Source organism: Ahaetulla prasina, chromosome 2 (assembly GCF_028640845.1).
Source record: "Ahaetulla prasina isolate Xishuangbanna chromosome 2, ASM2864084v1, whole genome shotgun sequence".
Lineage (NCBI taxonomy): Eukaryota > Metazoa > Chordata > Lepidosauria > Squamata > Colubridae > Ahaetulla > Ahaetulla prasina.
In genome coordinates, this window is record NC_080540.1 from 90,043,964 (window position 1) to 90,332,321 (window position 288,358).

Here is a 288,358-nt window from a genome sequence, read left to right on the forward strand (position 1 = left end):
TGTGTGTGTGTGAGAGAGAGAGAGAGAGAGAATCAAATGCTACGACACAGCTTTGTTCTATAACAAGCGAATATCAACATAAGGTGTATCTATTATTTCCAACACCATGAAAAAACAGTCTGTTCCAAATCCTCTTCTATGCATCTAGTAAATACAGGAAATATTAATTATTTCTCCAAAATGGCTGGTCTGATTAATCTTCATCAGAACAGTTCTAGATATTATAGGATTCTAATTTATTTAGCAGGCACTTGTCAAATCTAACCCTACCCAGGTTCTAAAATGGCTGTCACCCTCCTATGTGAGGTAAACCCAAGGTTTGGATCTGGCTATTTCAACAGTTTTCAACTACTCAGTGTGAACAGAATCTTATTGCCATGCTTCTGGAATTTCTGTCTGTCCCCAAGTGACATCCTGATTCCACAGTCCATTTGTACAAAGTGCCATCTGCAAAGTTAGTCCTGGTGTCAACAAGTAGAAGCAATGTGAGTCACAAAGCAATTAAGCTCAAGAAATGGTGAAGTGTTGACTGCATTGTGTCCCAAAGACACCAGTGCCAGCTGCTTCACGTGCTATCTCAAACCATCTTTCTATGTTTGCTGTTCTTAGATGGGGGCTTGTCAGCCTGGGGACAGTCATAAAGCAAGATTAGAAACCCAGAGTAACTAATTGTTTATGACTCACTGTCCTTGGTCTTTGGCCCTAAGAAAGCAGCCCTTCCCTTCTCTTCGTTTTCCTCGGCTGCCCCCTTGTTAAGATGTCAACAGTCCAAAGGAGCCCCACAGCATGAGCTCTTTTAAGGCAAAGTAAACTGGTTTAAAATGTGACATGAGTATAACAAAGATTTAAACATTTCTTTCATGTGGGTGAAAGCTGCACGTTTTTCCCCCCCAAAAAAATAATGTTTGCAAAAATTGTCAAGAAATGGATTAACATTAGTTGAGGCAGATTATGGTTAGTCAGAGAGTCAGCCAGATGTTTAGACTGGATTTGGCATTTTTATCCACCCATTGTGTCCTTCATATCCAAGGTCTGAGATAGCCAGATATTTTATTTTTATTTATCATATTTATTTACTGCCCACCTAATGATTCAAGGTGACTCTGAGCTGGCTTGATGTTGTGGTTCGATGGTATTAAAGGTATTGTTGCACGATGTAAATTGTTGCAAGTAAAGCTGCCTTTTGGAATTGACTAATGATGATTTTGTCAATGTTGATAGTGTTTATTATTATCATGGTTACATTATTATTAGTATTATTACATAGTAGTCATTGACATCATTGCTGAGTGCCTGCAGCTAAAAACAGGTTTAGTTCAAATGAGAGATATTTCTCAGTAATCACACCTAATCAAAATGATTAGTTGATAACTTTCAGAATATAAGAGAATGCATGAATAATTTATTACAGTTCTTTTTTATTTTCTGTATATTTAGGACGTACTGGTTATTTACAGAGGAAAAATTCAGCAAAACTATCCAATCTATCTCAGCAAACTTTTGTACATGTATATAATCTTAAGGTGGGGAAACAATTGGAAATAGGTATTCCTTGCACCAGTCCTTTAACGTGGGAGAAACAAAGGAATTGAAAGAAATTTTAGTAGTAGTTTAATTAAACCAATTCAAAGAAGTGAACCAAAAGAAACATAATGAATTGATACTGATACTCCAAATATAAGAGACTAAACTTCAAATATGAAACAAAAATATTCAGCAAATATTTCCTTTGAAGAATAAATGCATTTATTCTTAGCTTTTAGCATGCTAAGCCATGGAAGTCCTTGTTTATTACTGAAATGGGTATATTACCAAAATCTCCTGCTTATACAATAGACATGAAACATTTCAAAGCCATTTAATAATTCACATCTAATAATTTGTAGCATTAAAAATATACTTTCCCTTACTAAGAGTATTTACCATGCTCTAAATTTAAAAAGGCATATGGTCACATTCTCTCAGCCCAACCCACCTCACACGGCTGTAGTTGGGAAAATAGGCAGAAGTATTATGTACCCCACCTTGACTTGTACAAAAATAAAGATATTATTAGTTATTTAGACAGGATTTGGCATTTTTATTCACCTATTGCACGCTAACTAATGAGCCATGGTGGCGCAGTGGTTATAATGCAGTACTGCTGGCTACTTCTGCTGACTTCCAGCTGCCTGCAATCTGGCAGTTCAAATCTCACCAGGCTCAAGGTTGATTCAGCCTTCCAGCCTTCCAAGGTTAGTAAAATGAGGGCCCAGATTGTTGGGGGCAAGATGCTGACTCTGTAAACCACTTAGAGAGGCCTGTAAAGTACTGTGAGGTGGTATATAAGTCTAACTGCTATTGCTATTGAGTCCTTTTGGACCTAGAGCAGGCAGATGTTGCTGCTTATTTTGTTATTTATTCAATTTATATGCTGCCCATCTCCCTGATAAGACAATCCTGGGCAGGGTTGTTCGATGATGTTGTATCATTATTATTTACTCCTTCCTCACCTCCAGACTTCAAAATAGTATTTCAATGTCCTTCACAAAAAAAATGGAAGATAATCACAAATATCCAGAAGATTTTTTTTTAAAAAATATTTAGGCTTATAAAACTACCTTAAAAACTCATGCAAACAAGACAAACCTGTGCAGGCCTAATGAAGAGACATAGGCATGCTTTTGTTGCCAAGTTCTGCAGATCATGAAGTTGAGGAAAAAGAATAAGGCAGTCTACAAGAAGAAAGCAATTAGTTCAAAGTCAAATATATATCAAGGGGATGAAAGAAAGTAAGTCATCCAGTCAGCTACAGATAATCCTCGACTTACGACTTTTATTTAACAAGAGTTTGAAGTTACAATGGACTTGGGAAAATTAACTTACTGTAGGACCTGTACTTGAAGTTATTATCCTCACAAAATCCCCATCCCCCATCATATGAGCACAATTCAAGCACTTTGACAACTGGTTCGCATCTATGACAATTACAGCACCTTGCAATCACATGATTGTGATTTACAATCTTCCCGGCTGGCTTCCAACAGGTAGAGTCAATTGAGGGAGCAGACTGAATTAATGACTTTCTTGATTACTACTAGTTTCATTTCATTGGCTGGGTTCACACACCATGTTAAGTCATAATGTGGTTTGCTTGTTTAATAATTTAGTTCTTGTTTTGTCAACAGGTAAACTCCACTACTGTAGCTTGCCACCACTGTTGTTTGTGTAAACTCGGTCATTGTGGTCTGCCACTAGTGCTTGTTCAACAAACCATGGATTAACGCAATGGGTGAATCCAGCTAATGTACATTTTCTGCTGCATGTAATGGTTGCTATTAGTGGAACCCAACCAAAGGTGTAAGTTGATTATTTTTTGAGAATTCCGTTTTGAGGTTATGCCCTCTTCTGTCGGCTATAATCACACAAAGAAGATGCCCACATTCATTTTAAAGAACTGGTGAAATTTTCTACAAGTTTGATTACAGTATTGATAGCAGAACGAGTCAGTGAAAAGTAGAGTCCTGGTCTTATTGATTCATTCTGCTCCTTTCTTCATATAGGGAAATCATGATCGAGTTCCCACATTGTGGGAAGGCATTGTTTTAATCATGCTTCTTAAATAAACATAGTGGCCTAGTTGGCACATAATATTATGCCGTATAGTATATTTACAAACCCCCACAATGATTGGACTTACACATATGAAGTGCACAGCAGTCATCTTTACCAGGTAGACCAGACAGGAAATACAACCAGATAAACTAACTCTACTTTATTGTAAAGCTATAGAACAGAGTCTTGCAAGTCTGAAAGTAAAATTCTCCCACGGTCTCCTTTACCGCCTGAAAAACTGAGGTGAGTCCTTTCTGAGTGTCTTGCTCCACCCATTAAGCAGCTAGAGGCTATGCTGTCTCTTATCTGACCATTCTCCAGGCAGAATCTTTTTCACTCGTCACCCACTGTCTTCCCCACATACCATTAAAATTGCTGACTATGATGATGAAGCACATTGAGTTCCTATGCTTTATAGCCAGGGAAGCTTTAGGGCAGCCTTTTTTGAGGGCTACCCCTGATGATATGGGGCTGCAGGTGCCAGAATCCTCACCAGCACAGGAATATAAATCCTCCTGCTGAGGCAGTAACAGATAAATCATATTAGCACTGATGATGTTACCTAGTTGGGATAATGAAGTATCTGCATGGAAATAAGCAAGCTCAGAAAGCATCAAGGGCCTCTCAGATAAATCTCTTGCTAAGTAGGCTGGCAGTCCAAGCTCTTAAATAAAATTTTCCAGAAAACAATGCAGGACTTTTGGCATTCTAAAAGACCCTGTTTTGTGGAAACCAATAACTGATTTCCTTCCCTCTCTTGACTTTGGCTAGTTTTCCACCAGAGGTGGGTTCCAGCACGTTCTGACCAACTCTGGAGAACCGGTGGAATAAATTTTTAGTAGTTCAGAGAACCGGTAAATACCACCTCTCACTGGCCCCACCTCTATCTATTTTCTGCCTCCCAAGTCCCAGCTGATTGGGAGGAAATGGGGATTTTGCAGTATCCTTCCCCTGCCATGCCCACCAAGCCACACCCACAGAACTGGTAGTAAAAAAATGTGAATCCTACCACTGTATTTCACCATCTTGATTGTCATGTTCTTTTCTACCTGTACCTCTGCCTACTTAGCCTTTAATATGACTTTAGTTCCTAATGCTATACATACTGTACAGTATGTAAAACCGGGGCTCTATCATCTGATCTGACCTATAGTTTGGCTTGAAATAAGTCACTTGGCTCCTGCCTTTTTGACCCACATAACAAGGCCTGAGTAATGACCAGAGGCTGACAAAATATAATTTAACAATTAATTAAACTTGTAAATTATATGACTCTATAATTCTGATCTGGATCAGATGAAGATTTAGATTTTGTTTAAGTACTCTGCGTCCTTTCTTTTCTCTTTCTTCCCAAACACCCATGCTTCCTCCCCTGTCTAAGACAACAGCAAGTCTTTCTCTAATAGCAACAGGACCTATTTGGTTTTAACTCCTAGGAATGAGTTGATTAGATTTGTCCAGTAGAGTAGCGTATACAAAAAGCTACTGGGTTCCAGTGTTGAGAGTGTGACAAGTAAGTTTGACTCTCGGGGAAATGCATATCATTCTGGGTATGTTAGTCTGGAGATGTAATGGAAAGGCTGAGTTCAAGGCATAAATTCTTCCTTGATAGTCATTGGTGAGGTGGAAACTAGATTGGTGGTGCTGCTGCAGATGCCGCCTATAGGGCCGGGAGTGCCGACCGCTGGTGGGGTAGGTGTGGTTGTACTGGCTGGCTGCGTTTGCTGCTGCATCTTCTTCTTGTTCACTTTCCTCTCCTTTGCTCGCCGGTTCTGGAACCAGATTTTCACCTGCAGGGACAAATGAAGGAAGATTAAGAAAGCTTAGGTAAACAGTTCCTCTTAATCTATCATAGTTTACCATTAATATGAATGATTGGTGAAGCAGTTACATATTTTCACAGAGGAACAGAATGGATTTTTGGATAAATATTGCAGAGGAACTGCTTTGCAAATTTCAGAAAAGTGTGTATACTGAAATACGAGTGCACTTTTTTCATATAATGGTTCAGGGAGTAATTAAAATGAGACTCAAGCAAATTCTTCATGCCTATCTAAAAGTCCTTTCATTTATTTCCAAATGAGTATAATTTTTTGTATGTATGATACAAATATGATAGTAAATATCCTGAATATTTACCCTGGCAGCTCTGCTTAATAAGCCTGTGTAATTTAAAAATGGGGTGATGGTTTCTACCTGGAGGAGTCTCTGCAGCACTCACCTGCCGCTCAGTGAGTCCAAGGGCTGCTGCCAGCTCCGCTTTCCGCCGGATGGTGATGTAGCGACTGTAGTGGAATTCCTTCTCCAGTTCCAGCCGTTGGTGGTCTGTATATACAACACGGTACTTGTCTTTTGTTCTGGTCTTGCCTAACAAAAACAAAAAGTTGAACGTGGTCTTAAATATCTAGATATAAAATATGTGAAGCATTTGACAGCCATAATAATGAGGACAGTATGAGTGTGAAATAGGAGGAGAGGAGAGGAGAGGAGAGGAGAGGAGAGGAGAAATACTGCAACAATATGTTGTTTTGGCAGTGGATACTCACTTTCTGAAAACTAAGAGCCATACATTTTGTTTTCATACATATAATCTCCCTTTCGAACTATCATTCAGTTAAATCAAAATTAAGCAATTCTGTTTTATAAAAATTATTATCTATGAGATATAAATCTGTTGCATTGTTAAACTTTCATTATTAATACTGAGGAATTTGAATTCATCCCAGGCTGTTCACCTGCCTGTGACATGTTTTTATTTCTTTTGTCCTTTATTTGCATCTCACCTTTATTATTTTTATAACTAACTCAAGGCAATGAACATAAACCACACACCTTCCTCCTCCTATTTCCCCACAACCACAGCCCTATGGGACGAGTTGGGCTGAGAGACAATGACTGGTCTAAGACACCCAGCTGGCTTTTATTGTTAAGAAGGGACTTGAATTCACAGTCTCTTGTTTTCTAGTCTGGCGCTTTAACCACTAGACCAGTGTTCACCAACCTTTCTGGGTTGGTAACCCAGCGCAGGGAGGAGGGAGACGGGATGGTTTTGTGTGAGGGGCAGGCACACCCCACACAGCTAGTGTGAGTGGGACTGTGAGCATCTGCCACTCACATGAGTGGGGCTTGACATGCTCACATGCTCACCCACCGCTCATGCACCCTGGTTCTTTTTTTAAAATTTTATTTGTTTTTTTATTAATTACATTTCTTAGTGCTTAATAAACATTGTGTTGTCTGGGTATTCAATTTGCTTAGAATTTTCAATATCAATCTATCCATTTCTGCACAGTCTAGTATCTTCTTCATTATCTCTTCCTCTCGCGGTGTTTCTTCATTTTTCCACTGCTGTGTGAATATAATCCTCGCTGCTGTTACAACATGTAATATTAAATACATACTTTTCTTATCTATTTTTTCTGATATTATACCTAATGAAAAAAGTTGAGGTTTAAAGTCTACAGGTTTCACTATCATCTTTTCTAGCCACCTGTGTATCATTGCCCAAAATGCTCACCTACCCTCATGCCACCCGGTTCTGAAGGGGCCGTGGTCTTGTAGTGGGTTGCGACGCAGGGATTAGGAAATCCTGCCCCACACCAAAGATTAAAACAGGTTACTGTTTTTCTGTTGTTATTACTGATTTCCTCTCTGAAAATTACATTTTTATACTAGAAAACAAAACAGATCTGAACATGATTAATCAATGTTTATTTAACTTTTTTCTTCCTTTCTTCCTCCATTTAGATCTAATTTGACAGGATCCAATAAGTGATTTCTGTAGCACCGATGCAGCAAACATTACATGAAGGTCTTCTATCCATTTTGTCACAACGTTTTATAGTTTTAAAACCACCAGTGCACAATCCAGCAATCTACCAGTAGATGAATTCAATAAGATTTTATCCTCTCATCTACAGAAACCTGCAGACTTTCAAAATCTGTTCTTAAAGGTTTGAATTTTCTTGAGCAAATTTTAAGAATGCTGTGGGCTACGTAATGAAGTGTTTCCCCACAAATCCTCAGTGATAATTCCTTCCACTGACCAAAAAATGTTAGTGGATTGTATCAAATCCACTACAAAAAAATATGAGTGGATGAACTGCAGGGCATACTCCACTCGCCCCAGTTTTTATTCTTTTTAAAAAAATTCAAATTCTTATTCAAGACCTGCAGAAAGGTAGGATGCAAGTGTCCCACTTGCATCCTACCAGCATTTTTTTCTGTTCCACCTCCACGTTTGGGAGATAGGTTTCTTAGAACTTGTATACTCCCACTCTCACAGAATAAAGATTACCCTTATGGTAGCACAGATAAAATATAGAAATGTATATATATAATGAAACTTTGTGACTGGCTGCACATGATGTGGCGAGTCTTTCTACAAGTCTAGAAGTCATCCAGATGCTAATTCTCACATGCTATTTTCCAGTGCTATGATTCTGATATTCTCTCTAGTTGCGCCTTATTAATTTTACTTAAATTTTTCTCAAATTAAAAAAAAATAAGTAACGGACTTTGAAGATGCAGATAAAATGACTACTGACACACTCTGATTTGGGGGCTGGAGAAGACTCCTGAGGATACTGTGGACAACTAAGGAACAAACAACTGGACCATGATTCAAATCAATTCAAAGTTCTCACTCAAGGCACAAATGATCAGACTCAATTCATCCAACTCTGGAGACAATATGCAAAGACCTTGTTCTCTAATTAGAAAAAGCTCTAATGCTGGGAAGGATGGAAGGAAAGAGAAGAAAACCAGGAGGAATAAGCAATTTTTCCCTACATTATAAGATTTAGAGCGGTGTTATCTTCCTTTTTTAAAACCTCAGGAGTGTCTTGAAACCATTATTTGTCTTTTTGATTGTTAGAAATAACAATAATGCGAGTTGGCATGCTATTGCAGTTACATAACAACTGACACACAGAAAACTGAGAGAGTTCATTATTATTTATTATGCATACTGATAACAAGACAGAAGGTTTTCATCGCTTTAAATATTAATTGGCCCAGAAGCTCTTGAATCCTCTGTTGGATTTGTTAGTATTTAAAACTACTTCAGATTAATTTTTTTCACAAATGAACAGAACCACGTGGAATCCTATATTCCATTAACTCTCTAGTTTGAGTCTGTGAAGCCTTATTGTAAATAAGGTGCAATTAAAATACTCTGTATATCCTCATGAAAGACAAGCATATAAAAGAAGCAGTACAGGTATCTCAGACATCATGCCTGGGAAGAAGAGCTAACCGATCCTCCCCTTGGCCTCCCTATAGTACAGTACAGAGGTCATGTAGTACCATCCCAAAGCAGGCACTATTTTAGAGAAGGTGTAATGAATTGTGGCTCCCAAAATTGGCCCACTTCTGGGACACCATGCCACGCAGCCTCCATGTAGGAAGGCCAGGACAGCGCCATGTAGCTTTCATATTTTAGAAAGACTACTTAAGCAGATCGGCTGCTTGCCAAAAGAAATATATGAAAAAATAAGGTGGACAGAATTGCTATGGGTAGTAGGGAGGTGGGGGGTGGGACCTTGTGGGATGGGAAGCAGGCCCAAGACCTGGCACTCTGTTCAGATAGATAGATAGATAGATAGATAGATAGATAGATAGATAGATAGATAGATAGATAGATAGATAGATAGATAGATAGATAGATAGATAGATAGATGATAGATAGATAGAGGCTAACTGAGTGACTTCATCAACATTGACAATTTCTTTATGCAGTTTCCATAACTTCAAGGAATGCAAGCATTTCATAAAGTGTCCTTATATGCCATCATGTTTTCCCAGTGTAATTTTCACAGCAAGGCAAAAAATCTCACATAAAAGCTGTAAAATTTAAGCAAGACGGGAAAAGTAAAGTAATTGAAACAGATTTTGAGTAGGAAGGTGATTTCAAGCAAGAGGAATAAAAGACGCCCAAAAAAGAAATGAAAATATTCAGATCATATTAAAGGCTTCTACTGTCATTCACTACTACAGCAGCTTGTAAATATATATTTATATATAATCTTCACACATTCTAATTCAAGAACCAGTTCTTTTTAAAACAATGCATATTTTTTAAAGATTAAAATGTTTAGGAAAACTAAAAATGTTTCTCTGGCAATAAAAAGAAAATATCATTGGTCTTTGATGTACCTGCCTAGGATGGGAAATTCTACAAATGGATGCAACAATCATTAATGTTTTGCTTGTTTCCAAGGAGATGTTCCCACTATTGAAAGGGTTCCAATATGTTCAAAGTATTGGCTCCAATTAATCCTAGCTGCTAGAAATCTTAAAACTGCATTGCTCCTGCCAAACAACTAATAAATGAAACGGTTATCCCTTTCCAAGACAGTCATACTTTCTACTGTAATACAAGCTCAGAAAAGATGTTCCATATCACTGAATGGACCTGAATCCTTTTGCATGTACAGTAAAAGCTTAATCTGAGAGCCATCTTAATCGAAAGCCTTATCCTTCAAGATGAATTGAGCACAGAAGAAGAATGCTCCTGAAAGACCTACTCAAAAAAAACCCAAAACTCAAATATTATCATCTCAGCGAGGGTCAGCATGAATGAGGAGACGGCTTACAACACGAACCATTTATTGACAACTCCTGAACAGAATCAACATTAGAAAAGAGTTGACAGCTCATAAATACTGAGCTGTCAAAAACAACAACCAATAGCGAAGCCCTAATTTTCCCACCTGAAGGGATGCGGAAATAAACCAATCAGATTGCATCACGTGAGCATGCTCAACGCTCCTTCGGCAGCTCAACCCCTTTCCTCCAAGATGGAGCATGCGTAATCTGCCAAATAAGCTGGAAGCCGGCAGCTCCGTCCCGATCTTCTTACAATAGGACCAGTAGACCCAGGAACAAACTGTGGCCGCCGAACCTCTGACTCTACCAACGGTTGGGAGATGACTTCGCTTGGCGGCTTCTCAACACCAAAACTGATAAAATAGCTAAATACACTCAATATACTTTGTAAATAAAAGAAACAAAATGTTTAAAAGTTATGATATTTATATAGTTACTTACCAAGCTCATCTAAATTATATTAAAATAATATACAATTACAGTCCCCAAGGCATGTCACAACGTTTGAGCACCCCTAATGTTTGGAAATTGAAAGCTGAAAAATTTGACAGGCCCTAATGTAGTAGGTCTCAGAATCAATCATCAACATTTTTATCCAGAACCAACATCCTGTGGGTAATGGGAAAGACCCTTGACTGGGACCATTGATTTAACGTGCATTTTTTTCCATTTAGTAAAGGGATACAAAAGTAGGCCAGCATAATTTACTCTGCCCCAACAGGGAATATGTGTTCCGCCTTTGAGCAGTGCAGTCTTGACAGCTTTACAGTAACATGGGACCAAGCAAAGAAAAGCCCAGTTGGCTGGCTGGATCAACATACACACACACACAAACAAACAAACAAACAAACCAGTGGTGATTGCTACCGGTTTTCCCCGGTTCGGGAGAGCTGGTAGTGAAAATCTTGATATGAGAGCGAATCAGTTCGCTCCTAATGTCAGTTGGGCCCTTCCGCCCACTCCCGCGCTATACTTACCTTTATTCCTTTGTTTTTAGCTCAGCTGTAAGGCAGAGTGGATTGCAATGCCTCAGCTGGTGTTTTTTTACTCAATGCGCTTGCGCAAAACACAACTTTGGCACACGTGCAAGCAAAGCGATCATGTGCAAGGCAATCGCGCGCAAAGCCTGTGCGCGATGCAAAACTGATTAGAATCCACCACTGAAACAAACACACACACACCCCACATGCATACATATGTAACTGTTGGTGGGTCTTCTGCCATTAGGAAAAGAATTCATTAATTGCTCTCCTTATTATAGGACTGGGAAGGAAACATGTTTTGACTGATTGCTAGACCATGAATTTATCCATCTGTTGCAGGGGTTCTCAACTGGGGATGTGTTACAATATTCCAGGGGGTGCAAAAACTTGGGTTTAGAAGTTTCAAAATTATAGTGTATCTGTATATTATATGCATATGATTATTTATTTTTTAAGGGTTTCGAGAATATATCAGAAGCATTCTAGGGGTGTGGGGTATAGAAAAGGTTGATCTATTGGAACCTGATCCTTGAGGTGGGTGAGGATTTTCTGGCTCTCCTGCTTCCCAACTGCCACTCATATTGTCGAATTAATACTGTAGCTAATTTTGAAGGAGTGTGTGAATGAGGAAGGCTATCTGTTTACCCAAAGGCTGTTCTCTTCTATTTTACTGGGAAGTCCCCACCTATCTTTTAGATTACAAGATTCCTCTCACATTTTTTTTTATGATCTCTCTTGTGCCCAGAATGTTTCTCTCTTGCTTTCTCTCATTAGTCCATCTCAGTCCCTTGTTCATCACCCCTCCTTCCCTCCCTCACTTTTTCTCTGTCTTTCTCTTATGCCTTGTCCACTCTCATCTTTCTGTTTTTTACAATTTTGCTCTCTTTATCACTGTATTTTTTGCTCTGTCAAAATCAACAAATAGGATAATTGGCAGATGCTGGATTCCTGCTTCACACAGCACTGCTCTTAAGCGAGTTGCTTTTTTTCCATGTGCATCTCACACTCCTGCATTAATTTGACTTGAATAATAAGAACCCTGCATAATGCCTGACCAATGCTGTGAAAAATAATTGCCCAATGCTTGATCTATCTTTCTCCCAAAAGAAAAGACATAGTTTGCAGAAGCCAAAAGTTGCTGGACAAATCCTAGCCCTGCTACACCGTCACCATGATCTCCAATAGAGCATTGGGACTACACACACTTAATAGTTGTGTTGGGGGGAAATAGAAAACCCCTTTAACATTGGATCAGATAAATACGAAGTTAGAAAAACTCAGCTGAGTGGGGGATGAGACAAAGGTTGTATCTTGGTAGTATACCTTCACTGTTGGTATATCTTCACTGTTAAGAGGACATAACAAGTTTTGAGACTCCACTAGTGACTGCAAGCAATCAGGGGCTGTAATATTAAACACTATTGCTTTGGAGAAGAATACAACATAGACAAGGCAAGCAAAAAAGGGACTTAAATGGCTGCTACTGTTCAGTCTAGTTTCAGATCTGTGTTATTGTATTAATATAGACTGGGAAAACTTAGCATCAGTTTATAACATGCCATTCCATTCAAGCTATTTTATATTTATTTAGTGTATGGCATATCATATACAGACTTGCAATATATATAAAAATTTCCCCAAGATTAAAAACACAATAAAATATGAATGCTATATTCAGATACCAATGTCTAGGCCATATAACCATTGAAGCACAGCATCATTTATATGAAAATAATCAGATACTGAACCAGTATGTGCCCACAGCTTACAGCTGGCCACGGTGTGTTCTACAGTTTGATTTGGGGCCCCACCATCGCACTGAGGGGAGGATACTATACCCCAGCAGAAACCACGTGAGGTATGAATCCTATTCTACATTGTCCATTTCTGGCATGGTAGTTCAAAGCCTGGCACCCTTTTTGTGGGGTCATTTATATGTCCTCCTGTATCTAGACATTCAGCAACCTGTTTGGCTTTTCATTGAGAATCAATGTTAAAGTTGTTGAACAGATATTGTGCACGTGCCAATGGGGGTTCCTAGATTTGAACCTTCCGGCCGATGCATGAGGAAGGTCGGCATGCACCGGAAGTAGTGAGCTGTTTATAATTTTTCTATATTCTCTCACTAGTGCATCTTGCCTTTGTAAAACTGGGGGCGGTGTATGATTCAGAACAGGAAGCCAGCAAGTCAAACTGGTTTTATTACATCTGCTTATAATCTTCATGTGTTATTGAGTCTGGAGTCTAGCTTACTTGTATGGCAGCTGTTAGGCCATACAGGGGCACAGTATTCAGCTGCTGAATAGACTAGCCCTAGTTGTGATGACCTGACCGTGGCAGGTAAAGCTCCCCATTAAGTTCCACATAATTTCTGGAGTATTTTGTGCAGTGTGTGTGTGTGTGTGTGTGTGTGTGTGTGTGTGTAATTAGAATCAGCTGCAAAAGTACTATGATGATTGCAAAAAAACAAAAATCTGATGGTGAGTATGTTCCCCTCAGTGCAGGAGAATTTGTGATCCAGCTAGAACAGACCTGTCAAACTGGCAGCCCGCAGGCCAGATATGTCACATGCAGGCCACGCCCACCCAGGCTCCACCAAGGCAAAAAACATCGCAATCCGGCCCGTGACACCATCGAGTTTGACACTCATGAGCTAGATTGGGGTCCCCAACCTTTCGGACCTCAGGGACCACTAAATTCATATTTTTAAATCCTGCGGACCACTAATATGATCTGCCTAATGACCAGCTGGGTGGGTGTGGCTAGGTGGTCATGTGACTGGGTGGGCATGGCCAACTCAATGTCACTCACATTGCACCTCGCCGGCCTCTACTCACCCCTCCCCTGCCAGCCACTCCTCACCTCCCTGCCCGGGCTCCTTAGAGCCCCAACAGGAAGCAGTTGTTGGAGCTAAGCAGTCACCATGAGAAAGAGTTGGCAAAACAGCTGGCTCAATTCAAATTGGATCTGGCTGAAAAGGAGGCTCAGCAGAAGCACCTCATTGAGGACTAGGAGCATAGGTTTTCTAAGCAGAGGGAAGACCAGGTACCAGCGCCTGGAGCTCAGCGGGCTGAGATGGTCAGTTAGTTCCAGGCCATGATACAGTCCCACTGGAACAAGGCCCTCCGGCTCCTTGCCACCAGCGATGCTTCCCTCCAGCCTTCGCCCAAAGCCCTGCACCAGGACCCCAATTTGGAATTTCTGTCTCTCTCCAACCCACACAAAAAGACCCCAAAGGATGTGACTCTTTGTAGCAACACAAACATTCATTGCACATATCCGGCCCAGGGGCCATAGTTTGAGGACCCCTGATTTAGTGCAATATATAAAAATGCAAAAAAAAAAAATTTCTGCAGACCACCAAAATTTTCTTGTGGACCACCAGTGGTTCAAGGACCACCAGTTGATGACCATTGAGCTATATGATCAGTCTTTTCATGAATGTGGCTCCATTCGTGGTGTTCTTTAAATACTCTTGTAAGCGCATGACAACCTGGGATAGGACTTCTTGGCGCAGAGGACAAAAGCCTAATGTTTCAATACTACATGAACTTTCATGTAGTAGAAAAATTAAAATGGGATGATAGAAATGACCCATCTCTTTATTACTTCTGAATTGGCACAAAACACTTGAGAAACTGAAAGAATAGTGTCAGGAGGAGAAATGGTGCCTAGTTACGTGATTTATGACAGATCAGCTATTAGCTATTAGTAATAAAATCGTAGCAACAGGTGGCAAGTGATCAGCCCAGGGGAAATATGTTACTTTCTAGTCAAACAACCAAGCCCAAGCTAATCAGTTCCTTTTTTTCTCCTTGCATCAAACAAATAATGTGCATTTATAGAATATGCATCAATGCATGCCTTTATTTGTGTATTTATTTAAATTAGTAAATAAAAACATATACATAAAGCTGTATACTACTCAGTCAGATAGTGCACACATTTAAAAGCAACAAATGACAATCATGATACATTATATGAGATAACCAACACCTTGTACTGCACTTGGGAACCCTCTGGCAACCAGTACAATTCATAAAGCAGCAGCGTTGCATATGCATTTTGAAGGAGTCTCATAATTACTTTGTTCCCATAGCTACTGTTTTCTGGACTAACTGTAGTCTCCAAGAAGTCTTCAGGAGCAGTTCCAGGCAGAGCACATTGCTGTAATCAGAATGCAGTGACCAAGGCATGAGTGACCATAAGTAGAACTTCCCAATCGAGAAATTGGTGCATGAGATAGATTTGTGTAAAGATCTTCCAAGCCACTGCTCTACTTTTCAAGTAGGAGCTGAGAAGTGGCCCCCAAAATGTGAAGCTGGTCTCCATGTGGCAATGCAACCCCATGCAGAACTAAAGATGAGCAATCTTCAAACCCAGATGGTCCCAAAATCCACAGCTACTTGATCTTCTAGGGTTGAGCCTCTTCATCTTGACCATAGTTTAGATGCTTGGCCTGCCAAGTTTGAGATATATAACTGGGTTTGTGAATGCACTAATGGTTTTAACCCCATGCTGATAAATTACTTCACTCAGCAGCCTCATAAAGATGTTAAATATGTAGGAGCAGGAAGAGAATTGACCGCTAGGTCATTTCACAAAGCAAGGATCAAAGGCATCTTATTCACACAGACTAGAACTGAGCCTGGGCCAGTAAACTGAAACTGAATCTGAACTGAAGCCAAACTGACATAGTTGTCCCTGTAGTTATTAAACAGATACCCTTAGGATCAATGCAGTCTTGTGAAACCTACAACATGGGCTTTTTTCAATAGGTCTGTAGGCATTTTTCCTTATTGCACCAATATGATGGGAGTATCGTGTACATATAGAAGATAAGACTCATCAGTATTGCGTGTGTTTACTGTCCTCAGGGCACTCTGTCCTATTTATATTTGAAAATATCAAGCTGCTGATGCCAAGTATGAGCTTTTGCCAGGAACACAGAAAGAGGAAGGAGCTCCACTTAGCCAAGTCCCACGGTTAGCGTAGATTGTGTCAAAGAGATGTGTAATTTGTGGATCCCCTTTTCATTTACTAGGATCGCTGCTGCTTTTCACTGGAAAAAGTTTAGGTGTCGATTGACAGGCAAAGGAAGATTTTCATGAGACGCAAAATATTATAGCAAAAGCCAGACAATTCAACTATTTGGGTTCCATTGCCAAAATCTCAACATTCCAACTTTCAAAGGTGAACACTGAAGTAGAATCTGATGAAAGGCTGAATAGTCAAGTGTTTCTGTAAGAGTTGTACCTTTTTATACAATGGAAGTGCAGAAGTGGAAACCATGTAAATTGTTGAATTTCTGTTGTCCCTGCAGTAATGGCAACCGTGGGAAAAAACCAAAAGGGCTAAACTGTTCCAATGAGAGCCGAAAAATGTCACTATCAGTGATACCTGCTTCGAGGGAGGGGTTTCTCCTTTGTCTTGACTAAGGTTATGGTGTATCTGCTCCTCAAGAAGCCATTGCTGGAACCAAATAATACTGGATAATTTCCATCCGCTCTCTGACCTTCCTTTTTTTTAGATAAAGTTGTTGAGAAGTGTTTGGGCTTTGATCATGGAGGTGAATGGATTAGCTGGATCCATTTCAGTCAGCTTTCAGGCTGGATCACAATTCAAATATAGCATTGGTTGCACTTATTGATGAGCTGTGCCAAGTCAGGATGGGGGTAGTGGGGGTAATGTGTCCATCCTTGTGTTCCCTGATCTCTTTGATACCATCAATCATGTTATCCTTTTTGGTTGGCTGCGAGGTTTGGGCGGGGGAGGGCTATTTTATAGAGCTTCTCCTTTCTTAGTGGCCAGTTTCATTCAATATTAACAGGGAGACAGAGAGTGAAATCCACAGCCCACACTTGTGGGATGCCATGTTGTTCAACACCCACCTATTTAAATCTATATAAACCCATTGAGATCATGTGTTAGTTCAGGGTCAGGTATCATCAGATTGCCCAAATTTAGTAGGCAATATGAGGCTCCCATTGGACTCAGACAGCCCACCCAAAGGACAGGTGGTAGCTGTTGCCAAGAGGGTCTTTGCGTAGATACATCAGATGCACCCCTTCTTGGACCAGACCTTTCAGGTCATTCTTAGCTACTATATGAATGAATTATGTAAAACAGTGTACATGAGGTTGTTTTTGAAGACCTCCCCGAAGTTACAGGTGGGCCAGAATGCAACACAATGGGCAGTGATGGACATATCTTGTTATGCCCATGTGACCACATTGTTCCACGAGAGCTGCACTGGTTACCAGTTTGCTTTCTGGTGCAATTCAAAGGGCTGTTTATCACCTTTATCCTTCATGGCATAAAGCCTGGTTATTTGAGGAGTTGCCTGATTCTAGTTGTTTTGTCCATCTGTTGCAATGAGACAGAGTCACTCCATCCTGGGTCCCATCAGTTAAATACTGTCATTTGTGGGACTCAAGAAGCAGTGTCTGCCTTCTGAATCAATATACCCCCAGAAATTCATACAGCTCCCACCCTGATGACATATCAAAGATATCAAAGATCTCCAGGCTCTTCAGCAAAGTAAAAGATGAGCATTTGCTTGATGGATTTTTTTGGCTATACATATTTTTGGAGGTAATTCATTATTTCTTTTGGTCTTCCCCCTCCCACCTTTGTAAACTGTAAATCCCCCAGAATTGTTGAAAGACAGAGGACCTTTAAATTGTGTAGCTAAATAAATATTAATTTGAAGTTGATAGATAACCACTTTTGATGTTGCAGCAAAGGCCACTGCAAGGCAGTTTCCCTGATTTAAATTCCAACTTTATCAAAAGTTAAAGATACTACCAATCTTCATAAAGAATGCATACCAAGCTAGTGCTTCATCCAATCAATCTTCTTCTATCTTTTTTCTCAAGAGACAATTAAACTAAACTAGATTGCAGTAATTAATTTGTCTCTGATTGCAAAGTAGGGGTCACCTGGATCTGTGTAGGTTTTTTTTGTTTTGTTTTTTTGAATTTATATCCCGCCCTTCTCCGAAGACTCAGGGCGGCTTACACAGTGTTAAGCAATAGTCTTCATCCATTTGTATATCATATACAAAGTCAACTTTTATTGCCCCCAACAATCTGGGTCCTCATTTTACCTACCTTATAAAGGATGGAAGGCTGAGTCAACCTTGGGCCTGGTGGGACTTGAACTTGTAGTTGAAATACAGTCAACATGTGAGAAAGATGTTCAGCTGTGAGATGCTCTTTATAACATCCATATATTTTCTCCAAAATGAATACTAATATATTGATTGGTCTACTGACTGTTACGTAGCAAAAGAAAGTAAGAGTTTCTTATGTTTCTTGGCCATCATCTAGTGATTATCAGGATTTGTGGAGTGGAGATGCAGCCAGTGAGTCATTGAAGAGTGGAATTTAATGCAGATTTAAGAATGTGTTGCTGCAGAATTCCTTCAGTAACAACCATTAGCAAACGTATCTGTTAAAATTTGCAGCATAAGAATGTCCTTCCTTCCTTTAACAGGCCATCTGACTCGCAGTGACTCTGGGCAGCTTACAATTAAAAAACCAAAAAATTACAAAAGATCAAGAAAGATCATGAATAGCCCTAAAAACAATATACAACCAAACACACATTCCACCACCACCACCCCACTCCAAGTCAACCTTAATTCTGCTCCAAAGAAGAGTCTTTAATGGAATCCAGAAGATCATTAAGGTGGGAACTATCTATGAAACAGAAAAACGTATACAAATGTGGACAGTATTTGCCCTTTTTTGTGTGTGTTTTATAAATTTGTTTCATGTTCTTTGTCTATATTTTATATGAAATTTGGGAAAGGAGATAATTTCCAAGAAATGGATAAAAAATGTAATAAATATAGGTTTCATTCCTAACATTTTAGAAATTATGTAATCCTGGGGAGAAATGTCTCTTGAACATTGACAGAACTCCAAGGTTCTGTCTTAAGAGTAGTACTCTTCAACCCCTTCATAAATGGTTTAGATAAGGCAGGGGTTGGCAACCTTAAACACTCAAAGAGCCATTTGGACCTGTTTCCCACTGAAAAGAAAACACTGGGAGCCACAAAACTCTTTTGATATCTAAAATGAAGATAACATTGCATATATCATGTTTTATCTTTATGCTATGTATAAAAACACTATAGTGTGTTGCATTTATGAAATCAAGGAATTCCTACAAAGAAAACAAATTTTTATTTCTGCATGCAACAAAAACATTTTGAACTCCGGAAAAAAAAGATGGGTTGAAAAGCTCAATAAATCACATGTCAGCGGGTGTCGTACATTGGCAGTTGTGAGACATATTTTGAGTGACAGGGAGCCACAGCAGAGGGATGAAAGAGCCACTTTTGGCTCCTGAGCCGCGGGTTGCAGACCCCTGAGATAAGGGGATAGAAAGGGAACTCATTTGCTGACAACACCAAGCTGGGGAAAATAGCCAACACTTTAGAAAATAGGCTTGACAGACTTGAACACTGCCCCTATCCAGCAAAATGCAATTCAGTGGTAAGAAAAAGTATGTCACTTAGGCAAGAACAACCAAATGCATAGAACGGGTTCAACAGCACTAACTATGAGAGAAGTCTAGGAGACCTAGTGGACAACCACTTAAATATGAGGCAGCAGTGTGCTGCAGCTAGCAAAAAGGATAATGCAGTCTTAACTTGCATTAACAGAAGAATAGTATCAAGATGATGTGAACTATTAGTACTCCTTTACAAAGTACAAGTGTAAGAACATACTTGAAATACTGTGTTCATTTCTGGTCACCATGATACAAAACAGATGTTAAGATTCTAAATATTCTAAAGAGTGCAGAAAAGAGCAATAAGGATGATTAGGGGTCTGGAGGCTAAAACATATGAATAAATGGTTGAACGAACAGGATATGTCCAGTCTAGTGAAAAGAAGGACTAGGGGTGATATGATAACAGTTTTCTAATGTTTGAGGGGCTATCCCAGAGAAGAAAGGGTCAACTGTTCTCCAAAGTACCTGAGGACAAGAAACAATAGATAGAAACTTATCAAGAAGAGATTGAATCTAGAACTAAGAGGACATTTCCAGACAGGGAGAGCAATTAATCAGTGGTACAGCTTGCCTCTAGACTAGAAGTTGTGGGTGCTCAATCACTGCAGGTTTTCAAGAAAAGATTGGACAGATAGTTGTCCAGAATGGTGTAAGATTTCTTGCTTGAACAGGGGATTGGACTAGAAGATCCCCAGGGTCCCTTCTGTTATTCTGTATTCTGTAAATTGATTGAAGATGAGATTATAAAGATCAAATTGTTTTTATATTCTACAACAATTTGGGCTAACAAATCATAGGTCCAGAATTAACCAAAGGAAATTTCATGATTCTCAATGTATTTGAATGTAATTTCTCCAAACCTAGTTCAGTTCCTTAATTACTGCCTATACTGGCTCTTTTCAGAAGATAAGATATACAAGTAGTCCTCAACTTACCATAATTGAGCCCAGAATTTCTGTTGCTGAGAAATTTGTTAAGTGGGTTTTGCCCCTTTTTACAACTTTTCTTGCCACATTTGTGAAGTGAATCACTGGAGTTGTTAAATTAGTAACACAGTTGTTAAGTGGATCTGGCTTCCCAGCTGACTTTGCTTGTCAGAAGGTCCCACTGCATAAGGAATTAACTTATTCTTACAGCTAGAAGATCTCATGTGATAGGAATCCATGTATGAAAGTGCCTGACATTTCCAACAAAATATTCTTTCACTTGAGTCTGCTCCTTTAAGTAAGAACCCCGATACAGATACCCACAAACATAACTCCTTAACTTCAAAGACAGTCTCCTGTAATCTTTGCTTTCTAATTAACTCTTATTCTTTACCCATTAAACTAGTCTCCTGATAATAGGTCTGGAGCTGAATTCTCTCTCTTTCTCCCCTCCCTGCCTCCCTCTCTAATATATGTATATTTTGAAAAGTTTATTGCTGACACCCAACTATCTAAAGATAACTCAAGAACACTTATTTTGTCTTTTTTCAACCTTACCATAGTTCTGAAAGGTAAATGACCCCCTTGATCAGTCCAGATAAATCCACTAATGAGACAAGAGGCAAGGAGTTCAAAATGGAGATCAAGGGGAGGCTAATGTCTCCATGCAGTAAAGCTATCGTTACCTTTGTTAATGTATAACTCTAATAATGCTCAACTTAGCTATCAATAGATAAAGAAGCTGCTTTAATATGCTCACATACCATAAAAGAATCACCTCTGAGTATATAGAAAGGGGTAGAAAAATTGAAACCCATTCAGGTTCCTTTATCCCTAGCAATTCACCCTAGAGAAATGATTTTAGCCAAGATCAAGTGTACTGACTGCATTCTTTAGGGATCAGAATAGCTCAGTTAATTACAGATTGATTGTAACCAGGTCTCTGGGTAAAGGGGTAGATCAGGAAGTAAAATAAGCCTGTGCTATGTGAAGCTTTTTCTCAGCAGGGGCCGTGGATAGCTCAGGCTGTAAGGAGCCTGTTATTAGAACACAGTAGCTTGCAATTACTGCAGGTTCAAGCCTGGCCCAAGGTTGACTCAGCCTTCCATCCTTTATAAGGTAGGTAAAATGAGGACCCAGATTGTTGGGGGGGCAATAAGTTGACTTTGTAAATATACAAATAGAATGAGACTATTGCCTTATACACTGTAAACCGCCCTGAGTCTTCGGAGAAGGGCGGGATATAAATGTAAACCAAAAAAAAAAAAAAGCATACGTTTCATTTGAAAGATGCTGGAGGTATATATCTAAAATTCAAAATTCTTCATGAAGTAGTTTAATTGTAAGGTAAATTGAAGAAATATTAATATTAGCAATGTTATTTGATTTAGGTAAGTGATATTAAAGATATGAGAAGATAGAATATTGTTTACTTTTGGAGATTGGATAAAAATTTAAGAATTTAAGCTGGAAATATGAATTATGTTTGGGACACTGTTAAGGAAGAAAGGTATATTATAGAAGAATTTTTGATGAATACTGGAAGATGGAATATCGTTTTGGTCTTGATCGATGAAGATTGGATATATATTTGGTCTTAATTGATGAAGATATTTTATTGATGAACTGAAAATACTAACTTAATTGGAAGATTCTGAAGATTTTAGGAGTGGAATGGACTGATATATAATGGACTGGAAGAAGAATGTTTTTTTTGTTTTTGGAAGGGGAGTTAAGGTCTTGACTTATGTTGTATTTTAATTTATGATTGTTAATTTTATACCCTGTACTTTGTTCTGGGAAGTCTCGGGGTGGGAGGGGGAGGGGGAGGGGAGATGAAGGATCAATGTAAAGGAATGATTGAAGATATGTAATTAAGAAATAGAAATAATTTGAAATGAAAGCGGGCTGCTCAGCTGCCATTTCAGAAGGGAATGGAAAGGAGAGGAGGAGTGAAGGAAGAAAGCAGGTAGGAAAGAGAGAGGTAGAAAAAGGGGAAAGGAGAGGAAGAAGAAAGGGGAAAGAGAGAGGGTTAGAAAGGGTGGAAGAGAAGAGTAGGGAAAGAGGAGAGGACGTAGAAAAGCGAAGGAGAGGAAGGATGAAGAAAGTAGAAGAAAGTAGAGAAGGGAGGAGGAAGGTTTGTTAAGGAAGGAAGTGGTAGCTGGGCAGGTCCGAATAAGTAACAAATGAAAGTTAATGATTAATGTTGAATAAGAGACTGTATATTGAATAGGTTGTTGGAAAATGAAAATAAAACTTTTTACATAAAAAAAAAAAAAAAATTCTTCATGAAGTTCAATTTTTATATACTGAGAGTCCTCAACTTATGACAATTGAACCCAACATTTTTGTGGCTAAGTGAGAAATTTGTTAAGTGAGTGTTGCCCCATTTTACGACTTTTCCTGCCACATTTGTTAAGTGAATCCTTTCATTTATTAAGTAACATAGCTGTTAACGGAATCCAGCTTCCCCATTGACTTTGCTTGTCAGACATTCACAAAAGATGATCACATGAGTCTGGGACACTGCAACCGTCATAAATACGAACCAGTTGTCAAGCATCTGAATATTAATCATATGACCATGGGGATGCTGCAATGCTCATAAGTGTGAAAAATGGACGTAAGTCACTTTTTTCAGTGCCATTGTAACTTTGGATGGTCACTAAAGGAACTGTTGTAAGTCAAGGACTACCTGTATAGCAATACGTATTATTAGACATTGACGTTTTCCTCATGATGGATAATGGGAAGATAGAGCTTTTATGTTCCCAAATAATGCTACAAAATAAATAAATAAAATGAGGTACTTTCAAGCTGCAAATCAGATACAAAATGGGACAAACTTTTCTTACCCAATCATAATATTAAATTATAATCTCAGTTCCTGAATGGATCTTGAAAATCCAAAGAAAAGGATTAGCGGTGCTAATTCCAATACTTTATTTTAGTGAAAAGCCTCCTTATTAAATCTTTAAATACCTTTATGGTTGCATGATTTCCTTTGCAAACACTTTTAGATCCCTGCCTCAAACAACTGTAAAATATTAAGAATAATGAACTTTTTTGACCCGTTTCTTTAGCTCTTCCTAAAACTAGTCAGAGACAGACTTACTGGTACATATTAGGGAAGTTTGAAATGTCCTGAAACTTTATCATCACAATTTCATTGCTCATATTAATTATTTAAAACATCCCTTAGCTAGACATGTCTGAATCTTTCAATGTATATCCAACAGAAAGCAATACTGTGCCAATGAAATACCCTGTTTTCCCCAAAATAAGACATTCCCTGATATATTTTTTTTATTTGCATTTATATCCCGCCCTTCTCCGAAGACTCAGAGCGGCTTACACTATGTTAGCAATAGTCTTCATCCTATTTGTATATTTATATACTTTATATAAATTTTAGTTGTATGTGTACTCTGATTACCCTCTAAGAATACATAGTCATTCACATCTAAATTACAGTAATATGAAATGCAATACTATAACACATGCATATAGTATTGATGGACAGTGATACTTCCAAAGCATTTCTTTTGCAGCATAAAATAACTGTAAAATTCATTATAAAGAACTCTCTAGTTGAATACATCTCTTGGTGATTACCTGGACATAACCACCTAGCCTTCTTGGGAGCAATGCAGAAGTTGCCTGTCATTACCTTCTTCCCAACCTGATTTACAGCATTAGATTATTTGATGGTTTGCCATCAAAACTTATTAACCCTCCTTCGCTTTTCAAGATTAGCCAAGGTCAATTAGCTGTTGCCACCTACTATATGGCATAAATTCAAATGAAACAAACAAAATGTTAAAAAGTTGTGATGTTTATACAAGTTACCTGCCAAGCACATCTAAATTATATTAAAGTAACCAAAATATCTTTACATTCCCCAAGGCATATCACAACTTTTGAGCATCCCTAATGTTTGGAAATTGAAAGTTGAAAATTTTGACATGCATTAAATTGGCACAAGTTCATTCTACAGCATAATGTCCACAAAAGGTAAACAAAAACATCTCAAAAGTGAATTGTTAAACAGGGTGAATAACTAATCATTTCAAAGTAGCCCACAAGTGACTTTTGCTACTAAAGATGGACTGCCATCTTTCTGTCAAGTGGTTTAGAGAAAATCCTACAAAATATTGCAACCCATACTCTGAATTTGAACAAAAGGCTATAAACAAATTCATGTTTCTCATAGATCTTTGGAATAAGATCTATTAAACATAGAAGGAATAACTTCTGTATAGATGAATTACACTGTCAGAGAAAATACATCATTACATTCTTTTCTTCTTATAAGATACTGATGTGATAGTTATTACAATAAAAGGATATTAAAAAATGAATTTTCTTTGGATACTAGAAAAAAGAATAGCTACTGTACTAAGATAGATATGTGAGTCGATGGAATGGCCACTTTGCACTGAAATGACTTTTGCTGGGAACTTTTGACACGTGTTTCAGCTTGGAACAATTTCTTCCACTTGTGACAACAGTACAGCACAACAATACTTTCAGTTATGAAATCTAAAACTCTAGTAATGCTGCCTACCATATAGCTCAATCTATATGATGCTGCAAAAGAACCAGGTCAAAAGTCCTACAATCTCAATATTCTTTATTCCAGAGGTAGAAAATGAACGCTGCCTTTTAAATCAACAGGACTTAAATTTAATGTTGGTGACACTGTATGTGTCTACTTTCATGAAAGTAGGAGTAACGATCTGATCTAAAGGTAAAGGTAAAGGTAAGGTTTTCCCCTTACAGTTATGTCCAACTCTATGAGGCAGTGCCCATCTTCATTTCTTAGCCAAGGGAGCCAGCATTGTCTAAAGACATTTCCATGGGCGTATGGCAAGCATGACTATATGCCGAGATGCATAGAATGCTGTTACCTTCCCACTGAACTAATACATATTTATCTACTCATATCTGCATGCTTTTTAACTGCTAGGTAAACAGGAGCTGGGGCAAGTAAAGAATGCACACCCTGTTGTCTTGAACCCAGGCTGTCCGCTTTCAAGCTCAGTGTCTTTCACCATTGAGCCAGTCCCCAGACCTGATCTACAGTACTGCATTCAAATACTTTGCTCTACTTTTATCTAGGGTACACGGCACTGGTGAAATCCATTTTTTTTTAAACTACCGGTTCTGTGGGCGTGGCTTGGTGGGCATGGCAGGGGAAGGATACTGCAAAATCTCCATTCCCACCCCACTCCACAGGAAAGATATTGCAAATCCCCATTCCCTCCCCACTCCTGGGGCCAGCCAGAGGTGGTATTTGCCAGTTCTCCAAACTACTCAAAATTTCTGCTATCGGTTCTCCGAACTGCTCAAAATTTCCGCTACCGGTGCTCCAGAACCTGTCCGAACCTGCTAGATTTCACTCCTGGTATATGGGTTATATCCTATAATTCTCTGTATAATTCCCTTTATCAATTCAGAAGAAAATAAAATTTGAACTCAATGGGTCTTTGTGCTAAAAAGAGAATACAGGACTGCAGCCTTAACCTTCTCAAACTTTACATTCACTATTATTACCAACAATAGCCAATTTTAACCTTTTAAACCTACATTTCAATTTGCTTGCCTTTTTCCTATTTTTCTTCTCTGCTTTTCTTTTTGCTCTTTCCTTATTTATGTTTTTCACCTCTGTGTTCCTGTTATGAAATAACAATAAAAATGAGAAAAAAATAGTGGCATTAGTTAATTTGAGATTACTGTAAGAAACAGTGTGGATTACATTGCTGTCCTGTTTTTTAGGTCATATGTTGCTGTTGTTTTAAACAATATTAATGCTCTGCCATATTTATTACAGTATTTCCAATGGAGTTACAAAATTATTTTTATAGGTGTTTAGATATGCATGAAATATGTTATAGAAATGAATTAGAAATAAAAGTATCTGAAATGTATAGATTTGTGAGGCATATTACAATTAAAATAGAACAATTAAACAAAGAATCACTTAAATCACTTTTGAAAAAATAATTATAAAAGTTTATAGTGCAAATCTTTTTAAGACAAATGTCTCCACTCACACATATATTTAAAGACAAAGGAATGTTGTCTTTTGTATCATTATGGAAAGGAAACTTCAAAATGTTCTCAAAACATCTCAAGTCAGCTCAGTAGCATGCTGTGGTTAATAATTTAAGAAAGAGTTCTGTGTGTACGTGCATAGTTGTGTGTATATCTAGTATGCTTCTGTGTGTATGTGTACATGCATTGCAAAAGTTATCACCACCATCAGGGCTTTGATAGTATATGTTCCATACTGAAAAATGTAAAAATCCAGAATTAATGAATGAATGTAAAAATGAAATATAAGATCAACAGTTTGGTTTCTAAAGAGTTCATTAACTTACAGGGGACCCTAAACCAATAGTGTAAAACTAAACCGTATTATATGTAAGATTTAAATATATTTGGGGTTTTATTCTTAGCAGAACTCATACTAACCAAGCAAATATTTCTAGGATTGTTCATTTCAATTGTAATCAATTATTTTGTGCAATATTAAAATGCAGGTTTCTCCTGGCATTCATATATCCTTTCATTACCTCCATCAACAGACAAGAGCTAACAAGAACCATCTATGATAAAATAGAATACTGTTCTGAGATAATTGCCCAACTAAAGCATAGAAATTACACTACAATGCTGATACCACAATTCAAAGAAGGGAAAAGTTCAAAGCTCAAATATAAAAATGTTTACTGGTTATTTATAAATATTGAGAGCAATAAAATCATAAAATCGATGAATTAAGAATTGCAAGATTTCCACAAGTATTTTGTGAACATTCACAGTAGAGATTAAGAGCCAGAATGTAAATCTGCACAAAAGGTTTTTGCCTTTCCTTACCACTGTTTCCTTACCCCTTTTTAATCCAGCAACATTAATATAATCACAATCTAAAAAAGTTAATTACATTTTCTACTTTATATTTAAGCCACCCAGTTATATATAAGAAAGAAAGAAAGAAAGAAAGAAAGAAAGAAAGAAAGAAAGAAAGAAAGAAAGAAAGAAAGAAAGAAAGAAAGAATTGAGTTTTGTTGGAATGTTTTATTCCTTAACTACAGTCACTTAAAAATATTTACTGTGTTTTGAATTGCAGATTTTCTTTCAAGTAAGTAGTATTATATATTTTATTAGTTACTGTGTGGAAGAAGTTGTTGAAAAATTTTGAAGTTTTTGTAAAGTATGCTGCCTTATCTTGAAAGATTGTAAAAGAATATCATGATGAAAAGAGTAGTAGTTTTGATAGTATTTTTACAATAAAGATGTAGTCTATAAACTTAACCATGAACTGTATTTGGAATCAAAGTTTAAAGCAGAGATACACAAAAGGTGACTAGATGTAGCTAGACTCCACCATGCATGACTATTGGACAATCTGACTAGAGCTAGGACTGATAGTTGAGTTCAATGACATTCAGGAGAGCTACACTTGATAGTGTAATTCATATACACCATTAACAAATTCAATAAAAGTGTGAAATGCTAACTTTTTTTTACTGTACAGCTAACAGCGTCTGCAGCAAATGACAATGATAGCAAAATTATGATATGCACAAGGCATCATTATTTTGCCATTATTGTGGCTTGCTGCCATTGACTGGGAATTGCAAAGAGAGAGGTTTATTCTCTCTTTCTCAATTTCTGTAATTCCATCCTGACTTCATGTCTCTCCGGCTTTTCTACCCTTTATGAAACTGGCATTACAAAAAACTAGGACAAATTTAATAAAAGTTTCACTTTGATGGCTGAAGTATTGACTAGTGCTGAAATACTTCCTCATATTGCTATTTGCTTCACATGACAAGCAATCTGAATTAGACAGGGTGAATTCAGCAGAGAAAGTATAAGAAAAGGGGCTTCAGCATCATAGTACAAAAATGAATATCCAGTCTATGATGAATATTTATTTTCTATGATTTACCATATCACCTAAGGTAACCATAAGGTGAAATGTTCTTTTTCAACAAAGGATTTTTACTGACTTTATTTTTAAAACAAGTTATGTGACAGATGCTGCTTAATATACTCTAAAAGTTTTAATTATGTGCCATGAATTGTTATCAACTCTTAGTTTTACCATATTTTTCTCCATGACAATGGAGAAAACCAGACCGTTCAGGTCTTCTAACAGTGCACTCATCACCACTCTAACTGAAGCTGTCCACCTTGCTGCTAGTTGTCCTCTTCTTTCCCTCCACCTTCTATAGAAAACTAGATCCTGATTTAACATATCCAAAGTAGGATAATTTAAGCCCTGTCGTATGTGTCATAAATGAGAATTATGGTTTGATATGTTTGATAATCCATTTATTTGTTTTCTTGGAGGTCTATTGTATTCTTAGATGCCTTCTCCAATGCCTCTAAAAGTTACTGCAGGAATAATTAATTTGATGATAGTACCCCACTCTGTAACTCTACCCAAAGTTAAGCAGCTGTGAGGATCTCCTGTTTCTATATCTTCAGCCTTTGAAGAAATGCCTGGGGCCAGATTGCTTCTCAGCCATAGAGAATTCTATTTTTTTATTTTTTATTTTTGTCAATCATATATAAGATTACAGGAAAAAGTATAAACATAATTTGGATACATGAAAAGAGTAAGTAAAAAGGAATATTAGGACAGGAACAGTAGGCAGGTGCACTTATGCACGCCCCTTACAGACCTCTTAGGAATGGGGTAAGATCAACATTAGCCAGTTTAAGTTTAAAGGTTTCGGGGTTTCGGGATGAGCCCACAGAGTCTGGTAGTGCATTCCAGGCATTAACAACTCTGTTACTGAAGTCATATTTTCTGCAATCGAGTTTGAAGCGGTTTACCTTGAGTTTGCATCTATTATTTGCTAATGTATTATTGTGGTTGAAGCTGAAGTAGTCACTGACAGGTAGAACATTGCGGTAGATAATTTTATGTACTATGCTTAGGTCAGACTGAAGCCTGCGAAGTTCTAAGTTGTCTAAGCCCAAAATTTGGAGTCTGGTGGCATAAGGTATTTTATTGCAAGCAGAGGAGTGGAGGTATGGAACTCCTCCACTTCCATGAAAGGCTGTCAGTCCTACAAGGTCTGGACCAGACTAAAAACCAAATAATGCCATGTAGGTGAGAACTACTCTTATTATAACAGCTATAGTACAAAATCATGCAAGTATGAATATGCTTCCCCGCTACCTCACTTAAGTGACCTAGAAATGGTCTGACAATCTTTCAAATTAGTTTTTGGATCCAAGTTCAAATACCTCCCCTTATTTAACTGTTGCCTTGATAGTAACTTTTTCTCCCGTCCTTTAAAGTCCATTCCCTATGTTTTCTACAAAGCTCTATCTACAGAGTCCTCATTTAATGTCCCCACTTCTTCTGCAACCATTCTAAGTTGCAGCAATGCTGAATGAGGAAGCTTAAAACCGTTCCTCATAGTTGTTGTTGTCACCCCTTCCATGTGGTCATGTGATTGCAGCCTGGACACTCTCATAATTATGGTAGCTGCAGTCACATGATCACCATTTGCAACCTTCACTGCCGCCTCCCAAAAAGTGAAGTCAATGGAGAAGATAGCAGGAAGTCGCAAATAGCAATCACGTGACATCAGCCTAGTATCCATGCTTCCTGGATCTTGGGGTGCTGAAAACAGTAAGTCAGGTCCTTGTTTTCCCTTGGGCTATTTTATCAGGGTTGCCCTTGAAGACAACTTGGAAGTTGCAACATAGAATGTTGCTTCTTGAAGAGTGCTAGCCAGTTCAATAGCAACTTTCCAAGCCTAGGTCAGGATGCTGATAATTACCAATAAAGCTTTATATACCTTTGCTCTTTGTTAACTCCTCTAAGTAGAATCTTCCTGCTTTACCAAATCTAGCTGGGAGGAGATTTTTTGGGATACCCATCCTGTGGGAAATCTGTTAATTTACATCCCGCAGAAAGACCTTCTCAGTGGCAGTCTCCTCTCTGTGATATAACATGATCCTTGAAGTCAGGTTGGTCCCCACCTGGCTATCTTTAAAATTGAAGTTTAAAATTTAAAATTACTTAATATCCTACCTGTAACACTGATACATAATCTACACATGATACAGTATGTTTGTTGTATTATTCCAGATACTCAAGCTAGATGAAATCAATGGCTGTATATTACATGTTTAAGTTTACCAGTAATTTTAACCAACTGATTTCAAACCCTAACCTAAATACAAAGTTACAATAAATTGTATTAAATCTGATACAAGATTATTAAAGGATGTAATTAAAGATGTAATTAATTGTTATCTGGCTATCTAAAAAATATTAAAAATTATTCCTTAAAGGTCCTCCTAGTTAGAAATTAGCAGCATCTAACACGTTATTTTTTTTTAAATATTACTAAGCTATTTATACTCGGGGCTAAACATAAACTTAATTTTCAAAAAATTGTATTATTTACTGTTTACATAATTAAATGTTCATATTTGTAGGGCAAAGGATAATTTCCACTATAGCAGCAGCAAGATACCAATTATTGATCCATTTAGGCTGATAATGTGGTCACAGCAATTCATAATTTTCATTTATCTTTTATCTTAATTGTCCTAAAGATTTTTATTTATTACAAAAGTTGTCCCTTTGATTACATATACCTATACTGGTCATTCATGTAAATGACATGCTTTAGCTATACTGTACTAATTGAAATTTAAGTATTTTTTATCAATATTTTTGAATATTTTTAGCTCAGTGAGGCTTAGCTTTGCACCGATTGTTTTACCTAATTGAATAATGAAAGATCTGCAAGAAAACAACTAAGCTCGGAGAGCAACAATGAACTTAAATTAATTTGTATCAGCAATTATTTCAATTTGCCATTACTTCAAATTAGCATTAAAATTTTCAGTCACTGACATAGACATATATGACTTACATAATTTGAGTTTCCCACATATATAAAGACAACTTCTCTTCAGACTATTATACCCTAATTACAAAACAATTCCACCTTTTTTTTTCCAAAATACAAAATGCAGGTAATCCTTGACTTCTATTTGTTTAGTGATTGTTCAGAGTTACAATGGCACTGAACAAAACGACTTATGACAGTTTTTCACTTATGACTGTTACAGCATCCCCATGGTCACATGATCAAATTTGGATGCTTGGCAAATGGCACATATTTATGATGGTTGCAATGTCCTGAGATTAGGTTGCACTTTGATCAGGTTGATCCTTTCGCAAACTTCTGACAAACAAAGTCAATGGACAAGCCAGATACACTGAACAACTATGTTACTAATTTAACAATTACAGTGATTCACTTAACAACTGTGGCAAAGGTCATAAAATGGGACAAACTTCATTCATGTCTTGCTTAGCAGTGGAAATTTTGGGCTCAATTGTGATCATAAATAGAGGACTACCTATATTGACAAAACAGTAACTACACTAAAAAAATCCACACACAATGAAAGAAGAACTGAAAAACTGAAAAAGGAATGGGATTTTAAAATGCTAAACACACACACACCTTTTATATTACAGTTGTCATTAATCACTGGTTCGTTAATATTACAGACTACTATATTATTCTATTGTATTATAATTTATTATAAAATCTCTCCCAAAGTCATACTTTCATCCATATTGCCTTTTTGAAAACAGACAGATAAGAGATTTTCAAAATATATTCCTTAACATCGGAAATAATATAACTTTTCCAATTTCTTAATATAATATTTGAGTCATTTCCTCTATATTCAATAAACCAAAATTTCTGACAAAGTCAAATTTCAAAATGTGGGACATAATTCAATATTATATTAATATGTTTTAACATTTAAAGATCTCCCATAATATTATATAAAATTAGAACACAATTTCCAAAATGAAACCTCAATATTTTTTTTACCTCCATCAAGAAAATCTTACGTCCATCATTTCAAATATATTCTTTGGGGAGTCCAATATTCTCTAAATACAATTTTTAATAAATTAACCATAATGTCAAAACTATTGATACTATTTTAATGTTTTAAAGACATGAAACCACTGATGAGCATTATATAAGATTCTAGATATTTAATCCATATTTTGTATAGCCCAGAAGCATCCATTTTAAAAATATTCTTAAACTTTAAATAGAGAGATATTAAGAGTTTTATTTCCATCATGGATTCCTTCAAATAGGAGAGCATCTCAGGTTCCTTTGAAGTGGCCAAAGACCCTGTCCTATATTGGTCCATTAATACATCCTTAAATTGAAGATAACCGCTGTTATTTGATACTGTTGTGAAGTTGAAGATGAGATTTAATTTGAAGTTGGAAGAAATTCTTAAAACAATCATTATATATTAATGATTTAAGGAGATATTTCACCCATGATAGTCTAAGAACTATAATCAAAAAAGTTGCTATAGTGTTATTGTTGTTGTCAACAATAATAACCAGAATTTTACTAGAGTATGCTATTCCAATCATGTCTGATTCTAACAGCATACAGACCTTCATTACTGAGTTATAGTTTTAATTGTCATTTTTGTTATTCTTTCTTTTAAGATAAACATTTCGTTCATTCAGTTCCTTGAAACTCTATGTTGTACCATTATTTCATATAAATATCAAACCAAACCAAAAAGTGTACTATCTTGAATGTAAGGACTAAAGTTTAATCTAAAAGATGAACCTGAAGTAGAAGCAAATTTACATGTATGCTTTGGCAATAACTTGTGATTCAGAAATTATGAGGATCAATTTTGGAAAAACTGTGAAATCTTCCGAACTTTTCTTATCACTAGGTTAGATAGATAGATAGATAGATAGATAGATAGATAGATAGATAGATAGATAGATAGATAGATAGATAGATAGATAGATAGATAGATATAGATATAGATATATAGATATATAGATATATATAAAGATTTTCTTCTGCAGTTTGTTTTCTAATGATATATTACTTTACAGTGTATTTAAGTAATAAAAGATTAGTCGCATTAAAGAAAAACAATTTCCTTGGTTGCAATCTAGAAGATAGAAAACAAAACTCAAGATATGTTTTATAATCAAATTAGGTTTAATTTAATTAGAGGTAATTCAGTCAGTATTTCTGTCTTAATATAATTCTATTGTGTTTTTATTTTTGCAAAATCTGAAATAGTTTTATTTTCTTTGTTATTGTTACAAAATAAAACAAAACCTACAAATCATTTGACCTAGTTTTGATAAATTTAAGATGGTATCAAGTCTTTCATTTAAAATTCTTTCCAGGTTAAAAAAAGACTCTGAAGTTAACTATTCAGATAACAAAAGTGTGAGCCTCCCATTAATTATTAGTCTTGCAGGCTCTTAGTAAACAATCTAACAAGTTGAAAGAGCAATGCCTAAAATGTGGATTAATGGATTAATATATCCAGTCTGAAACTTTGATAACTAAATCTTATAAAGATGCAAAAGAGTTTATATAATGATTCCATTACATAAATTAATACACTCCGCAGTCTTATTGTATTAGATATATGATCATCTGCATGTTAAATGCTACAAAAGAGGTAACCTCCTCCATGTAGTTTCCTTATCAACCCTCATTGAAACAGCCCGTAAATTTGGGGATTCTCAGAGCAACAACACTCAGAGCAACAGCACTGCAGATGGAAGATTTCTTCCATCAGATCCTTCCAGTGTGTAACACTGCATGTCATCCAGAGCCTGTAAGATAAAGTATACTATCCAGATCACTAATGATTCAACACCTATTTTGATTTGCACTAACTTGTTATATGATCACAGACCACAAAGAAGGCCGAAGACAGTAAATTATCCAGGGATCGTTTTATCACATAACTTCTGGAGTACCGGGAAGCAAATAACAGGGAAACAATAATTTTGGCTGTGGAAGTATTCATTAAACCTTGTGCAAGGCAGTCACTACATACTTCACGTAAGGAGATACATTTTTGTGCCAGATGAATACTTGCAGGAACAAAACGAACAAAACCTCTGGCTTCCAATCCAGGCTGCATGGAGAATATATATTTTCCTGAATGTAAATTTCATTAAGCTGAAGGGGCACCTACTTCTGAAGACAGGTATTCTCTTTAAGTCTTCTTGCTTTCAATGGGAAAGAACACGTCTAAATTTCATTCTTTGAAACCAAGGGAACTTGAAAATTTTGGGGCTCATTACAGCGCCAGCCAACCACGCAACAAAACCTTCCAGCACAGTTCACAACTGCATATTTCAAATGTCCTTTTGTCATCCCGATCCAACTGAAGTTGTCATTGCCATCATCATTAAATTTATATGCTTCCTGACTCCCAAGAGACAATGAGTTTACAGTACCACACATTTAGGTTTACATGTTCAGCGTGGTGCATTATTCCATCTTGTCCTTGTTTCTCTTCACAAACCAACCTCACCCGAATACATATAAGCAATGCTTGTCCAGGGTCCACAGTATTGTCTGGGACACTACCATCCTCTTCAATACCTGTTTTCCTTGCTACCTTCTGGGAGAACAGGAGAACATCCAGATTCAGTCAGTTTTGTTCCATATAGTATTAACCTTTGTGAGATAGATAGATAGATAGATAGATAGATAGATAGATAGATAGATAGATAGATAGATAGATAGATGGATGGATGGATGGATGGATGGATGGATGGATGGATGGATGGATGCAGTCCATCTTGAATAGTACTACACACGCATATGTAACAATATACTTGCTATATACACATGCATATACATACACATACATACACTTGCTATATACATACATATATACCTACATCCATATATGTGTGTATATGTATATATGTATGTATGTTTATTTGTATGGGAACAAAATTTGATTTTAATGTGTGCCAGTGTGCCCACAGTACAAAATGACAATAAAGGGTTCTATATAAATTCTCTATTCTGGGCGAGAGGCCAAGCGTCCCGCCAGCCCAGAAGCTCGAAAGTGCGAGGGGGACGGCGTCCTCGTATGGACGGCCCAGCCTGCAGCTCTGCAGGAAAGTGGAAGTGCCCCAACTTCAAAGGCCGCTTAGCCGCCAATCCTCAAAGCTGAGAACAAGGAGGCTCGCTGGGCGCCCCGCCGCAACGCAGCCCCTCTGCCTATCAGCATAACAAAGCAGCACGCTTGCAAATTTGCCCTGGGTTTGACTGAGGCGTTGGGGCAGGGCCTTTCATGAAGCAGGTTGCCGGCCTGCCGCCTTTGAACTGGGCACCGGTTGCGGGTTTTTTTGTCACCCCAGAATGTTCATTTGCGTTCGCCTGGGGAGAGACTTCCACTTTCCCATCGCGTCACCCCGGGGTTCCCTTAAAAGTCCTTTCTCGCCCTGGGTTCAAGAGTTCAGCGCGGCAGCAAAATTAGAGGCTGGTTTCGGCGCTAGAAAGAGCCAACGCTCCCGAGAAAAAAATTGGGGAAGGGAAAGAGGCAATTGCCTGAATTGGGGGGAGGAAAAAAAAGCAACAAGACGCATCGGGCTTGGCGGGAAAGTTGCTTCGCGCCTTTTTCTTGCGCAGAGCCGCGAGGAACGTACCGCCTAAATGCGGATAAATTACTGGCGTCAGAAAATGTAGGGCGGCTCATTTACAACAGTCAGTTTGGGCATTTTAAAATATCGAATCCCGTTTGGAAAAAAACATAAAAAGGTGCAATGAACAGCAGGTCGGTTCTGCAACATTCACAACTAATTTTAGTCCGCTATGCATCGATCAGCAATCTCTAACATTTATTGTAGTGGCGTTGAGAGAAACCAACTGTTTGAATGTAGGCTTGTCTTAGACAATAATAAAACGGCACACAAACTAAACGGCTGCATTAATTTTCTCCATGCAGTTATAAATCCCAGCTTTATAACCCAAATTTACAATAAAAAGCAAGCTAAAAGCTATGTGAGGTATCTATTAACGTGCATATAGGTATCTCTGCGAAGAATCCTATTTTATATTCATAGGATGGGCTTTTAAAGATCAAGGTAGGAAATCAGTTCATATGAGAAAGAAAATCCTTTACAAATTTCACCTCTTTATTAAAAAATAACTCAGCTGAGATCGACGGAGCTTGTTCTCACAAATAAGGGTCATTAAATCACACACACATCATTGCTGTTACTTCTGTAAAAACTTAAGTTGCCATACCTTCATTAGTTAAACCTATTTACTATGCCATTGAGCTTTCACTTTAAAAGTGGGGAGGGGGGAAGCGTACTGATAAGCAACTTACATATTCACCAAAAAGTACAGGAACACCACTATCTCATACACGCTTTGACACAAAGATGCCATTATTCTGTATTCACAATAGTTGATGTGGGTTTTTTTTAGATTAGAGAACAACCACCAATTATAAATTGAAAGGTGGGGAAATAATCATCTGAGAAGACTAGAGAAAGTAAGAATGCAACTAATAGGTAGTAAAGTATTCTTGTGCAGATGCTTAGACATTTCCACAGAAATGTTAAACAGAAAACAGAAGTTACTGCCTTTTCAACTACCTGAATTCTTAAGGGAAAAAGAAGTAGCAGATACATATTTTCATATTGTATACAGTATGCACCTTTTTACTTGTGACTGCTGTACAGGAATCCATTTCATACTGAATGGTGGGGAGGTGGTTTTTTTTTTGTTTTTGTTTGTTTGTTTTTTTGAGAAGACTAACATTTGCCCAAAGAGCATTCTTGGTTCGCTAAAACAGGGGTCTCCAACCTTGGCAACTTTAAGCTTTGCTGACTGAGGAACTCTGGGAGTTGAAGTCCACAAGTCTTAAAGTTGCCAAGGTTGGAGACCCCTGAGCTAAAAGCTTCAAAGACTACACGAAGAGGAATAATCTACCAGTGGAATAATACTGAACATTAGTGTTAAAGAATAAAACTAGTATTGACACATATCAATATACACCTTATCCAAGATATGTAGTGTCTCCATTCATCATACTGAAAGGGATGCAACAAACAATCATTGAAAACAGTAGAATTTTATAACCGTCGTAGCCGTACAGAATAAAAACATCAAGTGTGCAATGCCACCCAATGTGGAAACCAATGAAAGATAGCTGTACCTTTGATAAACTGTTATGCACAGTAACCTTTCAGATGTTCCCATAACTTAACAAAAAGGCAAATTATTTTTATCTCTTCCTGGCTGATTTGCTAAATCACACCCACATGCAGACAATTTCCAAAACTTTCTTTACCATAGCCTTCACAATATTTGATTTTTTTTCCGTGTCGATTATCATTTTCTGTAGAAAGTTTCAGTAAACTAGACTGAGAAAAAATGCAGTTTACTACAGCTTTACTTGATGAGAGAAAAATTAACTTGTGACTCAGTGTCAGAATCTGGGTGACGTATTTGACAATGATATTGGGAAAGACTTAAAAGGTAATTCTTGGAAAGTTCTAGTCATTCCTTTCAATGTAAATTAGGCAAATATACAGACACATACATACACAAAGAGAAGCCCATTAGATTTATTTTTATATATTACTCTCATCCTATTTCCTTGAAATTCCCCTTTGAATGTAGTTCTGTAGCTGTACCCTATATAGTATAACCTCTACATTACAATTCCAGTTTTGACAAAATATGTGAACAATTGTGAAAACTTACATTATACTGACTATATAAGGTTCATTTGTTCCAAATTCTATCGTGATGTGATCATCAACTGGAAGGCCATAGCCAATCACAATATGGGAAGATATCTGGCCCATTATTGTCCAGTCGAGCTGACTAGAATAGAGCTATGTATTCCTAAGGATCAAGGCTATTCTGGCCAGCAACCAGCTTTCCTATCGGTTCTGTCCTTTTAGCCATGGACTGAACCAGGAATTCTTTGCTTGGGAAACAGAAGAGCCTTTCCAAGTCATGGATTCAACAATCGAAGAATAACCATGTATAACTCCAGGCATCACATTCACATGTGACGAATAGTTTATAACTAGCAAACATTGCACAAGTGGAATTTCCTTCTGTGTAAGGAAGCCACCTCCGAACCTCCTGGATCTGTAGCCAATTCTTGCAAGTATCCCTCCCTTTTCGTGTTAAAATGTAGTTTGACCACAAATTCTTATGTCTACAAGTTGATGGGGAAAGATAATGAAGAGTAAACGTTATAAAATGGCCAGCTCAACCCTGCAGAAACGCGGAGGAAAAAGTCGTCGGACCGTAGAGACTGTTCGTCCTCCCGGCCTAAAAGAGACCCTTCCCCGAAGCCAGAGACAGAGGAGAGAAAGAGAGACAAGTCCTTACCACTGTTGCTGCTAGTGGGAACGTGGCGCCTCATCCACTCATAAGGCGTGCGCCTTTGCGCGTTTGGGGAGAGCTGGGGGACTGGGACGCTCATGGGCGGAGGCAGCAGTCCAGAGCCGGGTGGCGGAATTGGATTGAAATCCGAGGGGCTGTATCCTAGCTGGCCCGGGCTGGCGACAGAAGGGGCTCCTGCGCCGTAGGAGTGCCAGTCCTCTTTAGTAGGAGGGTACGGAGGACCCCAGGTACCCGCGGGCTGCCCCTGGTGAGGATCGCTGTTAATTCCGGGCATGTGGTGGTAGCTGGCAAAATCCGAGTATTGAGGGGGCACGGGCACATAATTTGGGGGGCTGAGGTTCAGGCCCGGGTGCCTGACCGGGTTGGGGTACATGTTGGTGTCCTTATCCAACAGATAACCCACATACATCATCCCCAAGTAGCTCAGCGTGCATAATGTGCCCGGCGCCTCAGCAGCGTCTTCCCTGGCTTGCCTTTGCAGAGAACTCCCAGCCTCTTCCTGATTAACAGTTCACCTGAACTACTTGCTCAGGGTTTTTTTTTTCTTCCCTTCCCAACTTTGCAAAGGCACCTCCCTGAGGAAAAGCCTTTTTTTTTTATTATTGGGCCAACCTCTCGGAGCATTTGCATTGAAAGGCAGGTTTGCATTTCAAAGTCCCGGAATCAAAGTGGAAGCCACTGGGGCGAATTCAAATGGCACTAAGCAGATAGAAGGGACGGGGGTGGGGGCTGAAGGTCCTTATAAGGACTGCGCTTACAGGGCAAGGAAAACTTGAGAAATTCCCAGAGGATAACAAAGAATTCCAGGTACAAAAGGACTCATTAGGGAAATGACCCAGGAAGAAAAGAATGTCAGTTGATGTTTCAGTTTTCCCAGACTTCGGGCATGCATCGAGACTGCAACACAGTTACAGGAGACTCCTCTGCTAACGATTTCAACAATCTGATATAAAACATTCAACTAATTTTGAAAGAGGGAGAGCCCCTTAATTTGGTCACCATATTATCTTATATTAGCATTTCAGGCTCATTCTCCCTGCAAAACTAATATGTAAAACTAAAACTAATATGTAAGCCCACTTGCTTGATATGCCCAATGGGGTACATATTAAGGTGGGTTAGAGGTGGCCATTTCCACAATGCCTTGGGCATTTCCTGGTGCCCAAGATATGCCCCAGAACAATAATTCCAGCACAACCAGCTAATATCTTTGTAGTAGTTAGAAATTATTTCTGGATATCTCCAGACTAAAACACCTTGAGGAATATGGCAGCCTTGATCAAGCACACACACACACACACACACCCCGAAAGTTTGGGCTAAATATGTGGGGACTTTCTAAATCTAAACATTATCATAAATAAGAATATCTTTTTCTGTACTTCTTTATTTAAAGAGTGTAAGAGCCATAAGGCTTAAAACATACTTATTTAATTGTGCAGGACTGAGCTAGATTTTAAATTTATGGGTTTTAAATTGGGTTTTATTTTTATATTTTTTAATTTTTAATTACTGGGCTTTTAGAATAAGTTTTTTAATTGCTTTTATATTGTATTTATGTGTTTTTAAGTGCCTGTAAACCGCCCTGAGTCCTTCGGGAGATAGGGCAGTATATAAATATGATCAAATAAATAAATAAATAAATAAATAAACAATTTTTCCACTTTGAGCAAAACTAGATTTTTCTTAATCAGTGGATTTTGACTCAAGCAAGTCTGAAATAATTGTTTTGTAATGTTTAATTAAAATTGTTTTTCTTTGCAAAAGAAAAAAAGCATATAAGACAGGGAAATAGATATTAGCCTGGTATTCCACACATACCTTCCTCCTCAAACACCCACCCACCCAAATCCCTTGAATATACTTCAGTGTATATTAAGAAAGGTTTTATGCTAAGAAAGGTAAGTTATAAAAATCCCAGACCTTCACTGGGATTGATAGAAGGAATTTTATTAACTGAAGTTTCAGAAGGTGAGAAAAATTCACTTGTATAATTTTTTAAAGTTTCTTTCATAATAAACAGAGGGATTTCGTTATACCCTTTGGCAGAAACCCTAATGGGTATAGATAAAAACGGATGGCCACGCCATTTTTCCTGCCCCAGTTTCAGAATCTGAAGGTGCTTCTAGCCTCCAGCTATGTGCTTAGTTAATGTAGGCTACTCAGCCTGGAACAGCTAGTTAAAACATGGAAATACAACACCAAAGGAAGCTTTGCATCACTTTCTTTTTAATATTTTATATTATTAAAAACTGCCCTAGAAATGAGAGATATCTGATCCATCTTTGCGGAAGGCCCACGAAATGTGATGCTAGATGCTGCGTGGTCCAAGTAATTGCATTTGGGTGCAGGATAATCCTTTAAAAAAAGGCCGGATGAGTGATATGCATTAGGACTGGAAGGGTTCCTTGGCCCCTAAGCCTATGAAATTCATGGGGCTTGCGGGCGTATACGGTGCAAAGGTAGGGGTGTTAGATGTTGAGGCACCTGTTGTTGTTTTTAAGTTTTTTGTTTTGTCAGTCCAGAAAGAACTGGGATTCCCGGACTCCCTTTTTTCCAGAAGCCCATGCCCAACCCTCCCTTTTATCCTTTTGATGCCAGCTCACACCTCTTCGCTGCGCAAAGCGGATGGTCCTAGGACGAGAGGCAAGCCCTTTTCCGCAAGAAGGGGAATCCTAACAACCTGCAACTTGGAAAAAGCGGCTTCTATTTCCTTTCTTAAATTTGTAGGGGGAGGGGGCAGAAGAGGGAAAAGGCAGAACTTTCATTCCTGCGGCTGTGCAACCTTACACTGTGAATAATAAACAGGAGTAAATTAGCACTACTTCGGAGTAGATTAGCGCTGTTTCTACTGACTCTCTTTGGAAACCATGCGATTTACTCAGGAATATGGACAGAACCTCAAACAACATTTCCCAAAGTTTTTCCAACCTGTGGTTGCTCTTATCATACCGAGAATCCAATCCACAAGGTTCTGCGCGCTGCCTCTTTAAAGAAACCTCAAGCCACAATTCTTTGTAACCCCCAGTTCACGGAATGATTAATCAACGGAGCTCGGTTCTTCCCGTCCCGTCCCCCAAACATAATTCATGTGAAGGCTCTTAGAACTACTGCTTAGTCCCCTTCTAACAGATGACAGAGCTGATGGTTAACAAGGACGTGTCCCCGACGCCAAGGAATACATCTGATAACCCGTTGCAGTGTATTTTACCATCACCTCTACCCCATTTAGCCATATTCTGGGAAAGATATTCTGGGAATATTTCAGGATTGTAGCCTCAATTACATGTCTCCACATTTTGAGATTCTTCATTAAAAGTGGGTGGGTGGGACGGGGGTGTATGTCCTGTTGTTAGAAAGAAATACTGATAGAATTAAACGGAGGAGGAATAATCGTGGTAGCAAGTTACAATGTGAGGTATAAAAGTAATTTTAATAACACTTTCCACTCAAGGACCTGGGCTCCTTTGAGAGACAGGCAAATATTCCTCTTTGGAACAAGCAAAAGTTGCAGGAAAACATCAAGAGAATGAGCACAATGTTTCAACAACTAAGTTAGGGAAAATATTACTCTTATAAAGTTTGGAAAATAATCTTATAAATTCCATTATCAGAAAGGAAATGAAAACCCCAAATATTCATGTATTTCTAAATGAAAATTTAAGAAATATTTTAATTACTAGATTCTGGTTGTTGATTGGTTTAAAAAAAACCTTTTATCTCCTATAGTAGAATATTATTCTACTATATATATATTATAGAATATTATTTATTCTACTTTACTTTGCTTACTTTAAGCAAGATATTAAAAGTGTTAGGTTTATAGCTGCATTATTTATGCAACTATACATACATTATCAAATTTATAGGTCACCTGATGCCATTGTGACTCTGGGCACCATACACTATTAAATGATTTATGGCAAAACAATGCAAAACAAAATTAAAATTCAGAGAATATTAATGCAGTCTTAACAAACCAATTCTCAAGCCTTTTATTCAAAATAAAGGGGACTATGAATGTTTACATGGATTTTATTAGGAATGTGACATATTTAAATCTGTTTATTATGCCATCATTTAGAATCTGCAAATGCAGATATGATATTGGGAAGAGTGCTCTGATTTATGTAGGAATGAGGACCTGTACATTAGCAGATGGAAAACAAGCAATGCAAGAAATATTTTAAACAGAATGTCTTTGCTATGAATCTTAGCTCCTTTATTATCTATGAATTAAAAATGTATCACAAATATGCTGAATATTTTGGTGAATGTTGATAAGGAAACGTTTAATCCTTCTCCTTTTTCTGTGCTAATGTATAACAGTGAATTTAAAAACCGAAAGCAAGACTCAAAATTTTTCTATTAACCACTTTGGTAGAAAGTCATTGATACAGTAAGAGGAAATCATTCATAACTCAAAGACCCAAACAATGCAACACCAAAAACCGCCAACAGTAAATCACAAAACATTACAGTAACAGATCACAAAACATTGCAATGGAACCTGAAATCTGTATCTTGTAGCATGTGAACTGGTAGTCCTCAACTTACAACCTCAATTGAGCCCAAAATTTGCCTTGCTAAGCAAGGCTGTTGTTAATTGAATTTCTCCCCATTTTACAACCTTTTTGCCAGACAGTTGTTAAGTGAATAACTGCAGCTGTTAAGTGAATCATACTTTTGTTAAGCAAATCTAGCTTCCCCCATTGACTTTGCTTGTCAGAAGCTGGCCGGGAAGGTTATCAGTGGTGATCACATAACTCTGGAACACCACAATTGTGATAAACCTATGCCAGATCCCTTTGCAATATACTTAAGATGAATTTTGATCATATGACCATGAGGATGCTGCAAGGTTATAAGTGTAAAAATATGTAATAAGTCGCTTTTTTCAGGGCAGTTATAATTTTGGTCACTAAACAAATGGTTATAAGTCGAGAACTACCTGTATCACAAATAGCCTACAACAAAAAGGTTCTCACAGATAAGATCAGATGCTGAATTAGAAAGCTGGCAAAAACTAATAAATTCTCTCTAATAACATATAATTTTCCATTTTTTGTGTGTTTGTCATTATGAAGTTTCTAGTAACTTAGTTTAAAATTATATGGTTTTACAGTCCTCTTTTCCTTAATAATGTTCCACATCTTCCCAAATATCTCTGTAAGTCGGGACCTTCCCTGAATTATCTTAGACATTATATGGCTGGAGAAGAGAAGAAATACTCAGATTTGATTTTAAACACGGATTTCCATTATGGGAGTACACATAACAAGCAGGGAAAAGCACATTTAAAATGTCAGTTCGGTGCACTGCAGCCATCAACCACAATAAAAGGAAATTCACGGCTGTTACGTTGAGAATCATATTACTTCATAATTCATAAGAAGCATATACAGAATTTAGTGTAATATGTAACCTTGGCTTTTAGTTTTAATTTGGCTTTAGAAATATTGTTACAATTATTGGTCAAAGACTGGCGTAAAATTGTAACAGTTCCTTAAGACAGTCAAATAGGATATGCTGCATTGCCCAGCAATTCCAATAATATTCAATGACCATGGGTTTCCCATTCCTGCAATAATAGTAAAACAGCACGAAAGTATTAATTCACTTGAAATGCATTCACATTGACTCTTCACAACAGTATCCCTTTGCAATATACTTAAGATCAACTAAGCACAAGGAATCAGAATGTAGATATAAAAACTGGTAAGCTTCTAGGACTAGCAAGCTAGCATTTGCTTAGATTAAAAGGATCTGTTTTAGGTTAGGATTAACATGGCCCAATAGTTTTCAACAATCTCTATTAAAAAGTCTTCTGTTTTTGTTGTTGATTGCAATAGTTGTACTGAGGATACAGTCTATATGTTTGATATTGAAATACAATAATTAACTTGCATCCAATGGGCATTTCACATGTTCTTAGTATAAGATCACAGCATTCTGCCCCACGGCTGTTTGTATGGGAAACAAAATACAATCAGAGCCAAGTTCAAGTTGTCATTACAAATCACATGACCTTCTGGCTATCCTAACTTAACATTTAACTTAACTACTCCATGCATAACATCCACAATACTTAATACCCACAATGAATTTACTGCCTTGCAGTGCTATTATTATTTCCATCATCAATAAATCCTATTGAATAGATACAAAATATCAGCTTGTTATTAAAAATATTGTAAAGCTTATTAATATTATTAATGTTAATAATATTGTAATTATGTCTTTTAATAATTCAATTTATTATTTTTCTGTAAGCTGTCTAGAGTCACTTTAGTGTAAGACAGGCAGTTATATAAATACGAATGAATGAATGAATGTTATGGCAATAGAGTGAAGCTGGAACCCAGTAGATTAATTACTGAGGACTGTTGTTTAGAGTACCAGTAGTTGTTTTGCCCAGATGCTGGTTCATGCTTTTTTTGTTGTTATATTCTTTATTGTTGTTATGATCCACCCAAGATTATGATATATAAAATGGATGGCCATGTAAGTCTTTTAAACAAATAAACATACAAACTCCTTTTTCCAGAATAGAAATAGTCTGGTCTCGGTTAGTGTAGGTTTAATTTACTAAGTACAAAAAATAATTATTATTCTGATTCTATATTTTTAAAATTCATGAACAAAGTCAGAAAATAATTAATAATCAACAGATCCATAAAACCATACCTCCTGTTAAACATAGCATGCACCATTTACTGTAGGAATTGCCTGTCTGTATGTAGCATATAAAGAACATTCCAAATATTACCAAAATGTGGTAATCTTTCTCTTCTAATCAAATCTCCCCATTCACAATCCAGTAGAAAAAATTAGAGAAGGTGAGGTATCAGCAAAATTCAGATCTTTTCTGTATTTGTGAAGTAACCCATTCTGTTCTTGGGATTATGAAAGCGAAAATACGGTAGTAGCTAATTTTCAGCAAGCATGAAAATAGTATACAAAACTATAGAATAGAATAGAATAGAATAGAATTTTATTGGCCAAGTGTGATTGGACACACAAGGAATTTGTCTTGGTGCATATGCTCTCAGTGTACATAAAATGAATGTACATATGAATGACCTATTGTTACTCTGATGGTAAAACAAAAGGTATAGTCCTAATGTAAAATCCAATAACATTTCAACATTTATTTTTAAAAAAACTACAATTAAATTCTGGACACCAGGCCTCAAATAGTTCTAAAATAATCTCACTAATATGGCTAATTATAATGATACAATTGCATTTATTTCCTTATCTTCTGCATCCAGGATACTATCCTATCATTTTTTCAAATATCAATTGGGACTATTATGACTCCATTTTCTAAATGTACATCCACCATTTCCTTTAGAGTGTCAAGTGAAGTCACTTTTATTCTACCAGCCCTACAAAATGATTTCATATTTAATTTTCTTATATGTTGTGAGCCAGTCTCTATTAAAGTTGTAAAAAAATATAAATGCAAGGCAAAAATTATATTAAGAATGTAGCAGCTTGGTATCATTTATACCAGAATATAACTCTCAATGCCAAGTTTAGGAAACAGCAGAATTTTGGGAAAGGACTATCATTATTTGAGATAGCCACCGATAATTGTCCTGTATGGTCTATTCACAAGGAGATAAGTTTTTCTTACCAGAATGTCTTTAACCTTAGATAGTTTGGGTTAAATGCTGTTCAGCACATGACTGTAAGGAAGACAAACTACTTATATAAAATATGTGATACTAAGCCCCGGAATCTTATGACATTTTGGCTGTTGTATTCCAAAGAAGAAACGAAACAGTTAAGATCTGGAATTTCTTATACAATTATTAGACACATACTTATGGACTGCCCTTCTAAGTCTATGTGAGCTTTCTTTATGATGAAAGTTTACTTTGGTCTGAAGGATTAGATGGGACAAGAGAAATCAACTGAACTGACAATAGAATCATAAAGATCCACTGATAAGGCTTCCTTTTGGTCTCTTTTACAACTTAAGAATTATGTTTGGAAGAATGAATTCATGAAAAAGACATCTACCTTTCTGGTTCTACCAGAAACATTTGCACGCTTACCATATATACAAAGAAAACGGCACTCAACTAACATTGATGATTTTATAACTTTCTCTTCACTGCTGGATGATGCAAGCCCAATAAAAATAGCTCTACATCAAATTTTACTTTCTTGTTGTAGGAAAAAGCTAATAAACGTCATGCATATATTGCCTGAAAATAAAAGAGGGTGTTATATTAGGGAATGTAATTACAGGTCCTTTGTCTCTTTCCAAAGAGCATTACTGTATTTCTTGCCCTTTGTAACTTTTCGTGCCATGGAGATATATAAACCTAAATAGGGCTAGAACCAAAAAAAATGCTATAGCAGTGCAGGAAATCTGAATTCCAGGAAGACCTTTGGGCCAGTCACTGTCTCTTAGCACAACCTACCTCACAGGGTTATCGTGGGGAAAACAGGAGGAGGAAGATGTGTTGCATATGTTCACCACCTTGAGTTTTTTGTAAAACTAATGGTGGAATACAAATGAAATAATAACTAACTAAATAACTAAACTAACTAAATAAATAAATTATAAATAAATAAATAAATAAATAAAAATAAATTTTTATCATTTATACTGTTTTTTCATAATTTGGCTATAGAATAAGTTTTTTAATTGTCATTTTAGTGTGTATTTATATGTATTTTTTAATTGCCTGTGAACCGCCCTGAGTCCCTAGGGAGATAGGGCGGTATATAAATATGAAAAATAAATAAATAAATAAATAAAATACATTGTGAGAATCAATGGGTTGGTTTGTGTTTATGTATCAAGGACCTTCTGCTACAAAGAGAAAGGAATAAAATATAACAAACAATAAAAATACCTTTCTCCAATTAGATGTGTATTCTAGCCAACATGGAATTGCTAGATTTGAAAAATACATATTCACGAAATGCTTTCAGAAGGTCATGCGTGCGGGTGATTTTATGGGGAAGGATCAATGAGAAAAGAGGGCTATGGTTAAGTATTTGAAATTACGCTATCACAGGATTCACTGAGAGGATAGTGTGTGCATGGGTGAAATTACTATTTTGCTTCTGGGGTATCTGAAAGGTTTTTAAAAGTTCTACAAAGCTGTTGTGGTTCGCCGCCGGCCTGCGAAGCTGACAGCAGAGTTGGACAGTGAGGAGGCTGGGGAGGAACATGGGTCAGTCCTGGAGTATGGGGAAGGCTCGAACGACGGCTCTGCGTCAGAGACATAGATGGGGCCAGGGCCATCTGGGAATTATGTGCTGACTCCAGAGCCTCCGGAGTCTGACATCAACGAGGCAGAGGAACAGGGGGAGCCTGTTCCTAGTGTGCATATGCACAGAGCTGCCAGAAGGCAGGAACAGTTAAGACAAAAGGGTGACTCGGGAGTAAGGCTTGGAGGTGATTGACCCCTCCCATAAGACACAAAGGTGGAGCAAAGGGAAATGAGCCTTTGCAGGAAGCAACTTTGTTCTGGTTGGTTTAAACTCTGAAGCTCCGTTTTGACTTTGTGCTCCATTGGGCCTTGCAAAGCTAATTGGCAATTAGGTATTTGGCAGCGTTTCAAGCAGGGGTGAAATGCTCCCAGTTCGGACTGGATCGCCCGATCCGGTAGCGATGGCGGCAGATAGTTCGGAAATCCGGTAGCAAAAATCCCTGCACCCCACCCCCCGCCCATGCCCAGCTGAGCCATGCAATCATCAGAGGTTTTTTTTATACTTTTAAAAGCATTTTTTCTTCGGCCGAAAAAATGCTTTTAAAAGTTCTTTTTAAAAAAGCCTCTGATGATCACACGGCTCAGCTGGGATCAGAGCCTTTTAAAAGCATTTTTTCTACAACCTCTTCAGCCGAGAATGTTTTTAAAAGGTTCTGACGATCAGGCAACTCAGCTGTGGTTGTCAGAACCTTTCAAAAGCATTTTTTTACAACCTCTTCAGCCAAAGAGATTGTAGAAAAAATGCTTTTAAAAGTAAAAAGTAAAAAAAAAATTGCCCACACAGATCCAGTCACATTAACCCCCACCAAGCCACACGCACAGAACTGGTAGTAACAAATTTTACATTTCACCATTGGTTTCAAGGGAGCTAAAGATGGGTGCTTATCAGCCTTATCCCGAAAGACTGTGGCAGACCTTTGTCAGACTATTCACAAACTGCTTGGGACTGAATAGAATAGAATAGAATAGAATAGAATAGAATAGAATAGAATAGAATAGAATAGAATAGAATAGAACAGATTAGATTTTTTTATTGGCCAAGTGTGATTGAACTGACAAGGAATTTGTCTTGGTTCATATGTTCTCAGTGTACATAAAAGAAAAGATACATTCATCAAGAATCATAAGGTACAATTTAATTACGGGCTGTGAATGAACATAATTCACAGCCATCTCAATAAAATTTTTTCATAAAAATATGCTTTCTCAGGAAGCCTAGGTCAGAACAAAAGTCCCCAGGTGTTAGCCTTAGATCTCCTTTCTGTATTCGGGTATTTTGCGCAAACTCACCCAGTAACTTAATGTAATGTCCCATTCTGTAAATTCAAAATTTGTCTATTTCTCCACACATTATTTTTCTGACCCCATCCACCGTGTGTGTGTGTGTGTGTGTGTGTGTGTGTGTGTGTGTGTGTGTGTGTTGCACCATTGGTCCAAATTGTGCATCAGGAAGGAAGCATGAAATCACTTGTTTTAATGCCAGTTCTATTATCAAGCACTCCCCTTGGTAAACTGAAGCCTCAGATGTCATTAACAGAAGCCACTGTTAATCATTTTGCTGCTTCTCCTGGGATTTTTTAAAAGTCCCAACATTCTGAATAAGTTGGACCTTCCCTCATGCGCTGATCTTATCACAGTGCTCATGTTATCAACAGTGGGAAAATTATTGTTTCAGAATGAGTTTCATTTTCTCAAATACCAGAATGCTATAATTATTATTTTTAAAAAAAGATTGTTTTAATATTATCCCATCCAGTTGGAAAAATACAGGCAAGATTAAATATGTAAGCTCCCCAAATACTCAGTTTTCTCTAAGCATGTCTTTATTTTGATAGTCTGCTGGATGCTAGAATCCACTGAGACTTTGCTTTTTCATAGTTTGCCAGGAATGGCCTTATTTATCTTTGCGATTCTGCAGTGCACTATCGTTCTGAATTCTCCGTTACTATCTCATAAAGTTTACTGCCACAACAGCGGTAAAAAAGAGGCAGAACAAAATTGCATGAGCTATAGCAATTTCAATAAAAAGTTTGAATATTTGTTTGCCTTTTTGATATTTTATTCATACCCTTGCCAATAAACCAGAGAAAACAAAGTACCTCTCCTCCTCCCCCCTGTCAAATTGTTAAAGACAATAAACGAACGTGTTGATGAAAAGGTGTCCGTTTCAGACAGACAGAGAGGATAAATTATATAATTTTTTACAAATAAAGTGCAAGTTAGGAATTGTGTTTTGTCTGCTTGAAAAAAAGTGCAAAAAAGAAACGACCAACATATATTAATACAAACTATCCCATTAAAAGGTAAGGAGCTCGAGACATCATGTTTGTATATCCATAAAGTTTTCCAGTATTTTTCTCTGCCTCTATTTGGAACTTCTAGTCATCCTCTGTAGCCAATCAATAGCCTTGCTGAGTTTTTCCCAGTGTGTCAGATCCCAGCTTCCTTATGCAATGATGCAGGATTTTGATGCATATAGGAACTGAATTGGCCACGTTGAAGTAGTCATGTATACACACTCCGTTCAAATCTTTACTGAGGCAAAGACCTACACAGCATTAATAGGATGGGGCAATCTGTGGAACTGTGTTTTATAGCAGAATGCCTGATCATTGATGACAACATTTAGCACTGTTTTGGGAGGGGCACCCTCGAGTCCAGAGCCCCCAGTCTTCTTTCTACCCAACCTCTCAAACAAACAAAACCTCCCAAGAAATTACTCTGCCCCTTCCAGTGACATTGAAATCACCAACAATCTATCGCAGCTGGTTAAGATGATGAATTGAAATTCCCAACCTTAAAACTTGCTAATTGCTGGTAACGCTTACCATTAATCAAATTCATAATCAACTTTTAAAAACTGGCTGGTCAGGGCTTTTTTTTAAAATAGGTACTTTCTGGTATCATAAAAATCCTACAAGTGGTACCACTAAATATCACTCTTCTGTGATATTTTTTTGCAAAAGTTCCTACCCCAAATACTGCTTTAATTGGCAGGACTACTCTGGCTGCTTCACAAATTTTCTGACAACCAGTAGACAGTATCAGAATTTCTTTTCTCTATCTCTTTTCTGCCATCTAGCAGCTGTCCGCTAGATTTACAGGCGGCTGTTACATATAAACAGGGTTGACAAAATCAGAAACGAAGAGGTGATAAGCCGCTTGGAAAAGCCAAGGGAAATCATCAAAACCATAAAAAAACGAAAGTTAGAAAATTTCAGACATGTGATGCGACACCCAGAAAAACACAGCATACTTCACTTAATCCTCCAGGAAAAAATTGAAGGCAAACAAGGACCAGGCAAAAGAAGAACATCATGGCTTCAAAATCTAAGGGACTGGTTTGGACAAAATTTAGCAGCACTTATTAATGCGACTGTTGATAAAAATAAGATCGCTAACATGATTGCCACCATCCGATGATGGAATTGGCACAAGAAGAAGAAGAAGCGGCTGTCCAAATATATGCAGCTCAGACACTAACCCAACCTGCAGATCAATCTAAAACTTTTTCTTTTAAGTAGGACCACCACATATGATATCCACATTAGAACTTCTCAATTGAAATGGAACCAATGCCAATTTTGTAAAATGTAAAATGTTTGCTTTTTGGTGAGTGAGTGGCAATAGTAAAAAAATATCTTGCACCTCTAACAAGAGAGCAAATAGCCTCTACCTCCTCCAGCAATGTTTGCTTTCTCCCTGATTTTTTCCCACCTGATCTTCCTTCACTGTTTCTGGATTCTACCCTAATTCTTGCATTAAATTAATTTAAAATCTTCTTGTGACTGAGGGCCAAAGATTTCTTCTTCCAAATACAAAGACAGAGAAAAGAATGTAATATATGTAATATAGATATCGCTCCCATATCTGGGCCATAACATCCATATGCCCACTAGATTACAGCAAAGAGTGAAAGTTTTCTGTGTTTCTTTGCTGTCACCTAATGAGGAACTAGATTTTTGCAACTCAGATCTAGCAGTCCCAGATAAAACATTTTGAACAGGAGAATGGCTATCGATCACAGAGCCCTATATATTCTCTGTTAGGAGATACATTTTTACCACCCTGATGTTGTACTACAGGTTCTAAAATTTTATATCAGCTGGAATTTATGGAAGTTTTGCAGTTGAGCAAATCTGGAGAACATTGCCTTAGATACTCCTGTTCAGGAGTAGGAAAGTTGGATCCTTTTTCAAATAGAAATGTAGACCACTACACTAGCTATTTAAAAAAAAACACATGATGCATGGATTTACTTTTTTAACATGCCTCCTTCCTTCATGAGCTTCTGGGCTCTGTACTGCGTAAGCACTCCCAAGACAGAGTACAGGGAGATGGCCCTCGTCTTAGAAACCTCCCTCAAAGCAATTAAATACTGACAGAGACTGAATTTTGAATCAGATGATTACCCTACTTAGCAAAGAACTGTAGAATATTTAGTTCAAGAATGGAAAACCTTGTGATAGTTATGCTACAATTTCCTAGCAATATCTGAAGAGTCACAGGTTTTTCATCCCTGTCCTGGTGCTTAGATGAAACTATTTATCATGATTTGTCAACAATACTGTACAGAGAACAACCCCAGCTTGCAAAAAATATGGAACAACTAATTTTTTCTCCAATTTATCTTTGGATTAAGCTGTTCTTGGAGCCACAGGAGGACATACTGTCACCACAGCCATGTGAAACAGCTAGAAACTGTTTGCATTCTGTAGGGGTGGCCTAACATCTTCTGACATAAAGCAGTAAAGCACACCCACCCACATGCATACAAACAGGACTGGGACGGTATACTGTAAGAAAGACTGGCCTTAGCCTTTCTACTCCTACCCTTGCTTCTGACTGAGCCAGCTCTAATCTATGTGCATATTTGTATTGAGGGGGACGAGAGTTCTTTGCAACATTCCACCAAATTGCAAATGGATTTTTTTTCCCTCAGTATTTTTCCAATGATGCATTCATGGCAGTTTTGCTACAAGGCCTCCTTCCCAGTCCTTCTACAAACTTCTCAGGGCAAACCCTACAGCAAACATTATCTGCTTTTGGAATATCCTCCAGAAGTCCTTGAGCAACTGAGCCGTGCCACCCCCACCCTCCTTACCTGATTACAACTAACTGAATCAAAAGGTAGTAACAAACTAAGCAGTTTATTGTTTTAAAGTCAGATGCATCAGTCCTTTCTTTAATCTTTTATAGCCAGTCAAGGGCAGATTAAAGAAGAGATTTAGAGGCTCTGAGCTCTGTAATTCCTTGCAACCCAGATACAGGAACGTGGATCAATGAAGGCAGAGATCAAAGCAAAGCATAACGGAAGCAAAAGTAATGATTAATTGTTTGTATGTGTGTTTTTAAAAATTGAGGTGGTTCCCATAGGAGGAGACTAAATAAGCAAAAACATATTTAAAGCATATGAAAAGATCAAAACTAATATGAAACAAATTGTATAATTAAGACAACTGTTGGAGAGAAAAAAGAAAAAATGTTTTCAGTACCTACAGGAAACAGCGAAAACAATGGTGCCACCATTAACATGGTTCATTCCTCCTGATAAGCAGCAGTTAGATGTTCACTAAACATATGCCACAAAGTGCCTCTGGTGGCTCAGACTGCTAAGACAGTCTGTTATTAACACAGCTGCTTGCAATTACTGCAGGTTCAAGTCCCACCAGGCCCAAGGTTGACTCAGCCTTCCATCCTTTATAAGGTAGGTAAAATGAGGACCCAGATTGTTGGGGCCAATAAGTTGACTTTGTATATAATATACAAATGGATGAAGACTATTGCTTGACATAGTGTAAGCCGCCCTGAGTCTTCGGAGAAGGGCGGGATATAAATGCAAAAAAAAAAAAAAGAGTACAGTACTGAAACGATGTCTGCTGATTGCCGGCTGACTGCAGTTTGGCAGTTCAAATCTCACTAGGCTCAAAGTTGACTCAGCCTTCCATCCTTCTGAGGTGGATAAAATGAGGACCCAGATTGTTGCGGGGCAATATGCTGACTCTGTAAACCGCTTAGAAAGGGCTATAAAAGCACTGTATATACAGTAAGTCTAAGTGCTATTGCTATTATAATACTTTTCTCTAAGGGTAATTAAAACATGGACAACTGAGATCATGACACCACAATCCTTGGGTACAGTTGCAGATTTGAGAGCCAATAGAAGAGAATATTTGCAGTTCAAGGTTGAACTGTGGGATCCTTGGTGCTCTCTGAGCTTGGTTGTTTCCTTGCAGATGTTTTATTACCTGACTAAGTAATATCATCAGTGCTAGCACTGATGTTGGGTTATGAAATGTCTGCAAAGAAACAACCAAGCTCAGAGTGCACCAAAGTCCCCACGTATTTCAAAGCAATGGAAACTGATTAAAAGTGCTTATAAATGGAACAATGTCAGTTGTAAAACACTTTGATACCTAGGTCAGAGCATTCCCTGTTGAGTCCCTTACCATTAAGAGAATGCTGTTTTTGCTAAGACCTGATCTTATTTATTTATTTATTTATTTATTTATTTATTTATTCATATTTTTATACCGCCCTATCTCCCTAGGGACTCAGGGCGGTGTACAGCCATCTAAAAACAACATAAATATACAAAGTGAAACATTAGTCTAAAAAACTTATTAAATAGGCCGAATATTTAAAATAGACATATAAATAATAAAACCCCAATTTAAAACCAAATCTAAAATTTAAACAATTAAAATTTAAAAAATCTAGTCCAGTCCTGCGCAAATAAATAGATGTGACTTAAGCTCGCGGCGGAAGGTCCGTAGGTCGGGAAGTTGACGAAGTCCTGGGGGAAGCTCGTTCCAGAGGGTGGGAGCCCCCACAGAAAAGGCCCTTCCCCTGGGCGTCGCCAGTCGGCACTGCCTAGCTGACGGCACCCTGAGGAGTCCCTCCCTGTGGGAGCGCACGGGTCGGTGGGAGGCATTCGGTGGCAGCAGATGGTCCCGTAAGTAACCCGGCCCTATGCCATGGAGCGCTTTAAAGATCATTACCAAAACCTTGAAGCGCACCCGGAAAACCACAGGCAGCCAGTGCAGTCTGCGCAGTCTTACATAGCTTACTTGAATTTTAGGAGCACAATCTTATTCTTCTATCGATTTCATGTACGGGGTCTCCGGGTTTGTTTGTTTTTTCTAGTCAAAATTAATTTCAGAATTATTTTGTTGAATTCATAACAGAGGGTGATTGGGAACTAGAAAGTGAAGTAATAAAAGAGAATCCAAGCTTCTGAATTGTAGGCAAAGCTGTGAATAGAGTAAAATAGGAGAATCTTGGGGTAATAAAGAATGGAAAGGAAGTAACTGGAAAGTTGTTTTTTTTTTTAATCCTGGAGGGTGACAGTGGAAACCACTCTATCTTATTGCCAATAAATTGAAATGGAGGTGACCAAGAGCTCCTTGTTACGAGGAGCTGAGTTTGATATTATGATACCTTTCTGTCCAATAAAACATATCACTCTGTAATAGTTGTATGTCTTTTTGCTTTCGCCAAGAGGATTTTTTTATTTTTCCAGAATGACAGCGCCACCTCATGGAAATTAGAATAATACTCAATCCAGAATTTTAAGACCCAATTCTGATTATAAGGTTACTTGTAAAAATTCTTGGGCAAACTTGCAAAAATTCTCTTGGAATTATTATCCTTATCCATAATTCATTTATTTCCAAAACGTGCACAAAAAATTCCAAAAGGCATTTCAAATAATCTTTTTAAAAATGCTATTTGTTTGAATTATTTCAGAAACACATAATGCCAACTTACATTAGAACTTTCCACAGTCAGTTGAAAACATAATAATATTGAAATGTTACGCAAATGCTAAAAGGAACATTTACTGGAGAACATTTACCATATAATGCAAATGTAGTTTTCAAAGAAATACTATGTGTGTGACTTTCAGAAAATTACGGGACACAGTTTAGCTAATTAAACCACACTAATAACCAAAAGCATTCTAAAATATTTAAAAATATTTATTTATTTTAAAACAATCCCATTTTGCACAATCAGTACATTTGTCTAATTCCACTTATTGTTAGTCAGAATCCTTAGAAATTCTAAGATCTCCTGGTGCTCCAAGTCAACTTTCTGATATCCTTCAATACCCCGTTTGATTCCTTCCACACCAATATGTCAAAAATTTTGCATTGCACAGATCATTGTCAGGGACTGCAGTTGCACAGTCTGTTTTAGAATTTCCAGTTACAACTTTTCACTAGGAGTGAATTTTCTTTAGTTACCTCCTTTGAACAGTAGATGGTGCAGGAAGTCGAGAACTAACACCTATTTCTTACAAAGAACAGAGTAAAGAACTTTTGCCTATTGCACATACTCAGTTTAGAAAACTTGTTTAGATTTTAAAGTTACCGTATATACTCGAGTATAAGCCGAGTTTTTCAGCACATTTTTTGTGCTGAAAAACTTCCCCTCGGCTTATACTCGGGTCTATACGGCTTATACTCGAGTTTTTTTTTTTTTTAAAGCCCCTCGGCTTATACTCGAGTATATACGGCTTATACTCGAGTTTTTTTTTTCTTTTTTTCACATTTTACCGGACGGAAGCCCTGCCGGTGCAGTGAGAGGGCGGGGCGGGGGAGCCGCCAGCCTTCTCAGCTGAGAGAGGGAGGCTTTCCCCAACCGGTAGGTGCCTCATTTCCCACCCTCGGCTTATACTCGAGTCCCCAGTTTACCCCAGTTTTTGGGGTAAAATTGGGGACCTCGGCTTATACTCGGATCGGCTTATATTCGAGTATATACGGTACTTGTAAAAATTCTTGGGCAAACTTGCAAAAATTCTCTTGGAATTATTTTCCTTATCCATAATTCACCAGGAATCTACTACCAATGATTTGAAAAACCGCCTAAAATTGGTCTGATTCAAAAGATTCCTAATTTGTTGGGCTTCAAATAGAAATGAATCTATGGAGCTGCCCACATTTTGTTCCTGTAGTATAGGTTGGGTTTTGAGGTTTGTACTTGAATATATTTGATCAATGAAAATAATATAAAGCATAAATATGACTCAAGGTTAAAAAATGGGCAACATTTCAAATAATAGGTATAATAATTTTTACAAGAAGAGGAAAATGTAGGAGAAAATGACTGAAAATTTACATGGCATATATATCATGTGAGCATCTCTGCCCTCATAAAGCAGAATTGCAGATTGATGAATATAGAGGCAAGGAGATTATGCTGAATGAATGAAAACCAGTACTCCCTTGCTTAATCAGTGCCAAAGCTACAGGAAGTACTGCAAGGTAAAGATCAAAGTTCTATGGGGGCGCGCATTCGATGTTTGCAGGCGGTCGCGCGCCCCGAGCCCTCAGACTTCCCCCGTTCCCCGGATGGTCAAGACCCTCAGGGCCCGGGCCTTCGGCTGATGTTATGCAACGCACGGTCCGTGGCCAATAAGGCCCCCCTAATTTATGATCTTATCCAGGGGGGTGCCGCGGACCTTATGGGCGTTACGGAGACCTGGTTGGGCGCAGAAGGGGGCGTGCCCCTTGTCCAAATGTGCCCGCCGGGTTTCCAAGCATTCCATCAGCTGAGGGCCCAGGGTAGGGGTGGAGGGGTGGCGGTTGTGATTAGAGAGAGTCTGGAGCCGAGGGAGACCACTGTGCCTCAGATTGCGGGGTGTGAATCCCTCTTTGTGAGGTGGGGTCATAGATGTCAGATGGTCTTGTTTGTCACGTACCTGGCTCCTTGCGGCATGGCAGCAGCCCTGCCCGAGCTCCTGGAGGTGCTTGCTGGAGTGGCGGTGGAGACCCCCAGACTTATTGTCATGGGGGACTTTAACTTGCCATCGACCGGCCTGTCATCTTCAGCTGCTCGGGAGTTCATGGCTTCCATGACGGCCTTGGACCTGACTCAAGTAGTTGATGGCCCTACCCACAGTGGGGGTGGCACCCTGGATTTGATTTTTATCTCTGGTCAGTGGTTGAAGGATCTGGACTTGAGGGATTTAGTCATTGAGCCTTTGTCATGGTCAGATCACTTCCTCCTTCGCCTAGACTTTCTGACCGCCATTCAACACCGCAGGGAGATGGAACCAATACGTTGGTTCCGTTCCAGGCGCCTGATGGACCCGGAGAGGTTCCAGACGGAGCTTGGGCCATTTCCTGAGGGTCTGGCTCACGGCTCGGCCGAGGAACTTGTCGCGGCTTGGGAACGAGCCGCGCGGGGCCTTAGACCGTGTCGTGCCTTTGCGGCCTCTGACCCGCGAGGTCCCAACCAGCTCCTGGTTCTCCGAGGAGCTAAGGGAGATGAAACGCCGGAGAAGACGCCTAGAGAGTTCCTGGAGGTCTAGTCGTTCAGAGGCTGATCGGACACTAGTTAGGTCCTATACTAGGTCCTACCTAGTGGCAATGGGGGAAGCGAGACGTTGCTACGTCTCCTCCCTCATTACGTCGGCAGATAACCACCCAGCCGCCCTGTTTCGGATGACTCGTTCCCTCCTTCACCAGGGGGAGCGGGATGACCTGTTGCAGGGACGTGTTGAGGAGTTTAACGGTTATCTATACGATAAAATCGTTCAGCTTCGGTTTGGACCAAAATTGCGGTGACTCAGGTGAGACGTCTGAGGGTGGTCTTGGTGACATTGTTTGGGATGAGTTTGATCCTGTGGCTCCCGAGGACATGGACAGGTTGTTGGGTAGGTTGAATGCCACCACGTGTTTACTGGACCCGTGCCCCTCCTGGCTGGTGCTGGCCACTCAGGAGGTGACACGAGGCTGGCTCCAGGCGATTACGATCACTTCTTTGGTGGAGGGCGTCTTCCCGGCCGCCTTGAAAGAGGCGGTGGTGAGGCCCCTCCTCAAGAAGCCTTCCCTGGACCCGGCTGTTTTAGGTAATTATCGTCCGGTCTCCAACCCGCCGCGAAGGTTGTAGAGAGTATGGTGGCATATCAGTTTCCCTTACACCTGGATGAAACTGTCTATCTAGACCTGCTCCAGTCCGGTTTCCGCCCGGTTACAGCACGGAGACGGCTTTGGTCGCGTTGGTGGATGATCTCTGAGGCCAGGATAGGGGTTGTTCCTCTGCCCTGGTCCTATTAGACCTCTCAGCGGCTTTCGATACCATCGACCATGGTATCCTGCTGCGCGGTTGGAGGATTGGGAGTGGAGGCACCGCTTATCGGTGGTTCTCCTCCTATCTCTCCGACCGGTCGCAGACGGTGTTGACAGGGGCAGAGGTCGGCCCGAGGCGCCTCACTTGTGGGTGCCGCAGGGTCGATTCTCTCGCCTTCTGTTCAACATCTATATGAAGCCGCTGGGTGAGATCATCAGTGGCTTCGTGTGAGGTACCAGCTGTACGCTGATGACACCCAGCTGTATTTTTCCACACCGGCCACCCCAACGAAGCTATCAAGTGCTGTCCCGTGTCTGGAAGCCGACGGGTCTGGATGGGGAGAAACAGGCCCAACCTCATTCCCTCCAAGACAGAGTGGCTGTGGATGCCGGCATCCCGGTACAGTCAGCTGAGTCCACGGCTGACTGTTGGAGGCGAGTCATTGGCCTTGATGGAGAGGGTGCGAAACTTGGGCGTCCTCCTGGATGAACGGCTGTCTCTGGAAGATCATTTGACGGCCGCTCCAGGAGAGCTTTACCAGGTTCGCCTGGTGCGCCAGTTGCGCCTTTCTAGACCGGGATGCCTATGCACGGTCACCACGCCCGTGACGCCTCGCCTGGATTACTGCAATGCTCTCTACATGGGGCTCCCTTGAAGGGCATCCGGAGGCTGCAGTTAGTCCAGAATGCAGCTGCGGGTGATAGAGGGAGCCCTCGTGGCTCCCGTATGACACTTATCCTGCGCAGACTGCACTGGCTACCTGTGGCCTTCCGGGTGCGCTTCAAGGTCTTGGTAACCACCTTTAAAGCACTCCATGGCATAGGGCCGGGTTATTTACGGGACCGCCTACTGCTACCGAATACCTCTCACCGACCCGTGCGCTCACACAGAGAGGGACTGCCCAGGGTGCCGCCAGCGAGGCAATGCCGTCTGGCGACGCCCAGGGGAAGGGCCTTCTCTGTGGGGGCTCCCACCCTCTGGAACGAACTACCCCCAGGACTTCGTCAACTTCCGGACCTCCGAGCCTTCCGTCGCGAGCTTAAAACACACTTATTCATCTGCGCAGGACTGGATTAGATTTTAAATTTATTGGTTTTAAATGGGTTTTATTATTTATACTGTTTTTAAATATTCGGCCTTGTAAAATAAGTTTTTTAATTGTGATTTTAATCTGTATTTATATGTTTTTATTTGCCTGTGAACCGCCCTGAGTCCTTCGGGAGATAGGGCGGTATATAAATTTGATTAATAAATAAATAAATAAACGATGTGTATGTAGCAAACAGTTACATATAATACTGTGTTTCCCTGAAAATAAGACCCTGTCTTATATTTTTTGTAACCCTGAAATTAGCACTTGGCCTTATTTTTGGGGAGGTCTTATTATTTTGGGCACGTGGAACAAGATGGAGCTCCTTTTGCTGTCTTACCTGATTTCCAGCTCTGCTTTTAAATATTTTTTTGGCGGGAGGCTTATTTTAGCACATACACTCAAAAGCCCGATTGGGCTTTTTATCAGGGCATGCCTTTTTTGGGGAAAACACAATATACACTAACAGGATCTTAGCATTTAGCATTTTTCCTGGAAGCATTCAACTGACAGTTGTACTAGAAACCTAGGTTATTCAACATACATCCAAGTGAAAGATAAAAAAAAAAGATTGATTCAGCACATAAGCAATGATCCCAGTACAGTTCCACAGAAAAATACCAACTGCAAGAAGAAATTAAATCTGGAGTGTAAAGGAATTTAAAACTGACCTTGAAAAACAGCTGCTAAGGTGGGAGGAAGGAATGAACTATTAAGGAGAGACTTGGAGAAGTGATTACGTAGTCCAGAAATTGAAGCAATCTTGACAGAGTAATTTAAAATAACCTTACCGTGATTATTTTTTTTAGTATAACAGGGACAGAGAAAAACTGATAAGACTTTCAAGGTTATGTTATTATATCCTCTAACAATAAAATATCATTCCTGTTTCTTCATCTGATCTAGTATGAAGGGCTGAAGAGTAGGAGAAAAAAAGCAGATATTTAAAAATGTGAGAATGATATGGGCACTAAATGTATGCACCCAAGGCTCAAGCAGGGAACATTTCAGCAACTAAATCTGCATTATATGTCCCAACCCTATTAAAAAAGCCAGCAATGAATTAGATACTCTTTAAGAAAAAACAAATACTTGTCTGAAGTCACAGAATTGTCTTCCAAAAATATCTGTGCAGTAGGATGTTCAGAACCATGTGCTTGATTCTGAACAAAGCCCATGACCATGTATGAAGTAGTAAAATTGGGCAAGAGGAAGTGTGGGTGTGTCAAGTATGTTCCATAGTATATGCCAATATTCAAAAGCATATCAGCTTGTAATAGAATATAGCTGAGCAAGGAGTGGGCTGCACAAGTGAAAAGGCTGTCTATCATCACACATTAGCAACATTGGCATAAGCATTAATGCTATGCTGAATCTGCTTTACAATATCTCAAAATATTTTCCCAGTTAAAGAACTGGCCCACAGACTGGAAGAGCTGTAAAGATCCACCCAGATAAGATAGATATTGGTATAATAACAGATTTTGTCATGTATGCAGAGGGATTTAAAAAAAAACCACATTGCAACTGTCAACTTTGGAAGCCATATTAGCCCCGGAAGCTTCCACGCTACTAACTTCTCGTGTGTGAGAAAGTAGGAGGGTGGGGGGATTTATTAGAGGGAATGTAGTTAGACAAAATAGCATTCTTCCTTTCGGTCAAGGTCAGGACAATGCCAAAACTAGGAGGCTCAGGGGATTTTTAACTAATTGTTTTAACCAATTTTTTAAGGGGAGTTTTAATGGGAATTTTAAGGGGAGGGTGGGAATTGACGGGTTTGGGTCGGGGGGGACGGGCGGGGGGGGAACCCGTCGGGGAGGGAGCCAAGTGGGAGGGAAGAGCCAGGTAAGGGGAGAAACCCATCTGGGAGGGTATGTCCAGTCCCTGCGTCTGCTCACGGCATTATTTTATCTAGTCCGAAGGGGGGGGAAAGGGGGTGTTCATAGTGTAGAGTATCATTCCATCTGTACGGTAAGTGGGAGGGGCAGATATGGCAGAGGCGAGGGGCCGCATCGTTCTTTGGGAGCACATGTTCGCTGTTTGAAAGCGATCACATGCTCCGGCCCCTCAGTCCTTACCTGTTCCCCGGATGGTCAAGACCCTCAGAGCTTGGGTCTTCGGCTGATGCTGTGCAATGCCCGGTCCGTGGTTAATAAGGCTCCCCTGATTTGTGATCTTATTCAGAGGGAGGCCGCGGACTTTACGGGCATTACGGAGACCTGGTTGGGCACAGAAGGGGGTGTACCCCTGGTTGAACTGTGCCCTCCGGGTTTCCGAGCATTCCATCAGCCGAGAGCCCAAGGTAGGGGTGGAGGGGTTGTGATTGTGATTAGAGAAAGTCTAAAGCCGAGGGAGTCCACTGTACCTCAGATAGCCGGTTGTGAATCCCTCCTTGTGAAGTGGGGCCATAGGAACCAGATGGGTTTGTTGATCGCGTACCTGGCTCCTTGCTGCGTGACTACAGCCCTACCTGAGCTACTGGAGGTGCTTGCCGGAGTGGCGGTTGAGATTCCCAGACTTTTGGTCATGGGGGATTTCAACTTGCCATCGGTCGGCCTGTCATCAACGGCAGTCCAAGAGTTGCGGCCTTGGACCTGATTCAAGTAACTGATGGCCCTACACACATTGGGGGTGGCACACTGGACTTGATTTATATCTCTGGACAGTGGTTTAATGATCTGGAATTAGGAGATTTAGTGACGGAACCTGTGTCATGGTCAGATCATTTTCTCCTTCGCTTGGACTTTCGGACCGCCGCTCACCACCGCAGGGAGACGGAACCAATGCGTTGGTTCCGTCCCAGGTGCCTGATGGACCCCGAGAGGTTCCTGACGGAGCTTGGGCCGTTTCCTGCGGGGCGGGAATGACCCCTTGCAGGGACGTGCTGAGGAGTTTAACGGTTATCTATACGATAAAATCGTTCAGCTTCGGGATAGTTTAGACCAAAATTGCGATGATCCAAATGAGATGACGGAGACGCATCTTGTTGAGGTTATTTGGGATGAGTTTGATGCTGTGGCTCTCGAGGACGTGGACAGGTTACTGGGGAGACTACATGCGACCACATGTTTACTGGATCCGTGTCCTTCCTGGTTGGTGCTGGCCACACGGGAGGTGACACGAGGCTGGCTCCAGGGAATTATAAATGCTTCGTTGTTGGAAGGGGTTTTCCCCGCCGCCTTGAAAGAGGCGGTGGTGAGACCCCTCCTCAAGAAGCCTTCCCTGGACCTGGCTATTTTAGGAAATTATCGTCCAGTCTCCAACCTTCGCTTTGTGGCGAAGGTTGTAGAGAATGTGGTGGCATGGCAGCTTCCCCGGTACCTGGATGAAGCTGTCTATCTAGACCCGTTCCAGTCCGGCTTCCGGTCCGGCTTCCAGTTGGTGGATGACCTCTGGAGGGCCAGGGATAGGGGTTGTTCCTCTGCCCTGGTCCTGTTAGATCTCTCGGTGGCTTTTGTTACCATCGACCATGGTATCTTGCTGCACCGGTTGGAGAGTTTGGGAGTGGGAGGCACCGTTTATCGGTGGTTCTCCTCCTATCTCTCTGACTGGATGCAGACGGTGTTGACAGGGGGGTGGAGATCGACCGCGAGGCGCCTTACTTGTGGGGTGCCTCAGGGGTCGATTCTCTCGCCTCTCCTGTTCAACATCTATATGAAGCCGCTGGGTGAGGTCATCAGTGGCTTCGGGGTGAGTTACCATCTGTATGCTGATGACACGCAGCTGTACTTTTCCACCCCGGGCCACCCCAACAAAGCTGTCGAAGTGCTGTCCTGGTGCCTGGAAGCCGTACGGGTCTGGATGGGGAGAAACAGGCTCAAGCTCAATCCCTCCAAGACGGAGTGGCTGTGGATGCCGGCACCCCGGTACAGTCAGCTGCAACTGCAGCTGACTGTTGGGGGCGAGTCATTGGCCCCAATGGAAAGGGTGCGCAACTTGGGTGTTCTCCTGGATGGACAGCTGTCGTTTGAAGACCAGTTGGCGGCCGTCTCCAGGAGAGCTTTTTATCAGGTGCGCCTGGTCCGCCAGTTGCGCCCCTTCCTTGACCAGGATGCCTTATGCACGGTCACTCACGCTCTTGTCACTTCTCGTTTGAATTATTGCAATGCTCTTTACATGGGGCTTCCCCTGAGGTGCACCCGGAGGCTTTAGTTAGTTCAGAATGCGCAGGTGATTGAGGGAGCCCCACGCTGCTCCCACGTAACACCGCTCCTGCGCAGTCTGCACTGGCTTCCTGTGGTCTTTCGGGTGTGCTTTAAGGTTTTGGTTACCACCTTTAAAGCGCTCCATGGCTTAGGGGCCAGGTACTTAAGGGACCGCCTGCTGTTACCTTATGCCTCCCACCGACCTGTACGCTCACACAGAGAGGGTCTTCTCAGGGTGCCGTCCGCCAAGCAATGTCGGCTGGCGGCCCCCAGGGGAAGGGCCTTCTGTAGGAGCTCCTACCCTTGGAACGAACTTCCCCTGGTTTGCGCCAATTACCGACCTTCGGACCTTTCGCCGTGAGCTGAAAACGATTTGTTTATTCAAGCGGACTGGCTTAAATTTTAATTCTAAACTTTTAATTCTAAATAATTTTAATCGGGTTATTATTTATAAATTTTAAGGGTTTTAAATTTGATTGTTTTAATTTCGCCATTATGGATTATGTTTGTTTTAAATTCTTGTTTTAATTGTACATTGTGTTGTTTTTATACTTTGGCTGTACACCGCCCTGAGTCCTTCGGGAGAAGGGCGGTATAAAAATCTAAATAAATAAATAAATAAATAAATAAATAAATAAATAAATAAATTCTGCATCTGGAGAAGGAGTGGTTGGAATGAGGTCTCAAGATGGGACGGATGGTGATTGGACCATATGACAGACTGAGGAGTGAGGGGATGGTTTTGGGCTTTTTGATTTACTGAGGAAAACCCGGAACACTGAGATTTGGGTTTTCCCAGATATGCCAGTAAACCTATTCTAGTAAACAGAACTTTGAGAGAATGGTTGCCTTGGAGTTTTTAATTGGAGTTGGGGTTTTTCTGGAACACTGACAGTATAACACTTGAGACTCACATTAGTCCCACACATACACTTTTTGGAATTTTTTTAATCTGTCCATTTATACATTCTTATTTGCTTAATACATTTTCTAGGACTGGAAATTAAGAAAGATACTGTATAGTACATTTATATATATAATTTAAGTAATTCTTTACCATTAATAAATTAAGAAAGATGGAAAGATGAAAACTAGCAGAGCTGGAAGGAGGGAGGGCACAAACCAATCTTTTAAAGATGTAGGGAGGAAGGACCCTGCCTGAAGGCCCAAAGGCAACCCCCATTTCCAACTCTGTCCAAATAATTTCATTATTTGGGATACTGCCTTTATTACGGCAATGAGGACAGATTGATGCCTTCTGTTCCTCTGTTTTAGGAGGCCGACTCCCCTCACCCCAGAATAAGCCATTAAAAATGATAGAAAAAAGCCTTATATCGGGGTGAAATGCTCCCGGTTCGGACCAGATCATCCGATCAAGTAACGATGACAGTGGGTGGTTCGGAGAACTGATAGCAAAAATCCTTGCCCGCCCCACCCATGCCCAGCTGATCTGCACGACCATCAGAGGTTTTTTTTTAACTTTTAAAAGCATTTTTTCTTTGGCCAAAAAAATGCTTTTAAAAGTAAAAAAAAAAGTCTCGGATGATCGCGCGGCTCAGCTGGGATTGTCAGAACCCTTTAGAGGCATTTTTTCTACAGCCTCTTTGGCCGAAAGTAAAAAAAAAAAAATTGGCCACGGCCACCCAGTCACATTACCCCCACCCCAAAAGCCACGCCCACAGAACTGGTAGTAACAAATTTTACATTTCACCCTGCCTTATATGTTTGCTGTAAGAATGTAACAAAACTCTTACGATCTTTTTTTCACCGTGTCAAGCAGTTTTAGAAGGCAATATGTGGAAAGAATGAAATTGATAGAAACTGGGGATATTTACCAATGTTGGCTGCTTATCTCCTCCAAATTCCTACATATAAATCTGAAAACCTGGAAGGGGGACAAGGGAGTGGCAAGCAATATTACTGGGTGTGACAAAAATGTGTAAACATTTGTTTTTACAACTGGTGTATTCCTCCTTGGGCATCAATAACTCCAATCAAACATTTCCAATAACTTGTTGATCAAATCTGTCCTACACATCACCTTGGAAGAATTTTAGCCCATTTCTCCTTACAAAAGAGTTCAACTCAGGGATATTGGTGAACTTCATCACATGAAGACTATTCTTTCAAATCCTTCCACAACATGTCTATGGATTAAGGTCAAGATTTTGATTTGGCCATTCAAAAACATCCACTTCTTTTGCTTTAACTGCTATTTGCTTGATTTGCTTGTATATTGGGGGTTGCTGTCTTACAGCATGACCTTCTTACTCATGAACGTCATTTCAGGGACAGATACCCTGATGTTTTCAAGCAGAATTTGATGATGCAATCTAACAGATTAACAGAGTTGGAAAGGACCCAATAGGTCGTCTAGTCCAACCCCCCATTCAAGCAGGAGACCCTATAGCATTTCTGACAAATGGCAGTCCAATCTTTTCTTGAAAATCTCAGGTGATGAAGCTCCCATAACTTCCGAAGGCACACTGTTCCATTGGTTGATTGTTCTCACTGTCAGAAAGTTCCTCCTCATTTCTAGGTTGAATCTCTCCTTGGTCAGTTTCCATCCATTATTCCTTGTCTGGCCTTTAGGTGCTTTGGAAAATCTAGAATTTATAGTTCCATGAATGATGGCAAGCAATCCTGGTAACTACTCCTGTGGAGATTAAAAAGGGTATAGAATTGCCTCCATTTGTACACAACCTGCCCAACAGTGGACAAATACAGTCCAAACTGTTTGGAATAATTTGTGTAGCCATTTTCAGCCTGGTGAGCATCCTCAGTTGTTTTGTTTATTTATTTATTTATTTTATTTATTTATTTATTTTGTCACACAGTATATATAAGCATAAGCATGAAATAACTATACAATATATAAGCATATATATAAGTATGAATATGTAATAACTATATTAATTGGATATAACGAAAGGAACAATAGGATAGGAACGGTAGGCATGTTTGTGCTCTTATGCACGCCCCTTACAGACCTCTTAGGAATGGGGTGAGGTCAATAGTAGGCAGTTATGGGTTGAAGCTTTGGGGATTTGGGGAAGAGACCAGAGTCAGGTAGTGTATTCCAAACATTAACAATTCTGTTACTGAAGTCATATTTTCTGCAATTTTAGTTTGTCAGAAATCTCCTTTGTTTGAGCCATTAACAAACTTCCACATACCTATGCTGTAGAATAAAATAGAAACTTTATTTAGTTATTTGACTATATCAAAAGTATAAAACTAAAGCAAATATGCAAGTGGAAAACAAAAGTATATAAAGATCAGCCTTTCATAATGAATACTCAGACTTCTGCTCTTTAAATAAGGCAAGACCTCCCACACTGACATCTGATTGTCATTCCATTGATTGAAACACCTGACTCTAATTTCCCCTCCAAATGAAATGATAATCCTAGAGGTTCACATATTTTTGCCTCTCACCCATATATAGCTACAGATTATTTTCCTCAATAAATCAATGAACAAGTTCTTGACTCATTTGTTTAATGGGATTATTTTTATCTAATGTTGTGTGGAGAACAAATCACATTTTAGATCATGTTTATAAAGAAATATAAAAAATTCAGAATAGAATAGAATAGAATTTTTTTTATTGGCCAAATGTGATTGGACACACAAGGAATTTGCCTTGGTGCATATGCTCTCAGCGTACATAAAAGAAAAGATACCTTCATCAAGGTACAACATTTACAACACTTAATGATAGTCATAGGGAAACAGTCAATATAAATCTTAAGGATATTTCAGTTCAAAAGGGTTCACAAACTTTTCAGCATCACTGTACAGCCAAACTCCAGGTTTCTTTGAAACCATTCTGGAAATGGGTAGTGAAACTCCAAAATGAGCAAAGGGAAACAGACCAGACCAATTGGTGTAGTGAACTGCCCCTCCCTTATCTTGGCTTGTATAAATCTTCAATATCTCAGTTAACAAATGGTTAATCCTTTCAGAATGTAAGTGCCTCCAGATGTGCTCAAATGACTGGGCAACCGGAAGACACTGCTATTATTACTCACATTGGAGCAGGGCTGCTGCCTCTGAGAATATTCTCCCACCAACTTAGTTATGCAAAGCACTTAAGAGGGGAGGAAAAAGTTCTGGGAACAGCCACATCTACAAAGAAAAGGTCAGTGCCATATGGCACTTTCAGGCTATGCACTGGCTTTTTGCAATGCAACTGAAGGAACGGATGCTACCAGAGAGGGAGCATCACGCACTGCTGTACTTCTGATTCCTCAACAAGAAAGTTTCATTTTTGGTAACTGGAGCCACACAATCTATACAAATAAGGAAGAAGCCCTCCTTCTTGCCTGTTACTTTAGGAAACAGAAATATATCAAACACTGGAACAGACAGTGAAGGAAAGCATGACTTTTTTCAGCCATGAGGCATCAGCAGTTCACACATGTGAGGTCACAAAGTTTTTCATTTAACTAAAACAAACAACTCCCACGTTTGTATAAGTGACTTGGGACCAGACTGCCTATTTCAGTTATTATTTAGAAGCTCCTTGATTATTTCATGGGTAACATATATATCCTCTTAGCATCTATAAGGTCATGTCCATCTAATTTGTATTTTATGTTTTGATTTTTTTTGCCAATGTGCAAGACAGAGCATTTGTTGGTCGAGATTTGAAGTTGCCACTTGTTAGACCAATCTGACACATAGTCAAGGTCTTTTTGAAGGGTAGTTGCATTGTCTGTAGTGTTGAATAGTTTAACATCATCATGACTGCCCCTCTCCTGCTGCAGAATAGAATAGAATAGAATAGAAAATTTAGAATAGAATCGTATAGTATAGTATAGAATTCTTTATTGGCCAACTGTGATTGGACACACAAGGAATTTGTCTTGGTGCATATGCTTTCAGAGTACATAAAAGAAAAGATACATCCATCAAGAATCATAAGGTACAACACTTCATGATAGTCTTAGGGAAACAGTCAATATAAATCTTAAGGATACAAGTTACAGTCATGCGGTCATAAGTGGGAGGAGATGGGTGATAGTAACAAACAAACTCAAATAACAAACTCAGGGCTGAGCAGGAGAAAGACAGGATTTTTAAAAAAGTTCTCTGCAAAATGTAACCTTTCAGTGGCATTTTGTACTTCCTTGTGAAAAGCTAAAATAACTTTTCCAAGGCATATAAAGTCGAGGGGAAGAAGGAATACAACCCATTTCCAATACTGAGACCTCCCCTACCATTAAGTCCAGGAAAGTGTTAGTGAACAGAGTTTATGGGCCATGTAACTGCATTCCTGAGTTGGCTTGCTGTTCCTGGGGGCAGTAAAAGACACTGTCCGATCCCCGGTGCTGAAATAGGATTCAGCTGCCATGCTAAACTGCTCTCATACGTGGTTTAAAAGTGGCTGGCTGTCTTGCACTTCTGGCAACAAGAAACATTGCTCTTAGCTAGGCTTAGCTAAGGTTCTTGCAACTCCATGTAATATGGTCCACTGGCTGCGACCACCCAAATAAGGTTATGCACATGCTATTAAAATTAAAACCTGCATCTACATGCATATCTGAGTTCCAGTCTGGCTTACTCTATTCCAAATATGTCTGATATAGTGCTGAGTTGATCCCAAAATTTTGCTTATTACTGTTGGGGGGGGGGACCCAATAAAAATGATCAAGGTAGTTTTACAACATTGGTAATGCTGGCCTGATAGATAACAGGGATGCATTTTCTCTTTCCCATTATTCAGCATGAAGAAAACAGGTAGGATTTGTCTGTGCTGACAAATAAATATGTTTATATACACAGTCATTTAACAAAAGGGCAGCGTACAACAATGGAATAAAACAACCTTGGGCTGGTTTTTCTGGAAAGATATGGGTAAGTGGGGGAAGGGGAGGGAGAGAGGGAGGGAAAGGGAGAGGGAGAGGGAGAAGGAGAGAGAGGGAGAGGAGAGGAGGGGGAGGGAGAGGGAGAGGGAGGGATAAAGTGGGGTAGAGAGAGGGAGGGAGAGGACAGAGAGAGAGAAAGGAAGGAAGAGAGGGAGAGAGGGGGGGAGAGAGGGGGGTAGAGAGAAGGAGGGAGAGGAGGAGGGAGGGAGGAGGGAGAGGGAGAGAGAGGAAGAAGGAGAGGGAGAAAGAGAGAAATAGGGAGAGGAGAGGAGAGGGAGGGAGAGAGGGGCAGAGAGGGGGGAGGGGAGAGAGAGAGAGAAGCCCTAAAGTCATGACTGTCCTTCCAGGCCTTGAGTTTGTCTCAAGGCCTGGAATCAGATTTGTTCAAGGGTGTGGATGTTGTAGCCACACTTGCCATTAGTTCCTCTGTAAGATCAATACAACATCAGTATCAATTGCTATGTTGGACACTTGGGAGACTTCAAGAGGCATAGAGATCTAAAGCACTATTCATAAAGTTGTGCCATGGTTTTAGATCTATTTTTTGCAAAGTTCCTAAAAAACACAGCACTGTTAGTCTTATATTCTCTAGAGCATTCAAAAAGTCGGAAGAAACAGAAAACATTCTACTTTTGAATGGACTCCATGTTCCAATAAATATTCCTTGACCAAATTACTCATAAGTAAGGAGTACAACATTCCTAGCAGGGCTCAGACTGAATTAGCAACACTTAACTGGGATCGTATTTTCAGAATGAGGCATGAATTCAAGAATGCCTCTTTAAAATGAAGATACTTTTAAGCAAACTTAAATATCCCTAATTCTTGTCTCAGCCTTCTAAGGAATGAGCGCAGCAAGATAAAAGACACAATTTACACTGTCGAATTCACATCCAAGAGATATTTATCCTTAATGGAAAAATGTGTGCAGCCCAGTCATTTATTTTTGCCTGCTATACTCAAATCTATACGGAACATAAACAATACAGGAATTCCCCCTCAAAAGGAAAAAAAAATACTGTTTAACATCACACAAATTAATGCAACCTTCTTCAATTTGGCATCTCTCTAGATTTCCATCAATCCAGCAAGTATTTCTAAAGCTAGAAAAGATGGGAGCTGCAGTCTAATTCATCTGGAGGGGTTGCCTGGGGAAATCTGTTATGAGAAATAAATGACAAAAGACAGATTCTAAACAATGCTGTGCTATTCATTTTCCGATGCAGAGTCTGCAGGTTTTCAATTCTTAAAAGGGAAACATTCAGATGGGAATCCATCGGTATCATCCAGTGAGCTGCATAGAATGGTTATCCAGGGCCTGGATATGTGATATCTCCAGACATCACTACAGAACTTCCTGTTTCACTCTGGGCTCCATTTCAGAATATGTTGCCATTATTGCAGATAAAATAAACCATTTACTCTTTCATCTCGGGACCCTTATTGCACCAATTTCCAGACTGATAAAATACTTCAAGATGGTCTATTTTCAGTGCTCCAAAAGGAGCATACGGAGCCTATAGAAAAGCTTTTTCTCCCCTGGAGCTATTGTTGTTCCCCTGATGTGGTTATTTGAGATGCCATCTAAGCTCAGGAATCAATGCAGCATATGGACTCCAACAATCGTTGCATCATCATAATGCAATCTTCTCTTCCTTTCAACCTGTGGCTAAATAATCTTAATTCATCACAGGTACACCTTATGCGCTGATAAAAACAATCCTCTGTCTAAACTTTGATAAAGATGTTGGATGTTTACCATTTCCACTTGTGCTTTAAGTTCTCAGGAATTTGCAACATAAAGTGTCATCTGCACAAAGCACAGGGAGTCCTTGTTTAATAACCACTTATTCAGTGGCTGTTTGAAGTTGCAATGGTGGTAAGCAAGTGGTACAACCAGTCTTCAAAGTTCTGACTGTTGAAGTACCCTGTGGGTACATAACTGTGATCTGGCCACTTGGCAACTAGCTAGCACGTATGACAGTTGTAGCATTCAATGCTCACGTAATTCTCATTTGCGACTGCCAACTGCAATTACCATTTATGGGAAACTAGCAGGGAAGGCTACAAATTGCACCTGTAAGTTGCTCTTGCTGCTATTTCTCTTGAGGAGTCCGTTATGAGATCCCAGGGAATACCTCCCCTCTCCATAGTGCTCTTACAAGCTTATTTATTACTGCTAAATTACTACACATTCCACCAAGAGAAGTATAAATAAACAAGTGAATTAACAAATAGCTTGGTTCTAGGGGGTATGGTGTGTAGTAGCTGACCTTATAAGAAGTCAAAGCTTTGTGCTTTTTGGGGAAAAAACATGTCAAAAAACAATAAAAACAATTGGATCATGGTCAAAAGCCCTTCCAGGGTAAAAGAAACCTGCCAACACTGGCCTAAAGATGAGTCTTTTTAGAGATTAACAAACTGAGTTGGCAGAGACTGAAGTTGTTTGTTTTGAATTCCATGTATCTTTCAGCTGCTAAATAGAGGACCAGAAGGAAGAAGTGGCATGTCATGAACAAATTGTTAAGTGCATGAAAGCAGTTGCACTCAGCCACACTCATGCAGCAATATCACACCTCATTTGGACACACTCCATACCACTCACCTGTCTGTGGGCAGGACTTGAAAACAGCGCAGGACTTAAACTCCCTGAGGGTTTCTCCATTGACTTGCCTGTTGGAAACCAACAGGAAGTCACAAGTAAAAGTCTCTTGAGGTCCTCTAATAAAAACCTGAGATCCTTGCTTAACAGCAGCAATGGAGACTGCCAGGATTGCTGTTACTAAGCAATGGAGTCACATCACACTGTGCTTTATGACCATGTTACTTAGCAACGGAAATAAAGTACTGTAATTCCAATTACTGTTGTTAAGTGAGGACTACTTGTAAGTCTGTTCAATCATATACTCTGTGATGGCTTTAAATCAGTGGTAGTCAACTTGGTCCCTACCGCCCACTAGTGGGCGTTCCAGCTTTCATGGTGGGCAGTAAGGGTTTTGTCCGATACTTTTTTTTAATTTAATTGACTTTTTAAAAAAAATTCATAGCATTATTTAAAAACATTTTCATTAGGTTTTCATAAAATTCCCAGTGATAATTTAAATTTCTGAAAATATACTATTTGTATCGCCCGCGCATAAGTTTAGTTCACATTACCTAAGTGAAACTAAATGGCGCTATAATGCGACCGCAAACAAAAGAGCCTCATCTCCAAATAACTCGTGCATCTCCCCCCACACCACCCAGCTGTAACAGACAAGCAGGGCTGGTAGCTGGTGCCCCCCCCAACCCAATCCATGATGCACGAGAGGCATGTGCAGACAACAATACACGGCGCATTACTGTGGAACCGATGGGCGGTTAGAAAATTTTACTACTAACAGAGATACAAAAGTGGGTGGTAGGTATAAAAAGGCTGACTACCCCTGCTTTAAACTCACATTTATAAACTCAGTTTGCTTTAGTCATTCAGGCCCAGAATATTAAGCTTAACAAGGATGCATCCAAGCAAGCATTCAGCAGCTTCTGGAAAACAAGTTGATAGACAGGCCTCTGATTTTATTCAGCTGAACAATTTCTATAGACACCCATTCAACATACAATCCAGGACAGCACTCATCACTGAAGAACAGTATAACCACATAATAAAAAGACTTTAAAAAACAAAAACAAAGACATGTAAATAGAAAAAGTCCTGGGGGGAAACAAAAATCTTCCAGTATGCCATTCCAATCACAGACCGAAACCTTGGGGAGAAAATAATAGGTTTTTAATGCCTTCTAAAAGCTTGCCAGGGTCAGAGCTAGCTGGATCCTGGAGGAGGAGGTGCTGTTTTAAAGGTCAGGACAGCAATGGAGAAGAGGTCTCCTGAGGAATGTTACAAGCTTTGTGTATGGAGCTTGCCAACATCAGAGATAATTGGAGATAAGCTGCCCTTGAAGGACTTTATAGATAAGAGCCATCTCTTAAATCAAACTGGTAACCAGTACAACTTTGTGTTGCTTCTCTACTAAGAACTGTGTTTTCTCAAATTCCACCTACGTTAACCTAGGCAAACAAGGCTGCATTGTGCAACTTCTGAACTGAGTAAGTTAATTCTGAGCATAGAATAATGTATTTACTAAATTGCCTGAATATGAATACTGAGAAATTAGTCCCACTTCTTTCAATGGGGTATGTTATTCGAGGAGTTCAGCCATACTAGTGGATCAATTCATGGTGTAGACATATGATTGCTTAGATGTGAAATCAAGATGTTGACATTCCAAAAATTGAGTGGGTCTTCTAATGATAGCAAATTCAACAGTATTAGAGATGGTGGCTTTCAATTACATTTATATATGCTATGTTTCAGAGAACATTAAACTGTGTTTATATCTTTGACTTTTTTGTTTGGCCCTAAACAGGATGGCTCAAGATATTTTGCATTTGAAATCAAAGACAAAAGAGCACTTTCTTCTTTATCTCCTGCAGAAGGCAACTGGATTGGCAGTAGAACTGTTTTTGAATAACAACAATGAGATAGCAACCTACAAAACTAAAGGTAATAGACTGGCTTTTTAAATTTATTGGTTTAATTTACTGGTGAATATCCAAGGATTCTTAGAGAGTCTAGGGAAGAGTTTATGAAGTATTCATAGCTTAACACTTTAACGTTTCACTGCCATTTTCCAACAAATTGGCTCCAGAAAGTTGTCTGATATATTTTTTTAATTTCCCAATTTTGAGCAAAACAATTACCGTATATACTCGAATATAAGCCGATCCGAGTATAAGCCGAGGTCCCCAATTTTACCCCAAAAACTGGGGTAAACTGGGGACTCGAGTATAAGCCGAGGGTGGGAAATGAGGCACCTACCGGTTGAAACCCTCCTCCCTCAGCTGAGAAGGCTGGCGGCTCCCGCCCGCCCTCTCACTGCACCGGCAGGGCTTCAGTCCGTAAAATGTGAAAAAGAAAAAAACTCGAGTATAAGCCGATCCGAGTATAAGCCGAGGGCTTAAAAAACAACAACTCGAGTATAAGCCGTATAGACCCGAGTATAAGCCGAGGGGACGTTTTTCAGCACAAAAAATGTGCTGAAAAACTCGGCTTATACTCGAGTATATACGGTATGCCCATGTATTTATAATTCTCTATTTATTTGCCATATTCTAATTATATACATTTACATTAAAATATATTATATTAATGAACCCCTGGAAACTTAGTTTTTAATACGTGTTCTCTGAGCAAAGCTCATCTCTATGTTCAGATACATACACAGTTGCTTTTTCTTAGCAATGAAAAGACTTAGTGTTAGGTTTGGGTATTGACGAGGCAGGAGACCAGGTTAGTGACAACAGCTCTTTAATATAGTGTGACCCAGCAAAACTCTGGAGAAAAACCTCTCCTTATATACACTTCAGCCTGAGGCTGCATCCAATCAAGCGAGATATTTCCGCCTAAAACTCCCGCCAAAACTTACAGTAATACATTACACTCCTTCCCTCCCAGAAGGCACTTTGCCAATATTTGCATATTACTTCTCTCGTAGTCCTGCAGGTGCGTGGGCGTCTCCTGACTCTCCCGGACCTCGCAGTTCACTTTCTGGAGTTGAGTCGAGCTTGCCGGAGGGACTTTTCGTTCCTCTGAGCTCCTCCTCCCGGCCATCCGGCCCTGGATTATTCGCCGGCTCGGACCTGCTGTCCTCTAGAGGGACCGGAGGGTGTCGCTGGACCTCGCCTGACTCAGATAAGTCTCTGTTTGGTTCTTTGCTTACGCTTTCTGTTTGTTCTTGGCGCCGGTCAGCTGTGGGGTTAATTAAATCATAGTCAGGGCTGTTCTCGCCTAATTCTGCCTTATCGCTCAATCTGTTTCTTAATTGATCTATGTGGCGCCTCCAGATTCTGCCATCGTCTAGTTCCACTAGATAAGATTTGGGGCCCGTTTTGTCTATGACTATCCCCCTCTTCCAGTTAGGGCCGTCGCTGTAATTATGTGCCCACACCGAGTCTCCTATGTTTAACTCTCGGATTCTATCTGGTTTTGTTTTGAACCCGCCCTGTACGTAGTTCGGTGTAGCCGGTCTAGCGGGCACCGTAGCTTCCGCCCATTAATAGCTCGGCTGGGCTGCGGCCGGTGGCCACACAGGGGTCCTGTGTTGACGGTTAGGAATGCGCCGATTTGTGCCTGCCAATCGCCGGGCCGCTTCGTGATAGCGCCGCACCGACAAAACGCTCAGCAAGGCCGTTCGACGCAGGGTGGAACGGCGCTGAGAGGGCATGTCGGATGCCCTCTTCAGCCAGGTACCCTTCAAATAATGCTGCGGTGAACTGTGGGCCGTTATCGGACACGAGGGTGTCCGGTAGCCCGTGCGTGGCGAAAAGGTGTTTTAGTGCTGAGATGACAGCTCCCGCGGTTGTGGATTTCATTAGGATGATCTCCAGCCATTTGGTGGTGGTAGTTCCTGAACTTACATCTTTGGCGCTGATGTCGCCCCCCGCAACTTCCGCATTCCTCCGGGTCTTCCCTTGTCGATTTTCCGGTGTAGTGGACTTCTTCCTCCTCTTCGCTGGTTGACTCACGATAGGTTTCTTCGTGGTGGACTGTGCTCGGCTTTGCGCCCGCCATCGGCGTGAGTCGCTTTTGTAAGGTGTCTGCTGCATGGTTGGACATCTCATGGGCTCTGGCTTCGTCCAGAGCGTTTGCCAATGTCAGGTTGCTCTTGGCTAGCAACCGTCTCCTCAAACGGATGTCTCTGACCCCCCGTATAAGTTGTTCCAGCAGCTCTTCGTCCAGATCGCGGTACTCGCAATGCTTGGAGGCTTGTCTCAGGGCTGCCATGTAGTCGCTGATAGACTCGCCTTCTTGTTGCCCGCGCCCCAAACTCGCACTGGCCGAACGATTTGGACGGGCTGGTGCGAGTGATTCTTCAGGAGGGTCTGAAGGGTCTGCCACGATACGGAGTGTAGCGGTGTTGGCTCCGCTAGGGCTTCTGCGACGGCGATGACTGCTGACCCACAGTGGCTTATGAAGTAAGCCCGTTTGCGGTTGTCGGAGACTCCTGTAGCTCGCTTGCCTCCAGGAAACTTTCAAACGGGTCATATATATTCCCCATGTCTCCTGGGCAGGGTCAAACGGAGTGGGTGGCGTGTAGCCGGTCATCGCTGCATTCGCCGTCACCTTGCTGGGTTTGATTCTCGTAGTGAGTTCAGCTCTGTTCTGGTGCTCTGCCTCAATATCCCACCTTCGTCGCCAATGTTAGGTTTGGGTATTGACGAGGCAGGAGACCAGGTTAGTGACAACAGCTCTTTAATATAGTGTGACCCAGCAAAACTCTGGAGAAAAACCTCTCCTTATATACACTTCAGCCTGAGGCTGCATCCAATCAGAAACGAGATATTTCCCGCCTAAAAGTCCCGCCAAAACTTACAGTAATACATTACACTTAGTTTGCTATAGTCTTCTTCAAAGATATCCTGTCTTAAGTTCTTGAGATTTCAAGTGGTCTCCCATCCATGTATTAACCATGTAAATAGGGATATCATTCATACTTAAATATGTTCAGACAGATACAAACCTGCTTAGGCTGATTATGTATCATCAGGTTGTTAACCCATAGGGATCACACGGACTTTTTTTAATGTAATTTGTTCCTAAAATGGTCCTTCAGCACTTCCACATGTGCTCCCCTCGCCATTGTAACTGAGTCCATCCACCTTGCTGCTGGTTGTCCTCTTTCTGTCTTTCCTTCTGCCCTTTCCCCAACGTTTTTCCCAGAGACTCGAGTCTTCACATAACATTTCTGAAGTAGGATAATTTGACCCTGGTCATTTGTGTCTTGAGTGAGGACTCTTGGGATGATTTCTTTCAAGATCCATTTATTTATTCATTTAAGAGTCTGTCATCTGCACCTCTATAACTGTCTGGTTTGGTTCTGCAACCCAATAAGACAGACACAGACATCAGAGGATAATTAGAACTGCAGAAAAAATAATTGTTACCAACCTGCTTTCCATTGAGGACCTGTATACTGCACGAGCCAAAAAGAGGGCTGTGAAAATATTTACAGATCCCTCACATCCTGGACATAAACTGTTTCAACTCCTACCCTCAAAATGACGCTATAGAGCACTGCACACCAGAACTAGACACAAGAACAGTTTTTTCCCGAAGGCCATCACTCTGCTAAACAAATAATTCCCTCGACACTGTCAAACTATTACTAAATCTGCACTACTATTAATCGTTTCCATCACCAATCTCTTTCCACTTATGACTGTATGACTGTAACTTTTTGTTGCTATCACTAAGGGTTAAATTGTACCCTATGACCATCATTTGTGTTGTAAATGTTGTACCTTGATGAAGGTTTTTTTTATTTTTCTTTTATGTACACTGAGAGCATATGCACCAAAACAAATTCCTTATGTGTCCAATCACACTTGGCCAATAAATTATATTCTATTCTATTCTCATCATCCCCATCACCCATCTCCTTCCATTTATGACTGTAACTTTATTGCTTGTATCCTTATGATTTATATTGATATCGATCGTTTCCTGATTGCTTATTTGTATCATATGACTATCATTAAGTGTTGTACCCTATGATTTTTGGTGAACCTATCTTTTCTTTTATGTACACTGAGAGCATATGCACCAAGACAAATTCCTTGTGTTTCCAATCACACTTGGCCAATAAAAAATTCTATTCTATTCTATTTATTTTTTCGGCTGGCCAGTATTCTCAGGAGTCAGGGGTCAAGCCTTGGGTATTTTTGCCTAGCAGAACGACTCCTTGAAGAATTTGTTCTGAACTCATCAAAAGCCCACATATCTCAATTCTTTTCTTCCTGCCTACACTCAAACAACCCACCCACCCACCACCCTGTGGTCTTTTGTGTGGGGCCTCCTCAACAGCCCCTATTCGGGGAAGCTATCCACCCAGAAAGCAAACTGTGATTCACACGCGAACGTCCCCCTAAAGTCTGTATGTCAACCAGCCCACGGTTTTGTGTGTGTCCTTCGCAAAAACTTTTTCAACAGCGATCCCTCCCAGCAAACAAAGAAGAAGGCAGGCCGCTAACTCAAGGTTATCTCCGCCGATAAGCCTCACCACGTCTGCTCCTCCCCTCCCCCTCCGATCCGGACGCCCCTCCAAGTTTCCCACTCCGCGCCAAGGTGCGAGGGAGGGGAGCGAAGGCGGGGCCGGAGGAGGAGAAGCGGGCGAGCTGGCGGGCAGCGCTCCTCACATGTGGCGGGAGGCCTCCCTTCTTTAATGAAAACATGAGTCAGCGGCTGGCGTCGGCCGCGGATTTTCTAAACATTTCCTCATATCCTGAGAAAGGGGCGAACCGAGGGAGGAGGGAAAGATGGAGGCTGGTAGGAGGGAGAGGGGTGGCGGCGGCGTGGGGGGGCGGGGGAAGGAAGAGAGAGGCCAGAATCGAAAGCAGGCATCCACATCAGGGAGACCGAATGGGATTGAGAAGCTCGCAACCCATAAAAGTCAAGCTTTGAACCGATCTGCACCGTGCGCAGACCCAACGCGCCCACCCCGATTGAATTGGGATTGTTCCGCTTGGAAGGATGGGAGTCGGACCGTTCGCACCGGCTCTTCCTCCAGCTCTCGTCTTCCTTTGACTTTTTTGCCACCTCTTTGGGCTGCAGCGTTTGTTGCGTCTTCCAGTTCCACTTATTTGAAGCTAGCCTCCCCCCACACAAACACCCCTCTTCTCCAGAAAGGGGAAAAAAATCAAATCAAAAGAGTTCTTTTTCTCCCCCCCCCCTTTTCCATCCTTCCTGTCTCTGTCTGCGAGTACGATCCAAAAAGTTTGAACCCAAAGTAGGATTAAATCAACAACCGCAAAGCCTCATTCCTGGCAGAGGCTTCTTGTTGGTTTAAAAGAACCGCTGCAGAGCTGGAGCAAGGGCTCCGTTTAGGATCCTGTGACGAATACTCTGGGGGGTAATAAAAAAGCAAACCAGAGACTCTAGGCAGGCTGTAAGCGCTCTGGGCATCCTTCTCCTTCCCCCCCCCCGTCCCGCCCCTTCAAGCTTCAGACAACCCTCCCCAGGCATTTTTTTTTCTGCTTTCCCCTTTTTTTTTTTTTTGCAAGACTGCCTAGCTCAGCTGAAGGACTCGGGGCAGTCGGAGAAACTTCAGAAGAAGGATAAAAGTTTTGGAGGGGACTCCCAGCAAGTTCTGGGCGCCGTTTGGCGAAAGCAGCCCTTTCTGCAAAGTTAAGGTAAGCCCTTCCGTAGCCTCCTTTGCTTTTAGTGCTTCAGCTCTTATTTGTTTGCACCAGCCTAAAAACAAGATGTAAATGGAAACTTTTTTTTAACGGATCCAGATGTGGAGGGCTCAACCATATTTGCTTTTGGGATCAGTTTCCAAAAGGCCAAAACGCAGCATTTGCAAAGATTTAAATGCTTCTTTTCCCCTCAATTTCTTTCTTTTGCTGCTTTCCAAGGAGCATCTCAATATAAAGTGGAGTTACAAACCCCTTGTTTCAGGGGCTGAACTTCAAAGGTCTGAAAGAGAAATGGGGACAAACCTGAACCTTCAGCCTAGTGACTCCCATTTCCTAATTTCAGTTTACGGTACTGGAGTAAGATTTTTGTGTTTGTGTTCATCCAGTGGAATATAGCAGCTAGCATTTGAAACATAAATTGTTTGCAATACCCTAAGGACTCAAAAAAGAAAGAAGAAAGTCTATTGGTTTGCCTGAGGATGGGAAAAAGCATCTCTCTCTGTCCTCTTTATCATCCTTTTTTGTAATAGTTTTAAGCTCAGATTTCAAGAGTAGTAAACTACTGGTTTTACTTTCATTATTTAAAGATGAACTTTATGATGTGGGAAAATGGCTTTCTGGAGAGCCAAACACTGAAGTGTGAAAAGGGATGATATAATATACTGTTCTCAGAATATTGCTGAGAAAAAAACTTTTAGCATAGTTGCTGCTACAGCAACATCTCCTGGAAAGATAGAAATGGCTAGTTATACTTTTTCCATGCTTCAGGCATCATCTGTATCACCTGCTACTGAATTTTTCTCCTTTATAGGCAGAAAGAAAACTAAATTGAATTCAAAACTTTCTGAGAGGGGATGCTCAGGGTACAAGTTCAAAATACTCCAGTTTGGGTTCATGACAATTTTTCTGACTTTTCTGTAATATTTGTGTGTTGTTTTGACCAATTTGCAAGTATCTGAAACTTGAAACATATCCATGTCAAGTTCCAAAGCCCCCATTCTGAACACAAATTAGAACAACTGAGCATGAAACACTTCTGGAATGGCTGGAACAGTATTGGGATGCTTCCAGTAATGCTGGAACAACCTGTCTCGAATTTGAAACAAGTATTGTGAGCTCAGAAGAGCTCATTTAGAACTTTTCTATTACTTGACCTATGAACTCACCAGAGTGGGTACTTCATCACACCAGTATTTCTCACAGTGTAGTACATTCAGTGCATGTGTGTTTGTAGGGCATCTTCTTAACCACTGTTGTGAAGGAACACGAGCTACTTGCTACAAATCCTGATTTCAATTTCAAAAATTAACTTCCTGGGTGGTCTTCGAGAAACAACTTAATTTCAAATCCAGTTGGTGATACAGCAAAATTAACTAGTCTATAGAATGTCATGACAACAGGCCATCTAGATTAAAATGCACAGGCAACTAAAATACAGCTATGAGGCAAGAACACGAATCCCATAGCTGTTTATTTGAACATCCCTCTGTTTATTTGAAAGAAACACAATTATAATATAGGCTTGCTTTCTTGCTACTAAAATAAGTTTTATCCTTTTAGTGCCACCCTCTTTTATAATGTTCCTTTTTTGGGAGGGAAGGTTTGAACTAAACAATATGATATATGTTGTAATTTTATAATATTAATGTTTCAAAGTGTCTATTGTTTATTCCCAGTAATGTGAATTTATGACTGAAAGTTATTTAGCTGGTGTTGGCCTTATTACGCATTGAGTTCTTTCCAAGATTCTGGGATGCTGCAATGTATCAGCATAGTATATGTGCAGATCATCAAGCAATATGGCCTTTTGCAATTGACAGAGATTTTTCAATGTACAGATTTTCTATGTGCCATTCAATAGTATTGGTGTGGCATCCAGTGTGCCAATAACAACTGAGACTACCATGGCCAATTTATGCTATAATCTTTCCATTTCTAGTTTCAGATCTTGATAGTTTATTATCTTTTCCAATTCTTCGTCTTTTTTGTCTATCCCCTAATATTGCCACATCAATTATGTACATTTTCTGTTTTTCATGTAGTTATATCTGGTGTGTGATGAGGCAAGATTTTATCAGTCTGTATTCATAAAACCTACAATATTTTAACATTATTATTATTAGCTCTTTTATTCCTTAAACATGAAACTCAGTCAACTGAACATTTAAAAATGTATCACAAATATCATTGACTGGTGTTGATGGTTGCTGCCAGCATCCTAGGTATCAACCAAGTATCTTCTTAAAATGTACAATGTTCCAAGTAGCACAGTTTTTGTAGTTCCGCTGGTGTTATTGCAGGAAGCTGTAATTTCTTGATGTATTTTGTAAAATTCTTGGACATGGTACCAAGCACCCCGATGACAATGGGTATCACGGTTACATGTTTTATCCATAATCATGTCGTTTTGATGGCCAGGTTGCGGTATTTCATGATTTTTTCCAGTTCTTTTATCTTCGATCTGGCATCTCCTGGTACACAATGTCAATAAAGTATACGTTTCAGTTTTTGACAACTGTGATATCTGGCATGTTGTGTTCCAAATGACGATCGGTCTGTATTCAAAATTGCCACAAGATCTTCACCTTCTCATTTTCGACAACTTTTTCCACTTTATTTGGAAAATTGTTTATTAATTATTATTATTGTTGTTATATTTATTGTCAGCCCAACTGTAATTAGGTTTTGATGACTTCTCATAATGCATTCCAGGTCATTTAAGTCTCCTCTGCTTTTCTGCAGTTTTTCTTTGAAGTGTACCAAGCTCTGGATCCTTCAGAAAATAACAAACACATCATGAGTGCCAGAACCCTGCAGAGAATATGCCCTGAGCCCAGGACTCCTTGCCTAGACTGAATTTGGTGTTTTTTATTCTTCCAGCTAGGCTTCATTCTGAAGAAACATGGAGTGATTTAGAATACTGCCCAGCCAAGGAAGCAAATTCAGGAGGGATATGTTCCCTTTCTAGTCTCCCATTGCTGCTGTGGCAGTTACTTCTGAACTGCAAGGCCCAGTGTTGGGTGTTATTTTCTTCTTCTAAGCAATGGATAGAATCCATGCCTGGTTTGTTAGATCAGCTATCTTTGCTGCCTCTGGCACACCTGAATTGCTCAAATGCAGTCATGAAGTTGAATAGAAAATGACATGTCCCTTCCCCCAAATACTGAACAGAATAGGAATGGAGGGCATCATATGCATTTGAGAATGCATTAGGGATATGAAAAAAGCAAAGGAATTAGGTTAGATATTTTCTAGGGAAAAGTTGAATATTTGCATTAGAAGATCACCAACTTGACATTTGTTTTTACTCTGTTAAAATCCAAGTATCCGCCCAGTATCCTTGACTGAATATTGTCTGGACCCAATGATTTATTTAGACATGATTTGTCCTGAAGGCCTATGATTTCATCCAGTAAGCCTCTGTTTGCAGTACTATCTTACATCTTCCAATTCCATTTCTTTCCGTAGCATATCTATTGTCTGATAGACTGCCAACTCCTCCAACTTTTCTTACTTCGAAATGTATTGTAAAGCATTCTGGTTAGTTGCAGCTTCTAACTGTAAGTAGCAGCTTCTAACTAACATTGCCTGAATGTGAGCAAAGAGCTTGGCGGTATTGGTTGGATCTGGATAAACCTTAAGACCATTAGGAACACACATGGGAAACTGAAAAAAAAACATTGGAAAAAGGCAATGTCAAATGACTTCCATATTCCTTCCACCAGAATTACACTGATCAATCATTATACTGTAAATACCGGGATCTAAGTTTGACACAAGAGAGTCTCCGATCTTAGTTTTAGCTTCAGTATTCTAGTTAGCTTGTATGATGACATTTTTTAAAATACTGAGATCTCTAAGCATTCTGAAGACTTAGACCTCTATTTTCCCTTTTAATTTTTATTAATTTTTACTATTTACTATTTAGAGAAATTTGTTCTTTTTAAATTAAATGTGCTAATACTAGTCTTCCCCCCACCCCTTTGCACCCATATGTTTCACAGGAATTATATCATAGTCACTATTACCAATTGGTTCATTACTCTGTGTGTTTATTGCTTATTTTGATCATAGACCAGCATAAAGCTATTTTCCAAAGCACCTGAAGGCAGCACAAGAAGCAATGGGTGGAAACTAATCAAGGAGAGAAGCAACTTAGAACTAAGGAGAAATTTCCTGACAGTTAGAACAATCAATAAGTGGAACAACTTGCCTGCTAAATGCTCCAACACTGGAAATTTTTAAGAAAATGTTGGATAGCCATTTGTCTAAAATGGTGTAGGGTTTCCTGCCTGGGCAGGGGGTTGGACTAGAAAACCTCCAAGGTCCCTTCCAACTCTGTTATTATGTTATGTAAAGCAACATAACAATCATTCTAAAATAGAAATAAAACATCATACTGAAATAATACAAAAGTAAAAAAATAAGAATTATTGGCATAGAATTGCAAAGTATACGGATTAAGGCCCGATAGAAACCTATAAAATTAACAATCTATAGTTTAAATGTTTTAGTTAAGTAAGGTGGATAACTACAAATAAAGAAGAAGTAATAGGCTCTACAAGATCCCAGGAGAATGTAAAGTTATCCCAATTTCCATTGAGCCTAGTACCTGCTGAAGACCTACTAGGGCTTGATTGGGATTATGATGGTTATGATCCAACCAACTACAGCAAGAAAATAGCAAGATAAGACATGGAATGGTATGTGTATAAAAGGTAGACAGGATTATAAAATAAATTGAATCATGGCAACCTAGGCAAAGTTCATCATCGCTTCACTCGTAGGAGCATTATTTTTGATCATAGCTCTGACGCAAAACTGGGCTACAGTATATAAAATCTCTGCCTTCTGGTCAATTAGCAGAAGACTAAGGTAATCAGTCTCCAACCTGCCTGGGTATCATATGATAAATACATTATACATGTCTTGTAGATTTCTATTAAAAAGACAATAACATATGATCCATGTTTTCAATTTGCCCTTCGCTGCAGAGACAGAGGAAGCAGAGGTAGGAGCAACTCTTTAGGCATGTTACAGAATCTACCTTCCAAAGGGCAGAGGGGGAAGGGCATTGCAGCTGGCAAATATAAAACATCTCCTTGTGGTTTGAAGGATAGTATTGTACAGGTAATGTGCAGGAGCACATTTTTGTGAATTCACTTACTGGTAATTAATATAGATCATTTTTTTAGGGCCATATACCGGTACCTGGCATGTTACTTGAAAGATGCTTTGGCCTGATCAGTTCCACTGAAATCAATACATCAGAGAAGACTGTGCAGTGCGTTAGGGTGACACCAAGTAATTTCCACACAAAGTATAAAACAGATTGTACAACTGGGGAGGGGGGGCAACATCTAATGGTTCTAAATTCTTACATTTGGAAGTTTTAAGACAGCCGCACTATACTTTGGCCTCAAATAATTTTATTCCACTAGATAGGTAAATTACGTTCTATCACAAAGAAATTTTTTAGTATGGCAACTATACTTCTGACCTCTTATAGAGATTGAGTTTGGGGCCTCCACAAGCCAGTGGCGTAGAAAACAAGTCTGAGATATTTGAAGGTTTGAATCTATTCAGTGTTATTCCCTTTTCCTTGTCTCCTGTAATTATGTCTAAAATTTTTGAAACAACCATGATTTTTAATTTTTGCTAATTTATAATTAAATAGTTTGTGCACTTGACTTAGGGCTCTGTTCAAGCCAATGGGTGAAATAGAAGATGAAGGCTGCATTATCTGAATATAAAGTGGTACAGTAGGTCTACCAGGGAGGTTTGGAGGATGATGCTGTAAATTTTGGGAGACGTGCTATCATATAATTAATAAATTAGATCTTGTATATGAGACAGAAACCTGGTTGCTTTTGTTCTGGTCAGCTGGTTGATTGTTCTGGGTCACCAAATATGTGGGAATTAAAATATCAGCCAGAAAATTTAAAATTCTAGACCATCATTTATGAAAATGAACTTCTAGCCACTCTACGTAGCCCTTCAACATTTTAGATTTCCAACAGTCAAGAATGCTGGAATTTGAAGAAAATTGTTTTCTAGGCAATACTTCTTGCCTGAAAAAAAATTCAGTACTTCCCACCTTGATTATTAACAGTTGGACACAGTATTTGAACTAGTTGGGACATAACATACTCTAAGAAGCATTCATTGATCTGAGAATAAGAACAACTGTGAGGCATATAAAATTATATATGTAATAAAACTTGTATTGAGTAAAAAACAACAACAACTCTGCATTGCTTTTCCTAACTGTTGCCATGGATTGTGGTAACTGAATTCTACTCTTGGTTTGAATATTCAGCTTTCTTCTGACTTGTAACTTGATTGATGTTCTCTCCTGTCCTGGAGGAAAATCTCAAAATTCTGGAGTTAGAAAACCAAGAGAAGGAAGACCTTGAACTTGACAGAAGCAGGAAGTGGTGGTTTAAAAGAGAAAATTCCCATTTTCTCTTTGAAACCATTCTTGAATACATTGAATACATTTGAAGACCCATTCTTGAATACAGCTCATCTGTCTGGAACCCATACCACATCTCTGACATTAATACAACTGAACGAGTCCAAAAATATTTTACAAGAAGAGTTCTCCGCTCCTCTGTAAACAACAAAATACCTTATTCTACCAGACTTGAAATCCTGGGATTAGAGAATTTAGAACTCCGCTGACTCCGACAAGACCTGTATTTAACACACAGAATCATCTATTGCAATGTCCTTCCTGTTAAAGACTTCTTCAGCTTCAATAGCAATAATACAAGAGTAAACAATAGATTCATACTTAATGTCAACCGCTTCAATCTTGATTGCACAAAATATGACTTCATTAACAGAGTTGTTAATTCTTGGAATACACTACCTGACTCTGTGGTCTTCTCTCCAACTCCTAAAAGCTTTAACCAAAATCTGTCTACCATTGACCTCACCCCGTTCCTAAGAGGACTATAAGGGGCATGCATAAGTGCACAAAAGTGCCTACCATTCCTGTCCTATTGTTTCCTTTCAATATATGTTCCTGTATATAATGTTGTGACAAAATTAAAAAAAAAAAATCTCTTGGTTGTAAAAAAAAAATGCTTCCTTTTTCTGAGTGAAATTCTTGTGCTGGCCTGATGTCACAGAAACTAAAGGTAGCAAAGGATATAGGCTTAAATGATAGAAAACACAAGACACTTGCATTTTTCTTCAAGACTTCAAAGTTTCTGGAAATTTTACTTCTCTAGTCCTGAGGAATGTTGTATTTATTGAGGAATGTTACAGTTTGGACAGTTGTTGCCAGAGCCCCTTACTCTTATTTGGTGTGATCCCACTTGCATTTTCCTACTGCTGTTCTGCTAAAAGCACAACATTAATTTTGCCTGGGTTCAGCTTTAACCTCTAGCCTTTTGTTGGTATGCCTGACCTAGGGCCTGACCTCTACGGTATTCCCCACTGACCTCTTCTGTTCTTTGCCTAGCCCTAAACCTATTCCCAGCTTTAGTATGACAAAGTACTAAAGCCAGTGTGCAGTGGGACATGTGCAAGCAACCTGTGTCAGGCAATCAGAACTGTCAGCTCCTTGCAGCTACTGTCACTAAGATAGACTGGAGGCCTTGTACATTAGCCCCCTCCCCTTAATCTCAGGGTTCTGATTGCAAATGGCACAATTTATCGACTTAAAAGGATGACCTTCATGTATAGCAGCTTATGTGCAATTCTTCCAGGAAGATTCTTGGGTTATGACTACAATGTTTAAAGTTCAGAAACCACCTCTAGCATCACAATTTTATGGTTGGTCAGATAGCCAGCCAAATGTTTAGACTGGATTTGGCCTGTTTGCCTTCCTAGCCAGTCCTTCCCAAGAAACTGGGGTAGGCAGATTGATGATGACGACGATTGGTCACACAGTCAGCACAATGCTTAGGCGCAAGTTGGTATTTTTATCCACTGATTGAATCCTTCCCAAAGACCTGGAAGAGGCAAATGATGGTGTTTGATGGTCTTAAAGGTACTGGATGTAAGCTGCTTCATGCAAAGCTGCTTTTTGCAATTGACAGGTGCTGTTTTTTCCCCCCAGTTATGGTTAGTCACACAGTCAGCCAAATGTTCAGACTGTATTTGACATTTTTACACCCCCACCCACATCAAATCCTTCCCAAGGTCATGGGGATAGGAAGATATTTTATGGTGTTAGAGATATTCTCGCAGGATAATTCCATCTTTTTTTAATGTATAATTCAAAGTGTCAAACATACCTAATACAAGCAGTCTTGTTTAGTAACTGTCTCATTTAGCTACCCTTCATACTTGCAACAATGATGAAAAATAACTTTGCAGCCAATGCTCACATTTTCATGTCTATAAAGCAAAGTATTAGTTGAAGTAAGATCATTAACATGGCCATGCTTTCACTTAGCACTTCACTTAACGACCGAGTTGCCAGGCCCAATTATGATTGCTAAATGAGGACTACCTCTATTCCTGCCTCCTGTTTTCCCCCATCACAACCCTGTGAGATAAGTTTCTTTTATTACTTCTTGACTCTAGTTTAAAAGAACACATAGATTAATAGATACTCTAATAGATATCTATTAATAGATATTAATAGAAACTTTATTGCTAATGTGAATCTATGACCTGAGAATTGTGATTTGAATCATTTAATTATGTTACAGTTCAGGACAATGTTCTCATTTTGAATACAAAATTAAAGTTTGTGCTGACTTTCAAATTGTTCTGGCCTGGCTTATCCTGGTAAATAACTAAAAGACATTAACAAATGATGCTGGGAATTATGTTTGTTTGTATAAACAAAAAAAGGGGGAGAATCCCTTTAAAATGTATGAAAGGAATGCGTGTGTTGTTTCTTGGCATTCGTGTTTAAATAAAACTACAGGGTCCTTTCTAAATGGATGAGTAATAGAGCATAATTAATTTTCTGCTCAATTATGCATTATTATAAGTTATTGCTTGTATACTCTCTGAATATATTAATAATACTTTAGAAACCATGGGTATACCCTCTGTTTCAAACATGCACAACAAGCTTAGTAATATCCCCTTAGTATTCTACTGACCAGTTGCTGCTGGAATGTGAAATTGCCAAAGTTAAAGTGCACAACAAAAAATATTTGTGGCTTTGTTTAGATATTTGATTCCTACTTAACTGTTTATACAAATATTTGTTATCTTTTTTTGGGGGGGGTAACGGAGCAGGAAGTCTAGACTAGCCAATTCAAATAGGTGAGGGGCGTGGGAAAGCAACAAGTAGACCATAGGTAATTTAATTGAACTTAATTGAACTTAAAAAGCAGCTCATAAGAAGAAACTATCTTTACAGGAACAAAGTGTTTTCATGCTGTCAGATAAAACTGCATGAGAGCTGTGATCCATCATCTTTTATTAAAAAGAAATGTTTTTGTAAGCAAGGCATGCAAAAAAAAAAAAAAGAACCAAGGGACCAACATGCCACTGAGGTGTAGGAGGGATCCCTTCTTCTTCATTCTTAATTAAAATCTCTTCAATCTCTTTTGTCCCTGTTATAAGAACTAAGCTAAGAACAGATTCAGCCGGCCTCCAATGTTCCTTAAAAATTCATCGGATGAAGTGGAAGAAAAAGAAGCATATTAAGTTAAATCAGGAAAAGAAGAAAACACAAGGGTCTCTACTCTTTCATATTCCCAGCAGTAAGAATAATTTCCTTTCTCACTGAGGTCTTTTGACTTTTACAGAGATTGGCTTGTTTTTAGAAAGAATGAAAGAATTTTTTTAAAAAAACTTGCAGAAATAAAATAAAAGCTAAGGCAGTAGGATTTCTGCAAGTCTTAGTGGGTAGTTCTTTTGCAATAGCTAAACAAAGAAATGCTTCAACTCATTCCCAGAACACTGCCTTTAGTGTGAATGCATTAAATGCCTGTGTGATAGCTCTCTATCACAGCAGTGACAAAGTATCTCATGGTACCATAATTAATAAAATGGTAAATTTATACAGAATGTATGCAACTCTATCTACAATCCTTAAGATTCATAAATCATGCAGTAATAAACGTCACAAATGCCATGGAACGTGAAATGACATGAAACAGAAGGGACATTTTACTATATGTGGTGACAAGTAAAAAAATCCTGGAAAGATCAAACATGGTGCAATACAGAACATTTTGGAAATCAAATTTGAAATGAAACCACATTTTTTTTATTACATAGAATCCTGGCCGGGGGGTGGGGGGTGGGGAGGGAATCCCACAAGAAATATATGTTCACAGCAGCAAGAACATATTTTGCCCAGCACTGGAAGAAAAATACAATTCTGAAAATATCTCTTTGGAAACTTAAACTTGGAGAGAATATGGGAGAATTAAACTGGAAGAATATGGCAAAGAACAGCCAGAAATAGGAAATGACAAAAAAAATTCTGGGAACATAACATGGCCATATTTATTCAGATTTTGTCATTCGATTATCTAATATAGGAGATAGGAAGGTTGATAGTTTGTATTAATATCCTTCAGTATTTTTCTCATTGTTGTTAGTTGCGAAGTCCTATCTGACCCATGGACAACATTCCTCCAGGCCTTCCTGTCCTCTACCATCCTCTGGAGTCCATTTAAGCTCACGCCTTCAGTGACTCCATGCAGCCACCTCATTCTCTGTCGTCCCTTTCTTCTTTTGCCCTCAATCTTTCCCAGCATTAGGCTCTTCTCCACTGAGTTCTTCTTTCTCATTAGGTGGCCAAAGTATTTCAGTTTCATCTTCAGGATCTGGCCTTCTAAAGAGCAGTCAGGGTTGATCTCCTCTAGGACTGATTTGTTTGTTCACCTTGCAGTCCAAGGGACTCACAGGAGTCTTCTCCAGCACCAGAGTTCAAAGGCCTCAAGTCTTTGGCACTCAGCCTTTTTCTCCTTACTGGCTTAGTATATACATAATATGGATCGCTGTGATTTTCCTCCTGTTACGACAAATATTATACATTTTGTATTTTTAATCCAATGGTATAAAAATCCTCCGGGGCACAGGAGAAACCTGGACATTGTATAACTTCAGCCAATTTTCATTCTCAGTAATCTATATAAGGTTCAGAGCTTTTATATCGAACTGTGATATTTGGGGACTGAACAGTTAATGTTCTGGCTTCTCCAGCTTGAAAGAATTTTTCTCCTAGTTTCAACTATGTGTTGGAAAATGCCCAAGTCTGCAGTTCTTTAGAAAGTAGAATAATTTTTAAAAAAAAAAATGCATCCACAAGCCTCAAAGAAATGAAAATTTATTTTATAGCTTGTCCAAGGCAAGAGAGAAAGATAAATAATGCCACAGAACTGAGGTGGCGTCTAGTTTACAAAGAGAAAACACCATCTTTAGAATGGAGACTTGAAATGATTTGTTTTCTCCTGGCCCTGATTCAGAGTAAACCACAAGCAAACATATTTTCAGTATACTTTCAGTATAAATAAGACAATGAGACTTGCCAGTAAAAGCAATTCAAACATGAATGTAGCAATTTAATTGGTGCCAATTACTGTGTCTTGGTAATGTTGAGAATTCAGCCACAACTCCTTAGAATCCTGCATGTCCAAGAAAATGATAGTACTGGAAAAGCGATACAAATGGGTTAGTGCGATGTGTTGGGAATCTATTACCTGTTTGGGTTTTCCTGTAAGTGAGCAGTTATGAGATTTACATAAGCGACTTTGTCACATATTAGAAGCGTCAGCAACTTCTTAGCGATTATTAGTATTTTAGGATCACCTTCTTGTATAGGTAATGTGACGTAGCAGCATTTCTTTTCCTGTGTATCTAAATGCGACTTTCATTTAAACTCATCTGATACAATGTATTAGGATTTTATGTTTTACTTTAGTTTTTTTTAATGTCCATGCAAGTACTGCATTCTTATTTGCAGATTTGATTTGTAAACTTATTGCTCAAATGTGCACAAATATTTTAACTCACATGCTAGTATTACTTGTCTCCTTGATTTTATTGTTTCCCAGTCTAATAGGGTTAATCTCCATATCTTTCCTTCTGGTTTTTATATCAATATATCAGTGCAAGTTATGACCTGCACTTTACCGTAATGCTCTTCTTAGCTTACTCATTGGATTTAAGGCATTGAGTTCATGGTTCAAGCAAACTGATGTAATTCACTGAGTGATCCAGAAAATAAGAATTCCCATAAAATGTCAGGAGGGGACGCTTCAATGCCTCAGCCTGGTTTGTGATCTGATGGGCTGATATTAGGGAGGAAACACATAATTGACCTATCATGAAGCATTGCAGCATGCAAACTGGGAGGAGCTATTTGGTTTGAAGCCAGACAGGTTGAAATACTGAAGTTGTATCCAGACATTCTGATGCATCAAACTAGTTTGCAAATTAATGAAGTTTTCCCATCAACTTAATAATATTATCGAGTCTCTTCCCTTTCAGCTCCCCATCCAACTTTGTTGCTGCAATATGATTTTATTGCTCTGATTAGTTTCATACAGGTTTTGGGCCTATTACATTAATACTGATATACATAGTATATCAGTATAAGTACTGAATAGCTTCGTTGCTTACTTTTTCATATATTTTTATGCTGAATTTTCAACTGGGCTATCTGTCTAGCGCAAGCAACCAGAACAGCTCCCAGAATGATAAAATGGGTTTCTTTATTGTTGATGACCAGTTTACAGAAATCTCACCAGATTGTCTGCTTTCCCTTGGGAAGCAGCAGATAGAAACCTAAAGCAGACTTCAAATATTTCCTCCCCTGAATGAACTCTAAGCAAGAATGTCCTTTAACCTACCCACCACCAATTGGGACCTCCTCTCCTTCAGCCAATGGTTCCCTCATATTTTCCCCATCCCACCCACCCACAAAAAAACCTCCACCTAGATAAAATCAGACATGGAAAATGTTTCAAGCAAAAAAAATCTGAAAATGTTAATCAAATGAATAAGGCAAATAAATAAAAAAAATATATTCGTACCAGATAACACTGATATTATTTTAGCACTGTGGCATTGTGAAATGTGTATGTATAAACTAGAGATTCTGGAATTTGGGAATGATTGGCATGTTTGGAAGACATCTTAGGGTGTTTTTTCAAGATGATTGCCAAGAGGAATATGATTAGTTATAAGGCACTGATTTAATAGAATGTTCCTTGCCAACCTTTTTCTCCTAGCTCCCAGAATGCTCTATGATACCTATAAAAATATCCATTTTCTGGGCAGGTAGGCACAGTCCAAAATACGACTGTGGCTGACAATCCTTCTTAGTTTTCTAAAGATAATGTTATTTTCTAAGAAAATAAAACTTCATTTTTGTAAGGTCCAGTTAGAATCCAAATCCAGAGGCACTTTTAAAAATAAAGGGGGGCACAGATGTTACTCAAGAAAATTTGTTTTTAAATGTAAGAAATTGAATAGTGTCTGTAGGGTTGTGAGGTGAAAGGATTGTCCATAGATCTAAATCTTGAATTTCTGGAAGAGAGTCAAAGATAAATCAACTTTATAAAGTACTGAAAATATAGTTCGTTTGAATTCTGACTGTAGGAATCCTACTAAGTACTGGCATGCATTTAAGGTATATAAAGTTCCTTGGGTTTTTTCCAGCATTTAATATTCAGTCTTGATGGGTATTTCTATTAACCTTCTATTAGTGTGTTTATATTGTTAATGTTCTGCATGTCTGAAACAATGCTTCCTTTTTCATTTGAAGAATAATATAAAGAGCAAGGCATCTTTGTCTTACCACTGTACAAGCCTTCAGTGAGAAAACACTGAAAATGATTCTTCTAGAACAACCTTCCCCAACCCAGTATTCTCTAGATGCAAGTTGATGAGTTTGTGGAGTTGCCATTTCAACACATCTGGAAAATACCAGGTTGAAGAAGTCTGTTCCAGATTATATGCCATAAAATTGATAAAAAGGGCATTCCTATTAAAATCAAACCTTAAAAGATCTCATATGCAAATAACATGAAATAACAACTTATTCCAAAATAAAATAAGTTTTAAAAAATGTGCTTTTAAAATGCCAACGTTATTTTCTTTTATAAATGGCCAGGCTTTTTATATATGGCCAGTACTTTTTCACCTCCAAAAGTGTTTGGAAGGAACTTGGAAGGATAAATTTATTACATAGCTGAGATTAGAAGTCAGAGACTTTTTCAATGTACGAAGAGAAGTCAAGATGGTTAATTGCCAGGGTTTTAAAATGTTTTAGTTCTTCCCCCTTCCTTCTCCATTACAATAAGGGCTGATTCCTACAGGTTTTTTTTTCCTAAATGTAGAAATCTCCAGGTAATTTTTGACTCTAATGTGGAGAAAAGATTTTGGTAGCTGGCAAAGAACTGTTACTATGGAAACTATGGCTAGTTGTCTCAATGTACCAGTTGTTAATACTAACTTTATCCCACGTTTTCAAGATGGGCCCTTATGACTCAGGAATGTTCCAGACTGCTTCCACTTAGAGAAATTAACAATCACAAGCACTCGTCCCAAGAGATTTGGCCTAAATTGGGAGGATACAGTCTACTTTCTAAAGGAAGAAACAGGCAATGCATGTGAAAATTATGCTAATACTGAATTTTGGCTCAGAGTTAGCCAAAAATATTTTGCTCTCTAGTTCAGCCAACCAACAAAAGTTACTCAAATGGTTAGTGTGCAAATGCCCCTTTTTCGGACTGGGCAATGAAAGAAACATTTGCTATTCATGATAGCCCAACTAGGGTGCCTGTCTGCCACTGTTAAAGCTTGGCTTATCTCAGGATGGTGCATAAATGCAAGTTAGCAGAAAGAGCAGCCCAGAATAGCATTAATTTATACAGATCTGTTAGTGGAATTTAAGAAGCCATTTTTTCAACTTTATGCTGGAGTTAAGAAAAAAAAAAAGATATGGAAAGAGTTGTGGTTGCTAAAAATGAAAAATGGCACTAGAGCTTCAAATAAAAAGAGTAGAAACCAGGGGTGAAATCCAGCAGGTTCTGACAGGTTCTGGAGAACCAGTAGCAGAAATTTTGAGTAGTTCAGAGAACCGGCAGATACCACCTCTGGCTGGCCCCAGAGTGGGATAGGAATGGAGATTTTGCAGTATCCTTCCCCTGCCAAGCCCACCAAGCCACGCCCATAGAATCGGTAATAAAAAAAATTGGATTATAAAATGTACATAAACACACACATACACGTCATAATATATATGACTGAAATAGCAGGAGCTATTGTGTTTTCTGGAGATGAATCCAACACTTGGCTCCTGTTTTTTGCTGTATTCTCAGGTATGTCAGCAGACATTCTCTCTGCCTGACCCTTCTGTGTCCATAAAGGTATTTTCCCATAATCAGTTCCAAGATTTTTTTGTCTGCTTTTCCAAAGCAACCTAATGCTCTATGGGACTGCTTCTTGATGCTAACAAAAAGAAAGAGGAAGCGTATGCATTGAGTGGGGTGAATATCAATGCTCTGAGTCTTATTTATAACATTGGCATTTTGCCAAACAGATGTTTCATTTTATTTTAAGCGTTTACAACACAAACCACTTCTTTTCTGTTTCTCTCCTACCCCTGAAATGGAGTAGGAAGGTGATGACGTAGTGGTCTATATACTTTTTGAAGAATTAACTAATTCTTCTGAAGAATTGACTAATAAGTCTGTTCATGATCGCACATGATTCTTGCTCATTTGTTAATCCTGCTCTGCACAGAACTGCACTTCTGCCTGTTGTGCATAATCTAGCTCCACGAGAAAGATTCACAGATGCAAGCTCAGCTCCAGAAAGGTTTAAAAAGATACATGCAGTATATATTTATATACTTAACATGCTTGCTTATTTATAAGTCAGAAGAGAAGCAAAGTTATATACCCAGATATATGCTAAATCTCCACAAGCTTCAGAGGCAATCTGTTTTGGTTATGAGAAAATAATTGCAATCAGAGATGCTGAGTCACATAACTGGGGTCATGCATAATATATAAAAACAATCATAATTGTTTCCAATAGTCATTTCCTCTATTATAACTGTGTTGCTCATTATAAATACTTGCCAAACATTTTCAAAGGTCAGACACTCAAGCAGTGAACATCTGGAAAATCAAGACTACTTGAGATGAATCTCACTGCATATAACAGTATCATGGGGCAGTGCAGGTAGGGCTTTCTTAATATCATAAGAACGTTGACAACTGCTAGTTTTGTCTCACTGCTGCCAGGATGAAAAATGTAGAATCAGACTTAAGGTTTTGTCATTCTTTATAGTTCCTATTGCTGAAGAATGTTAAATCCTCCAATATGGCAGAGAGGTTCGCCAACTCTAAACCATGAAGTGAGCATCCTGAAGTCCATTTCCCTGCCTTTTAATTCATATCTAATATCGAATTTTAACCATCCTCGCCTCTATTTTAATTTTTTTTTTACCTTCGGTGTTTATGTTTTTAACATTTTACACCAACCAGAGCCACTCTGTGAGGGAGATGGGCAGTTTCTAAAATAAATAAACAAACAGACAAATAAATACCTGGTGCTCTCCAAATGTAATAGAATAATAACTTACAAAACTCTCGGCAGTTTGGCTGTCGAGATGGATCCCTTATTATAGGTTTTCTTCCCATTCTGCTTAGTGATCCGTAGAAGAAAAGGGAGCATTTCTATAACAGGCCCTTATTACAACACTTGGTGAGAAATCGGGAAGAATGAGAACTGATAAACTGCATGACCTTCATTGCCTATATAGTAATGGTTAAGTATTGGGGGTGGGGTGGAACCCAAGGTGAGCTTGAACTCCAACATATGCTAGTAGCAGGGGTGAAATCCAGCAGGTTCTGACAGATTCGGGAGAATCGGGAGCGGAAATTTTGAGTAGTTCGGCAAATACCACCTCTGGCTGGCCCCAGAGTGTGGTGGGAATGGAGATTTTGCAATATCCTTCCCTTGTCATGCCCACCAAGCCATGCCCACCAGTGGTGGGATTCAAGTAATTTAACAACCGGTTCTTTGCCCTAATGATTTCTTCCAACAACCAGTTTGCCAAACTGCTCAGAAAGTTAATAACCGGTTCTCCCGAAGTGGTGCGAACTGGCTGAATCTCACCACTGATGCCCACCAAGCCACACCACACCCACCAAGCCACGCCCACAGAACTGATTGTAAAAAGAAATGAATTTCACCACTGGCTAGCCACTTCTCACACAGTTCACAAATGAACAGCCTGATGTCAGTTCAATCCATTACACAGTATCAAAACAAAAGATGGTGAACCATCCCTCCCACAAGCAATTTTTTCTATCACAAGAATTTGAATTTTACAGCTGGCTTGTTAATTAGCTGGTCCAGGACCACAATCTTTTAAGGTATCTAGAAATGTGATCCCTTTGTTGTTCTCCAGAATACTTATTTCCTAATATTCATCTGGTTTTCCATGTCATCCATGCTGTCTCTTTTTATAATGCCTCTGTAATTCCATTTTCATCCATTTGTAGGTTATCTTTAGCATCTTGGCCAAGACCTCAAATTTACTTGGTTTTGGACATCCAGAGCGAGTCGGTGGAAGGGTTTGCTCCTTTTGTAAGTTCTTATGGAAGCTGCCCTTTCTGACATTCAGGATATTTCTGCCCTTAGTATACTTTCCCTGCCTTTTTTCAAGAGACAACTGTATCCTATTGGTTATTTCTATTCTATGTTTCTCTAATGTCTGCTGTAATTTTTTTCTAATCCTCCAACCCTTCACCTTGGCTTTCAGTTCCATTCATTTGCATATAAACTCCTTAACCTTTAGATTTTCTGTGATCTGCACATGATATTTGTTTTCTTGATTATTCTTATTTCTTGGAAAAATCATCCCATCCCCTTGCCCTCTTTCCAATCAACCTTAGGGTTTGTTTTTTGAGTTTGTTTTTGCATTCCAATGATCTTTTTTATTGTGAAATATATTCTATTTCTTTTAGTTTGCACTTGTAGCCTTTACTGCCCAGAATCTGCTGGTTATTAGGATGGGTTATAACTACCATTAAAACATATACTCACCATATCACAACAGTTTTCCTCCCCTTCTGCTCAATATCAGTTTAAAAGCTACTCTACCGTAAAAGTATATTAAACACCAGTAGTATGATAACCTTCTGATTCAGATGGAGCCCATATTTCCAAACTTATTCTCAGTGCCTCAGAAATCTAAATTTAATGTGTTGGCACTCTTATCTAATCCATGCAAGGAATTTACTCAGCTCAGCTCAACCTAATTTATTTTATTTTTATTTATTTATTTATTTTTGTCACAACATCATATAAAAAGGATTATATATCTGGAACGAGCTTCCCCCAGGACTTCACCAACTTCCTGACCTCCGAACCTTTCGCCGCGAGCTTAAGACACATCTATTTATTTGCGCAGGACTGGACTAGATTTTAAATTCGAATTGGTTTTAATGGGGATTTTATTATTTTTATTATCATCATTTTAATTATTCGGCCAATTATAATAAGTTTTTTAATGGATGTTTTTATTTGTATTTATATGTATATTTTTATCTGGTTGTTAACCCTGAGTCCCTAGGGAGATAGGGCGATATAAAAATACGAAAAATAAATAAATAAAATAAATAAATATAAACATATATATTGCCCTGCTCGTGGAACAGGTAACATTTCTGGGAAAGTTATTGTGGGGGGTCCTGGAAAATGACCTACACAACAGCCTAAAATTTAGCTGTCAGACCATTTCTCAGATCATTGATATCAGCAGACACCAAATTATTGGTTGCTCCCCAGCATTACCTTCCAGACTATCTAGATGGTACATAAAGAGATGAGGAACTTGCATGTATGTTTATTTCTGCACAACATTTGAGGGAATGAAGTTAGCACTGTTGGAGAGCATATGGGTTAAACAAGTAGAAAGAATGTACTGGGTTAAGTATATAGAAGTATGTCCTGCCAACTATTTAACCAAGAAGATAATGAGGATAATGTTTTCCAAAAACAAAATGCAGACCTTTCAAAGAGCCATGAAGTAATAGTGACTGGAGACTTTAATTATCCTGATATCTATTGGGAGATAAACTCAACAAGAACATTTCAGCAAGAAATTCCTCATTTGTCTTGCTGATAACTTTCTGCTTCAAAGGATGAGGGAAGGCATCAGGGGATCAACTTGATCTGATACCAATCCATAGGAACCTTCACATGAGATGGTTATAATATTCCAAGGTTGGCTCCACAGCCTCATTCCTATTCAACAGATGTGTACAGTATATTAAAATGTGCATGTGTTTAATTGTTATTAAAGAATTTTTTTAACAAAACTCATGAGAGAAAATATAATAACAGTAAATTGTGAAAAAAGAAAATATAAAAAGAAAGATTATAAAGAAATTGCTTCTTGATAGCAACTGTACATTTTTACTTTGCCCTCTCTCTCTAAGGCTATATCATTATTTCCTTATTTCCATAAATTACCCTTTCTAATCTTCAAACACATAAATCACAAGTTCCTTTCTCTCTTCTTTTTTCACCAAAAGGTCCATAAGAGGTTTTCAGTCATTAATAAATGCAGTTGTTGACCTTTTTCTAATCAAACGGGTAAATATCACCTTCTCTGCTAATTCTGAGTGTGTTAAATTCTGTTTCACTTGTGGAACATTCAACAATGTTGCAAGTCTAAGTTTTCACTAAATTCCTGGAGATTAAAAAGGGACAGTTGCAAAAAAATTCAAAGTACAAATCAGTATGAATTTTAAAAGTATCTGATCCGTGCATATTGATTTTTTATTGCAAAATAAAAAAAGTGGAAAGTCCAGAAATGTCATCAAGGAAGAGTGTGTGTGTATATGTATATGCATATGTAGATGTAGATGTAGATGTAGATAGATGGATAGATAGGTAGGTAGGTAGGTAGGTAGGTAGGTAGGTAGGTAGGTAGGTAGGTAGATAGATAGATAGATAGATAGATAGATAGATAGATAGATAGATAGATAGATAGATAGATAGATAGATAGATAGAAAGAGAGAGGTGTTGCCCAGATTTGTAAAGATTTTTCAGGAAAATCAACTGCTTGCAATGAGTTGAAGTTAATGTAAAATAAGAACAACGAAAAAGACTACAGATATTCTCTAAATTAGAAGTACAACAGCTACTTACTGAAAATGGCAAAAGGCTAACAGATAACAAGGGAAAGGAAATTTTATTCTAACTCAGTCTTTTCTAAGATAGCTAACCACCAATTGTGAAGGTCAGATTGATGGACGATGTTCTGACCATCACACTTATGGAAAGTTCATACAATCTGGGGCAAGTACCAAGAAGGTAGGCGATCAGGGGAACTGGGAAAGTCTAACCAGGGGAGTAGATGAAGGATGCAATAATAATCATCAACTATATGAAAGGAAATCAACATTCAAGAAAGCCGAGGATGGGTCTTCTGTAATCCCAGAGGGCAGGATGTACAATTATGGATGTCAGTTGTAAAAGCAGATTCTGATTGAACTTCTGAACAGTAGGAATAATTTGTCGGTAGAGTTAATCCAGAAAAGTGGAGAGTTTGTATTTGCTGGATGTGTTCAGCTGTTATGAATGCTTTAATTTGTATTGCTGAACTGGACCAAGTTGCTTAAATAGCTCCTTATAGGATTCTGTGACCTTTGGTCTAAGTGGTCTGTCTGGAATAAAACTTAGGAAGTTAATTATGGCATGACCTACAGTTTCTTGCTCTCAAATTGCTCATGTGAATTCCAGCAGATATCTGTCGGAAAGAACTTTCAACTCAGCTATCATGATTGACGGCTACATTTACAGTATACTAAGAAACAAAACTTTTTCCTAATTACTAGTCTTAACTTTTAATTGCTGCTGCAACTTTAGATGCTATATCTAAAGATATAAATCACTATATTTGCTTTGCTCTTTAAAATTTAGATTATATAATTAATTTTCTTCAGACTGCTGCCCTCCAGATGGCTCTAGCTACAACTTCCATAAGTTTCAGACAGCATAAGTAACTGCCACCAGTAGAATACATGAGTTGTACTTCAACATATCTGGAGGACTTGAGAAAACTAGACCTAGATCTAGAATCAACCTGATGCTGGGTAGCAACAGAGTCAGTCTTCTGCCATGCTGATCTTTCTATTCATATTTGAGATAACATTTATTAATTAGTGATTCTCAGTCTTTTATTAGAGAATCAGATTTTTATTTGATTACATCTTTATTTATATTCTAATCTTTTAGTAGTTTACAACGTCTAAAATCATTGGAAACTATATAACTGGGAAAATGGGATCAGAAATTAAATCCAAATTATATAAACAGGAATGGTGGAATGAAACATTCTGTAGCATCTGAAGAAAAATGAGGGAGTGGGAAATGGAGCATTATAACTAAGCATGTTCTGCATCTGGCTTCGGCTACAGCTGGTCCTTGACTTACAACAGTTCCTTTTGCGACCATTCAAAGTTACCACGGCAGTTTAAAAAGTGATTTATGATCATCTTTCACACTTATGACTATTGCAGCATCCCCATGGTCATGTGATCAAAATTCAGATCAAAATTCAGATACTTGGCAACCAACTCATATTTATGACAGTTGCGATGTCCTGGGGTCATGTGATCAGCTTTTTCGACCTTCTGACAAGCAAAGACAATGGGGAAGTCAGATACACTCAACAGCCATATTACTAACAACAAATGCAACAATTCACTTAACAGTTGTGGCAAGAAAAGTTGTAAAATGGGGCAACCTCACTTAACAAATATTTCACTTAGCAACATAAATTTTGGGTTCAATTTTGGTCATAACTCGAGGATTACCTGTACTAAATAGGCCCGATCTCATTCAAATATGTTACACTTTGGATGATTTGCAGAAAAATGTTTCTTTTGATTTTCAGGATAATGTGAGGAAAATGTAAGTCAGAGACATATTTTAAAGACAGCATAAACTACACAACTAAGGATTAATGATTTGTGCGGCTATTACAGGATTAGTATAACATGGTATCTGCATAAATGCCTACCTATATCTTTGAACTGCATTGTGGTCAGCTAGATGTTCTTGAAAACTTCTTGAAGTAGTCTTCGTTATGATATATTTAAGTCTTATCATTTTAATTTCCTTTATATTTATAACTGCTTTTGAATTTCTATTTTTATTGCACTGTAAGCCGGCCAGAGTCACTCTGGATAGCAAGATGGACGGCATATAAATTTAATAAATAAAAATTACAGCAGGTTACAATACAGATAATCCTCAATTTACGACCATAATTGAGCCCAAAATTTCTGTTGCTAACTGAGACCTTTGGTAAATGAGTTTTGCCCCATTTTACGACCTTTCTTGCCACAGTCGTTTAGGGAATCACTGCGGAAGTTAAATTGGTAGCACGGTTGTTAAATGAATCTGGCTTCCCCACATTGACTTTGCTTGGGACAAAGCAAATTTTGGGCATATTTATGACCCTGGGACACTGCAACCATCATAAATATGACTCAGTTGCCAAGCATCTGAATTTTGGTCATGGGACCGTGGGGATGCTGCAAAGTTTGTAACGGTCAAAAATGGTTCTAAGTCACTTTTTTTTCAGTGCCATTGTAACTTTGAACACTCACTAAATCAGGGGTCTCCAACCTTGGCAACTTTAAGACTTGTGGACTTCAACTCCCAGAATTCTGGGAGTTGAAGTCCACAAGTCTTAAAGTTGCCAAGGTTGGAGTCCCCTGCACTAAATGAACTGTTGTAAATTAAGGACTACCCTGTATTTCCATATTCTGATCAGGCTCTAAAAATTATTCCCACAATAAAAATCAATTCAAGCAAATATAATAGATAACATTTTATTGGGATTTTGCTTTCGCCAATGCTCTCACCTGCAGCCTCAGCTGCAGTGCACAATGTAAACTGAAGCAGAGATTCTACTAAACCAAAATGGCACATTTTCTCCTCTTTCCTGATTCCCCAGGAGGGTCAAGATAAGTAAATAATCACTCTGGATTGAAGCTGAAGAGAGGGGGAAAAATCTATCAGATATTGAATATCAGTACATGCATGCATGAAGACCACCAGTCCCTTGAGATCCTCAGTCTTAGCTTGGTTTCAAATTTCAGACCTCTGCATTTTATTATCAACTGTTTATGCATTTTCAAAGGCAATCCATATGTGTATATTCTTTTTGACTTCAGTTAGGGGTTGGGAAAATGTCTTTCTGATAATAATCTGGCCTATGAGTAAACATAATGTCATGGGATTCTGAAGACCCCAGAGGACAGATGTTGCAATAACAGATGTTGCCAGGAAAAGTGGGTGGAAAAAACCCTTTGATTTATTCATTTTATGGAGTGGGAAAGAAATGAATTTACAGAGACCAAGTCAACACAAAGGATAGTGGTTAAATTTACTGCAAAGCAGAGTTTTGCATTAGATTATGGATATTTACAATTTACTTCTCTATGTTCCAGGAAGAATAATTGATTGCCAAAAAGTGTGAAATGTAGACAAGCCAAATGTTGGTTTAAAACCTTGAAAAGTGCCAAATGCTAAAACTCCTGCCATGCTCCCTTTCTACACATGGGCATCTATGATCTCACGTAATGACTCAGATCCATTTTTTTAAAAGGAGGAATATATTGTATTTTATTTTCTCTTAATTTATAACAGCTGTGCTGGGTTTGCTTGGCAGAATCTCAGCCTGGCAAAGCATTATGGGAATTCCTGGAAATGTGTGCTAGCCAAGCCCATCTTTGAAAAGCAAAGAAAACACATAGAAAAGAAGTGAAATGCTTTTCACTTCCTTTATGTGATATTTAACGTGCTAGGAACGCCTGTTGTTCAATATAAAATCACATCCCTCTCTCTCTTTCTGTCTATATTATTATTGCACTATCATGTCTTCTTGCTATTATTTCAAAAGAGCTTTGTCTAAAAATTATGCAGTCATTGTAAACCACAACAGACATAAGATATTATCTTTCTTCCTTAAGCGTATGGGAGAATACCAATCTTTATAAAGAGCACTCAACCAATTTGTTATTTATTAAGATGTTTGTACTTGATCCAAGCAGTTAAAATGCTCGTTGAAGCAACTAAGAGCATGGAAATGCATATACTTTATTCCATTTGCATGCTTTATTCCATTTGCATGCTTTTATTTTTTATCAGTCCTAGCATGTATATTCCCATTTTTAAAAGATTTTTTTTCTTTAAAAATGTGAAATCCTTTGTTTTGCTTTGTACCAGTTGCTATTATCTTAGCATTGATGTATATGCATCAGGGTGTTTTTAAAACCGCCCTTATTTTTGATCTTGGCACAGAATGCTGTTTCCTTAATTACAAATATGCTTAGGAATTTGCTTAATTATATATTATCATGGCGTAAGTGATTTGTGAACCCTCTTGTTGCTCTACAGATCCTGTGCCTACTTTTGGGTACAGTTCAGCTGATCAGTCATCATTTAGATAGCAGAAACTGGATGCTATTTTGTATAGCTATTAGCTGTAAATAATTAGTCTTTTTCAAGAGAGTGGGGAGTGGGAATTAAAGCTCTCTCCAGCAAACCTGAACAATAAGATATTTGAGTTGTATGTTGATCTATGTACATAAAAAAGATTGTGTTTTGAAGCCATTATTTATATTGGCTAATAATAATAATAATACAGATACTGACAAGAAATAGCCATTGAGGTGTCTTCACAACAGGTTAAGTGGGAATATGTGCAAAGTATTATTTTATCAATGACTGGTCACGCAGCTTTGAAGATAACTTGACACAATACTCTATATGTTCAACAATTGGCTATTGTCCTGGCTGGAAAGGGTTAACTCTACTCTCATAACTCTTATGAATTCCCCATGCCACATAAACAGCAAGTTGTGTTGTGTAGTGATTTGGGTGGTGATCGCTGGCAGAGCACTAAGTCTTTCACTTTCTTGGGTCCAGAGACTAGAATCCAAAGGATTCCTAGCCAGACTTGTCAATTATCATGAAAAGTTCCTCTGAGTAGGAAAGTCGGTTAGCCAGGCCAGGGGAACAGTGCCTTTTAACTGATTCCACAATCAGTAAGAGACTTTGGAAAAAGTAAGAGACTCTTATTAAGAGATAATTTAATAAGAGAGACTGATAATAGTGATTGTGGCAAAAAATACTTCAATATAATATTTATCAGAAACACTATTCTGTTATTAGGTAAACAACCAGCTTAAAGTATCCAGTTCTTTTGGCTATTAAATATGAATCTATAAGAAACATTGAATTAAGAGAATAGTGAATTTTGCAACGCAAGACATTTGCAAGACATTTGCAATCACATTGGTTCATTAAGAGTTTTCTTTTTTAAAAAATCCAATAATAGACCAGATAATATTTTTTAAGAATTATGACCAATTATACATTGACAGAATAATCAGTCAGATTTGTAGAATTCTTCTTAAACTTAGATGTTAAATACATAATGCTGCTATTATTGGTCATAGTGTATAAAACTTAAGTCAGTATTAAATTAGAATATTTTTTTCAAGGATGATCAAATTTTATTTTAAAATGATTTTGAAGTAGGTATTGGTAGCATTTTCCCCAAATTGCAATGATAGTCAATATGATATGCATCTGATGATATTATCCTACAAATACAGGTAAGCCCTCAATTATGGTAATTGGAACCAGAGTTCTGTAAGAAGGAGAAGTTACTGATTGGTTGCTAGATTCTACATGCTCCCATTGGTCTACTGGAAGGAATGCTCATGATGCTATTTGCGTCATGTATTGAGGTAGATACTGATATTGACTATTGCAGTTTGTTATAAAACAGCTGCTGGGGTCTTGGGGAATAAAAATGGTTGCAAAGTCAGGTCTTAGCAAGTGACAATGTCACTTAAGTTCATTCTATGCAGATGTGAATCTGTTTTCAATATAGTGAAACACTTCCTTCCCTTGTTGATGCTCTACAGTTGTTCTGTACGATTATTCCCGTAATCATATGGAGTGCATAAAAGGTGAATAGGAAGGTAAATCTATTCTACTGGCCAGTGCCACTCTGTCAGCAATGACATAGGATGCCAGTCATTTTACCAAATTTATCAGCAAAAATCAACCATGGTAGATACAGCTGATTCTTTTTTTTTTTAAAGAAATTTTATTTTTCCACAACAAGAAAAAAAAGCAAAAAAAAATTCACATCTAACAATTTCAATATGCTGAAGGGGTAATTACATACCTTCTTGTGCAATCTCAAGATAAACATCTCTTTCATGAATATATCTTTGTTTTTCTAACATATTTTCCCATCTAGCCAGTTATAGAATAAATCCCATATTTTATAATATTGCTTGTCTTCTTGATCTCTAATTTCAAATGTCAATTTACTCATCTCTGCACATTCCATCGTCTTCCTAATTATTTCATCTTGCAAAGGTAATTTCTCATTTTTCCAATTTTTGGCAAACACAATCCTGGCTGCTGTAATAATATTCACAATCAAGTATTTTACATCTCTAGTATATCTCTCAGGAATAATTCCCAACAGAAAGACTTCTGGCTTAAAGTCTATGTGTTTTTTAATCATTTTCTCCAGCCACGTGTGTATCTTAGTCCAATATCTTTTTGCTTCAATGCATGTCCACCACATATGATAGTATGATCCAGGCGCCTGATGACACTTCCAACATTTTTCAGATTTGTCTTTAAACATTCTTGCAATTCTTGTCGGGGATATACAGCTGATTCTTAAATAATCTATCTTTTTTACTGTTGCAATGTAAAATTCACTAATCAATGGAGGATAAGTATAATGAAGACCATCTAAATTAAGAAAATGCATTTTTTCCGCTCCAGATAGTTTCAAATCTATCACAGGTCAGAGGTAAAACAGGCGTTCACTTAATTTGAATCAGGTAGCTGGTGTACAAGGAGATTTGAGTAAACATGAATATTTGGAGTTCAGATTACAGAGCCATCTTGACATTTCAGTTGCAATCTTAATCTTGATTGGAAATTTCAGGAATAGCTTTTGCTATGCATATATTTATAATGTACAATTACATTGTGACTGACCAGATATAATATGTTGCTTAAAAACATAATACAGTGAAAAAAATAAACTAGAAGTGTCTACCATCTACCCACCTTTTGGCTATGTTGAGTCAGAATAAGTTACCTTTTATTTACATTAGACTTGAAGAATGTGTTTCTTCTTTGTTTTTTTCCACAACTGCTTCTTCTGCAATCACGGTTGGTCACACATACCATACATCTAAAATACCAAGATACAAATTGGTTCTCTTCATTGGTCTCATTTTGCAATCTTCCTGGGGACTTTATCAGTGGTGTTGCAGATTGACAATGGCAATCGAAAAGCCAATATGAGATTTCAAAATAGGTATAAGATTGTAAAATCTTATGTAAAAGAATACCTTATATTTGTATTTGACTGATATTGATAATTCACTATAATTATAAGCCAAGAATGGATTATAATCCATTCTTGGTTTATAATCCATAATTGATTCTGTTCTCCCAATGAATTGTGAAGCTTATACATTTTTAAGAGAAAAAAAAAGGAAATATAGCCATGTCATTCCATGCGCATGTTTGGGAAATTACATTTGAGATGAATTAAAGAAAATTAGATACAGGTTTTTAAAAAACACAATTCTCAATTATTTCTTAGCCCATCAAATATTTCTTAGACTAGCTTAATTTTTTTAATATATTTCTGAATACTATCAAATACAGTAAGTTATTACTCTACATTACATCTCTAATATTTGGAAGGTGATATAGATTAAAGAGTGGCACATTATAAGTTACGTGTTTACAGGCAAATACATATTTATAAAGCAATATGTTATATATTTAGGATATGTATCGAGTATGGGCCTCAATGTTGAATTAATTATCCACTAATTATTCTACCTCAGGGATATCTTCAAGTAAAGCTCTGTTTAAATTCAGTATACATGCTGGTACAGTGTAATGTTTGTTATACACAAAATAGCATCTACAGTACATTGCTTTCCAATGGCTCCTCTCTGGTGTAAGCAGGAGAAACAGAGTCACCTGTTCATTGCCCTTTCAGTAGACAGGAGTGGGCCTTGGTTGTAATGTGAGGAATGCCTCTGTCTATTCTTGAAATAGTCTCATTTGAAACTTTTGCAGCAGCTGTATTTTCCCCAGAGGGGATTTTAGGGAGCAAGAAGTGCCTGTTTCCCACTCAAATCAGGCTGACCATAGAAAGAAATGACCTCTCATCTCCTCCAGTCACATTCCTTTGCTTTAATAACAAACAGTTTGGTTACTGGTTCCCTTCAGTCCCCATGATGGGCTAGTAGTTTCCTATTTTGCAATCTGTACTAGGAACAAAAAAAAAGTGAGATTTTTTTTTCTACTACAGGAAAATATAAGTTCTGCTATTGATTCTAAAGGAAAAGCAATAGAAGGGAGCGTAATATTGGCAGTCGGAACTATCAACATGTACATTTTTCTTTCCTTATTCGTTTTAAAGGGGCATCTGCAGGGGATCAACCCCAACAAAATGGCAGCTATAACCAGGCATTTGAAGCCCCACTTCTTTTTACATGCAGGCATGTATGTGCCACACACATTAAAAAGGGTGTGATCTCATTCATTTGGTCACAGATGCTCTTTTGACATTATTTTTATTGTTGTTGCTTGGGGCCTGGGTACTTACGGGACCGCCTACTGTTACCTCATGCCTCCCACCGACCCGTGCGCTCTCACAGAGAGGGACTTCTCAGGGTGCCGTCCGCCAAGCAATGCCGGCTGGCGGCCCCCAGGGGAAGATCCTTCTCTGTGGGGGCTCCTACCCTCTGGAACGAACTTCCCCCTGGCTTGCGCCAAATACCTGATCTTCGGACCTTTCGCCGCGAGTTGAAAACGTATTTATTTACTCGTGCGGGGCTGGCTTAAGTTTTTGTTAGATTTTTTAAATTTTAAATTTCTAGTTGAATTTTAATGGGTTTTTTAGATTTTAAATGTTTTTAAATTTTCAGCCAATTGTATAATAAGTTTTTTAATTTTGTTTTTAATTGTATATTGTTTTGTTCTTATTCTGGCTGTAAACCGCCCTGAGTCCTTCGGGAGAAGGGCGGTATAGAAATCTAATAAATAATAATAATAATATAGTCAGTCAGATGTTTAGACTGGCATTTGGCATTTTTATCTACCCATCAAGTCCTTCCCAAGGACCTGAGATAGGCATATGTTTGATGATGTTAAAGATACCTTAGAATGTAAGATGTTCCAAGTAAAGCTACATTTTGCAATTGATGTTTTGTTATTAGTATTATTAACTTATAGGCTGCCTGACTCCTAGAAACTCCGGGCAACTTATCTATGATTAAAAGACAAAAACAAGACAAGTAACAAACTCCCCCAAAAGTAGAGATGACAGAATAAAAACTAAGTGGAAACAAAAGAAAACAAACTAGGGGAAAAGTAAGCCTCAGTCATCCTTACCAAAGACCTGCGGGAAGAGCCTTTGAAGAACCTGGGGGTTGGGGCCAAAATGGATCTTTAGAAGACCTCATTCTACATGGTAGGTGCTGTGATAGAGAAGCCACATTTCTGGGGTACCAATAGATGGCATTGCTTAACTGAAGAAACCAGGGCTCACCAGTCCTGAACAATCAAATAAGTATTATTAACTGCTTCATAGATGCCCTTATATCCATACCTGGTGCTTGAGTGAAAAATGGATTATCTATTTCCGTAAGCTGTACATTCCCTAGAAGAAAGAAAATGTAAAGCTGTATGAGTAGGAGACTTAGGATGTTATTTTACAATTACTTTGTCAAGGGATTGGTCCATTTAAAATAGCTCACTCAAATTTTGTTTAGTTTTGGGAAGAAGTAATGTTGGGGGTTTTTTACACTACGTCACCATTTTCTATCCCAAAAACAGAAAAATTGATCTGTTGATTTTTGGCTGTAGGGAATTTTGGAGCCCACAAGGAGAGTTTCCGCCCCCGGAATTGCAGCTTGCCAACACCAATGTTTAACCATAAAGTGTTGAACAAGGAGAAAAGGCAGACCCAGTCTATGGGGGAGTTTCAGATCATTTCAGAGATTTTTACTGGCAGCTAATGATGCACCATTCTGATGGGCTGGATGTGGATAACTCGGATGTGAACAAAGTCATTTCTTCTGGACCAACACTTGAAAAAACAAAAACAAAAATTAGGAATAAATAGGGAAAATGACTCTGTGCTACATACAAGACCAACCTATTTTTTTCCATTTCAACTTTTTTTAAGTGTATGCTAACATGTGTGTGTGTTTATGTATTTGTCCATTTCGTGCTGATCAGTCAGAATCTTGGCTGTTCACAGAGTACTTATAACAGACTAAAATATTCAGGGTAGGACTAAAACAATAAAATTGGACATAGTAACCCAGTAAAGACATCTGAGTAACAAGTTTTACAATGGCAATAATATTGGGGCAAGACTAAGATCCACAAGGAGGCTGTGCCATAATACAGGTGTAGCCACAGAGAAACAGTTCCTATGAATCTCAGTCCACCTTACCTTATGGTAATGGGTAATTTTAAGCAGGTTATCTTGATATGCATGGATCAAAAAGATCAATTTTGGTTAGAGAACTCGGTCCTGCAGAAACCCCAGAACAATGCCATATAGGCTTTCTAGGTCAAAATCAACATTTTGAATTGTACCCATATATTTACTCAAACCAATGTAACATTTGTATTGATTGATTGATTGATTGATTGATTGATTGATTGATTAAACAAATTTAAATGGTCACCCAACTCACCTAATGCAATCTAAGAGTTCCAATACTTTAAAAAGTATAATGAAACTGAAGCACTTCTAATACTAAAGCCCATTATTACCAAATGCAACAGTAGTGAGCAATTCAGGACAGATAAAAGGAAATTCTTCTTGAGATAGCATACAATTAAGCTGTAAATATTAATAACTGCAGCATCAATAACTGCTAGGAACTATACATTATATACATTATACATTCCCTCTGGGTTAAGAGGGAAGGATACCTCAGAGCATTAGTCACTGTGAAATATAAAGTAACTGTGGAATATAAAGGGAACACCACTCATATCCTATTGTTAAGGCTTCCTATGATCACCTAGTTGGTCACTATGGGAGCAGGACATTAGATGAGATGGATCTGTGAGATTCAGTTTGCTATAACTTAATATAGTACAATAAGAAAAGATCTGTTTGCCCAAACTTTCATCTTCTGGATTGCCCACAGATCTGAATTGAAAAAGAGAAAATTAAAGAAGCCTAAAGAGATAAAAGAAAAAAGTTCTGCTTTAATAAGATTCAGGGTTGTAAATATTTGCATGTTTACATGAGCGTGGTCATCTTTGGGCACACATTAACTAGCTTTGTTTCAGTTTCCACTGGTTCTGCAATGCTTGCAAGCATTGCCATCTTTTCACAGTAATTTTTTCTTAATTCTCTTTTCCCAGGGTAACTCAAGTACTGTTTATCATTAAAACCCTTGTTATCATGTCTTGCTTATCCAGAGGCAACCTCAACTCCCTGATACGCCTGCCTATCTCCAGATGCAAATGTGTGACGCTAATTATTTGTATTCTGTCTGGCAAGGTCAAATAGGCAGCATTTGATGGAATCCATATGGCCTTTGAATGAAACATGGATTCTAGGGCTAGTCTTTAAAACCTTTTATATAAATAACATGAGTAGACAGAAAGAACCACCTTTTCAAGTGTTGGAAATATTTGTTGTCTGTGGATAATGTGGCATGCTGAACTTTTCTGGGAAAGGGACTCATAAGAGATAGAGAGAGGGCTCTCTTAAAAGGAGTCAGTCACTTTGTTGTCTTTCTCACCAAGTCAAAACTGGAAAAAAAAGTTGAAGAGAAGGGCCTGTTTTTTTAAAAAACAATATTGTCTTACATTCTGCATATTGGAGGCCCTCCACTACAATAGATAAAAAACAGAATAGCCAAAATATCCAAGAATGATACTCCCATTTTCTGGTCCTACTTCTGTAACTTCAATTACAACTAACTAATAGAAGCAACTACAGTTGATAAATAACAGTTTGGGCAACTTGGTTCTTTACATAAATACAAAATTGATGCAAGAACCAACTTGTTTAATCCCCTTGTACAATCTGTATCAGGATCAGCACAACTAATGCTTATACTTACAAGCATTTCTTTATATTGTCTTTATATTGTTTATATTTAGCGAGTATAAACATGCTAATACTTGCTCAATTCACGTTTGTAATGCCATGTCCTGTTCCATAATATAGCTCATTTTTTTCTTAATATTTTTTATTTCATTGTTTCTTTTACTTTCTACAATCACAAATGTGGGTCTCAAGGAGAGATATGTTTTTACAAACTGTTTTGACTAACTGTTACTTGTCAACTGTAGTTGCTTCTATTTGTTAGTTGTAATTGAAGTTACAAAAGTAGTACCAGAGAATGGGAGTATCACTCTTGGCTATTTTGGCTGTTCTGTTTTTTAGCAAGTGTGTATCACCTATTTAGAATGGATTGTTCAGACTGTCCCCTGAGATTGACAAGCTACAAGTACTGTCTATTAAAATCAAAGTCACCTTTCCTGCCCCTTTGCCATATATGGTTGGACAGGTGGAGAGATTATCCTTTTAATGGTAAACTAAACCTGCAGTATTGCCCCACTAAACTTACATAGCAATAGCACTTAGTCTTATATACCGCTTCACAGAGCTTTACAACCCTCTCTAAGTAGTTTACAGAATCAGCATATTGACCCCAACAATCTGGGTCCTCATTTTACCAACCTCGGAAGGATGGAAGACCCTGAGTCAACCTTGAGCTGGTAAGAATCAAACTGCCAAACTGCTGGCAGCCGCCAGTCAGCAGAAGTAGCCTGCAGTACTGCATTCTAACCACTGCGCCACCATGGCTACTTGCAATATGACATTATGTCAGAGAAGAGAACAATTTTTTTATTATGTGCCTTTTAGTTGCCATAACTTTTAGAAGTTTTAATTGTATCATTTTTAGCTGTTCTTTGTGTTCATATAGAAATTTTAGTATCAGTTTGATGTTGCCTGAGGTTTATTTTTGCCGAACAATGGCCATGATGATCCAACATACAGTTCTAATTTTTTTTAGTGATATTTCTTTAGTGATATTTTTCTTAAACTCATCAGATAAGAAAACATCAACAGTGGTATTTGAACTTGTTTGTATAAATGAAATATGATTTCTTTCATTTCGTCTGCCATAACATTGTAGAACTTTATCCTGGGAAAAATTAGGAGGAAACATAGAATCTGCTCATAAATTCAGATTATAATGGAAATAACTCTGAGCTGTTGTACAGTAAAACCCTTACTTTAGGTCAGGATTATTTTGAGTGGATTTAGATGTAGATGTAGCTAGGCCATTTAGGGCACACAAATGTTCCCAAAGCTAAATAAACAGGAAACAAATTCTTCTTGTAGACAAAACCTGGGAAAGCAGGAAAAGAAAGAATCCCAAGGCTTTCGGGGGGAGGGGGGAGTTGCTGAATAAATCAGAAACACATTGGGATTTACTGGTAAATCAATTAATTCAAGCTGAGCAAGACAAAAATAGATGATGATCACATAAATAATAAGGTAATAGCATGATCGCTATTGAGCAAGTTTAAAGGCTGCTGCAAAGCCATTTTCTTCTTGCATTAAGATGGAATTTCAGGGAGAACAGTTGGGACCCAGGACTGAGGAAGGTTACACACTACTTCTACTTTGTGCTTCATCCTGTTGCCATTCCTTGAAAAATAAACATCACCCCACAAGGCCATTAGTGCAATGTGCAGTTTAAATTAGAGTGGTACTACTTTACATAAGGGACTTGCTTTTTTAAAGAAATAGAAATCCAGTTGTAGAAATAGCTATATCGAGATCTATGCAAAATGAAAAGTTCTTCTTAAAAGAAAGAATTCAATTCACAGGCAAGTAGCCCCTTCCTAGCTGCAGATAATTTCAGGTTAATCTTCAAAACGATAAAATCTCTCCGGCAGCCATTTACTTCCCAAGCTAATTCTACTGTTTTTAATAGTTGCTTCTAAGATACTGTTTCTTGCATCATTCTGTGGTCCTCAGTATATAGTCTACATTTAATTGCCAGTTTCTTCAGAATGGCATAGGAACCGTTGAGCCCTCATGCCAACAACTCCATCCCTTTGGGCCATCTAGAAAATGGGTGGGACGTGTGTTGTGACTCCATGATGTTGCTGCTATCAGCTTCATCACCCCTTGCCCCTCTGTGGATATGGATAGTCTCTGGCATGATACCATCTTTTGTAATTTGCATAATCTCTAAATTTACAGTAAAAAGGTTGGAGCATGTAGAAACTGTCTGCAGCTCCTTCTAGAGATCATCCAGCTACTCCTCCGGAAAAAAGAACTTTTTGCCTTTAAATCCAAAATGCTGTAAGTCCTACTGGCATTTCCAGTGTTTCTCAGGCTGTTGCATTTGATGCATCTGCATAATAATGATCAGCATGGTTTTTTTTTTAATTTGCATTTATATCCCGCCCTTCTCCGAAGACTCAGGGCGGCTTACACTATGTCAAGCAATAGTCTTCATCCATTTGTATATTATATACAAAGTCAACTTATTGCCCCCAACAATCTGGGTCCTCATTTTACCTACCTTATAAAAGATGGAAGGCTGAGTCAACCTTGGGCCTGGTGGGGCTTGAACCTGCAGTAATTGCAAGCAGCTGCTGTTAATAACAGACTATCTTACCAGTCTGAGCCACAGAGGCCCTTCTGAACAGATGTTTAAACCAGGGGTCTCCTTTTAAGACTTGTGGACTCTGGGAGTTGAAATCCACAAGTCTTAAAGGGACCAAGGTTGGAGACCCCTGGTTTAAAACATATTATAGTTGATAGTAATAGGAATTCATGATCAATAGCATACTTTCCATTTACTCCACATTCTCATCTCTTTGCTTGGATTGAAAAGATAGTTTGTTTCATAATTTTCCGAGAGACACAGTAGTGAAAATATTTTTCAATATACCATCAATAGTAGTATTGACAGTAACTAGAGCTGTCAATACACTGTTATCTGGTAAACTTTATATCCCCGTCCATGTCTGAGTTTAGTGGGAACAAAGTGAAGCTTTAAAGCTTTTTAATTATCTCTTTTGAGGGAGATGTGAAAAATGATGGATGGATGGATGGATGGATGGATGGATGGATGGATGGATGGATGGAAGGAAGGAAGGAAGGAAGGAAGGAAGAATGAATTAACAGGGTTTTTTTCATGTGGAACGGGTTTCAAACTGCATTTCTTCAAGGGCCGGTTCGGCATTGTAGTTTTTCTCTGTAGGCCGGGGAGGGGGGCGTGGGGGGGGGCAGATGGGATGGATGCCTCCTGCAGCACCCTGCCACACAGCCCGCTTTCCCAACACCCCCTCCCCCATGGCCCATTTTCAACCTCCCCGGCCTCCAGCAGAGGCGGCCAAACTGTGGGCGAGTCCTTTGATATTTCCAGGCTGACCCCGCAGGCCAGATTTAAGCACCCCGCTGGCCAGATCCAGCCTGCTGGCCTTAAGTTTGACACCCCTGATGTAGAAGAATTTGTACCCTCCATTACATTTGTACAGTTTTTAGGCTGCCAGTAGAAGCTGTGGTTCAATGCAAAGGGAATATAGTTTTCTTTACAGAATCTACTTAGAGCCTTGCAACCCTATTGTATTTCTAGATTTGCATATGAAACTGCGTTGAGAAGACAAATAAATGTGCTTAAGGATCTGGAATACCAGGAGCTATCAATATTATCAGATGATAGTATCACAAGTTCTTTATCGCACTATCTTCAAAAGTAAATACTGCAAGACAGTTTCCTAGAACGTTGCATTTTTTCTCCAAATCCTTTTTTTGTTGAAATGATACATGCCCCAGCCTTAAGAATTTCACTGTACCTGAGAAGGCAGTCTGCTCAATCTAGTTTCGTGGTGCTCAACTTTTCACTTATAAAATGGAAATAGAACTAACATATGCCACAAATATAATTTACTTATGGGCACTTTGCAAGTATGAGCATACTCACATAAACACACATACTGTTTCAAAGGCAAGAAAAAGGACTTCAGAGCATGCTCTGGAACACTTCTTTATCTCCAAGTTCAAAGCATTGGTTGTCATCCATCTAGAGAAGATGTGTGGAACTCAGAATATGAATCACTACATACAAAAAAGAAAAAAAAGTAAGATATAGTGGTTTTCATAGATATATACCTCATTCAGCTGCTATGTCCAAATTGTAAAGTAAGTTGACCTCAGATGACGTAAGAAATTATGAAAAGTAATCACATGATGCTTCTTATCTTATTGCATTGGGATGTTGTGGTTATGATTCAGTGCCAGCATTTTTCCAAAACTAAAGTCATGCAGTCATCAGTAATGGCTTCAAGCTGCTGCTTGGATTTTGTGACTTCTTCCCACAACAATGAACTCTAAGCCCTATTAAACTAATATTGTTAAGAGAGTAAAAAGCAAGAGACATCGTCTATTTTTTTTAAAACCAGTACCAAGCCCAAAGATTTGCATTGAGGAGACACTTGGCACCAATACTGATTATTCAAATTAAAGTCAAAGTTAGGGTTAGGCTTGAATTTCCTTCACCCATTTCTTTTCTCCGTTAAAGCAAATAGTCACTACCTTGGCTGCCATACACGACCTCAAAGAAAGGAGCAGATTAGTCATTCATTCATTGTATTAATATAATTCTAATATATCAATATTTATTAATCTACCCTTGGCCATGGCATATACCACCCACTCTCCATATTCCTATGCATCACTGGTTTGGCTTTTCTTTTTACAGGGTACTGCATGAAACAGAACTGACAGCCATGATGCCTGCTTTCTTTTGGAAGATGCTAGTCTTCTTGGTCCTCTTCCTCACAAGTAAGCAAATACCTGGGGACAAATGCTTCTGTGGAAAGTGCTCACAAAACTTCCATTTTGTACAGAGAGAGGCTGTGATTGGCTATCTTTCATGTAGAGGCTGTGATTGGCTATCTTTCATGTAGAGAGAAAAAATAAATTCTCCCGAATCACATTTCATGACATTAAGGTGTTTTTTTTTTCCTTTTGTAAAAAGTTTTATTTTCATTTTCCAACAACCTATTCAATATACAGTCTCTTATTCAACATTAATCATTAATTTTCATTTGTTACTTATTCGGGCCTGCCCAGCTACCACTTCCTTCCTTAACAAACCTTTCCTCCTCCCTTCTCTACTTTCTTCTACTTTCTTCATCCTTCCTCTCCTTTGCTTTTCTACATCCTCTCCTCCTTCCCTACTCTTCTCTTCCACCCTTTCTAACCCTCTCTCTTTCCCCTTTCTTCTTCCTCTCCTTTCCCCCTTTTCTACCTCTCTCTTTCCTACCTACTTTCTTCCTTCACTCACTCCTCTCCCTTTCCATTCCCTTCTGAAATGGCAGCTGAGCAGCCCCGCTTTCATTTCAAATTATTTCTATTTCTTAATTACATATCTTCAATCATTCCTTTACATTGATCCTTCATCTCCCCCTCTCCCCATTTCCCCTCCTACCCCCCTCCCACCCCCCCGAGACTTCCCAGAACAAAGTACAGGGTATAAAATTAACAATCATAAATTAAAATACAACATAATTCAAATCCATATTATTGGATACCTTAATTTTAAAAGAATAGCATTTGCCTCTTAGCTGCAACATGCACTCGTCGCACACACACATACTTCTGTAACTCAGGCTTACAGAATTTGTTATATTAAACAAAAGTCAATTCACCACCCATTTAATATATAAGTCCCATTGATTTCCATGAAAATTACTTCCATGTTGATGACCACTTTTGATTAGCCACCCTAAAGGTGTTGGTGTTGGATATAATCAGTTAAAGCTGGAGTCCAAGGAGAGAAGCCCTGCTGTGTATGCAAACCATTTGTGTCCGTGTGACAGGCAAAGTCTTCTGGACTACTGCTTTAGAAGCTTCCTTAGCCCTGAGGATAGGAAGGTTAATGCCTCAAGAAAAAAAAAAGTGGGGGGTAAAAAGCCCTGTTTATATGTTGAAATAATACTTTTTTCTCTGGATCCAATTCAGTTGATAACACTGTGCTTTGTTTCAGTAGGAACATGAATATTGTTTCAAAAAGAAATTCAAACAAATGGTTTGTACACCTTGCCCACTTTTACCTTGGATAGTCTGATTTTGTTTTTCTAATTGCAGCATTTGTTTTACTAAAGATCCGGGATCATAAACGTAAACCTTCTCAGCCGACTTCTACATCTTTAGCAGGTGTTTTAATGAGTTTAAGGCAAAAGCAGATGCAAGTTACCCTACCAAAAATACTCCTGTGAAGCTTCCACCTTCTCAGATAACAAACCTGGGATTCATTAGGTGCAGGTGGGAGGGGAGGGAGAGCATGCTTCAGTTTACTTTAAACTCTTATTAGTTTTTTCAGCCTCTCTTTTTCCTTCTCTTAAAAGAAGGAAGAGCAGTTGGGTACTGGCAGGCCACAGACACATTGCAGTTCATGAATTGGGATCATTTTTGGAGCCTGAAAGTTGCATGGGTTTCCTGCAATGGTCTGTTAAATAAACAGAAAGACTTAAGGCAGCTAGAGAAGCCGTCTCAGAGACATCCTTGAGGCCAGGGACTCACAAAATAAGGATGCAGAGCCTTGGCATAAAATGAATCAACACGACAGTTTCCAGTTTCCAAGCGTTTTGCCACCATTGCTGTCTTAAATCCCACCCCTAAATTTTAGTGCTTAAGTTCCATTGCTGACTTTACCTACACCCTGTTTTATTTCTGCAATAATTGTACCTTTTCATCTTTTAATTTTATAAATAAAATCACAGTCAAGAACAGGGTGAGAATTCTATGTTTGGAGAGAGTATTCTGCAGACCAGTCCAAAGTCTGTTTAGATGTGGGAAAAGTAAAAGCAAACTAGGGCATTTGTTTATTTTAAAAAGGAGGAGCTCTTAATACTTCCTTGAGGTGAATTCAGAGTTTTATGGAGCAGAAGTCCACTAACTGAAAGTGTTTGAGGGAGTGAATGTGAAGGAATGAAGGGAATGGCAAATCCTGTGGAGGGAGATCAGGATTGGAGGGCGAAGACCATGTTGTGGGCTCTTGGGCATGGCAACATATAACGGTGGTGACAGGCATGGGTTGTTATGGGAGCCATAGGACAGGCTATTTCAGCAGAAGATGCCACCGATGCTTAGTACCAGTGGCATGTTCTTGTGCTCTGAACTCACTTCCAGCCCCTGGAAATCCTTGGAGACCTTGTGGTTTAGCTGCTGCTGGTGAATGCCAGGGTAATAGTAAGGCTCCCCTCATCCAAGACCTTATTGAGAAGGAGCAAGCTGACCTGGCATCACTGAGACCTGGCAGACTCTGCAAGAGGGTGGCTCCGCTCTCAGAAATGTGCCCAGCTGAGTCAGGGTTTGGCACCAGCCAAGACCCCAGGGCAGGGGAAGAAGGGTGGCATTAACCATTTGAGAATCTCTTTTGGCCTTCAGCGGCCTTGCTTCCCAAGTTTCTGGCTGGGAAACTTAGGAAGCTGGGCTTATGGAACCCATTCTGGAAACTGAGCTCATGAGAGCAGGTGGGAGTGTTGCCTACTGAACCAGCCTCCTGCTGCATAACAGTCTCCCTGCCTGAGCTGCTGGAGGCCATCTCAGGGTTAGTAGTGGAGTCTTCCAGGCTTACGGTCCTGGGAAACTTCAATCTGCCATCTGTGGGTATGGCCTTGGAAGGGGCCCAGGAGATCATGACTACCATAGCAGCCATGGGCCTAATCGAAATCACCTCAAGTCCAACTCGGGACAGTAATCACACACCAGATATGATCTGCTTGTCAGAGCAATGGTAACATGATTAGTGGGGAACAACCTGTTGGTATCCTCCTTGTCATGGGGAGATCATGCCCTGCTGGCCTTCAGAGTCTCTTATGCTGTTCTCTCCACAGGGAGGCCAGACCCATTCGAGTAATCCCTGGCAATTAATGGCAACAAAATGGCTTCCAGAGGGAACTGGGGAATATCCAGGGTGGGGGGTGTTCTGCACATTCCTGCCAAAGCTCTGGTAACGTCCTGTAAACAAAGGGCAGCCAAGATTTTGGACAGGATCATGCCTGTGTGTCCTCTCTTGACCCATCAATCTCAACTCTTTCCATGGTTCATGGAGGAGGAGAAGGTTTAGAAAAATGTTAAAAGACACCTAGAGTGTCACTGGAAGAAAATGAAAGATGATTCCAACTAGATACCACTTAGAGCTGCTTGTGGTGGTAATAGTGGCAAAAAGTTACTATTTTTCCACCCTTATTGCATCCTCAGAGTTCAGGATCACCCAGTCCCTCATGGAACAGGCAAGCTCTGGTGATCATCTTTAGGAACGCACCAAGGAACCTGTGATAGACAAAGTCACTTGGGTTCATTCCCAGTTGGAATCCATAGTAGTGCAGATCCATGTGAGATACCTGGGGAAAGATCTTGGACAGTCATCTGAGAATAGTGCAAATCATGTTGGACTTGACGAATTGGACAGGGTCCTCAAGGTCATCAGTGCAACCACCTACTACTGTATCAATTAGAACTTGTCCCTCCTGGTTGATGAAAGTTTCCAGGAGGTGACAGCCAGTTGTGTTCAGGCAGTGATAAATTCTTCACTGCACATGAATCTTATAACTACAACTTTCTAAAGTTACTCTGTGAATATACAACTCTGTGAAGTTACTCATTTTTGAGGACCTCTGACCAGATGTGTGCATCTGAGCAAGTGTAGTCTTAAAAACAGGTGTAATTTGAAAACAGCAGTTTTCAATTCATCCTTGGTAGGTGCTTATGTGGTTGCAATTTTATTTTTTGGATGTTTAGTTGATTGCAATACTTGTTTTACAGATAGCTTACATGAACAGATTGCTAGTCTAGTCTTTAGTTTAACTCTTCAGGCTGAAATTAGGTGGCCGATTAAGCTGATATGTTCTGAGCTGTCCCTCTATCAACCCTTTCTTCCACAAAGATCCTGAAGGAGAAGGGCAGTATGGACAACTGTTGGATCTGGCTGAGTGAGAGCTGTGGATCATAAACATGATGCTTTTGATGTTAAGTGTTTCTATTGAACTTCATAGGGATATTAAGGTGGCAGGTTCAGCTGTTTGTAGTGATGATGCCTGAACTAGGCAGGGGATTGTAGTCTGCAAGGAAAAAGAAGATAAGGAAAATCTGCATACATTGCAAATCAGCAATATGTGGTGAGTAGGTTATCTAAAAAGAGAAGCCATCTTCTGGTTGGTGACTCAACTGTAAGAAGTGTCTATTTAGGAAAGGATGTGGAAGTTTTGAAAGAGGTGAGTTGTTTGCCTGGTGCTACTGTCAGCAGAGAAAAGAGGCACATTATTGAGATTTGTAGGAAGCAATTCAGGAAAATGCTGTCTACTGTATCATTTCCCATGGATTTCCTGGCAATTTTCATTTCACATCCTTAGCTTGTTTAGATTTCTTCAACACAAATCACAGCAGACACTTCAGTCACAGGGGTCAAAATTAATGGGTCAGAATATGCCATGTTCTAGGAAGAATAAAAAAAAATTCCTTATTATACTGGAATTTTCCAGTTGTTCTGTACACAATGCTTGAATTATACTCACATCGTGCAATTACTCATAATTTATTGTTCTGCCAGAGACCAATCTCGGGCTCTTCCTAGAAGGAAAAGGCATTAGATGGAAAACAAGACCCTTTCATTCATGGCAATGAATTCGTTTTTAGTCAAATATCTTGACTGGCTGGCCTCTAGCCCCTGCCTCCAAATGAAAAATGATTTTGCTTTTCAAGCAGTTCAAATGTTTAGATTTTACAGAAACACGTTGCTTTGTTTTTACATTCATCTCTCATCTCTTTTACATTCCACTATCCCCTATGCTCTGTCTTCTTGCTCATTTGATTTCCAAATGATTTCTTAAAGGTGTGAAAGAAATCAGCTCCCTGGAAATTACTCCCAGTGCCCATGAAGTTGTCCTCAATCTCTACACTGATTTTACCCTGAAATGTTCAGGCCAGAACGAGGTTATCTGGAAAACGGACAACAAGCAAACCAAATTAGACACTGTCCTGGAGAAAAAGGGCACCATTTTTACCAACACCCTCACGTTAAGGAACTTGACTGGTTTGAACACAGGTGAATATTCCTGTACCGACGATCAACCCCTGGATGGAAAGGCCATCTACGTTTTTGTACCAGGTAATGACGATTGCACAACTTTTGTACTTCTAATCCTGTAACTTATGCTTCATGTGTATGCAGGTATTTGGTTCTGTGGAATGAATGGAAAGTTTGGGGGGGGGAGCCAAGGAGACTCTGTTTTGGATGCAAATATGGCTTTTTCCAGATAACTCAGTCAAATGTACACATTTTCCAGGCCACACTACTTTTCCTAGAATATTAATGATACAGTATTTGCTTCTTCCTACTATTCTCTCTACCTGCTGGGGAGGACCTTCAAAAGTTGAAGTGCCTAGATGTAAATATCTTTTTTGCTTTTCATACCTTATGAAAAGCCTTAAGTTCTACCTACTTTTGGGCTTTGGCTGTGGCCGCCAATGTAATGCAGAACCTAACGAATTTTATCTATGAGAATACTTTGAAATGGAGGCAAAAATCATGTTCTTCCTTTAAACCGATCTATGGCCTGTGTCAATACAGGATTAATACACAGGGGTTTTTCTTTGAGATAAATTCCTCTGCTGCCTTCATATATAAAAGTTACAACCTTGCGGCCTATTTAAAACCAATACTTATCATACCAGCTGTGGAGATGTATATGTATATGCACTCATACACTTATGCACATGCTAAACCCCAATACACACACACACACACACTTCTATTATACTGTGGAACAGTATAAATGTTGTGACCCAGACCCGAGCAGGTAGCAACAAACGCAATCCTTAATGAAAATAAACTTTATTCAAGCAGCTGGGAATTGACCCATTCCCAGCGTGGTGAAACTCAAAAGAAAGCAAAGGCTTCTCACACAAAACAGTCTGTCATTATCTCCAACCTGGTCCAATTTAGATAATTGCCAAGGTCCTTTGCAGATAAGCGTCTGGAGCAGAGAATGGAGAGCTGCCAAGATCTTCTCAAAGAAACATCCGGAGCGAGCTGCACGTTGTTTTCCAGCAAACTGAGATACCAATGCCCATCTCCTTTTAAACCTTATGGAAGGGGCCAATTATTTCTTGGCCTACCCCCGAGGTGACCCCTCTGCTTGAGCTGCTCCTGCCTCTTGGCAGCTCTTCTCATTCGGGCATTAGGGACAGGCTCTCCTAGTTCCTCCTCCTCCTCGCTACTCTCGGCCTCTGGAGGCTCTGGAGTCTGCACCTCACTCTCACTACTCTCAGGTCCTGAAGGCTCTGGAGTCCACACCCCATTTCTTGATGGCCCTGGCCTCGCCTCCACCACATCCCTGTCCAATTCCGCCACCAGCACCGTAGGCTGCTGACGGACCACAACAGTAATAGAGAGGAACCAAGCCACATCCCTCTGCAGAGAACACATCATTGTTGCCTTTCTCCTCCACATTCCATACTGAACTGCTCTGGTCATAAGTGTATCCTTTATTGCATCTAGGAGGCTGTTTGAGGTAATCACTGTGTCTTCGGTCTTTGTGATTTAGATACCTCCCTAGTCGATGACAAAACCAGCTTCTCTCCATTCTTCTTCGTAGATCTCTCCGTGCCTTTCCTATCAAGCCCCCAGGAAGACACCTTTGTGTTCAGCACAGGCTATGAAGAAGTCATTATTCCTTGCCGCGTGACAAACCCCAATGCCACGGTCTCTCTTCATGAAAAGAGGGTTAATGATCCAGTCCCGGGAATGTATTTTCCACAGCAAGGCTTTAAAGGGCACTTTGAAGACAAGGCCTACATCTGCAAGGCAACGATAGAAGATGAAGAGTTTGAGTCTGAAACATTCTATGTCTACAATCTCCAAGGTGAATATTGGATCAATGTTTACACATTTTCACTATTATCATAGGATTAGCCAATGTGTGGAGCAGAAAGGATTCTCTGAATGAAAACGAGACATCATCCTAGATAGGGGTACATTAGGAATAACACTTAGATTTATATACCACTTCATAGTGCTTTACAGCCCTCTCTAATTAGTTTACATAGTCTGCATATGGCCCCCAACAATCTAGGTCTTCATTTTATCCATCTTGGAAGGATGGAAGGCTGAATTAACTCTTTGCGAATCAGAGTCGAACTACTGGCAGTCAGCAGAATTGGCCTGCAATACTGCACTCTAACCACTGCGCCACCCAGCAATGGGAATACCACACAGAAGAGAAGCCCTATATTAAATAAATACATAAATGCTTGTGCTCATCTGAAAAAGACGAAAGAGCAGACTCTGCTCATTGCTGCCTGGCATCATTCTGGTGGGTGGAATTGACAGATCTTGTGTATCTGCTTCACTAAAAATCTTGAGCAAGCTTTGCAAAGAGATCCATCTTTACTTCCTTTAGAAAAAAATCCACCTCTGTTTTCAGTGAGAGCACTTTCATTTAACAACTGAGAAGTGAACTGGTTGCAGTGGAAGCTACATCATCATTTGCCAAAATAATGGGCTACTCTTTGGCACTGGAGCAGGGCTGATATGTCTGTTATAGGAGGCTGATCTGTTTGATCTGAGCTATAATATTTAAGCTACTTTGCATATAGGGCATTTGTCTGATTATTATAATGTGGATTTATCTTTCTGACTCTCTTTCAGCCTGGAGTTGAGGGAATGGTCATATCAGGTCACCTTGTTGATTTGCCAGAGCAGTAACATACTCAGATCTCCATTGTGATTAATTTCAGTGCCAGGCCAAGGCCTTTGCCCTGGTCTCCACAAATTTTTTAAGATTTTTAGGCTCTAATAGAGGAGAACATATCTACCTCAGGGTTGAACTATGGAGTCCTTGGTACTCTCTGAGCTTTGTTGTTTGCTTGCAGACATTTTATTACCCAGCTAAGTAACATCATCAGCTTGAGGGTGTTACCTAGTTAGGTAATGAAACATCTGCAAGCAAACAACTAAACCCATCAAAAACTCCATTTTAGGGCTCTTTTTGTAGTTCCTTACTAGACTAGTTATTATTCACAGTTAACATCTTATGCTTTATTAATATTGAAGTTTTCAAATTGTCCATGCAGTGAAACCCACAGAAAACAATTTTCTCACTCTGAGGCAGCGGCATATTGATTGAGCTTTCTGCAGTTGTTTTTTTCATAGAAGTTGCTATGAGCTAACTTTCTTCCCTATTCACTAGTTTTGTTCTTTTACAGTTCCCTATCCTACATCCTTCATCAATGTTTCTATCAGTGCAGTGCAAACTATTTTGAAACAAGGTGAAAATATCGTTGTGACATGTGCAGTAAGTGGCATTGAGTTGATCAGTTATATCTGGAGTTATCCTGGACAGATGGTAAGCAAATAGACATGGATTCTTTGTGTGAGTGTTTGCATGTGTATCTGAAAGGATTCTCTGAATGAAAACGAGACATCATCCTAGATAGGGGTACATTAGGAATAACACTTAGATTTATATACCACTTCATAGTGCTTTACAGCCCTCTCTAATTAGTTTACATAGTCTGCATATGGCCCCCAACAATCTAGGTCTTCATTTTATCCATCTTGGAAGGATGGAAGGCTGAATTAACTCTTTGTGAATCAGAGTCGAACTACTGGCAGTCAGCAGAATTGGCCTGCAATACTGCACTCTAACCACTGCGCCACCCAGCAATGGGAATACCACACAGAAGAGAAGCCCTATATTAAATAAATAAATAAATGCTTGTGCTCATCTGAAAAAGACGAAAGAGCAGACTCTGCTCATTGCTGCCTGGCATCATTCTGGTGGGTGGAATTGACAGATCTTGTGTATCTGCTTCACTAAAAATCTTGAGCAAGCTTTGCAAAGAGATCCATCTTTACTTCCTTTAGAAAAAAATCCACCTCTGTTTTCAGTGAGAGCACTTTCATTTAACAACTGAGAAGTGAACTGGTTGCAGTGGAAGCTACATCATCATTTGCCAAAATAATGGGCTACTCTTTGGCACTGGAGCAGGGCTGATATGTCTGTTATAGGAGGCTGATCTGTTTGATCTGAGCTATAATATTTAAGCTACTTTGTATATAGGGCATTTGTCTGATTATTATAATGTGGATTTATCTTTCTGACTCTCTTTCAGCCTGGAGTTGAGGGAATGGTCATGTCAGGTCACCTTGTTGATTTGCCAGAGCAGTAACATACTCAGATCTCCATTGTGATTAATTTCAGTGCCAGGCCAAGGCCTTTGCCCTGGTCTCCACAAATTTTTTAAGATTTTTAGGCTCTAATAGAGGAGAACATATCTACCTCAGGGTTGAACTATGGAGTCCTTGGTACTCTCTGAGCTTTGTTGTTTGCTTGCAGACATTTTATTACCCAGCTAAGTAACATCATCAGCTTGAGGGTGTTACCTAGTTAGGTAATGAAACATCTGCAAGCAAACAACTAAACCCATCAAAAACTCCATTTTAGGGCTCTTTTTGTAGTTCCTTACTAGACTAGTTATTATTCACAGTTAACATCTTATGCTTTATTAATATTGAAGTTTTCAAATTGTCCATGCAGTGAAACCCACAGAAAACAATTTTCTCACTCTGAGGCAGCGGCATATTGATTGAGCTTTCTGCAGTTGTTTTTTTCATAGAAGTTGCTATGAGCTAACTTTCTTCCCTATTCACTAGTTTTGTTCTTTTACAGTTCCCTATCCTACATCCTTCATCAATGTTTCTATCAGTGCAGTGCAAACTATTTTGAAACAAGGTGAAAATATCGTTGTGACATGTGCAGTAAGTGGCATTGAGTTGATCAGTTATATCTGGAGTTATCCTGGACAGATGGTAAGCAAGTAGACATGGATTCTTTGTGTGAGTGTTTGCATGTGTATCTGTGTTTTCTAATTCCCATAACACTGTCTTATGCCCTAGGATATCAAACCATATAGAAGGGCTGTATTACTATTATTTATCCTTATCTTTCATATTACCTATTCCTTTAGCATCTTATGACTATCACTTTGCTGATATGATTTGTGCTGATTATTTTATTTAGTATCTTATGGCTATCACTGAGTGTTCTAGCTTATGATTCATGATGATTGGATTATGATTATGATCATGATTTATCACATGATGCTTGTATGTACACTGAGAGCTTATGCACCAGAGACAAATTCCTTGTGTGTCCAATCACACTTGGCCAAAAAGAATTCTATTCTAGTCATAGGAAATAAAATAGACTCCAAGAGATCTTCTCTACAGAAGTATGCTTAGATATTAGTGCAAAATAGCAATTAAACATTTGGTCCTCTAAGCAAAACAAAGACATTTCCTTTCTTAATTATTACAGAAATAACTGCAGATGTTATTTCCTAATCACAATAAAGACAAAATGACAAAATATGTATTGTGTGTACTCTACCAAATCCATTCATGTTGGCCCCACCATAGGAAGAACCTAATCAGTTGTTGGTGTTAATTATATTTATGCCCCTAAATAATGGTCAATTATACAGGAATAGTCCAATAAGTAGCTTGGCCTCAGCTATGTAAGTATTTACTATATATGCCATTGTGAACATTTTGAATTGTTCTAACCCTAACCCTCAGAAAACAGCTAGCAAGAAGTGAAGCTATTTCAACTGGTGAGTTATTATGGACAACCAGAATGCTTCTGCATTCTGACCAACAACAATTTCTGGACGCACTTTCAAGCACTGGCTAAACAACAGCTTTACAATTCACCAACCTTGAGATTATCACATGATTTGCCCAAACTAGGTCTTTCTCCTTTAGGTAGGAGTGAACCTGGGTTATCAGCAAACTCTGATAAAAGGCCCTCCTTGTCATTGAAGTTATGTGACTGTCCAGCATGAGTGCTATATATCCAAGAGAGCCCCCATATCCTTAAAAGGAGAATGCTTTAAGGCAAGAGTGTCAAACTCAAGTCCGCGGGCTGGATCTGGCCCTTGGATGCTTAGATCTGGCCTACAGGGCCACCCTGAAACAGCGAACCCATCCAGGGTGCCTCTGCCAGCGACAAGGAGCTCGGGAGCCTGTTTTCTCTGGTAAAGCTCTCGGGCCACCAGAGGCCCCTTCGACATGAGTGACGTCAAGCTGGACAGGCCCCCTCAGGCCACATCCCCCTCCCTGCCTGAGGTCAAACACAACCCTGATGTGGCCCTCAATGAAATTGAATTTGACACCCCTGCTTTGAGATATATCTCCCAAATCCTTAAGCTCAGTTCCAGAAATCAGCAGCATATTTTTCAGTATTTAATTCAGCTCTGTCACCTCGCAAATTATTTTGCAATTCAGATACCATTTTTTCTTCACTTCTCCTCTGTGTATCTGAGATTGTTGATATGACAACGCAGAATTCCACAGATATTTTCTGCAGCAACTCATGTCTGTTTTTAAAAATGTAACATGGAAGCTGAGAAAGATGTGCATTTTATCATCCAGAATAACAAATTTATATTTTTATTACTATCAAATATCCCCATTGAAGAAATGTTCTATAAAAGAGAATTAGCTTCCTGCTTCTTGAGGAGAGAAAAGGTATATTACGACTTTATCATATATATTTCAGGTTCGCTATTGGCATGTTTTCTCCTGAAATCTTAGGTGTCACATGTGCCATGCAACCATTGGACACTATACTAAAAGAGAGGAACAATTGCCATATTTTCACAGTAAAGAAAATATGAAATAAAGAAAATATGAAATGAAACCATTTCATCATTTGAGACAGCATATGGTTATGTTCCTTGTTATTTGAGCTTTGGAAACTCTGTATTACTTCCTCTGCTTTATTTTTACTATCTTTTTACAGGTAGGCAAGGAGATAAAACCCATGACACATATTGTTCCAGGAGTCAAACATTATACTAGTTCCATCCTAACCATCCCAAATGCAGACTTGAATGATCAAGGTCTATATATATGTGAGGCCAAAGACACGTATTATGGAGAAAAACAAAAAGAAAGTATCTTTATCAGAGTGATTGGTATGTTGGGTGATATCTTTTTCTTTGTCACCAGGTTGATACCAAATCTTCCTGAAATAACTTTTATGGCTTTAGGCATTTCAGTAGTATACATAGTGCTGATTTTCATAGGCAACATTGGAAAACAAATCTCTTTTTAATTCATTCCAATTGAAAAATAATACAGGTGGTTCCCTACTTACAACAGTTCATTTACATAGTTGTTCATAGTTACAACGGCACTGAAAAAAGTGACTTATGACCATTTTTCACACTTACAACCATTTCAGCATCCCCATGGTCAAAACTCAGATGCTTGGCAATTGGTTCATATTTATGACAGTTGCAGTGTCCTAGGGTCATGTGGTCCGCTTTTGCAACCTTCCGTCAAGCAAAGTCAATGGAGAAGCCAGATTCACTTAACAGACTAACTTAACAATTGCAGTGATTCACTTAACAAAAGTGGCAAGAAAAGTCATAAAAGGGGGCAAAATTCACTTAACAAATGTTTCACTTAGCAACATAAATTCCAGCTCAACTGTGGTCATAAGTAGAGAACTACCTGTAATGCGTAAATCAGTTTACCAGTATCATTTTGTTTTGTTTAAGAAATGCACCTTTGTCATAAGACTCTAAACAAAACTACAAGGCATCACCTTATATTTTGCTCAAGATGTCAACTTTTTTTTTCCAGGAAAAAACATAGATTGCCTAAGTGGCGCAGGAGTTTGTTTTTTTAATTAAACTGGGATTGTATTCCTGATTCTGGGTTTTTTTTTTTCCACAAAACCTTATGTGATGGATATGCCAAGCTTCAGCTCAAATTGCTCACAAAAATAGCAAAGCACTATTTTCCTTATTAAGTTGCCTGATAGTTTTGTTCATTCAGAAACTGAGATATATTTGCTTGCAGAGTTTCTCAAAATAACGCTTCAGGTTGAAGGGGAACTCAAGAAAATCCAGGAATTCCTAGGCAAAAGTTGCCTAAAATTTTGATGCGTTTTGGTTACTTCCATAGAGAGGAACTTCTGTTTCAAAACAGTTGCTCTCTCTCTCCCTGAAACAAGCAAGCCACCAAAAATAAAAAGGACCTATTTTGCAGATCAGCTTGTCCCCTGCTAAAGAGCAAGGGATTTTTTTTTCTAGCCTCCAAGAAAGAAAACAGATATTCCAGGTTTTCTAATACAACTTGGACCAATCCAACACTGTGAGGAGGAGATAACAAAAACGATTCTCAAACTTGCTGCGCTTTATATCTCATTAAAAAAAGAAGGTAGTATGACAGTATACTACAAAGCAGGAGTGAAATTCAAATTTTTTCCTTACCGGTTGTGTGGGCGTGGCTTGGTGGGAGTGGCAGGGGAAGGATATTGCAAAATCTCCATTCCCACCCCACTCTGAGACCAGCCAGAGATGGTATTTGCTGGTTCTCCGAACTACTTAAAATTTCCGCTACTGGAACCTGTTAGAACCTGCTGGATTTCACCTCTGCTGCAAAGCAGTGATAAGTGATTTCTGTTCTGTGATCAGTTAAAATAAAACTTTAAAAAGAACTAGTATTCACTGAACCATGACCTTTCTTCACACAAGTTCTATCTAGCAAAAAAAGTCTTGGCACTTTTTTATTTTTTCATTTATAAACAAAATAAAACTTAATTGCAGAAAACAGTTTTTATAAATTAGAATAGTATTGTTAAGATTCAAGTTGAAATTCTTTCTTTAAAACCCGTCGTTTTATGCTGCTTATTAAAATAGTCAATTTGTGCTAAAACGGAGAGCTAATTAACTATCCTCATCATGGACTCACATTGTGAAACAAAAAAATTAATATAGGTCCATTTGTGTCTTTTCGATTCTCCCTTTCTGACCTAGAGCGTGGCTTTGTGACTTTTCACACTGTTCTGAATGAGACCGTATTTGCAGAACTCCACAAAAGTCACACCTTTTTGATACAGATCGAAGCCTATCCAACTCCAACCATCATCTGGTTTCAGAATAACAAGCCCTTGACTTCTGAGAGCAACAGTGATTTTGCTATCAACAGCAAGAATTTGTCAGAAACCAGGTAAACTGTTTCATCTCAATATTTTAGTATATGCAGCATTAAGCCATCTATTATTTTTAATTGATATACTATATACCTCATAGACAGGTATCTGTCCTCCCTTTACTAAGAAAAATCTTATATCACTGATGGATTTTATTAAAAGGCAAAAGATCTATACGACCTGAATAGAAACCAGAGCAAGGGTATCCATTATCACCATTACTGTTTATATTAACCTTAGAGGTATTGATGAGAATAATACAGAAGGACAAACAAATCAAGGAACTAGAAATCAAGAAAGAAGTTTATAAATTACAAGCTTTTGCAGATGATCTTGTATTTATTATAGAAGAGCCACTACTATTCGGTTTGAGGCTTATGGAAGTACTGGGACAATATGGGGAAATAGCTGGTTTGAGGGTAAATAAGGAAAAAACCAAAATGATAGTTAAAAATATATCTAAAATACAGAAAAAGGAATAAGCCTTCAAATAGTGAACAGAGTGAAATATTTAGGAATACAGTTAATGGCGAGATGTATAACAATTAAAGAGGACAATTACAATAAATTAAATGACCAAATTAAGAATCTGGAGAGGTGGAAAAAGCTGCAGCTCTCCCTTATGGGGAGAATTGCAACAGTAAAAATGAATATCTTACCAAAAATACTGTTCCTATTTCGAAATAAGATTGGACAAAGAATACTTCAGAAATTTGAATAAAATAATATCCAAATTTATTTGGCAAGGGAAAAGATCCAGAATTAAATTAAAATTACTACAAGAAGCCAAAGAAAGAAGAGGATTCGGCCTGCCTGATTGGGAAAGATATTATCAAGCTGCCACACTCACATGGGGAGAGAATGGATAAACCTAAAGAATACAAGGCTACTAACATTGGAAGGATATGACATGCAAATAGGATGGCATGCATTTTTGTGGGATGGTTGACATAGGGCTCACCAGTACTTTCAAAGGCATCATGTTAGATAAGTTCTTTCTGAAGTTTGGACAAAAGTTAAGCAACAGAATTATATGGAAATCTCAACCTGGCTCTCTACGTTAGAGGTGTTGGAACATCCAAATTTCATTAATTTAGGGAAAGTAGTTACATACAAAGATATTCTAAATGAAGGAAGGGAATTAAAATCTAGAAAAGAACTACAGGAGGAAGGGGTAGAATTGGAATGGTGGGCATACTTACAGATTCAATCATGCCATATGAAAGATAGGAATGGGGTATTAAGAAAGAACTAACGGCACTAGACAAAATTCTACTAGGAATGGATGAAAAGGTGATAAACAAAACTACTGAGTATTAGAATACTATACTTTTATGATATTGTGGAAAAATCTTACAAGAAATATAATAATGTCAACCACATCAATAGTAACAAGAACCGGGAAAAAGCCCATCTCTAACCCAACATCTACAGCATCTCCCACAACCCAACGGTCAATTGAAAATATGTCAGAGAAAGAAAAAGACAAAACAGAATCGACAATGCAGAGTATGCAAAATATGCTCCAAATTATTCAAGAAACACTGATGAAGTTCCAAGAAAAAATGGCAGATAACCAAGAAGAGTCCAAGAAACACCATCAAGAAATTAAAAATGGGATAGGAGAAGTAAAGGAAGATTTTAAAAATTTGAAGGAAAAGATGGAAAATATACAACATATAGTTAAAGAAAATGAGCAAAAAGTTATAAAAATAGAAACCAAGGTGGACCAACTAGACCTCAAAGTAGAAATGGCGGAGGAGAAGGCATCACAATCGAATAAAGAATTAATGGATTCAATCCAATGGACCTACCTAGTGGCAATGAGGGTTGCGAAGCATTCCTACGTTTCCTCCCTCATTGCGTCGGCAGATAACTGCCCAGCCGCCCTGTTTCGGGTGACCCGCTCACTCCTTCAAAAGGAGGGGCGGGAGGACCCCCTACAAGGGCGTGCCGAGGAGTTTAACGGTTATCTATATGACAAAATCGTTCAGCTTCGGGACGGATTGGATCAAAATTGGGTAGATCCAGGCGAGGGTTCCGAGACCCGTCTTGTTGAGGTGGTTTGGGATGACTTTGATCCTGTGACTCCCAAGGACATGGACAGGTTGCTGGGTAAGCTGAACGCCACCACATGTTTACTGGATCCGTGCCCCTCCTGGTTAGTACTGGCTACTCAGAAGGTGACACGAGGCTGGCTCCAGGGGATTACAAATGCTTCTTTGCGGGAGGGGGTCTTTCCCGCAGCCTTGAAAGAGGTGGTGGTGAGATCCCTTCTCAAGAGGCCTTCCCTGGACCCAGCTGTTTTAGGGAATTACCGGCCAGTCTCCAATCTTCGCTTCATGGTGAAGGTTGTAGAGAGTGTGGTGGCATGTCAGCTACCCCAGTACCTGGATGAAGTTGTCTATTTAGACCCGTTCCAGTCCGGCTTCCGGCCCGGATACAGTACGGAGACAGCTTTGGTCGCACTGGTGGATGATCTCTGGAGGGCCAGGGATAGGGGTTACTCCTCTGCCCTAGTCCTATTAGACCTCTCAGCGGCTTTTGATACCATCGACCATGGTATCCTGCTGCGCCGGTTGGAGGGGTTGGGAGTGGGAGGCACCGTTTATCGGTGGTTCTCCTTCTACCTCTCTGACCGGACGCAGACGGTGTTGACAGGGGGGCAGAGATCGACTCCAAGGTGCCTCATGTGTGGGGTGCCGCAGGGGTCGATTCTCTCACCCCTCCTGTTCAACATCTATATGAAGCCGCTGGGTGAGATCATCAGTGGCTTCGGGGTGAGATACCAACTGTACGCTGATGATACTCAGCTGTACTTTTCCATCCCGGGCCACCCCCAGTGAAGCTGTCGAAGTGCTGTCCCGGTGTTTGGAAGCCGTACGGGTCTGGATGGGGAGGAACAGGCTCAAACTTAATCCCTCCAAGACGGAGTGGCTGTGGATGCCGGCACCTCGGTACAGTCAGCTGCAGATGCGGCTGTCTGTTGGGGGTGAGTCATTGGCCCCGATGGAGAAGGTACGCAACTTGGGCGTGCTCCTGGATGGTCGGTTGTCCTTTGAAGACCATTTGGCGACCGTCTTCAGGAGAGCTTTTTATCAGGTTCGCCTGATCCGCCAGTTGCGTCCCTTTCTGGACCGGGATACCTTATGCACAGTCACTCATGCTCTCATTACCTCTCGCCTGGACTACTGCAATGCTCTCTACATGGGGCTCCCCTTGAAGAGCACCCGGAGACTTCAGCTAGTTCAGAACGCGGCTGCGCGGGTTATTGAGGGAGTGGTTCGGAGCTCCCACATAACACCTATCCTGCGCAGACTGCACTGGCTACCTGTTGTTTTCCAGGTGCGCTTCAAGGTATTGGTTACCACCTTTAAAACGCTCCATGGCTTAGGACCGGGCTATCTACAGGACCGTCTACTGCCGGCCTCTATCTCCCATCGTCCGGTACATTCCCACAGGGAGGGACTCCTCAGGGTGCCGTCAGCCAAACAGTCTTGACTGGCAGCCCTCAGGGGGAGGGCCTTCTCTGTGGGGGCTCCGACCCTGTGGAACGAACTTCCCCTCGGACTTCGACAATTACCTGACCTTAGGACCTTTCGCTGCGAACTTAAAACTTATTTATTTCGTATGGCTGGACTATCCTGATTTTTATCTTTAAATTTTAATTGAATTTGATGGGTTTTTAAAGTTTTATAATTTTATGGGGGAGTATGTTATTTTAACATTTGGGCAAATTTAAATTAGTTTTTTAAGGGATGTTTTTAACTATTGTGTGTATCTGTATTTTATCTGCCTGTTCACCGCCCTGAGTCCTTCGGGAGAAGGGCGGTATACAAATTAAAATATTCAAATATTCAATCGTTTTCCTGGAAATGGAGAAGGTATCATTTTTCCTGCTCTTCCAGAATGTCGTGGAAGAAAAAGAGGAAGACCTGCGGGAAAAAATGGTTGAAATCATAGCATAGCTAGTACAGAGAGATAAATCGGAAATAAGGGGTACCACAGATGAAACCTATCGAGTACACAACAATTATATAAGAAGGCATTGCTTAGCATGGGAAGTGCATAAGATTCACACAAAAAAAACCAATAAGAGATGAAATCTATAAAAAATCAAGAGAAGAGACTGTAACGTAAAAGGGAAAGAAATTATAATTTTAAAACAAATCCCACGCAGAATTTGAGAGCAAAGATAGCAATACCATTTTCTAACATCACGTCTCATAAAATATAAAGTAATGTTTCGGTGGCTTATTCCCAAAGGTATACTAATTACATGGCAAGATAAGAAATTCAAAGTAAACTCGATTAGGAAAGCTCAAGAATTTTATAAAAATTATTTGGAAGAGGAACAAGAAAGCAAGGATGAACTAGAAAGTAGACATCAAGAAGATGACCTACAAGAGGAATTAGAAAGAGAGAGTGAATTAAGGAGAACTCAAGAAAAAAAATGAGAAGAAAGAGAAGGAGCAAGAAAAAGAGAAAAAAACGAAACAAGAAACACCGAGAAACAAATACAGTAAGATATGGAACAGACATTATCCCTATTTTCATTGAACATCACCGGTTTAAATGCACAGAAAGAGAGAACACAAATATTTACAAAATTAAAAAAACTAGATATAGATGTGATTTGTTTGCAAGAGGACTATTTAAAAAAAAAGGATTCCAAAAACTATTGGAAAATAAGAAAATAAGAAATTGGGAAGACTATATGTATCATTATCATAACATAAAAAAGAGGAATAGCAGTGTATATAAAAGAAAAAATAAATTCAGAATTAGCATATGCAGATGATGAGGGGAGAACTTTGATGATAAAACTAGACATGGAATATAAACTTTTATTAGTAGTTGTATATGCTCCAAATAAAAATCAACAGGAATACTACAGAAAATTGCACAATACAATAACAGAACAAGAAATAGAAAATGTATGTATTATAGGAGATTATAAAGCCATAGTTGATAACAATAAGAAAAATTAAAAAAAGAAGGAAATATTACCCAAAGAATTCTTTAACATGGCATTAGAACTAAGGTTAAGAGACATATGGAGAGAAATTCACAAAGAAGAAAGGCAATATACATATTATTCTCATCCCCATCAATCATGGTCGGGGATTGACATGGCCTGGATGACAAATTGCAAATAGAAATAGAAAAACTAGAAATAGGAACAAATAAATGGGCTGACCATAATCTGATAATCATCTACTGGAAAGGACAAAAAAGATATAAAAGATGGACCTTAAACCAAAATATATGTAAAGAGAGAGAATATAAGAAATACCTGGAAAAAGAATTAGAGATTTTCTTAAGCATAAATAAAAAAGAAGGTACGTCGATCCAAAATCTTTGGGACACATTAAAAGCATATATTAGAGGGGTGACAATTGTATATATGACCAAAAAAAAAAGAAAAGAGAAAAGGTCCCACCAAAACTAATTTACAGGAAGAGCTTAAAAAAGCAGAAGATTTGGAAAAAGATCCCCAAAATAAAAAAATAAAAGGGGAAAGGAGGATAATTAAACATAAATTAAATCTGATAATTCAAAAGAAAGTGGCATTGAAAATAAAGATGGGCAAACAAAATTATTTTGAGCATGCAAATAAGGTGAGCAGATGGTTAGCCTATAAATTATAAAAGGATAAAGATAAAAGAACGATTCAACATTTGAAAGATGGGGAAGGGAAAATCCAATACAAAAGAGAAGATAAGAAACAAATAGTACATACTTTTTTTTGGAAACTATATACACAGGAAGAAACAACAGAAGCAGAAATTCAAAATTATTTAGAAGAAACGAATGTATGCCAATTGACAGAAGAACAGAAAGAAATATTAAACTGGCCAATCTCTGAAACAGAATTCGGAATGGCAATAAAAAGACAAAAAAACAACAATAAAACGCCGGGCCCAGATGGAATAGCAGTTGAACTATATAGGAGTATTCAAAAAGAAACAGGAGGATTCATGCTGGAAATATTCAGTGAAGCATTACAACATACAAACATACCCCAAACGTGGACAGAAGCATTAATTACACTTATATCTAAGGAAGACACAGACCAGCAATTAGTACAAAACTGCAGGCCTATCTCTTTATTGAATTCTGACTATAAAATATATATGTCAATTATTGCGGAAAGGTTAAAAACAATTTTAGATAAATATATACATCCAGATCAAAATGGTTTCCTGACTGGTTGACAAATTAAAAATAATACCCGGACCATAATTGACATATTAGAGTATTATGAGGTATACCCAGAGAAACAAGATTTGCTGGTTTTCCTTGATGCCCAAAAAGCTTTTGATAATTTGAACTGGAGATTCATGATGCAACAAATTTAAAAAATTGAATTTGGATCCAAATTTGAAAAGATGATTGAAAAAATATATTCAAAGCAAACTGCAAGGGTGATTATTAACCAAGACATGACAGATAGATTTGAAATAACAAAAGGTGTAAGACAAGGACACTTTCCCCACTTCTCTTTATACTATCATTGGAGCCACTCTTAAAAAAATTAGGGAGGATCAGGAGATAAAAGGATTGAAAATAAAAAATGAGGAGTATAAACTGCAAGCCTTCACAGATGATATGGTTTTTATAATTGAAGAACCCTTAAAATCAGGCCCCAAACTGATTTAAAAAATAGAAGAATTTGGCATAGTGGCAGATTTGAAAAGTAATAGGAAGAAATCCAAATTACTAACAAAAAACCTTACAAAAAAAACCTGACAGAATTAGAAAATAACATGAACATTCAGAGAACAACAACAAAAAATATCTAGGGATTTGGCTAACAGCAAGAGGTTCCTCAGTTAAAAAAGATAATTATGACAAATCAATACTGCAAATTGGGAAAGACTTGGAAAATTGGAAAAATTTACAAATTTCATGGATGAGAAGAGTGGCAGCAATAAAAATGAATATCTTGCCCAAAATCTTGTTCTTCTTCCAGGTTATACCGATAAGAATAGAAAAACATTACTTTGATTTATTATATAGATTGATCTCAAAATTTATATGGCAAGGAAGAAAGCCTAGAATTAGATTAAAAACCCTACAGGATACCAAAGATAGGGGAGGAGTAACCCTACCAGATTGGGAAATTTATTACCAAGCAGCATGCCTGACATGTTTAAAGGAATGGATGGAGTTGGGAAACAAAATAATTTTAACAATAGAAGGCCACGACCTACAGATAGGATGGCATGCATTCTTGTGGGGTGAAAAGTACAAAACCCATGGGTATTTTAGAAGACACATAATTAAGAATTCATTATTAATAATCTGGAATAAAATTTAAAAACAACACTATATGAATATACCATCTTGGATTTCCCCCAATGAAACCCATCCAAATTTAATAGATTGGACCAAAATAATTAGGTTGTCAGGTTGCCTCCGATCAATACCCAAGAAAGGAAAATCCTGACTCCATTTGATTATAGAGAAAGATACTTTTACTGAGTACGTCTGATTGCAACAGAAAAGAAGCTAGAACTGGAAATAGGTGTGACTTACAGATACATTTCCCCTCATTCATCCGTCCTCCCTCCAAAGGTCAGACAGGACTAGGCCAATGCCTTTCCCCTCATGGGTCACGTGATGTTCTTCTTCCAATGTTATCCCTCTGTCTGGTATGCAAAGTTCATTGATGGTTGTGCACCTCTAACAATTTGAATCTTTTGAATTCCTCTTCGCAAATGGCAGCCGAAGGCTCTTAAAGGCCCACAACCTCATTAATCATGCATGACAGCAAAGCAGCGATTAAACATTGAAAAAGGCCATAAACATTATATGAAGTAGTAAAACAGCTAAGCACTCTACTAGGTAATAAAACACTTAGAATAACAGTGAAGATTGACGAGTAGGTACAGGGATATATCAAATGAATTGGGAAAATTAAAAACAAAACAAGAATCGGAACAGGATTTAAATAGGGAAGTCAAATGGTGGATGTACTTCCAAATTAGATCAAAATATATAGAAGATAGAAAGACTGATCAGATACAATTGGAGCAAAATGAATTGGATAAAATAATATATGGGAAGGACCATATATAAAACATATAATTTTCCTGTTACGGTATAAAATGGAAGAGGAAATAGTGAAAGATACTATGATTAAATGGGCAAGAAACTTTAATCAAACAATAGAACTAGAGAAGTGGGAAAAGATATGGAAAACAAACATGAAATTGACAATATCGATAGCATACAAGGAAAACCAGATGAAGATGTTTCACAGATGGCATCTTCCGCCAGCTAGAATAGCAAAGATGTTCCGCAATAACTCACCAAAATGTTGGAAATGTAAGAGTAACTATGGAACATACTACCATCTCTGGTGGACCTGTCCGGTGGCAAAACAATTCTGAGCTAAAATCAAAAAGTGGTTAGAGGAGATAATACAGGAATCAATATAGGAAGAGCCAGAACAATTCTTATTAGGGATTCCAACAGAAAACTATACAAATGATACGCAATACTTAATACTATATATACTAACAGCAGCACGTATAGCTTACGCACAAAATTGGAAGGAGAACCCAGCAACAGAAGAAGATTTAATTAAGAAAATCCTAGAATGTGCAGAGATGGATAAACTCACAAAAGAAATTTTAAAAAAAGAGGATACAGAATATTATAAGGTCTGGTGTAGATGGTGTATTTACCTATTGGAAAATAGGAAAGATAATAAAAATTGAACAGGGTAAAATCCTATGTAGATGAAATAAAGAAAATGTAGATGAATGTAGATGAAATATAGATGAAATAAAGAAAGATAGATAATATAAAAGTAGAATAAGGTAGAATTAAAATATGTATAAATAGTAAGAAAGGAATAGCTGATTAAAAACAGTGATATGTATATAAATGTTGTATGTTTGTCTTGTGTTTTAATGTGTTCAAAATAAAAAAAAATTATAAAAAAAAAAGAATACAAAATGGTGGAAGAGCAAGTCAAGGAAACCATGGTAGCGTGGGCCAAAAATTTTGGTTACATATACTAACTGCTGCTAGGATCACTTTTGCACAAAACTGGAAACAAATAAATACCCCCTCAAATGAAATGGTAATTAGGAAGATACTTGAATATGCTGAAATGGACAGGATGACCATGGAGCTAAAAGAAAGAGAAGAGTCAGACTATTATAAAACTTGGAGTAGATTGTACAAGTGGCTAGGGAATAGAAGCCAAAAAAAAGAAATAAAAGTTCAAAAAAACTGTTGAGTATAATATAAAGATAAATGTATATACGTATAATCAGAACCTATTATATCATTATAATATAATTATTATATTATTACTAGAATTGTTGAAATCCATGAGAAGGCAAATATTGAATAGTGAATTACAAAAGCAGAATATACATGCTGATATGGAAAGCTGTAAAATTATATTACACTGTTGTGTTTCTTGTGTTTTTTATTTGTTTGTATTTGTTTTTTCTTTTTCCTTTTTTACTTGTTTTTTAAAATTGGGAAATATTCAATAAAAACCATTTTTTAAAGAAAAACACAATTCATTCTAATATAACTAAAATGGGTTTCTCTCTTTGAGTGGAAAATTTCCCCCTTGAAAAGTAACAAAATTTGTGCTTCCATATAAGCTCCGCTATCTTGACTGTTGCAAGATTCTTTTTTTTCTCCAGGTATCAAACTACTCTGACCCTCGTAAGGGTGAAAGCAAGTGAGGGAGGTTTGTACACTATCCGAGCATTTCACGAAGATGACTTAAAAGAGCTCTCCTTTAATTTGCAGATTAATGGTGAGCACACCTCCTTGCAATCAATCAGTTTTATTTACAGCCAAACGAATCGCTTTGCAAAGATTATACTTTATTAAATGTATCTTTATTTTAAGTCCATATTTTAAATTTCCAAGACAGGGCAATTAGTTTTCACTTAAGTATACCAAGAGTAGGGTGAATCACCATGGGGTGGGGGGGGCTACAACAGTTATAACTTGAGCACCTTAGTCATAAGTAGTAACCTGTAACTACTTGCTGTAACCTTGACTGGTCACTAAATGAGTAATCATATAGCAAGTCAAGGATTACCTGTATATCACACGGATATACAGTATTTAGCACAGGATAGTCTTGGCTATCCAAAGAGAATATGTTTGTCTTGTGTTTTAATGTGTTCAAAATAAAAAAAATTATAAAAAAAGAATACAAAATGGTGGAAGAGCAAGTCAAGGATTACCTGTATATCACACGGATATACAGTATTTAGCACAGGATAGTCTTGGCTATCCAAAGAGAATATGTTTGTCTTTGAGCAAGGATGGTGATAGCAGACAAAAACCACTTGTGGCTTTCTAGGCTAGCCATACCCCTGCTTGGAACCTCTGTTCAAGAACTGTAGCTATTGGCTATCATTTGACAATGTTAATGAGAGTACTCAAAGACAGTCCACTGGCAGAAACTGGCAGAATGAAGAATAGATATGTGTAGGGGTCTCCGATTGAGAACATAATCCTATTTCTGGCCGATGCCATCTGGAGAATCAAAGAAATTGACTGTCCTCTTTTGTTGTGGTCTTTTCAGAACCTGGAAAAGAGGAGGGCAATTGGAAAATGAAGCAAGCTGTGAATGACCACAAATCCTTCCTTTATCAGCTACAGCTGAATGTTAGCATGCAGTAGGGGGTCCCTGGTACACTTGCAGCTCCTTCATGCAGCTAATCAAAGGATGAGGGGCATCTTATTAAAACAAGGAGATTGAGAGGCTCCTGTCATCAGTCATGCTTTCCAAATATATTCTTATTCTCTCCTGCTGTTCAATAAAAGCCTTGCTTCCATCAAGTGGTTGTTTGGATGATTGCAGTCTAAACAGGGAGCCATGGAGTTGGGTTCAAAGGCAAGACAGGCAGAAAATTGCAAAATCTGTATAATGGGATTTGAAAGAGAAGAATTTAGGATTGCACGATTTCCCTCTTTTAGCTAAAATGTAAACATAAATAGGAGGTATTAGAGTATTGGAGAAATGATAATAGGGAAGGCCGTCTTAAAGTATCATGGCAGGAAGTAAAGGGGACATGGATTAGAAAGTAGGCCTTCTCTTGGGTAACCTCCAAATTGCAGAACATTCTGTCCCTAGAGCCTGGCTCACGTTGTTTCACCGCTCAAAAAGATACTAAAACCTTTCATTTAATATTATGATGTCTTAAGATATATTTATGGCCCATAGTGTATAGTGGCCCATAATGTATTGCTTTTTGTTTTAATATTCCTTTTATTTTTATTGTTCTAAATTTCCCAGAATCTTTAGATTCTTTTTTTTTCTGGGGAAGAATGGTGGCTAATAAATAAATGGGTCATTTTATCTTCTAATGCGATTTTCATTTGACACTGTTCTCAAGGGCTTCTTATGTCTCTCAGGCAAAAAGCGTCTTCCTTCCCTAAAGCTGTCACTTTCTTAGTGGGTCTTGAAATTGTCCCATTAAGGAGTAAAACAGAATTTTCCATTCTTCCTTCCAAGTGTGCTGTGTGGTTGTTACTCCAGACTTTTCTTTGTCATGTGTTACTGTCCATGTCCAGCTCCCTGGCTCAAAGTTAGTAAAAGCTACTCAGAAACTCAACATGGCATGTCAAGAATATGAATAGACTATAATCACTTAATATGACTTAATAAGGGGCATCTGTGGGGGGATGAAGCAATGGGAATTTTATTTTATTTTTAATTGGCAGCCACAACTGCAGTTGAAATTGCACCATTTTTTTTTATGAGAGCCACATGTGCAACACTACTAAATGGGCTTCAACCATAAAGTTGATGACATTTAAATGTCATCTTGACATTTAATTATTAGAATAAAGCTGCTTTAATGGGCTCAATTGCTCTCTGTCACAGGAAGTGGAGATCCTTAGTTATCTATGGTCATTTAATTAATTAAAGGATTTAATTCTTTTTTTCTGGCTTTCCCACAGTTTAACAATTACTTAACCTTATACTTCTTAGCCAAAGTGATTGTGATTATAGTCTATTCATATTCATCTAAAGGGTTCTGGTTAGATTCATACAACATGCTAATCTGAAGCCTAAAAGCTACATTATGGTTTAGATTAGAATATCATGTAAACCCAATCATTATTACTCAAAAACTAGGGTTTATGATTCAGCATACCTAGCCAATTGTTGTTTATGCAATAGTTGTTAAGAAAAATCACACCTTGGTGTGTTATCTTAGTGGGTGTTTGCAGTGGTTCCCATCAATGAAAATGGCATCTTCAGTCTGCCATGTTTGTGTGTGTAGAAAATGGTGGAAACTTTCTCCCATTGCTATGCATGCATTAAAGTGTGCCTTCAATGCAGGACCACTGTGTGCATAATAACAAGTCTGACTATTAGGTATTAATGTTGCCATGTTTTCTGTGATTTAACGTGATCATTAATTTACTCACAGGCTCCGTAACTATAATGCCTCATTTATTTGCAATCTTCCAAGTAGCAATATTGCTCAATAACTGGTAACTGTGTATGTCACCAGAACTTTAGGGGGTTTCCTAAGCAAGTTAATTCCAGAGATGAATTTATATGAAACTAAAAGCACTCCGTTTAAAAAATTCAAAAAAAAAAATAGAGTATAGGATAAATGGAATATCAGTTGAGCAAGATATAGCAGTGAATTTAAACATATTTATGACTCCCAAAAAGTACCCTTTCTACTGTATTGTTCATTTTTCAGGAAGCTTTCCCTTGCAAAAGCTGTATACCCCTATCACCAATTATTTGTTATCTCATATTCTTTTCTCCAATATAACCAGTCCCAGCTACAGTGACTGAACTGAGAGACAGTAGCAACAAAACAAATGGTGAGCAAACAGTGATCTGTACTACAGAAGGAATGCCCCAACCAGAGGTTACCTGGTATACCTGTAATAATGACAAATGGTAAGGAGAACATTTGCACCAAACATATTGAGTGCTTTTTGCATTTAAAGTTCTGGGTGGGGAGAACGGCAGGAAAAAACTCGTCGTGGGATTTCGCTGCAGACCAGTCTTTTTATAATCTCGTTATATATGAGGTAAATTCAGATCTTGCTACTGGTTAGAGCAGGGGTCTCCAACCTTGGTCCCTTTAAGACTTGTGGACTTCAACTCCCAGAGCTCCTCAGCCAGTGGCTTCCACAAACCTTCCCTGATCATCTCTGTGGTGTTTGGCTGTTTTATTGGCCATTATGCTTTTTCCATAAATACTCTGAGAAAACTGCAAAATAATAAAGATGCCTTGGTGGTTACAGTTCTCTATGGCTACCCCTGCTTTATGTCCATGGTCCAATATCTTTTTCCTAAGCTAAAAGGCCTCAGTTCTGATGACCTTTCATCATAGGATATTCCTGAATTCTTAAAACATTTTGCCCCTTTCTGCCCGTGCAATATATTTTTTGAAATGTGGCCGGAGAAGTATATTTTAAGTATGGACACACTTAAGACTTTTCTTTTTGTTGAAGTTTTGTTCTGTCTTTCTTCCATCATGGATACCAAGGGGATATCCAAAGAGTTCCCAAGTGCTCTCCTGTCCAAAATTGACCAGACTTCAGATCTTTTTACTTGTAGGAAGGTGGCTTAAATACATCTTTGCACGCCCTGCTTTGGGTTGAATAATTCACTCTGTAGTAGGACAGCTTGAGAAGCTAAGCATGGAGCTCCTGAATGTGCAAAACCTACTTCTGGGAAAACTTTTAGTAGAAATAACCTTTAGATGCAGAGACAGAGGAATATGCTACAGTAGAGATGTAACATATTACTCAATATAATGGAGATACTGGTCAAACGCTCTTTGGTTGCTTTACATACAGGTGTGCGGGAAAAACTACTAAGATCCTGGGAAACACCTCAGAAGAAATGAATCTGCAAACAAATTTCACTTATGAAGATGACCGAAAAGTATACGTTGTGACAAGCAAGCTCCACTTTCACAGAGTAGATGAGCCTATCTTTATCCAATGTGCAGCTCAAAATGTACTTGGTGCACACACTCAACAAATCACCCTGGTTCCATACAGTGAGTCCTGCAATATCCATCTTATTATTTTTGACACACATGTAGATATGCAACAGTGTTAACTGCACTGGCATGGGCAGAAGTGGTTTTGTGTCCCCTAGCTGTATTGTACATCGGTGATAACTGTGTGTAATTTCCAGTTTAGTTTGCACCCAGCATCATCCCAGTTAGTCCCGATATTCAGATCACAACAAGCACAAACACCACTCAGCTCAGCTAGCAAAAATATAGCTTAACACTATTTAATAAACATCAGTAAATGTTAAAACATTTAACTAGCAAAAACATGAAAAAGGCAGGCAAAAGCAGGGAAAGAGAAATATATGAACAACAGGCAAAAAATTTTACATTATCTATACAACTATCTAAAAGCACAAAAGTTTTCAAAAATACTAGCAACAATACTGTGGGTAATTAACATGGACAGACTAAAAAGGAATGTGGTAATATTGTTATTTTAAGTCTCTTTGTAAACCGTGCAGGTGAAAAATGGATTAAGAATCTAAATAAGTATATTGGGGCAGCATTTGCCACAAATGTATATGTAAATTTAGTAATTCTGTTTATGTTTCTTGTTTTAGATCTATCTTTTAAAGTGATCGTTATTTCAGTAATCGTGGCTTTTGTGATTCTCATGGTTCTTTTCCTGGTGATCCTCATTTTGTTGTGGCGAAAAGTAAGAATCTGCTTTTAACCCTTAGTGTCTCAGACTATTAAATTCTCAGCTTTTGAATAATTATGCTGAATTTCAGAGAACGATTGGCTAAACAAACTCCTGAAGCCATAGGAATAAAAGCGCTAAGAATGATAGTTGATTTGCTTAACTTCAATTATCATGAACTGTGAGTCTACTATGCCAAGGTTCTGAAAATAATCTGAAATACGAATCAGAGATTATAGTACTTACAAAATTCCCCATAATGTAGGACAAGTATATACTTGTCTATAGGAGATAGTATTAATGTTCCTTTTTTTCTTTTTTCTTTTTTTTATTATGTTCTCAATTTTCTTAGTGACAACCTGTCAACTTTTAAAATGTGTAATTATCAAAATGAGAATGTTAAAAAGAGAATGAGCAGTATTTAGTTGCTACTATTTTTTTCAAGTTTGTAAAATAATTTTTATTTTTATTGCATGGAAGCTAATGGAGCTGCTTTTCAGTGGCTGTTTTGGGGTCCCAGTGAATGGGTGGGATTAGTTACAGGCTAATGTATTCAAAGACCGGTTGATATCTGTGCAGAAACTTCTGCTGATGTTGTAATGTACCACTTGAGCTACTTTAGCTCTCTTGAGGAAGGAAGGGAGAGAGCACCCTTCTTTGGAGAAAGGCCTTTGGACAGGCTATAGGTTTGGGTGTGCAATAATACCTTGTGCAAATTGCACAAGGAGATCTCCAGAGGGAGCCTCTTCTTGGAGTGGGCTGCATCTTACGTAGCCCTGCCATCTTCTAACTCTTTTGTTTCTTTCTACCAGAAGCCTCGATATGAAATTCGCTGGAAGGTGATTGAGTCCGTCAGCTCTGATGGGCATGAATATATCTACGTGGACCCTATGCAACTGCCTTATGATTCCAGCTGGGAGGTCCCAAGGGACAGGCTGGTTTTAGGTGAGAAGGGGAAGAGCAGGATAAGAGAGACATTTAATACTTAGAAGACAGATGCCACTGTATGACAACAGATAGCATTCTTGCAATTAAAATTAGGGTTTTTTTAATGCAATTCTATGGGGAACAGAAAGATTTAATCCCTAATGAAACCATTTTACTGATTCTTCTCTGTTAAATATGTAAATAGGGAGTGAAGCCTTGGGAAAAGGTTTCACTCAGGTCTGCTTCCCAGGCGGGAAACGGCCATAGTTTAAAATCATTGGTGCACGTCGAGAAGTGGGAAAATAGAGCAACCTCAGTGGTCGGGCTGCTGGACAATTCCCTTTAAAAGAGGGAGCTGTTGGACAATCAGGAAAGTTTTGCTGTACCGGCTTTAAAATAAAGAGCTGTAGTCATTGAGCTGAGTCCTGCCTCTTCATTCAACCCTAACTTTAACACTGGTGCCGAAGGCGGGATGTGAAGAGAACAAAGGACAAAGGAGCTGAACTGAGCCGGGCATCCATGTGGCATCGGCCATCATTACAGCAAGTTGTGACTCTGCATCAGCCTCCAAGATGACCATGCACGCTCCACCAGCTCCATTCAACCCAACAAAGGAAAGTTGGAAAACATATATGCTATGATTTAATTGCTTCCTGGAAGCAAATGATCTAGCGGTTCTGTCAGATAATAGGAAGAGAGTGCTTTTCCTAAGTTACTGCAGACCCGAAGTTCTCAATATGGCTCAAGCTAGAGTTAGGCTCTGCGCATGCGCGAGAATGGCAGCTGTTTAGAGGAGCCCGAATCAGCGGTGGCGGCTTCTCCCTGAAATGGTGACTTCGGGCTGACTTACCAGGTTCCTCCGGTCCCTCGGCGTGTGGTACGATCTGTCTGGCTGCCGCTGGAGAGGTTTGTAGCCTCTCGGATATGCGACAGCCGAGAACGGGCCGAGGGACGGAGCGGCGGTCCGGAAGAGGGCGGCCATTTTTGGGGATGCGAGGACGCGAGGGAGGCGAGGGAGGCCTGCTGTTTGCTGCGGGCTCCGGCCTCGACTCCGGCCCTGCCCCAGCGGCGATCCCGGCGATCCCGGCCAGGCTCCAGCGGCGTGAGATCGTCGGCGGTCCTGGCCTGGCTCCAGTGGCTTCGCGGTGTGGATTCGGCCTGGTTCCAGCTGGCGTGAATCCCGGCCCGCTTTTTCGCCTATCGGTAGGCCCGCCAGTTCCATCGGCGCCAGTTCCATCGGCGCCAGTTCCATCGGCGCTGGTTGCGCCCGGCGAGGCCTTGTGGACTGCGAGGCGCCTGTCCAGCGGCGCCCTGTATTTGGCAGCTCCACCGGTGATGGGCGTGGTGAGGCCTCGGTGGGAGAGGAGGCCGGAGCCGTGGCTGAGGTTTGTCCCCTCTTCTGGCCTGTTACATCGCATTTTACATCGCGTGTCATCAAATGGCCCCTTGTGGCCTGGCTTGTTCCATCGTATTTTCCACCTCCCCCCCCATACCGGGCTTTGGGTCACCTAAACTGGGTGGTCATGCATGTTCATCTGCGGGTTTTGGAGTGGATTGGACTGGATTGGACTAGTTTGGACTGGTCTATGGACTTTGACAGACCGATAGCCATTTCTACTTGATCAAGAGCTACTGTAGAACTGTTTCCCATAGGTTCACAATGGAGACTGCCGGCCTGTCTGTTCCTGCTTTGTCATCGTTATCTGGTTCCTGCTCCATTTGTCCTCCTACCAACTGGACATCCGCTGGAAGATTCACCATTTTTATTACTTTGGGATTTTACCATCTTAGCATCCCTCGCCGATTCGCACTTTTCTATGCGCTACACTGTACATGAACTCTTGCGCCTGCGAGGTGCCCCCGCCTCGCAGGAATGGCCCACGTCGCTACCAAGGGCCGGCCTCAATGACGGGTCTTGGGACCCACAGAGGTGGCATGCGAGAAGAAAGAGCCTTTGGGGGTTTTTAGACAGGGTATTTTTAAGGGGTGGGAGGGTTAGGGCGGGTGATGGGGGTAGCCCGTCGGGAGGGAAACCAGTTCCAGCGCATGCTCGTGGCGACTATCAAATGGGTTCGGAGGTTATGGGGGGGGAGTGTGTTCCTTTGTGTGAGGGTGAGTCTATTTGCACGGTAAGTGGGAGGGGCAGATATGGCGGAAGGGGATCGACGACGTGGGGGGCCACGCGTTCGATGTATGCAGGCGATCGCGTGCCCCGATCCCCCTGACTTTTCCCGTTCCCCGGATGGTCAAGACCCTCAGAGCCTGGGCCTTCGTCTGATGTTATGCAACGCACGGTCCGTGGCCAATAAGGCCCCCCTAATACATGATCTGATTCAGGGGTGCCGCGGATATTATAGGCGTTACGGAGACCTGGTTGGGCACTGAAGGGGGTGTGCCCCTGGTTGAGATGTGCCCACGGGTTTCCGTGCATTCCATCAGCCGAGGCCCAGGGTAGGGGTGGAGGGTGGCGGTTGTTATTAAAGAGAGTCTAGAGCCGAGGAGACCACTGTACCTCAGATTGCGGTGTGAATCCCTCTTTGTGAGGTGGGGTCATAGATGTCAGATGGGCTTGCTGGTGGCGTACCTGGCTCCTTGCTGCGTGACAGCTGCCCTGCCCGAGCTCCTGGAGGTGCTTGCCGGGTGGCAGTGGAGACCCCAGACTTTTAGTCATGGGGGACTTTAACTTGCCATCTGCCGGCTCGTCATCGACAGTAGCTCGGGAGTTCTTGGCCTCCATGACGGCCTTGGACCTGACTCAAGTAGTGGATGGCCCCACTCACATCGGGGGAGGCACACTGGACCTGATTTTCATCTCTGGTCAGTGGTTGAAGGATCTGGACTTGAGAGATATAGTCACAGAACCTTTGTCATGGTCAGATCACTCTCTCCTTCGCCTGGACTTTCTGACCGCTACCCAACACCGCAGGGAGACGGAACCATTACGTTGGTACCGTCCCAGGCGCCTGATGGACCCAGAGAGGGTTCGGACGGAGCTTGGGCCACTTCCTGAGGGTCTGGCTCACGGCACGGCAGAGGAACTAGCCGCAGCCTGGGAACGGGCTGCGGCTGGGGCTTTAGACCGTGTCGTGCCTTTGCGGCCTCTGACCCGGCGCAGATCCCAACCGGCTCCTTGGTTCTCCGAGGAGCTGAGGGGGATGAAACGCCGGAGAAGACGCCTAGAGAGTTCCTGGAGGTCCAGCCGTTCAGAGGCTGATCGGACACTAGTTAGATCCTATACTAGGACCTACCTAGTGGCACTGAGGGAAGCGGCGTTGCTCGCCTCCTCCCTCATTGCGTCGGCAGATAACCGCCCAGCTGCCCTGTTTGGGTGACCCTCCCTCCTTCACCAGGGGCGGGATGACCCGATGCAGGGGCGTGCTGAGGAGTTTAACGGTTATCTATACGATAAAATCGTTCAGCTTAGGGACGGTCTGGACCAAAATTGTGGCGATTCGGACGGGGCATCTGAGGCGGTCTTGGTGATGTTGTCTGGGATGAGTTTGACCCTGTGACTCCGAGGACATGGACAGGTTGCTGGGTAGATTGAATGCCACCACGTGTTTACTGGACCCGTGCCCTCCTGGCTGGTGCTGGCCACTCAGGAGGTGACACGAGGCTGGCTCCAGGGGATTACGAGCTTCCTTGTTGGACAAGCAGGAAAGTTTTTCTCTACTGGCTTTAAAATAAAGAGCTGTAGCCACTCAGCTGAGTCCTGCCTCTTCATTCTCCATGACAGTTGGGAAGATGGGAGTTCATCTGTATAAGGTTGGAGAAGGTTGCATTCAGAATTCCAGGTCTGAATCTAGTTTCTTACTAGATGGCTCTTAGACTGTGAAGCCTCATCCTATGATCTGCAGAATATTTTTCAGAGACTTTTAAAGGATGCTGAAAGATGGGTGACAGGTATAACTATATTCAGATTGTAATATAGTATGCATTACTTAATATTATGGGAAAACCCAGTAATTCACATTTGTGTATCTATGTGGTAAGGGGCTTCATAAACACGAAAGAACTGGGCTGGGAATAAGATGAAGGCTGAGTCAGGAGGGGGAAAAAGAGGTTGCCAAGGAGACATCAGTCATGTTAATGGCAGAGGAGAAAGGCCCCTACATTGTGGGCTTAGAAAAATAATCAGCAAGCTTGTTAAATTGTATTTCATGAATATCATCACAGTGGCCTTGACAGTTAAGGCTATAGTAATGAAGGAAGAATATCAGTATTGGTGTTTCTTTAAATTCTGTGAAGCTGTCCAGAGAGTAATCTGAAGTGAGGTGACTTAGAAATCGAATACATTGACAAACAAATCGTCTGAGAATGTGAAGCTCAAAATTTGTAATTACTCTGCCCCTAGTGGTCACATTTAGCATACTGTGCTAATTGGGATCACACTCTTTACCTGATCAGTCAGGGAGAGGCCAGCCCTGGTCCACCCCTAAGTCATTCCCTGTGGCATAGCTCTTTCTGCCCAAATTTTCATATTAAAGACAGTCCATACAACAATTCTGTCAAGCCCTCCCCATCATAGCTGTTTGTTGTTAGAGAAGACGATGTATTTTATTTTAATTTAATCAAATTTTTTGAGTGCTGCAATCTTACTATTCTCAGCTGTTTTATAGGAAGCAACAATTACATAGCTATTTGATCTTCTGTTTGCTGCAGGACGTACATTGGGCTCTGGAGCCTTTGGCCGTGTGGTGGAAGCAATTGCTCACAGCCTCAGCCATTCCCAGTCTACCATGAGAGTTGCTGTGAAAATGCTCAAGTGTGAGTTTCGACCATTTCTTCTTCCTCCCAGCACATGGAAATACAGATAATCATGCCGTCTTCCATGCCTGGCTTTCTCCTTTAGGCTGTTTATGTTGTTGTATTCATTGCTTATCTATCTTCCCATTCAATTATCTTTGGTACCAATCCCATGGCATAGGGCCGGGCTATTTACGGGACCGCCTGCTGCTACCGAATACCTCTCACCGACAAAGGAAAGTTGGAAAACATATATGCTATGATTTAATTGCTTCCTGGAAGCAAATGATCTAGTGGTTCTGTCAGATAATAGGAAGAGAGCGCTTTTCCTAAGTTACTGCAGACCCGAAGTTCTCAATATGGCTCAAGCACTACCAGAACCAGCCAATGTGCAGACGGGATCATGGACAACACTCCAGGAAATGCTCCAAGCACATTATGCACCTGTACCGGCAACGATGGTGAACAAACATGAATTTTACCACAGGAATCAAGAAGAAGGTGAGACGATTAACCAATACGTCACTGCCCTACGAAAAACCGCAGCTCATTTCGAATTCAGCAATATAGAGGAAGCGATGGCAGATAGACTTGTTCTGAGGGACATCAATCTACAGAAAAGATTTCTAGCGAAGCCTAATCTCATGTTTAAAACAGCACTCGAGGAAGCAAGAGCAACTGAAGCCTCCAATAAGTCAGCAGCGACAATCCAAAAAAACATGGAATACACAGCCTCCGCAAGGAGCGGCTATCATGCATCAAGACAGCATGGAGCCTGAAGACTCAACAGATGAGGATGATGAAATCCATCACCTACAATTTGAAAGAAAGAGGGAAATCCAAGATCTGGGAGAAAGATCACCGTTTTGTGCCGGATGCAGAGGCAATCATCCCAGAGCAGGGTGCCAATTCCAGGACAATTTTCCAAAGATGTGAGAGGAAGGGACACATAGCAAGGGTTTGCTGCGCCAGCCAACCTGCCTTGTACTGCCAGTGGCAGCCTGCAGAGCAGCCTACATCCCAAATGGGATTCTGAAAAGCAGTGTCCAAAGCCCAAGAGAACAGAAAATCGAGCCACAGAAGCAAAAGAAACACGCCAAACTATCATTGGGCATTCTAATGCACACCACTCAAAGAAGATCCATGTCACAATTCTCATCAAGGGATCCCCTTGTGACATGGAAGTGAACATGGGGTCATACATGACCTGTCAGCCTGCCCCAGATCAGTGTTTGAGAAAATAAAAACCCAACTTCATCATGTTGAAGAATTTGGTAATTTATATCATACAAGTCTGGATGCGGTGGAAGCAAAGCTGGAACTGGAAGTAAATCAAAACCCCAGAGTCATATTCTCTCCTGAACCCTCCCACTACTAGAGGTCATACAATAATAGTCCAATGTCTTCTTTCTCCTCAGCCACGTGTAGTTTCACTTCCTATCCTCCCTCTGTCAATCTTCCGAATGGAATGTGGAATCAGCAGCTGCCGTTACATTCATGCGCCAACACAATTCAAACCTCTGGTTTTGGAAAAAGGCATTTCCCCTCTCCCCCACATACAATGTCAGCCGACGCTGGGAAACCATGAAGAAGAGCTGACAAAGAAACAATTAATGCCCCAGAAGATACTTTTAAAGAACTATCAAGGGAACTCCATCCCCATCATAGGGAGCAGATCCTTCCAAGTCAAATTCAAAAATTTTGTCAGACCATTGCAACTGACCATGGTGAATGACGACCTGCCAATCCTGCTTGGACTGGAGTGGTTCGACTCTCTGGAGTGGTTTAGGAATGACCAGCATCAATGCCGTCCAAGAGGACAGCATCAAGGAGCTGACCAAGGAATTTGCAGACGTTTTCAACGGAAGTTTGGGCAGTACATGGGGAAACCCACCTCTTTCAACATAGACCCCAATGTCACCCCATCCAAATGAAATCTCGGAGTGTCCCTTTTGCTCTCCGGCCCAAAATAGACAGTCAATTAGACAAACCATTTGCCCAGGGGGTTCTGGAGCCGGCTGATCACACTAAATGGGAAATCCTCGATTGTCACTCCGATCAAACCAGATGGCTCAATCCGCATATGCATGGACTATAAATGCATGATCAATAAGACATTACAACAGAATGCCTACCCTGTGCCTATCATTAAGCACTTATTGCATTCCTTAGGGAAGGGCAAAACTTTTGCAAAACTAGATTTAGCCCAAACCTATCAGCAGCTGCTGGTTGACAATGCCACCACAGAGGCACAAACTATTGTAACACATAGAGGGGCATTTAAATGTCGCCGGCTGGAATTTGGTGTAAGCGTGGCGCCAGGACTCTTTCAAAGTATAATGGAACATCTCCTACAGGGCATGAAACGCCGGAGAAGACGCCTAGAGAGTTCCTGGAGGTCCAGCCGCTCAGAGGTTGATCGGACACTAGTTAGATCCTATACTAGGACCTACCTAGTGGCACTGAGGGAAGCGAGGCGTTGCTACGCCTCTCCTCATTGCGCCGGCAGATAACCGCCCAGCTGCCCTGTTTGGGTGACCCGCCTCCTCCTTCACCAGGGGAGCGGGATGACCCGTTGCAGGGACGTGCTGAGGAGTTTAACGGTTATCTATACGATAAAATCGTTCAGCTTAGGGACGGTCTGGACCAAAATTGTGGCGATTCGGACGGAGCATCTGAGGGCGGTCTTGGTGATGTTGTCTGGGATGAGTTTGACCCTGTGACTCCCGAGGACATGGACAGGTTGCTGGGTAGATTGAATGCCACCACGTGTTTACTGGACCCGTGCCCTCCTGGCTGGTGCTGGCCACCAGGAGGTGACACGAGGCTGGCTCCAGGGATTACGAGCTTCCTTGTTGGAGGAGTCTTCCGCCGCCTTGAAAGAGGCGGTGGTGAGGCCCTCCTCAAGAAGCCTTCCTGACCCGCTGTTTTAGGTAATTATCGTCGTCTCCAACCCGCCGCGTAAGGTTGTAGAGAGTATGGTGGCATATCAGTTTCTGCACCTGGAGGAAACTGTCTATCTGGACCTGCTCCAGTCCGGCTTCCGCCCGGTTACAGCACTGAGACGGCTTTGGTCGCGTTGGTGGATGATCTCTGAGGCCAGGATAGGGGTTGTTCCTCTGCCCTGGTCCTATTAGACCTCTCAGCGGCTTTCGATACCATCGACCATGGTATCCTGCTGCGCCGGTTGGAGGGATTGGGAGTGGAGGCACCGCTTATCGGTGGTTCTCTCCCATCTCTCCGACCGGTCGCAGACGGTGTTGACGGGCAGAGGTCACCCCGCGCGCCTCACTTGTGGGTGCCGCAGGGTCGATTCTCTCGCCTTCTGTTCAACATCTATATGAAGCCGCTGGGTGAGATCATCAGTGGCTTCGTGTGAGGTACCAGCTGTACGCTGATGACACCCAGCTGTACTTTTCCACACCGGCCACCCCAATGAAGCTATCAAGTGCTGTCCCGTGTTTGGAAGCCGACGGGTCTGGATGGGGAGGAACAGGCTCAAGCTCAATCCTCCAAGACGGAGTGGCTGTGGATGCCGGCATCCCGCACAGTCAGCTGAGTCCACGGCTGACTGTCGGGAGCGAGTCATTGGCCCGATGGAGAGGGTGCGCAACTTGGGCGTTCTCCTGGATGAACGGCTGTCTTTGAAGACCACCTGACGGCCGCCTCCAGGAGAGCTTTCCACCAGGTTCGCCTGGTGCGCCAGTTGCGCCTTTCTAGACCGGGATGCCTTGTGCACAGTCACCACGCCTTGTGACGCCTCGCCTGACTACTGCAATGCTCTACATGGGGCTCCCTTGAGGGGCATCCGAGGCTACAGTTAGTCCAGAATGCAGCTGCTGGTGATAGAGGGAGCCCTCGTGGCTCCCGAGTGACACCTATCCTGCGAGGCTGCACTGGCTACCTGTGGCCTTCCGGTGCGCTTCAAGGTGTTGGTGAACGCCTTTAAAGCGCCCATGGCATAGGGCCGGGCTATTTACGGGACCGCCTGCTGCCACCGAATACCTCTCACCGACCCGTGCGCTCTCACAGAGGGACTCCTCAGGGTGCCGCCGGCGCGACAGTGTCGTCTGGCGACGCCCAGGAAGGGCCTTCTGTGGGGCTCCCGCCCTCTGGAACGAACTCCCCCCAGGACTCCGTCAACTTCCGGACCTCCGAACCTTTCGCCGCGAGCTTAAAACTCATTTGTTCATCTGCGCTGGACTGGGTTAGTTTTTAAATCTATGGGTTTTTTAATGGGTTTTTTATCCTAAATATTTAATTTTGGCCAATTTAATAAGTTTTTTAATTGTATTTTAATCGTATTTATAGTGTATTGTGTATTTTTTATCTGGCTGTGAACCGCCCTGAGTCCTTCGGGAGAAGGGCGGTATACAAATTTAAATAATAAATAAATAAATAAATAAATAAGCACTACCAGAACCAGCCAATGTGCAGATCATGGACAACACTCCAGGAAATGCTCCAAGCACATTATGCACCTGTACCGGCAACGATGGTGAACAAACATGAATTTTACCACAGGAATCAAGAAGAAGGTGAGACGATTAACCAATACGTCACTGCCCTACGAAAAACCGCAGCTCATTTCGAATTCATCAATATAGAGGAAGAGATGGCAGATAGACTTGTTCTGAGGGACATCAATCTACAGAAAAGATTTCTAGCGAAGCCTAATCTCATGTTTAAAACAGCACTCGAGGAAGCAAGAGCAACTGAAGCCTCCAATAAGTCAGCAGCGACAATCCCAAAAAACATGGAATACACAGCCTCCGCAAGGAGCGGCTACCATGCATCAAGACAGCATGGAGCCTGAAGACTCAACAGATGAGGATGATGAAATCCATCACCTACAATTTGAAAGAAAGAGGGAAATCCAAGATCTGGGAGAAAGATCACCATTTTGTACCGGATGCAGGGGCAATCATCCCAGAGCAGGCTGCCAATTCCAGGACAATTTGCCAAAGATGTGAGAGGAAGGGGCACATAGCAAGGGTTTGCTGCGCCAGCCAACCTGCCTTGTACTGCCAGTGGCAGCCTGCAGAGCAGCCTACATCCCAAATGGGATTCTGAAAAGCAGTTTCCAAAGCCCAAGAGAACAGAAAATCGAGCCACAGAAGCAAAAGAAACACGCCAAACTATCATTGGGCATTCTAATGCACACCGCTCAAAGAAGATCCATGTCACAATTCTCATCGAGGGATCCCCTTGTGACATGGAAGTGAACACGGGGTCATACATGACCATTGTGTCCTGGAAAACCATGAAGAAGAGCTGACAAAGAAACAATTAATGCCCCAGAAGATACTTTTAAAGAACTATCAAGGGAACTCCATCCCCATCATAGGGAGCAGATCCTTCCAAGTTAAATTCAAAAAAATTTTCAGACCATTGCAACTGACTGTGGTGAATGACGACCTGCCAAGCCTGCTTGGACTGGAGTGGTTCGACTCTCTGGAGTGGTTTAGGAATGACCAGCATCAATGCCATCCAAGAGGACAGCATCAAGGAGCTGACCAAGGAATTTGCAGACGTCTTCAACGGAAGTTTGGGCAGTACATGGGGAAACCCACCTCTTTCAACCTAGACCCCAATGTCACCCCTTCCAAATGAAATCGCGGAGGATCCCTTTTGCTCTCCAGCCCAAAATAGACAGTTAATTAGACAAACTATTTGCCCAGGGGGTTCTGGAGCCGGCTGATCACACTAAATGGGAGATCCTCGATTGTCACTCCGATCAAACCAGATGGCTCAATCCACATATGCATGGACTATAAATGCACGATCAATAAGACATTACAACAGAATGCCTACCCTGTGCCCGTCATTAAGCACTTATTGCATTCCTTAGGGAAGGGCAAAACTTTTGCAAAACTAGATTTAGCCCAAACCTATCAGCAGCTGCTGGTTGACAATGCCACCACAGAGGCACAAACTATTGTAACACATAGAGGCGCATTTAAATGTCACCGGCTGCAATTTGGTGTAAGCGTGGCGCCAGGACTCTTTCAAAGTATAATGGAACACCTACAGGGCATTCCAGGGGTAGTGCCTTCCTTTGACAATGTCCTCAAGTCCATGGACAACAAAGAAGCACTCATCCACTGTTGTGTCTGCGCCCCCCGTACAGGGCCTGCTGCCAGAAAGTGACTTGGACAGTGAGGGGGAAGGGCCATCAGGACTTACCTCGGGAGCACCGGCTTCCCTGGCTTAGCTCCAGGAGCCAGAAGCAGGCCAGGTGGAGGAGGGAACAACAGAAGCAAGGGTGGGGCAGGCCCAGGAAGTGCTGAGTAATGGAGCCACACCCCACAGGATATAAAAGACAGCGAGAGCTGCTGTGTCTCTTTGTAACAGGCAAATCCACTGATTAAGAGCTGAAGTTTGTTTCTGAGTGACTCACCAGTGTCGTGGAAGATAACGGAGGCTCTTGGCAGACGCTGGCTATTCTGCTGTCAGAGCTGATAGTGCTGGCTAATTAAGCCATCACTCAGACGGAGGCGAGGGAGGACACAACATCCACCAACTAAAGAGAGTCCTGAGTCAGTTTCAAGAAGCCGGACTTAAAGTTAAAAAAGAAAAATTCCAGATAGCTGTGCCGCAAGTCGAATTTCTGGGATATTTAATTGATGGCTTGGGAATACACCCTACCAAAAGCAAAGTCAAAACTATACGGGAAGCCCCCATCCCAAAGAATCAGACAGACAGACTTCCAGGCATTTCTAGGACTGTTAAACTTTTATAGTATTTTTCTGCCTCAGAAGGTGACAGTAGCTGAGCCACTACACCGATTGTTAGACAAGACGGTGAAGTGGATCTGTGGAAGGAAAGAAGCCTCTGCCTTCTCTGCTGTTAAGAAACTATTGTCATCAATAGCGTTCTTGTACAATATAATGAGACTCTGCCCCTCATCTTAACCTGCGATGCCTCCCTGTTTGGCTTCGGGGCTGTCATCAGCCATGGGATGCCAAATGGGACTGAGGCCCCGATTGCATTTTACTCAAAAACACTATCAGCAGTGGAACAAAACAACAGCCAACTGGACAAGGAGGCACTGGCTGCAGTGGCAGGGGTCAAGCAGTTCCATGAATACTTATATGGGAGGGACTTTGAAATAATTACAGATCACAAACCGCTTCTTGGTATTTGCATGGAGGACCACCCCACACTGAACATTTTATCCCTGCGAATGACAAGATGGACAATTTTCATGGCAGCATATAATTACCAGCTAATACACCAGCCGGGAAAAGACATTCGTCATGCCGATGCCCTTAGCTGCATCCCACTCCCATACTTTTCTAGATGGGAGGGGTGTTAAATATGTAAATAGGGAGTAAAGCCTTGGTAAAAGGTTTCACTCAGGTCCGCTTCCCAGGTGGGAAACAGCCGTAGTTTAAAATCATTGGTGCACATCAAGAAGCGGGAAAACAGAGCAACCTCAGTGGCTGGGCTGCTGGACATCTCCCTTTAAAAGAAGGAGCTGTTGGACAAGCAGGAAAGTTTTTCTCTACTGGCTTTAAAATAAAGAGCTGTAGCCACTCAGCTGAGTCCTGCCTCTTCATTCTCCATGACAGTTGGGAAGATGGGAGTTCATCTGTATAAGGTTGGAGAAGGTTGCATTCAGAATTCCAGGTCTGAATCTAGTTTCTTACTAGATGGCTCTTAGACTGTGAAGCCTCATCCTATGATCTGCAGAATATTTTTCAGAGACTTTTAAAGGATGCTGAAAGATGGGTGACAGGTATAACTATATTCAGATTGTAATATAGTATGCATTACTTAATATTATGGGAAAACCCAGTAATTCACATTTGTGTATCTATGTGGTAAGGGGCTTCATAAACACGAAAGAACTGGGCTGGGAATAAGATGAAGGCTGAGTCAGGAGGGGAAAAAAGAGGTTGCCAAGGAGACATCAGTCATGTTAATGGCAGAGGAGAAAGGCCCCTACATTGTGGGCTTAGAAAAATAATCAGCAAGCTTGTTAAATTGTATTTCATGAATATCATCACAGTGGCCTTGACAGTTAAGGCTATAGTAATGAAGGAAGAATATCAGTATTGGTGTTTCTTTAAATTCTGTGAAGCTGTCCAGAGAGTAATCTGAAGTGAGGTGACTTAGAAATCGAATACATTGACAAACAAATCGTCTGAGAATGTGAAGCTCAAAATTTGTAATTACTCTGCCCCTAGTGGTCACATTTAGCATACTGTGCTAATTGGGATCACACTCTTACCTGATCAGTCAGGGAGAGGCCAGCCCTGGTCCCCCCCTAAGTCATTCCCTGTGGCATAGCTCTTTCTGCCCAAATTTTCATATTAAAGACAGTCCATACAACAATTCTGTCAAGCCCTCCCCATCATAGCTGTTTGTTGTTAGAGAAGACGATGTATTTTATTTTAATTTAATCAAATTTTTTGAGTGCTGCAATCTTACTATTCTCAGCTGTTTTATAGGAAGCAACAATTACATAGCTATTTGATCTTCTGTTTGCTGCAGGACGTACATTGGGCTCTGGAGCCTTTGGCCGTGTGGTGGAAGCAATTGCTCACAGCCTCAGCCATTCCCAGTCTACCATGAGAGTTGCTGTGAAAATGCTCAAGTGTGAGTTTCGACCGTTTCTTCTTCCTCCCAGCACATGGAAATACAGATAATCATGCCGTCTTCCATGCCTGGCTTTCTCCTTTAGGCTGTTTATGTTGTTGTATTCATTGCTTATCTATCTTCCCATTCAATTATCTTTGGTACCAATCCCATGGCATACATAACAGTGTCCATAATGTATAATGTTATCTAAATAATAGCTTACATGATTAATCTGGTTGAGTATCCAACAAGATTGTCCGGATCTTCCTTCTTGTATACGCCCATTGTGGATTGCATTTTAAAGAAGTATCTATATTTCATTACTGTATTCATCCACCTTACAGCCACAGCCCGAAGCAGTGAAAAGCAGGCTCTGATGTCAGAACTGAAGATCATGAGCCACCTTGGGCCCCACTTGAACATTGTGAACTTGCTTGGTGCTTGCACCAAAGGAGGTACCGTTTTCATTTTAATCTCTTCAACCCGGATGTCTGTCTCTCTCTCTACCCTTGCCATTTTCTTCCACTTAACTGGAATTGCTGTCTTGATTTGGCATGAAGTTTGGCAAATAGATGAAGATGTTCATGATTTTTATAAGTTAAAGAGCTATTCCTGTATAGCTATATTCTGAAAAGGACATGACCTGCCTTTTATCACCCTCCCAATTTCCATCCAACGGAAATAAGAACGCTACCATTTACCTCTTTCCAAACCACACATATTTCAATTTCTTCATTAGAATGTAAGTTCAACTTCTGCTGATTTACAAAGAGAGATCTAGTTAGAATTTTGCACTAATAGTTTGTCTTGCCTTTCCAGGACTTTTTTTAAAAAAAATCTCCGTTTAATATACAGCTCCAGATTTCCCAGGTGGTCTTCCATCCAATTACTGATGACAGTTAACTTTTCAAGTTCAACTGTTTAGCTGTTCAAGATCAGCCAAGGCCGCTTAAGTGTGTGCCAAGGCCACTTAGTGTGTGCCATTTGAATGAAACCACCTTTGATGTATAATGAAAGCCCTGTTCATTTTATTGAATCCATTATACACACAACTTTATTGGCTATTTTTAGCCTTTTAATACTATAGAGGCTGTCCTGATCACTAAATAAATTCAAATGTTAATGGAGATTAGTTCTGAAAGTCCTCTTCTCTAAATGCATTGCATCAAAATTGCTAGCTGTCTTTCAATTATGCTTTTAAGATTATGAAAATATCCAGGTTTGTAAATAACACGACCATCATCTGATATAGCTGCACTGGAATATATTTATTTTTATCAAAATAAAAGGGTTCCTGCCACCTGCTGAAATGTTTAAAATCACATTACAGTTTTTAAAAATTGTAACTTGCATGTCCTGCCTACAGGTTCCAGTGCTAGGGGAGGTATGCTATGCTATGTAAGTTGTGCAGGTATTTGCAACTCTTAAAGAAAAAAAGAAACATTTTTTAATCCAAATAATAAAAGCAGGGAGAGGGTCAGTGCAGGAAACAGGGTACCAGAGGCTGGTTCGCATGTTCATCCAGTTCTTGCTTTGTAGTGAAATAGTCAGCAGATGGCAGGTGTGTGATATAAATGCTCCAAGAGACAGCACAAATCTCTCTCTGCAATCAAAATGTGCTTGATCATTTGTTTACAATCACGATTTTATTGTAATCTGATTGCAATTATAATCAATATTGATTTGATCATATAGATCAGCAGATATATAGATGATATGGATTTATAGATAGATAGATAGATAGATAGATAGATAGATAGACAGACAGACAGACAGACAGACAGACAGACAGACAGACAGACAGACAGACAGACAGACAGACAGACACACACACACACACACAGAGTGTTTGATCTATTTATATGCAAGACTCTTTGTGTCTCTTCATTGGGAAAAGGAGTTTTGTGTCTTCTGTTCCACTACTTAGAGAAGAATACCAACCGATAAGCATATGAATTGATCCATCTGCTCTAAGGAGAGGGTAATTTGGCCATCAGATATCCTCAAAATATCAATCCATTGTATTTTTCCAATACTTGGCAATAATAATGATACTTCAAATGATCTTTGACATAGCATTAATGAAGAAAATTGGACATACAGTACATCTGGGAAATATGAGGGTATGTTTACAAGCTTCTACAAAAGCATGCAGTGACATTTTAACACTTTAAAAAAAAGGCTAATCTCTTTCTCTCATACAGAGAAAGAGTTGGAACTCTACTTCCCACATTTAAGTACGGTAATATTATTTTAACCTGAACTATATTAACGACACCTGTGGGATTCCCCCAAAATGCTTCGCTAAGTAAAATGTTCCATCATGCAAAAATCTAGTATTCAAAGAAGAAATATTCTAGATGAGCTTTTGTTTGGAAATAGTAGTCTTGAAGTTTAGTGGAGCGCTAATTACCTCAACACCCCAAATGAATGCTTGTAAAGACTTGCAACTTCAGCAATTCCATCATTAGCTTATGAACAAAAGGTATTTTCTGACTTCCTGAAAATGGCCTTCTGTACAGGTCCCATCTACATCATAACTGAATATTGTCGCAACGGAGACCTGGTGGACTATCTACACAGGAACAAGCATACTTTCCTGCAGTGCTACAGTGAGAAGGCCAAGCAAGAAGCAGAATTGTATGGGAATGGCATGCGTGTGGACCGGCTGCAGAGGTGCCTGTAAATCTGATTACAGTATCTATTTATATAGTCATACCCAACTTACATCAGTAGCAAGGCTGAGTTTAGAAACACAAATTTAACAAATTGAAAAATCCACCAATACAGAAACATATGCAAAATTTCACTGAAAAACCAGAATAGATTTATTCTTTGATGTGCCACAGCATTGAGGATTAGGAGTTTTGTGTTCTTCCCGAACCTTGCTTCTTCTAGTTATAATTTGCCTGGTACCCTGAAAGAGATCTTCAGGGATTACATCCTCTTTATAAACAGAATACAATTTAAATGAATTCAGCTCAGATTGGACTTACTCACTTTACATTATTTCTTTAAAATATTATATCAGATTTCTCTCATATTGGGTTCCAAAGGGAACTGGGGGATATCCTGGAAGTTTTGCTGCAGAGTCCTACTGAAGCCTTAGTAGCAACCTGGAACCTAAGAGTTCAAGGCCTTGGATAGGACCATTCTCCTACAGCTCTCTTGAGCCATCACTTCCCATGGTTCACAAAGGAATTGAGGGTTCTGAAAAAGTTAAGAGATGTTAAGAGCACTGCTAGAGGAAAACTAAGAACGACTCCCACCAGACACGACTTAGAGCTACTATTAGTAGCTCTATCTCATAGCAGTTACATTGGCAAAACAACATTACTTCTCCACTCTTATTACATCCCCAGTGTGTCACCTATCAGCCTTGTACTGGCTCACCCAGTTCCTCCTGGGACAGAGGTGCTCAGATGATCATCTTCAAGGCTGTACAGGGGAATATGTTCAACGCCTGATAAGACAAAGTTGCTTGAATTCATTCTGAGTTGGATCTCATGCATGGAGCAAGTCCATATGACGTGCTGGGAAGGGGTCTTGCCTGGCTACATGGAATGGTTTGACCCACCAGCCTGGACAACTTCTGTCCAGTTTCCAATCTCCCCTTTTTGGTGAAGATTGTGGAAGAAAGGGACTTGGATAAAACAGTTTATCTAGATCCTTTTGTTGTGACTCGTCAGATGCCAGCAGAGCTAGCAGTAGAGTCAGAGAGGGGGAGGGGAAGTCTGGGCCGGCTTCGGAGCCTTTGGAAGGCTCTGATGAGGAAGCAGAATCAGAGGCAGACACAGATGCGGGGCTATCTGTCCGCTCCCAGTGGAGAGGCAGCTGTCTTCGGGGCCTGAGCTGAGAGAGGGGGAGGAGCAGATGGGGCCCATCCCAGATGCGTGTATGCATAGAGAGGAGAGGAGAGCAATGGAAGGCAATAAGGTGGCTCAGGGGGGCGGATTTGTAGACGCTAGCCATCCCTCCCTGGCTGGGAAATAAATAGTAGGTGTCAGACTACCTCTGATTATAGCTAAGAAAGAAAACACCTTGACTTCATTTGAATTAAAGACAAGTACTTTTACTAGCTACAGTCATGATGGCAGCGTATAAAGTTGGATCTGAGACAGAATAAGGCTAACACATCATATCCCCCCCAATTGTCCCTCCTCCTTCAGGAGGTCAGGCTGGTCTGGTCCAATGCCAACTCCTTCTCGGCCCCTCGTGGTAATCTTCTTCCACAGGTCTCTAGTTGTCAGTCATTCGAGGAATGCAGTTTCAGTTAGGAAAACCCGCGTTATTCATCCTCAGCCGTTAATCCCCCACAAGGTTATGTCAGCCGACACTCATAATAGGCTCCTTCCCTATCCTGTACAGTGATATGATACATCTGATTCCTATAATTGTTAGATAATACAGCATAAACATTTCACATTCTATCTACTGCTATAAACTATTCAAAAGTATATGAAGATTAGAGCGGAGGCTGACATTCGGCCCTCCTGCAACAAGGACGTCAGTCCTAGAAAGGAAAAAAGAGAAGTTAGGGTTTGTCAGGATATTTTTTATAGAATTGTGCTATCTTTTCGGAAGCACGAACATCTTCTTTGTTTACCCATTCAGCTTGGGACAAGGGGAAGTGTTTCCAAGCAACGAGATATTGAATTCTATTTCTATGTTTCCGTGAATCTAATATTTCTTTAATTTCAAAATGCTGTTCTCCCTCTATGAGAATAGGTATAGGAGGGGGTGTATGGGTCGCACGGAGAGTGGAAGTATGCTCTGGTTTTAACAAGCTCACATGGAAAACGGGGTGAATTCGTCTAAGTGTTTTTGGCAAGTCCAGCGGAGGCTGACAGTAGGGGTTTGGGAGTGGCCTGTTGTTGTAAACAACTGTTCGTTTTCCAGTGTACATCAGTCAAGTCAGATCCCTTTGCCGGAACCAGGCTTGTCTGGACTAATTGTTCTGTATTTGAGGTGCCAACTGAATCTCCCTGCTGGGAAATAATAGGTAGTGAATTTGCCTCAGCCAGGGTGAACAGGGACTGTTTCTACTTGGCTTAATCATTGAAGGACTTTTTATCTTGACTTCTCATGTGAACAGAGACTGTTCGTGCCCTGTTTCAGAAGGGGAAAAGACTCATTTGTGACCAATTTTGTGACCAACCAACCAAATTGGTTTTTTCTATCCAACGTGAATAAAGACTGTTCTTGTCCTGTTTTTAAAAGGGGGTTGTTTTACTCGTGAGTAAGTGGTTTCTCATTGCTTGCGAAGGCTGGGTCAGAACACTGTTAAGGTCTATCTCATAGCAGCTAGATCGGCAAAACAACTGCCCCAGTGTGTCCCCAGTGTGCACTTGTATCCCCAGTGTGTCACCTATCAGCCTTGTACTGGCTCACCCAGTTCCTCCTGGGACAGAGGTGCTCAGATGATCATCTTCAAGGCTGTACAGGGAATATGTTCAACGCCTGATAAGACAAAGTTGCTTGAATTCATTCTGAGTTGGATCTCATGCATGGAGCAAGTCCATATGACGTGCTGGGAAGGGGTCTTGCCTGGCTACATGGAATGGTTTGACCCATCCCAGATGCGTGTATGCATAGAGAGGAGAGGAGAGCAATGGAAGGCAATAAGGTGGCTCAGGGGGGCGGATTTGTAGACGCTAGCCATCCCTCCCTGGCTGGGAAATAAATAGTAGGTGTCAGACTACCTCTGATTATAGCTAAGAAAGAAAACACCTTGACTTCATTTGAATTAAAGACAAGTACTTTTACTAGCTACAGTCATGATGGCAGCGTATAAAGTTGGATCTGAGACAGAATAAGGCTAACACATCATATCCCCCCCAATTGTCCCTCCTCCTTCAGGAGGTCAGGCTGGTCTGGTCCAATGCCAACTCCTTCTCGGCCCCTCGTGGTAATCTTCTTCCACAGGTCTCTAGTTGTCAGTCATTCGAGGAATGCAGTTTCAGTTGGGAAAACCCCGCGTTATTCATCCTCAGCCGTTAATCCCCCCCCCACAAGGTTATGTCAGCCGACACTCATAATAGGCTCCCTTCCCCTACCCTGTACAGTGATATGATACATCTGATTCCTATAATTGTTAGATAATACAGCATAAACATTTCACATTCTATCTACTGCTATAAACTATTCAAAAGTATATGAAGATTAGAGCGGAGGCTGACATTCGGCCCTCCTGCAACAAGGACGTCAGTCCTAGAAAGGAAAAAAGAGAAGTTAGGGTTTGTCAGGATATTTTTTATAGAATTGTGCTATCTTTTCGGAAGCACGAACATCTTCTTTGTTTACCCATTCAGCTTGGGACAAGGGGAAGTGTTTCCAAGCAACGAGATATTGAATTCTATTTCTATGTTTCCGTGAATCTAATATTTCTTTAATTTCAAAATGCTGTTCTCCCTCTATGAGAATAGGTATAGGAGGGGGTGTGTGGGTCGCACGGAGAGTGGAAGTATGCTCTGGTTTTAACAAGCACACATGGAAAACGGGGTGAATTCGTCTAAGTGTTTTTGGCAAGTCCAGCGGAGGCTGACAGTAGGGGTTTGGGAGTGGCCTGTTGTTGTAAACAACTGTTCGTTTTCCAGTGTACATCAGTCAAGTCAGATCCCTTTGCCGGAACCAGGCTTGTCTGGACTAATTGTTCTGTATTTGAGGTGCCAACTGAATCTCCCTGCTGGGAAATAATAGGTAGTGAATTTGCCTCAGCCAGGGTGAACAGGGACTGTTTCTACTTGGCTTAATCATTGAAGGACTTTTTATCTTGACTTCTCATGTGAACAGAGACTGTTCGTGCCCTGTTTCAGAAGGGGAAAAGACTCATTTGTGACCAATTTTGTGACCAACCAACCAAATTGGTTTTTTCTATCCAACGTGAATAAAGACTGTTCTTGTCCTGTTTTTAAAAGGGGGTTGTTTTACTCGTGAGTAAGTGGTTTCTCATTGCTTGCGAAGGCTGGGTCAGAACACTGTTAAGGTCTATCTCATAGCAGCTAGATCGGCAAAACAACTGCCCCAGTGTGTCCCCAGTGTGCACTTGTATCCCCAGTGTCAGCCCTGTACTGGCTCACCCAGTTCCTCCTGGGACAGAGGTGCTGAGATGATCACCTTCAAGGCTGTACAGTGAAATATGCTCAACACCTGATGGACAAAGTTGCTTGCATTCATTCTGAGTTGGATCCCATGCATGGAGTAAGTCTGTGACATTCTGGGAAGGGGTCTTGCCTGGTTACCTGGGAATAGTTTGACCCACCAGCCTGGATAACTTTCATCCAGTTTCCAACTTCCCTTTTTGGTGAAGATTGTGAAAAGGGTGATGGCCTAGTACCTTCTGAGAGACTTAGATAAAACAGATTATCTAGATATTTCTCAGTCAGGATTCAGGCCCAGTTATAGGATGGAAACAGCATTGGTCACACTTGTCAATGATCTTTGGCAAGAGCAGGATGGGATAGTACAACCATTCTTTTTTCTCCTTGACCATTCAGTGACTTTTGGTACCATCAACCATAGTATCCTTTTGGGTCAGCTATGGGGGTTGAAGCTGGGCGGCACAGTTTTGCGCTGGTTTGGCTTCTTTCTCCAAGGAAAGGTGCTAACAGGAAGTGAGAGGTCTAGCCCTATTATACAGATAATAGCCTTCAATTACTGCTAATAGGCAAGCTGCTTCATAACTCAGGTATTTGACCACATGCACATTCTGCATGCAGTAATTTTTGATTCAGTCTTGTCGGTAAATAATGTGTGTATAAATCACAGCACTTAATTTTCTTTCCCTCGGTGAAATAATTTTTCTTGCACTGTTCCTTTTCTTTGCCTATGAGCAGCTTTTACTGTTGTAAACAAATAATGGGGAAAGAAAACACTGCTAAGTTTTGATTCTTGCCTTCCTGATTTTATACTAGAGGTGGCTTATTATCAGAAAACTGTACTAAGGGGACAACAGGTTTAAAAATCTTATCCCTCTTTGCAGTCATACATCCGTATCCGTAGAAAGTGATGGGGGCTACATGGACATGAGTAAGGATGAATCACTGGATTATGTGCCCATGTCTGACATGAAGGGTGAAATCAAGTATGTAGACATTGATTCTTCCAACTACGGCGCGACATATGAGCTGGACAGTTATTCGCCTTCAGGTAAAAGATTACTGAAAAACAAGTTTGCATAATTACAAACAAAACGAAGTTTTGTTCATTCTTAAATGCTTCATCCAGTTGAGAAGTAGTTCCCAATTTATGACCATTCATTCAGCAGCCATTCAAAGTTACAACAGTGTAGAACAAAAGGATTTACAAGCCTGTGGCCAAAGTTACAGCAATTGCAGCGCCCTCATGGCCATTATGGGATGGAAACAGCATTGGTCACACTTGTCAATGATCTTTGGCAACAGCAGGTTGGGGATAGTGTAACTACCCTTGCTCTTCTTGACCTCTCAGTGACTTTCAGATAAAACAGATTATCTAGATATTTCTCAGTCAGGATTCAGGCCCAGTTATAGGATGGAAACAGCATTGGTCACACTTGTCAATGATCTTTGGCAAGAGCAGGATGGGATAGTGCAACCATTCTTTTTTCTCCTTGACCTTTCAGTACTATCAACCATGGTATCCTTTTGGGTCAGCTATGGGGGCTGAGGCTGGGTGGCACAGTTTTGCACTAGTTTGGCTCCACTTTGCTTAACAACTAATTCCCACAACACTGTCAAATAATTAACTAAGACTGTATTACTATTATTCTTCTCTTCCTTACTAGTATTTATCTCTTCCCACTTATTTACTATAACCATGTTGCTTGTATCTTTCAATTATGTTGTTTTTATTTATTTCCTAGTACAATTTGATAGCTTATTGGTAACCTTGACTATCACTAAGTGCTGTATCTTTTGATTCTTTATGAATATGTTTTATTTTTTCTTTATGTACACTGAGAGCATATACACCTAAGACAAATTCCTTGTGTGTCCAATCACACTTGGCCAATAAAGAATTCTATTCTATTTCTCCAAAGAAAGGTGTTAATAGGAAGTGAGAGTCAGGCACACCTTTGGAGTGTGTGTGTTTGTGTGTCTCCGCTACTGGGGAAAAAATCAGCCGCACCTTCCAAGACTTTCAGTATGAGGGTGATGAGTGAGAGAGATTCCTGGTGTGTTGGAGCCATTTCAGGGGGAAGGGGAGCAAGCTTCACTCTCCACAGGCACTTAGAGACTTCATTACCCTGCTAAGGGAGAGAGAGACTCTTTGCTGGGGTTGCTGGTGCTCCTAATAAAGGGAACATTTGATTAAAAACCGTGTGTTTGTCATGTTTGGGTACCAGGTCAGAACATCTGGCTTCCCAGCATGCACTTATTTTGAGAATGCGAGCTGATGGCTAAAGGGGTTGGAACAGCTTCAAAACAATATAATTGTATTTGTCCCAGTGGCCACTAGATGGGGCTACAGAGCAACAACAGTATATATAAAAATTGTACGCTGAGGCATGACAGATTGCTTCGCTCAATGACAGAGATTCTGGTCCTAATTGTGGTTATAAGTTGAGGACCACCTGTATAATTTAATGTTGGGTGAAGGAAATGTCTGTTTCCATTGATCTTATATTCCAGAATCTTGTATTCCAACAAGACCGTTATAGTGTATGTGTGCAGAAATGTTTTATGTCTGTCCTTTTAAAAGGTGATTTAATAATCACTGTTTTGTTTTATATTTCCAGCTTCAGAAAAAGCGACCTTGATCAGCGAGTCTCCTCTCCTCAGCTATATTGATCTTGTTGGAGTTGGCTTCCAAGTGGCTAAGGGAATGGAGTTCTTAGCTTCTAAAAACGTAAATATATTTGCACTCAGGATTATATAACTATATTTATGGATATCTGGTTTCAAAGGAGAAGGGGTCATGGATGAGTACGTGTTTGTGCTCAAGTAAAAAACAGAAACAGGTGGAAATGAACAAGGGTGTTTCTCTCAAAAGCATAAATAGGAGGGCTGTTAGTGTAGATGTTACTAGACTTTGGTATGTTGTTTTTTTAGACATTACTGAAACCTTTTTCACAACCAGCCGTGTTTACCTAATCCCCCTGCATGCACAGACCAAAAGCTATGACATTCAGTAAGAAAAGACTAGCTCAGTAAATTCAGATTCTTCAAGCAAAGGGAGGCAGTCCCTCAGAATAAAGATTTGATAGATCATGAATGGGAAGCTGACTGTTGCTTTGTATTCTTCCTTACCAATTAAATAGAAGATCTGGTGAATATATTTTGCTTTATATGCTCCAAAATCTGGTTAACTTGGGGTATTAAACTACCTTGGATTAAATGGAGGGTTTCTTCTCCTTCAAGTAGCAAAAAAAGCTTTGTAGTGCAATCTAGTAAGTATCATTAAAAATCCAATTAATTGTGTCACAGGGTTCATTTCAGACATAATAGCTCACTCATCAGCATGTCTATGTTGTCATAACCTTGATCAGGGTTGAGCCATTTTGGTCACGTGAGGCATTTGGCTAATAGTGGTGGCAAGGAGAAAAAAAAGACTAAACCTCGTGCAGACAAAGAAACTGATTCTAAGTTACCACATAATCTGCCGTTGTTTTTCCTGAAGTACATTCTCACAAGCCAGCATTAAGATGTCACATACGGTATGGATGTCACAAGCAATTTCTAGTACCACAAGGTAAAAAAAAATACAGCTGGGAAACATCCTGACTGTAAGACAGAGAATTTCTCAAGTTCTACCCAACAATGAATTTGAATAGAAAGATAGGTGGCATATACAGTACATGTAATAATGAATTTGAAGGGCAAAAGAATCGCAGCATCTCAAAGTACAAGGAACTAATTCTGCAATGAAGTATGAATTCGGCTTTTGTAGTTTCTAAAACACAGCATGTTATGTGAACCAGGCAATGGTGGCTATTTAATATAGTTAAACAAAAGATTGCTTAGCATGACGTATAAACTTAGTGTTCAAAATCAAATTTTCTGATTTTTGTATGATTCTAGGTTCTTTGGAACCATGGGCAAAAATGCCACAATATAGTAAACAATGAGAACAAACTATTTCTTTGTTTTTCTGTTCCCTTGTGGCTGGTTGCAATTCCTACTTTCACACGCTTGTATGTGACGCAAGACAAAGGAGGTGGAACGGAACAGCCTTAGATTTAACCCAAGATATCCACTATCTGAGAAAGTATTCTTCTCCCTAATCTTTGTTCAACTGACTACCAAATAGTCCTTCAACACTACTGATAGGATGTCTACACCATGGGGAACCAGGTAGTTTGCAGGGTGGGTGGGGGCAAACTCTGTTTCCAAATTCAAGAGGAACAAATTGAGAAGAGCTCAGGTGCTGCCTCCTGGCATCAGCTGCCTGAAGGAATATTTTCACATGTCTAATATAAAAATAGAAAAATGTGGGTGAGACAGCATCACCACCAGATGAATTCGTAACTGGCTTTCGACCAGCTCCTTGGTATTCCGAGGAGCTGAGAGAGATGAAACGCCGGAAAAGACGCCTAGAGAGTGATTGGAGGGCCAGCCGTTCTGAATCTGATCGAACACTAGTTAGGTCTCATATTCAGACCTATCTAGTGGCGATAAGAGTGGCAAAAAGTAAGTATTTTTCCGCTCTTATTGCATTGGCAGATAATTGCCCAACCGCCCTGTTTAGGGTGACCCGCTCCCTACTTCATCAGGGAGCTCGGGATAACCCCTTGCAGGGGCATGCTGAGGACTTTGGACAATACCTGCACGATAAAATCGCTCAGATTCGGGATGGGCTGGACTCCGATTGGGTAGATCCAGGTTGGATGACGGAGGCCGTTCTTGATGATGTTATCTAGGATGAGTTTGATTCTGTGGCTCCCGAGGACATGGACAGGATATTGGGGAGGCTGAATGCGATCACATGTTTGCTGGACCTGTGTCCCTCCTGGTTGGTACTGGCCACGCAGGAGGTTACATGAGGCTGGCTACAGGGAATTGTTAACGCTTCTTTGATGGAGAGTGTCTTCCCGTCCGCCTTGAAAGAGGCGGTGGTGAGACCCCTTCTCAAGAAGCCTTCCCTGGATCCAGCTATTTTATCGAACTATCGTCCGGTCTCCAACCTTTGTTTTTGTGGCGGAGGTTGTCGAGAGTGTGGTGGCACGACAGCTTCCCCGATACCTGGATGAAACTGTCTATCTAGACCCGTTCCAGTCCGGTTTCCGACCTGGGTACAGCACGGAGACGGCCTTGGTCGCGTTAGTGGATGATCTCTGGAGGGCTCAGGATAGGGGTTGTTCCTCTGCCCTGGTCCTATTAGATCTTTCAGCAGCTTTTGATACCATTGACCATGGTATCCTGCTGCGACAGCTGGAGAGATTGGGAGTGGGAGGCACCGTTTTTCGGTGGTTTTCCTCCTATCTCTCTGACCGGACGCAGACAGTGTTGGCAGGGGGGCAGAGGTTGGCTGCAAGGTGCCTCACGTGTGGGGTGCCACAGGGGTCGGTTCTCTCGCCTCTCCTGTTCAACATCTATATGAAGCCGCTGGGTGAGATCATCCGTGGTTTTGGGGTGCAATATCATCAGTACACTGTACATTTCCACCCCTGACCACCCCAACAAGGCCATTGAAGTGATGTCCCGGTGTCTGGAGGTCATGTGGGTCTGGATGGGGAGGAACGGGCTTCGACTCAATCCCTCCAAGACTGAGTGGCTGTGGATGCCGTCATCCCGGTACAGTCAGCTGGTTCCTTCGCTGACTGTTGGAGGCGAGTCATTGGCCCCTATGGAGAGGGTCCGCAACTTGGGTGTTCTCCTGGATGCTCGGCTGTCATTAGAATAACATATGACGGCCGTCGCCAGGGGAGCCTTTTATCAGGTCCGCCTGATTCGCCAGTTGCGGCCCTTCATAGACCGGGATTCCTTATGCACGATCACTGACGCCCTCGTCACTTCCCGCCTGGACTACTGTAATGCTTTCTACATGGGGCTCCCCTTGAAGAGCACCCGGAGGCTCCAACCGGTCCAGAATGCGGATGCACGGGTAATAGAGGGAGCTACTCGTGGCTCTCCTGCGCAAGCTGCACTGGTTGCCAGTGGTCTTCTGGGTGCAATTCAAGGTGTTGGTTACCACCTTTAAAGCGCTCCATGGCATAAGACCGGGCTATTTACGGGACCGCCTACTGCCACCGATAGCCTCCCACCGACCTCTGCGCTCACACAGGGAGGGTCTCCTCAGGGTGCCATCAGCCAAACAATGTCGGCTGGTGACCCCCAGGGGGAGAGCCTTCTCTGTGGGAGCACCTGCCCTATGGAATGAGCTTCCTCTGGGGTTACGATTACTCCCCGACCTCCGGACCTTCCGTCGTGAACTCAAGACCTTTCTGTTTTACCGCGCAGGGCTGGCCTAATGCATTATGGTTTTTAATTGGTTTTTTTTAATCATTTTTCTATTAATAGTTTTAAATGGGGTTAGCCAAATTGAATTAGATTTTTAAAATGTTTTAATTCTATTTATAAAATTGTTTTTTATATTGGCTGTAAACCGCCCTGAGTCCTTTGGGAGAAGGGTGGTATAGAAATCAAATAAATTCTAATTCTAACCACACTCAACATGTAGTCATTAATGGAAGTGCATCTACATGGAGCAGGCAGCTCCATTAGCTGACTCTGCAGCAGCAGCAGGCCTGACTGCACTGGTCCAACTGAGCTGTGCAGGTCAAATTGCACCCACCAACGCCCCACCTACCTGCATGATTTTGTTAGTTGAGGCTCTCAGATTTGTTCCAGAGGGGAGGGGTATTACATATGTAAATAGAGTGTGTGAAGCCTTGAGCAAAGAGACATTAACATACCCGGCGCTCATTGGTCCATTTGAGCAGCGGGAAAATGAAGCAATTTCAGTGGCTGGGCTGCCTGACAGGTCCCTTTAAAAGAGGGAGCTGTCAGACAACCGGGCAAGAAGTTTACTGATCTTTTAAAATAAAGAACTGAAGTCACTGTACAGAGTCCTGCCTCTTCATTCGTCCCCTATTTAATAATAAAGCTTAGAAAGCAGTATTTCCACATGTCTGTAGAGCAGCTGCCTGAGCAACTCTTAATCATATGCATTACATGTATCATTGCATGTTGTGATGTTGCTTCATTCTGAGGAACTCCAAGGCACAATAATTACTTTTGCAAGAAAAATTAGGACACCTAAGATATACATCTACACACTCAGCATGTCTTTTCCCTATTATCCAGTGTGTGCACCGTGATCTGGCTGCAAGAAACGTACTGATCTGCGAAGGGAAACTGGTGAAGATCTGTGACTTTGGCCTAGCCAGGGACATCATGCGGGATTCAAATTATATTTCCAAAGGAAATGTGAGTAAGCAAGATTACCTGGCCCGTGGGTGGTCCCTCTGACCAAAATAAGAGTTAAACATGCATTTATGATCCTTGCTCCACCTGACCTTTTTAATTTCTTAGGGAAGACACATACCCCACAAATTTAAATTTCAAATCCTCAAGCATTCTGAAGATTTGTTTTATGTAGCTAGCCATATACCGACATGCAGCCACCGTTAAAAGAGTAGGAATTATGAATTCTCAGAAGACAACATCTTCATTCTCTTTTAATTAGACCAAACTTAGCCTGAATAGTTACAGCTTCTTGGTTGGTGGTGGTAACAGCGCATCCCTGTTTTGCCTTGCCAAAAGTGTACATTGAGCAATTTCCCTGATAATTTTTAAATGAGTCCTAATAATTTGGCTCTTTCTATACACTTTTAACACAATAGATCTGCACATTTATGCTATTGCTGCTATTGTTTTAACAATTTTAATGATTTTTGTTTTTCTAAAGTTTATTCATTTGTTTAAATTGTGGCTTATTTTTTATCATGAAATCGCAAAGTATCTCAAGGAGTTTTGTTTCCGAAAGACACAAAATATTCCACATAGATTATTTTGGCCTCACCCACCAGATAATTGACATTCTTCATAAATGATTTTGCATGGAAGTATCTTCATTTCTAAGTCTCTGGAAGTATGAACTTTTTCCTGAATTTAAAAAGAGATTTTCACCAACTTGCCAATCTCCATATACTTAGAACTATAATCTGTATAATTCCTTGTCATTGGTTATGCTGGGAAGACCTGAATGGAGCTGAAATCTGAAACTTCTAATGAACTTCTGATTGCCAATCAGTTCTTTCAGCTAATATCTATATAGCTATATCATTAACACAGTACAACATGCTCATGATAATCATTATGGATGTGGCTTGAAGACTGGATTCAATTGAACAATAAAAGGGTATTAACATTAGAGGGTCATGACCTTCAACTCGGCTGGCACGCATTCCTTTGGGAAGGAAAAAGCAAAACCCACACATATTTTCAGAGACACTTAGTGAGAGATGCCTTGATAAGCATCTGGGGAAAAAATAGGAAAAATCATTACATGAACATTCCAATTTGGCTATCCACAATGGAGGTGACCTACCCAAACTTATTAGATTTAAATAAGGTGGTGAGATATTCAGAACTATTAGATGAACAAGGAGAATTAAAATCTGATCAGGAACTAAAGAATGAATAAAGATTGATTGGTGGCCCTATCTCCAAATCATTACAAGATATAAAAAAGATTTAGAACAATATGGCATCTATGGAAAACAATTGGTATTGGATAAAGTATTATTAGGGACAGGGGGAAAAATTATTACCAAAACATATAACTTCTTCCTAAGATTTAAAATGGAAGAAGAAGCTCTAAAGAAGACAATGATAAGTTGGCCCAGAAATTTCGGATATAGTATTGAATTAGACCATTGGGACAAATTATGGGAGAAAAATTATAAATTAACGATGTCAGCTGCCTATAAGGAAAACCTCTACAAAATGTTTTACCATTGGCATTTACCCCCAGGCAGATTGGCCAAAATGTTTTCAAACTGTTCACCTGAATGCTGGAGATGTATTCATAAACAGGGAACTTTCTACCATATGTGGTGGACCTGCCCCAAAGCCAGGAAGTATTGGCATAAAATAAGGCCAGAACTATTTTTATTGGGCATCTCAGATGGGAAAATATGTAAAAAAATTATATATAATATTACATATATTAACTGCAACCAGAATCATTTTTGTTCAAAATTGAAAACAGACTAATATTCCTTCAGAGGCAATGATAATAAAAAAGATACTTGAGTATGCAGAAATGGTTAGGTTGACTATGGAATTGAAAGAGAGAGAAAAATCGGAGTATTATCTAGTTTGGAGTAGATGGTATACTTGGCTTGAGAATAGGAGCAAAACTAATGCATAAGAATTATATAATATTGATGTCAATATGATCATATGACATCATTAAATATTATAATTCAAATGACCATATAATATAGTGGAGGCTCTGCGTGTGCGCGAGATGGCGGCTCGCTAGAGGATCGGAGCCGGCGACGGGATGGTCTCCTGTGGATGGCGGCGTCCTGGCGGCATGCCGAGCTGCTTGCATCCCCCGGCCTGCTGGGTCATCTTCTCGGCAGCTGTGGGAGAGGTCTTTGGACCTTCTCGGATTCACGGCTGCTGAAAACAAGGCCGGGAGGGCGAGCGATGAACGGCGGCCATTTTCCAAGGCGCGAGGTGAGGCCGTGGCTCGTCTTTTCTCAGATGTGAGAGGAGGCCGCGGCTTGTTTTTCCTCCCGCGGTGTTCCGACCTTCCCCCTGCCTTGTTTCAAACGGTGATGGGGGTGAAGGGCTGTTTCCGGTTTTTTGTCGTCTTCCCTGCCTGAGTCTCTCTACTATGATGCTCCGGCTTCGCTCCTTGCTGCGTTGGGATCTGCGGCGTTTTACAGCTTACTGGCCCCCCTCAGAGGTGCCTGGCTTGGCCTTTGGAAAAGGCCTGGTCCTGCGGAGTGGTCAGGCCTTTGGGCAGGGCCTGGACTTTTGGAGTGAGTGGCCTGCCTTGGAGAGGTTCTGGCCTTGGAGCAGCTTGGCGGAGGGTGGCGGCGTGGGAGGCATCGGAGGAGTCCTGGCCTATTTTGGCTTGTCTTGCTAATAGTGCAATGTCATCTGCACTTTACATGGCCTTTTGGGACTCTTTGCCCGTGATTGGTCCCTTGGGACTATTGTGGAAGACGTCTTGGGACTGGGTTGCGATCTGCCGGGGGACTTATCCGGAAACAACGATGGGCACCGATGGCGGTGATGGAAGTGCCACCTACCTCATTCTTAAGGATTTTAGGACTCGGCCATGGACGAATTAGCAGTACATTCTGGACTTATTAAGATCTTCTGACCAGGACTTTATTATGGATTAGTTGCCATAAATGCTATCTGTCTATTTTTTCCATCTTTATATCATCTTCGTCATCATTTGCCAGCCCCCATTTGAAGAGTCATCAGATAATGGGTATCCATTTGAGGAACTATCATATAATAATATTCTGCCATCCTGGGACAGTACCACCTCTCGCCGATTCCTATCTTATTTATGCGATATTCTGTACATGAACTCTTGCGCCTGTGAGGTGCCCCCGCCTCTCAGGAGTGGCCCGTCTCATTACCGAGGGCCAGCCTCAATGATGGGTCTTGGGACCCACAGAGGTGGCATGCGTCTAGGAAGAGCCTCTGGGGATTTTTAGATAGGGAATTTTTAAGGGGAGGGAGGGTAAGGGCGGGTATTGGGGGTAACCCATCGGGGGGGCAGTCCCTGCGTGCGCTCGCAGCGTTTGTCTAATAGGTTCGAAGGTTATGGGGGAGGATTGCATTCCTACTTGTGAGGGTGGCTCCATTTGCACGGTAAGTGATAGGGGCAGATATGGCGGAAGCGAGGGGTCGTATCGATCTTTGGGGGTGCGTGCTCGATGTTTGAAGGCGATCGCACGCCCCGACCCCTTAGACTCTTCCCATTCCCCGGGTGGCCAAGACCCTCAGAGCTTGGACCTTCAGTTGATGTTGTGCAACGCATGTTCCGTGGTTAACAAGGCCCCCCTAATTTGTGATCTTATACAGGGGGGATCCGCGGACCTTATGGGCATTACGGAAACCTGGTTGGGGACGGAGGGGGGGTGCCCCTTGTTGAAATGTGCCCACCGGGTTTCCGAGCATTCCATCAACCGAGGGCCCAAGGTAGGGGTGGGGGGGTGGCGGTTGTTATTAAGGAGAGTCTAGAGCCGTAGGAGACCACTGTACCTCAGATTGCCGGTTGTGAATCCCTCTTTGTGAAGTGGGGGCATAGGGGTCAGATGGGCTTGTTGGTCACGTACCTGGCTCCTTGCTGCATGACAACAGCCCTGCCTGAGCTGCTGGAGGTGCTTGCTGGGGTGGCGGTTGAGACCCCCAGATTTATGGTCATGGGGGACTTTAACTTGCCATCAACTGGCATGTCATCGACGACAGCTCGGGAGTTCATGGCCTCCATGACGGCCTTGGACCTGACACAAGTAGTTGATGGCCCTACTCGCAATGGAGGAGGCACACTGGATTTGATTTTTATCTCTGATTTGTTTTATTTGGCTGTAAACCGCCCTGAGTCCTTCGGGAGAAGGGCGGTATAAAAATTTGATTAAATAAATAAATAAATAAATATAGGGTAGTGAACTACAGAAATAGAACCTATGTAAATACGAATGTTATGGATGATATGGAAATGCTGTAATGAGTGAACATTTGTATTTTGTTTTTTAATGTTAAAAATGTTTAATAATTTTTTAAAAAAAATCATTATGGATACAGATAAGCAAGCTCCCAAATTCCTCATGCATAAAATTTAAATTACCCAACTAATTTTATCATTCCCATTGCTTTCTGTTGAATTTGGTATGTGGATGCGCACGCATACATATACATCATATATATGTTTATATACTATATAATCTTTTTTATATGATGTTGTGACAAAATAAATAAATAAATAAATAAAATAAATAAATACACTTTGGTTTCAGTCCCTGAAAGCCTCAACCAAAGTATGACCAGAGGGGGGCGTGGCCATGACCGTGGTGGGGTAAGGACCTTTCCTTCACTTCACAGGGCTTAATAATGAAGATTTATGAGGATTAATGCTGTTTGGAATGCACCGTTATGGATGAAAGTTAATAAATCATGAAGTGGAAGTGTTAATAGCCCAGCAGACTGAATTTAAAACTGGTAGGTCATCTGAAACTGCTTGAATTAAGGAGTTTTTACTGCGTGGGATGACCGAACTGGCAGACACGATGAGTTTGGAATAAACTGCTGTCTTTTGCTTTCCTTATTATAATTATCGTGTTCTGTGTTAAATGCTGAGGCTAAGGAATATCAAAGACTGAATTTGCTAATGAGAAGAATTTTAATTGAAAATTAAAATGTGCTGGACTGACTGGCTGAAGAAGATTTTATTAGGTGGATAATTTTTTTTATTATTATTATTATTTTTCTTTTGAGAGGAAATTAATAGCTTGTTTATATTACAGAAAACAAAAAAAGGACTTTGTTTTGAAGTTCAAGCTGGTTGTTTTTTATCTCTGGACAGTGGTTGAGGGATCTGGACTTGAGAGATCTAGTCATTGAACCTTTGTCATGGTCAGATCACTCTCTCCTTCGTCTGGACTTTCGGACCGCCACTCAACACCGCAGGGAGACGGGACCAATACGTTGGTTCCGTCCCAGGTGCCTGATGGACCCGGAGAGGTTCCTGACGGAGTTTGGGCCATTCCCTGAGGATCTGGCTCACGGCATGGCTGAAGAACTAGTCGCGGCTTGGGAACTGGCCGCGGCTGGGGCTCTGGACCGTGTCGTGCCTTTGCGGCCTCTGACCCGGCGCAGGTCTCAACCAGCTCCTTGGTTTTCCGAGGAGCTGAGGGAGATGAAACGCCGGAGAAGACGCCTAGAGAGTTCCTGGAGGTCCAGCCGTTCGGAGGCTGATCGGACACTAGTTAGGTCATATAGTAAGGCCTACCTAGTGGCACTGAGGGAAGCGAAACGTTGTTACGTTTCCTCCCTCATTGCGTCGGCAGATAACCGCCCGGCCGCCCTGTTTCGGGTGACCCACTCTCTCCTTCAACAGGGGGAGCGGGATGACCCATTACAGGGACGTGCCGAGGAGTTTAGTGGTTATCTATACGATAAAATCGTTCAGCTTCGGGATGGGTTGGATCAAAATTGGATAGATCCAGGTGAGAGGTCAGAGACTCGTCTTGTTGAGATTGTTTGGGATGAATTTGACCCTGTGGCTCCTGAGGACATAGACAGGTTGTTGGGGAGGTTGAATGCCACCACATGTTTACTGGACCCGTGCCCCTCCTGGCTGGTACTGGCCACACAGGAGGTGACACAAGGCTGGCTCCGGGGGATTACTAACGCTTCATTGTTGGAGGGGGTTTTCCCCGCTGCCTTGAAAGAGGCAGTGGTGAGACCCCTCCTCAAGAAGCCTTCCCTGGACCCAGGTGTTTTAGGTAATTATCGTCCAGTCTCCAACCTTCGCTTTGTGGCAAAGGTTGTAGAGAGTGTGGTGGCACGTCAATTGCCCCAATACCTGGATGAAACTGTCTATCTAGACCCATTCCAGTCTGGCTTTTGGCCCGGATACAGTACGGAGACGGCTTTGGTCGCGTTGGTGGATGCTCTCTGGAGGGCCAGGGATAGGGGTTATTCCTCTGCCCTGGTCCTATTAGACCTCTCAGCGGCTTTTGATACCATTGACCATGGTATCCTGCTGCACCGGTTGGAGAGTTTGGGAGTGGGAGGCACCGTTTATCGGTGTTTCTCCTCCTATCTCTCTGACCGGTCGCAGACGGTGTTGGCAGGGGGGCAGAGATCGACCCCAAGGCGCCTCACTTGTGGGGTGCCGCAGGGGTCAATTCTCTCGCCTCTCCTGTTCAACATCTATATGAAGCCGCTGGGTGAGATAATCAGTGGTTTTGGGGTGAGGTTTCAACTGTACGTTGATGATACGCAGCTGTACTTTTCCACCCCAGGCCACCCCAACAAAGCTATCGAGGTACTGTCCCGGTGTCTGGAAGCCGTACGTGTCTGAATGGGGAGAAACAGGCTCAAGCTCAATCCCTCCAAGATGGAGTGGCTGTGGATGCCGGCACCCCGGTACAGTCAGCTGCAGTTGCGGCTGACTGTTGGGGGCGAGTCACTGGCCCCGATGGAAAGGGTGCGCAACTTGGGCGTTCTCCTGGATGGGCGGTTGTCTTTTGAAGACCATCTGACGACTGTATCCAGGAGAGCTTTTTATCAGGTTTCCCTGATTCGCCAGTTGCGCCCCTTCCTTGACCGGGATGCCTTATGCACGGTCACTCATGCTCTTGTTACCTCTCGCTTGGATTACTGCAATGCTCTCTACATGGGGCTCCCCTTGAAGAGCACCCGGAGGCTCCAGTTGGTTCAGAATGCAGCTGCGCGGGTGATAGAGGGAGCCACTCATGGCTCCCATGTGACACCACTCCTGCGCAGGCTGCACTGGCTACCTGTGGTCTTCCGGGTGCACTTCAAGGTGCTGGTTACTACCTTTAAAGCGCTCCATGGCTTAGGACCGGGTTACTTATGGGACCGCCTACTGCTACCGATTGCCTCTCACCGACCCGTGCGCTCCCACAGAGAGGGACTCCTCAGGATGCCATCCGCCAAACAATGTCAGCTGGCAGCCCCCAGGAGTAGGGCCTTCTCTGTGGGGGCTCCCACCCTCTGGAATGAACTTCCCCCAGGACTTCGCCAACTTCCGGACCTTCGAACCTTCCGCCGCGAGCTGAAGACATATTTATTCATCCATGCAGGACTGGCATAGGGTTTTTAGTTTTTATTTGGTTTTAATTTTAGTGGGTTTTATTCTTTTAAAGATTTTAACTTGGGCCAAATTGAATAAGCTTTTTAAATAGTATTTTATTCTGTATTTATTATGTCTGATTTGTTTTATTTGGCTGTAAACCGCCCTGAGTCCTTTGGGAGAAGGGCGGTATAAAAATTTGATTAAATAAATAAATAAATAAATATAGGGTAGTGAACTACAGAAATAGAACATATGTAAATACGAATGTTATGGATGATATGGAAATGCTGTAATGAGTGAACATTTGTATTTTGTTTTTTAATGTTAAAAATGTTTAATAATTTTTTTTTAAAAATCATTATGGATACAGATAAGCAAGCTCCCAAATTCCTCATGCATAAAATTTAAATTACCCAACTAATTTTATCATTCCCATTGCTTTCTGTTGAATTTGGTATGTGGATGCGCACGCATACATATACATCATATATATGTTTATATACTATATAATCTTTTTTATATGATGTTGTGACAAAATAAATAAATAAATAAAATAAATAAATAAATACACTTTGGTTTCAGTCCCTGAAAGCCTCAACCAAAGTATGACCAGAGGGGGGCGTGGCCATGACCGTGGTGGGGTAAGGACCTTTCCTTCACTTCACAGGGCTTAATAATGAAGATTTATGAGGATTAATGCTGTTTGGAATGCACCGTTATGGATGAAAGTTAATAAATCATGAAGTGGAAGTGTTAATAGCCCAGCAGACTGAATTTAAAACTGGTAGGTCATCTGAAACTGCTTGAATTAAGGAGTTTTTACTGCGTGGGATGACCGAACTGGCAGACACGATGAGTTTGGAATAAACTGCTGTCTTTTGCTTTCCTTATTATAATTATCGTGTTCTGTGTTAAATGCTGAGGCTAAGGAATATCAAAGACTGAATTTGCTAATGAGAAGAATTTTAATTGAAAATTAAAATGTGCTGGACTGACTGGCTGAAGAAGATTTTATTAGGTGGATAATTTTTTTTTTATTATTATTTTTCTTTTGAGAGGAAATTAATAGCTTGTTTATATTACAGAAAACAAAAAAAGGACTTTGTTTTGAAGTTCAAGCTGGTTTTTTTTTTTTTTTTTTTTCTTCTCTGCCGACGTGGAGAAAAAATGGCGCTGATTAAGCTGTGAGGTAATTGTGTTTCTTTGTGGAGTGAATATGACTCATAAGTTACTGATAAGCTACTAACGAGTGCAAATAAGCCGTTTCGCTTCAATTAAAAGATTGTCGTCCCTTGATCTTCATCAAGACCCTCTGTAAAATTGGTTTGACTGCTGTCCTTTGATCTTCACTAAGACTCTTTGAAAAATAGGAATCCCAGTTTGAGAAATTTTTTGGTTTTTTTTTTTCAAAATGACTCAACAACTTTCAGAAACGCAGCAAATTGCTGCAGCTTTAAATAAAATTGGGGAAAAAATAGCAGGACTATCAGAGCGTATAGATAATTTGACATTTAAACTGACATCCGAAGTGCAAAATTTAAAGCAAGATATGAATGATAACTTTGCTAAACAAAAAGAGGAAATGATAATGATTAAAGATGAAATGGAGCAGCTGCATGTGCATGAGGCAAAAGTAGATCGGCAAATTGGCAAAATATTTTATAAAAATGAGCAGCAAGATAAGAGAATTTGTCTTTTGGAAGAAGAGATGAGGAAATATAATTTTGTTATTAGAGGAATCTCGGAAGAAAGGGAGGATAAATTGAAACAGCGGGTTTTGAAATGGATTAATGATTTGGATACGCAACTTACGTTCACATTAGCAGACCTGGCAAGTGTTTTTAGAATTGGATATAGAAGGCAAAATGGTTCTAACAGGAATGTGCTTGTCAGGTTCGCAAATCTTGGTGATAAGTTGGAAGTTATGGCCAAGTTAAGAGAGTTGGGAGATGCTTTGAAGTTTGAAGGGAAGACTATTCAAGTCTTCCCGGATATATCAAGAGAAGAAAGGGCATGGAGATTTTTTTTAAAACCAATTACAAAAGTTTTGAGAGATAATGGAATTAAATACAATTGGAGGCCACCACAACAATTGAATTTTTTTTATAAAGGAAGGATGCGTACAATCACCCCAGATATAGATGCATTATTATATTTACGGGAGCTTGGACTGATTGAGATGGAGGATTTAATGGAGATAAAAGATCAAATGCTTCAGATGGGTGGAACATACGTGGAAACATCAATCTCAGAAGAAGAAAAAGGGGCTATTGGAGGGCAAGACTCTAAAGGGTTAAAGAGGAAAGAAATATCACCTGTGTTGGTTGAACAGAAGAAGAGTCGTGAGGATACAGTAGGAGAAGAAGCAGATAAGAGTCTTGGAAAATATGAAGCTGAATGCGGGTCATCGCTATCTTTTTTTGAGTGATGAATTCAAATAGACAGCCGAAGAAGTGCCCCGGGCATTGGCACGTCCCCTCTCCCCCATTCTCTTTATAGAGGCGAATCCGATGAGGATGTGGGGGAAGAAGATTGTTTGTATTTTATTGTTTGTTTTGTTTTTTGTTTTTTTTTCTGTTTGCTTATTGTTGTTTATATGGTAGTTTAATGTCGGGTGGTGGGGGGCACAGAAAGGAAGATGCGGGGATAGGATTAAAAAATTTATATTTTAAATGGGAGTTATAAAAATAATGTCATGGAATGTGAAGGGTACAGGGAATCAGATTAAAAGAAGAAGATTGGAGCTTAAGATTAAAAGGGATTTACCAGAAATTTTATTTTTACAAGAAACCCATCAGAAATCTGAAGATTCAAATAGAATGTATATAAAAGGTATGCAAATATATGAAAAAGCATTTGGAACTTCAAAAGCTAGAGGAGTTGCAACACTGATATCAGATAGGGTGTACTTTGAAAAACATAAGGTAATTTTGGATGAAGATGGAAGATATGTAATAATTGTTGGAAATTTTAATGAGGAAAAAGTGACACTTGTTAATTTATATTTACCGAATGAAAAACAAAGAGAATTTCTTGAAAAAATAACGAAAATTTTGGAGAATGAAAGTGTAGGGAAAGTAATTGTGGCTGGGGATTTTAATTTAATCAGAGATAAAATAGACAGTACTAATCCCACCCGCTGTGGAGGAGCAAATAAAATGGGGATTTTAAATATGTGGATGCTTCGAAGCGTGGTTGATGTGTGGAGAGAGGTTAAAGGAATTGAGAGAGTATACACTTTTTTCTCTAAGATATATAATACATATTCTAGAATTGATTATATTTTTCTTTCTAAAGATTTGTTGAACAATGTGGATAAGGTAGATGTGGGAATTTTTAAAGATTCTGATCATGCAGAAGTTATGGTGGACTTAGATTTTAATTTTGAGAAAAAAAGAAGCTATTGGAGATATGACGAGAAATTGTATAAAAATGAAAAGGATAAAAAATGGATACTTAAAAAATTGGAGGAAAGTTGGAGATTAAATGATAACGGGGAGGTTAAATTTGAAATTGTTTGGGATGCGATGAAAGCGGTGTTTAGAGGGGAGAGTTCAAATTATCAAGTAGGATACCTGTACCTCGAGAACGTGGATTTTGGCAATCATGAGGATATATCCGAAGACCCAAATCTTCCTTTTATGTATAGCACAAGGGTGTAATAATGTATTTTCTTTTTGTTTGTTTGTTGCAAAAAAAGTAATAAAAATTAAAAAAAAACAAAAACAAAGTATGACCAGAGTCCCAATATGAATCATTTTGCACAGCTGGAAACAGAAGGCACGTCTCTAAATCTCCCTTACCCTGTCACTTTCCCTACTAAATAGGAAACGAAACCCCTAGCTCTTTGCAATTCTTCCTGGAAATTATTATTTTTTTTGTGCTAGTTGCACAACCAAGCTGTCTTTCAGCCTAGAAGATGGTGATTAGAACAGCATGCAAACTGCTAAAGGGAGGGGGAAAAAACCCAGAAGCAGACTGATTTCACATGCCACCGAAAAGCGTAAGCTGGGGAGAGGAATACAGGAAATGATGGTAACAAGCATAATATAGCTGTCCTTCCAGTCCATTTTTTTTCCTATCCAATTCAATGTTACTCCAGATTATTTCAGGCTGTGTTTTTAAATTCTCTAGAATCTCTAGAAGCTCACACTGACTCTTTACGTAGGATAGTCTATAACTAACAGTTCTCAGGATGCATTTCAGTACAAATAAAACCCATTAAAACTAGAAACTATTAAAATAAATAAAACTATTGATAGTTGTCAGTTATTCTGGGAAGCACAAAGAGTTACTTTGCACTTAAGAGGCACCAAAAAGTCTGTGGCTATATTGTCTTTCTAATATTGCATGAATCTCCAATTCTTCCTCACCACACTGTCATATTTCACTATGGAAACAATCCAATACATGTAATATTCACAATGTAAGAAGTGGTCTCTATGTACAAGTTGCTCCATTTGGATGCCTGCAGACTCAAAGATATGGCAAGAAACCAATCAACGTTAGAGGCAGTGTCCTCACTAAAGACCTATTAGCTTTCAATAGGTGGAATTTTCTCCATACATTGTAACTTGTGAAGAAAGTGAGTATTTGAAATTTTTTCTCCTTCCATCTGTGTTTTTGAAATAGCCGTCCTTTCTTTGAATTGGATTTGGGTTGGGACCATCATTTAAATTACTTTTGAACCATTCTCTACATATGAAATTTAGAACTTGGTATTATAGTTAATTACTTGACTAAGTGTTTTACTGCTGATCGGAGTCACACTTGGTCATATTGCAATCATGCTGATCAGGACTTGACTGAGAAGGATTTATAGTTCGTCCTAGGTTCCAAACGAGTTCCATTAACATTCACAGAAAAGTATCATTAGCAAAGTAACCATTCAAAAACCTTCAATGGTCAGTGCTATGGGAAGTTGTTTTTTTTTAAATAAAATCCATTTTACCCTTTTTAAATAGACCTTCTTGCCTTTGAAATGGATGGCCCCTGAGAGCATCTTCAACAACCTCTACACTACCTTAAGTGATGTGTGGTCTTTCGGGATTCTTCTATGGGAAATATTCACTCTAGGTATGTCTCTTTGGTCAGAATTGTGTAACTTAACCTTTGATATATCCTGCTGTCCAATTATTTTGTGTTTAAAATGAAAAACTGTTACTTCTGCAGTCTATCTACATAATCTTCTCTATTTATACTAGTGTTTTCTGTTATCCATTTTTCTGAGAGGAACCACTGTCACTGTGTGAAATGGAGAAAGAAATGGTGGTTGCTTAAGTTCACTCTTTTGTTCTTAGGTGGGACTCCATATCCTGAACTGCCTATGAATGAGCAATTCTATAATGCTATTAAACGTGGCTACCGGATGTCCAAACCTACCCATGCATCCAATGAAATGTGAGTGGTTTGGGTAAACCAATGTCTTTAAGGGAAATGTCATCCGCTTTTCAAGACTCCCAAATCATGAAATCTTCTTTCATATGTTTTTAGCTATGAAATTATGCAGAAATGCTGGGAAGAGAAGTTTGAGATTCGACCTTCTTTCTCTCAACTGGTACTTCTTATGGGGAACCTGCTAACAGACAGCTATAAGAAGGTAAACTAGATTTGACCTGAACAGATAAAGATGATCAGTTTTTAAATCATGATCAGTTTTTAAATCAAAATCTATCTAGATAATATCTTTTCTTTTACCCACAGAACGAATATGGGACTGAGTACTTGTCTCCAAATCTGTTCATTGTTGGCCATTATTTGGGGAAAGTACTGAAAAATAGGTTTCCTGTTGATTTAACACTTTTGATGTGATTCCAATGTTTACTTGCTACCCAGAATTCTAAACCTTAATCTATTGCTCCTCATTGTCATAAACTCTTAAAAGATGTTGGCTTTTGTGCACAATACTCAGTGGTTTAATATTAGAATGATCATGATAAATGGGCCCCCGTTTCAATAAGCAGCTGAACATCCTAATATCTTTTTCTATAAAAAGCATGGTATAATCATAACTAGTAGGTGAAGCCTTACTTTGTTGGGTAAAGGAAGGTGGGGAAATAAAGCAGATATTGGTCTATTTTAAATAAACCAGATATTGTTGTATCAAAATTCTCCAGTTTGGTCTTTTTTGTAATATAATAATGTTTCTAACCACAGATCAGTAGTAGGAACAATAATAGGAATCCTGAGATGTATTGCTATAAATTTGTGGGTTGAATCCTAACTCATTTCTATCATCTGTCTCATTTTGGGGGATTCTCAGGTACCCCTGAAATCTGAAATAAAATAAGTGACAGGAAATAAAAGGGCCATTGTAGAGGTGACACTGAATTAGGAAGGTTTTTTTTATTTATTTTTGCAGCTATTAAACATTTCAATTACTATGAACTGTTTCTATAATCTTAGAAAGTAATGTACAAAATTCAAATCACAATTTGTTGACATTCCTAGAGGCAGTAAAAGACAGCATAAATATTAAATAGTTTTCTACCAAACCTAACATTTGGCATTTTCTGAACTGTTCTGTTACATTCTGGTGACCTCAGGAAGTCAGTCAGTTTGCTCGTGATTCTGAAATAAGTCATGCATGTAGAAGGAAAAGGAATCTGATGAAATATAATGGCTACAGATTGGTGCACCAGACTGCAACCAAGATATGCACTACAGCCCCAGTTTAAACCAGATTTCATGTGACAAATAGCTTCATTCATGGTCCAAAAGCCCTTCAAACCTTTGAAAGATAAAGCTGGCATATCTCAAGTTAGCAAAGTATAGATACAGGACCAAAACGTTTGGCTTATACAATGCATTGGGTTTTGTTTTGTTTTTTAAAAAAGGTAAACACAGTGTGCATGCATAGTCTCCATGTTGAGATGCACTTGACCTTATCATTTACTCATGGAGATACTACAATTTCACATATGTCTAAAATATTCTTCTGCGCATGCGCGTTATGGCGGCAGCGTGCTGAGCTTAGTGGAGACGGCGGCTGGGAGTCCTTGGGCCGCGATGCCGTTCTGCCGACCGCCGGGCTGCTTGGCCTCCGGCTCCTGACTTGTGATCTCTCCGGCCGCCGAGAGTGAGGTCTTTGGACCTCATTGGGCTCTCGGCTGCTGAGTACGGAGCCGGAGTTCTCAAACGAGCAGCGAATGGCGGCGGCCATGTTGGGGGGTGCGAGGAGACGCCCCGGCCTGACTCAGCTGTTTTTCGGCCGTTTTCGGCCGCGGAGAACATCAAAGGCTGTGTGTGCGTGCCGAACACCGACGGAGAACATCGACAGCTGGGTGTTGGGCCGCAGGTAACACCGGTTGCTGGGACGGTACCCTCATGGGCCTGAACATCGCCCCCCCCTCATGGGCCTGAACATCGTTCCTCCCCCACAGCTGACTTTTGGCCATGGCCTGCCAAAATGCCGCAATTATCATCAGCGGCTTGCCTTTTTTGGGGTTGCTCTCTCCATCAGCGACTGATAGGCGGCCTGGCCTGGACATTTTCAACAGCGGCACGCTGGTGCCATATTGGGCCCAGCGGTATAATCTGGCGGTTTAGTGGTGGCGGCATGGATGGCATTGACGGCACCGGCGCTATAAATGTCGTTCCAATCACCGTACTGCACGGGTCTTTGCCCCATGATGGTGCGTTGCCGGGAATCCGAGGGAGACCTTTTCATTCTGGCTGCCGACTTTTTCAGCTTAGCAGCCGAGGGAACAACCGAGGGAATATTGCTATACCAACTTCTGAGAGGGAGGCCATTGGATTTGGGCCGGACCTCCGGATCCCTTGGTTGTTCTGGACCCTTTGGATTTTGGGTTGTTTCTTCTGGTCCCACGGATTTCTATGGACTATGACCCATACGGTTGACTATTTAATGTCGGGTCTTGGTGAACTATTGGTACGACTGGAACATCTCCGCCAGCTAGGGATGGACACTCTTCTGCTGTTTTATCGATTATTTCTCCATGAGATACTCGTCTGCCGAACTATTACGACTGCGAGGTTCCCCCGCCTTGCAGGAATGGCCCTCCAAGTTATCGAGGGCTTACCTTAACGAAGGGTCTTGGGACCCAGAGAGGTGGCATGTGGCCAAGAAGAATTTGTGGGGATTTTTAAATAGATTTTTAAATAAGGGTTTCTTAAGGGGGGGGAGGGATATGACGGGTGGGGGAAAGAACCCGTCGGGGAGGGATCCAGCCCCTGTGCTTGTTCGCGGCATTATGGCATCTGGTCTGAAGGCGGGGGGGAGGGTTCTGTTCCAGGATTAGAGGGTTGTTCAATCTGTACGGTAAGTGGGGGAGGCAGATATGGTGGGGGGGGGGGCGTATCGAGTGTTGGGAACATGTGCTCGATGTTTGAAAGCAATCACATGCTCCGGCCCCTCAGTCCCTATCTGTTCCTTGGGCAGCCATGATCCTCAGAGCTTGGATCTTCGGTTGATGTTATGTAATGCCCGGTCCGTGGTCAATAAAGCTCCCCTGATTTGCGATCTTATTCAGGGGGAGTCCGCGGACCTTATGAGCATTACGGAGACCTGGTTGGGTCCAGGGGGGGGGTTCCCCTTGTTGAGCTGTGCCCTCCGGGTTTCCAAGCATTTCATCAACCGAGGGCCCAAGGTAGGGGTGGGGAGATGGCGGTTGTCATTAAGGAAGATCTAGAGCCGAGGGAGGCCACTGTTCCTCAGATTGCCGGCTGTGAATCCCTCTATGTGAGGTGGGGCCATAGGAATCAGTTGGGCTTGTTGATCGCGTACCTGGCTCCTTGCTGCGTGACCACAGCCCTGCCCGAGCTGTTGGAGGTACTTGCCGGTGTGGCATTTGAGACCCCCAGACTTATAGTCATGGGGGATTTCAACCTGCCATCGACTGGCTTGTCATCAACTGCAGCTCGGGAGTTCCAGGCTTCCATGACGGCCTTGGACCTGATTCGAGTAAATGATGGCCCTACGCACATGGGAGGAGGCACGCTGGATCTAATTTATATCTCTGGACAGTGGTTAAATGATCTGGAATTAGATGATTTAGTAACAGAACCGATGTCATGGTCAGATCATTTTCTCCTTCGCCTAGACTTCCGAACCGCCACCCACCATCGCAGGGAGACAGAACCTATACCTTGGTTCCGTCCCAGGCGCCTGATGGACCCTGAGAGGTTCCTGACGGAGCTTGGGCCATTCCCTGAGGATCTGGCCCACGGCTCGGCTGAGGAACTAGTTGTGGCCTGGGAACAGGCCGCGGCTGGGGCCTTGGACCGTGTCGTGCCTTTGCGGCCTCTGACCCGGCGTAGATCTCGTCCGGCCCCTTGGTTTTCCGAGGGGCTGAGGGAGATGAAACACCAGAGAAGTCGCCTAGAGAGTACTTGGAGGTCCAGTCATTCCGAAGCTGATTGGACACTAGTTAGGTCCTATTCTAGGACCTACCTAGTGGCAATGAGGGAGGCAAGGCGTTCCTACGCTTCCACCCTCATTGCGTCGGCAGATAACCGCCCTGCCGCCCTGTTTCGGGTGACCCGCTCCCTCCTTCATCAGGAGGTGCGGGATGACCCTTTGCAGGGACGTGCCGAGGAGTTTAGTGGTTATCTATACGATAAAATCGCTCAGCTCCGGGATGGTCTGGACCGAAATTGGGATGATCCAAGCGAGAGGGAGGAGGCACGTCTTGTTGAGTCTGTTTGGGATGAGTTTGACCCTGTGGCTCCCGAGGACGTGGACAGGTTGTTGGGGAGGCTCCACGCCACCACATGTTTACTGGACCCGTGTCCTTCCTGGCTGGTACTGGCCACTCAGGAGGTGACACGAGGCTGGCTCCAGGGGATTATCAACGCTTCTTTGTTGGAAGGGATTTTCCCTGCCACCTTGAAACAGGCAGTGGTGAGACCCCTCCTCAAGAAGCCCAGCTATTTTGGGTAATTATCGTCCGGTCTCCAACCTTCACTTTGTTGCGAAGGTTGTAGAGAGTGCTGTGGCGTGGCAGCTACCCCAATACCTGGATGAAGCTGTCTATCTAGACCCGTTCCAGTCTGGCTTCCGACCCGGATACAGCACGGAGACAGCTTTGGTCGCGTTGGTGGATGATCTCTGGAGGGCCAGGGACAGGGGTTATTCCTCTGCACTGGTCTTATTAGACCTCTCAGCGGCTTTTGATGCCATCGACCATGATATCTTGCTCCGCCGGTTGGGGGGATTGGGAGTGGGAGGCACCGTTTATCGGTGGTTCTCCTCCTATCTCTCCGACCGGTCGCAGACAATGTTGACAGGGGGGCAGAGGTCGGCCGCGAGGTGCCTCACTTGTTGCGTGCCACAGGGGTCGATCCTCTCGCCCCTTCTGTTCAACATCTATATGAAGCCGTTGGGTGAGATCATCAGTGGCTTTGGGGTGAGATATCAACTGTACGCTGATGATACTCAGCTGTACTTTTCCACCCCAGGCCACCCCAATGAAGCTGTTGAAGTGCTGTCCCAGTGTTTGGAAGCCGTACAGGTCTGGATGGGGAGAAACAGGCTCAAGCTTAATCCCTCCAAGACGGAGTGGCTGTGGATGCCGGCACCCCGATTCAGTCAGCTGCAGCCGCAGCTGACTGTTGGAGGTGAGTTATTGGCCCCAAAGGATAGGGTGCGCAACTTAGGTGTTCTCCTGGATGAACGGCTGTCATTTGAAAATCATTTGACGGCCGTCTCCAGGAGGGCCTTCCACCAGGTTCACCTGGTTCGGCAGTTGTGCCCCTTCCTTGATCGGGATGCCTTGTGCACAGTCACTTATGCGCTCGTTACCTCCCACTTGGATTATTGTAATGCTCTCTACATGGGGCTCCCCTTGAGGTGCACCCGGAGGCTTCAGTTAGTCCAGAATGCAGCTGCGCGGGTGATAGAGGGAGCTTCGCGTAGCTCCCGTGTAACACCGCTCCGGCGCAGACTGCACTGGCTACCTGTGATCTTTCGGGTGCACTTTAAGGTTTTGGTTACTACCTTTAAAGCGCTCCATGGCTTAGGGCCTGGGTACTTATGGGACCGCCTGCTGTTACCTCATGCCTCCCACCGACCCGTACGCTCACACAGAGAGGGACTTCTCAGGGTGCCGTCCGCCAAGCAATGTCGACTGGTGGCCCCCAGGGGAAGATCCTTCTCTGTGGGGGCTCCCACCCTCTGGAACGAACTTCCCCCGGGTTTACGCCAAATACCTGACCTTCGGACCTTCCGCCGCGAATTGAAAACACATCTATTTATTCGCGCGGGGCTGGCTTAAATTTTATTGGTTTTAAATTTTCTATCATTAATTTTAAGGGTTTTTTTAGTTTTTATATATTTTAAAGTTTTTAGGCCAACTATGTAATAAGTTTTTTAATTTGCATTTTAATTGTATATTGTACTGTTTGTTTTATCTTGGCTGTACACCGCCCTGAGTCCTTCGGGAGAAAGGCGGTATAAAAATCGAATAAATAATAATAATAATAAATAAATAAATAAATCTACTTAAAAGTAAGATCCATCCATTTTCAGTAACCATGAATTCTAAATCTTTGGAATTGCAGTGATAATATATTCACTATTACTGCAACGTCCAGATCAGTGGTGGGTTGCTACCAGTTTGCTCCAGGTCGGTGAACTAGTAGCGGCGGCAGCAGGAGGCTCCACTCACCTGCCCGGATGCTTCTGTGCATGTGCAGACGCTTCTGTGCATGCACAGAAGCATCGCACACACAAGCACATGTGCGCCCACGAGCAAACTAGTAGCAACGGGTTTTGAAACCCACCCCTGGTCCAGATGTATTATAACTCACGTATAAAACATTGTTCAATGTAGAGCTCTGTAGATGAACAGGTGTATGATCTCATCCATTCTTTCTATTCTTATTGCCTCTGCATGTGAGCAGAAGTATCAACAGGTCAATGAAGAGTTCCTGAAAAGTGATCACCCTGCTATTATGCGTACAAGGCCCAGGAACACAGGATTCAGTCCTTCTAGGTCCACTGCAAGTGACAGTGTCAGTTCAAGTTCTGTCCTCTATACAGCTGTGGAGCAGGATGGAGTGGACAACGATTACATCATTCCTTTACCTGATCCTAAACCAGAGGGAGACAATAATAACCCCCCGGAGGCCTCTAGCAGCAGAGCAAGGTTAGAATATTTTTAACTTATATCACCTACCATGACATTATTCCGTCCCAACTGCTTGTTCTCTTGACTAGGAAAATATAATATGAAAAATATTGTTGAAAAGAATTTTAAGGCCTGCAGAATGCCTTCTCTTGAAGAATATATTCATTAAATAACCCCTCTAAATTATCTTCTAGAAATGTATTTCTTTTTCAAAATTAGAGCAGGTTTTCCTGAATTTTTCTGTCATCTTGCATCACTGGTTCCAAAATCAAACTGGATAACGATGACTGTGATGATAATAATGAAGATGATTCCTGCCAAAAACGAAACAGGAATTAACAAATCTGGAAATTGATTTCGACTGGTGGCCCTATATGCAAATTCAGACGAGGTATAAGAAAGATGCAGAAAACTGTGGGTTTTATAGTGAACCACAAGAATTGGACAGGATACTACAGGTGACAGATGAAAAATTGATAAAAAATTTTTTACAACTACTTATTGAGGTTTAAAATGGAAGAAGAAATGGTAAAAGAAAATATGTTAACCTGGGCAAAAAAATTTCGGCTTTACCATAGAATTAGACAATTGGGAAAAGCTATGGAAAATTATAAACTGACAATGTCAGCAGCATATAGAGAAAACGTATATAAAATGTTCTATAGATGGCACATATTACCAGGAAGGCTAGCAAAAATGTTCCCAAATAGGTCACCAGAATGTTGGAAATGTAAACAGACACAGAGAACATGCTAACATATGCGGTGGACCTGTCCTTCAGCAAAAAAGTAGTGGATAAGGATAAAAAGGTGATTAGAGGAAATGATAAAACAGCAAATAGATTTAAAACTAGAGCTATTTTTATTAGGCCTGTTGACAGGGAAATATGATAAAAAAAGCCAATACTTAAATGTTACATGTAATAACAGCGGTTAGAATTGTACATGCTCAAAACTGGAAAAATGGAAATATACCCTCTGAGGAAATGGAAATAAAGAAAATATTAGACTGTGCTGAGATGGATAGGTTGACAATGGAAATTAAAGATAAAGGGAAAACAGAACACTATCTAATTTGGGATGTATGGTACAATTAGTTGGAAAGTAGATGCCAAGATTAGAGAAGTAACAATGAAAGATTATCAACCGACTAGAATTTAGAAATAAATATAAGTATAATGATAGACAGAATGTTTATTGTAAATAATATTATGGTAGGATGTTATAAAAATGTAAAATGTAAAATAAAATACATAGAATGATAATTATATAGAGATTTGTGTTAGAAATATGGAAACAATAGCTATGAATATGATACTGCATATTAAAAAACATAATAGAATGTATAATGTAAAAGAAAAAAAATGTTGATGCATACCGGTTTATCGCTGCTGAAAAGTTTGAAACTGTGATGTAAAATGAAGAAAACTGTATAATAAATATTATATATATATAATATGAAAAATATTGTTGAAAAGAATTTTAAGGCATGCAGAATGCCTTCTCTTGAAGAATATATTCATTAAATAACCCCTCCAAATTATCTTCTAGAAATGTATTTCTTTTTCAAAATTAGTGCAGGTTTTCCTGATTTTTTCTGTCATCTTGCATCACTTGGCTCCAAAATCAAACTGGACAATGATGATTCTGATGCTAATGATTGTGATGATGGGGACAATGAAGATAATGATGATTCATGCCATTCAACTATGTCTACCGCAATTGAATGGCCCTAATTCTTACTCTCTTTCTTTCTCAATTTTAGTTCAACCCTGAATGAAGCAAACACTTCATCTACTATATCTTGTGACAGTCCTTTAGCCCCCGAGCAAGAAGAAGAACAAGCATCTGAATTAAAATCAGATTGCTAGGGTTACCAGTGCTCTGTGTTCCTGTATATGCTAGTACTGGGGAATTCCACCCAATGGGAAAACGTGCATATCCCCTTTCATTCAATCATATCAAAATGCAGTTGCAGCTTGTCCCTCCTTCATCTGTAACCTAAAACAGAAGCCTGGAATTATCGAAAGAGGTCTTTTCTGAGACCAGGAGTATCAGAATAGGACCGCAGACTAAATCAGAACAATTCAAGTCAGTATTGTGTGATAATTCATTGTGGCTTCTGAACTGGGATTATGCTTTTTTTCAACCTTTAATTCAGAATTTGCTCTTCGTCACAGTATGCATTGGTTCATCATCATGTTTCCACCTGCTAAATCAGAATATCAGAAGAAAATCTATGACATATTATCTTCACTTAATAGCCACAATAATTTCTGGATGAACCGGCTCTCCCCGTCACAAAAGCACGTCTCCCACAAGGTCAAGCAAAAGAGTCTACCAGGTTCAATTGGGACAAATCAAATGCCTTTTGATTCTTGCAACTTTACTTGACCGTTACTCGCTTACTGGATTATCAAGTGATGCTTTTAAAAATGTATCCTTAGAAAGGAGAGAAAATGGGCAAATGGACTGGTAAAATCCAGTGGAGAAACGCTCGAGACTCAGAAAAGTTTGGTCCATTGTTTAAGATTTATAATTACTGAACTTCAAGCTCAGACATTTAAGCTGGAGCCTGCCTTTCTTCTTAAATCTCCCACGTCTTTCATTACAGCATTCCAAGGTAAATGCTGATTCCGCAGCAGCCCAGGCAGTAGCTGAGGCCAGTAGCTAAAGCAGCATTTTTTGTGAAGAAAAAAAAAAAATACAGAGTGCATGGAGACTCATCTAAAGATTCAGCCGAGGGATCAAAAGGAACAATCAATGTTACATTTCCAGCAGACTGCCTTTTCATTGGATGAAATGAAGAGATTAAAAAGGAACGCTTGGGTTTATCCAAGACCGTAAGAGGATGAAAAATGGATCATACATTTTTTCCTCTTTCTGCTTGTGCACTTTGTAAGCAAAAAGCCTCACTGCCTAATTGGCAGCTATATCTTTGGTTTATTTCAGAGGGTTATTAGTAACTGCCATTGTATTCTGTTGGATCCTAGAGGTATTCAGTTGAAACGGATAGATCTTGGAAAATATGGTTGGATCTAATTGGTCTTTGATGGGACTTTTAACAACTAATACAAAATTCTAAGGCTGTAGGGCTGGTTGGGAACTTGAAAAACTTTCCCAGGATGCAGAAATAATGTTATTGTGGCCAGTTATTTCTAGCAATTGGACTTCATTATCATTATTTAGTCTTTCTGAGGCTGGAGACAGCACTTAATAACTTTGGGCTGCAATATCCACTGCCCAAAATACCCTTCCAGCATGCTCAAAAGTGGATCTACTTACTATGCAGAAAAATCTAGGAGATTTAGGTTCCGTACCAGTTCCTATGTGTCTTACCCTACATAAATTGGAGTCTCCCACCATTCATTTAGTGCCCTATCTGTAATAATATGGCACAATGATGAGGATTGCTTTGGCTGTGGCTGCCATCTTGCCTTTTTTAATCCACTGACGATACCTCGGTACTCCCCATTGGCTGCTACTTAGGTTTAATGAGCAGGCAGATGAAATGCTTTTGCGCATTTCATGTCTCCTTTGCTCTGCACAATGCAAACATGTATTCCAGTTTTGCTTCACTCAGAAAGCAACTTATTATAAAAAAGCTTTTTAAAAAATTCTAGTGTCCTCTTTTCTACCAGAGGTAATTCTAAAGTGCCTCATTATCCTCTTTAAAAAAAAAATTTAGCTACTTTTAATCACATTGTATTAATAGTAGAACAGGTATATTATATACCTATAGTTAGAGTATGTGTGCGTGTGTATCATACAGATAGATAGGAGGGTATATATAGCGATTATTTTCCTCTGGTCGATCGATTTAACAATTTTCCATTTTTGAAATAATATTCATATTTACCTCCTTAGTTTTTCTGAGCGTTATATTTGGGGTTGGTTTTTTTTAAGGCACAGTCAGAGTATTTGTTATAAACATTTAGTTGATGTGGCAAAAATAGAGTTAGGGAATGTTTGCAGGCAAACATGCCAATTTAAAGTCCAGTGTTACAATAGCTAAAATGAATTATTCTATAAATTATGGCCAGTACTATGTCTATCTCCTTCAAATATATTATATACTTTTTTCAATCAGCTTTTAAAATTATTTTGTGATAACATTTTCTAATTATCACCCAACTGATTATATTGTCTATTGAAAATACAAAAAGCATCAAGCCTCTAATTGTATCATAAGGTTTCTGAGAAGAGAACCCATAGTTAGATCTCTAATATGCTTTTTAGTCTTTAATAATATAGCATCACTACAACTTACTCCTACATTCCTAAATGTTTTATTTTTATGATATACATTTTTTATTTTTAGCCTACTTTGTTGTACAGGCAATTATAGAGTTTTTCAAATGAATCACACATTGCACATTTGTCACAAACTATCATTTCAGTGGTCAAATAGTTTAGTTCCCAGGTAGGCCACCTGCTTTTAGGGGAGGTCAGGATCCATTCTTTACATCTTTTCTTAAAATAATAAGGAGGCAGGTCAAAAGTTAGACAAAATTATGGGCTAGAATGGGATGGGATGAGATATCGGTGTAAGTTTGCTTAGCTTTTTAAGAACGCAGGGCCAGATACAATTCACAACAGTATTAGTTCAGATGATTTTTTTTTAAAAAAAACTTTAACAGTTTCCTTGACTGGAAACTGTTGCCTTTCCGTGCACTGAACTGAACAGTTTTTCAGCTGCACTTCTTGGGGTTTAAGTGCTTTAGGTAAAATTGTTTGTATGTTGCCTTGACTTCCTAAAGAAAAGATGTGATATAACTGTAACAAATAAATACATACTAATAATTGGAGACTCTCCAATTTTCAGTCACATCCCGTGAAAAGGCTACAACCTGAATTATAATGAATAGGGATGTAACTAATGAGAAAGAGACATGTTTATGGCACCTATTAATGGTGGTAGAATTAAAAGAATATGGAGGAATATAATTTATTTATTAAATTTAACATAACATAACATAACAACAGAGTTGGAAGGGACCTTGGAGGCCTTCTAGTCTAGTCCATTTGTTTGTCATCCACAACATATAGAGCATTCCATCCTCATCACCATTTCGTAGTGTGATGTACTAGTACATTATTTTCGGAAACATTTGTTGATCTAAGGTAAAGACTGGTTTTCTTCCGTAGAAGACTGTTCTGCTGCTGCTGCTTCTCCCCACTCAAAAGCTAAATGGCAGATAATCTGTCAGAATTGTCCCACTCACACTGATGGTCCCAGGATGGTCCCACTCACACTAGGGGAAACACTCTGGACTTGATTTTTGTCTCTGGACTGTGGTTGAATGATCTAGAATTAGGGGATTTAGTTATTCAACCCTTGTCATGGTCTGATCATTCGCTCCTTCGGCTGGACTTTCAAACCACCAACCCACACCGCAGGGAGACGGAACCGACTCATTGGTTCCGTCCCAGGTGCCTGATGGACCTGGAGAGGTTTCTGACGGAGCTTGGGCCATTTCCTGAGGACCTGGCTCACGGCTCGGCTGAAGAACTTGTCGCCGCCTGGGAAAGGGCGGCGGCGGGGGCCTTGGACCGCGTCATGCCTTTGCGGCCTCTGACCCGGCGCTGATCTCGACCGGCTCCTTGGTATTCTGAGGAGCTGAGAGAGATGAGGTGCCGGAAAAGATGCCTAGAGAGTGGTTGGAGGACCAGCCATTCTGAATCTGATCGAACACTAGTAAGGTCTCATATTCAGACCTACCTAGTGGCGATAAGAGCGGCGAAACGTGAGTATTTTTCCGCTCTTATTGCATCGGCAGATAATCACCCAGCCGCCCTGTTTAGGTTGACCCGCTCCCTTCTTACTCAGGGAGCTAGGGAGGACCCCTTGCAAGGACGTGCTGAGGATTTTGGACAATATCTGCATGATAAAGTCGCTCAGGTCCGATATGGGCTGGACTCAAACGGTAGATTCGGGCAGGATGACGGAGGTGGATCTTGAGGATGTCATCTGGGAGGAGTTCGATACTGTGGCTCCGGAGGACATGGACAGGATATTGAGGAGGCTGAATGCAACCACATGTTTATCGGACCCGTGTCCCTCCTGGTTGGTACTGGGCGCACAGGAGGTTACACGAGGCTGACTTCAGGGAATTGTTAATGCTTCTTTGAGGGGGGGTGTCTTCCCTACTGCCTTGAAAGAGGCGGTGGTGAGACCCCTCCTCAAGAAGCCCTCCCTGGATCCAGCTGTTTCAGCGAACTATCGTCCGGTCTCCAACCTTCATTTTGTGGCGAAGGTTGTTGAGAGTGTGGTGGCGCATCAGCTCCCTCAGTACCTGGATGAAACTGTCTATCTTGACCTGTCCCAGTCCGGTTTCCGGCCTGGATACAGCACAGAGATGGCATTGGTCGCGTTGGTGGATGATCTTTGGAGGGCCCGGGACAGGGGTTGTTCCTCTGCCCTGGTCCTATTAGATCTCTTAGCGGCTTTTGATACCATCGACCATGGTATCTTGCTGCGACGGCTGGAGGGGTTAGGAGTGGGGGGCACTGTTTTTCGGTGGTTCTCCTCCTTCCTTTCTGACCGGTCGCAGATGGTGTTGGCAGGGGGCGCAGAGATCGGCCACGAGGCGCCTCTTATGTGAGGTGCCACAGGGGTCGGTTCTCTCACCTCTCCTGTTCAGCATCTATATGAAGCCGCTGGGTGAGATCATCCTTGGTTTTGGGGTGCGGTGTCACCTGTACGCTGATGATACACAGCTGTACATTTCCTCCCCTAACCACCCCAACAAAGCCGTTGAAGTGATGTACCGGTGTCTGGAGGCCGTGCGGATCTGGATGGGGAAAAACAGGCTCCGACTCAACCCTTCCAAGACCGAGTGGCTGTGGATGCCGGCATCCCGGTACAGTCAGCTGATTCCATCGCTGACTGTTTGGGGGCGAGCCATTGGCCCCCACGGAGAGGGTCCACAATTTAGGCATTCTTCTGGATGCACGGCTGTCATTAGAAGAGCATATGATGGCCGTCGCCAGGGGAGCTTTTTATCAGGTTCGCCTGATACGCCAGTTGCGTCCCTTCTTAGATCGGGATTCCCTATGCACAGTCACTCACGCCCTCGTCACTTCCCGCCTGGACTACTGCAACGCTCTCTACATGGGGCTCCCACTGGTTCAGAATGCGGCCACGCGGGTGATAGAGGGAGCAACTCAAGGCTCCCATATAACACCTCTCCTGCGCAGGCTGCACTGATTTCCGGTGGTCTTCCAGGTGCAATTCAAGGTGTTGGTTACCACCTTTAAAGCGCTCCATAGCATAGGACTGGGTTATTTACGGGAGCGCCTGTTGCTACCGGTGGCCTCCCATCGACCAGTGCGCTCCCATAGGGAGGGTCTCCTCAGGGTGCCATCGGCCAGACAATGTCGGCTGGCAACCCCCAGGGGGAGGGCCTTCTCTGTGGGGGGCTCCAGCCCTTTGGAACAAGCTACTTCCAGGGATACGCCAACTCCCTGACCTCCGGACCTTCCGACGTGAGCTGAAGACGTTTTTGTTCCATCGCGCAGGACTGGCCTAATAGTTTTTTAATGGGGATTTTTTATTGGATTTTTACAGTTCTTAGCCAAATTTGAATTAGTCTTTTAAATTTGTTTTTAATTTTTGTATCTGTTGTTTTATCTGGCTGTAAATCGCCCTGAGTCCTTTGGGAGAAGGGCGGTATAGAAATCAAAATAATAAATAAATAAATAAATAAATAGGGGGAAAAAACTGGTAAGAATCTCCCTTCCCCTAACTCCAAATTATTAGGTGCTATGCTTTTTTTCAAATGCTTCCATTCATTCTGATTTGCTAGGTCTCCTACCCCAAATGACACCAAGCCCTCCCAGTTCTAGCTTGTCCTCCTGAAGTTTAGATGAGTGAGCAATGTTGAGGAGTCCTTCACGTTGGCTAGATGGAGAGGAGAAAGCAAGAGTCGATTAACCAAAGGCCTTTATCCTGTCATGAACTTAATAGCCATAATTTGACCTAAGATAATAATATAATATTTTTAAACAGAAACATTCACTATGGTACTTTTATATTGCTGATAATTGGCTTGCTTGGTTATTGGGTTTGATTGTGAGTTTGTTTTTATATGTTTGCTTGTTTTGATAATATTAAGAAGAGTGAATCAAATCCAACAGTTTCTGTCTTGAATGAAACATGATAAACTTGGAATGTCTATCAATTTTTGCTTGGTGGTTTCATCTTTATTAATTTTCCATCTTTCTATAGTGTTTTAACCTACAATTGTTGCAATATAGCTCATATATAAATACGTATCTTTCTACATCCAGCAACCACTATTAGCCAGATTTCATAAAAAATATTGTCACACTAGTGTTATTTTCAAAATAAATAAATAACATTTTTATTAATGATGCATATACAATTTTTATTACTTGTCTTTCCTTTTCCTTTGGATTGTATTGGTTATATTCACTGGAAGAAATTGGATAGGGTAGAGTTTTGCTTTTTTATTGTATAATTTAGTGTACAGTAGACCATTGACAAAAATGCAATGCATTGTCCAATTTCCATAAAGCCTTTTTGTAGGTTAAAGCATGGGGAATACAATGCAATTAATTGTTCTCATGGAAGTTGGCTGGTTATTGGCATTTAAAGCCTTGATCCTGCAAAGTAAGTAAGCCTTTCAACAGCATTTTGAATTCTAAATCAAGCAAGTGAGGAGATCAGGGGGGATTGGAAAATCAATTTCTTCACTTTGGTTTATTCATTATTATAGATGTCTTAAAGTGGGAATCCTTTCTCAATTCACATTATTCACAGGCATAATCTTATTCAGCAATTTACTCATTCCAAACTGAAATTTCTTTTCCACTTTAGAATTAAATCAGAGAAGGTATAATTTCAACAGCATGAAGATCCTTTGAACAATTTTCAATTTTTTGGAGCTGATTCTCATGTTACTCTACAATGAGTACAAGAGGAAATGGACCAAAGCAAGGGGTTTATAACTGCCATTGTCAGATAAACTTTTGAAGCAGCAGTCTATAAATCATTGATCATTGTCTCTGCATGTTCATCTTTGTCTGTAATGTTTTAAACTATAGTGCCATACATTTCCTTCCTGCTTTGATAATATGTTTTACAATTCTAAATAAGGGAAGTTGAGATTAAATATGGATTCAGAAGATTTAGGCCAAATGGGAAAGTACAGAGGATGTAACCAAGCTAACATATTTTGTTCATGTTTTCTAGTGAGAATCATACCAATAATTGATCCTATATGCATTTACGTCTTGAAGTTTTCATACAAATTTCAATCACCTAAATTATTGAATTATCTAGATTATCATTGCATGAAGCTATCTTCCACTTAGTATAACTTCTTTCCTTTTTTAAAAAAAAAATCTTGAATATTTCTTTAGTTTTTTTCTCTGATAGTCTAACTTAGAAATTTGCATAATTCCCATTTTTTCAAAATTTTGTCACAAGATCCTCCTCAGAGATAGTTTAATATGTGCAACAGGAAAAAATTATCAAAAAGTCAATCAAGTTCACAGGACCAAAAGTCGAAAGTAGAATAAGCATTAAGAGGCACTTTCTTTCTAATGCCATGTTTTATTGACTGTAGACTAGACAATGGAAATAAATATTAGGTGCTATTTGTCTATATGAAGTGGCACTGTTCCTTTTCAGAATACTTCAATATGTTTAAAACCAAGGGTGGGCTGCTGGGGGTTTGCAGGGGTTCAGGAGAACCTATACCTAAGATTCTGTGCAGTTCGGAGAACCCCCAAATCCCACTCCTGGCTGGCTCCGCCCTTCCCAGGAGCCCCCACGCAGCCTGTTTTGGATGCAGGTAAGTGTAGGGTATGCAGAGGCTCAGGGAGGGTGAAAAATGGGCCTACTGGAATTTCAGGAAGGTCAGAAATGGGCCCATTTCCAACCTCCAGAGGGCCTCCGGAGCCTGGGGAGGCCATTTTTGCCCTCCCAGAGGCTCAAGGAAAGTCTCCAGAGCCCAGGGAGGGCTCTGCACCCATCATGGTTCAGGAGGCCGACTAGGCCATGCCCACCATGGACACGCCCACCCAGCAACCAGACACAGAACCCCTTGCTAAAATGTTTAAAGCCCACCCATTTAAAACCAGTGGAAAAATGCAAACAACATTTTACACAAAGCTGCCAATATAATCAAAATGTATCTTACAGAGCATGTATGAACTGAATGGCGGTACTAAATGCAGTGAAATATCATTAGTACATTAGAACCAAACTATTGTACATTGCGTGCAACAGTCCAGATTTCCATTCTTTATGGAGTCATGGACGTGTTCAGCTTTCCCCAGGGCTGGAGAATAGGTTGACTTGTCTGTCATTTGCATAGCAGGAGCCCTTGAAATTCCAGAGCCAACCAAGGAGGAAGAACACAAGTCAGAATAATTTCAGGTAAGAATTGGAGGGTAAAAATGGTAGTACCCCACATATATTTCCACAAATGTCTTCATCGAAGCAGTATGAATAGTGCAGCCCTGAAGTCTGGGCTTTGCCAGCAGGGCTGGGGAACCCATTGTGGGATGGAGGAGCCCATGAAATGGCTCATCTGACTTTGCATCATTGGGGGGGAGTTACTTTTTAAAATTATTTTTATTTTTTATACTGTGTTTTTACTGCTTGTAAGTGCCTAGAGTCGCTGTGAGCAAGTGGGCGGCCATATAAATTTCCCAGTTAAATAAAAATGCGGCGTGTGTCTGATTTTCCTTTCAAGTATTACTTTTTAGCATTCTTGGAAGTCTGCCATACAAAGGAGCTAAACCAATTCCAAATGACAACCATCTTTCATATCCTCATGACATGCGGGGCTTCCAAAGGATTCGTGTGCTGGGCTAATTTAGAACTGAACGAGCTCCTGGCTCCAGAAAAAATGTTGCAGGACAAAAGCAACAGGGAAACAGCATCTTTGCTTCTGTGGTCACCCCTTGGCAGAAGAAATCCTGGCTCCATGGGATACTTCTCTCCTAGGTGTGAGGAGCCATAGAAGTGAAACTGCTTCTCCTCTGGGATGTTCTTAGAAATTGTTCTCTTGCCCTTGCATATTAGCCATCTTCATTTTCCTCCTCCTTCCCCCATTAAAGGCAAACAAAGCAAGAGAAGGGGACAAATTAGTGGCCATATTTTAGTTTTCTCCCATTGGCTAGGTAGAGGGAATACTGGAAGTTCAAGGAGAGGAGGGTGAGTATTACACAGCTGCCTAGCCAAATTCTTAAAAGACGAGAGACAAATGGAGAATTGGGGCAAATGAAGCAGTAGAAAGTGTAGAAAGCATTTTAGTTAAGTCAGCCAATCCAGGCACTTACAAAGGGAACTGACACTCAGTTCTCCTGAGCTAGATTTATGCATTAAGCACTACCCCAATTTTTTTTTTAAATTGGTTGAAAAAGTAGGGGTTTTTTTCTTACAGTTTGAACAAGGAATACATTTTTTCTTTCTTATAGTCTTCCCCTAAATGCTAATAGAGTTGAAAGATAAAAGGAAACTAATTAAGGTACAAATATGTAATATTAACCTGTATATAAGTCTTTCATTAAGTCACATTTTTATCAGCAAAGTACCATTTTTACGTTGTAAACTTTTCAAATGTTTTTAAAATGAAAGGAAACTGTTGTTTGTGATCTTTGTTGCTCATCCTTAGAATTGTGGGTTAACATTTCTCACAGTTTTTTCTGCACATAAAGGTAACACTGTTAGCAGAAAATATTAATATGCTTAGCGTAATCCCAGGGCAGAGAGAAAGAGCTTGGTTGTGGCACCAAGAGGAGCGAGAGAGCCAGCTATAGGCAAGAGGATAAACTAAAGGACATGGTGGGAGCAGGTGACAAATGGATAGCTCTAGTTATTGAGCAGATGACAGACCATTGGGATGAATGGAAGGTAAGTCTGGAACCTCACAAATAGATTTACTTGTAACATTAATGGTGCATTTAAATACTTCTCTCAACCTAGGTTCACTCCAGATATGGGCATTTCAGTTCTCACAATTCCCTAGCCAGCAAGACTAGCCAATCCATACCTCTAAAAGTCTCCAGGCTAGAGCAGGCTAGTAGCTAGTGTACAATGAACAGTCTAACATGAGCAAACCTAACAAAATTGAACATCCACCCTTAACTTCCATCCACTTATATTGAACTTCTGAACTGTTTCCTGCATGAGCTTAAGGACATTCTTCATACTGGTCATTGAAATCTGTGAAGCACCTTGAAGTATGTTAATTACAACATTAAATAATTCTATACCTTCAACTAGGGATGAAAGTGTGCTGAGTTCTGAATCTTTGGGCATAATGTGTTAATTGGTATGTCTGTCAACAAATGAAATTAATATCATTCCAAAAAATTTTATTTTGTACTTTGAAGTCCTTGGAGCTTTCCGAGCTTTGTTGTCTGCTTTCAGATGATGTTCCTTGTCAGGTAATGAAACATCAGTACTATTGAAGTTTATTTCCGGTTTATATACGGAATCTTGTCCCATCACTGTTGATAGGGGTGTGGTTTTCTTTCTGGTAGTTCCTTGATTATGTTTGCTTATCTGATGTTAATCCCTGTTTATTGGGATGTTGGTTGCTGGAGATGATAGGTTCTGATCTTTTTGTTTCCTCCTTAGTTTTTTTAATCTTAGTCTCTTTTGAGGTTTATGTGGTTTATGTTTCTATCGATGACCGTTATGTCTGAATGCCACGTTTTTGGAATCCCATAGCATTTTGCCATTTAACTTGGTCTAATATGCTCATATGAAATTGAAATTATGATTGAGTCTGTATATGTGTTGCAAATTAAGGAGTTTTCATCATGTCTTCTTACTGTACTGTTGGTTGGTATTTATGGATGTGCTCTGCTAGTCTTCTGTCCATCCTACATGGTGGCTATTACAGTCCTTATATGTGTTTTAGGGATTTCTTTTCTTGGGCTATTGGATCCAGATGATTAATAGAATGTTTACCAAAAAAGGGAAATAAAATAGCTGCCTTGAGTACCGAAAGCAGAAAGAGAACATTAAAAAAAATCTGCTGCCTTTAAACAAAGCTGTAGTTATGTTGGGATTACACTATGTATTCCTCTTTGCAACTGTTTGTAGTGGCATATATGATGGTCCTTGGTTGTTAGGATGATTCAAGTGTACACATGTGAAGAGATGTTACATTTCTGCAACTGTATTCACTGTTTAGGCCCTGAAATGGATTTTTCTCCAAGGTTGAATAGCCTTTCAAAAGCTCTTGATGCCGACAGCTACATCAAGCTGCAATCTGGGATGCAAAAAAATCACTGCTGAGATATAGAAATGGCTTTTTTGTCAGGGCAGACCTGATTCACGTGGGAAGTATGAGCTGTTGCAGACACGATGGGCCATTTCTGTCCATCAATAGTCAGTAAGAGCTGAGTCAATTAAAAAAAAAAAATTACACCCTTGCCTACCAAGAAAACAAGACGTGTTTTTAAGCAGCTCCTGCAATGGCTGTTTTGAGGAAGAAAGGAATCAAATATACCCACAATGCAGGGTTATTATACTTCAACCTTCCAAACAGAAGTCACTGGAGAGATTTGTTTATGTAATGGCACCATGCAAAACAGTTCCTGGAATCGGTTACAGTTCTTTTGGTTTTCCTCATTAGAGCCAGTCTTGAAACAGTATTTTGAAATTAAGCATCTATATGCTCTAACTATTTGTGCTGGCATCAGCCAGCTACAAATCAACATTTATATTTGAAATCACAAGTCTTTACGACCAAATCAGTACATGCTTGAACTACACAGGGTTTCAAATCAAAGCAAAAGGGAGTTTTGGAGCATGAAAGAGCACAAAGTCATGCCTCTCTCCACACTTCGGAGAGTGTGGAGAAAGGGGGAAAAAATATTTTTTGCTATTTTTGCTACTAAATTCAAAGTGAAGCACTGTTCTCTCTCCTAGAAAAACTTATTCTAACTAAAAAGCCAACAGTGGACTATAATCTCTCAAAAAACCCTGCACGCCTCATGCAAAATATTTTGAAAAAGAAGATAAAGTTTACTCCACAATTGTTTTTACTGGGTATAATTTCAGATTGTACGATAATAGAGAGTAAATTGATTTTAAATTTAATATCAGCAGCCAGACTATTGGTAGCGCAATATTGGAAGAAGGAACATCTGCCTACGATTGAAGAATGGATATTAAAAGTTGCAAATTTAGCAGAGATGGCAAAAATTTCAGCATATTTGAAAGACTGTTCACAAGAAAGATACATAGTGGAATGGAGAAGATGGATTGAGTATATTCAAAATAAATATCAGACCAAGAAATATCAAATAGCTTTTGAATGAACAGACTGCAAGAATTATATTTATATTTCTCTTTATATAAAAGGAGAGTTAAGGTCCTAGGGGAGGATGAGAGTTTATGGATAGTTAGCATAAGTTTAGCTTATGATTGTTAGATGTTTGCTATACCCTGTATTTTGCTCTGGGAAGTCTGGGGGGGGGAGTTTGGGAAAAGGGGGGAAGGGGGGAGTTTGGGGGAGGGGGAAGGAGGGGAGATATTTGTTAAAATTTTGTAAAACTTTTTCAATTTAAAAAAAAAACCCTGCACGCCCTGCCCAGACTTGGGGTAGTTTTCTCTACCTATGGATGGCAAGACTGTGCAACTTTCAAGAGGTTGCAAACCATGACATTTTGAAGACCATTCTCCACAAACCCTTTGCACAGTTGAGATTTTTACAACAGTGTTGATGTTCAATGCCTGTGAACAAGTGACTTGATTTTATTTGGGGTATATTTATGAAAGCAATTTATATAGTCACCTGTCTCATACATGAGCAATTCTGGGCAGCGTATAACAGAGCAAAAATAGTTAATACACTAAAAAAATATAAAAATCAAAACCAAAAGAAATAATAACAAATGGATGCTAATAATACAGCCATTTTACAAATTCAACCAGGCCCTGGAGTTCCAAGCTTGCTGGCGCAGTCACTTTTTAAGAAATGGTTGGAAGTTCAACCATTCTACCTCAGAGGATAGAAGATTCTAGAGCGTGGGTGCCATGGCAAAAGCCCCACCACATGTGGCTCTCTAGGTAACAGAACCCGTAATATGCCATCTCTGCTGGATCTGACAGGACGGGCAAATGAAATCGGAAAGAGGTGATGTCTCAAATAACCAGATCCTGTGCCATAAAGGGCTTTAAGTATCAACACCACCACTTTGAACTGGACCTGAAAACAAACTGATAATAAATGCAGCTCATAAAGCAGAGGTGTGTGGTATGTTTTCTACCATAAACACACATAACTGCTCACACAGCTGAGGTTTCCCAGTATTCTTCAAGGGTAGTCTTAAGAGTGTGTTTTTTCCCCCTTTTCCATATATTTCCCCTTTTCACATCTTCTATTAGGTAGCTAGCTGTAGAATTCAGTCCGAGGACTTTTATCATTATGAAAATTAAACATTCAACAAGGGCATAGTAAAGAGAGTCATTTTGGCACAATGGTTAAGGCAGCACCTGAAACCATGTGTTCTAGTGCCATTTTAGGCACAAAGCCAGCTGTGTGACCTTGAGTCAATCACTTTCTCTTGGCCCTAGGAAGCAGAGAATGGGTAACCTTCTGAAAAATCTTGTCAAGAAAACTGCAGGGACTTGTCCAGGACTCAACATTGACCTAAAGGCATACAATGATATGACCTACTGATATCTGCCTCATCTCTTCTGCAATAAACATCTTTCGGCAGAAAAACTTCATCTGCCACATTGAGAAATTGTTTCCTTTTTCTTTGCAGTTGATTTAATATTTGTTCCTTTAAGTGAGTCAGTTCTCCTTAATTTGTTCCTGGAAAAATAAATAGGGAAATCAAAATTAATTTTTTCAAAAAAAACCAAAACCCTCAATTTTGGAAAGTTGGTAAAAAAAATCTTGATAAATGGTTAAACCTGGCTCAAAACTGTATACAAAGATCTCCATTGGTAATGCACATAAAGATGTCTCCCTTTCCACATATTTCATTCAATGATCACTTATCAGTCAACTCCCTTTGTGGCAGCTTCCCTCCTTGGGCTCCTGGACATCACCACAAGGCTAGTAATAGAGTTCCCCAGGCTTATGCTGTAGTTCTGGCAGACTTCAATCTGCAATCCCTGGGTGTGGAGTCGGAAGTAAACCGGGATTTCATGGAAACCATGACTTCCATGGGCCTGATCCAGATTATCCAGGGCCTAAGAGAGAAGTCACCACTGAATTTGGTGTTCTTGTTGGAGCAGTACCTATGTGACCTGGAATTGGTGGACCTGTCTTTCGTACTCCTGTCATGGTCAGATCACAGTCTGGTGGCAATGAGTTTCTTGAGAGCTATATCCCCCTGCAGGGAAGCAGGACCTATTAGATTGGTCCACCCTTGGCAACTAATGGATCCAGACAGGTTCCAGAAGAAACTGAGGATTATAAGTGCAGATCTGCTGCACAGTCTAAACGGTTCTATGAAGCCCTCAGATCCTTGTACGGACCTCAGCCCTCAGGGATCTTCCCTTTATTGGACTCAGATAGTGCAACTCTCATTACTGAGAATGAGATTCTACAGCATTGGGCTGAGCACTTTCAATCCGTACTGAGCCACGGGCTGTCCATGGTGTGTCTGCAACACTTTAGGTGTCAGTAACAATGAACATCATCCCCCTGCAGGGAGGCAGAACCTATTAGATTGGTCCACTCTTGAATCTACTCAGGTTTCAGAAGAAACTAAGGAAATAATTGCAGATCTGCTGCACAGTCCTGTCAACCTCTTAGTCACTGTTTAGAAAAAGGAAGCGACTGAGGGTCTGGATAGGATTGCACCCATACACCCTCTCCTAACCCATAGACCTCTTTGTCTTCTGTGATATATAGAGGGAATTGAATAAAAAGGACAAAGAGACTTCTAGAGCACGGCTTGTGCAAGACAAGGGATGAACTTGATCAAACAGCCGCCCTGAGTCTTCGGAGAAGGGCGGGGTATAAATGTAAACAAACAAAAAAAAAGGGATGAACTTGATCAAACATGGCTAAAAGCTGCTATTAAGGCCTACCTTGTGGTGATTTGGGTGGCGAAATATAAATAATTCTCCACACTAATTGAGTCTGCAGATAATTGACCAGCAACCCTCTTTAAGGTGAGCCACCTCCTCCCCAGGAGGGAGAATACAGAGGTCACCTAATGGAGCACATTGAGGAATTTGCTGATTTTCTGGAAGACAATATCATTCAGCTTCATCCCCAATTATGCCAGCATTGTTGCTGGTCCAGTGGAGGCACCTGGGGCAGGTCCTCACCCTGTTCTTTGGTAATGATCTATTGTTCCTAAGAAAATGAACATTAGGGAATATTAGCGCCAGTAGCTGCCTTAAATCCCATGCCCTTTCTGGCTTGTGAAAGCTTCCCGGAAGGCAACATGTGCTGGGTTATGGTGGTGATCAATGCTTCCCTGTGGGAAGGGGTAGTGCCCCAGCATTTTAAGAAGCTGGATTCCACCCCATTGGATAATTTTTAACTGGTCTCCAATCTTCCCTTTTTGGGGAAGGTTGTTGAAAAGGTAGTTCTCTGGAGACTAGATGAAATCCATTTCATCCAGAAACCTCTAGAGCCTTAGCAGTAAGGTTTAGGCCTAGATATGGGATGGAAACTGCATGGTTTGTGAACGATCTAGTTTTCCTTCTGGAGGAACCATTTCAATTGGGTTTGAGGTTTATGGAGGTAGTGAAGGAATATGGAGAAGTAGCTGGACTAAAAGTAAATAAGGAGAAAACTAAAATGATAGCTAAAAATATGATAAACAAACAGAAAGATGATTTGACCAAGAGAATAAATATTCACTTAGTAAAAAAGGTGAAGTATCTAGGGATCTATTTGACGGCAAGGTGCAAATCGATTAAGGAGGACATTTATACTAAACTATTCAATCAGATAAAGGCAGACTTGGGAGAGATGGAAAACCATCCAACTCTCTCTTATGGGTAGAATAGCGACAATTAAAATGAGTGTTCTGCCAAAATTACTCATTCCGAAATATACCTATAAAATTAGAAAGTACTTTGATAATTTGAATAAAATTGTGTTGAAATGTATATGGTGGGGGAAAAGTCAAGAATTAAATTGAAACTACTTCAGGAAGCCAAAGAAAGAGGAGGATTTGGTTTGCCCAATTGGGAAGTATATTACCAAGAAGAAGCCTTCACATGGATCAAAGAATGGATAATCCTAAGAAACAAATGATTATTAACACTAGAAGCTCTTGATATTCAAGCAGGATGACATGCATTCCTCTGGTACGAAAGACATAAGGCACATCAATACTTCCAAAGACACTTTATATGATAGGCTTTATTGGGGATATGGAACAAAATAAAAAAACAGAATTATAGAGAAATACCGATTTGGCTCTCCACCCTAGAAACGGTGGTATATCCAATTCTTATCAATTGTAGCATATAAATATATACTAGATGAACAAGGGGATTAAAATTGAGACCAACTAAAAGAACAAGGGTTAGAACTGGAATGGTGGTCACATTTACAAATTCAGTCAAGTTATATGAACGATATGAAAACGTGGGGCATCAAAAAATTTAATGACAGTAGATAAACTTTTATTGGGGACAGAGGAAAAAATGATTAAAGCAATGTATAAATTGTTACTAGAATATAAAATGGGGGAAAAGTGTGTTAAAGAGATCATGGTGGTATGGGCAAAGAACTTTGGGTACAATATCAAATTGGAAAAGTGGGAAAAATTGTGGGATAGAAACAGGAAATTAACTCTGGCCACATTGTACAAAGAGAACTTATATGAAATATTTTATAGGTGGCACCTACCACCAGCTAGGCTAGCCAAAATGTATATGTGCATGTTGGAAATGCAACCAAGTACCGGGCACCTACTACCACATGTGGTGGACATGTAGAAAAGCAAAAGAATACTGGCAAAGGATTCTAATGTGGTTGGAAGAAATGACTGAACAGAGATTGGAACTTAGACCTTCTTTTATAATTCCTAATATGAATAATAGTTCTGGTTTAAGTAAAAGGGTTAACATATTTAATACTGCATATCATAACATCAGCGAGAATATTTAATACCCAACAATGGAAGCGTGAAAACATACCTAAAGAAAGGGAATTAACAAATACTTGTCTGTGCAGAATATGATAGATTGATGTTAGAACTGAAAAATAAAAGAGAGACAGAATACTATGAGATATGGAATAAATTTTATCAATGGTTAGACGTAAGGAATGGAAGTTGGAACGGATAAGAACAAGGATGTGTAGATTGAAACAAGATACATAATATACGTAAAATATAAGCAATACATAAGCAATATACGTAATATATTATGTAATTGTAAGCATGTAGAAGAGGTTTAAGTATGTGTATATAATCAGTAAGTAGTAATGTATATTGAATATATAAGAGACTTGTGATACTTTTTGTAAGGCGTTGAGATCGCCAAGACGGTTCCACCATGTCCAACTTTTTTTTAACAATGAAGGTTTTTAAAAAGAAAAAAAGGAAAAGAAACTACATGGTTACACATTTTAATGATCTCTGGCAGGACCTGGATGAAAGCAGTGCATCCATTCTTACTCTATGTGATCTCTCAGCCGCCTTCAATACCATCAACCATGATATCCTTCTGGAATGGCTTCAGGGGTTTGAGGGGGGGCTCTGTGTTGTCCTGGTCTACTTCCTTCCTCTGTGGCCACTCTCAGTTTGTGTTGCTAGGAAGCGAGAGGTACAGCCCATGTCTGCAGCTTTGCAGGTTTCTGCAGGGCTTTGTACTCTCTCCACTTCTGTTTAACATCTACATAAAGCCACTGAGTGAGCTCATCCATGGACTGAGGTATCATCAATATGGTGATGATACTCAGCTGTATGTCTTGGTCCATGATGAGTTAAGCAATGCCATGGCCTCCCTCTCACAGTGCTTAGAGTCTGATTAGGGCTAGATGACGAGCAATGGGGTGAAACTGAACCCTGGCAACACCAAGTAGCTCTGAGTTTAGGGTTCTTTGGTCCAGGGATAATTGCCATCTTTGATCTTGGATGGGGTAGTATTGCCCCAAACAAACCCAGTGTGTAATCTGTGGTTTCTCCTGGATTCACAACTCCTGCTTGAGGAACAGTTGGCAGTCATGGCCAGGGGAGCCTTTGCACAACTGCAGGTTGTGCACCAGTTACTATACATCCTTTCCTGGTCCAATAATCTCTACTCATGGTCACACTCTAGTTATCTCTTGTCTTTGATTATTGCAACACAGTCTACATGAAACTACTGGAAAAAATCTGGAAGCTCCAGCTGCTTCAAAATGCAGCGACCCACATGATTATGGGCATACCCAGGTGTGCACGTCACCTCTCCTGCAGGAGCTGCATTGGCTGCCAATTTGCTTCTAGGTGCAATTCAAGGTGCTGGTATCACCTTTAAAGCCCTTCATGCCTTGAGACTGTCTGAGTTATCTGAGAGACCATCTCTTGCTGGTCACATCCACCCAACCCACTAAAGCAGGAAGGTAAGGAATATTGCAGGTCACATCACCTAAGGAGGTACATCAGGCAGGGCCAAAAACAGCCTTCTCCATGATGGCGCTCTCCCATTAGAATACCATCCCTGAAGAAATTAAGTAAAATCATTTGGCACAATTTCTTTTGAGCACTCAAGATCTACCTTCTTTCTATGCAAGGCTTCATTTATTGTCAAATGTCTGTTTCCAGAAAAATAACTCATTTTGTGCAAAGGTTTGGAGAAGGTGGTAGGTTATTCTCCATAGCATCATAGTGAAAACAAATTTGCTGGACTCCCATTGGGTTCAGAGTCTTCAGAGAAGGGCAGTATAAAAATACAAAAAATAAATAAATAAACACTAACACAGGACAGAAATAGCATTGAGTACTTTGTGTAATGACCTTTGTCATCCCTGGATTGTGCCCTTCATGTTCCTAGACCTCTGAGCAACTTTTGATTTCCTGATGACTGCCTGGAAGAGCTGGGCTCGGTGCCTCTGCTGTTTAAGTGGGCAATTTCATTCCGGGAATGGGGGTGAGAACAGGGAAAGAGAGGTATCATATGCGGCTTTCCCAATGTCCTTTTCCATGTGCTGTCAGACATATTTTACCTTTGTGCCGTCAGGCTCCAGGCCTGCCATAATCCTACCGTGGGAAGTTGTGGGGGGGGAATAGCACAGATGGAATATTCTTTGTAGAAAGTCAAGGCCAAGGTGCCTGGCAGTGGTGACGAAAAGAAGAGGAGGATATCTTCTGTTATCGACTGGAGATGATTGAGATGTGATGGATATGTGGGTGATGAGGGCAAAGTCTTGAACTTTCTTTTGAGAGAGGAAAACCCGGAAGCTCTCAGATTTGGGATTTCCCAGATGTGCCAATATGACACCTTTAATAAAAGTTAGCTTTGAGGAACTTCAAGCCTCGAAGTTTGATTTCGTTGGGGGTGTTACTTGGAACCCCGACATTAACCTGAATCTGCTTTCAACCTAAAGTGGTTTCCCCAAATTTCGAGCAGCTGTTCGGGGTCCTGAGCCCCAAGCATCAACCTGATCCCGGGCGGCACAAAGACTCAGGGAAGATGAGGAAGAACAGAAAAGAAAAAAAAAGAAAAGAAGGGTGTGGCTCAGGCTGTAAGAAGCCTGTTATTAAAACACAGCTGCTTGCAATTACTGCAGGCTCGAATCCCACCAGGCCCAAGGTTGACTCAGCCTTCCATCCTTTATAAGGTAGGTAAAATGAGGACCCAGATTGTTGGGGGGGGCAATAAGTTGACTTTGTAAATATACAAATAGAATGAGACTATTGCCTTACACACTGTAAGTCGCCCTGAGTCTTCGGAGAAGGGCGGGATATAAATGTAAACAAAAAAAAAAAATCCACAGAGGGAAGAGCTGGCGTGGGCTCTGCAACCGTTTCTGAGACCCTCTACTCTCCCTTCCCAGTGATGGAGGAGGCCATTAAGGCCATAGAGACCAGTAGCCAACCCAAGGAACTGATGCCTGAATGGAGACTGCAGCAGCACCTGGCCATGCAGGACGAAGCTGCAGGAGTCACCCCGATTCAAAGAGTGATGGGGGGTTTTTTAGACAGGGCATTTTTAAGGGGTGGGAGGGCAAGGACGGGTGTTGGGGGAAACCCGTTGGGGGGGGTCCAGTTCCTGCGAGCGCTCGCGGCGGTAAGTTAATAGGTTCGGAGGTCACGGGGGGGTTTGTGTTCCGTCGGTTGAGGGTGGTTCTATTTGCACGGGAAGTGGGAGGGGCAGATATGACGGAAGTGGGGGCTCATATCATTCTTTGGGGGCGCGCGCTCGATGTCTGCAGGCGACCGCGCCCGAGCCCCAGACTTCTCCCGCTTCCCGGATGGTCAAGACTTTCAGAGCCTGGGCCTTGGCTGATGCTGTGCAACGACGGTCCGTGGCCAATAAGGCCCCTAATTCATGATCTTATCCAGGGGTGCCGCGGACCTTATGGGCGCATGGAGACCTGGTTGGATGCAGAAGGGGGCGTGCCCCTTGTTGAGATGTGCCCACCGGGTTTCCATGCATTCCATCAGCCGAGGGCTCAGGGTAGGGGTGGGGGGGTGGCGGTGGTGATTAGGGAGAGTCTGGAGCCGAGGGAGACCACTGTACCTCAGATTGCCGGGTGCGAATCCTCTTGTGAGATGGGGTCATAGGTGTCAGATGGGCTTGCTGGTCGCGTACCTGGCTCCTTGCTGCGTGACAGCTGCCCTGCCCGAGCTCCTGGAGGTGCTTGCTGGGGTGGCAGTTGAGACCCCAGACTTTTAGTCATGGGGGACTTTAACTTGCCATCTTCCGGCTCGTCATCGACAGCAGCTCGGGAGTTCATGGCTTCCATGACGGCCTTGGACCTGACCCAAGTAGTTGATGGCCCTACTCACATTGGGGGAGGCACTTTGGATTTGATTTTTGTCTCTGGTCAGTGGTTGAGAGATCTGGACTTGAAGGAAATAGTCATTGAACCTTTGTCATGGTCAGATCACTCTCTCCTTCGCCTGGACTTTCTGACCGCCATTCAACACCGCAGGGAGACGGAGCCGATACGTTGGTTCCGTCCCAGGCGCCTGATGGACCCGGAGAGGTTCCGGACGGAGCTTGGGCCACTTCCTGAGAGTCTGGCTCACGGCACGGCTGAGGAACTTGTTGCGGCCTGGGAACAGGCGGGGGCCCTAGACCGTGTCGTGCCTTTGCGGCCTCTGACCCGGTGCAGGTCCCAACCGGCTCCTTGGTTCTCCGAGGAGCTGAGAGGGATGAAGCGCCGGAGAAGACGCCTAGAGAGTTCCTGGAGGTCTAGCCGTTCGGAGGCTGATCGGACACTAGTGAAGTCCTATAATAGGGCTTACCTAGTGGCAGTGAGGAAGCGAGGCGAGCTACGCCTCCCTCATTGCATCGGCAGATAACCGCCCAGCCGCCCTGTTTAGGGTGACCTGTTCCTTCCTTCACCAGGGGGAGCGGGATGACCCGTTGCAGGGACGTGCTGAGGAGTTTAACGGTTATCTATACGATAAAATCGCTCAGCTGGGACGGTCTGGACCAAAATTGCGGCGACTCAGGTGAGGCGTCTGAGGGTGGTCTTGGTGACATTTTGTGGGATGAGTTTGACCCTGTGGCTCCCGAGGACATGGACAGGTTGTTGGGTAGGCTGAATGCCACCACGTGTTTACTGGACCCGTGCCCCTCCTGGTTGGTGCTGGCCACTCAGGAGGTGACACGAGGCTGGCTCCAGGCAATTACGAGCGCTTCCTTGGTGGAGGGAGTCTTCCCGGCCGCCTTGAAAGAGGCGGTGGTGAGACCCCTCCTCAAGGAGCCTTCCTGACCCGCTGTTTTAGGTAACTATCGTCCGGTCTCCAACCCGCTTGGCGAAAGTTGTAGAGAGTATGGTGGCATATCAGTTTCCCTTGCACCTGGAGGAAACTGTCTATCTAGACCCGTTCCAGTCCGGTTTCCGGCCCGGCTACAGCACTGAGACGGCTTTGGTCGCGTTGGTGGATGATCTCTGGAGGGCCAGGGATAGGGGTTGTTCCTCTGCCCTGGTCCTATTAGACCTCTCAGCGGCTTTCGATACCATCGACCATGGTATCCTGCTGCGCCGGTTGGGGGATTGGGAGTGGAGGCACCGCTTATCGGTGGTTCTCCTCCTATCTCTCCGATCGGTCGCAGACGGTGTTGACAGGGGGCAGAGGTCGGCCCGAGGCGCCTCACTTGTGGGTGCTGCAGGGTCGATCCTCTCGCCTTCTGTTCAACATCTATATGAAGCCGCTGGGTGAGATCATCAGTGGCTTCGTGTGAGGTACCAGCTGTACGCTGATGACACCCAGCTGTACTTTTCACACCGGGCCACCCCAACGAAGCTATCAAGTGCTGCCCGGTGTTTGGAGGTCAGACGGGTCTGGATGGGGAGAAACAGGCTCAAGCTCAATCCTCCAAGACAGAGTGGCTGTGGATGCGGCATCCCGGTACAGTCAGCTGAGTCCACGGCTGACTGTCGGGGCGAGTCACTGGCCCCGATGGAGAGGGTGCGAACTTGGGCGCCTCCTGGATGAACGGCTGTCTTTGAAGATCATTTGACGGCCGCCTCCAGGAGAGCTTTTACCAGGTTCGCCTGGTGCGCCAGTTGCGCCTTTCTAGACCGGGATGCCCTATGCACGGTCACCACGCCTCGTGACGCCTCGCCTGGATTATTGCAATGTTTCTACATGGGGCTCCCTTGAAGGGCATCCGGAGACTGCAGTTAGTTCAGAATGCGGCTGCGCTGGTTATAGAGGAGCCCTCATGGCTCCCGTATGACACCTATCCTGCGCAGACTGCACTGGCTACCTGTGGCCTTCCGGGTGCACTTCAAGGTTTTGGTAACCACCTTTAAAGCGCTCCATGGCATAGGGCCGGGTTATTTACGGGACCGTCTACTGCTACCGAATACCTCTCACCGGCCCGTGCGCTCTCACAGAGAGGGACTCCTTAGGGTGCCGTCAGCTAGGCAGTGTCGTCTGGCGACGCCCAGGGGAAGGGCCTTCTCTGTGGGGGCTCCCACCCTCTGGAACGAACTCCCCCCAGGACTCCGTCAACTTCCAGACCTCCGAACCTTCCGTCGCGAGCTTAAAACACACCTATTTATCTGCGCGGGACTGGACTAGTTTTTAAATTTTATAGGGGTTTTAATTGGTTTTAATATTTATACTATTTTTAATAATTTGGCTTTTTGAATAAGTTTCTTAATGGTTTTCTTAATTTGTATATATATGTTTTTTATTTGCCTGTGAACCGCCCTGAGTCCTTCGGGAGATAGGGCGGTATACAAATACGAATAATAAATAAATAAATAAATAAATAAATAAATAAATGTGGGAACCATGATGAAAGTTGCCACAGCAGCTGCGCTGCCGGAACTCCAAAGAATGGGGATTCACACCATCATCACACAGCCAGTTTCTAGTTGGTCTCCTGGATCAATTGAGCCAGCTCAGCATCAGTGGGGTGCCCCAGCCCCCTGGCACCGGTCAACTGAGGTGGATGTTGGTTCAACCAATATTCACCTTTCCGGTCTGGGAGCTGCTGCGCAATGGACCGAAGCATCAGGCTCGTTCCCTCAGTTCCAAGTTGCTCAACTCCCAGCCTGACGTTTCAAGGCAGCCCAGCCATGGATCCCCTCCACTCTGGGGCACAACCAACCCAGAGGCTGGCCCCATTCAGCCATGCCGCCCATAGAGTGCCTTCCCAGCTGCAGGGATTTTGGAGCCTACCAGCCTTGCAGCAACCATCCAGGATAGGGTTCCCACCGGTGAGTCAAATCCCTGGGTGCAGTGCAAGTGGACACCGGCCCCGATCCCATCTCTGATGCAGTTCTAGCAACAAGCTATTCAGCTGCAGCCCCAAGCCATGATCCCACAGCAAGTGCCAGTGGTCCTGCAGCAAGCTCCGGTCCAGCAGCCAGTTACTGCCATCCACCGGTGCCAGACCCACCTGCTGTGACACCAAGATTTTGGGCAACCTTCAATGGGACCCCAGGGAAGTTGGCGTTCTTCCTTAATCGTGTCTGCGCCCACATCAACCAATATGAGTATCTATACCCCTCTGATCAGGAGTTAATCTCAGCCATCGCTGATGGCATGAATGAAGGAGAGGCATCAGAGTGGATAGCTGAACTTCACGATGAGGGGGCACCTGACTTAGAGGGTGCAGATGAGTTCGTCCAGTTGATGAGGTTGAGATTCAGCAACATCACTCAACAAGTGGAAGCAGAGTCCCAAATCACCACACTGAAGCAAACCAGAAGGCCTGCCAAGCAATTGGTGTGGGAGTTCCGTAGAAAACCGTGAGACTGGGCAGAGCACTTGATGGTGCATACCTTAAAGGAAGCCCTGGATCCGGATCTCAAATAGGCCTGCAGCATAAGGGGGATACCTAACCGAATACAGTCATGCTATGAGATTGCCATAACGCTGGACCTGGACCTCAACCCTCCCAAGAAGCTGGAGACTGGAAAACCTGCCAGGAGGCCATTTGGGCACAGGTCACAAGCGAAAAAACCTGTGGAATTTCCACCCACATTGTCCGGGACTATCAAGTGCTAGCAGTGTGGCCAACAGGGCCATCAAGCTTCAGAGTGCCTGGCTCCGGCACCCATGCCTCGGACCTCCAGCTCGAGCTGGAGGAGGGAAACCCCCACGAAGACTGCAAGACAAGGGATGAAGCATCAAGCAAGCAGCGGAGCCCCCAAGCCTTCCTACCGAAGCAGAAGGGAGTCCAACCATCATGTCCCCCTCCCTCTCCGAGGAAAAGAACGTTGACGATGACCCAATGGTAAGTGGAGCCATCCGCTCCTTTGCCCTCAAAATTACATTAATGATCCCAGAGATGGGGTCCCGGGGGAAGTGGAGGCTGTCATAGATACCAGTTGCACACAGTGCCTAATTAGCCCCCACATAGTCAAGCAGCTGGGCGTATGCACATGACCCCTGCTACACCCTATCAGCTTCGAGCAAGTCGATGGATTGCTAACTGGTGGGGCCCCAGCCACCTTGGTCACTGAGCTTATCAGGTTGGAAATGGGATGCCACAAAGATCTCCTTTGGTTTGTGGTCACCCCGAAAATGACAGACTCCGTGATATTGGGATTCTCATGGCTCAATAAGTAGGGATCCACAATTTCCTGGGATGGTAGCCATAAAAAGATGGTAATTGGAGTGGGCCCACTGCCACCAGTGAGGCAAGACCATCCCCCAGAGATCATCACCCCAAAAGAACCAGCCCCTCCGGAAATAGCAGTCCTGGCCCAAGATGTTCTGCCTGGCAGCCAACAAGTGCCAAAGGAGTATCGAGACTTATGTGGGGTGTTTAGCAAAGAAGACTACAATTTTTTCCCCCTCATCATCCAACTGGCTACATGATAGAGTTTGTACTGGGGACAAAATTACCCAAGCCAAAAATGTATTCAGTGACTCCAACAAAAATAGAGGAATTGAGGAAGTACATAGATGCCAATCTGGAGCGGGGTTTCATACAGACCGCAAAATCCAAAGTATGGATTTTGGCTAACCCTTGGCTCAAAGACCACAAAGACATCCTAACTATGAGGGATGGACTGGCATGGAAAGGATCCAAATTGTATGTCCCAGCCAGCCTAAGACTCGAGGTGCTCCAGTGCAGCCATGACTCCAAACTGGCTGGCCACTTTGAATTCCTGAAAACCCTACACCTGACAAGGAGACAATTTTGGTGGCCAAAAAGGAAAGCAGAGGTGGAAGACTATGTTAGGAGTTGTGACACATGTGCAGCGATGAAGCTGAGACCCGGCAAACTGCCAGGATTCCTTTAACAAGTGGCAAGCCCCAGCAGACCTAAGGAGGAAATTGCAATGGACTACATAGTCGAGCTCCCAGAAAGTGGGAGAAATATGGTGATTTGGACAGTTAATGACTTCTTTTCAAAGCAAGCCCATTTCACCCACCCATCTCTGTCTTTCCCCATCTCTGGCTGGTACACCAATTATGGGCCTTTTTGGATTGAAATTAAACAGAAGAAAAGTCAATCACTAATTCACTAAGTCTGCCCAGCAATAATCCAGCAGATTGACTTGCTAGATATACTGTAAATATAAACTGTACTGTGGCATTAATATTAGATCTCAGAAAACTTCTAAGACACACACTCAATTGTACAGTCATTCCCTCCATTCCACCATGAATGATAAGGGGGAAATGGAATTCTGAGTGTCTTGGCTGTATGAATTTAGGTTCCATTCATAGGAATCCTTAACAATGTAAAAAGAGATACCTTCTCTCAGGCATGTTTATATATTCCTTGCCCAATAAGGAAGGAAGAGAAAGATGAATTGTTCTGGTATAGATTTGTGAAGAAACAACCAGGCTTGTCCCAGCTCCTACCCGTTTATTCTTTTTAGTTTGGTGGATATTGAGTACATTTCCAAGATCATTTCATACTGAGAACATCAGTTCATGTCAAATCCCATTGGTCAAAATTGTGTGCTTAATAACAATGTAATCAAATATTATTAGGTTTCAAAGACCAAAAGTCATGTTAAAATTGATGGCCCAGGCACAGTTAAACCAATGATTCCCAGTCTTTTCCTTCAGGCAGGCCACGGCATCATTAAAAATTTTGGAGGCTCACCACAGATGCCACAATTAGTATCACAATGACTATGGGTGGTATAATACATATGAGTTTCTTTGGTGATGTCAGAAAGGAGCCAAAAAAAACCCCCACAAATCAGATATAATTTTTGGTAAGAATTCCTTATAAAATTTGAAGAAGTATTTTCTAAATCTCATAATTTTTCAACCAAGAGCCACTGCAGAATAGTGGTTAACGTGAACATACCATGCTGGCATGTGCAAAAAAAAAAAAAAAAAGCAGTATAGTTCCAGGCTCATGTCCATCTTTATCCACAAAAGTTCTCTAGGTGACTCTTTCCCCTCAATCTTCCCGACAGGCAGATTGTGGCAGGGGTGAAATGCTCCCGGTTCAGACCGGATCCCCTGATCTGATAGCGATGGTGGTGGGTGGTGTAAGGAAGAATAGTTGTGGAGCACTCTAAAACTGTTATATAACAAACAGCCATTCTTTCCCCTATCATCTGTTAATGAACCATAGCAACTTTTGGTTAAATAGCTAACGAAATTCAGATGGTACAATGTATGTAAATATGCATTTATAGGAGTTATAGCCTGAGATTCTTATTCATTTCTGAACAAATACCCATAATTAAAATCTGTGTAATTTTCTTACTAGAGTAAGTGCCTACATACAGAACTGCAAGTCCCTTGGCTTCTTGAAACAATCATTTCTTTTCAAATGGCCATTTCCCCACCTTTCAACTGTTTGGAAGGGCCAAGAGGGGTTTGGTTTTAAAGCAAGATCCCTCGTAACTTGTAAAAAAAATGGCTAAGTATATGGGAAGTATGTTATAAAACTTTCCACTCAATTTCCACCTCTGCACTGGGGGCCCTTGGCTCCTTTTTTCTAGCTGGGCATATGAAACAGGTGGCATTTAATTTCAAGTAAACATTTGCCTAGAGATGTTATTTCCCTCTGTTTTGCTTCTAGTATTGGCTACCAATATATACCTATATCAGTGTATCAGCAAACAAGCCACCATGTGGTATACACACTGCTGCAAATTAACCTCTGTCATTTTAATAATGTAATAATTCCTAGGTATTCCTCAGATTCCCAGGAAGAAGGGGAGGGCAAATTCACCCATATTCATTGAAAGATGATGTAAGAATACTTGAAGATATAAGGTTGAAGGATGATTTTGGGGGGAATCACTATTCTGCATATTTGGGACCTTTCTTCATGCAGTATTCTCCACTTTTGGCATTGGCTGTTTGTTCCTAAATAACTAAGCAAGTTTAATGAATATGTTCTGAATTGTAGTCTTAATGCCACTGACTTGCCCAGACAGTGAAAATATCCAAAGACAGCACTTGTTAACCATTGGGGGGGGGGAGAGATGGTCATAGAAAAATTGAGAGATGGTGGTATATGAATTTATATACTGTATTTGTACCCTGTCATATTCAAAATGCTCAGTCGTTTACAATCTACTTTGGCTGCTTTCCACCCTTCAATTCTTCTCCTTCCTAGGAAGTTGAAGAAGGAGAAAAAAAGGAAGCATGGAAAAGTTAGAAAACATGACAGAAAAAGGAGTTCAGTATCTCATGAGGGTCACTGAAGCAGTACGACTTGATTTTACCACAGCATTAAAAAACGAAGATTTTTCATATACAATAAATTGTTTTAGATGTACATTTCTAAATTTCTCTTCTAATCTAAGATAGTCTAGAGCTGAAAGCTGCACTTGCTAACTCTGGCCTCAGTCTCCACACTGCCAAATTCTCACATGCATTGCAGCCATGTCCAGTTATATGATACTGTAGATCACATGCATCAGAGCCTAATATAGGTTTAACCTCAGCAATCCAGATTGCTCCAATAAACTTCAACTATATTCAGTTGTATGAACAATCATGAGCTTTCAGATCTCGTGAACATATAGTCACTAGTGGTTAGGTCAGGACAAGTAGACACAATTTGCACAGATAAACACATGCCCTCCCCCTTGGCTGCATATTGTCTCTAGGTGAGTGCCTGAAAAGGAGGTGCCATTCGCAAATTATCTTTTCTGATTGCAAATACAAGCCAGTACTATTGGAACATGATTGAATCAGTCTTTAAAAGAGTATTTTATATGGGGCCTCATTGAGCTGTACCCTCCGCTCTCCTCCCTTCTACTCAGTGTTCATGACACATTCTTTCTTGCTTGTTCTTTTTTTGGAGCGAGAAATTTCCTAACTTGTGGTCTTTTTCAGAAAACGAGAAGTATCTTCCTCCAACAAGCAACCAGGCACAAAGAATACACAACTGAAGGATTAGCAGCCTTTGTTGCCTCATCCTTTGTTTTCCACTAAGAAAGATTCCCTAAGCCAAGGCACTGGCGCTGTTCTCCTAGCACGCCACACCTGACTTGTGCTGGGTGGGATACCTTCTTTCCAGGGCAAATGGGCCCTCTTTTGGTTCTGATAGCGGCAGCTATCTGGCAAGGTAGGTCTTCTTGTTCATTCCATTCACACATCAGTAAAACTGTTGCAACTGGGAAGAACAGCAATTTTTTCTAGCTGTAACCAACCAACCAACTAACCAACCTATAATGGATTACAACTCTCTCCTTCAGCCTCCTTCAGCCTTAAGGCTGTTTGCTATGTTGGTTGTTGTGATGGAAATTGCACTTTAATATCTCTAGAGGGTTCCAAATGAGGAAAGCTGGGTTAGAAAAGTAAGTTCTTTAGTGTTTTTACATGCACTGCAAAAGGGTAAAGGATAAAAACATGTTTTTTAAAATTTATGTTGAAGGAAACTATATGGTCAGCCAAATCTGTTGCTTTTATTGGTATGGTTGCCAGTCAGGTACACCCAATATTACATTAATGCCTACAGTTTTACTTTTAAAACTTTGATCATTTTCTTCATTCTTTTTTGAATAAATTTACTAACGTGTTGAATATTCAAGTGTAATGTTCACTTTGTTAATATACAATGCCCGTTTTGAAAAAATTAGTTTGGAATTGGATATTTGTATTTTGTTTTGTAATCTCAAGTGATAATTTTTTGACTAGGATACTACAAATTAAACATAGAATCTGAAGCTGTTCAGTTAGGGCAAATGACTATTTTCTGCTCAGAAAATCAGTAATGTGCTATTCCATTTGGAAGTGAGGAAAGTTTTTCTCCACCAAGAAGTATCTATTTTAATTTTTAGTTCATAATTGATTTTTAAGTGTACTTCATCAGTCCTGTATAGCATCTTCAGCATCTAAATGAAGATTTGATTGAAATATTTTAAAGGAAGGATAAATTTTAGAAACATTTTACATGACCAAATCATGTCTGTAATCTTTTCTCAAACTTTAACCACAGGTGGTTTCTCACTCCACCATAAATGGTACAACTAACCTGTATTATGATTTGACAATCATAGCCTGCTTTTTCTAGGAAATATTTTAACTAAAGGGAAGGGGGAATGTGAATTTTCATCACGTAAATTCTCCCTAGTAAATTGGCAGCACCAAAAGTTTACAGCCACAATGGGGTTAAAACTGGAAAAGATCACACTGTACAAAAAGTTGACCGTACTTCTTTTAGTTTCCAAAAGTCAAGAGGAAGAAGTTTCATGCTTATGCTTGATGGAAGAAAAAGACAATATGCTTCAAAGTATAACTGAAGGTCACTATTATGCAATACAGTGATGTGGTAAAGCCAGGGGCCAGTTGTCACTGAAAATATGAAGGAAGTAGGCCAGGAACCATCTTGGCAATGTTCTGAATCTCCATGCAAAACATCGTTTAACTCAGCATTAGAATTGGCAAGAGAAATTTTTCTTTCGTACTTTGAAGAAACTGAAAATTGGTTTTATATCAACAGGGTTGCATCAATGGTAACAACCATAACTAAAAACTAGTAATATAATTGAATATAAGAGTAATTGGATTTAGATAATAGAGATGAATGTTGCACATTTGATTTTGCTATGCTGCCACTGATTTTTTCAATCTTCACGCATTAGTATCAAGTACTAAGTTATATTTAAAATGTTCCAGGTCTACTGCCCTTTGATCGATTTCTGGCTGTGTTCTTGCACTCAAAACCTCACTTTGGTAAGGGTAGAAAACTGTTCTAGAATTACTTCTATCACTTTTTCTTTGCTCCCTTTTATCCAGCCTCAACCATTTCCTGCTTATATCTTCTAGTCTTGCCCACAATTTATGAATCCTTGTTTGTTATATGTGTAGCTCCTAAACTTTTGTCTGTAGGTGTAAGGAATGATATCATGCCTATATAGGATTATCTTTTGAATATGGGAGTAGTCCATTATTTCTCTTGGTGGAAGACTACTACAAGTTCTCAAAAACTTTCCAGTTAAACATGGAGTATTCTGGTCAGCCATTCACCCTCAGGGAACTTACAAGAGGTAGTAAGGCTTTCAAACATGATAAAATAGGCTTCTCTTTCTTTATCAACTTGGATTTTTTTAAATTTGTACCCTGCCCTATTTTTACAAATAACTCAGGGTAGTGAGCATACCCAACACACCTTCCCTATTTTCCCCACAACAACCACCCTTTGAAGTAAGTTGGGCTGAGAGTAACTGGCTCAAGATCACCCAGCTGGCTTTTACAAATTAGTTGATGCATTCCTTTAAGTCTATCAGCCCCCCTCAATTTATCTCTTATCTCTTGTTCACTCTTTTCTTATCCTAGAATATGTTTATTTCTTGCCTCCCTCCAAAGGCATTCTTTCTCTTTAATTAGTCAAAGCATTTTCTTTCGTTATTGAGCGTTCCTTTAAGTCTATCAGCCCCTTCATCTCTTCTTGCCTCATTCATGCTTTTCTCGTCTTAGCCTCCCTCCAAAGCTGCTCTTTTTTTCTCTTTTGTTGAAGCCTTTCATTTTGTTGTTGCTTTAATATTTCTGAGACATTGGCCCAAGTATATGAGTCCAGCTCCATTTCTGTGGGATCTATCTTCTTTGTTTTAACTACAGGCAGAGGGTGGATACCTTAGGTCTACCAAGGTAGTAGCTTTTTCTAAGGGAGAATCTATCCCTTCTACCTCTTTTCCATGTCTGTTTGTGTGTTGTAGGTTCTGGTTGAGAGGTCTGGTTTCTACAGCCAGGATTGCTGGTCATTTCCTGCAAAGTCTGACTTCTGTGAGGACCAAACTCTGATCCTTTTGTATCTAGGGTTAATTTTCTTTTCACGGCGTGTTTAATGAACTCCTTGGGTTTAAGCCATCTCCATTTGTGTGGCTATCCCATTTTTTTAACAGCTATCCTACTGCCTCCCCTTTTGTCATGGGTTCTTTTCAGTATACCCATTTCAGTGGGCTCCAAACAAGCCAACATAAGCTCAACACACACAAACGTTCATAAGCTATTATGCACCACTACTCACCCTTACTCCATAGGCTATTATGCACTACAACTCATCTCTATTGCACTCTTCCCCACTTCTATTCCTACAGCAACTACTATTCCTTCTGAGAACTACTCCTCCTATTTCTTCTGAGTACTGCTAGAGAAAATTACAGCTCTCTGGCTGCTTTACTTCCCCCCCACACACAAACAGAAGCTTATTCTCTCTCCCCCACATACTGCACTCTGAGCTGTCTCTCAGCACAGCTTTTATAGTCAAGATTGCCGGCCTGGCTTAAAGAGACAGGCGAACAGCAGCACAGGTGCTGGCCATTTTCTAAGCAGCTTGTTTCCTCAGACCTGTAAGGAGAAGGTGAAAACTCAGAAATTACTCACAGCACAAAAGTGCCTACCGTTCCTGTCCTATTGTTCCCTTCGTTATATCAAATTAACATAGTTGTTGCATACTTTTGCTTATATATATATATATCTTTTATGATGTGTTGTTGTTTTATGTCGATGTTTGTGTATACTGTTGTGACAAAATGAAATTTAAAAAAATCTCTTTCTCTAAGAAAGAGATGGAACTTCCTTCATGCTAGCTAGTTTTGTTGTACAGATGAAATATATTCCCTCTGCTGCTCTAATTTTCCCCAAATTTTACACATTCCCAGAGGATACTGTGGCAGCAAGAAAGCTTTAAAAGTCAAAAACAGGGTTGACAAATGGGCTTCTTTTTTAAAAAAAAAAAAAAAGTTTAAACCTTTTGTTCCTCTGTTCAGTGCTGTAACCCCAAATTTCGGAGATTTCACCTTTTAATATCAGAGATAGGAAAGGGGAATCATGGTTTATTGTGTGCTTTTTATTTTTTAAACAGACCATGTGAAGAACTTCTTTTTAATGAGAATTTCTGAACATTTACTTCAGTGTAAGTGAAAATTATGGAACTAGATATTGGAAAGGTAGCCCAGTTCACACTTTACAGCCCATCTTTCCTTCCTCTTCTGATAAGATCTACTTAATATCTTTTATGGGTATTACTATTGATAAACCTGTGATGAGAATAGATTTGATGGACAGATTGTTGGAGAAAGCTGAAGGATGGAAAATGATACGTTGTTCTCGTATCAGTGTACATGCTGGCAGGAGAAATTCAAAGACAGCATTAAAACTGTCTCACTCTTCAGTCAGTAGCAGCTACGTACCCACCTACTTTTTTTACATTCCCATCTTACTCCACCATCATAACCTAACTCCACAACATTTTTGGACATGATTTATTATTATTTATTTATTTTATTCAATTTTTATACCGCCCTTCTCCCGAAGGACTCAAGGCGGTGTACAGCCATGTAAAAAATCACATTATAAACATTAAAAGAAATTAAAACAAGCATATTATAAGGTGGCCGAATTTAAAACCATTTCATTAAAATATAAATAATCCCACTAAAATTTTAAGCCAGTCCCGCTTGAATAAATAGGTGCGTTTTCAGCTCATGGCGAAAGGTCCGAAGATCAGGCACTTGACGTAACCCAGGGGGAAGCTCGTTCCAGAGCGTAGGAGCTCCCACAGAGAAGGCCTTACCCCTGGGGGCCGCCAGCCGACATTGTTTGGCGGACGGCACCCTGAGAAGGCCCTCCCACTAGACCAACGAGTTGCTCCCACTATTACCCGCGCAGCTGCATTCTGGACTAATTGCAGCCTCCGGGTGCACTTCAAGGGCAGCCCCATGTAGAGAGCATTGCAATAATCCAAGCGGGAAGTGACGAGGGCATGAGTGACCGTGCATAAGGCATCCCGGTCAAGGAAGGGGCGCAACTGGCGCACCAAGCGTACTTGGTGGAAGGCCCTCTTGGAGACGGCTGCCAAATGATCGTCAAACGACAGCCGCCCATCCAAGAGGACACCCAAGTTGCGCACCCTCTCCGTTGGGGCCAATAACTCGCCCCCCACAGCCAGCTGCGGCTGCAGCTGACTGAACGGGGTGCCGGCATCCACAGCCACTCTGTCTTGGAGGGATTGAGCCTGAGTCTGTTTCTCCCCATCCAGACCCATACGGCTTCCAGACACCGGGACAGCACTTCGACAGCTTCGTTGGGGTGGTCCAGGGTGGAAAAGTACAGCTGCGTATCATCAGCGTACAGATGATAACTCACCCCGAAACCACTGATGACCTCGCCCAGCGGCTTCATGTAGATGTTGAACAGGAGGGGCGATAGAATCGACCCCTGAGGTACCCCACAAGTGAGGCGCCTCGCGGTCAACTTATGCCCCCCTGTCAACACTGTCTGCAACCGGTCAGAGAGATAGGAGGAGAACCACCGATAAACGGTGCCTCCCACTCCCAGTCCCTCCAACCGGTGCAGCAGGATACCATGGCCGATGGTATCGAAAGCCGCTGAGAGATCTAATAGTACCAGGGCAGAGGAACAACCCCTGTCCCTGGCCCTCCAGAGGTCATCCACCAACGCGACCAAAGCTGTCTCCGTACTGTGACCGGACCGGAAGCCGGACTGGAACGGGTCTAGATAGACAGCTTCATCCAGGTACTGGGGAAGCTGCCATGCCACCACACTCTCTACAACTTTCGCCACAAAGCGAAGGTTGGAGACTGGACAATAATGATGAAATGATAGCTGCTTTGTAGAAATATCCTGTTGCCATTCAGTTGATTTGGAGAGGAGAAAAAAGCCAGTGGAAAGCCTTCCCTCAAACCCCTGAGGCAATTTTTTTAAAAATTTGTTTTGTCACAACAGTATATACAATCATCAACATAAACAATAATTCATCATGAGAGAAAAAGTATATATAAGTAAAAGTATAAGTAAAAGTATGCATATAATACTATAATGAAGAGAACAATAGGACAGGAACGATAGGCACTTTTGTGCTCTTATGCATGCCCCTTATAGTCCTCTTAGGAATGGGGTGAGGTCAATAGTAGACAGTTTTTGGTTGAAGATTTTGGGGTTTTGAGTAGAGACTATAGAGCCAGGTAGTGAGTTCCAAGCGTTAACAACTCTGTTACAAAAGTCATATTTTCTGCAATCAAGTTTGAAACGGTTGACATTAAGTTTAAATCTATTGTTTGCTCTTGTATTGTTACCATTGAAGCTGAAGAAGTCTTTTACAGGAAGGATATTACAATAGACGATTCTGTGTGTTAAACACAGATCATGTCGGAGTCGGCAGAGTTCTAAGTTTTCTAAACCCAGGATTTCAAGCCTGGTGGTATAAGGTATTTTGTTGTTTTCAAAGGAGTGAAGAACTCTTCTAGTAAAATATTTCTGGACGCATTCGATAATATTAATGTCAGACATGTGGTATGGGTTCCAGACGGATGAGCTGTATTCAAGCATAGTTCTGGCAAATGTTTTGTATGCTTTGGTTAGTAGTGTAGAGTTTACCAGTCTACAACTGCTACTGAATTCACTGGAGGGATTGTCACCAAAAAGTTAGTGTGTGTATCTCTATAATCCTAACCTGGTGTACAAAATCTCTAAATTGACAATAGGTTCTAGTAAACCTTACTTCAGAATAAATGCACAAATTGAATTGATGGGTGATGGGAAAAGTTAGGTAGCATTTTCTAGGGATGTTCCTGCAACCAATTCCTCTATTTATAAGAGTCTGATATTTCCTAATAAGCAACTTCAGTGCTGATAAAAGATTATACACAAACATACACATATGCACCCAAACACAAACACATATCTGTTCTATTTGAGTTCAGATTTGCTATTTGTTAAATCAAATATCCTCCCTGACCCCAAATTTCTGTGTTTACATGAAGTGGTTCTATATCAGGGGTTAAATGCTCCCAGTTTGGATCAGATCGCCTGATCCCGTAGTGATGGTGGGTGGTGGTTCAGAGAACTGGTAGCAAAAATCCCTGCCCCCCCCCATGCCCAGCTAAGCCGCGCGATCATCAGAGGGTTTTTTTTTTATTTTAAAAGAATTTTTTTTCAGCCAAAAAATGCTTTTAAAAGAAAAAAAAGCCTCTAATGATCGTGCGGCTCAGCTGGGATCGTCAGAGGCTTTTTTCCTTTTAAAGACAAAAAAAATTCTTTTTAAAAGAAAAGAAAAGCCTCTGACGATCAGGCAACTCAGCTGGGTTCGTCAGAGGAGCCTTTTAAAAGAATTTTTTCTACAACCTCTTCCACTGAAGAGGTTGTAGAAAAAATGCTTTTAAAAGTAAAAAAAAAAAAAAAGTTGGCCACGCTCACCCAGTCACATTACCCCACCACCACCAAGTCATGCCCACAGAACTGGTAGTAACAAATTTTACATTTCATCCCTGTTCTATATGCTACACTAATACTCATGAACATAAACATCCATGTTCCCTTCTGCTATAACTCTTTTAAAAGCATGTTTTATTAGATTGTTTTCTTTAAATCTTGAAGCTTATTTACTTGTTACCCTATTGCTGTCCAAAGATGTTCTTAATCATTAATAACCCTTTCCAAATATAGCAAATTGATTTTGATATGTAACAAAATGAAATTCAATGTAGACAAAAATAAAGTCTTATACTTAGGCAAGAAAAACCAAAAGTACACATACAGATTGGGTGAAACCAGGTTTAATAGCAGTGGGAGGGATCTTGGAATCTTAGTGGACCGCCAATTAAATATGTGTTAGTAGTGTGTGGCGGCAGCCAAAGAAGCCAATGCAGTGCTAAATTGCACTAACTGAGGGATTCAGTGAAGATCACATAAGGTACTAATACCACTCTATAAAGCCTTAGTAAGACCACACCTAGAATACTGCATCCAGTTTTGATCACCACACTATAAAAAAGATGTTGACACCCTAGAAAGAATGCAGAGAAGAACAAAAAAGATGATTAGGAGACTGGAGGCTAAAATATATGAAAAGTGGTTGCAGGAACTGGGCATGGCTAGTCTAGTGAAGAGAAGGACCAGGAGTGACATGATAGAGTGTTCTAATATTTGAGGGGTTGTCATAGAGAGGAGGAAGTCAATCTATTTTCCAAAGCACCTGAAGGCCAGATAAGGAACAATGGATGGAAACTGATTAAGGAGAGATTCAACCAGGGGTGAAATGTTCCCAGTTTGGACTGCATCACCCAATCCGGTAGCGATGGCGGCAGGTGGTTTGGAGAACCAGTAACAAAAATCCCTGCCCCCTCCCCCCATGGCCAGCTGAGCCATGCGATCATCAGAGGTGGCTTTTTTTTACTTTTAAAAGCATTTTTTCTTTGGCTGAAAAAATGCTTTAAAAGTTAAAAAAAACCCTCTGATGATCACGCGGCTCTGCTAGGATCGTAAGAGCCTTTTAAAAGCATTTTTTCTACAACCTCTTCGGCCGAAGAGGTTGCAGAAGAATGCTTTTAAAAGACTCTGGCGATCCCAGCTGAGCCGTGCGATCATCAGAGGCTTTTTTTTCTTTTAAAGGCCAAAAAAAAAAGCTTTTAAAAGAAAACAGAGTATTTTAAAGTACTTTTAAAAGCATTTTTTCTTTGGCTGAAAAAATGCTTTTAAAAGTAAAAAAAAAGAGCCTCTGATGATTGCGTGGCTCAGCTGGATCGTCAGAGCATTTTAAAAGCATTTTTTCTACAACCTCTTTGACCAAAGAGGTTGCAGAAAAATGCTTTTAAAAGTAAAAAAAAAGTTGGCCATGCTCACCTAGTCACATAAACCCCCACCACCAAGCCATGCCCACAGAACCGGTAGTAACAAATTTTACATTTCACCACTGGATTCAACCTAGAAATAAAGAGAAATTTTCTGACTTTTCTGGGTTGTGGGTGCTTCATCACTGGAAGCTTTCAAGAAGAGACTGGACAGTCATCTGTCAGAAATGATGTAGGGTCTCCTGCTTGAGGAGAGAGTTGCACTAGATGACCTACAAGGTCCCTTCCAAATCTGTTACTCTAGTCTAGTTTAGTTTATATTACCAGTTTTTTTTCATCTGTTCTTGATCTCTGCTCTATTTCATCTGCTCTACATGATAGCCCTACAAATTAATCCGTTGTATTCTAAGCCTCAGTCCTGATCCAAATATTCGGTGGATTTCAAAATTAATCTTTATCAGATTGTTCAATTCTTTATCAAAGAATCAATCTAAATTCAGTTTTTTCTAGCTCTGTGATTTTCTGGACTGGTCTGAAAACTCAAGAGCTTTTTGGAAGCTGAAGAAATCGAGAACAAATTTCCCTGAAAAATAAGTTAAATGATTCTTATTGATGATATAAGCAGCCATTGGGGACTGTTCTGTTCTACTTCAGTTTTTTCAAGGGTTCCAAGATGATCAGTCGTTTTTTCTCAACAATCTATGGAATCTTCTGTACAAAATGACTTAAGTGTTCCTTGGCAAAATAAATATGCAAAGAAATAAGACTTGAAATAACTGAATGCGTAGTGTACCATTTAGGGTTCTGGTTATTATTTGTTCTAAAATTTTATATAACAGATTGGCCTTTGCACTTCTTTCAACTTGCTCCAATAAAGATGCACCTGGTTTATTAAACACTGAGTGACACTAAATGTTCTGTACCATGATTAATTTATCAATTTAGAGTCAACAATCTATGCTAGTTTTGGTTTCATATAGTCGTACTTCAGTTTCAGTTACTATACAATTTCTTTTGCTTGCTATTTTTTTGACAGTTGGCAAATAGGGTGATTATTTTTAATCTTGTATTATTGAAGTATCCAAATTTGAGAAAGGTGCCTTGTTAATCATATATCAGTTTATATGAACAAGTATGATCTCTGTTTAAATTCTTGTTTGAGTAGATTATTTATAATGATTTGATTAGAACTCTACCAAATATTTATTGTTTTAATCTGAGATGAAGCAATTTTAAATGATGCAAAATATTCCCGTATCCTTCTCCTGGATATATCTGTCTTCTGCTTATCATTTCTTCTCACACTAATCTCAATGATAAAAAAAAACATAAAATGAATGTGTTGGTGTCATAGAGATATATCCAAACTGTGATTATATTATGGAAATAAAACAAAACTAAATGTTAATGTGGTCATCTTCACATATATACTTCCAAATTAAGACAATTCCATTAAGACAACTAAAATAATTCCAAATAAAGACAATGCCATGAAGACAACTAAGATAATTCCAAATTAAGTCAAACTTGGAAGCCCATGGAATTGATCTCTGAGATATTGGCAGAGAACCCACAACTATTGGTGTTGAGGGATCTGGGTTCTAGGAATCCTGGCTCAGGAATTTTTGTACTCCATAGCACACATATAGGTGGTTATTTATTGGACCTTATTTTTATCTCAGAGAAGATGTTAGATGATGTGGAAATGAAGGCGACTTCTAGTACTCCATTGCCATGGTCAAATCATGCCTTGATCAAGTTGCAATTGTTAACCACTCATGATTTGTGCAGGACCATATTCAGATGGTCCATCCCAGATGCCTATTGGATCAAATTGGTTTCCAAAGGGAAATTTTCTAGTGTTCTAGCAAGCAGTTCTGTGAAATATCTGAAGTATAACTATAATGGGAGGCAAATTGTTTGCTGAACAATATTTTTCATCCCCCCACCAACTGAATCCCACTCTCAGTTGGTGACCCTTTGAGACATGAAGCACCAGAAATGACACCTATAACACTAGTGGAAGAAGATGAGAAGTAAATTTCTGGAACGTTCTGGAACAGTTCTTGCAGTTAGGAGATGCTTCCAAAAGGCCAACCAAAATCTACTGCCTTACAATTTGTCTGTCTGAATCCGGCACCATAAGTCAGTGCAGTCACAAGATATTTCACTTTATGCACCACATTACTTAATAATGGAATTGCCAGTTCTAACTGTGGTCAGTAAGTGAGGACTACCTATACTGTGTCTAGTTTTGGTTGCCACAATGCAAAATGGATGCTGAGCATGGAAGAGCAGGCTGTTAAAAATTGCAGGCACATGTTGTTGGAATATCCATAGTTTTAGGAAGCAGGCAGTTCAATACCTTAGTAATTCTTAAAGCCAATAAATTCTTCTTTATTTCAAGTTTAGATGCTTCCCTATAAACTTGAAATTTGCCCCATTGGTTCTTGACTTTCAAACCATGAAAGGATGTCATAGGGCAGAGGATGTGGACTTATTCTCCAGAGTATCCAAAGATAAGAATTGTTTGACTGTTCCATCATTGGAAGTTTTCGAGAAAAAAAATTGTCAACCATATGTCCAAGGCAGTAGGAGGATCCTTGCACTGGGCAAGGAGTTGGATCAGACCTCCAAGATTCCTTCCAATGCTATGATTCTATGTTGCTTTCAGCAGGCTGAAGAGCAAACAAACAAAAGCTGAAAGCAAGGAAGTGTTACTTGCTAAGATATTTAATTAGAATTGTAATTCAAAGAAACTAACCAAGTATAACCAGTTAGCCATATAAAACAAAATAATATAATGGAGGAATAACAGAGTTGGAAGGAATCTCGGAGGTGCATGAAACCCTATATCATTTCATACAAATGTCCAATCTCTTCTTTAAAACTTCCATTGTTGGAGCACCCACATCTATTGGGGACAAGTTGTTCCACTGATCAAGTGTCAGGAAATTTCTCCTTAGTTTTAGGTTGGTTCTTTCCTTGATTGGTTACCATATGTTACTTCTGGTCCTGCCTTCAGGTGCTTTAGAAAACAGGTTGACCCCTCTTTGACATTGGCAGCCTCTTAGATATTGGAAGACTGCTATCACATCAGCCCTAGTCCTTCTCTTTGTTGGACTAGGCATACCCAATTCCTGCAACCGTTCATTATATGTTTTACTCTCCAGTCCCCTAATCATCTTTGTTGCTCTTCTCTGCATTGTTTCTAGAGTCTCAACATCTTTTTTATATCATGGCAACCAAAACTGGACATTTTCACCAGTGATGGGGTTCAAATAATTTAACAACAGGTTCGCCCGGGGTCAGATTGGCTGTCGTGGGAGCTGTGGCCCATCCCATCCTCCAGCTCCACCGTACATGTGGGATGAGCCTCCATCGAACGCGCCAAGACACTTCCAATTTTACGCGGGAGAAAACCCGAATAACCAAAGACCTACATATATATATATATATTAGAAATCCAAGTAAATTAGAAATGAATTAGAAATCCAAGTAAATGAGGGTAGATATGATATTGTTGCCATTACGGAAACTTGGTGGGATGAAACTGACAAATGGAACATACAGCTAGAGGGATATAAATTATTTAAAAGAAATAGACCAAATAAAAGAGGAGGTGGAGTTGCACTATATATAAGAAATAACTACATCTCTACAGAAATAGAGCACAACAATGATGAAAATCATCTTGAATGTATTTGGGTCAATATAAAAGGGGTGAAAAACGATATTGCCATAGGTCTATACTATAGGCCACCCAACCAAACAGAGGAAGTAGATGAACTTTTTGCTAGTCAGCTAACTAAGGTATGTAGGAAGCACATCACAGTAGTAATGGGGGATTTTAACTACCCTGACATCAACTGGGAAACAAACTCTGCACCAAGTGGAAGATCCAACAGGTTCCTAACAAACCTAGCAGACAACTTTGTTTCCCAAAAATAGAGAAGGCGACAAGGATCAGCCATATTGGACTTAATTCTCACTAACAGAGATGAAATGATAGAAGGTGTTGAAGCTACAGGAACCTTGGGGCAAGTGACCACGCAATATTGGAATTCAACATTAAGCAAATACAAGTAGTAGAACAAAGTCAAACTAGAGTCTTGGACTTTAAGAGAGCTAATTTCAATAAACTTAGAGAGATCTTGAGAAGGATTCAATGGATGAGAATCCTCAGGGGGAAAACAACTCAAGAAGCTTGGGAAATTTTGAAAAGTGAGATTATAAAAGCACAGTCTAACACAATACCAATGAAGAAGAAAATAGTAGATCACAAAAGAAACCAGCATGGATGCATAAAGAACTATCTGACAAATTGAAAGACAAAAGGACAAATATAAAAAGTGGAAAGAGGGGCAAATAACTAAGGCAGAATATCAGCAAATAGCCGAGCCTCTAAAGATGAAGTGAGGAAAGCTAAGGCTCACAATGAACAAAGGCTAGCGACAAAAGTAAAAAATAATAAAAAAAGCTTCTTCCAACATGTTAAAAACAAGAAAAAAGTCAAGGAAACAATTGGCCCATTGCTGGGAGAAAGTGGCAAGAAGATGACAAGCAACAGGAGAAAGCAGATCTACTTAACTCATATTTTGCATCTGTCTTTACACAAAAGGAAAAACAATCCAACCTATCAAAACAGCACTACAAAAACAGATTAGAAACACAAGTTAAAATAGGGAAGAAAATGGTAAGTGAACACCTGTCTACCTAGACGAGTTCAAATCACCAGGACCGGATGGATTACACCCCAAGGTTCTGAAGGAACTGGCAGACGGATCTCAGAACCACTGAACTATATCTTTCAAAGATCCTGGAGCACAGGGAGCTGCCAGAGGACTGGAAAAGAGCTGATGTAGTTCCCATCTTCAAAAAGGAAAAAACAGATCCAGGAAACTACAGACCTATCAGTCTGACCTCAATACCGGGGAAGATTCTGGAAAAGATAATCAAGCAACGAATCACCGAACACCTAGAAGCAAACAAAGTAATAACCAAAAGCCAACATGGGTTTGTCAAAACAGATCATGCCAGACTAATCTTATCGCATTCTTTGACAAAATGACAAAATTAGTAGACCAGAGGAATGCTGTTGATATAATTTACTTGGACTTCAGTAAAGCATTTGATAAAGTAGACCATAACCTACTACTAGATAAAGTAGAAAATGTGGGTTAGACAGCACCACCACCAGATGGATTCGTAACTGGCTGACCAACCTCACCCAAGTCTAGATCCTGTTTTCAGAAACACCAAAATATTTCTTTATTAATCCATCAGCATATTTCAGCAAGCTCAGTCTCAATTGGACAGCTAGTTACATAGCCCCATTCATCTCAATCCATTGAGCTCACTGGAATTGGCTCAACAGTTAAGTGAAAAATCTCACATTAAAACCACATTTGTTTCATTGGATTGCAGCCATGACATTCTGAGAAGTTTTGTTTTTGCAGAACTTAACCTAGGGAATTTTGATGTCCTCTTTGACACTGTGTGAATCAGAGATTACACATTGGTCGATGCTCATATTTATTCACACTTTTAAATATATATATATATATTAAATATATATAAGTATTTAGGCTAAATACTTCCAATCTTACAAGGGAAAAGACCCGAACATACCAAAACCTGCATATATATACCCGTGAAAACAAATATATATATATATATATATATATATATATATATATATATATATATATATATATATATATATATATATATATATATATATATATATATATATATATATATACATATATATATATATATATATATATATATATATATATATATATTCTGAGGTTTTCGCAGGTGTTTGGTAGGTCTTGTTATTCGAGTTTTCTCCACAGAGAATAAGGCCGACGGTCATTCGTTCATCTTCTTAGCTACTGCGTTTGGGAGCAAAAGCACAAGCTGAAGCTCCCAGAAGCCTGAGCCTGAAGATGAAATGAGACTTCAAAATGTCGCCAAGACACTTCCAATTTTACACGGGAGAAAACCCGAACAACCAAAGACCTATATACAAGCACCCGTGAAAACCTCAGAAAACAAATATATACATATATATATATATTCATAGGTTTTCATGGGTATAGGTATGTAGGTCTTGGCATTTTCGGGTCTTTTCCCATGTAAAGTTGAGAATATCTTGGCGACGTTTCGACAAGGTCTCACTCATCATCTTTAGGCTTGTGTCTTCGGCTTTCTGCTTCTTGAGCAAAGAGTGGTCAGAGCTGAAGCACAAGCACTAGCCTGAAGATGACGAGTGAACTCGACTTTACACGGACATACATACATACATACATACATACATACATACATATATTCATCTTCAGGCTTCAGCTTCATGCTCCCAGAAGCACGAAACTGAAGCCTGAAGATGACAATGACTTCATGTCAAGACACTTCCAATTTTACGCGGGAGAAAACCCGAATAACCAAAGACCTACATATATGTATGTATGTGTGTGTGTGTGTGTGTGTGTGTGTGTGTGTGTGTGTGTGTGTGTGTGTGTATAATTGTAATATGTGTTTTCTTGTCAAACCTTTCTTGTCAAAGAAGCTTAGGACATGTCAGAATGTAGTCAAAGCTTAATATAGACATAAATAATAAAAAAATACAGCTGGTTAAAAAAACGTTTTAAACACTTAAAAAGAAAACATTGCAAACTAAAGAGCTTAAATCTATGGGGGGCCTCCCACCCACCCGAGGTAATAGCAGAATTCATTTCAGGGACTGCCGTGAGTATGCCATAGAGGCCCATCCCACCCCACTTATTCCCCCAGTCAAGTACTGAAAAACAGAAGTGAAAGAACAGCAAAATTGAAGAGTTAAAATGGGGACGGGAAGATGAGGCAGGGGAGACAACCACAGAAGAGGGACAGAGACCACCAGTCTCAATGTGTTTCCTCTGTTGCTGAAAGGGACTAAAAAGTTTGTCTTCTCTGATGCCTTCCTCAGCAGATCTGAGTTACAGAAATATTTCTCACTTCCTCATCTTTTTCTTATAAATATATGTGGCGGTCAAAAGAAATCACTGACGCTGCAAAAAAAAAAAGTGCATATTTGGGGGAGAGAGGAATAGTCTTTTGGCTCTTAGAAAAACTTGAAACCTTTTCTTCCTTTTGTTTCTTCCTTGACAGCCATTGAAGGCTCTGATATTTTGGAATCTGGTATTTTGTTTCATTCTTAATGCTCCATATACAATTTCACTTTTCCTTTCTTTATCCTGTTTATGGGACACTGTAACTTAAACAATGTTTTTCAAACTTGGCCACTTTACAATATGTGGATTTCAATTCCCAGAATTCCCCAGCCAACACACACACACACACACACCGAACATGGAAGACCAGTTCCTGTAGCCAGAAAGGTTGGGAGGGGGACACACTGCTTTACAGCACTCCCTGAGCATATTGCCCCCAACATTCTGGGTCCTCATTTTTACCAAACTTGGAAAGACAGAAGGCTGAGTCAACCTTGAGCTGTTCAGGATCAAACTCCTGACTGTGAGCAGAGTTTGCCTGCAATACAGGATTCTAACCACTGCATCACCACATCATCATCATCATCATCATCATCATAAACTATTTCATTTTCTTGAGTCCCCATCTTGATTCCCCTTGATTGTTCCATCTCTCATTATCAAGCAAATTAGATCTGTACAGCTTTTGACCAGGATTGTCCCAGAGTTGTCCTCTAGTCCTGCTATCCTGGCCACTCCCCTAGTCTTGGGGAGTAGGGATATCCAGAATTGCAAAGAGAACGGGTCAGTATATCAGTTACAAGTGCTTCCCCCTTTGCCTGCCCAAGTGAGCATGTGTAACATCTCTTTGCCCCTGTTTTGAACACCAGGACAAATAGCAAGACTTAGATAAGGGGATGGTCTTCCCAGACTGTCCTCAGGTCCGTTTCTCACCTAGCCTGTCAATAGTTACAATTGAACGTGTCCAGAAATATTTTACAAGAAGAGTTCTCCATTCCTCTGAAAACAACAAAATACCTTATCCCACCAGACTTGAAATCCTAGGCTTAGAAAACTTGGAACTCCGTCGCCTTCGACAAGACCTAAGTTTAACTCACAGAATCATCTATTGTAATGTCCTTCCTGTCAAAGACTACTTCAGCTTTAATTGCAATAATACAAGGGCAACCAATAGATTTAAACTTAATGTTAACCGCTTTAATCTAGATTGCAGAAAATATGACTTCTGTAACAGAATCATCAGTGCTTGGAATACTTTACCTGACTCTGTGGTCTCTCCCATAATCCTAAAAGCTTTAACCAAAAACTTTCTACTATTGACCTCACCCCATTCCTAAGAGGACCATAAGGGGCGTGCATAAGCGCACAAACGTGCCTACCGTTCCTGTCCTATTGTTTTTCTTTTCTTCTTCCTATATATATATATATGCTTATACCTCCTAACATTTACTCATATATATGTTTATATACTATATAATCTTTTTGTATGATGTTGTGACAAAATAAATAAATAAAAAATAAATAGTTAAATGAGTCTCTGTCTTTGAGAGATAAAGGGAACTTCCTGTTTCTGGAGTCTTGCATCTCCTCCTCTTTTTAAGATGTAGTTTATATAGAATATAGAAGTGGGGTTTTTTTGTCCTTGTGCATTTCCTAAGAAATATTACTTTAAATATAATGAATGTCATTTAGTGTTCCATCCCAAATGCCTATTTATCAGCTTTAGTCTAGCTGCCAATAAATGCAATGCAAAGAGATAAAATAGGCAGTTAGGACATGTATTTTTTGATGGACTATTTCTATTTACATTTAACCTTTGGCCAACAGCTGCAAGCAGCAAAAATACCAATGCACAAAAGAATGTGCCCCAGACCCTTTTTATCTTTGAAAGATTAGGAACATTAAGCCCTTTCCCAGAAATTTTTGGGCTTTGGCAAGTTCTGGAAATGCAGAAATTCTCCAGACACAAGGAGCAAATAGATTGGGAAGCCCAAATACAGAACGTCTCATATGTATGAAAAATGTGAGAGGTATTAACGAAATAAAGGCTGTCCTCCATGAAGGGGGAACATCTCCTCCCATTTGAATTTTATTAAATAACTCTTTAAGTGGTTCAACCATCTCATTTTGTAAATTTTTATAATAAACAGCTGTTAAACCATCTGTACCTGGTGCTTTACCAATTTTAAGTTGCTTAATTGCTAACAAAATTTCCTCTGAAGTAATTAATTGATTCAGTTCTTCTCTTTGATTTTCTGTAAGCTCACAAATATTTTGTTGTTGTAAATATCTTTCTATCTCTGTATCATCAATCATGTCCCTAGAATATAACTTACTATAATACTCTAAAAATGCTTTTTTAATCAAGTTCTTTTGGTAAACTTCCTTAACCCTATATTCTATTTTATCAATCATTCGTGATTTCTGTTTTTTCCTTATTAAATAGGCAAGCCATCTTCCTGGCTTATTGGCATTATTAAATGTATTATGTTTTACATATTGTAAATTAATTGCTACTTGATCTGCCATCAACATATTAAACTGACCTCTTAATATATTTATTGATTCTTTTATTTTACTATTTCCTGGGCTATTTATCAATAATTATTCTTTCTTTTTAATTTCCTCTTCCAATTCCTTTTTCTTTTTCTGCAATTTATTTTTGTATTTAATATTCATTTGTATAAGATTTCCTCTCATATAGGCCTTGCTAGCATCCCAAATCATCTCTATAGATGTTTCTTTTTTCATATTCATAATAAAAAATTCTTTCATTTGCTTTTTACATTCATTTACATTTTGTTCATATTTAAACAAATTCTCATTCAACCTCCATGATCTCCTAGCCTCCTTTTCCCGATCAAATTCAATCCAAACTGGACTATGATCAGATAGAGTTCTTGAACAAATCTTAGTCTTCTTCACTCTAGAATACAAATCATTAGTCGTTAATACCGAAGGAAGATCGAGATGGTATTAAAGCAGAGAATTATAGGCCTATATCACTTTTAAATACTGATTACAAGATATTTACCAAGATACTTGCTAATAGATTAATGCCAGTGATGAATCAAATAATTCATAATGATCAGTCAGGATTTATTAAGGGTAGGCAGATGAGATATAATGTGAGGCAAATCGTAAATTTACTTGAATATTTGGAACGAAACAACCAAGTCTCAGCGGCATTACTTTTTTTGGATGCTGAAAAAGCTTTTGATAGATTGGATTGGCAGTTTTTGTTCAAAGTAATAGGAAAAATGCAATTTGGGGATTATTTTATCCATGCAATCAAAGCAATATATCAGAAGCAAACAGCACAAATAATAGTAAATGGTGGGTTAACAGAAACTTTTAAAATTGGGAAAGGGACGAGACAGGGATGTCCCTTGTCTCCATTACTTTTTATTTTAACTTTAGAAATTCTTCTGAATAAAATACGTGGTTCCGATCGAATAAAGGGAATTAGAGTTAAACATCAAGATTACAGATTAAGAGCTTTTGCAGATGACCTGGTTGTTACTGTATCTCAACCAATATACTCAGTTACTGGTTTAAAAGATATAATTGGTCAGTATGGTAAAGTATCTGGATTTAAGGTGAATCAGCAAAAGACAAAGATGATAACTAAAAATATGAATATACAACAAAAGAAGAGTTAGAAAGAACTACAGGTTTTGAAATTGTTAAAAGGTTAAATATTTAGGAATATATATTACAGCTTCAAATGTTAAATTATATAAAAATAATTATGAGGTATTGTGGCAGAAGGTATGGAAAGAAATGGAGAGTTGGAAGAAGTTACAACTATCTTTGCTGGGAAGAATAGCAGCTATAAAATGAATGTTTTGCCCAGGTTTTTATTTTGTTTCAAATGATACCGGTGCTTAAGAATGATATTAAATTACAGGAATGGCAAAAGGGATTAATAAATTTGTATGGATGGGCAAAAACCAAGAATAAAATTAAAAATAATGCAGGATACAAGGAAAGGGGGTCTTAAAATGCCTAATTTAAAATTGTATTATGAAGCAGTTGTCTTATCATTAATTACTGATTGGATTAATTTAACTGAGGAAAGAGTTTTGAATATAGAAGGTTATGGTTTGTTATATGGGTGGCATGCCTATTTATTATATGATAAGAAAGTAGATAAAATATTTAAAAATAATATAATTAGAAATGCATTATTGAGGGTTTGGAGGAAATATCAATATAATTAGATGGAAAGATTCCAATATGGGCAATCCGAGACACATGATAGAAAATATAAATATATATCAAAAGATGGAGGTAGTTACCTATAAAGAACTTCTTTGTATGGAAAAGGGGGAATTACAATTAAAATCTAGAGAAAAGATGGGGGAAGAAGGGAAAAATTATACATGGTTCCAATATGGACAATTACAAGCTAGATGGAAATTAGATCAAAAAATAGGTGTTAAGCAAATTGAGGATAATTTGTTAAAACAAATGAGAGATCAAGGCCAACAGCATATTAAGAGGTTGTATAATGTATTAGTAGAAATAGACTCAGAGACTGAATTGGTTAAGGATTGTATGATTAAGTGGGCACAAAATTTTCAGCAACCAATAATGTTGGAAACTTGGGAAAGAATTTGGGTGAGGAATGTTAAATTTACACAAGCGCAAAATATGAGAGAAAATTTTTATAAGATGTTTTATAGATGGCATTTAGACCCCAAAAAATTGTCATGTATGTATCCTAATGTACAGGCTAAATGTTGGAGATGCGATTGTGAAGATGCCACTTATTACCATATATGGTGGACTTGTAAAAAAGTTAAAGCATTTTGGATTAAAGTATGGTGGATCATGCAGAATATTTTGAAAAAGAAGATTAAGTTTACCCCGCAGTTCTTTTTACTAGGAATAATTATGGACTGTACAGTTATAGAGACTAAATTGATTTTGAACTTAATAACAGCCGCAAGACTTTTGATTGCTCAATATTGGAAGAAAGAAGAATTACCTACAATTGAAGAATGGACACTTAAAGTATCAAATCTGGCAGAAATGGCAAAATCTCTGCTTATTTGAAAGACTATACACAAGAAAAATATATTTTAGAATGGAAAATGTGGATTGATTATATTCAAAATAAGTATCAGATAAAAAAATATCGAATAGCATATGAGTAAATTTAGGAAATATTTTGTATTAGATATATTTCTGAAGGAGAGGGGAATTGAGAGTGTGATTAAGTGTGGAGAGACTAGAGATTATAATTTAGGAATTATTTTAGATTATGATTGTTAGTTTTGATACCCTGCATTTTGTTCTGGGAAGTCGGGGTGGGGGGCGGGGGGTATGGGGGAGGGGAATTGGGGGGTTGAGGCTAGAGATGGAGTGATGGTGAATGTACAGGGATTATTGAAGATGTATAAATATAATTAATGTAGGGTCGGGTCTGCCCAGTTACCATTTTAGAACAGTGGGGAGGGAGAAAAGAGAGAGTAGGAGGTAGGAAAGAGGAGAAGAGGAAGGAAGAGGGGTAGAAGAGGGAGAAGGAAGGTGGAGGGTGGAGGGAGGAGAGGATGTAGATAAGAGAAGGAGAGGAAGGTTTGGATAGTAAAAGAAGGTAGAAGAGGGGAGTGTTAAAAAGGGGGGTGGTGACTGGGCAGGCCCGACTAAATGTATATAACTGTACAATGAATGAATTGTTTGACATGATTGTAAAAATAAAACTTTTTTACTAAAAAAAAAATGTGAGAGAGGTTTGGAACTATTTTTTTTTACAAAAAAAATAGATTTACAAAAATATTGTATTCAGAATATCTATATGTCTAAAATAATATGATCTTTCAGAATGTAGGCTACACATGCCTCTCAGACCACCAGAGTCAAATTCATAATTTAAGAAGGCTGTTGAAAATAATGAAGTTATTTCAAACTTAATTGTTTTCTTTCTGATGTCTCTTCCTTCATGAAACAAACATAGCTGTTCAAGAAAACCTGAATTTGGACCAGATATATCCAAAATATATTAGCAGAAATCCCAAATGGGAACAGAAAAATTATCTGAGAAAACAGAGAATATTTCTCCTTTTCCTTTTCTTTAAGAAAAGGAAGAAAGATACTGAACTGTAGAACTGAATCCCTATATTGTGGTTGGACATGTAACTGTCACAAAAAGGCATGTAATTATGGCTCTATTCACTGGAAGAATACCAATAATGACCATTGGCTTTCTTTGGTAAAAGATTGAGGATAGCTGTGGCCCAGCAGCCATGAGTAGATAATATTATTTTGCAATTCCCTGTATCTAGTATCCAACCAGCACTACAATGTGAGAACTTAGAAGGCATAGTAAGTTGAGTTAGGGTGCAGAAGTGAATTTGCAAGAAGCAACAGCTGGGACAGCAAAATAGTTCATGTATTCACAGAGATCTAGCAAAAGGAGCCCCACAGGGTGACCAAAAGAAAAGAGACACAGGAACTGTAGACTTAAGGACATATCAAAAAGGTGAGAAATAAAATCAGGCAACAAGGAGAAAGATAAAACTGGACGATGTGCTGAACTGCTTGCTAGAGGAAAAGTCATTGCCAGCACACAACAAGCTTCAATTAAATGGATACATTGATGAGATCAGGTTGATCACAGATCTGCAGGGGATACCTGCTCTTCTATGGTGGTGGAGCAGTTGTGCCTGTGGGAAGGAAGCCACCGTGGCACTGCCTATCTTAAAACTGGCAGTTCCAGTTGATCTCAAGTCGACCCTGACATGGTTTAATGTCTTCCAAATGTGATAATTCTGCTAATGCAGAATGGTTGTGTTGAAGGTAAGTGGCATGGCAGGTTCACATTTCATCCAGACAGTAATTGGTTTAGACTGGTCAGTTTTTCTCAAAATTGCCTTCAGACAAATCTCCTATAATCAATCATGTCTACAGCCTTCTATAGCTTTGTGACCGAACAATGCTTCAGACTCAGAGATTCAGATGGCCCTGATCCTTTTAGCTTTTTGTAACATCCTGAAGACCTGGCTTTATCCTCAGAAGGTTAAGCAAGCTTGGTTGTTAATGTTATTTTAAAACTGATTTACCATGGAACATTGCTTTTAACTTTGTTTTTTTCATCTTTGTTTGCTACCCAGAGTCACTATTGTGAGAAGGGCACCTGAATTGTCTGTGTATCTATATGAATTCAAAGCAATAGCTTTCCAGCCACCCTGACTTACTTCTTAGAACAAAGAATTGCAAAATAACAAAAAGTAATATCAGACTTTTTCTTCATTTTAGCATCAGCTTCTCCCACCATTTACCCTAATCTTGACATTCTGAGGGTGAAGCAAGGTGACTCGGTCGAATTACTTTGCTCAGGGAATTTCCCAGTTGTGTGGATTGGTATCCAGAATGGGTCCAACATGATGGTGTACGACAATGGGACCCTCTACATGCCTAAGGCTAGTGGCAATCAGATGGGGAACTACCAGTGTGCATATATCAACAAACCAGAAGAGGGGATTAGAACGATATATGTGGCTGTGACAGGTAAGCAGATTTCTCCTTATTATCTCTCATATGCTCTGAAAAGAAATCATTGCATATGCTAAGTAAACACTGACTGAGAATAAGAGGAGTTGATGTGTTCCCCATACCTCCACTGTCAGCTGTCAGTGTTTTTACAGAGGATGGAGGGGTTGTAATGTATGGAGTGTAAAGCCTGCTGTGGGTATGTTAGGGTCCATCAGGTAGCAAAGACACTTGGGCCGCTTGGGTCCTACTGTACAGTAGGATTAGAAATTGACACCTTGTTTGAGATTTTTTCCCAACAAGGCTTAACTATGCCAATATTTTTTTCATACATGAAACAAAGCAATCATGGGAAATCCCTGCTGTAAATTTGTCCAGTTCAACAGTAGGAAATTAGTTCATTTGGGTGACTCATAGAATGGAGTCCTTTCAAGCAAAAGAGGCAGTTGTTCATTCAGATGCCCAGAATTATCAACTTTAACTCTTGGACAGATTGTATCCCAAAGAGAACACATCTGTAATAAGGGAGTCCTTTTAGATTCACGACTGGAAGATCTGAAGGATGAGCTTGCCAAGCAAACCCTCCTAGGGAAACTATTGAACTGTTTTTTTAAGGCCAAAGCTGACTTGATGGCATAAATGATTCTGGGTTCACAACTCCTGCTTGATGAACAAATGCAGGCCATGGCCAAGATATTTTCCCTTGAAGACCATGCAGATTCTTTAGCTGCTGCAAAATGCTTCTACTGCTACATTGCACTACTGCTTTGTAGCTATTACATGTTACTTGAGCAAAGCTGAAGATGCTAGTTATTACATATAAAACCCTGTAAGTCTTGAAGCTTGGGATCAATTTAGGGCCTGTCCATTCAGTGGGGGAGACCAAACCCTGCTGAAACTCCTTCCATGAGTCACAATGAGAGGGAGCTCTTCTCCTGAGAAACAATTTGCTTTCCTGAGGGAAGACTGGTTTTACAAATATTAGTGGGGCCATCACACCAAGCTACTTGATATTGAACAGCTACTGTATGCATTATGTTACTAATTTTACAAATGAAGGCAAATATACGTATCCTTGGATAATGCTGTAGGATCCAATCTGTGTCAACAGAATGTGAGAGAAGCTCCCTGAGGATGGGTTCCAGGATGAGTCCAAAAGCTTAGAAAATTAAACCTCTGGTCCTGGTGACCAACCCAAATTGGATCCTGTTATTACTTTTATTATAATTAATATCTGTACATTGTCTATCGTGTATGCTGAGTTGAGGCAAAAGAAATATCTTATGAACAAACAAACAAATGCACACACACACCCGAGGCCCCTACTGAGAGAGAAGACCTGAGCACAGATATTTTGCTCTCATCACCAAGTCAGTCAATCTTATTTCACATTGGTTCCAGCTATTTTTCTATGCGTCCCAAGCTATCATATGGATTCATAACGTATTTCTTCTATACATCCTGAGTCGGTGTGGTGTGGCTTTAGTGATGTTTATCCTTCTGTGGAAAAGGGCATGGACGCCTTGATTCCGTGCCTGATTGCTGATCCAGGATTCACAGGCAACATGACCCTCCTTAAATATAGCACCTTATGTTATAAGGTGAAGACATTGGGTTTCTTTGACTGACAAGCCTTCTAGCTCAGTCTCTACTTAACAGACTTTTCTGACTTCTCTTAGACAACCATCAGCCTTTGACAGTTACTATTGGAGGAGGAGTAGAACATGTGCGGTTACAAGGAGAACCATTCAACATTTCCTGCAGAGTACAATATCACTCTTATGAATATAATGGCAAATGGATCTATCCCCTTACTGCAAATGTAAGCCATCTCTAAGGGTTTTAGACATGCACCTTAGCTTGTGTTGTTTGTCTTGAATGAGCTCAGAGTTACCTGTGGCTTCTATAAGTCAGTTCATGCAAGGACTTAGTCCAATCTTCCAGAGCTATTGAACAACAATGTCTATCATCCCTAACCTGCAAGACATTCATGGGCATCCAATGATTTAATATGTGCTGCGATGTCACAATGAAAACTCTGCTCCTTAGATATTTGAGTGCAACTTTGTGACACACAACTAAAAAATGGCAGTCTTGCAAAATGACACATGTGTCATCCTTTTGGCATCATCATGGCTAGGTGCAGGCATCATGAGGCTATTGACTGACTGGGATGTTGGGAGTTGTAGTCCTTAGTGATTCAAAATGAAGAAAGCTGCTTCAACTGCATGTTGCACATTAACCTTGCTCTTCTCAAGGTTGATTTGCTTTTGCATCCTGACTGTTTAATCCAGGTTGTCTTTTAACTACATCATTACGAGATTCTCTTGAATCTTCAAGCTGCCTTGCAAATACAACTTCAGTCATTTCTAATAAACAAGAATAAGAGACAGAAGCAAACAAAGGATATTAATTTATCAATTAGATATACTACTGAATCTTATGTCTTTCTTTTCACCTACTTTAATTGCTTGTAAAAGAGTTTTTATTTTTAAGTATACTTTTATACTTCAACAATACAAATGGGAAACCATTGTCCTCATGACTTATTATTTAGGAACTAGCATAATCTTAAATATATATGAATCATGAAATAACATGAACAACTGGTATTAACAAAACATAAGTGGAGAACCAGTGGGTTCTCAGCCCTATTCAAGGAAAAACCCTAAACTCTGGTAAAGATTTAATTGGAGATAATGGCTCATATTTCCCAATCAGCCCAGTAATATCTGTCTTTTCTTACCACAGGCCAGCTTGAATTCAATGGATTTAGATACTGGATTATCTCAGTCATACGCCAGTGATTACAACCTATTCATTCCAGCAGTGCAGTTACAAGACAGTGGAATATATACTTGCCTTGGGGAAGCTGCACAATTACATGTAAATGTTTCGGTTACTCTCCAGGTGCTAGGTAAGTGAGAACACAGGGAAAACCCCCTCACCCATCAATAAAAATAGATTCTGTGTATTCAAAACACCCCACAAGTTTATAAATAAGGTTGTCTTCTTTTAGCTTCTGTGGGATTTTTACATTGTGTTAGCCGACTAGAAGGCTTTAATGGATAGAAATATGGAATATTAGTTAAATCAAGCAGAAACGAATAAACACAGTGCATGAGGACAATTACCAAAGGTTGTCTATAATTTAGTATATTCTAGTCTCTCGGTAAGAAAAATGCCTGATAGACAGAAATTCTTAGTATATTCCAGAATACAAGTCTGTTATATAAGTATGTTTCTTTATGCTTCAGGAAAAGTATACAACTATAAAACACCAAAACTCAGAGTTACTTCTCATTAATTAGTGTAACTACTACAAAGTTTTCAAAAGAAATGTAGCATTGCTTTCTACTCTCTTTTAAAATTCATCAAGATACGAATAAAATTTCTCATACTTTCAGAATTAGATGTTTAAAGGACATACAAGACAAGATGCCTCCTTTTCCCACATCCCATATTTCCATTCAAATCTCTCCACATTTTGAATGGCAACGTTTCTGTCAGGGGTGGGTTCTACTTAGCTTTACTACAAATTCACAACGGGACTGTGCGCACATGCTTGCTTCGCTCACATGCAGAAACTTCATGAAAACATCTGGGTTGGTGGGCGGAGCCTCCTGTTTTACTACTGGTTGCTGGTTTTACTACTGGTTTGCAAGAACTGGTCCGAATTGGGGGCAACCCACCACTGGTTTCTGTGATAATTCAACTATCTTGCTCCTATCGAATCTTGTCCATAAAATTGATATTGTACTTAAGTACAACATATTTATGACCAACTTTTCTTGCTTTCCGGATATACCTAAGGGAAATCAAATGCTTAGAGGCTCCTAAAGTAGAACTGAATTACCCCAGAAATATGAAATTTATATTCTGTCCCAGCCCTTTCCTCAGTTCATGCTTGTTTCTTTTGTAAGCCCATCAATAGGAACTGTCTATTAATGGATTTTGCAGGCCACCTAGTAAACTTCTTTTGGGTTAAAGATCAGATCAGAACTCTTTAAATCACCTTTCCGTAATTACCATCCAGTTCAGGGGTGGGTTCCACTTACCTTCGCTACTGGTTCACTCTCATGAATGTGCGTGCGCTTTGTACATGCACATTGCTTCTGCACATGCGCAGAACATTCTGCGCATGGACAGACCATCTGTGATGACATCCAGTGGTGGCGAAGCCTCCTGCCACCGCTGCTACCAATTTGCACAAACCGGGGTGAACCGATAGGAACCCACCATTGCTGCAGTTGTATTGGCCCATATTTCACATGGGGTTGTGGGAGTTATTTTTCAATGTATTTCAAGGCTGCCAGGACAGAGATATGGAATTGAATGAAGTCCTGCTTGTAGAATTTTTAAATTCTGTACACAAATGTCTCTATTTGCTGTGTCAGATAATGAATCAGGGGCATGCAATAGTGCATCATGTAGCATCATGGCTGCTCATTGTGAATGTTGCAAGAATTACTTGGTGTTTGGTGTACCCTCTAAGATATACATGCCCCTTACAAATAAATGCCCCTTCCTGTTAAAGACTATTGCAGCTTCAGTCACAACAATACAAGAGCAAACAATAGATTTAAACTTAATATTAACCGCTTCAATCTTGATTGCAGAAAATATGACTTCTGTAACAGAGTTATTTATTTATTTATTTTAATTTATTTATTTATTTCGATTTTTATACCGCCCTTCTCCCGGAGGGCTCAGGGCGGTGTACAGCCAAGTAAAAATTCAATATATAAACATTAAAAAGAGGTTAAAAAGAAATATTATAATGTGGCCGAAATTTTAAAACCATTTAAAATCTTAAAACATAAATACCCCAATAAAATTTCAATCCAGTCCCGCTTGAATAAATAGGTGCATTTTCAGCTCACGCCGAAAGGTCCGAAGATCAGGCAATTGACGTAAACCGGAAGTTCATTCCAGGCGTAGGAGCTCCAACAGAAGGCCCTTCCTGGGGCCGCCAGCCGACATTGCTTGGCGGACGGCACCCTGAGAAGGCCCTCTCTGTGTGGTCTGGTCGGTGGGAGGCACAAGGTAACAGCAGGCGGTCCCGTAAGTACCGGGTCCTAAGCCATGGGCGCTTTAAAGGTGGTAACCAAAATCTTGAAGCGCACCGAAGACCACAGGAAGCCAGTGCAAGCTGCGCAGGATTGGTGTTACATGGGAGCAACGAGTTGCCCCACTATTACCAGCAGCTGCATTCTGGACTAGCTGCAGCCTCGGGTGCACTTCAAGGCAGCCCATGTGAGAGCATTGCAATAGTCCAAGCGGGAAATGACAAGGGCATGAGTGACTGTGCATAAGGCATCCCGGTCAAGAAAGGGGCGCAACTGGCGCACCAAGCGTACCAGGAAGAACAGGTCCTCGTCCTCGAGAGCCACAGTCTCAAACTCATCCCAAATAACCTCAACAAGGCGTGCCTCTGCCATCCCACTTGGATCATCGCAATTTTGGTCTAGACTATCCCGAAGCTGAGCGATTTTATCGTATAGATAACGTTAAACTCCTCAGCACGTCCCTGTAGGGGTCATCCCGCCTCCTGATGAAGGAGGGAGCGAGTCACCCGAACAGGGCGGCCGGGCGGTTATCTGCCGATGCAATGAGGGTGGAAGCGTGGAGCGTTTCGCCTCCCTCATTGCCACTAGGTAGGTCTTAGTAAAGATCTCACTAGTGTCCGATCAGCCTCGGAACGGCTAGACCTCCAGGTACTCTCTAGGCGTCTTCTCCGGCGTTTCATCTCCCTCAGCTCCTCAGAGAACCAAGGAGCCAAGTGAGATCTGCGCCAGGTCAGAGGCAAAGGCACGACACGGTCCAAAGCCCCGTCGCGGCCCGCTCCCAGGCCGCAACGAGTTCTTCAGTCGTGCCGTGGGCAAGACCCCCAGGAACCAGCCCAAGCCCCGTCCGGACCCCCTCAGGCCCACCAGGCGCCTGGGACGGAACCAACGCATTGGCTCCGTCTCCCTGCGGTGGTGAGCGGCGGTCTGAAAGTCAGGCGAAGGAGAAAATGATCCGACCATGACACGGGTTCCGTCATTAAATCTCCTAATACCAGATCATTAATCCACTGTCCAGAGATAAAAATCAGATCTAGTGTGCCTCCCCCCGTGTGTGTGGGGCCATCAGTTACTTGAATCAGGTCCATGGCCGTCATGGAAGCCAGGAACTCCTGAGCTACCGTTGATGACAAGCCGGCCGATGGCAAGTTGAAGTCCCCCATGACCAAAAGTCTGGGAGTCTCAACTGCCACCCCGGCAAGCACCTCCAGCAGCTCAGGCAGGGCTGTAGTCACGCAGCAAGGAGCCAGGTACGCGATCAACAGACCCATCTGATTCCTATGGCCCCACTTCACAAGGAGGGATTCACAACCAGCTATCTGAGGCACAGTGGACTCCCTCGGCTCTAGACTTTCTCTAATCACAACCGCCACCCCCCCACCCCTACCTTGGGCCCTCGGCTGATGAAATGCACGGAAACCTGGAGGGCACAGTTCAACCAGGGGAACACCCCCCTCTGTGCCCAACCAGGTCTCCGTAATGCCCGTAATGTCCGCGGACTCCCTCTGTATAAGATCGTAAATCAAGGGAGCCTTATTTACCACGGACCGGGCATTGCACAGCACCAGCCGAAGACCCAAGCTCTGAGGATCTTGGCCATCCGGGGAACGGGTAAGGACTGAGGGCGGAGCACGTGATCGCCTTTAAACATCGAGCACGTGCTCCCAGGGACGATCGACCCCTTGCCTCCGCCATATCTGCCTCTCCCACTTACCGTACAGATGGAATGACACTCTCGCTCTGAACATCCCCTCCCCTGTCTTGGACCCAATGAAATAAAGCCGTGAGCACGCACTGGGACTGGACATACCTCCCTCCCACCCCAATGGGTTTCCCCCATCTCCACCCTCCCCCCCTCCCAACCCTTAAAATCCCCATTAAAACTCCCCTTAAAAAATCTATTAAAACAACTAATTAAAAAGCCCCTAAGCCTCCTATTTTTAGCATGCCACCTCTCAGGGCTCCAAAGCCCGTCCTCAAGGTGGGCCCTCGATAATATGGAGGGCCAAACCCGCGAGAGAGGGGCATCTCGCAGGGCAAGAAGGTCAGCCGCAGTAAATGTTCGTATCACAGAGAAAGTCCGGCAGGAGGCCCATCCTGGGCCGGTCAAGATGGTAACAGATGATACAGTGACCACGACCAGTCTGTCCTGATGGGAAACAGTCAATGGTGATCCTTGTGCGGTAGAGGACAAAACCGCTCACTCAGTCAGTTCACCACCACATATAAATAGTCAGGGGTGGACTAAGGAAGAAGGAGGGGGGGGGACCGATGATAAAGATGTTATTAATGCTTGGAACACACTAACTGACTCTGTGGTCTCTTCCCAAAATCCCCAAAGCTTTAACCAAAAACTGTCTACTATTGACCTCACCCCATTCCTAAGAGGTCTGTAAGGGGCGTGCATAAGAGCACAAATATGCCTATCATTCCTGTCCTGTTGTTTCCTTTCATTATATCCAATTAATATAGTTATTACATACTTATGCTTATATATGGAGGTTACATGAGGCTGGCTTCAGGGAATTGTTAATGCTTCTCTGAGAGAGGGTGTCTTCCCTACGGTCTTGAAAGAGGCTGTGGTGAGACCCCTCCTCAAGAAGCCCTCCCTGGATCCAGCTGTTTTATCGAACTACCGTCCGGTCTCCAACCTTCGTTTTGTGGCGAAGGTTGTTGAGAGTGTGGTAGCGCATCAGCTTCCTGAGTACCTGGATGAAACTGTCTATCTGGACCCGTTCCAGTCCGGCTTCCGGCCTAGGTACAGCACTGAAATGGCTTTGGTCACGTTGGTGGATGATCTCTGGAGGGCCCAGGACAGAGGCTGTTCTTCTGTCCTGGTCCTATTAGATCTTTCAGCGGCTTTTGATACCATCGACCATGGTATCTTGCTGCGGCGGCTGGAGGGGCTGGGAGTGGGAGGCACCGTTTTTCGGTGTTCTCCTCCTTCCTCTCTGACCAGTCGCAGACGGTGTTGGCAGGGGGGCAGAGATTGACCGCGAGGCCCCTCTTATGTGGGGTGCCCCAGGGGTCGGTTCTCTTGCCTCTCTTGTTCAATATCTATATGAAGCCGCTGGGCGAGATCATCCGTGGTTTTGGGGTGCGGTGTCATCTGTACGCTGATGATACGCAGTTGTACATTTCCACCCCTAACCATCCCAGCGAAGCCATTGAGGTGATGTCCCGTTGTCTGGAGGCCGTGCGGGTCTGGATGGGGAAAAACAGGCTCCGACTCAACCCCGCCAAGACTGAGTGGCTGTGGATGCCGGCGTCCCGGTATAATCAGCTGAGGCCATCGCTGTCTGTGGGGGACGAGTCATTGGCCCCCACAGAGAAGGTCCGCAATCTGGGCATCCTTCTGGATGCACGACTGTCGTTAGAAGAGCATTTGACGGCCGTCGCCAGGGGAGCTTTTTATCAGGTCCGCCTGATACGCCAGTTGCGTCCCTTCTTACACCGGGATTCCTTGTGCACAGTCACTCACGCCCTCGTCACTTCCCGTCTGGACTACTGCAATGCTCTCTACATGGGGCTTCCCTTGAAGAGCACCCGAAGACTTCAATTAGTTCAGAATGCGGCCACGCGGGTGATAGAGGGAGCGACTCGTTGCTCCCATATAACACCTCTCCTGCGCAGGCTGCACTGGCTTCCGGTGGTCTTTCGGGTGCAATTCAAGGTGTTAGTTACCACCTTTAAAGCGCTCCATGGCATAGGACCGGGTTACTTACGGGACCGCCTGCTGCTACCGGCGATCTCCCATCGACCAGTGCGCTCCCATAGGGAGGTTCTCCTTGGGGTGCCGTCGGCCAGTCAATGTCGGCTGGCGACACCCAGGGGGAGGGCCTTCTCTGTGGGGGCACCAACCCTCTGGAACACGCTACCACCAGGTATCCGTCAACTCCCTGATCTTCGGACCTTTCGACGAGCTGAAAACATTTCTGTTTCACTGTGCAGGACTGGCCTAGTGGGGTTTTAATAAGGGGTTTTATTGGTTTTAAGTTCTTCAATCAACTCTAAATTTTCCTTTGTATTAATTGATTTTACTTTGACTGTAAACCGCCCTGAGTCCTTTGGGAGAAGGGCGGTATAGAAATCGAAACAATAATAATAATAATAATAATAATAATAATAATAATAATAATAATAATAATAATAATAATAATAATAATAATAATAATAATTATATATATATATATATATGCTTATATATTATATAGTTATTTTCATGCTTATGCTTATATATACTGTTGTGACAAAATAAATAAATAAAATAAATAAATAAATAAAATATTGAACCTCATTGGACTGAGTTTTAATAAACCATGAATTATTTGGTTTCTTCGTACAATGTGTCACGTTCCTAAAAATCATTTTAGTGATTCCCTGTAAATCCAAACCCAATACATTCTAGCCATTCTTCCCTTCCACAGTCCAAACAATTCTCTTTGATTGTTTCTTAGGAGTTGAAATGAAGAAAGGGAATGACAGCATTAAGTACCTTATTTTTGCTTTGGAATGTTGCTCTTTTGCTGCAGGACTCCTCATCATCATAGCTTCCACAATGGGAAACTCTACTAAGAGCCTAGCTATTTTCCTCAAGGAAAAAGAAATCTCTTTACTTCCCTATGGATTAACTTTGTACTTTGCTTTCCAGAGAAAGGGTATCTGCGCTTGTCCAGATTACAGAACAGAATTCAGGAGATAAACTTGCATCAAAATCTGAATCTTCAGGTGTTCATTGATGCTTATCCTAGACCTTCAACATATAGATGGATGCATGTGAACACATCAGGAAGGTCCATACTCACCGGCCACATGATTTTTGGTCATCAAAGGTAAAGTCTATGTGGTGTCTTCCTTTCCTTCTTTACAGGATAAAATGTAGGAACTTGCACATACAGCAACCCAAGGAATTTCCCTGATTGAACCAAGAAGAATTTGAATCTGAACTTCCCCATACTGTGCATAACTTTATGAAAAAATCTCAGGCATCTAAAACTCATTAGTTCTGCCTATCTTCAAAGTTCATGTGACTTTCTCTTTACAGTTGGATCTCTAATGTATGGACTGGAATGAGCAGATAACAGTAATACATGAAATTACCCCTCTTCAGGGATGAAATGCTCCCGGTTTGGACCGGATCAGCTGATTTGGTAGCTATGGCGGCGGGTGGTTCAGAGAACCGGTAGCAAAAATCCCTGCCCCCCGCCCCCATGCTCACCCAATCGCCCAGTCGCCCGCTTGCCTGCTTGCCACTTCTTTCCACCTTGCTCACTTTTCCCACCTGAATGGTAGGAATAAGTTGTAAAAAATGCTTTTCAAAGGTTAAAAAAAAGGCTCTGATGATCGTGAGAGCTCAGCTGTGATCGTCAGAGCCTTTTTTTAAGCTTTTAAAAGCATTTTTACTACCTATTCGCCTGAATAGGTAGTTTAAAAATGCTTTTAAAAAAAGCCTCCGACGATCACACACCACAGCTGATCACCCCCCGTCCACACGCGCTCTTCTACTTATCTTCCTTCCCATCCCTCCTTTTGGTGTGCACTGTGTGTGCGCATGCACCTACCTCACATTTGATGCGTAGTGCGCATTGTGCACACAAACGCGCAGCATGCGTTCGATGCGTAGAGCACATGCACAGCCACCGAACCGGTAGTAAACTGGTTCAGATTTCACCACTACCCTGCTTAGGTGATGATTCAAGGATCAGTTTTGTCTTCTTTGCTTTTTTGCATCTACGTTAAGCCCTGGGAGCTTAATGGTTTTATGTGGGGTATCATGCACAATTCAATTGTGCATCACTAGCCCCAACCTTGAGGAGATGCTATCAGTTTCCTTCCCTGGTGCTAGGAAGCTGTCAGGGTCTGGATGGGAGAGAATAAACTGAAGCTCAGTCCTCACATGTCAGCATCCTCTGTCACCACCAGAGGTATTCGTTGATGGTCAAACACTACCCAGCAAGAAGCAGGTTTGCTTCTTAGCTCAAGGCTCTTGCTGAATAAGCAAATGGAAACTATCCCTACAGGAATCTATGTCTAACTCTGATTGATGCATCAAATGTGCTTATCTTACCTGGGGCAGGAGGACTTAGCTACTCATGCTGTCATTACCATCTATTTAAACTAGTGCAATCCACTTTATAGGAGACTGCTTTTAAAGAGTATTTAAAAACTACAGCTGGTTTCAAAATGCATTGGCCTGTATAGTTTCAGCTTCAACATTGGGAGCACATAACTCCAATTTTGCAATCCCTGAATTGTTTGCCATTTGTTTTTCTTGTCTAACTGAAAGTGTTGGTTTTGAACTAAACATGCTATTCATGGCTTGCCAGATACTCCCAGGAATTACTTCTCCACCTAGTTTTGACTCTACCAATTAATTCTACCAGGAAGAAGCTCTGCAAGTTTCACACTAATACAGTGTGCCCTGTATTAGTGACAGATTGGAAGGTTATTTGATAATCATCTTATCTTATTACCTTTATCTTATCTTATCTTTATCTTATTATTTGAATGATGCTTTCTTTCACATTTCACATTTCTGTTCAATGCATTTTGGAAAGCTAGCATCACTCAAGATAAAGCTCACAAAATAATCATGATATATAAATATGATAAATAAATAAATCTGCCGCTATGGAGATCCTGTATTACAATTGCTTATTAACATTTTTACATGCATATTTGTTCTCTCTTTTGGCAGACACAACAATACACTGAGTCTGAATTGGATGGAGGAAAAAGACGTTGGTGCATATATATTTTTTGCAGACAACGGGGAAGCCAGTGCATCTATTCATTTTCACGTCTTTATGAAAAGTATGTTCTGTGCTGCTCATCTTTTGTAACAGCATGTGGGAATGATCTTGGGAGACAGAGATGCAGGCAAGGAGATGGATAGATAAGTGGTGATAGGAAGAAAAAAAAATCCGGCAGGAATGTGGCTAAGGCAAGCAGTTCAGAAGGGATCCTCCCTAGTTTCTTGGGCTGTAAAGGAGATCGGAGGGTGAGATTCTGTTAATATACAGTAGCCTTACAAATAGCGTAGCATTAGCTCATCTGGCCATGCTTCCTGTATTTCTGAAAAGGCTGATGTTTTCCAACTCAAAGTGCTAGGAAACTCAAAAGCCACATCAAAGTCTTTCTAAGGGAAATCCAGTTGTCCTTAAAACCAAACATATCCATGGCTGCCCTTATCTATATCTGATCTCAGGGTAGGTAAGCAAGCGGAAAGTATCTTCTCTTTTTTTGTGTGGCAAAGCAAACACCAGCTATACTTCTTCCGAAACCCTGTATCTTATGACTGTTGATATCGTCCTAGAAGTAATCCTGAATTCTTATCACAAGTAACTTTTCCTGGTCACAATTGAATCCATTCACTCGGATGGAATAATAATTTATGCCCCTGTATAGAAAGAGAGCTAAGCTGAAAAGAGCATGCAGTTAACCTCTTTGATTTACCGCAAGTGAGATCTGCTCCCACCCACCTATCATTCCATAAGGGCCCGAAGACCTGGCTCTAGTGGTCCCAACGGAGGAGTATCATGCTGGAGGTGGTTGATGGACCAATAACAGATCCCACCTCACCCCCTGCCCATACTATTCCATCCCTCCCCATCTTTTTTTACCATTTTTAAGAACAAGATCTTTGTTGCTTATCTAATAAAACCCCATCTAGAGACATAGTGAATTTAGTTCACTCCAGATTCTATGATCCCACCCCTGTGCCTGTAAGGAAGTGTTCCTCAGTTTGATCCTTAAGAACTGAAGAGCAGTTCTGTTGAGTCTGATCCTGAAAGGCCCAAAGTGGTTTATCACTTTGTTCCCACACTGACCAGTCAAATGCCCAAATGAAATCACAAACAGGTCCCTAGGACAACAAAGCAGTTTCTGTTCACATTCCCAGCAATTAGTACAAACAGAAGCATATGGATGTCAGTACTGCAGGTAATTAGAGGCTATCATGACTAGCAGCCATTGATAGTTTTATCCTTTGTTTATTTGTGATTAATGTCCCTTCCAAGGTGGGAGGCAGTTCCATTTCTCTTGGATTGCCTGGAGGAAGAAATGCCTCCTTTCAACTGATTTTTTCTGCAAATATTTGGATCCAAAGAAAGAAATCTGCACTGCATTCATTAGCTATATCGGATGGCATTTCTGTAAAGTAGTTGTAGCTGCACAGATCTCAACCTTTTTGGTGTCAGATGTGAATACTTACACATCCCTCCCTGTAAAACATGTCTGATATAATATTCTAATATTAGAGTATTAGGAGAAAGATTCTCCTATCTATTTTCTTTGCAGCATTGTTAAAGCTGCCCATTTCAGTATGATCTCCTCTTGCCTGTTGTTGTTGTTAGTTGCGAAGTCGTGTCCGACCCATCGTGACCCCATGAACAACTTTCCTCCAGGCCTTCCTGTCCTCTACCATCCTCCAGAGACGATTTAAGCTCACGCCGACTGCTTCAATGACTCCATCCAGCCACCTCATTCTCTGCCGTCCCCTTCTACTTTTGCCCTCAATCGTTCCCAGCATTAGGCTCTTCTCCAGTGAGTCCTTCCTTCTCATTAGGTGGTCTCTTGCTTACTTTTTTCTAAAATAAAACTTTGAAACTTTTCCTCACAGGGAAGTTGTTCCAACCCACAGATAATTTTGTTTGCATCTTTTCTGCCCCTTTTTTTAGTTGTGAAATCATTTCTGACAGAACATGTACAGTATGTTAAATGTATCTACACAAGTAGATTTTCATAAAATCATTGTGATTTTGGAATCTGATCTTTTATTTTCTTCTTAATGCTCTACAGACGTGATTTCACTTTTCCTTTATCTTTTTACCAAACACTAGAAATTGACAACTTGAAGTTATGTGGATGTCAACTGTAATAAAATACACACTGAATGATGAAGTGACAATTGCTTTGCAGGTCAAGGACCCACTGATTTATCTGTGTATAAACTCCAATTTACTAAGTGTTAGTTATGCACAGCTAAAAAGGATATAGAGTGGTTTTTTTCCATTATGGAACTAAGAAAAGGAAGAAAGAAACTGAACAATAGAACTGAATAGGGTTTTGTGGCTGGACATGTAACTGTCACAAAAAGGCATGAGTTTGTGACTCCATCCACTGGAAAAATATCACTATTGACCATTGGCTTTCTTTGATAAAACATTAAGGTTACATAAAGCCCAGCAACCAGTGGTGAAATGCTACCGGTTCACACAGGTTCAGGTGAACTGGTAGTAACCCTAACCCTAATCCTAAGCCTCACATCCTGGACATAAACTGTTTCAACTCCTACCCTCAAAACGACGCTATAGAGCACTGCACACCAGAACAACTAGACACAAGAACAGTTTTTTCCCAAAGGCCATCACTCTGCTAAACAAATAATTCCCTCAACACTGTCAAACTATTTACTAAATCTGCACTATTATTAATCTTCTCATCGTTCCCATCACCAATCTCTTTCCACTTATGACTGGATGACTGTAACTTTGTTGCTTATGATTTATATTGATATTGATTGTTCCGGATTGCTTATTTGTACCCTATGATTATCATTAAGTGTTGTATCATTAAGTGTTAAATTGTACCCTATGACCATCATTTGTGTTGTAAATGTTGTACGTTGATGAAGGTATCTTTTTTTTTGTGTACACTGAGAGCATATGCACCAAGACAAATTCCTTGTGTGTCCAATCACACTTGGCCAATAAAATTCTATTCTATTCTTCTATTCTAATAAAAACTAATGATTCAGGTGAACCAGTAGTAAAAAAAAAGCTACTGGTTCCTGTGAACCAGTATTTCTGATGATCAGCTGTGCCGCGCGATTAAAAATCGCTAGAAAGCAGGAAATCCTGCTTTCTAGTGAATCTAAATCACATGGCACAGCTGATTCCCATCCGCCCCCCACTGTTCTACTTAACTTCCCAAGCCTCTTTTTGGCACGTACTGTGCATGCACGTGCGCACGCAGCATGTGTTTGTGTGCACTGCACAAACGCATGCAGGGCGCATTTGACATGCACCATGCATGCACGGTTTCAAATTCAAATTTCATTTCATTTCAAATTTCACCACTGCCAGCAACCATAAATAGACAATATTATTTTACAATTCCCTGTCTTCAGTTTCAAATCAGCATTGCCATCAAAGAACTTACAAGGGATAGTAAGTTGATGTAGGGTGCAGAAGTGAATTTGCAACAAGCAACAGCTGAGTCAAAACCACCGTTAAGATATTCACAGAGATCTAGCAAAAGGAGCCCCACAGCCTGACCAAAAGAAAACAGAGACAGGAACTGTAGACTTAAGGAGATATCAAAGAGCAGCCCGTTCTCAAGAAACTGGTGAGAAATAAAACCAGGCAGCAAGGAGAAAGATGAAATTGGACGATGTGTGGAACTGCTTGCTAGAGGAAAAGTCATTGCTGACCTAAAAATGCCAACATGTAACAACCTTCAATTAAATGGATACATTGATGAGATCAGGTTGATCACAGATCTGCAGGGGATATCTGCTCTTCTATGGTGATGGAGCAGCTGGGCTAGTGGGAAGGAAGCTACTACCTATCTTAAAACTGGCAGTTCCAGTTGATCTTGACTCTTTCATGGTTTAATGTCTTCCACACATGGTAATTCTCCCAATATAGAATGGTTGTGTTGAAGGTAGATAGCATGGCATGTTCACATTTCATGAAGAGACCAATTGGGTTAGTTTTCTCAAACTTGCAGCCAGGTTATAACAAACAAATTTCCTCTAATCAATCATCTCTACAGCCTTCTATAGCCTTGTGGCCCCGATATTCAGAGGGCCCTGATCCTTTTAGACTTTTGTAACCCTTTGAAGGCCTGGTTGTGTCCCCAGAAGGTTAAGCAAGCTTGGTTGTTAATGTCATTTTAGGACTGGATCATTTACCTAGGGCATTATGGGATGTTGTTTTCAACTTTGGGATTTTAATCTTTGTTTGCTACCCAGAATCAATATTGTGAGAAGGGTAGCCAAATTATCTGTGTTTCAATAAAGCAATAGCTTTCCAGCAACCCCGATTTACTTCCTTTCCCCCCCAAAAAAAATGTGTTTCTCAGAATGAAGAATTGCAAAATCACAAAAAAACCATGTCAGTCTTTTTCTTCATTTTAGAGTCAGCTTCTCCCACCATTTACCCTAATCTTGACATTCTGAGGGTGAAACAAGGAGACTCGGTTGAATTACTTTGCTCAGGGAATTTCCCAGTTGAGTGGATCGGTATCCAGAATGGGTCCACTGCAATGGTGTACGGCAATGGGACCCTCTACATGCCTAATGTTAGTTGCAAACAGATGGGGAGCTACCATTGTGCATATATCAACAAACCAGAAGAGGGGATTAGAACTATATATGTGGCTGTGACAGGTAAGCAGATTTCTCCTTATTATCTCTCATCTGCTCTGAAAAGAAATCATTGCATATGCTAAGTAAACACTGATTGAGAATAAGAGGAGTTGATGTGTTCCCCATACCTCCACTGTCAGCTGTCAGTGTTTTTACAGAGGATGGAGGGGTTGTAATGTATGGAGTGTAAAGCCTGCTGTGGGTATGTTAAGGTCCATCAAGTAGCAAAGACACTTGGTGGGAGATAGAAAAGATGGGCCAGTAGGTTTAGAAACTGACCTCTTTTTTGAGTATTTGTTTTTTCAGCAAGGCTTAGCTATACAATTTTTTTCATATATGACAAAGAAACAACCATGGAAAATCATGTGGATGATTCATAGAATGGAGACCTTTCAAGGAATGGGATGGGATGGGATGGGATAGGAGTTGGAAGAGACCTTGGAGGTCTTCTAGTCCAACCTCCTGCTTAGGCATGAAACCCTATACCATTTCAGACAAATCTCTTCTTAAAAATTTTCAGTGTTGCAGCATTCACAACCTCTGGAGGCAAGTTATTAATTCAGATGCCTTCAATCCAAGGACGTTATCAACCTTGATTCTTGACCAGATTGTGCCTCAAAGAAAAGACATATGTAATTTGGGAGCCATTTTAGATTCATCACCTGAAAATCTGAAGGATGAGGTTGCCAAGCAAATCATCCTAGGGAAAAATCTAGTCATGTTTTTTTTAAGAGTTAAAATTAACTTAATAGTATATAATAAATGACTCTGGATTCACAACTCCTGCTTGATGAGAAAATGGTGGCCAGGGCCAAGACATTTGCCCTTGAAGACAGAGACTTTAGGTACTGCAAAATGTATTACTACTACATTGTTCTACTGCTTTGAAGCTGTTACCTATGCATTTCTGAGCAAGGTGCTAATTATGACATATAAAGCCCTGTAAGTCTAGGAGCCTATCTTAGCACCTATCCATTCTATGAGGGAGACAGAGACCTGCTGAAGATCCTTTCCAACCATGAGTCACAATGAGAGGGAGCTCTTCTCCTGAGAAACAATTTGCCCTCCTGAGGCAAGACTGGTTTTACAAATATTAGTGGAATCATCACACCAAGCTACTTGATATTGAATGGCTACTGTATGCATTATGTGATTACTTTTACAAATGAAGGCAAATATACGCGTCCCCAGATAATGTTGCAGGATCCAATCTGGGTCAACAGAATGTGAGGCAGCAGTTTTCAGAGGATGGGCTCCACGACATGTCCGAGGCTCTGGAGGCTGGGGACAGCAAAAAAGTCACTTCCTGTCCAACTGGAAGTTGGTAAATGGGCCATTTCTCCAGAAGGCCTCTGGGGGAATGGGTGGGAAAGGCAGTTTTCGCCCTCCCAAGACTCATAGAGAGGCTCTGAAGCCAGGTGAGAGAGAAAAACGGGCCTTCTCCACCACTACCCAGGCCCTCTGGAGGCAGGAAACAGCCTGTTTCCCTACTTCTGGTGGGCCCAGAAGGCCTAAAAATCAGCTGGCCAGCGCACACATGCACACCAGAGCTTAGTTCACATGCCCATTGATATGGCTATGCATGCCACCTGTGGCACATGTGTCATAGGTTCGCCATCACGGTTCTAGACTCTATGCTGGCTTGAGGCAAAAAAAAATCAGATTAATTCCAGCTATTTTTCATAACATATTTCTTCTACAGATCCTGAGTCGATGTGGTGTGGCCTTAGTGATGTATATCCTTCTGTGGAAAAGGGCATGGACGCCTTGATTCCGTGCCTGATTGCTGATCCAGGATTCACAGGCAACATGACCCTCCTTAAAGATTCTTCTCCAGTTCACTCAGGAATCTCATTCAGTCCTAAAGAAGGAATATGGATTCACAAAGTAGACATGAGTGATGTAGGGTCCTATGAGTGTAAAGCCCAGGTTCAAGGAAAGTGGGTGATTTCACGCAGAATTACCCTTTCGGTCTATGGTAGGTTGGAACTGCTCTTTTGTCATGACTTGAATATGTATTGTGGTAGTGGGTTCCACTTACCTTTGCTACCGGTTCACTTTTGGGTGCGCATGCACAGAGCATTTTTGATGGCATCCGGTGGGTGGGTGGAAGCCTCCTGCTTCTGCCGCTACCAGTTTGCCTGAACTAGGATGAACCGGTAGCAACATACCACTGATGTATTGCCACGCCTTTGGGGACAGTTATTGCAACAGTAAATAGAAAAAGTGCTGGCATGTGGTTCATTTTTTCAATGTGGAGAATTTGATTCCAGATTCTCTACATTCTTTTTGCTGTGCAGTGCTAGATCAATATTAATCAACAAAGAACAATTGTTCCTATTGGCAGGACAATGAAGAGCTGCTTCAGTACACTAGTTGTTCTTTACTGTCACTGCCAAACAATTTGAAATAGTGTAAAGTAAAATGGGAAATCCTCTCCATGATAACTTTTCAATCCATTGTGTCAAAATTGCTGAAAAAGATACTGAAAGGTTTGGATAATATGCCATCATTAAGCAGAAATAGCAAAGGGATAATATAAGAAAAGATTAAGATGTTAGGTTTCTTTGACTGACAAGCCTTCTAGTTCAGTCTGTATTTAACAGACTTTTCTGACTTTTCTTAGACAACCATTTGACAGTTACTATTGGAGGAGTAGCAGACCATGTGCGGTTACAAGGAGAACCATTCAACATTTCCTGCAGAGTACAATATCCATCTCATGAATATAATGGCAAATGGATCTATCCCCTTACTGCAAATGTAAGCCATCTCTAAGGGTTTTAGACGTGAGCCTTAGCTTGCATTGTTTGTTTGCATGAGTTCAGAGTTACCTGTGGCTTATATAAGCCAGTTCATGCAAGGACTTAGACCAGTCTTCCAGAGCTATTGAACAACAATGTCTACCATCCTTAACCAGCAAGACATTCAATGAGCTTCCAATGATTTAATATGTGTTGCGATGTCACAATGAAAACTCTGCTCCTTAGGTCTTTGGGTGCAACATAGTGACACACAACTAAAAAATGGCAGCGCTTGCAAAATGACACGTGTCATCATTTCGGCATCATCATGGCTAGGTGCAGGCATCGTGAGCTGATTGGCTAGTTGGGAATGTCAGGAGTTGTAGTCCTTGAAGAAAACTGCTTGAACTGCATGTTGCACATTAACCTTGCAGTTCTCAAGGTTGATTTGCTTTTGCATCCTGATCGTTTAATCCAGGTTATCTTTTAACTATTTCATTACGAGATTCTCTTGAATCTTCAAGCTGCCTTGAACACAAACTTCAGTCATTTCTAATAAACAAGAATAAAAGACAGAAGCAAACAAAGAATATCAAATGGATGTACTGCTGAATCTTTCTTTTTACCTAATTTAATTGCTTGCAAGAGCTTTTATACTTAAGTTTACTTTTATATGGGAACACAGCGGCTCGTGGCTAAGACACTGAGCTTGTTAATAATAATAATAATAATAATAATAATAGTATTTTAATTTGTATACCGCTCTTCTCCCAAAGGACTCAGGGCGGTGAACAGGCAGATAAAATACAAATACACACAATAATTAAAAACATCCCTTAAAAAACTAATTTAAATGCCCAAATGTTAAAAAACATACTCCCCCATAAAATCACAAAATTTTAAAAACCCATCCAATAAAGATAAAAATCAGGCTAGTCCAGCCATACGAAATAAATAAGTTTTAAGTTCGCGGCAAAAGGTCCTAAGGTCAGGTAATTGTCGAAGTCCGAGGGGAAGTTCGTTCCACAGGGTCGGAGCCCCCACAGAGAAGGCCCTCCCCCTGGGGGCTGCCAGTCGACACTGTTTGGCTGACGGCACCCTGAGGAGTCCCTCTCTGTGGGAGCGCACCGGGTGATGGGAGATCGAGGCCAGCAGTAGATGGTCCCGTAAATAACCCGGTCCTAAGCCATGGAGCGCTTTAAAGGTGGTAACCAATACCTTGAAGCGCACCCGGAAAACAACAGGTAGCCAGTGCAGTCTGCGCAGGATAGGTGTTATGTGGGAGCTATGTTGATCAGGTCAGCAGTTCAGCAGTTCGAATCCCTAGTGCTGCATAATGGGGTGAGCTCCTGTTACTTGTCCCTGCTTCTGCCAACCTAGCAGTTCGAAAGCACATCAAAAATGCAGAAAAATAGGGACCACTTTGATGGAAAGGTAAAGCGCTCCGTCACCTTCAGCGCTGACTCTTTGACTTAGAAATGGAGATGAGCATCACCCCTAGAAACGGAAACGACTAGCACGCATGTGCGGGGGAACCTTTATCTTTACCATATACTTTTATATTTAAATAATACTGGTGTGAAACCACTGGCCTCATGGCTTAATATTTAGGAATTTTTTTAAAAACAGAGTAACAGAGTAGGAAGGGTCATCTTGCAGGTCATCTAGTCCAACCCCCTGCCCAAGCAGGAGATCCTACATCTGGTCTCTACCCAGGGGTGAAATCCAACAAGTTCTGATAGGTTCTAGAGAACCAGTAGCAGAAAGTTTGAGAAGTTTGGAGAACCGGTAGTGGAAATTTTGAGTAGTTCAGAGAACTGGCAAACGCCATCTCTAGCTGGCCTTAGAGTGGGGTGGGAATGGAAATTTTGCAATATCCTTCCCCCAGGAGTGGGGAGGGAATGGGGATTTTGCAGTATCCTTCCCCTGGAATGGGGTGGGAATGGAGAGTTTGCAGTATCCTTCCCTGCCATGCCTACCAAGCCATGCCCACCAAGCCACACCACGCCCACCAAGCCAGCCCCACAGAACCGGTAGTAAAAAAATTTGGATTTCATCACTGGCCTCTATCTAGGATCGAACTCACAACCTCCTGATTGTGAGGCAAGAGCTCCACCATATATATGATCATGAAATAGCATGAACATCTGGGATTAACAAAATATTAGTGGAGGACCAGTGGGAAAAGCTCTAAAGTCTGGTAAAGGTTTAATTGAAAATAATGGCAATGAGCATTAGCACTCATATTTCCCAATCAGCCCAATAATATCTGTCTTTTCTTATCACAGGCCAGCTTGAATGAAAAGGAATTTGATACTGGATTATCTCAGTCATACGCCAGTGATTACAGCCTATTCATTCCAGCAGTGCAGTTACAAAACAGTGGAATATATACTTGCCTTGGGGAAGCTGCACAATTACATGTAAATGTTTCGGTTACTCTCCAGGTGCTAGGTAAGTGAGAACACAGGGGAAACCTCCTCACCCATCAATAAAAATAGATTCTGTGTATCCAAAGCACTCCACCAGTTTATAAATAATGTTGTTTTCTTTTAGTTTCTGTGTGAGTTTTACATTGTGTTAGCCATCTAGAAGGCTTTTATGGATAGAAATATGGAACATTAGTTAAATCAATCAGAAACGAATAAACATAGCGCATGTGAAGAATTACCAAAGCTTGTCTATCATTTAAAATTCTAGTCTCTTAGTAAGAAAAATGCATGATTAAAAACAGAAATTCTTAATATTTTCCAGAACACAAGTCTGTTAGTTTTGTTTGTGTGTGTATACACACAACTATAAAACACCAAAACTCAGAGTTACTTCTCATTAATTAGTATAACAACTACTACAAAGTTTTCAAATGAAATGTAGCATTGCTTTCTACTCTTTTTTTTTAATTCATCAAGATAAGAATAAAATTTCAAATTCTTTCAGAATAAGGGACATAGACGGCAAGATACCTCCCTTTGCCACATCCCATATTTCTGTTCATATCTCTCCACCCTTTGGAAAGGCAAGGTGTTGTGTTCAGTGAGCCGCATTGAGAAATAGAGGCAGTCTCCTATTGGTTAAGACGCATGGCAACCCCATGCGCGGGAATCCTTAGTGTGTTGATTGGCTCTCCTGTTTGACAGCTCGTTATATAAGAGCTGTCAAACGCAAGGTGCCAGCCATTATTGTTTTGAAGTTGGCTTTCATTAAAGGTTGCTTACCAATACGCTCGTAGTCGCCTCAGTCATTCCTCGATCCCAATACACATCACTGGCGACGAGGGGTGGGATACTGAGGTGATTAGAGTTCGGATCATAGTGAAAATTTCCTCTTCAGACTTTGAACCGGCCGTTCAATGGCTCCGCCTGTGTTTGCCCCGTTCCTTGTCAGCGCGGAGACGTGGGAAGCATACGAAGATCGTTTTGAATGCTATTTGGAAGCCCACGATTACACCAGTCTGTCCAGCAACCGTAAGTGGGCGCACTTTTTAAACGCATGCGGTCCTGAAGTGTTTGCCACCGCCCGGGCTCTGGTTGCTCCTCTGTCAGTTCATGCTGTTCCATGGGATAGTTTGAGGGAGAAGTTGAAGGCACATTACGCGCCAATCCCTTCCCGAATTGCTCGAAGGTTTAAATTCTGGCACCGCTTACAGGAAGAAGGGGAGCCACTGAATCAATATGTAGCCTCTCTCCGAACCGCTGCCCTGGAATGTGAATTCCAGGATCTCGAAGACGCTCTGTTGGAGCAGTTAGTCTGTGGCGTGAAGGATCTTCGACTGCAGCAGCGTTTGTTAGCAATGAAAGATTTGACTCTCCCGATGGCATTAGACGAAGCACGAGCCGCAGAGATGTTGGAAAGATCTACAGCCGACATCCGACGATTTCAAAACTCTACCAGTCAGTCAATGGGGGTGCATCACAAGGATGACAGTCCTGCTGATACCTCGGAAGAGGAGACAGAGGTGGACCGCCTGAAGACCTCGCCTCCCAGAAAGAAAAGGCTGCAGAAGAAGAAAGTTGCTGCCTGCCTCAGCTGTGGGGAGCCTCATCCTCGTTCATCCTGCCCGTTTCGTTCCGCTATTTGCTGTCATTGTGGCAAGTCAGGGCATATTGCCAAAGTTCTGCTGGTCAGCCGCCAGAGGAGTTAAAGTATTGCGCCCCAGGGAAGCCTCATCTGGGTGAGAACCATCTTGATGTTGCCCATGGCCATTGGGCCACCGAGGTCGTATTCCATCAGCATAGTTCAGCTGATTCAAAGAAACTGTCATTGACTGTCAAACTGGAGAGGGTGGTATGTCCCATGGAAATAGACATGGGTTCTTCACGGTCCATTATTTCTTGGGCCATTCTCAAGCAGGTAGTTTCTTCCTTTCTCTCAAGCCAGTTGCACCCCTGCCCTGTCCGCCTCCGTGACTATCTGGGCAAGACCATTCCTGTCATGGGCCAAGGCCGTTTCCATGTTGAGACGGAAAACTTTAAGGGGTCCCTTCCCCTAATTGTTGTTAAGGGCTCCCTCCCGACATTACTGGGGTTGGACTGGTTCGGTGCTCTGGGCATGGGCATCTCTGGCATCCATTCTGTTTCTGGGGATAGTTATGACTTCCTTTTTGCGGAGTTCAGCTCTGTTTTTGATGGCTCCAAGTGTGTCATAGGTGTCCCTCAGGTGGAGTTCTTGGGGTATCTTGTGGATGCTAAGGGCATCCACCCCGCACCGGCTAAGGTGGCTGCCATTAAATCTGCCCCTATTCCGACCTCAAAGGCTGAACTGCAGGCATTTCTTGGCCTCCTTAATTTTTACAGTGTGTTCTTGCCTCACAAGGCTTCGGTGGCTGAACCTCTCCACCGCCTTTTGGACAAGAACACACCGTGGTCCTGGAGCCCCCTAGAGGCTTCTGCCTTTCGAGCTGTCAAGGAGTTGCTCACTTCTTCATCTGTATTGGTCCAATACAATGCTGACCTTCCTCTTGTTTTAACAGCAGACGCTTCCCCTTTTGGCATTGGGGCTGTGTTAAGTCACTGATTTCCCTGCGGCTTGGAGGCTCCTCTCGCATATTACTCGAGGACCCTCTCCCCCGCCGAACGTAATTATAATCAGCTCGATCGGGAGGCTTTGGCCTTGGTGGTTTCAGTTAAGAGGTTCCAGGACTATGTGTATGGCCGCCGGTTTGAGCTCGTAACAGATCACAAGCCGCTATTAGGGCTTTTGTCTGGAGACCGGCAAACACCACTCATTCTCTCGCCCCGTTTGTCCAGGTGGACGGTTTTTCTGGCCGCTTATAACTACTCTCTGACATACCGACTGGGCAAACTGATCGCACATGCTGATGCGCTCAGTCGTTGCCCAGTGCCTGGACCTGTCCACGATCCTGCACCCGTTTCTTCGGTTCTCCTCATTGAGGACTGGGAGTCCCCCGTAACTGCCGCTGATATTGCGGCTGCCTCGGCTGCCGATCCTACTCTTTCGCAGGTGCTAGACTGGGTGGGCAGGGGTTGGCCGTTGAACCCCTCGGCCACCGTCGCTGCGACATTCCGGCCATTCCTCGCCAGACAGCACGAGCTGTCATCCCAGCGAGGCTGCTTGCTGTGGGGACATAGGGTCGTTGTTCCCCCCGCACTTCAAGTTGCTGTGCTTTCCCGTTTGCATGAGAGTCATCCGGGCATCGTCCGGATGAAGGGTTTAGCCAGAAGCTACGTCTGGTGGCCTTTTTTAGATAAGGACATAGCTAACTGGGTTTCCCAATGCCAGGCATGCCAGTTGTCCAGACCGGCCGCACCAGTCGCTTCCCCGAGAGAATTGGAAAACCCCAGGGCCCCGTGGTCGCGGATACATCTGGATTTCGCGGGACCCTTCAAGGGTCGCACCTTCCTGATTGTGGTGGATGCCTACTCTAAGTGGGTTGAGGTAGCACTCATGGCATCCACCACTTCAGAGGCGGTGCTACAGGTCTTGTCCAAGTTGTTTGCCACCCATGGGCTTCCTGATGTTCTAGTAACAGACAATGGATCGCAACTGTCTTCTGCCACATTCTTGTCCTACCTGGCGTCCCAGGGCATCTGTCACACCCCAATTGCGCCATTTCATCTGGCTAGTAATGGCCTTGCTGAACGGGCCGTGAGATTAGCCAAGGAAGTCCTGGCCAGGTTGGGCACGGGACGCTGGCACGAGAGGGTATCGGCCTATCTGTTGGCCCAGCACACAACACCCTGCCCAAGTACTAACTGAAGCCCCGCTGAGTTATTAATGGGCCGCTGCCTTAGGACCACCTTGGACCGACTACACCCCGGTTATTCACCCAGACCACCCCCTGACCTGCTCCGGCCACCCCGATCCTTCTCAGAGGGGGACCACGTCTATGTCCAGAATTATGGGAGTGAACCACGTTGGCTGCCAGGCATTATCTCGGGCATAACTGGTCCCTGCTCTTATAGGGTCCGCCTCGAAGACGGCCGGACGTGGCGTGGACCAACTACGAGGACCAACTACGAGGACAACCGCTAGCCATCCCCCTACCTGGCGAGAGGGAACACCCGATGTCCACCTGGTGTGCGTTTCCCTCTAGTTCTGTTCCGGGTTCCAGTCCTCTGCATGATACCATCAGCGACAACCGACCACCTGACCTACCGGGGGGGGGAACTCCTCCTATCGATGTGGCTCCACCTTCTGGGGCCTCCTCATCACCGCAGGTCCAACCTCCTTCCATTCTTGTCCAGCCGCCTTCCGTTCCTGAGCTGCGGCGATCCACCAGACCGCGTCGGCCCCCGGCCTATTTACAGGACTACGCATGTGCGGTCCAGGGGGAAAGGGTTGTTGTGTTCAGCGAGCCACATTGAGAAATAGAGGCAGTCTCCTATTGGTTAAGACGCATGGCAACCCCATGCGCGGGAATCCTTAGTGTGTTGATTGGCTCTCCTGTTTGACAGCTCGATATATAAGAGCTGTCAAACGCAAGGTCCGTGCCAGGTTTTTCCAAGTTCGTGTTATTCATTAAAGGTTGCTTACCAATACGCTCGTAGTCGCCTCAGTCATTCCTCGATCCCAATACACATCACAAGGTTTCTGCGGTAATTCAGCTATCTTTCTCCAATGAAATCTTGTCCATAAAATCCATATCAGTGCTTAAGTCCAACACATTTATGACCATGCTTCTGCTTTCCGGATATACCTAAGAGAAATCAATTCTTAGAAGCTTCCATCCTAAGGAAAAGCTGATCTACCCCAGAAACATGAAGTTTATATTTTGTCCCAGCCCTTTCCTCAGTTCATGTTTGTTTCTTTTGTAAGCCCATCAATAGGAACTGTCTATCTACTGGATTTTGTAAGCCATCTAGTACCCCCATCTTGGGGTTAAAGATCAGATCAGAACTCTAACAAGGTACCTTCTAGTTGTATTGACCCAAAATTCACATGGAATTGTGGGAGTAATTGTCCCACAAATGTATTTCAAGATCACCAGGATGCAGATATGGAATTGAATAAAATTCTGTTTGTGGGATTTTTCAATTCTGCACACAAAAGTTACTATTTGCTGTGGCAGATAATGAATCACAGGCATGCAATAGTGCATCATGTAGCATCATGGCTGCTCATTGTGAATGTTGCAGGAATTACTTGATGTTTAGTGTACTCACTAAGATATACATGCCCTTTACAAATATTGGACCTCACTGGACCAAGTTTCAATAAACCATGAATTCTTGAACTCCTTTGTACAATATGTCCATTCCTAAAAATCACTTCTCTGATTCCCTGTAAGTCCAATCCAAATACATTCTAGTCATTCTTCCCTTCAACATTCCAAACAGGCACTTCATCATTTCTAAGGAACTGAATTGAAGAAAGGGGATGACATCTTTATGTACTTTATTTTATTTTTGCTTTGGTATGCTGCTGTTTTGCTGCTGGATTCCTCAGTGATTATCATCATTGTAGCTTCCACAATGAAGAACTCTACTAAAAGCCTAGCTATTTTCCTCAAAGTGAAAGTTTTTTTCTCTTCACTTCCCTAGACATTAACTTCGTACTTTGCTTTCCAGAGAAAGGGTATCTGCACTTGTCCACATTACAGAACAGAATTGAGGAGACAAACATGCATCAAAACCTGAATCTTCAGGTGTTCATTGATGCTTATCCTAGACCTTCAACATATAGATGGATACATGTGAACCCGTCAGGAAACTCCACAGAGTCTGGTGATATGAGTTTGGGCAATCACAGGTAAGGACTATGCAGTGTCTTCCCTTCCTTCAGTTTTTTTCTCTTCAAATTATAGTTCTATTGTCAGTCCTAATTTAGCCTTTAGGGAGATGAAGACTGTCCAATAAAGTTGCCCCATATAATGCAGCAAATCCAATATGTGTTTTTCCAATATGTATTTCTCTGAGAAATACCCCTGCTTAGGCATGATACTTCAAGCATCAGTCTTATCTTCCCTGCTTTTTCACATCTATGTTAAGTCCTGGGAGAAGTAATTCTATGCTTCAGTTTGTGGTATCATGCATATGTGATAATACCCAAGAATAAACTGAAGCTCAGTCCTCACATGTCAGCATCCTCTGTCACCACCAGAGGTATTCCTTGATGGTCAAACACTTCCCACCAAGAAGCAGGTTTGCTTCTTAGCTCAAGGCTCTTGCTGAATAAGCAAATGGAAACTATCCCTACAGGAATCTATGTCTAACTCTGGTTGATGCATCAAATGTGCTTATCTTACCTGGGGCAGGAAGACTTAGCTACTCATGCTGTCATTACCATCTATTTAAACTAGTGCAATCCACTTTATAGGAGACTGCTTTTAAAGAGTATTTAAAAACTACAGCTGGTTTCAAAATGCATTGGCCTGTATAGTTTCAGCTTCAACATTGGGAGCGCATAACTCCAATTTTGCAATCCCTGAATTGTTTGCCATTTGTTTTTCTTGTCTAACTGAAAGTGTTGGTTTTGAACTAAACATGCTATTCATGGCTTGCCAAATACTTATTTCTTCACCCAGTTTTGACTCTACCAAATACTTGGATGCATATTTGTTCTCTCTTTTGGCAGATATAACAATACACTCAGGTTGAATTGGATGGAGGAAAAAGACAGTGGTGAATATATTTTTTTTGCAGACAACGAGGAAGCCAATGCATCTATTCATTTTTACGTCTCTGTGAAAAGTACGTTCTAGTGCTACTCATTTTTTGTAATAGCATGTGGGAATGATCTTGGGAGACAGAGATGCAGCCAAGGGGATGGATAGATTAATGGTGAGATAAAAGAGAAGCAGCAGGAATGTGGCTAGGGCAAGCATCTCAGAAGGGACCCTCCCTAGTGTTCTTGGGCTGCAAAGGAGATGGTAGGGTGAGATTCTGTTAATGTACAGTAGCCTTACAAATAGCGTAGCATTAGCTCATCTGGCCATACCTCCCATCTGGAATTTCTGGAAAGGCTGATGTTTTTTAGCCAGAATGCTAGAAGTCTCAAAAGCCACAAAAGTCTTTCTAAGGAAAATCCAGTTGCCCTTAAAACCAAATATAACTTTAACTATATCTGATCTCAGTATAGGTAAGCAAAAGGAAATTATCTTCTTTTTTTGTGGCAAAGCAAACACCACGTTTTCCCCTAAACCTGTTGATATGGTCCTAGAACTAATCCTGAATTCTTATCAGAAGTAGACTTTCATTCAGGTAGGAAAAAAATAATTTGACTTTATGCCCCTGTATAGAAAAAGTGATGGGGAGCTAAGTTGCAAAGAGCATGCTATTAATCTGATTTGCTGCAAATTCCATTTTTCAGTGTGCTACCATTTTAGTGCTGCTAATGAGATTTGAAATGAAGAAAATATGTTGCTGTCTGTTATCTTTAATGAGTCCTTTGTATTTGCTTTTTAGCTAAACCAAAAATTACAAAGTTGACCAACCTTTCCAGTAGACTCCAATGTGAAGTAACTGGCTATCCTCCTCCACATATTCAATGGTACAAATTCCCCCCTCACACTGATAGGTGAGTTAACAGAATCACAGCACACGCCAACACATTTCTACTAAAAAAATGCCTGCTGAGACTTAGGGGTGTAATGGCACTGCAGCTGTCAGATATCACCATTTTCATTATAGAACTGATACATCTCAGTTCTCAATATGTTGACTATTAACGGCTTAGAAAGGGCTGTAAAGCCCTGTGAAGCAGTTGATATGTCTAAGTGCTATTGTTATACAGTATTTTATATATCTATAATGAAGAAAATCCACTGGGTTGATTTGTTTGTTTTGGTTTTGGTTTCCTTTGACATGCAGCTTCCTACTATGTAATCTTTGGGGTAGTTAATTTACACTGAATTAAAATTATGGAAGCAATCAATAAAAGACAAAAGAACATAGGGAAAAATGGGTTTATGAAGTTGATTGCCATAAGAAACTGTTGTTAATTTGAAGATCGTGCTTATTTGTGAATGATGCTCATCCATTTGTTGTTACTTTTGGAGTGTTATGTTCATTGCACAGTTTTGGAATTGTGATGGTTGCTGCTAATTCAAATGATCTAAAAAGATAAAGGCCAATGGCACTGAGATCAGGAATGGTAGCGCCTAACCCAGAAGTGGGTTTCAGCAGGTTCTGACCAGTTCTGGAGAACCGGTAATTTTGAGTAGTTCGGAGAACTGGTGGTAAAAATTCTGACTGGCCCCACCCCCATCTATTCTCTGCCTCCCGAGTCCCAGCTGATTGGGAGGAAATGAGGATTTTGCAATAACCTTCCCCTGGAGTGGGGTGGGAATGGAGATTTTACAGTATCCTTCCCCTGCCATGCCTTCCAAGCCACCCCCATCAAGCCATGCCACACCCACCAAGCCACATTCACAGAACTGATAGTAAAAAAAATTGAAACCCACCACTGGCCTAACCCATGTGTTAATCCAGGGGTCCCAACCCTCAGGCTGCTGATCAGTACAAGCAAGCAAACAAAACTTCATTTGTGATATGTGGCATCTAAGTAGTAAACAAAATCACTCTCCCCACCCCACCCTGGGCAGGTCCATGGAAAGTTATCTTTTCCACAGAACCAGCCCTTGGTGCCCAAAAGGTTGGGGATAACTGTATTGGACAGTATGACGAATTAGCTATTTCCCCTGTTGTTCTCATCATTTGGACAAGGGTAAGAAAAACCTCTGATAATCAATCCTTAGAAATTCCGGCAAATAACATTTTCATCCACCTATCATACTAATATCTCTGACGTTTTTGTTTGTCTGACAGATGTGGTCAATATGGGGCCCTGATTTTGAATGACTCCCGTCTAGAGATCATGAGTGAAATTCCCTTTGTCAGAGTGTCACTGAAGAGTGTCCTTAAGGTGAAGATGGAGGACAGTGAGACCATTTGCTGTTTTGCAGTTAATAGTGCTGGAAATGACTCCAGTTTCATTAAATTTTCTGTTGGTAAGGTTACTGGTAAGATCAATCTAAATATTTATTTGATTAAAAAAAGTTATTTCAGTAATTTCTCAATGTACTCTGTGTGATTTCATCACCATCTTTTTTTTAATCATTTTTCCATTCACTTAATATTTATTTATTTGATTAAAAAAAGTTATTTCAGTAATTTCTCAATGTACTCTGTGTGATTTCATCACCATCTTTTTTTTAATCATTTTTCCATTCACTTAATATTTATTTATTATTATAAATAATAATTTATATTATTATTATTATAACAACAATAATATTGTTATTATTAGTAACAATAATTTACTGTTATAATTTGTGTGGGGGGGTTATGAGAAAACTAAGCAAGAGTAGATTTATTCAAAAATTCAAATGTACAAAAAAATAAAGGAAAGGGGGGGGAATTCAAAAAGGAATGGATTTCCACTTGAAACTTACACATTTTGATTCCTTTTATTTCTTGTTTTTTGGTAACTTACATTTAAAAAAAACTATTGGAGGTTTTTAGCAATAAATCACATTTCCCATCTCTAATTTTTGTTCTCTGGGCTAGTTTTTCATCTTTTTATAAAGGACTAGTATTTCCAAAACTTGGGGGAAAGAGTGACATGGTGGGTGAATATTTAATTCCACCTTCCCCAGCTGTTTTGGAAGATATATCTCTACTACTTTATTGTATTGCACCAAAAGGAGTAGAAAGTCAATGCTTTTCTTTTTCTTTTTTTCTCTTGTCCTACACTTTTCTCTCTTCTTTTCCTCCCTTATTTTCCCCTTGTTTTCATTTTTCTGTATTTTATATTTTGATAAACTAAAAAAAAAATACTATAAAAAAAGAAAATACATCTCATGAACCCATCGATCTGTGAATTGTTCAAAATATCTGGATAAATTTTCAGCATGAATTAACTCAATACCATTCATAAAGGTATAAGGCACAAAGACAAATATGACAAATTTAAAAGAGTAGTTTGATTCATATATCATGCCAAATGATGGTTTGTTCAATTAACCACAATAGTCTCGGTTGGCATAACATGCTGTGCCAGAAACCAACAGTTGAGTTCACTTTGCAAATTCAGCAATATTTCAGACTGGTAGAGAAAAATTGTGGTGCATGCTATTGTCATGTTGTGATTATATTTACCCTAGTTTGACAAACTGATCACAGAACCTTCCTCCTGTTGGTCTCAAGGATGTTGGAACTCCCTGCCACTGTTCTCTTCCTTCTGTATTTTGTTTTTCCAGGAAGCAAGGACGAAAATTCCAAACTACTTTATGCAGGCTTTGGAGGCACAATGGGTTTTCTTCTTCTGTGTATCATCTTCTTGGTCTATAAATATAAACAGGTAAGTTTTTAAAAAAAATTTATGTATGGAAGGAAAAATAATCAAGAATTTGCCCAGGAAGCCAAAGGAGCTCTGAAACTCACATGCCTTGGTGTCATTTGGATATGTTTTGAACCACAATCTCTATCATCCCCAATGAATAAGGAAGCTGAGTGATTGTGGGAGTTGCAATTCAGAGAAATAATGTTACTTAGAAAACACACATATGCCAATAGGCTGAAGGGAAGAAAAAACAGAATTTTTCAATACGTTTCTTTTCACCACCTCCCAAAAACAGGAGAAGGAAGAAATATATTCTGTGTGAAACTCAATTTTTTTTTTAATTTACATTTATATCCCGCCCTTCTCCGAAGACTCAGGGCAGCTTACAGTGTATAAGGCAATAGTCTCATTCTATTTGTATATTTACAAAGTCAACTTATTGCCCTCCCAACAATCTGGGTCCTCATTTTACCTACCTTATAAAGGATGGAAGGCTGAGTCAACCTCGGGCCGGGCTTGAACCTGCAGTAATTGCAGGCTGCTGTGTTCTAATAACAGGCTTCTAACAGCCTGAGCTATTACGGCCCTTAATTAAAGCAAACAACCTCCTTAAGATTAAGATTACAATATATAAACAGTCATTAGTACAACACCAGAAGTAAAATGTATAGAACGGCATGTTTGTGGCAAAACAGGTTTTACTAAAGCCGGCCTAATTTCTTTTACATGTTGCTTAAAAACCACAATTGGCCCTGCAATTTGGATCATAACTCAGGGCATAAGCAGGTTACACGTGACCTAACTCAATTTTCTGACCATTTTTTCCAATGGTCGTAAACTGAGTTACCATGATCATCAAAAAAAGTCACAAATCACAGTCATGTGACCATGTGACATTGCAACCAGTGGTAAATGTGAGCCTGTTGCCAAGTGCCCAATATGTGGTCATGTGACTGTAGGAGGCAGCATGACATTTTAGGCTGCTGGAAGTGCTTTACAAGTCATATAACACCCTTTTAAAGACTGTTGTAACTTCAAACAGTTATTAAGCAACTGATTGTTAAGCGAGGAGTATCTGTGTATTTATTCTGGGAATTTAAAATCTCACTGCTACCACCCCCAAATGATGAAATGTGGAGAGATTCTTCTGATAATATTTTCTCTCTTGTTATCTCTTTTTCTATAATACAGGGAGAACAGGGAATAAGGACCAATTCCTCAGGAACAATTTTAATTTTATTTGTTTTAATCTATGAAGTGATATTACTTCATTAACAATTACATAGTTGAACAGATATTGTGAATGTATATTCTAGTTTTGTAAGTCAGAGTTATCCAGTGGTAAAATAGATAGCCAATAAGTTTGATAAATAAGTAATTTACAGAATAATAGCTTAGTTTTCATAAAATGCATGTATGTCTCTTTTTTTCCAAATATAATTATTTCCTCTTTTTTTTTCCTCCCTTTTTTTCCCTTTAATGGGTATCTTTCTCAGTTCTTATGCTATGTCTTCAGTTACTGCGTCTCCTTTTTTAATAAGGAAATGCTCTATTAATTCGTTATTCACATTTCAATGCAACAATCTGTCATTTTATTAGATTACCATAATAGAATCAGGCCGTATAAGCACAATACCAAAATACTGTGAAACAACATATCCATGTTTCCCTGAAAATAAGACTTCGTCTTATATTTTTTGAACCCCGAAATAAGCACTTGGCCTTATTTTCAGGGAGGTCTTATTATTTAGGGGCGTGTGGAGCAAGACGGGGCTCCTCTTGCCGTCTCACCTGATTTCCAGCTCTGTCTCCCTAACCCTAACCAAATGAAATGGCAGGGACCCTTAAATATTTTCAGGGAGGACTTATTTTCGGGGGAGGTTTTATTTTCAGGAAAGGTTTTATTCTGGGGGGATGTCTTATTTTCAGGGAAACATGGTATAATTCCTAAATAACTTCTCTTCTCAGAAACCAAAATATCAAGTCCACTGGAAGATTATTGAAGCCTGTGAAGGAAACAATTACACCTTTATTGACCCCACCCAGCTTCCTTACAATGAGAAATGGGAATTTCCTAGAAACAACCTGCAATTTGGTGAGGAGCACCTCTAAATTTTTATCGCTAACCAAAAACTCATTTGGCCCTACTAGCAGTTTAGATACTGAAACTATACAATAGTATGAAAATATCTAACTGTGAAATAGGATTGTAGCATTATTCTTGTTGAAAATGTTGAAGTTTTATAGAAGCAAAAAAATGAGGCCAGATAAAAATTAACTCTTGAATCCAAGAGTAAATAAGCTGTGGAATATATATACCATTGGAATATTGTTTTTGTTGTTGTTGTTTTAAAATTGTGATTGAATAACCAAAGCAAGGCATAATGCAAAAATACCTTAGAACTGGCTTTTAAAAATCTCACCTTGGTCATATTGACTTATTCACTATTACCAAACTCTGATAAAAATGTTTTCAAGATCATGTTTTCAAGCACATATACTCACCCACACAGAGACAGAATTAAAACCCTGTTATGTTTCCAAATTTATTATTTTATTTATTATAAATTTATTATAATTTTTTTATTATCTGCAACATGTCACTTATGTTGGCATGAGTGGGGTGGGCTAATGCCAGTGGGGTGAAAGGGTTCTTCAGATAACCTGAATCAATGCTTTAAAAGTGATAACTACCTTGAAGTCAGCGGTGGGATTCAGCCGGTTCGCACCATTTCGGGAGAACCGGTTGTTAATTTTCTGAGAAGTTGGCAAACTGGTTGTTGGAAGAAATCATTAGGGCAGAGATTGTTAAATTACGTGAATCCCACCACTGCTTGAAGTGCACCTGGAAGCAAACCAGCAGCCATTGCAGCTTATGGAACAGCAATGTAACATGGGCCAATTTAGGCAACCTGAGAATTGGCCACACCACTGCCTTCTGCAACAGTTATGGCTTTCCAATACTCTTCAAGGTAGAGTGCATTTGCAATAGTCAGATTACTTCAATTTGCATCCTAAATGACAACAAAATAAAGTGCTTTTTTTTTTCAATCATTCTTAAAAGTGCCGAAGGAGACATTCTGATTCTTGGAGATGCGAATTTTTTTTTTCTATAAACATGGACAAATCTGCTTTTATTTTTGTTCATTTGAAATTATACCTGACTTCAGGGCTATAATAAATTTTGAAATCATTTGAAATGGTTTTTAATGCTTACAAGTCTGCAGAAGATGAATTGTGGCTCCAACTACTTTTACATGGATATGGAACATTTTTTAAAAAATTTAAGAAGCCAAGATCATGAATATTTATGACAGAAATGTACTTATATAAGGAGACAGGAAAAAGCTGCCTCCTTTCTCCTTCCTTATTTTGATTGGCATTAGAGTCTCTGGCAAAGAATGTATGCCAAAAAAAAAAACCAACCCTGGAATTAAATTGAAAACTCAGAAACTAAAATTATTACAACTATTGATGTTGTACTTCCAATTGCTTAGCCAAATGTTCTATGTTAAAACTGATAACAGAATACATATAGCAATATGTTTCAATATTAGATTATTTGATCAATAAGGGCAAAGGCTGGCATGGAACAACTGAAGAAAAAAGCAATATTTGTATTTGTCTGTTAAATATTATTACTGTAAATGGTTCTTTCCCATAAAGTATACAGAATTAAATCTTCACATGGTAACTGCTGCAAGTATTCTTCATTTCCTTTTGGAAAGTAAGCACCCTTCTTTCTGCAGAAGAATGAATAATTTAAATTTTTTAAAGTAATTCTATGGATGCCTGTAAATTCCTTGTATATCTATTTTGTGTTTCTCTGCTCCCTTTTTTATTCTTTTCCTTTTTTTGTGTGTGTATGCTTTTCTTTACTTTTCCTGAACTTAAATGTGCATCATTAAAAAAAATAATACATATGAATGCATATTATTAAAAATAATTTTAATAAAAATTTAAAAGACGGTATTTACTTCACAGGAAAAGTCCTTGGAGCTGGAGCTTTTGGGAAGGTGATTGAAGCCACCGCTTTTGGGCTGGGAAAGGAGGACTCTGTCTTGAAGGTGGCAGTGAAAATGCTGAAATGTAAGTACCAGATCAGTCCCGCTCCTATGAATCAGAAAGGCTTTCTTTTTTTTCTTTTCTCTTTAGCCCTAACAATTTCATTTTTTTTTTCATATTTACAAAGATTTTTTTAAAATCTGTATTCTTTTTGGAACTATCCAGTTCAATTCTTTATTTATATTTACTAACATTTTTTTTTCTTTTTTCCACCTGTTTTCTCTTCAGCCCTACTTATTGCATTTGTAATGTATATTTACTAAGACTTTTCATATGTTAAAACAGGGGTCCCCAACACACACACACACACACACCGTCCTTGGAGTGGCACTGGTCTAAGGCATGCCATAAACTGGGCCTCGCAAAAAAGCAAAGCCCCATCTGCAGGATGAAGGCAGCACGTGAAACCATACCCCCTCTGGTCTGTGGAAAAAACTCTCTCTACGAACCAATCGCTGGTGGCCAAAAGGTTGGGGGTCCCTGTGTTAAAAGACAAATTAAAAGAAGAAAAAGAAAAGTGCATGAAAAAAGTGCACTCAAGTTTTCTTTCTCTTTTTTCATGCACTTTTCTTTTTCTTGTTTATTTGTCTTATAACATATGAGTGTTCACTGAAGTTTCCTTTTTCCTAAAAAATGTATAAGTCACTTTGACCTCCTTTTCAACAGATAATTACACTCTTATTGCCTTAAATATTTTACAACCCCGCCGCACTTTTTTGGGGGGTCCACCCCTTTCTTAATCTTCAAATCCATAAATCATCAATTAATTTTTCCTCTTTCAGCAAATTTTTAAGGTTTTCAGTCTTTCAAAAAACCATTTTTGTTGTTTGTTCTCTGAGTGAGCTGATCAGTCTTGCCATTTCTGCAAGTTCTGACATTTTCACAATCCATTTCACCACCGTGGGAATCTCATTTTTCATCCATTGTTTGATCCACCCACTTCAGTGACTCAGCCACAGAAGAGTATATGGGAAGTATGCATCCCTGATGTAATGTATGTGGATGCCCACAGTCATGCTTTCCCAACCATTACCATTGCAGAAGTGGGCTTCTACATTGGCTAAGGTTTGAACTAGGTCCATTCAATTATTCTAAATGGTTCAAACCTTTCCATCATCTGGTGTTTTCATTTCAGGTGTCTTGTCTATTTGCTATATCCTGCTCCCATATTTGACTTCAAATTAATTGTTGTCATGTTGGATTTCAGCAACTGCACATACAGATGAGCAAGAAGCTCTTATGTCCGAGCTGAAAATCATGAGCCATTTGGGTCACCATGAAAATATTGTCAATCTTCTAGGAGCATGTACCCATGGAGGTAATTATTCTTCTCATCATTTCCTTTCTCGTTCACAGAAATATTGTTTCCTTTCTTTTCTGTCAATGGTTAAATTATAGATTTCAAAGTGAAGATGACAGTCACTACTTGAATAAATATTTGTTTGAAAATATCAGATACCCATCATCAAACTATAAATACAACCAATGGTTTAATTCCTGAATTTAAAACATAGAGGATACTGGAAATTGAGCTCAGCTTGAGAGATTCTTTGTTTTTATATCCTCCTTCAGAGCTGTCTGAGTTGAATGAGTAAAACAGATTAAAAAATAATTCCACCTTCACATCTTGAAGTTGCTAAGGTTGAGGAATATGGTCTAGTCACTCTAGTGGATCCTAGATAAAGAGTAGAAATAGATGACCCATAGGTCATTCTAACTTTGTGATTCTTTCAATACTGCACTTCACTGATCAATGCTGATATGTAGAAGAAAAACAATTGTACTTTCAAGTGATGTTTCTTTTCTGTTTTCTAGGCCCTGTCCTTGTAATTACCGAGTATTGTCCCTTTGGGGACTTGCTAAATTTCCTGAGAGAAAAAGCTGAACATCTCATAATCGAGGGTTTAACCTTGGAGTGCACTCTTGATAGCATGATGGCTGATTACAAAAATATCTACCTTGGAAAAAAGTATGTCCAAAGAAGGTAATAAGTTAGTCATCGGTGATATGGGATGTAAAACTGTGTTAATAGTTTGTTAATACACTGGCATCGAAAGACAGCATATTTATTAAGTGTGCAAAAAGTTGCCCAGAATGACTTTGGGGAGTGAGATGGATGGCATATACATTTAATTAATTGAAATAGTAAGCAATTGTTCTATTGCAATCTCCAGTAGAGACTCCAATCTCTATTTTAAGACAGATGGGTAATTTGAAGTTCTAGGCCCACATGTCAAACCCAAATCTCCTCTCTGTTTTTTTAGATGCTGGAGATCATTCCAACCATAATTGACAAAAAAATCTCTTACTCAGTTCCCCATTTTTTTTTTTATTTTTTTATTACTTTTTTGCAACAAACAAACAAAAAAAAAGTACATTATTACACCTGTTAAGTTCTGGAAGTAACGAGGCTGGAGACCAGGGTAGTGACAACAGCTCTTTAATATATGGTGAACCCAGCAACAGGCTGGGGGAAAAACCTCTCCTTTTATACAGTTCTACTGGCGGCTTCGTCCAATCAGCAACGTGCTGATTTCCCGCCCAAATATTTAAAGGTACATACAAGAATACATAACACTCCTCCCCTCCCAGAAAACACTTTGCCTCTATTTACATATTATTTACATGTTATTTTTCGACGTAGTCACGCAAATAACCTGGGCGTCTCCTAGTTCTTTCAGACCTGCGCGGTTCAGTCCTGGGTGGTGTTTTGAGCTGTTCGGAGGGTCTGTTTTCTCCTCCCAGCTCTTTCTCTAGGCCATCGGGCCCTGGAGTATTGCAGACTCTTTTCTTGGCCATCCGGCCTTGGATTACTTTTGTAATTTTCCCTGTCGTTTCCCTCGGGAACCTGATGGCGTCGCTGGACCTCCGGGACCTCAGCTAAGTCTTGCGCCTCCCCCGGGTCATGGTCAGCTGTGGGTTCAAATAAGGAGTGGTCATGATTTGTTTCATGTGGCTCGGTTTGTTCAGTTATTCGTCTCCTTATCTGATCTATGTGGTGCCTCCATACTCGGTTGTCTTGTAATTCGACCAAGTATGACTTTGGGCCGGTTGCTTTTATTATTTGCCCTGCGAGCCAACTTGGGCCGTCCCCATAGTTGCGGGCCCACACTCGGTCGCCTATGCCCAATTCCCTTGTTTTGTCTATTTCCCCCTTGTAACCCTCTGGTGTGTAATGGGGACTCAAACGGTCAAGTGGGCACCGGAGTTTCCGTCCCATCAATAATTCGGCTGGGCTTCTGCCGGTAGCAGTGCTTGGGGTTCTGTGCTGAACAGCCAGAAAGAAATCTATCTTTGTTTGCCAGTCACCTGGCTTGAGCCTGGACAATGCCTCCTTAGCGCTCCGGACGGAACGCTCTGCAAGGCCATTCGACGCAGGGTGGAAAGGCGCAGAGAGGGCATGTCGGATGCCCTCCTCTGCCAAGTATTCTTCGAACTGGGCTGCCGTGAATTGCGGGCCGTTGTCGGACACCAGAGTGTCAGGTAACCCGTGGGTTGCGAATAGGTGGCGCAGGGCTGCGATTACTGCCTCGGCCGTAGTGGATTTCATGAGTATGATCTCCAACCATTTAGAGAATGCGTCGACAACCACTAGGAAAGTTTGGCCATGGAAAGGGCCAGCAAAATCAATGTGGATTCTTGACCAGGGCCCTTGGGGTTTTTCCCATTCCCTGACTGGGGCCGTTGGGGGTAGAGGTCTGGACTCTTGGCAAGCCTGGCATTTTCCTACCCTCTCAGCAATCTCTGAGTCCATGAGTGGCCACCACACATAGCTTCTTGCCAGCCCCTTCATCCTTACGATCCCTGGGTGACCCTCGTGGAGGAGGTCCAGTACCTTTCCCCTTAATTTATCCGG

The 288,358-nt window shown here is 40.6% G+C and overlaps 3 protein-coding genes across 5 annotated transcripts in view; 2 read left to right on the forward strand and 1 right to left on the reverse strand.

Moving 5' to 3' along the window:
* Window positions 1–5,180: 5,180 nt before the first annotated feature.
* Window positions 5,181–39,310, reverse strand: CDX1 (caudal type homeobox 1). Its single transcript, XM_058170648.1, has 3 exons — window positions 38,887–39,310; window positions 5,816–5,961; window positions 5,181–5,384 (listed from the first exon to the last, which is right to left on the reverse strand). The coding sequence occupies exons 1-3, from the start codon at window positions 39,308–39,310 to the stop codon at window positions 5,181–5,183; spliced, it is 774 nt and encodes a 257-aa protein (XP_058026631.1).
* A 41,089-nt stretch (window positions 39,311–80,399) lies between these two features.
* PDGFRB (platelet derived growth factor receptor beta) lies at window positions 80,400–202,166 on the forward strand. The gene is made up of 23 exons (XM_058167064.1): window positions 80,400–80,554; window positions 117,374–117,456; window positions 122,513–122,788; window positions 124,278–124,544; window positions 125,887–126,026; window positions 129,486–129,660; window positions 131,512–131,704; window positions 141,365–141,480; window positions 144,483–144,609; window positions 145,518–145,723; window positions 146,305–146,399; window positions 147,197–147,329; window positions 151,974–152,078; window positions 160,988–161,098; window positions 163,166–163,319; window positions 168,625–168,791; window positions 170,362–170,471; window positions 174,869–174,991; window positions 187,331–187,442; window positions 187,667–187,766; window positions 187,860–187,965; window positions 194,229–194,473; window positions 196,220–202,166. Exons 2-23 carry the CDS (start codon window positions 117,402–117,404, stop codon window positions 196,323–196,325), a joined length of 3,222 nt encoding a protein of 1,073 aa, XP_058023047.1. The 5' UTR covers window positions 80,400–80,554; window positions 117,374–117,401; the 3' UTR covers window positions 196,326–202,166.
* Window positions 202,167–225,289: 23,123 nt separating this feature from the next.
* The window catches only part of CSF1R (colony stimulating factor 1 receptor), an 83,717-nt gene continuing 20,648 nt past the window's right edge, over window positions 225,290–288,358 (forward strand). Inside the window, exons 1-19 of one of the 3 annotated variants that reach the window (XM_058166642.1) lie at window positions 225,290–225,553; window positions 248,282–248,533; window positions 250,195–250,337; window positions 251,267–251,432; window positions 258,233–258,413; window positions 260,279–260,394; window positions 264,722–264,973; window positions 266,655–266,930; window positions 267,579–267,715; window positions 269,985–270,150; window positions 275,724–275,904; window positions 276,730–276,845; window positions 277,560–277,671; window positions 278,922–279,115; window positions 280,355–280,455; window positions 282,406–282,532; window positions 284,422–284,526; window positions 285,710–285,820; window positions 286,318–286,471. In XM_058166642.1, coding sequence (XP_058022625.1) covers window positions 225,511–225,553; window positions 248,282–248,533; window positions 250,195–250,337; window positions 251,267–251,432; window positions 258,233–258,413; window positions 260,279–260,394; window positions 264,722–264,973; window positions 266,655–266,930; window positions 267,579–267,715; window positions 269,985–270,150; window positions 275,724–275,904; window positions 276,730–276,845; window positions 277,560–277,671; window positions 278,922–279,115; window positions 280,355–280,455; window positions 282,406–282,532; window positions 284,422–284,526; window positions 285,710–285,820; window positions 286,318–286,471 — 2,933 coding nt within the window. In that variant the 5' untranslated portion in view covers window positions 225,290–225,510. Of the gene's footprint in view, window positions 225,554–248,281; window positions 248,534–250,194; window positions 250,338–251,266; window positions 251,433–258,232; window positions 258,414–260,278; window positions 260,395–264,721; window positions 264,974–266,654; window positions 266,931–267,578; window positions 267,716–269,984; window positions 270,151–275,723; window positions 275,905–276,729; window positions 276,846–277,559; window positions 277,672–278,921; window positions 279,116–280,354; window positions 280,456–282,405; window positions 282,533–284,421; window positions 284,527–285,709; window positions 285,821–286,317; window positions 286,487–288,358 lie in introns of all 3 variants that reach the window. The other 2 variants (XM_058166641.1, XM_058166640.1) reach the window with 2 other exon arrangements.

Excerpts from the sequence above, each read along its gene's own strand:
- CDX1 (XM_058170648.1), bottom strand. The coding sequence starts at position 39,310 with ATGTATGTGGGTTATCTGTTGGATAAGGACACCAACATGTACCCCAAC. Across the intron at positions 5,962-38,886 it reads TCCCACTAGCAGCAACAGTG|GCAAGACCAGAACAAAAGAC; the intron begins GTAAGGACTTGT and ends TGTTTTTGTTAG. Across the intron at positions 5,385-5,815 it reads TTGGACTCACTGAGCGGCAG|GTGAAAATCTGGTTCCAGAA; the intron begins GTGAGTGCTGCA and ends TTGTCCCTGCAG.
- PDGFRB (XM_058167064.1), top strand. The coding sequence starts at position 117,402 with ATGATGCCTGCTTTCTTTTGGAAGATGCTAGTCTTCTTGGTCCTCTTC. Across the intron at positions 161,099-163,165 it reads TGGTGCTTGCACCAAAGGAG|GTCCCATCTACATCATAACT; the intron begins GTACCGTTTTCA and ends CCTTCTGTACAG. Across the intron at positions 163,320-168,624 it reads CGTGTGGACCGGCTGCAGAG|TCATACATCCGTATCCGTAG; the intron begins GTGCCTGTAAAT and ends CCCTCTTTGCAG.